Raw genomic sequence first — 288,358 nt, 5'->3', positions numbered from 1 at the left:
TCAAGGGAAGGGTGCCCTTCAGTAATCAAATTATTATAATAAATATTAGAATGCTTTCCTCTTCCAGTCAAAATCTTTGCATCAAGGATCTGTCAAAAAGGGGATGTCCCCTGTTTTTACATAGCAACTGATCCCATACATAGCATGTATTGTTCTTTAAATCCATAATTATTTATCATAATGTCCCTTAATGACAAGAATAGTACAATGATATACAATTAAGAGGGGTTGGCAACCATGCAGCTAGAAGTCAGAAGGGGGGTTCTGGTAATACAGGGAGATTGGCTCCCATTTTAGGAATAATTCTTAAATAGAGCCTTTGGCTCTCTAGCAATTCCTAGCAGTACATAAACAGCTGCAGGCTGGACATCCCCAATGTTGGACATTCCCATAAAAAAAATAGAAATATCCAAAAAGTGTAAAACAACATATGATCTTTGTGCTATTATCTACCTCTTTTTCTTAAAAAAATATATATTATATACCAGCATATACCAAAGTAAGCAGGGAGCATTCACAGGTAAATATTGTTATCTATGCAAAGAAAAAAGCCTCCTAAGAGAAAGAGGACCAGATAACCCATATAAAGGAATAAGGCACAATTGGGGAATGATATAAAAAACACAACTTTATATATTTATTCAGGGGGAAAACCAAACACACCAAATGCTTTAAATTTGGAGGAATGTACTATACTCCCAAACAATGTAGGTCTCTAAAAAATATATTGCATAAAGCAACTCATATGTAAAACCCTGCTTCATCTAAATAAACCAATAGGGAATCCTGAATAGAAAATTGCCATTTTAAGAATTAAGGGCCGCCTCCTGGGAATCATCATACGATTTACTGTGCACACAAATACAGGGCACACATACATGTTAGGTCACATCAGCCAATGAATGGACAGAGTCCTCTCTTTTACTTCGCACTTCTTCCTGTTACAGTTAGGGGCTGATTTACTAAGACACGAATTCGAATCCGAATTGGAAAAATTCCGATTGGAAAACAAACATTTTGCGACTTTTTCGTATTTTTTTGCGATTTTTTCGGCGCCTTTACGACTTTTCGGAAATTGTTGCGGCTTTTTCGTAACCAAAACGATTTGCACGAAAAAACGCGAGTTTTTCGTAGCCATTACGATTCGCTCGTATCTTGTCGCGACTTTTTCGTATTGAGCGCTCGTAAGCGGCGGGCGAAACTTTCAGACTTAGCATGATTTTGGAAACCCATAGGACTCAATGGCACCCTGCAGCTCCAACCTGGCCCAAGGAAAGTCTCCCATAGGGCTCAATGGCACTCTGCAGCTCCAACCCGGCCCAAGGAAAGTCTCCCATAGGGCTCAATGGCACTCTGCAGCTCCAACCTGGCCCAAGAAAAGTCACGAATCCGAACGCTACGAAAAAATCACAACATTTTGCGCAACTTTCGGAATGGCTACGAAAAAGGCGCGACTTTTCGCGCAAGTTTTAACGCTACGAAAAAATCGCCAGATTTTGCGCAACATTTGGAATGGCAACGAAAAAGTTTCGATAATTTTCCGAAAAATCGCCAAATACTGATCATTACAAAAAAAACGCAATCGGACGCATTCGGCCCATTCATGGGTAAGTAAATGTGCCCCTTAGAGTTGCATTCTTTCTTGTCAGGTGATCGCTGAGGGAGCAGACAGCCTATCACAAAATGGTGGCTCAAGGTAATAGATGGAAAAATGGCAATATTTACTTATATATATTCCAGTTTGGTAAGATTCTTTGATAGGCCAATATGATATAAACTATCTGTTTGTTAAGTATTCATTCTGGGGGTATAGTTTTCTGTTAATCACATCAACATACAATAAAAACAAGAAAAGACCACTACAATTTCATATATATTAGCTTATACTTATAGAAACATAAATCTCATCAGACTGAACTCCACCCACAATAAATAAAAAAATAATTGTTTGAGAGGCACTAGTCTAAATATGCCCCCAGATCAATCTGCGCAATAATTATTGTTAAGGATTTAGGGATTTATATTTCGATCAGTAGCGATATTGGTTGAATCTATTAAAAAAATACTTAGAAATTGCCTTCTATGGGATTCAGCATCCAAGACCAATGGTTCTTTGGGCTGTTCTGGGATAACTAATGTCCATGGAATATTACATTTCAAGTTGTTTGTGTTTGTTGTACATACAGCAGTAGGTAAAAAATATTTGGGGGATAATGGTTTCAAAATGGCCCTCATACATTGAACATATTTTTGGAATTAATGCTTCACCACATACTTCTGTGCTTCAAATATTCTGTGTCAGATGTGGAGCCAGTGGGAAAATTGAAATCAGGTTTTCTGCTCTTGAAAAAAAAAAAAATCTGGCACAAAGCATGTCCAAACTGAATTCAGTCAGAGTCAAGTTGTGTGTCATTCCAGAAGCTCTGAGCACAGAACAAGATGTAGATAAAGTCACCAGTTGGTAACTATGAGCACCATAAGAACAAACTTTCACAATATATTAGGCAATTACCTGCAAATTACAGGTATGGGATCCCTTATCCGGAAACCCGTTATCCAGAAAGCTCCGAATTATGGAAAGCCCGTCTCCCATAGACTCCATTTTAATCAAATAATTCAGAATTTTAAAACTGATTTCCTTATTCTCTGTAATAATTAAACAGTACCTTGTACTTGATTCCAATTAAGATATAAATAATCCTTATTGAATGCAAAACAATCCTATTGGGTTTAATTAATGTTTTATTGATTTTTTAGCAGAGTTAAGGTATGGAGATCCAAATTACGGAAAGACCCCTTATCCGGAATACCCTTGGTCCCGAGCATTCTGGATAACGGGTCCTATACCTGTACAAGGGCAGAGGCAAATGGGTAGATTAGTTGCCAGCAATAAATCTTCACTATCTCATTACATTCCACTCTCCTTCCTTTGCTATCCCTTGATAAACAGTCAATGTGGTCCTGAAACATTACGGTCTTGGTCTGCACCAATAACATAAATAAAGGCATTTTAACTTAACTAAGAAATGTATTTGGTGCACTGTCCAAATCCTTGAGGTTACTGTGGCACGAGGACTCAGTACGGTGGGACCTGCACCCTTATGCAAGTATGATTTAATGTGGTGCTGACTTCTAGACTGCAATATTGTGAGCCCTAGCTATTTGGTCACACAGAGCCCAAGATTGTATGGTTGCCCTGGATAAAAGTGAAAATGTATGTATAATATTTTGGCTACAAATACTTTCACTGTGATGATTTTTTATTATACTCTTAATTCCCTTTCTGCATTCTTCATCACTAACAGAATAGTTTAGTTGCAGATGGAGAATTCTTGTAATTACTGCCTGAAGTTGTAATTATTAATGAAAGAATTAGCAAAACTACACTCTATACCATGCCATGTGTTCAAGAGCTAAGGCTACATTTTAAAAAATGCAATATGTTTGTAAAGTATGATTGCATATAGAATAAAGTTCTTTATTTCTCTACTGAATTTATGAGGCCACTTGTCCTTCGAGCAAACGCCATTTTTAAAATTTGCCAGAAAAAATGTATCATATTCAGATACAAAGCTCGTATAAAAATAGAGTTAATTAGGAACATGCTTTTAAAATATAACATGCTTTAATTGGTCAGAGCTTGTAGATTACTGGCAAGGTATTTTCTTTTCTACACCATGTCAAAAGACTCGATTAAAGGGCATCAGGAGAGTGTATATATAAACTTAATACATTTTATAAAGGGTCTTAGGACCATTCACATTACATGGTAGATAGTGATGAGTGAATCTGTCCCGTTTGCTTCGCCATAAAATTTGCAAAACGGCGAAAAATGTTTTTTTGGTCGCCCACGTCTTTTTTTTCTTGTCGCCTGCACTTTTTTTGACACGGACGCGCCCAATTTAACATGAGACAAATTTTTTTGACTTGCGACTAATTTTTCCGCTGCAAATTTTCACGGAAGTTTCTCCAATGGCGAAATGCGGAAATTCGCTGCAAATCCATGCCTGGCAAAAAAATTCGCTCATCACTAATGAAAGATTAAAAAAAAAACAAATGTGACATTTCTCAACCTATTTCATTTTTTTTTCAATCAAACATTAACTATTATTGGTGAAAAATTTTCTTGCATTAAAACCCTTGGCAATTTTGTTTGTGCTTAATGCAAAGCCATCTTAAACAAAATTTGTCACAATTTTTTTGCCTTTGGTCCATCGAAAGTATATTTTTCAAACTTGCAACAATTTTGCCTATTGGTTATAAAAAAGACATTTGAATTTAAAATTAATCAGGGGTAAAACATCTTTGAAACATCTGCCCCTTAATGAGTTAAATGTTGTCATCATTGTAGCTGAGAATGCAGGTGCATCCTTCCAGCAAACCACAAATATGAAGAGTTGCTGAAAAACATCACACACAACCCAGGTTTCTTTAAAACATATTGATTTGGCGCATAAGTATCAGTGGCCCTTCTCAGTCTCCATTGAGATCACCAATACTTTTGCATGCTTGCAGTTCAAAGTGAATGAGGTTTAATTTTGAAAGTTTTATTCCATCCATGGAGCTACAAAAGCTTGTATTGCGCCATATGTCATTGCCAGAAAGGGTTTCCATCATCTTAAGTCTTTCTAGTAGGACCAACAGAACCTTTTTCCCATGGAACTTCTATCTTTTATTGCAAGTGGAACTGCTCAGATTGGTGGTATAACTGATACAGTATGTATATATAATATAGCAATTGACCACACGCTGACACATTCCTCTTATAGGTTCATAGGACCATGCTTGCTTTGCTACCCAACCTCAAGTGCAGGAAGGACCAAGAATTACATCCCAATTAATCTCCATGTAGTTGCCTTGATATTGAAATTGCACAGAATTGTCAAAACTAAAGGTGGCCATACACGTGGCGATCTGACAATGTTTCGTACGACCATCGGTCGCACGAAACATCGTAAGATCCGCCACACACCATTCAGGGCTGAATCGGCAGGTAAGGAGGTAGAAACAATAGGATTTCTACCTCCTTCTGCCGATTCAGCTCTGAAGGGAGAATTTTGGTCAGGCGCCTTCTATGGCGCCCGATCAAAATTTTCAAACTGGTCCGATCGGCGAGTCGTCCGATATCAGCAGCTTCCTGCGATATCGGTCGACTCGCCGACATGCCATACACGCACCGATTATCGTACGAAACCGATAATATCGATGCGTGTATGGCCACCTTAAGGGGTGAGGGCCAATAATGTATTACATTACAAAAATGTCTATTTTTTCTTTACATAGACATGCTACCTAATTGCCATTTAACTAATGGATTGTTTACAGTAACAGATGGTATTAGTATTCCAGCAGTGCCGCAAATGATGATGTAATTAAAGGGACAGTGTTCACCTAAAAACACCTTTGCTAAAAATAAGCACATCAAATAGGACTTGTTGAATTTACATTATGCCTATTGTTTTAATTTTAAATTATCCATATTTCCTATTTTTTTGCCATTTAAAAGCACACATTTAAAAGTCGGGTTATGTTCACTGAAATCGCCACCCCCTTCCTTTATAAAAGTCAAATTCAGCACTCTCTATCTGCCTTTAAACAAACAAACCTTTGAATTCTCTAAGCACTGGCCTTTCAGTGGCTTCTTAGTGGACTGGTAATTAGTTTTAGCAGCTCCTTTGAAGTTCTGTGGAATCAGGAAACTTCATATTCTCTTTTAGAGCCAAAAATAACAAAAACCATAAATATTTCTTGATTAAAACAATAGGCAAAAAATATGTTCAAAATAAACCCTATTCATTCAGCTCATGTTGAAAAGGGGTGTATATTGTCCTTTTAATATATTTTTATATTTAAACAATACTTGCCATATTCCTGGGTGGGCAGTATTCAAACACACAAATGCTTCCCTGCTGCCACGACTGGTTATGTCAAACCCTGCTGAACCCAGAAGAAAACTGAGTATTGGGACCAGCCAGGAGCTTCTGGTGCAAGTGCAGCAAAGGACTTTGCAATTGTCATTTAGCTCCACAGACATTGTATGACTGGAGGGAGGCAGTACTGTTTTGCTGAAATGAATTGATAATAGATAGAGACACAGACACTGAGACATGGCCCCATACCTGGGATCTTCACCAGGAGCCAGGGCAGTCATATTGAGTTTGTTTATGAAATTACCCAATTATTGTAGGATTGAAAAGCTTTATTCTGCACTGAACAAGTCCTGCGGCCCAGTGGTCACAAACCGAGGAAAAAACTGTTAAGGTGCCCATACACGTGAAGATTCGATCACTTGGCGAGGTCACCAAGCGAGTGGATCTTCACACGATATCCCCACCTACGGGTGGGCAATATCGGGGAACATGTAGTCTGAATTATAATGGCGGCAATGGGGCAGTCGGTTCGGGGACCGCATCAATAAGCCGATCCAACTGAATATTTTAACCTGCCTGATCGATATCTGGCCAATTTCAGGCCAGATATCGGTTGGGTATGGCCATCGGTTCTGCCCCTACATGGGCCGATATCGGCAGCTACAAACGGCCTGTGTATGGGGACCTTTAGAGACAATTCCCATTGACTTCTATTTTGCTCCTATACAAACTCATCAGCTTTTACTTGCCAAGTTTTTTCTGGTGACTTTCAGTTTTTTTTTTACTTTATGAATTTTTAAGAAATTTTCTTGAGTATATGTGCCTTTAATCAAAAAAATCATAAACTTGTCCCTAAACATTGCAGACAAGTGTTTTTTTTACTGTGTTCCCCTGAACTGAATCTTAAATGTTCAGGGAAATGCAGGCCTGTATTTTCTATTAGGCTGCACTCACTGTGGCACAGAGACTGCTTTTACTCCTGCATTACCTGGCAGTAAAATGCCTAAAAACGCTGCTACAAGGGAGGACAGGTAAGAATGCCTGTGTGTAAGTGGCCATAGAAATTCCAGACCTGCAGTCCCTCACGCATCATTCGCTGGGGGAATTTATAGATTACCTTGAGCCCTGGAGTCTATGGAAAATTGATGAACATATGGTGGACATATTTTTTCAACTAATCAGAAAGCATCAATATTCAAGGACAATTGCTGCCAATGTAACAAGGGCAATGTAACTGACCGATCACATAGAGGTTAACCAGAACATTAGTGCATGTGTGTGTTATGAGTTGTACCCAGTGTAATGCCATTTATTCTGATATTCTAGTCACCAAATAACTGCATAGAGCACTGACAATATTAGGGTTGATTCACTAAAGTGCAATAAGCTTTATCGCATGTTTTTTTGCAGTAAAATTGATGCAAAAAAACCATGCGATTCGCTAAAGTATTATCGCATGCGTCAAGTCGCATAGCATGTGCGTTAAATAGCGCGCAATAGAATGTGTTAATTTTACTGCATTGCGTTAATTCTCGCGCAGAAATAATACTAATTCACAAACACTTAGGGGCACATTTACTAATCCACGAATCCGAATGGGAAAAGTTCGAATTGGAAACGAACATTTTGTGACTTTTTCGTATTTTTTGCGACTTTTTTGTCGCCGTTACGACTTTTTCATAAATTGTTGCAACTTTTTCATAGCCGTTACAACTTGCTCGTATATTGTCGCAACTTTTTCGTATTGAGTGCTCGTAAACGGCGGGCAAACCTTTCAGACTTTGCATGATTTTGGAAGCCTCCCATAGGACTCAATGGCACTCTGCAGCTCCAACCTGGCCCAAGGAAAGTCTCCCATAGGGCTCAATGGCACTCTGCAGCTCCAACCCGGCCCAAGGAAAGTCTCCCATAGGGCTCAATGGCACCCTGCAGCTCCAACCTGGCCCAAGGAAAGTCTCCCATAGGGCTCAATGGCACTCTGCAGCTCCAACCTGGCCCAAGGAAAGTCTCCCATAGGGCTCAATGGCACTCTGCAGCTCCAACCTGGCCCAAGGAAAGTCTCCCATAGGGCTCAATGGCACTCTGCAGCTCCAATCTGGCCCAAGGAAAGTCTCCCATAGGGCTCAATGGCACTCTGCAGCTCCAACCTGGCCCAAGGAAAGTCTCCCATAGGACTCAATGGCACTCTGCAGCTCCAACCCGGCCCAAGGAAAGTCTCCCATAGGGCTCAATGGCACTCTGCAGCTCCAACCTGGCCCAAGGAAAGTCTCCCATAGGACTCAATGGCACTCTGCAGCTCCAACCCGGCCCAAGGAAAGTCTCCCATAGGGCTCAATGGCACTCTGCAGCTCCAATCTGGCCCAAGGAAAGTCACGATACTGAAGCTTGAATGAATCCGAAACTTTCGTACTCGCGCAAGTCGTAATGGCTGCGAAAAAGTCGCAACAATTTACGAGCAAGTCGTAATGGCTACGAAAAAGTCGCAACAATTTACGAAAAAATCGCAAAATACCGATCATTGCAAAAAAACCGCATTCGGACGCTTTTCGGACATTCGTGGATTAGTAAATTTGCCCCTAAGATTCTATGGCATTAGTCTGTGCGAAAATTAACACCTACTTGGGGCAGGTGGTAATTATAGAAAAGTACAGTTAATGAGCTTTTGGCAACACAATATGGACTTTGCAGTGGGATTTATTCAAGTCTGTGTTGGCCCTAGAGTGATGCAGCCTCCAGTTTGCAGGGAAATGGTAATTTTCAAAAAAAGTAGTTTTACGACCGTAATGGTGTATATGGCTAATATGGCGTGCGCGCAATAAGTAGCACGCTGCGTTAATTGGCGCGCATTGTGGCAAATACCGGAAGAAAATAGTCTTCGCAACTTAAATAATGCAAACAGCATCGCGTCTAAATTAATGCAAATATACTTTTAGTGAATCATGCGCTAAGACGCGAAAAATAAGACGCAATAAAATTTTTAATGCATACTTTAAATAGCGCTTATTTAATTGCACTTTAGTGAATCAACCCTATTGTGTTTGTGAGTTCAATAAACATCTGGGATAGTGTTGTGGGTCGCCATTCATCACCCCCACTAAACAAAGTACAGTGGCTTTTGGAGACCTAAAACATACACACCTCACCTGAACATGAATCACATTGTCTGCTTCCCTTGCACCTTACTTGCAAAACATGGCTCATTTAATTCAGGGATGTGAAGGCCATGAAGCCATTTGGCAACTATTTGGGAGTTCTAACCTTCAAAGCAAGTAAGTTGCAGGTAAAATTAGCCCCTGTGAAAAAGGTATAATAAAGCAGTAAAATTCTTAGTGAATCAAATGAAAGTGAGTGTAGAAATGGCCAGGCCAAGGATGACCTTGTTATTGCATTATATGGACAAACAATCACAGTTTTGTTTAAAATGATGGGCATTTGCTAGTAGCTTTGTGTGCAGAATGTCTTACTGTCCTATATATATATAATAGGTAAGTGAGGGCCTCTTGTTTTTGTCTGTATGACTTTTGTGGTCACAGGCTCATTGTACCCCCCGCCTAATGGTTTAAAAACTAGTGATGAACATTACTTTGCCTTTTTTGCAGGATCTTCAATGTCAGCCTGTGAGCTCCCAAATAAATATTGTTTTATTAGTGCTGGTAACAGTAAATTATATTTAAATGTATATAAAGCTTTTTAATTTTTGATGGCATTAGTCCTTTAATAGTAACAAAAATTCAGATTCCACAATTAATCTACTTTCTGCAGACCTGGGGTTTGAAATAGCCTCAATAGCAATGTGTGCTTTTTAGGTCAATTTAACTGTTATCTTACCACCTATTATCATTATCTTCTTTTAGCTCTTTAGGGCTCTGGTACACAGGGAGATTAGTCGTCCGCGACAAATCTCCCTTGTTGCGGGCGACTAATCTCCCCGATATGACATCCCACTGGTGAAAATGTAAATCGCCGGTGGGATGGCATATGTGGCGGCGCAATCTCTGAAGTTGCCATCCCACTGGCGATTTACATTTTCGCCAGTGGGATGTCATATCGAGGAGATTAGTTGCCCGCAAAAGGGGGATTTGTCGTGGATGACTAATCTCCCCGTGTACCAGAGCCCTTAAGCTCTTGGTGTCTGTGTAAAACCAAGTTTGAAGTGGGCAGGGTTAGACCACTCGAAGCCATAAAATGTTTAAATAAGGATGTCAAAGCCAGTTAGTAAATGCATCAGAATAACATGAACACACTTCTTAAATATGCCTTTATATAAAGAAATTCTTTCCTCCATCAGACTGCAAAACCCCTTGTGTTGGAGCTTTGCAATACATGACAACTCTAGAGAGGGCTTTAGTGTCTTTGTAGGACTGTAGAATACTAAAGGGCACAACAAAAGGTGGTGCCATAGTTTAGATATACACAAAGAGGTAAGGTCATATATCCAGGAGAGTCGCTATCTGAATTCCTTACACTCAGTTTTCTGTTAATTGCTTTTTGAAATGTGTTAAGGCTTAGAGGGTTATGTTCTGTGGTAAAGCAAGCAGTGAATGATATATGCAGACAGCTGCAACATGCCATAACCATATAATATTACTTGTTAATATTACTTATTACTGGATTTTACAGACAAAAGTTACCCTGGCAGATTAGCTGTACATATAAAACATTTGACTGTGTATTGGTAATTGTGTTCATTTTGCAAAATATTTTCAAACCACAATTTTTAAGAACTTTCCAATATATATCTATCAGACAAGTACCAACATAGTATATAGAGGGCACACTCCAAAAATATTCTACTGCCTGGGTTCCGGGTGAATTGGTGAAGTACAAAAAAGGTAGCGATACCACAGCACTCACTATTTTGAGTGCAATATTGGACAGATACAATACCTATTATTTTTATAGCCCTGAAATAAGGGGGAATGTTTGTGTTCTTACTGAAGCTTTGGGAATTCAAAATATTATTAAATATGTTTTATGTGAGTAGTGTAGTGCGCAGAAGAGATATTGGGTTTACATTTAAGTTAGGGTCTCTTTGCATTATACAAATTGCTGCAAGTTGCTATTGGTTACTGCCCAAATGCAAATTTGCTCAGTGTTAATAAATGAACCCTAGAAGAGTGACTGTGCTGGTTTATTACGTTTTTTTTCTGCTTGTCCTTTTAGTCCTTTTGTCTGTTCTGGTTTTGATCTTGGCCTGTCTAGTTATTCTACCTTTGACTTATATTTTGACCATAGCTGTTGCTATGTATACTGCTACCAGTCCTGGCTTTTGCTCTTTCTGTGACTTATGCCTCCTTCTTGTTGTTACCTTGCCTTTTGGTTATAAATAGTATTTGCCCATGCCTATTTGTCTCCCTACTGCAGAGTTACTCTGTGACTCTCATACTTCTTATGTCTGTTTATCCCCATCTCTGCCACAGGCATTTTTCTCTCTAAGGGTGAAGACACACTTAGGTACTAGCAGCTACTTGTCATGGCTACTAAAATAGACAATCATTTACCTACAATTGTCTCTACGTGTGTGTTAGCGGAGGCAAGTAGCTGCTACGATTTCCCGAAGTCGCCCGAAGTTGCTTCTCAATAGTATGCCACATTCTTGCCAGTGTGATGGCATTGCGGGGAGATTAGTTACCCATGGTAACGAAGATTTGTTATGGGGCGACTAATCTCCCCGTGTGCCACTGCCCTTAGTTCAGGCTTTCAATCTTATCTCACCTCTGTAAACTATTAAATAAATTAAATGCATACATAGTAATGTAAAAATCTTATCCCCCAATACAATGGGGATCAAAATGCTCCATTGGAAAATAAAAAGTTATGTTGTACTTGAGAAAGGGGGTGTTTTCTTCGAACAAAATAATATATAGTAAAGATCAGAGATGAAGGGAAATATATATCTCTGAGCAATTTAGTGCCGAGATGCAGTGCGTTCTGGAAGTGACATATTAGGACAGACAATGTGCAACTGAAGTGGAAGAAAGAAACGAAGAAGGTCAATGAGGTTCTGAGATACCTTTCAATCAGTATCTTGTAGGGGTGTCAGTATTTTTGTTCAGATTTAATATTACAGGACTTTTGCAAATACAAAATAGTAATACTGTAGACATGTAAAAACCTACTTGTGCTCTTGGTTCTATGACCTTTTGCTGTGTGTCTTGCCAAAGCCATAGTAACAGGAATAGATAATTCAAAGCAGCCTGTGAAAATTGGAACATGGAAAAGCTCTGCAGAGTATTGATTTACTGCATTACTTCAGCGAGCGAATACCTCAACTTGGCATTAACCACGCTCTAATTCCTAGTGCCCAGGGCTTTCCACACCTCCCTTGCAGGAACACAACGTTTCCTTAATGTGGTGCTGTAAAGCGGCTCTCCGTGCATTAGGCGTAAAGACAAGTCTGCAGTCTCCATTCACAAGACATTTTATATATGAATCATTTTTTTCAGCCTGTCCCTGCCATGGGGAAGGCAACCCGATTGGTAAGTGGGTCACAGTGTGAGTACCTTTGTCTCAACATGGGATGCAATTTTGCAGAGCTGTAAAAAAACAAAAAAAAAATAGATAGCCCAATAAGGTTGGGCCATAGTAAAGAAATTTTGACTTTTGTTTTCCAGTTCATGAGGAGTCATGTCATGATTTCAATTTAATTCCATTGGAAGAGAGACTGCGTCAGGCTGTTGATGTGGTCCTCCCTCTCCCTCTCTCTCCCTATGAGTGTATATTTACTGAAGTACAAATTGTCTCCCCATCTAACTCTTCCAAAATTTGCACCAGTAAATCAGGCAAATTTTTGGTGTGACATAACATATTTGTCATGGTGAATATAATGTGCCAAAATTTGGATGGTGTAAATAATTTGCGTAAATTCATCATAATTTCCCCATGCAATCGTAATAAGGACAATACACAGGCAAGTGAACACCATAAAGAAATAATGTATGGGGTAAATAATATAATGCTAAAAAATCTGCTGTATCTTTATAATGGTAGTTCAACAGCCTGAACCTACCTAAATTACATTTGGAGAAAAAAACATATTGCTGCTCTTGATAAATTGGCATATTTGACATCAATGTTTTGTAGTGGTATAATTTCACTTAGAAAAAAGATGCAAACCTTGGTCTATTGGAAGTTAATACAAAATTTAGATTGTAAGCTCTTTTTGGCCCTCATAAGCCTATAAGAAATTCCTGTTGAGAGCATTAATCAATGAACATGATTGACCCCTGTAAGATAATTACTTTTCCTCAGGGGTCCAACAGCCCTGTGTGCAATCAACCTTAGATTTGGTGTCAGAGGAAAGGACAAGTCACGTGCCAATATCTCGTTTAGACCTCAATTGCCCCTGTGCACCCCAAGGTAGTGCAAACTGACTGCTTCTGTGGGAGCTAATTTAATGTACCATTGCATGGACCATGAACAAATAACTGTGATGATGTTTAATAAAAGCTAGTATCTAGTAGTGATACATTTATTAGTTCAAGATTACAAAAGAAGTTCAGTTGCTTTAGTCTTATCAATACAGTATAGGATCTATTATCTGGAATCCTCTTAACCAGAAAGCTCAGAATTGCAGGAAAGCCATCTCCCATTAATTTAACCAAATAATGCAAATTTGAAAATTGATTTAATTTTTTTTCATTTTAGGATATAATTTAACCTTATTAGAAGCAAAGCAATTGTTTTTAGAGGCAGGCATAATCGTTTTTAGTAGACACCAGTGTGCCTGATATCAACCTCTTTCCCACTCCATCTGCCTATACACCTTTTCCTCTGCATGTAGGGTTGTTAACTGGTCCCTTAACTAACAGTTCTCCTATCAGTTCAGTGTAGGCCACCATAGGACACTGCTAAATATTTTTATTTGACTAATGCTGGACATTGCTATAGGACCTTTAAAAACTTGTAATTAGAAGAGTGCTCCGTACCTATAAGATAGCAGGAGCTTTGACGGTGCTAGGAACAGCAGGGGGAGTGGAAGGGGTTAATTAATACAGGCTAGGACAGGGGGAAGGAGGGTTTGTAAAATAAGAGGAGGGACCAGGATATGGAAGCTAACAGCAGAAGAAGAGGCAGTACCATTACCTCGTGGAAAGTCAAAGAGCATTGTCCCGCCCGCGGGCCCTTGAATATAGCAAGGTGGACCCGGTTGGGGAGGGGTTTGTTTATGCTGTCACAAGCCCCAGTTTTGGCACATGGGTGTCAAAAGGTGGATTGTAACCTCCTCGGACAAGGGTCCCAGTAGTGGATTCTGCCTGCTCTCACTTGCCCACCTGAAGCTGCTGCAAAAGGTGGCCGGCATGGCAGGCAGCCATGGTTGGTGGTTTGGAGTGGGCAAGCATTCCAATAAGCATAACATGGATTGTTATTGTTAAAATGTTGATCATTTTATAAATTATTTTGTGTTTATATATTTACATATTTTCTGTTAATAAAGCCGTGGCCTGTTATTTCCCATCTTGGACGTCATTGTTGTTACCGGGGGTGGGGGAAATAGAGCTTAGGTAAGGAGCCTGCGTAATTGATGCTGCACTGTGAAGGAGATCCACTGTTATTCCCCTCCCATTGCACAGGGTGCTAACCCTTAGGGACAACATTGTTTACAGGGAAGTATTTTTATTTGTTGCCCTGCTTAACCCTTTTACTGCCAGCCGTTTTGGTCAAAGCGGAACTTGTATTGCCAGACAGTTTTTGAACATTTTGCATTGTTTCACTTTAGGGGCCTTTCCTTGGGGGGACTTTTAGTTTACCCAGGAAAACAATATATCGTTTTTTTCAGAACAACCTAAGCTTTCAAAATGTGGTAGAATTTTTGTGTAATTGCAATTCTGTAACAAGATATAGGCTTCTAAATGTCTAAAAATGTAAAAAAAAATCAAATTTTCCATAATATAAACACACATACTAGAAACAAAAATTATTTTATGCACGAATATACAACTGATTTGGAAAGTCCTATGTCTCCTGAACGTGCCAATACCAAATATATATAGTTTTATGGAGATTTCTCACTTGTATAGGTCAAAAACTCCCAGCAGTACACTACCAAATTTCCAAAGCACTGCTCCAGAAAGCTGCATACTGGCCAAAAATTCCACTAACAGAAGGTTTATCCCAGAAAATTGTACATTTTTGGAAAGAACAGATAATGGGGAATACAGAATAGGCACAACTGTCTGTCTACTCCAAACTATCAAGTCACAATGCTTTCCTAAAGTTATTGGTTTTTATCAAAATTTGTGATTTTTTTTTAAAAATTGCTACAAAGCTTCCTGTCTATAGTATCTTATCTCCTACAGGTCATAAAGTAACCAAATAAAACACCCTAAATATGAACGCCAGGGGTCCACTGAACAGTTTGATGCCCAATATGTATAGGTTTACCTAAGTATGTGGCATGTAGGGGCCCCAATGTGAACAGACCCCATATGTACTGTCATTTCTGTCATTTCAGCTCCTGCAAAATCAACACATTTACATCATTATATGTGGGATAAAGCTAGTAAAAAGTACGCTCACCCCGGAAAGTCATATATTTTTGGAAAGTACACATTCCCCCGAATCTAAAATTTTGATGACATTTCCAAAAATCCCCTCAAAACTTCCACTTTGCAGCATCTTATCTCCCACATAGCATTAGGTACCAAGATAAAACACCCTGAATTTGAATGCCAGGGGTCCACTGAACAGTTTGATGCCCAATATGTATAGGTTTACCTAAGTATGTGGCATGTAGGGGCCCCAATGGGAACATACCCCCATATGATCTATCATTTCAGCTCCTGCAAAATCAACACATTTACATCCTTTATGTGGGATAATGCTACAAAAAAGTACATTCACCCCAGAAAGCCATATATTTTTGGAAAGTACACATCCCCCCGAATCTATAATGGGTAAACATTTCTTTTTGCTCCAAAGTACCAAGCTGTAAAGCTTTCCTAAGTTTGCAGATTTATATGACATTTAGAAAATCGCATAAAAATGTTGCAATTTTCCGCATTTATCTCTCACAATTTCTTGATAAAGATCAGATAAAGGCAAATCAACCCAAATAGGAACACCTAAGGTCTACTGAACAGTTTGATGCCCAATATGCATAGATATACCAAAGTCTGCGGTACGTACTGACCCCAAAACGAAAATAGCGCATATGGATTTCTCGCCTGCCAACTCAGCTTTTGCACACAGAGCCCCCTGACAGCGTATTATGTGCAGTAACCCCCCCCCCCAACTATACAGAGACCCCCAGAAAACCATATATTTTTGGAAAGTACACATTCTGATGAATTCAAAATAGGTAAAGTTATTTTTGTACACCAAAATTACACATGGCAAAGCTACGCTAAAAACAGATTAGGAACACTTATACAGGGATAAAATGCGATAAAACCACAAAAATTGTGCAAATCAGTGAAACAACAAAATAAGTCACATGACAGTGTAATTAGTGGTCAGAATATCTGATCCAATAGTCACGCTGTCAAAATAAACAGTTTTTAGGTAAAAGAAACTAAAAACAAAGTGGTAAAATGAAAAAAAAAAACAAAGTGTTTGTGTATACATGTGTGTACATGTGTAAAAGTTGTGTGACAGTGTGTAAGTGTGTATATGAGTGTAAATAAGTGTATAAAAGTGTGAAAAATGAAAAAAAAATGCTAAATTGTGTGCTGCAAGTGTGTGTAAATGTATGTAAGTGTGTATAAATGTATGTAAGTGTGTGTGTAAGTGTGTAGATGCAAAAAAACAAACAAACACCTTACCTGTCCTGAAGACCCGATTGCCTCCTCCTCCAGGCTGCAGTGGGCCGATGCTAGGGGGGGGAAGTAGGAAGCAGCAGACGCGATCGCATCGCGTCTGCTGCTTCCTGGAGGGTCCTGCGACACGACCCACATGACAGCCCCCCTGGCTCGTTGCCCAGGGGGGCTGTCATCTCTAGAAACTCTCAGCAGCGGCGGCACATGCCGCCACTGCAGAGAGCAGCCTTTAAATGCCAACGACGTATGGGACATGTCGTTGGCATTTAAGCCCTTTTACTGCCACGACGTATCCCATACGTCGTTGGCAGTAAAAAGGTTAAATATATCTTGTTTTTAAAAAGTGTAACCGGTTTTTAGTCTTTTTTTTCTGTAAATAAAAGCAATTTAGAGTTGTACATTATCCACCTGTATACCATAAAGCAACAGAACCACTTGCTAGGCTTTTTTCTATATTTTATTTATACAGATATGGGACCTGTTATCCAGAATATTTGATTTCTCAGGATAACATTTTTTATAATATGTATGCAAAAGTGATCCTCTGCACTCACCCATAATCAATATATATGAAACATTAATGGGGTTATGTAATAAAAGGCAAAAAGTTTGCCTAGGATCAGTAACCCATAGCAACCAATCAGCAGGTTCGATTTACTGGTCACCTGTTTAAAAGCAAGCAACTGCTACTGGGCAAACTTTGTGCCTTTTATTAAATATGGGGGTAAGACATTCTGTGCATTGAGTTAAAAAGAAATGCCCTCCCCTTTAAATAAAACAGGAATTGTTTATCCATATATTGCAGTATATTAAAGCTGGCCAACTATGTCAAAGTCTAGATTCTCTGAATAAGTACGTCAAAGTCTAGATTCTCTGAATAAGTATGTCAAAGTCTAGATTCTCTGAATAAGTATGTCAAAGTCTAGATTCTCTGAATAAGTAGAATGAAATATAATTGAGGACTCAAAGGAAAGGTGCTCAATGGCCTTACTGAGCAAAACCATGAATAAAACATTGCGGATTTGTGAGTGCTCTTATTTTATAAACCAGTATACGAGTATCTATGCTGGACCTCTTCCAGTAAAATGTACAAATGGTTAGAAAACTGTCCCTTTAATTTATTTATTTTTTTTAAGTTCTACATCTCCCTTTTTTGGCTGCTGAGTGCTCAGTAGGATCCCACAAACTGCCCTCTGGGTCGCCTGCTTGCATGGGAATGACTAATCAGATGTATCAGTGACTCCCGGAGAGCCAGTAAATGTCAGCTTTACCCTTTATACTAAATGTTCATTTTCCCAGTCTCTGCTAAAGCAGTTTGACATCTGCAGTAGATAAACATTGGGGCTTTTTATTATCTGCTCAGAACACTGGCAGCCTGTGCCCTGAAGAGTTAAATGAAAGTGCAGCCTAGAAAAGTACAGTAATGTAGCTGGTGGATCTCTTATTATGTGTGCTCCCCATTCATCTATTATTAAAGCTGCACTAATCAATTTAAAGTTTTATAACATGCAGGGTAAGGCTGTGCCACCCAGACTCAAGCTGTATGTCTCTTTAATCAGAAAGAAATAAGAGGAAAACGGCAGAGTAGTGAGAACCTTAAAGTGACAGTAGTGCTAAAAATTATACCCTCTAGTCTATTCATACAGTTAGGGGGCACCAAAAACACAAACACAGAGAGAGAAGCTTTGTAGAACAACAATCAGTAAAAACTGGCATAAAAACCGTCATATCTGTAAAATGAATGTAAAAACCCTACATTATTACTGACATTTTTTTTAAGCATGTTTATTTCTAACATGGGGCACATTCATTTCTCTGGACTCCAACAAGGCCAGGCTCAGACTGGGGTGTGTGAGTCCGACCACCGCTGTTACCCCAGGGGCCTCCACACCTCCCTGCAAGGGCCCCGAACACCCTCTCACCCACCTGCCCACTCACTCACCACCAGCCCCTTCCCCCCTGCATGCATACTTTATACTTCATCACAATCAGGGTTTATTCCCAGTGTCCTGCTGGCCCAGTCAAACCCTGATTCTGCCATATGCACATTTAGAAATTGGCAAATGTATTATCTATTATTTGTGTAGTGCCAGCACATTTATACAGTACAGAGATTGTACTTATTTTTATATCCATCCCTGATCTAATGTCTCTATCACAGTCACACAGTAGGACCAGTCTTATCAGGAGCCAATGAACCTGTCTATATGTTACTGGATTGTGGCAGACACAGAAGACCATATAAACTCCTTGCAGATAGTGCCCAAGTCAGAATTGCTGGTAGGTTTTACATAAGGAATTTAGATGCAAAGAAAGCGCAGCTACAGTTTCTTAAATACAAAATACTCTTCAAATATTTTAGTATATTCTGCCTCACAACTGTAGAAATAGACCCCATAGAGTCCTTAGGGCACATGTACGTCTGCAAGTGCAATCACCAGAGTGTAATTTGGACATGTTTTTTCCCCACAATGACATGTTTTTTCTCGGAATTCAAACGGGTGATGCTTTTGATGCAACTGCACTGCGCATAACATGTGTGATTCGCTAAAATGAATGCAACTCGGTTTGCCAAGTAATTTCACAGCCTAGCGTCATTTCCAGTTTTCGCTGTGCAAGTGACGTGTGTGCCCTGAACTGTGGTCAGGGCCAGATTTCAAAATTGTGTGCCCCTAGGCCCCCTGCAGTGTTGCATCCCCACCGCCCCCAGCCAACACTTTTTTCCCCGCTGTTCACACCACTCTCCAACCACTGCAACATGTCACTCATCCCGCCACCACTGCTGCCGCCACCCACTCCTACGCAATATTCTTCACTGGGGACTGGGTGGGTGGGAAATTTAAATGTCTGTCAAAATCTTCCACCCAGTCCCTAATGAAGCTGCAGCCAGCGGGCACCATGCCCCCCCAGATTTCTGCCACCCTAGGCCCGAGCCTTTGTGGCCTGCCACAAATCAAGCCCCTACTGTGGTGATTGACACAGGACAATTAGGGAGCCCTGGAGCTACTGCCTGGTGCAGAGGTGGTGGTAGGTCCAGGGTTCCTCGTGTCAATAAGCACAGCAGCACTTAGATCAGAACAGAAGGCAGGAAGGACTAAGCAGCGCCAAACTCAACTATAGGGAAGTGCACATTTTGACACAAGTACTTAATGGAATTGGTTTTATGTGCAACTGACTGCAGGAAAAAAACAGCTCATTTATGTCCGCAAGTGCAGTTGTGGTGCCTGCAATTTCCCTGCAGTCAGTTGCGAGTAACACTGTTTTTATTAAAGAAACTTGAAGCAAAAGTGTTCCCTGCACTTCCCTATATATGTGCTCACTGCTGGGCCTATTGCTGCAGGGGAACCACCACCTCCAGGCAAGGTGGTAGCTCCATCCTTTCCCCAGCGCCGAGAGTCAATAGTTCATTTCCACTAAACGAATATAATGCACGCATCACGCCGAACACTGGAAATGATACCAGACAACTGCAATGATGCCAGAATTCTGGGAATACTGCATTGTGGGGAAAAAACATGGTACAGGTATGGGATCCCTTATCCGGAAACCCGTTATCCAGAAAGCTCCGAATTACGGAAAGCCTGTCTCCCATAGACTCCATTTTAATCAAATAATTTAGAATTTTAAAACTGATTTCCTTTTTCTCTGTAATAATAAAACAGTACCTTGTAATTGAGCCCAACTAAGATATAAATAATCTTTATTGGAGGCAAAACAATCCTAATGGGTTTAGTTAATGTTTTATTGATTTTTTAGTAGACTTAAGGTATGGAGATCCAAATTATGGAAAGACCCCTTGTCTGGAATACCCTTGGTCCAGAGCATTCTGGATAAGGGGTCCTATACCTGTAATTGTGCTCCTTTTCTGATCCCTTAATTTTAGTTCTGACATAAAAGGAGATATGAGCAAAACACCTTTGAGTTTTTGTTTTCTAAAACTGCCCTGTCTTTTTATACAGAAAAAAAATCTCTAAACAGCGTGTGCAGCACAGAATATCCTTCTAACATATGACTTCAGTACAGGTTCCAGCAGCTCCGCTATGCCTCCTGCCTTCCTCTCTATGGAAATATAGTGGGGAGAGATCTCTGTCCAGATGGAATATCTTGCTCTCAGACAAAAGGGGGGTTATTGATTTGAGGTCACACAGCATGTGGAGGATTTAAGGAGGGGGTGGACAGCCGCTCTTTAGATGGCTGAAACCCTCCCTTTTGCTTGTCCTACAAGTCAGAGGTCATGGGAAAAGATCAGATACTGAGTAACACCTCATACCCTCTGTAGGTCCCCTATCAAATCTTTCTGCGATTTGACAGAGCCCCTGTGTCCTAAGTCAGTCTGAGACACAAATGCCTTCATTTTGTTGTTGTTTTTATTTATTCAAAAATAAATAAATGAATAGCAATGACTGTGCTTTTTGTCGCAGAGAAAATGCTGAAAACACATGTAACACAATGAGCACCACTATATATACAATATATATATATATATATATATATATACATATATATATAACTAGGTGAAAAGCCTGCTGCCATTAAAAGATCTGAATCTCTCTCTGTGCATCTCTGCCTAATGGCACAAAGGGAGCATGTTACCTGTGAATTTGAGGGCAGTGGCTCACAGAGCGCTTTGTTGCACTCCTGGCAGTCCCAAAAAAATAGCCCAAAAATACCTTTTCATTGTGAACTGCAGGTAAAAAAAAACCTAAATTGCTTAAAGGGGTTGTTCGCCGTTAAATTAACTTTAGTATGATGTAAATAATGGAATTCTGAGGCAATATGCAATTGGATTTCATTTTTTATTATTTGAGGTTTTTCAGCTATTCCGCTTAAGCAGCTCTCCAGTTTGGAATTTCAGCAGCTATCTGGTTGCTTGAGTCTTGTTTTCTTAGCAACCGGGGCAGTGGTTTGAATGAGATACTAAGATATGAATAGGCTAGGGCCTAAATAGAAAGATCAGGAATAAAACGTAACAATAATAACATTGTAAGCTGGAAAGAAGTAGAAGATGGAGGCAGAAAATTCATACACTATAAAAAATAAATAATAAAGACCAGTTGCTAGGAATAGGACATTCTATAACATATTAAAAGTTAACTTGAACAACCTGTTTAATCATAGAAATTGCCTTCTGTATGTTTGAGTGATTGCATTAAGTATTTAACCTTCATCAAATCTAGCTGTTCACAATGAAAAGGTATTTCCTTCGGATGAGAAAGTGCCCTATGTGCCATACTCTTACTTTTACATGTAAAACACCTGGAATGATGCACAGTGAGCTGTGACAGATGGACAGATGTTCCTCAGCATTTTTCCAAAACGCTTGAGTGGTAACAGACGGACAGAAGCATTTTTACCACTGCTGGGGTCTGCCGGTGGCCAGCGCTGATCAATAGGGATGTAGCGAACATCGCCAAAAATGTTCGCGAACCCGTTCGCGGACTTTCGCCAAAACTCGCGAATATTCGCGAACTTTGCGAACCCCATAGACTTCAATGGGAAGGCGAACTTTAAAACCTAGAAAAGCCATTTCTGGCCAGAAAACTGATTTTAAAGTTGTTTAAAGGGTGCCACGACCTGGACAGTGGCATGCAGGAGGGGGATCAATGGCAAAAATTTCTCAGAAAAATACTTTGTAAAAAAAACGCCAAAAAAAAAACCGCAAAAAAAACGCCAAAAAGTAACGCCAAAAAAAAACCGCAAGCTATTCCTATGTATACGCAAAGGCGAAAAACCGAAGCGAAAAAACGCGGCGGAAAAAAACGCGGCGCAAAAAAAAAAACGCGGCAAACCCAAAAGGGCGAACATCGCCAAAAGTTCGCGAATTTGCGGACTTGCGAACACCCGATGTTCGCGCGAATTAGTTCGCCGGCGAACAGTTCGCTACATCTCTACTGATCAAAATGCCCCAAGTGCAATTAGCCTAAGGCAGGGTGCAATCCCTGCAGGACTCCTGCACTCAGCAGTTATGTCTCAACAAACAATTCCTTTGCAATGTATTGTATGAAATAGAAATCAGATGTGTGAATAATATGTATGTGCATTTACAAATCTGACTGCAATTCATATTACAGGGCTAGTTCCCCATTCAAAGCATCATTTTTTATTTTGCCCACAATGCCTTGCATGTTTCTTCAGTTTAATTATTTGGCTTCTGCTACTTTGTTTCAAAATTAAGCCATGAAAAGAATGCAAACAGCTAGGCAGACACTGCTTTTAATTACAATTTGTATTTACACATACTTTGTATTTACGCATAACTTTTAAAATCTATTGAAAATGTGTAAGAATCATATTTCATTTTATTAGGCAACATTAATTTTAAGATCTTCAGGCCTTTTAGTCTGTTATAGATCAACTGTTACGATCTGTTCTATTAGTTGCTGTCAAAACATAATGAGAAATGTTAATTATTTTTGGCAATCTACTTGAAAACAATGTATTTTGTAATGGCAGAGAAGCACTTTAGTGGTTAGAGTACATAGGACATTTGCTCTGGGCCCACAGCATCACATGATCTGGGGGTAGGGATCATGTATAGAATAATAATTACATTGGCTCATATAGCTCATAATGTCTCACCATGTCACACAATTTCAAGTGAATTAAAATACAACAAGAAATACAACATAAAAAAGGCCAACTTGCAGCGCTTTGGCTTTCCACAGTATTCTGGCAGTTGCATGCAGTTTTCATACATTTAAAGATCCACTCATTTGGCAGCCTTACGGACCTAGAGGTTGGCGATATCAGGCTGATAGTCGAGCAGATATTTGAATGTATAGCCAGCTTTAGACAGGATTTTACAATAAGCTGCCGACTCTGGCTATTGGTCCGTGTATCTGGCTGCTGGTTAGACATCACTGATCTATGTAACTTTCAACTGTGTGTGGGGTTTTTATCCTTCCTGCCTTGCTGGAAGCCCTTTCCTACCAAACTCCAGCTCAGAATTTTTAAACTAATACAGTGACTGAGTGAGGGAATACAGGGTTATGTTTCAAGTTGTATTGCCATATACAAATAACAATGAAGCATCATTACCGTAATGAAATTATGGGAGATAGCGCTTAGTACAAGTTGATCCAGGGACTGGTCCGATTGCCATATTGAAGTAAGGAAGGATTTTTCCCCCTCTGCTGCAAATTAGAGAGGCTTCAGATGGGGTTTTTTGCCTTTATTAATAGGGAGTTACAGTATTCTAGGCGAGATATTATAAGAGAGTGAATAAGAATTTTGCCAGCATTTTGACGTGATTTGATAAGTGACTGGGTATGAGGAGTGAAGGACAGGGCAAAATCGAGGAAAACCCCAAGGCACCAGGCCTGGGAAGATGGGGTGATGGTAGAATTGTTAACCTTTATAGATACCTCGGGAACAATGTGGGTGTTGGATGGGGGAAAGAGAACCAATTCAGTCTTAGAGAGGTTTCATTTAAGGTAACGATGGGACATCCAAGTGGAGATAGCGGCCAGGCAGGAAGAGACACGAGTTAGAAGCTCTGGGTTGAGATCAGGAGAGGAAAGATAGATCTGAGTATCGTCAGCATAGAGGTGGTACTGAAAGCCAAATTAATTAATTTGCCAAGTGAGGAGTTATAGAGAAAAAATAGTAAGGGGCCCAGGACAGAGCCTTGAGGAACCCCAACAGAAAGAGGCAAGGGAGAAGATGATTCCCCATTGTAAGAGACACTGAAGCATTGATCTGAGAGATAAGATTAAAACCAGGATAAGGCAGTGTCACGAAGGCCAAGAGAGCAGGGAGACTGGAGGAGAAGAGGGTGATCCACAGTGTCAAAAGCAGCAGAGAGATCAAGTATTAGTAGCGAGTAGTGTTTTTTGGCTTTAGCCGAAAGGAAGTCATTTGTTAGTCAGGTTAGAGCAGTTTCGGTGGAGTGTTGTTGTCTAAAACCAGATTGTAGGGGATCCAGGAGGTTATTGTCAGAGAGGAATAGCATCAGTCGGTTGTAAACTAGGCGCTCGAGTAGTTTGGAGAAGAGTGGGAGCAGAGAGATAGGTCGGAGGTTACTAGGATGGGATCAAGGGAGGGTTTTTTCAGAATAGGGGTTGCAAGTTTCTCTGGATCAACTAGCAGTTAGGCGGGTTATATATAGGCATTATGGTTGAACATGATGGATATACGTCTTTTTCCAACCTAACTTACTATGTTACTATGTAACATTTAAAGGAGAACTAAACCTCCTCAGTAATATTGTTTAACAACAAGCTTTAGCGCACAGCATCCCTGAACCACCTCACTCTTCCCAACCAAAGTAACTGATAGCAAACTGCAAGGCTAAATAGCTGTCGTTGGCAGACAGAGCCCAGCAAAATACAGCAATAGTGTAGAGGGTATTTGACTGGGCTAGGAAGAAGCAGAGGCGTATTTATATTAAGGCACCCAAAGGCCAGTGCCCAGGGTGGCACATTTTGGGGGGAGGCCCTTAATGTAAATTTTAAAAAAATGCCCCCAGCCTCCGCCGCAGATTTCCCTAGGAAGTCTGATGACGGAGCTGGGGGGTGAGGGGGTTGCAGGCTTTGGCAGAAGTGACGTCATACATGTGGTGCGCGTGAGGTCACTTCCGCGGCATTGGTGCATGTGACATCACATGCACCACGTAGGGGCGTATTTAGTTTCAGTGCCTAGTGCAGCACTGGACCTAAATACGCCCCTGGGAAGGGGTTAAGGGGAAAGGAAATAGCTAGGGACAGCAGAGTGCCAGTAGTAAGGTGGGGGAAAGCACCAGATTGGTGCATACACACCTTGTGCCCCCCCTTTTGTATGCCAACAGTTATAAATAAGGGTGCAGGGTGAATTTTTCCCTTGCTGTAGAGTAAGCACATCAGAAAGCACTACCCACCTACCCTCCCTTACTGAGTGATTACTGGGGCCTAATGGTGGTGGTGTTTATTGTTGCAGCGGATTGGAATGCTTGAAGGTACTGTGGGAGGTGTGTTGGAACTGGGGGGAAAAAGGTATAGACTGTCCTGCTACCATGTGTCCACATTTACAGGTCGTTGCATAAGGGTGGCTGGCATGGCAGGTGGCAACAATAATGGGTCAAGCATTCCCTGATGTTTTATCTGTTCATTGTTTTAAAAAGAAAAATATGTTGGTAATTAACATGTTGATTAATAAAAGGAGCTTATTCCATACCAGTATTTCCAGTTTCTTTATTTTTAACTAGATTTGGGTGTTAGAAGATGGGAGAACTTGACTTGGCCAAAATGTTTGCACCAGTCAAACATTTTGGCCACTTCCCCTATGTTCCCAGATTGGATGGTGATGCACACTGGAAGCCAATCCGTGGTCCTAGTCATCACCATCCATCCTGGGAACAATGCCACCAAACATGTCTGCCAACACCGTAGCTCTGGCAGTTGGCAGTTACTACAGGGGGCAGCTAAGTTGGGAAGGAGGAAGTGTTCACTGGACTAAAAGTTAAAAATGACTAAGGAAGTTCCCTTTAAACAGTCAAAGTCATAGGGAAACTGTGCAGTCATTAGGAGACAGTCAAAGATCTAAGTGCCACAACTGCCTTTTGTAGCTGTTGTACAGTGCTGCTGAATATCTCTCTCTCCTTATTAATTATGGATAAAGTGAAAACTGTATAAGTAACAATATCTTTATCTGCAAAGCAAATTCAGGAAGCAGGGAGCTTCTGGGTGACTTTGTTGTCTGTTGACAGGCACGCTATCAGTGCTAAAAAGAGAGTGATAATCGTTGCTGTTATGATTTTGAAAGCCAAGTGGAACTTCTACAGCGAGAAAATTCCTCCAGTCATTCTTCAACACACACAGGGTAAAAAAATCTCTAATAGGAGGATCCCCTGAGGCACAGAGTTTTTAACTTGTCCAATCCAGCCAGCTTAAAGTCTGCCTCTGTAGCCAATGCTCAGGCACCAAGAGCCTCACGTGGTGCAATTCACCCCTCTCCCTCCTTCCTCTCTGCTGCCTTTTGAAAAGACAGAAAAAAAAATCCCCAGTTCATGTAAGGTCTGCAGCTCTGAGAGATGCACAATCTCAGTCTCTGGCAAGTCTGGGGCTTTAATGTCCCATTATGCATTTTAGAACTAGGAGGCTCTTCTGTCTTCTCTTTCCTGCAAGGCTTCAAGCCTACGCTACTTTCTGTAAGTACCACTTTTATATATCTTCAGCTTTGTCTATAGACTTATTCAGGGGGTTTTCTAGCCTTGCCTGCAGGTTTAGGGAATGTGAGAATGAAAAGGGAGTAGAGCTTTTTAACTCTTTCATTGCTATGGTTGTGTGACTAAAACCCCCGGCTGTTAAGTCTTTGGCTCAGTGCAGCTTTGCTTTCTTTCTCAGGTTACAGGCTGCATTGTGTTCGACCTGATATTTCCTTGAATTCTTCCTTTAAATAACACAGACAGTTTCAGCAGACTCATTTTCTATTTTGTTTATGAATAATTTAACTGTACAAAAATACTCAGTTTCTTTCCAGAGTGTTGTCTATTTTTATTTACAGATTTATAACCCTAATTAGAATGGGCTTTGCATTTATTACCTATATGCAGTATATCAAAAACCCTTACGAATTTTCAGATCAGATAGATCTAAATAGAAGGTTTGCCGTTCCGTTGCCTGAAACTTTACTTTAGACAAGTTCAAATCAGAAGCAAAACACACACCCAGATTTTATCGCTGTGGAATATTCTAGCAGTCTAAATAAATGGTGTGAATAATGTTACATCAGTCAGATGAATCATACATGCAGTTTTACAATAAACAATCCACAGTATTGTTTTCTTCAAGGGGGGGGGCAGCTGTTAAATTGGAGGCTTCCAAATATCGTATGTAATCTCCATATTCCTGCATTCGTCATAAAACAAAGAAAACTTGTGTTGTCTTCACACAAAGATGAACAGCCGGCAGTGTCAGTCAGTACCGCCAGGCATTGCATTCAGTGCAACATCACACCAAAAATACATTCTATATAAACATTAACAAACATGTATTTATTCCCATGCTTCCTAAAACCAACAACATTTGTCTTTTTTTTTTTTTTAAATGACACGTCTATTAGTGATATAAATAATATTTAGATGATTCCTCAGACGATAGTCACAGTAGCTGCCCATAACCCATAGAAGTGCAATAGATTTAACTTTAATCAGTACCTACAAGTTAATGGCTTTGTATTTGCTGTTTAAAAATGTCTGTCGGTTCTGTTTTTCTCTGACAAGAAGCAACAGTTTTGCTGACAGAGTGAATTTCTAGAAAGAGAATCTATACAGAAAGAATTAGGGAAACGTTTTGGAATAAGTGGTGGAAATTGGTGCTCTAGCTTTGGTATCATTAAACGAGTTAATGAACAGTTTAAGAGGAAGTCAAATGGACTAATAAATAAATCGTTGGAAGAAAGATCATTGAGAATCATGTGAATGAATAGCTGGAGGTAGAAGCAATGGGATGTTACAGTGGGAACTGGACCAATGGACTGACAAGATAGTAATGTTTGGATAGTAATGTTTGGACAGTAACAAACAAAGTAAACACATAAAGTGTTTTATGGCTGTTAAAGGGCATATTTCAAGACACGTTAAAACGCCTGTTGTCTGTTAAACAACCTGCAACTGATATTGAACTACAACTCCCAGAACTAACGTATTCTCCAGTCTTCAGTGAGGGATTATGAGAGTTAGTTCAGCAACATCGTTCTATTGCTTGATATGTTCTATTGCATTACAAGTGATTTTTAAAATTTATTAGTACTAATGATTATATTATTAGTAGTTATTAAGCACCACCATATACTGCAGTGCTGTAAGTAGCAGCAGCAGTAGCAATAGATACAGAATTGATAATAAGAATTCCATTTAGCAATTGGCATGAGAGTGAGAATGATAGGGATGATTGTCTAAAGACACAGCATGAGTAGCAGTAAAGCAAGTTAGTGGGAGAGGCTTTTTAAGGCAACAGGAGAGAATATAAATGAGTCTCTTGTAAGAAATGCTTAGTAAGATGAATGGATTGAGAGTGATTTTTCATGGAGCAAATGTGGGAGTACCAAGCTTGAGAGCACTCTAATAAACCGACTTTAAACATTTCATGACAATCAGTGACTGCTAATGAATCTAAAGGGACATATATCCTGCACTCTCCTTTGTCTGTTTCATATTACCCTTTGCCTCCCTCAGTCACCCATTATGTTAGAGACACCTGAATGCCGGCAGAGTAATCCCCAGAGGTTCAGACTGTCTGGAATTCAGCCATGGGCACAGACTTATTTCTTTCTTTACTGGGACAGAGTCAGCACAGGCTATACTACTGGCAGTGTATTATCCAGGGCTTTCTATTTCTTAGCTATTGAATATATAGAAAAATGTACCTAAACCAGTGGCCCTTCGTAATTTTTATTTCAATCTGATTTATTGTTTATTTCTTTATTGCTGTGTTCAACAAATATTTAAATAATATCAGTTTATAAAAGAAACATACATTTCATTTTATTTTTAATAAACCATTGAATTTTATTGCTTCTGTTTTGCGTTAGCTTTGAAATATTCTTTGTTGCAGCTCTCATTTCTAGGTATCTAAATTCTCAGCATACCCAGTATGGATGGTGCCTTCATTATAGTTATGCTATCAATCACTTGGCTTTGTTCGCCTGTCTCCATACCATGGTGGTGGTGATGGGGAAACACTTAAATTGACTCAGTCTGGAACTGGAGTTGAATATGAAATATTTATTTATACCAATTATTTAATTACTCCACAAACAAATGACACTCTAAAGCAGTGGGCAGAAAGCTGCTTTGCACACATATATACACCACCGTAGTAGTAGCAAGCAGCAAATAGGTGCAAGGTGCTTGTACAAATTAAGTTGAGTATGTTATGTATGTTTCAATAAACTGCAAAAAGTCAAAACAATACTCTGACTACCAGGGAATACTGTTTTTCCAATAAATAATGAACCAAATTATATAACTAGTTATAAAACCAATTAAATCATTCCCCTGGAATCAGTCAATGCATGAAAAAAATCCTATAGATAAGACCACATGTCATATTTTATTTAAATATCTTTAAGAAGTACTTTTTTTTAAAGATATTTCATTAAAATTTGATCTTATCTATAAAATGTGGTCTTACCTAGAAGATTTTTTTCATGCAATTTCTGCTAGTGGCCAGGGGAACAGTTTAATCGGTTTCATAAAGGTTATATAATTTGGTATGTTGTATATGGCATTTTAATGGTTGAAATTCTACACCCATTTTATAGCACATTGCACTACAAAATTAGCTCTAAAAAGTCCTTGTCTAAGGTATTTACAGCAATGTAGTGCCCTATCCATTGCATGCTGCCATACATCCTGTTTGTTTAGGTTATGTCTGCATTAAGGCCAGATATACTAATACTTGTTAAAAGGACAATCAATGTTGTTAGTTAATATTTAAAAGTGTAGTTCAAATGGCAAATATAGGATACAATATCAGTAATTAACCCAGGCCTCTATGAGCCAGAGGCCAGTATTTCAACATGTGATTCTTTATTTTAACTATGCTAGATAACCATGTTGGTCTGTGCCCCAAGCAATGGATTAATTTGCTCTGTGAGTCTGTGACTTCATGCATTGCAAGGATTTACAAATCAGCATATGCCCTATATAGGCCATAATGGGAACTCTGTTTGATATAAATACATATTCTGTATTTTCATAGGCTCCACAACATGTATGTATGTATGTATGACTTTATTTATAAAGCGCTACTTATGAACGCAGCGCTGTACAGTAGAATACATTAATATAAACAGGGGTATTAAAATAGATAAATACAAAGTATTACAATAAGCACAAATAAATACAAGTTACAGTTGCAATAAGAGTCAAAGACACAAGAGGATGGAGGTCCCTGCCCCGTAGAGCTATACAAATGTATACCTACAATAGTTATATGTAGATTTAATGTAAATTCACACATTTCTACTTATTATTCTATCTAGTGACCAACATAATCGGACAGATTCAAATGGATGAGAAAATTTTATTTTATAATTTATCACGTTAAAACTCATGGGTAATTCAATTTAAAGAGAAAAGACTTCCTTTAATTCAGGTCAGTTTTTTTCCCATAGACTTAAATAGAGTTTTCCTTCTCTCCTACAAGTCCTGTAACAGGGTGGCTGTACTTGTGATGCTGGCCCCCGACTGTTGGAGGAGATCCATTCAATAAAACTAAACTTGCAGCACAAGCCAGGATCTGCAAAGTGATGTTTTCACTCAAATAAATGACTTTGTGTTGGACACAGGTTGGGCATCCTCAATTCCTCTCAGATTAGGGCCCAGTTCACCCTGCAGTGCCAGATGCCTCTGTCAATGTTGACATAGGGCTAAAAGTTACAGAATGTTATAATATATATGAGAGAGCTAAATATTCAAGAAATAAATTCAAAAAGTGTAATTATTCAAAAAATATAAACCACTGTGTGATGGCAATTTAGCACCCACAAGTGCATTTACTTTTGTTTTCTCTATATGCTTTAGATCTTATATTAACCAGTTACTAGTTTTTTAGGTTTAGATTGAGGGTTTTTTTAACCAATCAAATGCTGGGAAATTCCCTACCACTCAGCTGAACTGAAAAAGCTTCTCCTTTGAGTGGTGAAAATTAAAAAGTCCTTTTGCTTTAGATTTATTTCTACAGTCCCATTATTGTTTATTTTATACATGCTCTCCATACTGACAAGTTCTATTTAATAGGACAGTGTTTTATCTTCATTATACGTTCATATAGAGCTCACATTTACAAGCATGCAATTATAAATTGTAAATGTATTGTTACACTTTTCAGATTCTTCCACGAACCTTTATGTTTAAAATAGACTACAACCTGTATAGTCTTTGCATCCTTACTTGTGAAATTACACATAGACCTACATTCATGGGGACTCATTGGTGTCAGGTAGCTGCAGTAACTTTTCTTAATGACACCACCATTAATATTTGTTTTGCTTTTTGAGCCAGGTACTAAGCTGACTTTATAGAACTGGCCAACACACATATCCATTTACCATGCAGAATACATTATAGATTGTGTTTGTTGACGTGCAGTTGCCCTTTACATTAATCTAATATCTATTATGTTTCTGGAAAGGTACACATTTATATTATAATACAATTCTTGCATCATAACTTTCAAAAGTTTTTTGTGAGGCAGGGAAGCAAGAGAATGGCATGGCTATGCAATCATAGTGCAGCCTGGGGCATATCCAAAGGTTCCCAGACTTTTAGAATGAGAGATGTTGAGAGAGATGTCACTTGCTGCTCACCCTCCCTTTCTGGAATAGTGCAGTGGGCATGCACCAATCTTCACTGTCACAGTGGGCAACTTTCCAGCGGCAATTAAATGAAAGGAACGTCTCATAAGCATGCCCCCACCTCTCCATGCTCACACACACACACACATGCACTTGTACTCACCTTATTCCTTACAGAAGACAGAGTAGTTTTAACATCATAAAGAGCTGCCCCAATACTTCACTTGTTTGCCCAGCTGCTAGCACTGTTCATTTGTGCTATGGGGCTGCAAATCCATTTCTTCACCAATTAAATTCAGCAATTAGGAATTCAGTGTTTCGTGGGAAAAGAAAATCCTATGGAAACATTTATAAGCAAAAGGCTTTCACTTGTGTACCTTTCTCCTTAGGTGCAAATAAAGCACATTAGTCTAAAATAAAAAAGGTGATGGCCAACTCCTAAAAAAAGATTTAATCTTGCACTGGAACTATAGTTTGTATGTTCTGTAAGGTTTTGGCAATAAAAATGCATAGAGGTTGATAATGCAAGCCTAGAGTCAGCATGGATGGAGCTGAGCATAAGCATGAATGCCTTGGGTGCATAGATGGCTGGGTACATGCAGGTTCTCATTGTATTACTGTAAGCTCCAGTTCATTCATTCATAACATTTGCTGCTGGTGTGTGTGCATGCATATGTTCTCTGCCTTTGCATGAAGCAAGCTGTACATTTGTTTTTGTGCTGTTATGTCTTTTAAACCTACTTGGATGGAGGCATATGGACCGAAATATGTGCTAAGGGTTAAAAGTCCATATGTATGCATGTGTGTATGTATAACATTATTTATATAGTGCAAGTAGGATATGCAGCATTGTACAATTTTGCAATGAAAACTATACACAGGAAGAACAAACAAGCATAAATAAATGGAAGTGTAATTTAGTAAGAGACACAAAAGCTTTAAATGTCTTAAGGGCAAATTATAAAAAAAATAAAAAGTAGAAAGATAATTTGAAAGTTTATGTGGAACAGAAGAAGCAGCTTAAAAGAAGCACCTACAGGCTGGGCATAATAACAGAGGAACTACAAGATGGGGCAGGCATAGCAGCATAAAATGGTGATATTACAGGCCCCTATGAAGAGACTGAGAATATAATAGAACACTTGTTTGTGTGCTGGTGTAGTCCGCCCATAAATGAATTCAGTAAAGTTTATTTCCAGTGGGCCATAAAAGATTCACTCTTTGTGCTGGCTCAGCAGTCCTGTTCCCTCTGTATGAGAGAAAAAAGTGAGTGTATGGCTGGCTTTAATCCTAAACATCCACACCTCCCCTTACAGACACACACTCACACATATAGAATTGTATGTATTTATATTTTTATTTATATAGTGCTACTTATGTACACAGCCCTGTGGAAAAGAAAAAAAAATCCTACTATTCTTTTATCAGCGGCATCTCCAATGTATGTAACTGTAGTCGAGGCGGAAGAGAGCATGAATCTTATGCACACATCATTCTATTTGCTTCCACAGCCTGTTATAAATCTGAAGCCCAGTCAGATTGTGAACAATTTATATCCTTTTACACTGGTATGCTGATTTTGTTTTTCCTTTCATTTGAAGGCTATATTGTAAACAACATATTCCAGGGACTACAGTTCCCAGCATTCTTCAGCTGGTGCAGGTGGTTAGTGGGCATGGTAGTCCTACCACAATGTAGTCAGGTTTTCCATTTCCGTGTGTATTCCAATGATAGATTTATTGTAATGATTTCATACAGTTTATGATGATTCAGTTATCATAACACATGGTAGAATATCTGCATTTATTGCACATGGAAATAACAGTGACATGCCACATAAAATAATAATTTTGGTATATTTGTGTTGCCTTTTCCTAAAGCATATACAGTACAGTTCTACGTTGCCAACTGATTCTGTTAAAATATATATTACAGGGGTGGGTAAATTATCTGTAAGCTGGGGTCATTCTGGTGGCTAAAGCTAGAACCTAAGCCTTTAGTTGGAAAACCTAGCTAATACTAGGTACAAAACTTACAATGCTGGAGCAATATAACCAGCTGGTTATAGCACTGTAAATAGCATGAACTAGGCAGAAATGTAGACCTGTGCATTCTGAACTGACTGAGGACTCTACCCATGCTCTGAACCCAGTAATCAGCTGAACACTGGTAGAACAACAAATAAGACCGAGCTGCCATTTTTATCCTTTAGGGAAGCAAAACATACACTAAAGGTCATACAGTTCTGATGAATTCTGACAAAATAAGTGAATGACTGACCAGTCTATATCTCGGTTATTTAAAGTAGGTCTAATATGTTCCCAGCCCAGCTATTGTTTGTCATCCAATCCTGTCATCCCTCACCCAACAGAAAGATGTAAGATTGTGCTGTAAGTTATCACTCAGTTACATCCAGAATGCCACAGGGCAGGAGTCACAACAGTCTGCCCCCCAACAGGTTTCATACACTGTCTTAAGTGTCTTAAGTATTATAAAGTACAGACCCACTAAAATTGTATACTCTGCCTACAGCTATAATCTTGTCATTTCCATGATTAGTGTAGTTAAAGGTATGGGAATATGTTCATATAGATTGTTGTATATTAGGGTGTTGTTAAACATTTTTTATTAGGGGCATGTCCACACTGATTGATATAATGTGCACTTTTCTTACAATGTAGTCATTTCTTTTCATTTTTGGATCAGTCCCACAATTTCTGCCAATGATAGTATTCTGTAACATACAGATGGAAAAGCTTATTTCAGTTGCATCTCATTTCTCAGAATATATTACTGACTGCAGAACATTAAATCAACACATGATTTTAAATTTAAATGGGGTTCATGCGGGGAGGGCTGAGAAGAATAAGAGAAGTCTTTGTATGTTTTGCTTGTCTTTCTGGTCAATCTTCCCTTTGTTTTTTGGTATTTATTTAATACTGGCAAGAGTGAGAGAAACCTTTGTATAAAATATACAAATGATTGAAATAATTCTAAAAAAATTTACATCACTTTAGACTATGAAATCATCTCCACTATGCTCTGTGACTTTCCAAACTCTGGTTTCTCTGTATGTTATAGTAAACAGTCCATATTCTACAACATTAGTGGTGCATTGTAGTAACTCCCATGAATGTTTGTTGAGTACAGGACTGCTGGAATTTTCCACCAGAGGACTGTAGGGAGGAAATAATTTCTTTTTATTATCAGTGTTTTAGTGTGAGGCTCTATCTTAAATTCTCTTTTGCATAAGAACTCAAAGGGCAGGGTGATGACGTTAGGAAGAAGTCTACAGGCTGCACAATCATGTTTTATATCTGAGAGCTTGTAGGAGTCCAGGCTGTGCACTTGTTAAATTCAAGAGAATCCAGCCACCAGCTCACACAGAGTAAAATAATCCCCACTTCCACTATCACAGGTCTAACTGCCTTAATCTGTAACCAGAGCATTACAATGTTTGAAATGACCAAATGACCAAAGTCATTTTCAACATTGGCTAATATATGCCTCTTTATTTCTGGCCTCTGGCCACTGGATCATACTTGCTCACTTCCCACCTATCATACTTTCTGGTAATGCTTTCAGAAGGTAGATTTTGCATCTATATGCCCCTATTAAAAAGAATGGGAGAAGAAGGAGTTCTTAAGAGGCAGCTGTTTTATTTGAATAGTGTACTCATGAGCTATGTAGCAGCACCTAAATATCAATCACATGGTTATGAGTTGCCGCAGCAGGGTTATTTCAGGTTAGAATGAGCTTTCCCCCATTTCCTGCTACTCTCAGGCTTCATATAACAGTCTCCCCATGGAATACCAGAACTCCTTGGTTAACTCTTTGAAGTTCTGCCTCCGCTCTCTATGTGATTTTGCATCAAAGTATTCTTATACCATGCAGAATGCATAGAAAACACATCCAGACGGCTACTAAACTGTGTTTGCAATTAAGTATTTTTAGAATGGGATCATCTCCCACAGACTATGCAACAGTTTATCATATATGGCAGCCTCTCTGAACTCTCTGAATTTGTAACCCTCTGTGTCCTTGTTTGCCTTTTCTAAACATTAGTTGTCCTTTAATCTGCTGATGATTTATAATAAAAAGCATGAGTTCAGGAATAAAATGTAATTAATGGAACTTGAAATTCATAAGTGTGTTTACAGTTTTGATTCCCAAAATGCAAAAAATATCCATATACTATATCTTTTCACCTGCATGACATTCTGCATATTGCATTGTGCTTGCATATCTTTAACTTTACCTCTAAATAGCATTTTTCACTGCTGCCACTTATTATAACCCAAGATTTTGGCAGGCCAAGATCCTTGAACACTCAAGACAGGGGTAGCAATTTGTGACCAATGCCCCAATCCCCAGGCAGTCCAACAACATCATTACATCCCTCTAGCAGAGCTGCAATCATGGGAAGGGTGAGGAGAAGCAAGGAACTGGTCTATTAAAGAGCCACCCAAATACAGCATGTTACTGTGCTAACCAGTATGATAATGTGTTCAGTTGATTGCCTTTGACATGCCTTGTGTTCCTTGCAAGCACCAATGCTCCTTCAGTGCTTGACACTTATCACACTCAAAAAAGTGGGATAGCAGAAATGTTATGAAGCCATGTGATAGTGTTATTAGAATTATAATTTGAACTGTATTTTAGAAATTGGACAATATAATAGTATTAAACATTATTATCTGAACTTGTGCCTCCTCTCCACTTTACAAAAATGGCTGTTTCTTAAATGAACAGTAACACCAACAAATTAGAGTGTTTTAAAGTAATCAAAATATAATGTACTGTTGCCTTGTACTGGTACATCTGGTGTGTTTGCTTCAAAAACACCACTATAGTTTATGTAAACAAGCTTCTGTGTAACAATGGAGGCAGCCATTCAGATCTGAGAAAGGAGAAAAGGCACAGGTTACACAGCATATAACAGATAAGTTCTGTCGTATACACATCTTATCTGTGATCTATTTTATATCCTGTGCTTGAATGGCTGCCCCCATGGCTACACAGCAGCCTATTTAAATTAACTATAGTAGAGTTTTTAAAGCAAACACACAGCTTTTACCAGAGCAGGGCAACACCACTTTATATTGACATTTCTTTAAAAAACTTTGATTTGTAGATGTTACTATTCCTTTAAGTGTCTTGGCTGTCTACCACTAGTTTCAGCCAAAATTTCAGGAAGTCCCTAAAATTAGCACAGGGCCTAAGTGACTGCTAAAGGCACGGGCAGATCATGTTGTGTTTCCTGACTGTAAATTGTACTGCCACAGCATCAGCATCTGCAAAGACCTGTACAGGACTGAGCTTACAGCCAGCAATATGCTAGGCTATGGCAGGGAGCCTCTGCAGCATTGCAGCCAAAGTGTATTGTAGGTATTTCTGTACTTTTTACCAAAGCACGTTTAGGTTTTTTTAATGTATTTCTTGTTTCACTCGCTAGTATTCTCTAACCAAGAATCACAATGTGTTGTTCTAGTAAGGATCTTTTTATGGTTGTGAATGAAGGGTTTGTCAGTATGCCAGGATGGCGTTATGCCTGAAGATGTCCATGTCTGAGTTCACTGCCAACAGATCTTCTTGGACTGAATGTGGATTGGCAAACTGCACCAATATGATCATTAAGTCTTCAGGGCTCAGTTATATCACAAGGCAGATAATCTATTACTTGCTCTCATTGTAAATTTTTGAAGTGATCAAATTAAATGCAATTGCTTTGTACAGACAGACCCAAGAATTATAGAGGAGTTTCCCTTGAAATAATTGGACAAATGTGGTCCTAACAGGCAACTTGTGTGTTAAATATTTCTCTAGTCTCATCAGGGCCCTTACTCTTTCAATTATTCACGTTTTGTCCATTTGTATTTTAATACTAATACCATGTTTCTGCTCCTCCTGCATCTCATGTGGTTGGCCAGTTATTGCCTCCTTTAACATTAAATCAGCCTACCTTTCACATTTTTTTTTAATTTTACTGTTCCAACCCAACTTTTCACCCATTTTGTACTTCTTGCTCCTTCTTTTGCTCTTTTATATTTTTCAGCTCCCATTTTTAATCCCATCTTTTTAAATTTCTCTTCTCATGTCTTCTTCCTTTTTGCACCTCCTTTTATTTCTTCTGTGCCATTCTGCTCACTTCTTGTTTCAACCTTTTACATCTGATCAACTTTTTCCCATCCTCCTTTGTAGTCTTGATTCTCCCATTTCTGCTCTGTCTTTTCCACTCCATATTGCTTCTATTATTCTCCCTTTATTTCTACCCTCTTTGTCCTTAATCAGGTCTCACTTACCTTTGCTCTCTTTACCTGGGTTCTCAGCCTCCCATCCCTGCAGGTGATTGCAGCCACATACCCTGCAAGTCATTCACTGTAAGAGGAGCATTGCTCACTTGCCTCCTCACACACAGCTGTTTGTCTCCTGATTCCCTTAGAATTGTATGCACTCAGTGCTTCCAGTCTTACAAAACTGCTGAAAGCTAATTGTGTTCTGATTGGCAGGAAACTCAACTTTTAACCCCTTACCACCATGCCACTTTTACATAAATCAGGGGTTGGGGTGATTCTGAGCAATGCACCCCCAACTTAATATGCCAACCTGATTGCTATATGTGTGGATAGCTTTATTTACAGAAAAGGGTCTTGCGCTCTTCCACGGTTTCTCAGAATGCAGGAAATTTTAGTCACATTTCTTGGTCAGCATTTATTTTAACTGTTACCATATTTGTATTTATTGGAAGGTTTACTGGAAGGCTCCAAAAACATTTTAAAAATAAATGCAGGTTTTGGCTGCAATCTTTGCATATTCATTTTTAACATTGGATAAACCAATCCTATTTATAAATGAATAGATACAGGTCTCTTGAAATCTGTACCAAGAAATTTGCACTATTTGGTGTGCATAGTAAAAAATTCCAAATACTGCACTAAAATGATATAATTTACCCTCACATTTAACAGGCATTATATTTTTATATATTTTATATTTCTTACAGAAGTGCAGCCATTGTACTTCCCATTTATTTGTATAAACACAAAAGTGCAGATAATGAGAGCTCCATGGCCAATAGATTTTACTAAATAATTATAGGTACATTAAATGAATAATATATCATAAATAGATACATTATATGTAAAATCTATTTATAATTATCAAAAAAAAAATTCTTTTACAAATGATATTACAGAATTTTAAATTTAGCTGCTCAAGCTAACATAGACACTGCATGTAGTCAAATGGGATCTTTTATGATTTTTTTTTGTGAATGCTTTGACTCAGTTAGGCAGTGTGAGGTCTGAGCACCAATGCATTGTGGGTAACATGCTGTTGAAAGAAGGGCTAGACAAGGAATAAGGTAACACCCTGCGGGGATTCTGCTGCACAAGAAAAGACTGTTTATTCTATGTTTTAATGCCCAGACCTGACCCATGACCTGTTTTTTCTTTGTGTAGCCAGGTGCAAGCATTAGCCAAGGTTCACACACTCTTAACTATTTGAAAGCCAAAGGAGACTGCAGTGCATTGTCTTGGCCCCTGACAGTTGACAGAGAATAAATGCATGTGTGTTAAATACAGTGTCCTTTCTTTACCCCTGGTTGGTTTTAATCTGTATTAATCGCTATAAATGATAATGCGTCACCCATATCCTGTGCTGTGGAATCAGTTTTCCTTTGTTTTACTAAATAATACAACTCACAGGAGCTTACATTTAGACAATAACTGATTTGCATTGCCTTATGCCCAGCCTATAGGTTTTCATAAGCAAATATACAAATATGGAATTCCAAGTGACCCCTTATTAAGAAATCAGATCCACCCAAACAAATAACATTCTAATCAATGAACACTAATGTTGGCCCCGGAGCAGCAGAGTTGGAGGAGGGGCTGCATGACCCCTCCCAGTATCACTAGCGGGGATAGGTTAGTATTACGGTGAAAGGGGGGGATAGAAAAGATGGGATGGAGAGGGCATATAGGAGTGGTAGAGAGGGTTGGCTAGCATAAAGGTCCCCACCCACCCTCCTTTAGTTGGGGGTTGGATTTATTGTTTTGGTTTGTAGTTTTCCTAGTTATCACATATGTGGCCTTGGAGGGTTGAGGGGTAAACTAGTTTTAGTTACCTAGCGAGGGAATTTGGTAGAGTGAATGTTTTAGCCCCAAAGGTGGTTGACCATTGGTGGACGGAATACTAAAGGTACACTGGGTGGGCACTGAAAATGGCTAATTGAGAAAGGGGACCGGATAGGTTCTGGATTGGCAGCGATTATCCTCTGAGCTATGGATTTGGCGGCTGGAGGATATCGCGGTTCAGGATGGTTGTGGAAGGGCAGACTGGCAAGGGGCTCGGGGTCAGTGTTCTGGGTACGGTAATGGTTGCACTTATTACATTCATGTATTGTTATGATTATACATGTTTTCAATTTATATTCAATGTTTTTGCATGGTTGCATTCCAACAATGATCATTCCAACAATGATTCTGTCATGCAGGTTTTATTTGGTGAGTGAGGTGAGCGAGTGTAGGTTGATGCATGGGACGTGTTTAGACATCTGCCAAACTAATATAATATAGGGGCTATGATAAACTGTATTAATGCAGATAAAACGATTATATACAGCAAGTGGCCTTCAGATTGTTGTTGAACTATAGTGCCCAGACACTGCCCAACATTTCAACTCCACTTACTTACATGGCTCCTTAGGCTCAGTGCTCCTCCTTCTCTGCTCCTGGGAAGTAGCAAGTGCTCAATTTTGGAAAAGGTTTTAATCGTATAATTGCTTTAGTCTATTGTTCTTTCCCTTTACTTTACTAACCACATTTTTGGGTTACGTGCACCACCACCCAACTTTTATTTTAACAGAATCAGACCAGCAGTTTCTGTGCCATGCCCAAACAGTTAGGCAGCACTGTCAGACCCAGCTAAGACGTCTGACCAAATTTAGACACTCATAGAAAATTTCAGCACGACCATTAACCCAAAACACCATCACAGTCAAACTCGAGTCAGTTGTTAATGCTATAAACACCAAAAACGAAACAGAATTGAGAATATAGTCTGATTTAGAAAATACAATTTAAATTGGTTTCCATAAACAGGGCTGCATTGAGAGAGTACAGAGCTCTCTACCCCTGCCTGACAACAACCCCTAGATACCCCTCATCCATTCCAAACCTCACTCATTTCCAAATAAGCACCATCAATTTCATGGAAGTCCAGGCTGTTATGTGTTGACGCACCTGTATTAGTAAATGCGCCCTATGCCTCTCAGCATATGTATAAAGGCCACACAAAAGCCTTTTAAACATCTACAAGAATGTCTTTAAGTACTTAAGGTTAAGACAAAATCGCAGTGCTTTTCTTTGGACCCAAATTAAACAAATAAGTCACTTGTGTGTTCCAACATCCTCATTTTCCTTCTACCAAACTAACCACCAGTATGCAAAACTAAATTGTTATAGTGAAATTGGAAACTGCAAAATCCCCCATAGTTGCAACTTGCAATAAAATTCCCTGGAACTGCATGTGCCAATGCTCGCTAAGAAATGGTTGCATGGAAAAGGGCATTTGGAAAGCTATACTCCCAAACAATGTAGGTCTCAATAAAATATATTATACATGTATGGGACCCTTTATCCGGAAAGTTACGAATTACAGAAAGGTCATCTTCCATAGACCCAATTTTAATAAAATAATTCAGATTTTTAAGAAAGATTAGCTTATTCTGTAATAATAAAACAGAACCTTGATCCCAACTAAGATAAAAAGTAATCCTTATTGGAGGTAAAACTAACCTATTGGGTTTATTTAATGTTTAAATTATTTTTTTGTAGACTTAAGGTATGGAGATCCAAATTATGAAAAGAGCCCTTATCCAGAAAACCCCAGGTCCTGAGAAATCTGGATAACAGGTCCCATACCTGTATTCATTCTAGGGGTATTGATTTTCTTTAAAAACAAGAGGGAAAAGAGATAGATCGGCTTAACTGACGCAAAGTAAACAAATGCAGTGAACAAATAAACAATATGAATATAGCAAATAAGAACCTATAACATGACGGAAAGTAACGGAATAGTATTAAAGTAAAGGTACTCCCTGCATAATTGAAATGATTGTGTAAAAACAGTGACATTAACAAAATGTTTTTAAGGAATGTGACATGCTATACATAAAATTGTCTTCTATACAGTATATGTAAATGGAATCAAAGTTTTTAACCCTCTTTGGGCGATTTTCAACCAAAAATAAATCATGAAAGAACATATACTGTATATTAATTACAAATGAAGACACATTGCTGCTTTGAATGGCAATTACATTTACCAGTAAGATTTAAAACACTGAAAATTGTAATTAATCTATGTTGGGAAGTTGGACTTACATTTACATTCATTAGGCAAATAATTGCTTTTGGATGGAGATCCCTTTTAAGGAGAGTTTAGTCAATAATCTTGATGTTGGCTACAGCTTTACAAACGATACAGATATAAAGATACTTTGCTCATTATCCAGAGTGGCAGTTTGTTGCACATCTAGCACAGCCCTTTATATTAGCAGCACTGACCCACATCTATCCATTATACCCAGTAATCAGTAAATCCCTGTGTCTAATACAAATAGATTGCTTGAAATATTAAAATCACTGTTTTTGTAACAAGAGGAGTTGTCTTTCACTTCATACAGTATATCTTCTTGGAAAAATACCCACATTGCCTTGGAGTCCTAAGCTTCCTTATCTCATTCACATTGCTAATTAATCCTACTAAGGAGCATGGCATAAGGGCATATTCTCATATGCACGGCCACATTCAGATGATTCTGCACTGGCTAAAAAGCGTCTACAGAGAATAGTCCCCATGTGCCATGGGCCTAAGGGCTCAAAATCCTGTAGTTATATAAACAATTAGTTTCAGGCAGCCTTTTGGACCACATAAATCTGAATTCTCAGTTATAAATATAGCTAGAATCAGCACCATAAAGCATGACAGGATTTCTCACTTGGAAAAGGATTCAACTGTTTTATTGCTTTATTGTACACAAGCACAATAAGCAACAATAACTAAACATTGCACAGTGTATTCAATCATGTAAACTAGCAAACTCTGTTAATTAATGTTAATTATTAGAATTATATATTTTCACTGCTGGCATTTAAAACCAAGGGTTCCATTTTATTTGGGTTTGCAATTTGTTACATGTCCTTGATTCTAATCAATTCCCATATTTGTTTTTTCAGGTCTCATCAGGAAACCCATGATTAGAAAACCTGGCGAGCATACTGAGCTGACGTGTGTTTTAGTTCCATAGCTCCGGAATGAAATTTGATTTATGCTCAAGAAATTTGCTGCAATATTCAGTTATCCTGGCATCCAGAAGCAGGTAGAAGTTACTGCCCACATGTCCTGCTCCATCATTTTGACAACAAATGCACTTTTGTGAAACAGTACAGTGATAATTAGTAGATGCCCATGATGTACATGCTTTTCTTTAGAAGTCAGTGCTGACAGGGTTTAAAAGTTCCCTTTCCATCCTTCTGCATCTGGCAAAAGTAAAGCCTTTTATTAATATGTTATTATAAATACTGGCTTTCCTCTATTTTATTATTTCATCCATGTTAATAACACTAGTTTCAAGCATTATTTTTACTGGCCAGGGTTTTAAAATTCCAGCCAGGTTGCAACCCTAGACTCTATATTATTTCCAGCCCCTTTATAGCCCCATGCACAAATCATAGTACAGGTATGGGACCTGATATCCAGAATGCTTGGGACCTTGTACTTGAGTCCAACTAAGATATAATTAATCCTTATCGGAGCTGAAAGAATCCTATTGGGCTTTATTAATGTTTGTTAATTTTTAGTAGGCTTAAAATATGGAGATTGAAATTACAGAAAGACCCCTTTTATACGAATCTCCATACTTTAAGCGTCCTAAAAAATAACAAACATTAATAAAGCCCAACAGGATTGTTTTGCCTCCAATAAGGATTAATTATCTTAGCTGGGCTCAAGTACAAGCTACTGTTTTGTTATTACAAAGAAAAATCATTTTTTAAAATGTTATTATTATTTTATTATAATGGAGTCTATGGGAAATGGGCTTCTTGTAATTCTGAACTTTCTGGATAGAAGGTTTCTGGATAACAGATCCCATACCTGTAGTTGCAACGATTGCTGCTAACATTCAGATTGCTGGAGGATGAGCAAAATCTTTTTTTTTTTTTTTTTTTTTTAAAGCTTAATGACATTTTTTAGGAATCTGGACATTTGGTTTAGCCCCTATAAACCATACAGCTCTAGTATTAACTGTGCATTGGTGCATTAATATAAACCATACAATTCCAGCCATCCAAAATAAACGGTTTGGCGTTAGCGTGAAACACGTAGCATTAGGCAGTCTGTGTACGAGTAGCGTTAGTCATAACATTAATGGCCGGTTTGCTAAATACTTCCCCCATTAGATGCGGAAATCTAACTAAGCGCAAATATATTTTTATAAAGCCCTAATAACTAACATTAGCATGAGTAAATCCTTGGCCAGCTGCAAGTGGGAATTGGGTCACCGAGTGTTTGAGCCTTGGTCCACGTGGCATCACAGATGTGGAAGCTACTGAAGTGGTTATGTTAATCCCCACCATTACAATGCTGTACATCCTGCTTTTCTCTTTTGTTCCCCCCTCCCCACTAACATTCTCTCCAATGATCTGAGGGAATTTTTTGTTTTCGATCTCTTTTAATTCTTTGCTTCTCCTATTTCACAGATTTTAAAATTTGAACAAATCTGTTTTTCTTCCCATTCCATGGTTGGATTCTCAGTCTCTGGTGGCTACGCCATTAATTCTCTGCTCTTTCTGCTAAAATACTCCTTATTCTTCCAAGCTGAGACATGCCGGCTTTATAGTGTGACCTCTCACTTCTAGCACTTTGAAATATTCAAGGTGACAGTTTGGAAGCATTTTTGCTCTCCCGCACCCTCTGTCACCTACCCACACAGTATTACGCTCCATGTTCACTCCATAAGCCACTTATTTAAAATCAGAAAATATTTGAGTAGCTTCGTTAGCGTTTAAAAATCCTACTCTTCTTTGATATATTGTAAAAAGTGTTTTTCTGATGTTCTTGCTAAACTGTACGAAAGCCTTCAATAATGAACTGATCTTATCACCCTGTCAGAAAGCCTGGTCTGTTCTACTCCCTTCTCTCTCCACCATCCCTGATCCTCTTCCCAATTAATCCTGGACATCCCTCTCTGTATATTATCTCCCTGCTTGCAGCGAAGAAGCTGGTTTTATCTCCGTCATGCAGCTCCAGATAATATATTCACTGGAAAAGTAAGATGTATAATTTTGAGGAGGGGGCAGGGTGTTCAGGATTAGGCATTAAAATGACAGTGGGCTATTTTTGTTGAGAACAGAGTATATGTATATATCTGTATGTGTATAAATAAGTAAATATAGTATATATATATTTGTGTGTGTGTGTGTGTGTATGTGTGTGTGTGCTCGTGTGTGTGTATATATGACGATCCTATATGGATCGAAACACGTAGACGTTTTTGTGTAAATAAATATTTCCTTTTTTTCCCAAATACCGTGAGTGCTTTCTAAAGGAGGATATATATATATATACACATGAAATAACATAAGACACCTCCAAACAAATATGCATTCATTAGAAACAAATATCCATTGCCTTGGTGCAAGTAAAGAATGTATATAAATATTTATTGGAGATCCATCATTTGGGTTACATGACATTGCCTTCCATAAATATAACACAACACAGAATTTATAGGAAAACTATACCCAGGCCATGAACAATGTAAGTCTCTTTAAAAATATATATAAAAAAAAAACAGCTCTTAAGGAAAATCCTTCTTGACCAAAATAAACCATTTTCACAACAACATGTTACCATTGGTCACATCAGTCAATGAATCAGTTCTGTCTTTCACTTCCACACTACTTCCTGTTACAGTAAGAGCTGCATTATTTCAGGTCATGTGATCTCTGTGGGAGCACACAGCCCATCACTAAATGTGGGTCAAGGGAAAATATTTACTGATATAGATATATATATAAAAATATACTTTTTTAGTATTATGTGCTATTGGGTACTCCTAAATAGAAAACTGTCATTTTAAAAATTATGGGCCACCTCCTGGGATCATAGGATTCACAGTGCACACAAACAAGCCAAGGCACACACACATGCTAGGTCATATCAGCCAATGAATGAACAGAGTTCTGCCTTTTGCTCCCACACTACTTCCTGTTACAGTAAGAGCTGCATTATTTCTGGTCATGAGATCTCTGAGGGAGCACACAGCCTATCATTAAATGGTGGAGCAAGAAAAAAGATGTAAAGGACAATATTTACTGATATATATACAGGTCCTTTTCAAAAAATTAGCATATTGTGATAAAGTTCATTATTTTCTGTAATGTACTGATAAACATTAGACTTTCATATATTTTAGATTCATTACACACAACTGAAGTAGTTCAAGCCTTTTCTTGTTTTAATATTGATGATTGTGGCATACAGCTCATGAAAACCCAAAATTCCTATCTCAAAAAATTAGCATATTTCATCCGCCCAATAAAAAAAAAGTGTTTTTAATACAAAAAAAGTCAACCTTCAAATAATTATGTTCAGTTATGCACTCAATACTTGGTCGGGAATCCTTTTGCAGAAATGACTGCTTCAATGTGGCGTGGCATGGAGGCAATCAGCCTGTGGCACTGCTCAGGTGTTATGGAGGCCCAGGATGCTTCAATAGCGGCCTTAAGCTCATCCAGAGTGTTGGGTCTTGTGTCTCTCAACTTTCTCTTCACAATATCCCACAGATTCTCTATGGGGTTCAGGTCAGGAGAGTTGGCAGGCCAATTGAGCACAGTAATACCATGGTCAGTAAACCATTTACCAGTGGTTTTGGCACTGTGAGCAGGTGCCAGGTCATGCTGAAAAATGAAATCTTCATCTCCATAAAGCTTTTTGCAGCAGATGGAAGCATGAAGTGCTCCAAAATCTCCTTATAGCTAGCTGCATTGACCCTGCCCTTGATAAAACACAGTGGACCAACACCAGCAGCTGACATGGCACCCCAGACCATCACTGACTGTGGGTACTTGACACTGGACTTCAGGCATTTTGGCATTTCCCTCTCCCCAGTCTTCCTCCAGACTCTGGCACCTTGATTTCCGAATGACATACTTTGGACCACTGAGCAACAGTCCAGTGCTGCTTCTCTGTAGCCCAGGTCAGGCGCTTCTGCCGCTGTTTCTGGTTCAAAAGTGGCTTGACCTGGGGAATGCAGCACCTGTAGCCCATTTCCTGCACATGCCTGTACACGGTGGCTCTGGATGTTTCTTCTCCAGACTCAGTCCACTGCTTCCGCAGGTCCCCCAAGGTCAGGAATCGGTCCTTCTCCACAATCTTCCTCAGGGCCCAGTCACCTCTTCTCGTTGTGCAGCATTTTCTGCCACACTTTTTCCTTCCCACAGACTTCCCACTGAGGTGCCTTGATACAGCACTCTGGGAACAGCCTATTTGTTCAGAAATTTCTTTCTGTGTCTTACCCTCTTGCTTGAGGGTGTCAATGATGGCCTTCTGGACAGCAGTCAGGTCGGCAGTCTTACCCATGATTGCGGTTTTGAGTAATGAACCAGGCTGGGAGTTTTTAAAAGCCTCAGGAATCTTTTGCAGGTTTTTAGAGTTAATTTGTTGATTCAGATGATTAGGTTAATAGCTCATTTAGAGAACCTTTTCATGATATGCTAATTTTTTGAGATAGGAATTTTGGGTTTTCATGAGCTGTATGCCACAATCATCAATATTAAAACAAGAAAAGGCTTGAACTACTTCAGCTGTGTGTAATGAATCTAAAATATATGAAAGTCTAATGTTTATCAGTACATTACAGAAAATAATGAACTTTATCACAATATGCTAATTTTTTGAAAAGGACCTGTATATATATCAGTAAATATTGTCCTTTACATCTTTTTTCTTGCTCCACCATTTAATGATAGGCTGTGTGCTCCCTCAGAGATCTCATGACCAGAAATAATGCAGCTCTTACTGTAACAGGAAGTAGTGTGGGAGCAAAAGGCAGAACTCTGTTCATTCATTGGCTGATATGACCTAGCATGTGTGTGTGCCTTGGCTTGTTTGTGTGCACTGTGAATCCTATGATCCCAGGAGGTGGCCCATAATTTTTAAAATGACAGTTTTCTATTTAGGAGTACCCAATAGCACATAATACTAAAAAAGTATATTTTTATGAAAATGGTGTATTTAGATGAATCAGGGTTTCACCTATAAGTTTATTAATGCCAAATATTTTTATAGAGACCTACATTGTTTGGGGGTATAGTTTTACTTTAAGTGGCTTACTAAAGGTAGCACAGTATTGATAGTCCTGCCAAGCAACACCCTGGGCCATTACTTGCATGTGGCCAAATTGTATTCCCCTCATTGTTCGTTTTGCAGGTTAGAAAATCCAAATGCAGGAACGTGTAAAGGAAATATGTTCCCTGCCTTTTTTTTGTCAGCTGATACCTTCCACCCCTATTTTGGTTTTTGAACATTTTTGGAACATTTTTTTTAGATGCCATTTAGATCTGACACTGGTTGCTTGGAATGGCCTCCTGTAGGTCCCCACACACAGACTGATGGTTGGCCAGTTTGGCCACAAGCCACTCAATTGGCAGACCATGTCACTTCGTGTGTGGCCAGATTTACATACAAACATTTGGATAACCAATTTGGCTTTAAAATGTATATATTTAGAACCTGTTAATTCTTTCTATTTTGTTTTAAAGCAGACAGCGGTCCTTTAATTATTTGAGAGTGTATTTCTGTGTGAATGTTTTAACATTTGGTAAGAAAATATGCTCTCACCAAGCCTCTCAAATTTAGCACAAAGAACCTATTTACAGAGTCTTAAAATATACACTCAGGCTTCTGACCTGGCAGGGGAGCTTCCCCTGTATCTAGATTTTGGCATTCATATATAAACCTAAAAAAAGTATTGCTGTTATAGAGCTGAGCACAACTATTTGCTGTTCTGTTCAGCCTTTCTACAGCCAGAAATCCGAAATGGTGTCTGCTTGCCTGGGATGGTGATTTTTATTGGCACTCATTTCTTGATCCCTGCCACTCATGGTGCATGACTCCTTTGTGTCATTCATTATGAATACATTATTACATCTGATAAATATCTCTTTAAAGGTCTTTCTAGCCTGTACAAATAATAGTTCTGTTGTACTCTGAAAAAACTAGCATCAGTTTTACCTTTATTTTATGATATATTCTATACGTCACAGAGATGGATGTGCTTCAGACAACTATGGCATTGGGCCATGTAATTCTGGATCAGTCTTTTAAATATAAAATCACAGAGCTGCTATGGATATCCCATGGCAGACATAGGGTCTAACTTGCCAAAAAGGAGCAATATACACATGCACTTTTAGGTGCAAAAAGACATATTTTTTTAAACCTTTGCACCTCACGTGTGTGTGTGTCCAGAATGTAGTATGGAGGATGTAAGGCAAAAGGGAGTCTTTTTCTTGAGCTGGTGGAAAAAGCAGAGTGCAGATGCCATTATGTAAGAGCTAGGTAGGACACGGTAGTGATGTGCGGGTCAAGAAAAACCTGCACCCGACCCCAACCCACCCGCTCCTAACCCAAACCCTACCTGTCCCAGCTTCTCCCCTGTATTTATAGACCGCCCCGCCCACAATGACATCACAAAAGGGACGCGTCAAGGCGTGCCTATAAATAGGTCTCGGGTGGGAATAACTATATGTGTCTCCAAAAATTATGTTCTAGGGACAGCAACCCAATGGACATTTAAAATGTGTCTGTATTGCTTCAAATACGGATTGACGCCAGTAACCCAAAGTCAGTCAGGCAATGGAATACCCTTTACTCTGAAATAAAAAAAAATCCCTTTCAATTATATCGCATTGATAGACAACATGTCAGTATTACACTGCAGTGCTGCTCGCTACATATGTTGTATAAGAAGAATGAACTCTATAGGGCTCACTTATAAAGTGCAAAATTGCAGACCCTTATTGGCACAAATAAATGGCACAACGTTTGCCAAGGAGAAGTAACCTATAGCATCCAATCAGCAGGTAGTTTACTGGTCACTTGTTTAAAAGCAAACATCGTAGCGATTGCTTTAGGTTATTGCTACTGGGCAAACTTTTGCCTTTTATTACATATAGGGGATTGTGTTTTTCAATAATCCTTTCATTTCAGTGGGAAAGGTGCCTAAAATCTGGCCTGACTTAACTGAGTTTCCCCTTAGTAGAGGAAAGTAGTTGTCAACCAACTGTAGTAAAGAAATAGCAAATTGCTTCTGGAACCATTATTTCAATAGGACTGAAACAACTTCAACAAAATTATTGAAGGAATACTATACCCCCAGAATAAATAGGTAACCAACAGATAGCATATCAATTAGCCTATTAAAAAATCTTACCAAATTGGAATATATATATCACTAAATATTGCCTTTTTACATTGTTTACCTAGAGCCACCATTTAGTGATGGGCTGTGTGCTCCCTCAGAGATCACCTGATAGGAAATAATGCAGCTCTAACTGTAACAGGAAGAAGTATGGGAGCAAAAGACAAAACTCTGTCCATTAATTGGGTGCACCATACATCATATGATCCCAGGGGTGGCCCTTTGTACTTAAAATGGCAATTTTCTATTTAGGATTCTCCAATGGCTACTTAAAAAGTAAGTTCTTATGAAAATACCTCATTTGGATAAAACAGGCTTCTACATATGAGCTGAGTTATAGTTTTCATTTAATGGGTTGCAAAATATCCATGACTTGTCTCATTTAGCCCAAGAGAAGAACTTCATCATCCCATAGAAGATAATAACATGTTTAACAGGACTGAACCAGTAATAAATGTTTAATGATGTTTTCCTCAAACTTGTTGTACTTGCAGTTCTTTAAGTACAGCAACAAGTTACAGCTGCATCCAAATTACACAGGAATGAAACATTTTTAAAAAAACTGGTCACTAATTCCAACTTGGATGATTTATAAATAGACCTCAATGGGATTTTCTAAATTATTTATTTTGATGCAGGAACCATTCTTACTTGGATTTACTAGGTATAACAGTAGAAGTAAGGACAGATGGCATGACTGGAAATCTTTTCTATTGGCTCTGTCATTACAAGTGAGACATGCCTCAAATATGTTGCTATGAAATTATATAGGAATATCTGAAAAACTCTAAATTACTCCTTCATCCTATTGCACTGCCCTAGCCCACAATGAGTAGCATGTTTTTACCTTATATAAACGATTCATACGGCTGAATGCCAAGAGCAGGCTGAAAAAGGCCCCTTTCTGTCTTCACACAGACAAAAATAGCTGGAAATTACACAGTGAACCACAATCTTCTGGTGCCAAGATTAACTCAGCAATCTAACTTCTGTTTCCCTTGCATTTTGCATAAGCTGTTTAGCACAGCAGGACAACAATGTTATTTGGTATTACAAATATTGTGTGCTTGTCAGTGTGTGAGTGTATGTGCTCCATAGGATAAGTTGGCACATAATCATTCAAATATGTATTTTACCAAAGGTTTGTGGCAGGATCATATTAGAAAAGTTATGTGTACCCCTTAACCAGTATGGGTTCTAAAGAAATGACTTAGAGATGCTCACATGGGCCCAAACCTACATCTGAACAACACATCCAACTTCATGGCCAATGATATAGTGACAAATATCAGTAGGTATCAGTATATTAGTAGAGGATTGCCTCCAGTTCCTTTAGCAGGTTCTACTTTGTGATAGGCTGACGTTCAAATACACTTTTCAGATAAACCTTATAATTACCAGTTAGAGACTGGTGCTCTGCCTCAAGCAGGTACATTGCCAGCTCCATAATATTTGCACCTAGGATCGAACAGCAGGAGACACATTCCCTTAGGGGAAAGGTTTCGAGCCTTGTTGCTTGAGATATGATTGTTTTTTCACATATTTGAAACCTAAATATCTCTATTTGTGCTTATGTAAACTTTGATTTTCAGTAGGTACAACAAGAGTAGTTGCTGTAACATGAGCACACTTTGTTTTGCTTCTTCCCTTTACTGATGTCACAATACAGCAGTGCAATGTTCTGGCCCCTCATACACTGAAGTTTACTTTACATGAATCAACTCCACAGATGCCCATCACTATGTAGGGTGGACCAGTGCAGCCTACACTTCCCTCCTCTTGTCCTCGTTTGGCCTCCCGGTAGACATCTGTCTGATAATCTAGCTAGGAATGCAGCTGTTTATATGGAGTCCACATGCGTTCCATTCACACGGTTCATGGCATTGCAACCGTTGATCTACATCTACTGAGCTGAAGAGCAGATGTTTCCTGTCTAACGTCACTGTGTAGAATCATAAACTCCCGTCCTGTATCAAGTGTGAGGATAAAGAATAAAACTGGCAGGCAGAGAGCCTAGAAATACATTCATTTGTAGCAAGAAAAAAACATAACATACAACTTAAAGGAGAACTAAATGAATATGGCTAAAAATGCTATATTCTATAAAATGAACTTACTGCACCAGCCTAAAGTTTCAGCATCTCAGTAGCAGCAATGATCCAGGACTTTAAATTTGTCATTGGGGGTCACCATCTTGGAAAGTGTCTGTGACACTACTGCTTACTGTGCTCTGGGCAGCTGTTGAGAAGCTAAGCTTAGTGGTAGCCGGAAATTATCAAGCAGAAAATGAGGTTGGCCTGTCATATAAGCTGATGCTTCAGCGCTGAGTATTACATTTTTATTCTAATTGCATTGTTTTTTGAGCTACCATGTAGAAAGTATCTGTGTTTATTAATCAGCCTTATGTTTTGAAATTTATATTCTATACATACACTATATTGTGCATTGGTCCCTTAGCTCAGTAACTGACAGCAGCACAGAGCATGTGCAGGGAATCAGCAGAAAAGAAGATGGGGAGCTACTGGGGCATCTTTGGGTGCACAGATCTTCCCTGCTAAAGGGCTGGGGTTGCCTTGGGCTGGTACAGAAGCCCAAAACATAATGTACAACATTTCTAGCATACTTCTTTAGTTACACTTTAGTTTTCCTTTAATAATACTATGGGGCTGATTTACTAACCCACGAATCCGACCCGAATTGGAAAAGTTCCGACTTGAAAACGAACATTTTGCGACTTTTTCGTAATTGTTGCGATTTTTTCGGCTTCCTTACGAATTTTTCGTTACCAATACGATTTTTGCGTAAAAACGCGAGTTTTTCGTAGCCATTACGAAAGTTGCGTAAAAAGTTGCGCTTTTTGCGTAGCGTTAAAACTTACGCGAAAAGTTGCGCCTTTTTCGTAGCGTTAAAACTTAAATGGTGCAAAGTTTCGCGGAAGTTTTAACGCTACGAAAAAAGCGCAACTTTTTGCGCAAGTTTTAACGCTACGAAAAATCGCCAGATTTTACGCAACTTTCGTAATGGCTACGAAAAACTCGCGTTTTTACGCTAAAATCGTATTGGTAACGAAAAATTCGTAAAGAAGCCGAAAAAATCGCAAAAAATACGAAAAAAACGCAAAATACCGATCATTACGAAAAAAACGCAATCGGACTCATTTCGACCCGTTCGTGGGTTAGTAAATGTGCCCCTATATGTAGGGATCATAAGGATTTCAATATAAATGTATAAATGAATCACAAAGTGGAGAATAACATTCACTTTTTGCTGAAATGCCATTAATATATATACTGTATATATACATCGGCCTGCACTCTCGTGTATGTTTGTATAACCGAAGAACACACTGGGAAACCTCAATCGTAAAATCAACTTTTCTTTGGCATTTTCAATTTTATCCCCTCCTTCAACTAACTTTATAACCAGCTCAGATGCCTTGAACAAAACACATTTCAGCTACTTACATATTATTAGCTTCTGAAGGGCAACCATCCCCTGGGTGTGTGTTGAAAAGTCTGTAAAGGATCAAGTTATTCTAATCTGCAGTGGAAATGGCAGAGACAAGGCAGAGAACCTTTTTTCCATCATGCTTTATACCAGTGGGTCTCATTGGAGCCTCACGTGCTTAATAAAATTAACAACCAGGCCAGTTTCACTAATGAACACCCAGATCTATTTCACTTTGGAAATAGCTACAATTCCTTACAGGTGCATGCAAACATAGCATTTTTATATATTTTTATAAAGCACTAACAAGAACAATTAGAATGAAACTGGCACTTCAATTAAGTTTTACAAAGAAATCTCAACAGCCATAAATGAGGAGCAAAGGGATCCCACTGCGGCCCCAACATCATTTCAAGCTATCCTCACAAATTGAGAAACCCTGCTCTAAAAGACACCACTTGTTGCAATGGCCACACTTTACTAATAAAGTTCATCAGATGCGCCAAGGTATAACATGGTGTTTTTGACAATGAAATATTCATATTTTCTTAACTTGTACATATTCCCAACTTCCCTTTACATGCTAACATAAAAATAATTACTTTTATTAAGTATTAAAATAAGACCTGTTAGATAAATAACTATGTTTCCATACGTAGTGTAAATCTACATTACTTACTGTATGTACAAGTCATTTGAATATTTTTTGTCTTTAAAAACATCTCCTGCTCACTATATGCAATAGTTTAAGTATCTTAAAGCATCTACCCCATCACCATTTGTCTATTTGAACCAGTACAGGGGTCTGGATAAGGCCCTTATTTGTATATGTATTTTTGCACTTTGAGGAAGAGTGGGGATCCAGCCAAACCATCAGTTTTTGTTATAAATTTCACCTCAAGCCCTGTGTAAAGCACTATCCTGTTGAGATGACTATTTGATCTACGAATTAGATTGCACCCAGGCATGTTTATCCAGCAAAATGTGAGTATCTGCATGGAATAAATTCTTATCTATATATAATTATTTTATTGTTTTGCCCTTCAACTGCTTCCATATATTTTATGTGCTCATTCATTTATGACTGCAGTTATCCCTGCTTCATATGCTTTAAATGAATGTAGGTCAGGGCAGAGAATTCCTGCAGAAACATCGCTTTTCTGCTCCAATTCTCTTACTTGGCCGCTGGACCCGCAACAAACAAAGTCACTTAAAATATGTCCTTTACATCAGCACTGCTGCCCAGGTCATTGGAGACAAGCCGTGGAGACATGAAAAGTCCCTAGGGGTGTGAGGGAGATGGAGGAAACGACGTCCCCACCCCCACCCCCTGACAACATGTATTAAAATAACAGTATCTATAAAGGCAAATCTTGTGTACATTTTCACTAATCGCTTTGGGCTAACAAAGCGTTATCTTTATTTATATCCTGATCTCCATGTAACTCTACCACTCCCCACTCAAAAGTATGAATAAAATGACAGTCATTAGCAGTCTTAAAATTCTCTGTTCTGTAGAATAGGTCTACATTTTGCCGAATTTGGGTGTGTATGAACATAAAGTAAATATGTTGGCAAAAGGCATTCAAAAAATGCAAATATTAGTGATTCTCCTCCCTTTATTCCTCTTTTTATTTTTACATCACTTAAGACTTACTGTGAGAGTAGAACCCGTGTATCCGCTTTAAAGCAGAGGAGCACATTTGCCATAAAGGAGAACAACATTAAGTAATTATGTTGTGTTTAGAATAGTGAATAACACGCCTCCCATAGTGTTACTCATACTTCAAGTATGATATATAGGGAAGAAGTTAGTTACAGCGGTCTCCTTCTCCCACATCTGTTCTGATGGACAATAACTATGTAGCATAGTGACATTCTTCATTTGTCCTATTGAGCCCTGTATAGTCCAGTCATTTTAATTAATCTATTAGGCAGAACATATTTTAGACATGTGCATGTTTCAAATGGATTGATATAACAACACAAATGGAGAATTCAGCCTTTTCTCCAATGATAGTCTTTATATCTAATATTTATCTAGTGCTTATTTTTTAGCCAATCCATGTTAATGGCCCACTATCTGTTTCTGAATTCTAATTTCTCACCCAGTTATCCTTCCCAATATATAGTAACCATACAGAACCTTCTTTTACAGAGCCTGTGCCAAAGTTGTATTAGAATTATATTATAATATATATATATATATATTGAATGATGTGATTCAGCTTCATGTAAGCAAAGACCATCCTGCACTACCTTTCCGATAACTTTGTTTGACATGGCTACTTTAGTGAACATTCAACGCTGTCGGTGAGTTTGGTATCTAAAGGCAAACCATCGATCGTTGACTGTACATTACGGCAATGCCAGTAACTTCTGTCTCCGCGTGGAAAGCCCACCCTTACATCTCTACTTCATCTTTTGAACCTTCTTACTAAAGCTTATGGCCCTTACTTATGTTATTGCTGCCATTTTACCCAGATGTTGTTTCTGCTTGGTCCTACTATATCAGATATGCCTACTCTTCTATTAAGAGGTTCAGATTTTCATGATTATATCATTAACTATAAGATTTAATATGAGTTCCATCATACTGTTTAAAATCGAGAATACTATTCTGTGATTTATGACCTGATAAACCCTAGCTCCTGTATATCCCATGTTAGCCCTTCCTGGACTCTGTCTTTGATTACCTTGCTTTTCATGACTAAGTGATCTTCACCTAAGAAAAGAAAATGAAAGGTCACAATCAACATTCATTGCTGTCGGTGGGTTGAGTTAAGAACACAAGCTCGCTGAACGATGAATGCAACTGTGTCCCCAATACATGCAAACAAGAAAATGCAACTGAAATAAAAGGGCATGGTGAATTTTCTGCTGTTGCTGTGGAAATGTTGGCACATTATAAATTATGTAGGACTAAATGAGAAAAATATTGTCAAGAATTAAAGAACTCGTAATTGGTTAAGGAATCCATCTTAACAGTTCCGCAGTCCAGGATTTGCTTTACAATTCCATCTCCATAAAAATAGTATTACCTACAGATAATGTGATTTTATATTTTTACAGAGAACAATAAAACTGAATAAAAAAGAATCTATGGTTGTCTGAATCCTTTGTCATTAGTTGCACAATATGTTCACTTAAACCATTACTATAGATCTTTTCAGAGAATGGGGTTTCACATACTTTTGGGTCAAACATGTGATCAGTGCCCCCTATTAGCCTATAATACGTTTATATATATGTGTTATAAAATATCTAGAACTATAAATGTCCTCTGCAAACCTCAACTTGCACACTGCCTTCCTTTTTTATTACATTACAGAAGGTCTCTGTGCTCCGTTTCAGAGCGCAGAGACCTGAGCGCACCCCCAAGAATACATTGCTGCCTGCAAAGCTGGCCTGTGTTGAGCTCTGCACCTCACAAGCCTTGTGCTCTTTGTATTCCTAAGTGCTTTTGCACTTCTGCTTGGGCCATAGTAAATAACCCCCTCTAAAGTTATTTTTAAATACATTTTTACTTGTAGAGCTGTTACAGCTAATTAAAATGTGGATTCCGCAATTTATAGGGCATGCATAATCTATGTCATATTAAAAGGCTGATGGCAGACAACCCCCCCTTTTCTAGTATGCCTTGGGCAGATGGCCCCTTTTGTCCAACTATACCATAAATGATTTGTTTGTAATGCTCATTAAAAGCTCTAACCGCTAATACAAGAACCAAGAATCTGATTCCTAATCTTATGGAGGGAATACATACTATTTTCTGTGCAGCTCTTGTATACACAACTCATTTTGCTGAAGCTCTCATTATCTATCCAGACAAATGGCATTAGTCACTGAGGGCACATAGGGTGCTCCTACATCTTTAAAGATAAAGGAAAATGCATTTAATCAACAGCTGAAGACCACTCTTGGGCTTCCTTACTCAGTAAGCCATGTATGTGAAGATATTTAAATGCAGCTTAATAACAACTGTTTCGACTGTTAGCAAGGCTAACAAAAATGCAAGGTCTTGTTCTGCACAAATAATAAACTCATAGGATAAATCTTGATATTACTACTGAAGCTGGAAAGGTATGCATTGTTTTCTTTCTCTAACATGTGTAAGGTTAATCTGGAATCTTGCCATTGTAATTGCTTCTGTAATATGCACATCATATACAGCACAGGTTCATTTATATTAAGAAGTGTGCATTTATCAAAGTGGAACTGATTTGTATGGCAGAAAATATATTCACACTAACTAATAATGACTGAAATTCTCCTTTAGCAGAAATATGAATTTGTCCTCAATCCCTTTATATGGAACTCAACGGGAAAATTAATTTATGCAAAGTATTAAGTGGAAGGAAATCTCAGAGACCTCATGGAAATGAGATGTTGGGATTTATTCTTGTATAGAATACGGGGTGGATTATATGATTTAGAACTGCAATCCCCTGTCCCAATTCTTGAAATATATTACCAGCATAATCGTAATAAAAAACAAACTGAGAAATAGATCTACAAACCAGTATCAATTTGTACAAGCATAACTGAGTGCCACGTTTAGAGGCTTGACACCTTTAAACCACTTTTGTTGCATTTCATTTTGCTAGAGTCAATATGACACTGTTTAATCAATCTTCAGTGTTCTCCCCCGATGCTCTCTGTTTCCTGGATGTTTGGCTTAGCATCACCATACGGTATAATCATGGAAGAATAGGACCCACAATCACATACATTCTTTAGACTCCTTGCCCTTTATTTCAAGCCACAGTTTGACTTATGTTGTGAATTCATAATTTTTTGGGGGGGTAATTAAGCCTCCCTTCCTTGTGACAAATAGACAAATAATGCTCTGCAGAGTGACATGCTTCTACAGTGACCCTTGTACATCTGAAGCTATAATTCATTTTTGAATATTCTGTCTTTAAGGGGTTCTTGAGGCAAAAAAAAGCGACGACATATTTTCAAGCAATATATTACGCAGCGCACAACATATTACGCAGCACGTTGCTTGAAAATATGTCGTCGCAAGATAAATAACGCCAAGAACATCGCTTCTTTATTATGACAAGTGTCCTTTTAGTGAATCGAGCGAAAAATAAGAAGTGATAAGATTTTTTACGCATGCTATAAATAGCACTCCTTATTTCGGACTTTAGTGAATCGGGCCCCATGTCCTCTTTATAACCCCTCTAACTATTAAATATGGCATATGCAACCCTTTTATGTCAGTTAAATAGATCCCACAAAGCAAGGAAAGTCATTCATTTACCAAGCGGTGCAAGCAGAAGGCAGAGTTCAGTAGAAGGCAGGCAGTCAACACACTGAGGGAATTGCACCTAACCCCTCTTCTTTTACCTATTACAACCTCTCACTGCTACCTGACTCTACCTATCTTTCCTAGAGTGAAAAAACTAAAGATCTAACATGGGGGATCTGCCCAGCCTGACTTTGAGGTCTTTTACCCCAGTCTCTTCTCTTCTTTAGAATCTTTGCACCAGCCACCTCTCTCCATGAACTGTGTCCAAATAGAACCTAACATGGCCACTAGTTACCTTTTATTCCACCAGGGGGACACCACCTGACATTCTTGTAAAATTAGGTATCTCCTATTGACTATGGGGCATGATCACACTTGGATGGAGAACATCTATTCCAGTTCTACCCCTACCTAGCACAGACCCAGACCTTTGTCTAGGGCTAATACATAATGACAGCGACTGAAATATAAGTCCCTACTCCCTGGCACAGCCTGGCTGGAGTCCATTAGATTAGTATCCTTTTAAGCATGCTATCTTGTAAGGCAAACAATATGCCGAAAATAAATCAATAAGGGATACAGCTAGGAATCAATGGAAATGCAACTAGTGAATACCACTCTACCTAAAACTATCTAGGTTTTAGCAAGTAGACAAACACATGGAGTATTGTAGTGACATATGAATTAGCCAAAAGTTAATAGGAAGCAGTATTATGGTCCTGAAAACAGCCAGAATTCAGAGTCAAACATAAAATTACAATAATGGGCCAAGGTAACAGTGAATGGCAATGAGTTCAACAGGGATACCAAAAATATGAGAGGAAAATTAGGAAATCAGCACTTAGAACCTGCTAAATCACAGCCAGGGCAGCTAATATCCAGGCTTAAGTAGTATTGTGATTGGAGGATTTTCTGCAACTGGCGTTAATATGACCATAGCTAGATACTGTAAGAAAAACTACAAAGGCTTGAAACACAGATTCTCTTGATGTCTGTTAGTAATAGACCTAGTCTAGAAAAAAACTGTGACACGTAGCCAGGGACAAATTGCAGGTCCACTGCCTTTTTTCCTATTGGTTGCAACCATGGAAACATCTACATATAGTAACTTAGGTTGGAAAAAAAGACACAAGTCTGCTGAGTTCAACCTTTTTGTCTAAATGAAACCTGCCTAACTGCTAGACTTGATCTAGAAAAAGATGAAAACCTCATCTGAAAACATCTACAATGCTCCTTATAGAGGTGAAAAATTCCACTCCAGGACTCAAATCAGACCAGTCCCTGGAGTCTCTGTTATGGAATCAACAATTAAAAAGAAAGGAAAGAGGAGAACGACACCCCCCCCCCCAGCTATAAAAGCCCCCATAACTGACCTGCCTCAACCCCCCTCAGTTGAAGCTGATTTCCTGATAGCCCCAACTGCGCATGCTTAAGCAGGGTCCGTTTCGTTGCTGCTCAGGGTTGGGGTTTGCGACAGGGGCAGTTTTTTAAGTTACATTGTATATGATAAGGAAGAGGTGAGGGGGTCGAGGCAGGCCAGTTAAGGGGGCTTTTATAGCTGGGAAGGAAGGGGGGGCATAGTTCTCCATTAAACTTAGTGAAACCAGGTCAGTTGATCTGGTGAATAAGGTAAGGAGTTTATTGTATGGGCCCCTTATGGTCAAATAATAATAATTTTCCTTTACCACCCTCTTCTGCAATTTAAAGTACATGGCCACCTTTTTTAAACAGGATGAATTACCCACAACCCCATGAATCTAAAAGTTTTTTATCCAAAACTACATCTAGGCCTGTGAAGGTTCTCATTAGTGATGAGCGAATCTGTTCCGTTTCGCTTCGCCGAAAAATTCGCGAATCTTTGAAAAGATCCTCGAAACGGCGAAAAATTCGCGAAACGCCGAAAATGTCGTGCGACAAAAAAAATTGTCGCCCGCGGCTATTATTTTGTCGCGCGGCTATTGTTTCGTCTCCCGCGGCTATTGTTTTGTCGCGCGGCTATTATTTCGTCGCGCGCGGCTCTTGTTTCGTCGCCCGCGGCTCTTGTTTCGTCGCGCGGCTCTTGTTTCGTCGCCCACGGCTATTGTTTTGTCGTGCGGCTATTATTTCGTCGCGCGTGGCTCTTGTTTCGTCGCCCGCGGCTCTTGTTTCGTCGCCCGCGGCTATTGTTTTGTCGTGCGGCTAATATTTCGTCGCCCGCGGCTATTATTTTGTCGCACGGCTATTGTTTCGTCGCGCGCGGCTATTGTTTCGTCGCGCGCGGCTCTTGTTTCGTCGCCCGCGGCTCTTGTTTCGTCGCGCGGCTCTTGTTTCGTCGCCCGCGGCTCTTGTTTCGTCGCGCGGCTCTTGTTTCGTCGCCCGCGGCTATTATTTTGTCGCGCGCTATTGTTTCGTCGCCCGCGGCTATTATTTTGTTGCGCGCTATTGTTTCGTCGCCCGCGGGTATTATTTTGTCGCCTGCGACTATTCTTTTTTGACGCCGGCGACAATTTTTGGACGTGCGGCGAATTTTTCCGCGGCAAAATTTTTCATCCGTTTCGCGAAACAATCCGCCAATGGCGAAACGCGGAAATTCGCCGCGAATCCATGCCTGGCGAAACTTTTCGCCCATCACTAGTTCTCATTCATCCAGGACATGGTATATCTGTAGTAATAAGTCAAATCAACTGGACTTCCTGTGTTTCACCAGGCATCCGATGGCTTTTCAAAAAAACACACAGATATACCTCTAGGCCCTTTTCAATCAACTGACATGGGATTAACAGTTGCACCATGTTGGTCATGCCTTTAATGTGATTATGAGAATAAATCTAACTAAATTAAAACAGATTCCTGATATATATAAATATATATGTGTCCTGAAAGCGGCTTGAGTCTAACATTGAATTAAACACCATTTTTTGCTTCATACAAGTCCTGTGAGTGCAGTTTGTTTGTGCTAACTATATATATTATATATATATATATATATATATATATATATATACTGTAAATATATACAAATAACAAATAATGCACAGTGAGCAGAAAAAGCAGCCTGATCCATAAACATGTATAACATGTATAACCTCTATAATGTTTATATCAATAAACAGCTGCTTTATATGCTGATGTTAGACGTCATTCACTTAATGTATGCAAAAAAACAATCTCTCCTCTCACATGCAGGTCTAATTAGTTATATAATTAGTCAGCTGGAGTTAATTAGATGCTGTGGCTGTCTAATAATTTTAGCTTCACTTGTGCAGTGTCTGAATAAATCCATTGTAATCTTTGGAAGTGTGTGGCTGCCATCTACAGGGAGGTTCTCTATGATCATCATCATTATGATTTATTTATATAGCAAGTTACTCTCCACTTATAACAAACAGGGGACTGTTACAATCATGTATAACAAACAAGGGTCTAACAATAATATAACAAACAAGGGTTACAAAATAAAGATGGGATTAGAGTGCACAGAAGCCTACAATCTATAGGTCCAGAGTCCCAAAAGATGGCACCCAAAGATTTTCTGATCCAAGCTGTTCATACAGCCGGCCTACTCTTATAACCCAGCTACCAAGGTGAGTTCAAGAGGAACTTTTCTAATACTAACTGGCCTATCTAAAAAATGTTGAATAATAAGGTTCTCACCTTGGCCAATAGTAATGGTCTTCAGGCCCTTGGCATCATCATTTATACCTTTCATCAGCCAGAGAGCACTGAGGTAACTACCCACTTCTTATTCTTACACTCTCCTTTCTGACTGACACTAAGGAACACCTGCTTTCCACTTCTCCAAAGGGGATTGCCTGACAACTAACTTTAACCTTCTATAGATAGGAATCTCAGTAATTCTCAAAATCTCAAAGATGGCCTCTCTGTTGGCTTGTTATTGGGTGTTGAAAGCTACTCCTCCAGCTGGGAGCAGTATTGGCTTTTCCTCCAGCATTCCGTTGTTGCTTTGCCTAACACCTAATGGGTTGACTGTTTTAAGACATATCAAAGTTTTTGGATTTAAGATTACACAGTGCAGTTATCATTTGGTTCTCTGAGAAATGCACAGCTTATGTGTGTGTGTATGTGTGTGTGTGTATGTGTGTGTGTGTGTGTGAATGAATGTCTTTCTTGGTTTGTCCCAAGGGTGAGGCAAAAGGTTGATTTTGCCTGTATATACACACATGTATAATACCTTAGGGCAGTGCTGTCCAACTTTTACGGTGCCGAGGGCCGGAATTTCTCTAGCATACATGGTGGAGGGCCGCTAATGGAAGCCAGTTTTGACCACTCCCCTTTTTGAAACCACACCCACTTCAAACCACACCTATTTTATCACAATGGTGGTAGCACAGCAAAATCCCAAATGCTTGGTCCTTACTGTGGGGATATCAACCTCATTCATATGTGAAAGAATTATGTCATATTAAGATATACCTTAAATTCCATATGCCTCCTCCTCCCCTGTGGATAGCACAGCAACCCCCAGCACATAATTACACACCTTAGGGGCCATTTAATGGCTATTTCCAACTGCTAACAAACTCCCACAACAAACCCCTGCCAGGTTCACCTCCCACAAGCAGGATAGGGCAAGCAGAGTATGGCACACACAGGCAGCACTCTGCCTTTCCTATGCTGTCTGTGTGTGCCATACTCTGCCTGTCCTACCCTGCCTGTGTGTGCCATACTCTGCCTGTCCTACCCTGCCTGTGTGTGCCATACTCGGCCTTCCCTATGCTGCCTCTGTGTGCCATACTCTGCCTGCCCTACCCTGACTGTGTGTGCCATACTCTGCCTGCCCTACCCTTCCTGTGTGTGCCATACCCTCCCTGACCTATGCTGGCTGTATGTGCCATACTCTGCCTACAGTACCTATGTCTGAGGTGTGAAGAAGTGAACAATGGGAGTGATTACAGTCTGAGCCTGAGGTGTGAACACTGCAGGGGGTGAACAATGCAGGTATTAAAAGGTGTAAAAAACACAGGGGATTACATTTTTAAACAATACAGAGGGATTACAGCCTGAATCTGAGGTGTTAACCATGCAGGGGGCCAGTTAATCTCAGTACTGATACCATTGAATGCTTACTCAAAGGTAATCCATCAAAGCAGCCAGACAGGTGGGGGGCCACACAGAGGGGGGTCGCGGGCCGCCAGTTGGACAGCACTGCCTTAGGGTGAAGACACAGGGAGCTACTTAGTAGCAGCTACTTGTCACAGCTACTATATACCATAAAATACCCTGCCATAGACAATAGTGAGAATTGCCTCTGCTAAAACACACGTAGAGACAATTATCAGTAACGTTGCTGAGATGTCCCAAAGTCGCCCCGAAGTTTCCTCTCAAGACAACTTCGCCCAACTTCAGGACATAGCAGTGACGTGTATGCCATCCCACTGGCAATTTACATCTACATCAAAGAGGTATTTGCTAAAATCATAGAGCATGTGGGTGGTTCCTGCTGCACTCACTTACACCACAGTATTTATCTAAACCCAACCCAATAATTCTAATTATCACCGTTACAGTTCAGTTACAGGTGTATTTATACATTTTCCTATCGCAAGTCATTTCAGAGAGTTACACCTTTAGCAAGTTATTTTAATGATTTCCTGCTCCACCCAGATGGTTGCTCCCTAGGCATTAACCTCTTTGGGCTTTATGATAAGTACAAACAAGATGTAAGGATCTTGTCTGCAGTCTGGCAAAGGTTAAGGTTTTCTGGTAGCTATATGGGTCAGTGTCTGGAATAGCCACAAATGCCAGCTGCGGTTATTAAGCATAACTTAGTTACTTAATAATTGAGACAAAATGTTGAACAGGGTCGGACTGAGCCACCGGGCCACCGGGAAAAATCCCGGTGGGCCCTGGCGTGACCGCTCCTGCCCTGACGTGTTAAATTTATGCGCTCGGGGGAGGACGTCGGGTGGTGGGCCCTGCGAGGGGGTTAGGGGGGCCCCTCTGGGGGGGCTATGAGCACAGGCACCTGCAGGGCCCCTGGGGCAGGAGCCCCGGTGGGCCCTTCACCCCCCAGTCCGACCCTGATGTTGAATAAAATGATTTCCATGTTCAGTAAAAAAAAAATTAGGAATAAGAGCCCAAATGCAATAAATTAATTTATAATATTAGAAGGCATTGGGGTCACATATAGCACAGAAAAATATTTGCATTAACATTTTGCTTATTTGTACCTGTGTTATAGTGAAAAGAAGCTGCAAATTTGTGATCCCTCCTACAGGTATGTCCAGCACCCTGGGGTTACAGTATGATCCAGCACGTAGGGGCTGAAATAACAACAGTAATTATTGATAGGTCAGTTTCAGTTGGTCCATAACAATACTGGGATTTATCATACTAAATAAATGCTTCTCTCTAAATCAATTGTTTCTGTTAAGAAAACATTTTAAAAAATGAATTGAATGCATATTGATCATTTCAAATATTTATTGATTTAAGCATGAAAAATTAAAAAACAACTTATCATTTTTTTGCCCTCCGCTTTCTGTGGAACTTGACATCCCAGGCCAACTGTTATTTTGGAGAGGATAATGATTCATAAGGAGTCAGACAATAATACATATCAATATTCATTATTAATATTCCCTGCAGTAGTCCACCAGCCATCTGAACCTTCATGGAATGTTTATTAGTTGAGCCAATTGACAGATCAATTTCTTTGGCCAGTTTATTTGATATTGATCAGGATTGATGTTTATCATTGTCAGAGCCTTTAGGATTTATAATCCCTTATGGTTGACTGGTTCAGACTCAGCAGCTTATCTAGCAAGTAGGCCCTTAGGAGGGTTTATTGAAAATCGGGCAAAGAACTATTGGTCAGTTTGTAAATCTGGTGAGCACTGAATGGACACTGTTATTAAGGCAAGTTTTGTATTACTACAAAATATTATGTATGCGCCAAAATGGGGGACTTAATGCCCATACCCAGGCACAGGATACACAATTACAGACAGTGGGGGGAAAGGAGGAATGAGGGGAGCGCAATGACATTTAGATAATGAAGAATGGAAAGTGAAAGTAACTACCTGCCCCATCTCTATACCTGAGGCATAGAGGCCGGGCAGGCAATATATGATTACCAGCTAAATACCTTAGCTCAGATGTTTTAATTAAAAAAAAATTGGGTCTCTTGTTTAATTTGCAAATGATTATTACACAGCTTTTGATGTAAGTGATAGGTCCCCTTTAAGTTAAAAAATATACAAAACATAAAAGTATAAATAGCAACTAAAAAGAACAAAAGTGGGTGTCCCATTATATATTGTAATTAAGTCATTTTATGTGTCTGCATCTGCATATTGTGCTGCTTTATATAAGTCAGACTGCTGATTGACCCTATTTAGTGCCAGAGACAGGGTCAGTAGCTCATCACTACTCCTTCCTCCTCCACAAGTTAAACATTGGGCTAGCTCGCAACTCCCTTTAAATAAAGCCCTTTGATCATTAGATTCATCTTTTTACTGGCCTAAATCCACCCTGAAATTTATTTCAAAGGTTTCGCCAGACGACCATCCAACCAGCGGAAACTCTGACGGATGACAGAATGGAATAATCCTGCAGGATGTGTGAGGTCGGGGAGAGAGAAAACCACTGCTGTACTTACACATCACTACTAATTTTTATTTTATTACATTTTTTTCGGTAACATATATTTTTTGGCCAAGTATATCCAAATCAACTGAACCGTTTTATTTCCCGAAAAGCAGTCTGCCAAAAAAGAGAAAGCTCTCTGGAGAAACATAATTCAGAAAGAGCAAATTGGAGATGACTTCTCTTAAGCTGCAAGACATGTTCCGAGCGAGACCTTAACAACGTGGCCCAGTTTCTAGGTTTCCGAAAGGAATTGCAATCCCAGACTTTTGTGATTAATCACTCCTCATCGCACTGCTGCCAATGATAATACAGCACTGGCTGCTTAATTAACCATTTTACTGACTATAAGAAATTATGTATATACGTTAAAATCAGTGTTCTACAGAGAGGATCATTTTAACTTTGAAAGAAACAGATTTCCGCTGGTAGAGACTCCACCTCAATGCACTTTAATTTGAGGCCATTTCTTGTTGTATGAAGGAGTACAGTAGCATTAGTTACTAAAGTTCATGCAAACTGACTCTACACATAATATTGTGTCATAGTAACCGCGGGAGAAGCAAAGGTCTTTTGGGGTTATTGTGAAACAGGAGTTTTCCTAATAAGAATGTAAAGCTGCAGTAAAAGGGATGTCAAGATAAACACCAGAAGCATAAAGAAGATCCGAAAGAAATGTAGAACTGGTTTTATGGTCTTTATACAGTTCTTTCTGTGCATATATAAATATATATTTATAAATAAATTATATATATAAATTCCAAAAGGTGATAATGTTGCAACAAAGCACTTCTCTGTACCCAGGCAATTAAAAACTCAATTTAAACAGCTTTATAGGAATTTATGGGTACTTAACAGATCTGTACAGCATGTCCCCAGTGAAAACTAGCAGCTTCTTTTGGGCATAGCTAGCAGCCTACCAATGAATACATGCAATGTAGGAATAGATGGAGAATAATGTAACATAGTAACATTAGTTTGAAAAAAGACACAAGTGTAACCTTTTATGTCTATATGAAACCTGCCTTACTGCTAGTTGATACAGATGAAGGCAAAACACCCTTCTGAAGCCTCTCTTACTTGGGAAGCTTGGGAAGAAATTTTTTCCTCACTTCAAAATAGCAATCACAGTAGTCCCTGGATCAACTTGTACTATAAATTCACAGTTCTTACTGTAAAAAACCCTTTCCAAATATTAAGATAGCGCGTCTTTTCTTCTAATTGGAATGAATGCCCCTGTGTCAGCTAGAAGAACCTACTAGTAAATAAAGCATTAGAGAGATTATTGTATGATCCCCTTATATATTTATACATAGTTATCATGTCACCCCTCGAGCAGCTCTTCTCCAAACAAACCCAACTAGGCCAGTCTTCTTTTATAACTGAGACCTTCCATACCTTTTACAGTTGTCCTTACTTGGACTTTCTGTAATTCAATAATGTGGCGTTTGGGCACTTGAGACCAAAACTGGCATATTTATGTTACTGATATTTCAACATTAAGGGGCAAATTTAGAAAAACTCTAACATTTAAAAAAAAAAAAATGTATTTTTAAAAATCCAAGTAAACTCATTTCCATGAGTGTCTAACATTTACTTAAAAGTCTGAACTGAAAAAATCTGTGTGGAAAAAAGTCTCAGAAGTGTTGTGCAACTTTTTTTTTGAAATTTTTTGAATTGTTGCACAGAAACCCCTACTTTTCTGAATTGTTGCCCAAAAAGCCAGTGTCAAAAATCCCAAACCCAAACGTTTCGAAACAAAAGAAGGATCCTCCAAGGAAGGGAAGGGACCACTGTCATTGACTTCTATATAATCTTGGCAGGTTTTAGCTGGTGAATTGTCGGATTCAGATTTTAGCCATTTTGATGCATAGTAAATCTTGAAAAATTCAAGACTTTTTTTTTCTGCAGCTTTTAGCGCTAAGAAATCCAAATCTGAAAAAAAATGGATTTAAATGGCCCCCTATATCTCATCAGCCTCGTAGCTGCCCAGTTGGTCAAGATCCTGCTGCAGGGATGTCACATCCTGGATAGAATTGACTGGTCTGCAGAGTTTTGTGTCATCTGCAAACACTGATACATTACTTATAATACCCTCCCCTAAGTCATTTATGAGCAAATTAAACAAAAGTGGACCCAGTACAGAACCCTGAGGGACCCCACAGAGGACCTTACTCCAAGTAGAGAATGTACCATTAACAACCACCCTCTGTACCCGATCCTGTAGCCAGTTTCCTATCCATGTACCCATCTTTATTAAGACCAACAAGCCTTAGTTTAGAAAGCAGTTATTTTGTGGGGAACGGTATCAAATGCTTTAGCAAAATCCAAATAGATCACATGTACTGCCTCTTTCTTACTAAACCCAAAGCAATCAAATTTGACATGACCTGTCCTTCATAAAGCCATGCTGATTACTGCTCATAATGCCATTCTTCAGTACATCATTTTGAATATGATCCCTTAACAAGCTTTCAAATAACTTGCCCACCCCATATGACATGACCTATCCTCCAATCCTTAGGTACCATACCAGGTGAAAGCAAGTCAGACAAAATCAGAAACAGGGGCCTGGCTAAATCTGCCCCTAGCTCTCTCAGTACCCGAGGGTGTATTCCACCTGGCCCAGGTGCCTTGTTCACATTTATTTTGAGTAGCCATTTATGTACCATATCCTGTGTCACTTACCATCAGTGTCCCTATCAGGTGGGTCTTGAAACTCTGACTATTGTGTATACACTGAAGAGAAGAGCTAATTAAACAAATTTGCATTTTCTGTATCCATAATAACCACATTATTACCATTATTTATAGGACCCACACTAACAACCCACATCTTTTTACTATTAATATACTTAAAAAACTTTTTGGGTTAGTCTTAGCCTCTCAAGCTCCTCGTTTTCTATCTTTGGCTTCCCTATTGCTGTTTCACAACATTTGTTAAAGTGTTTATATGCACTGAACACAGCTCCTGTCCCCCCTGACTTGGAGTTTTTAAATGCCTTCCTTTTTCCCATATTAACTGCTTTAGCTCTAAATTAGGCCACATAGGGTGGTAACCCATGATGATAAAATATATGGATATTATAGGTCACCGAGAAGTTTCATGACTATGTAAAGGTTATATTCATGATTCTTGTGTATTATAAATTAATTTACCACACTGTGCAGTGAATAAGAAAATGTTATTAAAGGAATACTGTCATGTTTTTTTTCAAAACACATCAGTTAATAGAGCTTCTCCAGCAGAATCCCGCATTGAAATCCATTTCTCAAAAATGCAATCAGATTTTTTAAATATTATTTTGAAATCTTACATGGGGCCTTCATTTCCCAGGATACCACAGCCATGTGACCTGTGCTCTGATAAACTTCAGTCACACTTTACTGTTGAGCTGCAAGTTGGAGTGATATCACCCCTCCCAGCAGCCGATCAGCAGAACATGGGAAGGGAGCAAGATATCAGCTCCCAGGAGGTATCAGAATAGCACTCAATAGTAAGAAATCCAAGTCCAGCTTGGGACTCCCCCAGTTACATGGGAGTAGGAGACAATAGGTTACCTGAAAGCAGTTCTAATGTGTAGCGCTGGCTCTTTCTGAAAAGCTCAGACTCAGGCACAATGCACTGAGATGGCACCTACACACCAATATTACAACTAAAAAATAATTACACTCATTGGTTTAAAAACAAAATTTTAAATAGTAGAGTGAATTATTTGCTATGTAAACAGTGTAATTTAAAATTAAAAGTACACCATAAAAATCATGACAGAATCCCTTTAAAGAAATACCTCCAAGGTATGCAAGGAAGTAGTGTCTTATTGCAAACATTCATAAATATCAAGTCATCAAAAAACATATCTGATATAATGCTGCCCACTCACAATGCTTCTGTCCCCAAGGGTGAAATAACTTGTCAGGCATCAGTATGCTAGTTCATATAGGGAAGCAGGTTTCTGTGGCAAATAACAGCTAATGTAAAGCCAGCCCAGGCTTAGCTGGGTAAAGAAGAATAATGTTGGCTTCAGGTACTAGAAATCTCAATACAAACAGCCCAGAAGAAGAATAAAGGGTGTCTACAGTTGTATTGTATTGTATTCCCACCAGAACTGGTCATTCCACTTAATATATGTCTCACCAGTTCCTAAGTATTTGGATAATCACTGATGATGGCCTAGCAAGATCAGGTAATGGGTCATTATTGTTATAGAGCTGCTGAGCCTCTGGGCTGGTAAAGTAAGTTAAATAATAAGAGATTTTATTTGTATTATATTTATTATATTATACCTCTGTATTTAGGAATTTGTTTTTGGGATGGAAAAGTCAGGACATTCCATATTCCTGTAAAGACAGCTTTCTTATGCAGGCTCTAACATTTTTTTCAGTCCTCTGCCGCCATCTTGTGGATGTTTAATGTTATATCTAAGAAAAATGGTAACTAAAAAAAAAAAACATGGAGAAAACACAAATTGGATATAAGTTTTATATCATGGAAAGAAATAATCTATAATTAAGTAATCAGATATAAATTCTGTACTGGGCATCTGTGATTCTTGAATTTAGTGATGGTATAGGATTGAATGTATGTTTACGAAAGGAATGAAGTACTATCTGGAGTGTACTTAGTAGGCCAGTTCTTTGATATTGACCCTGGGAGACAGCTTTTGTTCGGAGGTTCATGTCTTGAATTTGTTGGTCAGAATTTCAGAGAGTTGTGTAAGTGTTCGGGAGATTGTTCAATTAACTGATTATATTTCATGGGGACATAACCTGCTGTAAGCATTGGTGGTTGACATCTCCTTTCAAATGGTGAAGCCTCTGTAATAGTCTGATGTGACAACTGAGAATGAAAGAATTCTGATATGTGTTGAAATCAAAATAACTCTGAGGATGTACATGCTCTATTTCTTGCAATAGTTAAATAGACTCAAGTTCCAGCGATCAATGCTGGGACTTATAACCAAATTAAAATCACATATTATGTATGTACAGTATATAAGAATATATAATCACTTTCAAGATCATTAATACCTTGCTGTGGGCAGCAGCGCAACAAGGCGGGGCCAGGCCCCCCCAGCACCAAAATCTTTGGAGGAGCCAACTCCCCCACCCCACCCTTCTGTGTCCTCCACTCCCTGCCTGCAGTATGGAGATGGTTCTTTGGAGGCCCAAAGTAACACTTGCAGTGTTATTATGTTACTAACCCCCATATGTAATAAAAGGCACTAAGTTTGCAAAGGAACAGTAACGCATAGCAATGAATAACATGTTTGCTTTTTAAACATGTGGCCACTAATTAGTACCCATACCTCCCAACATTTTGAAAATGGAAAGAGGGACAAAATGAAATGCTGCACTATGTGATTTTTTGACCACACCCCTAAATGCCACTCCCATTTGACTAAATTTGGCAGGTTATTTAAAATTTGAACACATTTCTGGGGGTTTTGAGTTCTTGTTTTATGTGTTATTACAGTTTTGTTAAAAAAAAGCTGAAATTGTCCTTTAAGCTGTGAGTCTCAGTTCCCCCAAGAGACATGTTTAGCTTATTACTAAGTGTAGGTGGGGCTTTTTACCTTTTTGGGCTCTTCAAAAGCTACTTATTTAATTAAATTTGAGAAACAATGTTTCTTAGTGAAGATTTCTGGGCTCTCTGCCAAAAACTTTTTAATTAAGTTTGAGAAATATTTGTATCTAAGTGCAGGTGAAGCTTGTTTAACTTTTCAGGCTCTCTGCCAAAAGCTACTCTTTAATTAAATTTGTATCTTTTTTAGCTTCAGTGCAGGAGATCAAAGGGAAATGAGGGACTTTTCAGTAAGAATCTGGGACTGTGGGTTGAGCGGTCAAAAGAGGGACTGTCCCCTGAAAATTAGGACAGTTGGGAGGTATGATGCTACCTGATGATTGGTTGCTATGGGTTAGTGCTCCTGGGAGAAATTTGTGCCTTTTATTACATAACCCCATATGTGTTCAAGGTAATACATAGCATCTCTTAATAAGTGATTTAAGCCCTAAAACCTTATTTGGCTTATTTACCAATTTTTGAGATTTTGAATTTGAGTTTGTTTTTCCAAATCAAATAAACTTTCATATCAAATGCTCTCTTATTTATTAAAAAGGAAAGTTTACAAACTTGAGTGTAAAAATTCCAAAAAAACGAAACATTTCAATTTTGCCCATTGATTTCTATAACAACCGAAAGCTTTTAGATGGTGAATTTTTACATTCGAGTTTTCGGGTTTTTTACTCTTAATAAATACCAGACATTCCAGTTTTTGAAGCATAATTCAAATTTGCGTTTTTTTAGTGCAAAAAACTTGAATTGTCAAAAGAAAACTCGAATGTCGAATGTTAAACTCCCCCTGTGACTGTAGTGCATTACAAAGCCCCCCTTTTTTTAAGCCTTTTTAATTGTATTGAACCTAGATTTGTATTTGGCTTACTGTTGCAAGGGCAAATCCAGAAATGTTTTTTTAAACTGCCCCAGACCCTCGCAGACCCAGATTTGGGTTGTCCATGAGCAGCAGTACAGTATGGGGAGCAAAGTAAAGAACCCCTAACTCCTCCCATGGAGCACCCCAAACTCCCCGGACAGTAGGTGCTGACAGGAAGCCCGTGGCTCTGCACTCAATATACCAGCTGTCATAGGTTTTAACTCCCCTACAATATGGGCATTTTCTGGCCTGAATGATTCAAGCAGAGACAGTAGGTGCAGAAAGGGCAGCATAGTGTGTTACATCTTGCATATAAAATTTAATGATGTAAATGAAAAAAAAAACAATGGATATTGCAATGTTCTTCAATAAACTCTTTTTAGGTTGTGTACCATCCTGAGAGCCCCATTCCTTTGGGAACCCGCCGAGGTTCTGAGCAAAGTAGCAGCGGCTGTGCACAGGCTTGGTATCTCCTGCAGAACGCTCACACTCAGCACCCCATATCTGGGGCCTTTAATTTAACTACCGGTAATGTAATAATGTAGAAATGAAAACATGTAGATGGAGAGAGCACAGAGAAAACGTCTTTTACACAGCTGTTTAATTTTTCAAAGGTAAAAAGACAAATGGGTTACAAAAAGGTATAAATGAATATCGTATCAAAATCAGAAAACCTCACCCTTTCACACGCCAATGTCTGCTAAACTCCCAGCATGTACACTTGCTTTTCATTGTTAAAATAACCTCTATTTACAATTTAAGACTGAGTCTAATATACAGGCAATTATACTGGCTGTCATACATTCATTCTTTCTATATTTGTAATTGTACATGCACCCAAGGCCTGATCTACTCCGTGCCTTGACTGGCAGTCTCCATACACAGCAGTGGTAACAGCACCTCGTGGTTGTCCGAAACAGATGCTGCCAACATTGTACTAAAGTAAAAGGAAAACTATAACCCTCAACTATGTACAAAATATAATAACATAAAACAGCTTGTATGTAACACCCTGCTTTATCTAAATAAACCAATGGCACACAAACAGGTCACATCAGCCAATTAATGGACATAGCTCTGCCTTTTGCTCTCACACTTCTTCCTGCTACAGTCAGAGCTGCATTATACCCTATCAGGTGATCTTTGAGAGAACAGACCATCACAAAATGGTAGCTCAAGGGAAAAGATGTAAAAGGGCAATATTAACACACACATATATACAGTATATCCCAGTTTGATAGGATTCTTTAATAGGCCACTTAATATGATATAAACTATCTGTTGGTTAAGTATTCATTCTGGGGGTATAGTTTCCCTTTAATGAAGAATGCATCCACAAAGGCAGCTACTCTTTGTTTGTGTAATTACAGATATTCTCAAGCATACATATCAGAAGTATAGAAGCAGCCATGGTTCAAAAACAGACACACCTTCAGCATGTTTACCCCCTAAATATGAGCACACAATAAATTATGCCTTCACATTTTACTGTCTAAGGAGAAGTGCCCAAAGCAGCGGGCAGGGGCCGGTCCAAATGGCAGCTATAGATACGTTTGGAGGAATGGTTTCATTTTTTGTACGTTATGCAACTAAAGCAGAGTAACTGTGTTTTCATGTATGAGTAGCCTTTCCATGCACTAACGGGGACCCAGAAATATCAGACTGCAACGGGGAGCTTGACCCCTTATAGTCCCAAAACCTAAAGGGAAACAAAAGAAAACATAAACCCTAAAAATAAAAATATTTATCTTTTTAAATATAATGCTTTTCAAGCATGTAACCCATAACTTAAATTTATAAAGAAAACTTTTAAGGAACTTAAGTTGCTTATGTACAGGAATCCTATGGAACTATTCTGAATGAAGATTAACGTTGCCATTCCATATGCCAAAGGGTGCTAATACCGCAGCCAGTTATGTTTAAAGTGTGAAGTGAAGGCTCACAATTTATACAGAAAACACTCCACACAATATATAATTCAAATGTAATGAATACTACTCTTATACACAAAGCTGAGACGTTTGATTCTGTAAAACTGTTTTGTGGTGGCATTATATTATTGCCCTTTCACAGATGTATTTTCAAGTTGTAAAATAGTATATATTATGGGCCCATATTCTATACAGTTATATTTAGGCAGTGCTGTACACTGATTCCTAAGCATAGTGTAAATCCCTTTTAACTTTCCTTCACCCATGCAAAGAAACGCGTCCTGTGCCATGTTGGTTGATAGTGGGCATAAGGAAATTTTATGAAGCACAAAGATCCATTTGATTCCTAGCCAGACATGCACAAAGTAAGGGTATGCTAACAGAGCAAAACAAGTTAAAGGTAAGTTTGAGCCATACAAGCATATTCATTACTATTCTAAAACATTTTGGAGACTATTAGAGCATGGATGTATGATACAGAGAATGCATTCATCACATTAGAACAGAAAACCACTATACAACAACTGTGTGCGGTCTAAGCCATGTATTTGTACATTACTCGGAACTGCACATAATCCAGGTTAAGGGGTGTACATGAATTAGATATACTACTTTATGCACAGAGCACTGTACACCCATTCTTTAATTGTACTGTTGGTTTCCAAACTAAAACAGTCCTGGGTCTGTGAACTGTGTACATATACCCTGCCTCCTCATCCTTTCTCTTATTATTCATCTATTCTCAGAGTCACTTCTGTGAATGGAGCTTCTGCCGGGCCATTGGAGGTACTTTCATCCTCTTTCGGTTTAGTTTTGATTTCATCGTCCTGAGGGATATCATTCTGCTCTTTTTCTTTTACCACTGGAACTTTAACTTCTACTTCATTCTGAATCTCCACTGTGTCCTCCTGTCGGTTAGGTGTCTTAATCTGACCATTCTGGGCTGGCACGGTACTAGCAATTATGTCGTACAGGAACTGGTAATGTTCCTACAGGGAAAAATGTAAAATATTTGTGAGATCAGTGCACAAGAGATGTCATACTTGGATATTATGTTCACTATTAAGGGAATCAAAATTAATCTACATTTATGGGATCCAGGTCGTCTGGACGAGGACCTCATCAAGACACCAATGTGATGTGATCCTCACCCCGACAGAATTTTTAAACCTGTCTGATCAACATCTGGCCTATTTTTGCCCACATATTGATCAAGTAAGCCCATGTGAGGGTCCCATACACAAGTTAATAAGCTGCTTTTATTGGCCCATGTATGGCCACCTTTAGTTAGCAGCTCAGACAATGAATCTGCTGTCCCAGAATGTGGCTGCTGACTGGGAGTTACATTATAACATTAACAAACTTACCAAAGAGGACACCATTCCAGGACGCTGCTTGCGTATATTTTTTACAGTCTGAAAAACATCAATGACTCCCTCAATGTGGGCACTTTCCATAAGATTCCATAGGGCACAGAAAGTTCCTGTCTTTTTAGATCCATCACTGGTTAAAATGAAAATGGAAGAACATGATGAAGTATTTGTGCTACAGGTAACAACACTAAATGAGCTTTTATCAGGGGTGAGAAAAGCATTAAACAAAAATTGGCTTAATTAAAGTGACAAAGAGTAAAAAGTTCTCAGAATTAGCAGTGCTGTCCATTCATGATGAAAAGTGTAGAATTAAATAACAGAGCAGGGACCAGTTTAAGGAATAAACCAATGAGATTAGGCTATTGGTAGCCAAAAGCAAATGGTGAGTTAAAAACATTTAATTTACCTGCAGTGAACAACAAGTGAGGCAGATTTGTCGTGCTTGCTTGCCTCCTCCACTCTTTTGTCTGGGAATTCCTTTCTGATCTTTTCAATCATATTTAGTAACTCCTTTGGGTTCCCAGGAAGCTCTTCCTTCCACTGCTCATAATGGAACTGGCAAACAGTCCTTTTGTCTGTTTTCTGAAAAGTCCAGATTCAAAAAAGAAGCACCATGCAGGGTTATAAAAACTGTTCCATGGTTCCAACTCTCATGAACTAATATAACCAGAATTCATTGACTCAACCTGAGCTGTTTCATGCATAGTGCCTTGACCTCAATCCAACTCTCACTATCTATGGGATAAACTGAATGGGACATTGAAGTGAGTAGGGACTGATTAATGTCCAATTTCCTATGTGTGAATGAAAGCAAATCCCACCAACAATGTTCTAACATTTAGTGGAAGGCTTTGCCACAAATGTAGAGGTTATAGGCTATTTAGAGAGGACAAACCTTGATCCTTGGCTTTGAAATTAGATGTTTGACAGGCAGTTCACCATAGAGTATTAATTATATAAACTGTGGTTGCCGAACTGCCCAATGAAAGGGTGTTGGGGGTCTTGTTTTACCTTGGAGTATGTGATTTGAAATGTGCGCTCAGTGTAGCTGCCACAAGACTTCTCATTGGTCAGTTCCACTTCAAGATCTTCGTGTGTCTCTTTCTTTTGCTCCCAGTATGGAAAGCAAGCTGCCTCCTAAAAATACACAAACCAGGGGAGGTTCAGGTTTCACAATGAATTTCTATTATAGAGTTAATGAAGCAATTATTCTTTGTTTATATGCATATATAATAAATAGTTACTTATTAGGACAGGGGTTACTGTTACTGGCCAGTTTCTTATGGGTATAACTAAATAGATCTTTTGACGTTGAAACAAAAATCAATGCAATAAAGGGGCCAAAGCTAAATTAGCAAGTGAAACTGACAAAAAAATGATAATGCCTATGTTTAGTTTAATTTAAGAGGGTGAATAGAGAGGGTAGAGTGAAGAAACATTAACAAGATTTATGCAAAGAGCTATTTTCATCAACAAATGAGACATTAGAGATGAAGGAGCATTTAACTAGACTGCACTGGAGTGAATGAATATATTCTTACATCAACGTTGTAAACACATTTTGCATTCACCTTGTTTTCCTGGGAAGGTGCAGACAGTGTGACAATGGCTTTGACTTTTTTTTGGAAAATCATTTGCCAGAAGTCAGACACTGTGTTCTCCAGAGGTCCTTGAGTTGCAATGACGGACCTGGTTCCCCAAAATCCCTTTAAAAAGAACAATAAAGGAGATAACAGGTGATCAGCCTTTAACTTCCTTAATAATATTCTGAAAACTATGACATTAACTGCCACAATAAAAACTGCACACATATGTATATACTGCATAATGGGGGGGGGGGATAAATAGTTAGTGATGTCATCAGCGCTCACTTTTGTCACATGACAATAATGCATGGTACAATATGAGGTTATTTAAAGTCACCTTGGAGTTCCATGCTGTAAGAAAACACTCAGCTTGTGTCTTCTAACTGACTAGCAATATATTTACAATTTACAAAACCGAATGTAGTATTCCTTATACAAATCTACACAACCATACTCTTTTATCTGTAAATATTCACTAAATCTGATTAGAAACGCTTATTTTGCCCCAGTTTAGGACTCAGGGAGCCATGGGCCCACCAGAGAAATAGCTACTAGGGCCCGCCAACCATATAATCATTTTTTCATGCAACAGCTAACTAAAATGGCAGCTACTTTATATATTGTTTCTTCCAATCCCATATCTATTGCCCTGTTCTCTCCGCTTCTCTTTTTAATGTTCCCCACTTTTCTCACCACAAACCTTTTTTTATCTACCCTAGTATCCCCTAACCTAAACTGTGATCTTCCCTTACTTTTTTATATTTTCTCTTTTAAATTTTTGCTTTCCTTTTTCCTTTCTCTAGTGACAGCCTTCTAACCATTCCTGTTTTTTCCTTTTCAATGCAGAGTTGTCAGTTGTGTTGCTAAGATCTTTGGCTTGCACACTATAATGCAAAGACCAATCACTGAGTGGCACACTAAGAAAGCCATTCAGAGATTGGTCAAGCAGTGGAAGTTTCTACTTTAAAATGTCACTTTTAAGTCATTTTCACCAATCAATGTACACTTCAGCTGCATAATAGCATTATAGATTGTAAGCTCTATGGGGCAGGGACCTCCATCCTCTTGTGTCTTTGACTCTTAACTTATTGCAACTGTATCTTGTATTTATTTCTATTTATTGTTATACTTTGTATTTATCTATTATTATCTTAATAACCCCCTGTTTGTATTAATGTATTCTACTGTACAGCGCTGCGTACATAAATAGCGCTTTATAAATAAAGATATACATACATACATACATACATACATAATGAGCAAGATCTTAGCAGTGCAGGTGGCAATTGTGAATTTCTTTGCTCTTTTACAGTTTCCTTATATTTTGGCTCTACTATTAGTAAGTTAACAGAATGAAAAGGAACAGCCTTCAGTAAGTGTTTCTTATTTTGGAATCACACACATTTACGTACAGAGTCTCATACATCTGTGATTATTTGTCCAGAACAAATTGCAATTCATTATTTCTCTATCTGAGGTCATTGACTTGGCATGAAATAGGGCTTTGATGTAAAAGACATTATTGAACAGTTGGGTTTAGTAAATCATTCCCTTGTTTCAGAAAACCTGAGAAAATATCTTAACAAAGTCATATTTTCAAACTTAAAAGAAATCCTTGTCTTTTCTGTTAATGGCTCAGATTAAGCTTAGCTAGCAAACTGACATTCTTAAAACTATCTACTGAAACTTCATTCATATATGCATGGTCTTACATATCTAGCTATATCTATATATATATCTATATAAGTCTGTTGGCCTAGAACAGCATGTTGTAAAGTGTAAAAGATAAAGAGAAATATTCAGTTGGCTGAACACATACTATAATGTAAGAGGCGTTAATGTACTTAGTGGCATCCTCAGTGTCACCCTCATCAGAGGAATATTCAGAATCCTCCTCATTTTCTTCATTTGGCTGCTCCTCCTCCAGCTTTATTTGGACTCTGTTATAGTCATCTGCAAAATTAAAGAAAGCTATTTTTGGAAACATATATGGATACACAAGAAATGAATGATAAAACTGGCTAAGTTGCAATACTTAAGGTTAATAGTCCGTTCAGGTTGCAGTTGTAAACAAAGTTTTCATTACAGAGCCCCAACAATTGCATGAAATACTTATGCCTTGTCCATTACTTTAGATGTAAAAACTAAGAGGCAGGATTAGTTTATACTGAGCTTATTGCATCTGTCTGTAGGGCAGGGATGTCAGGATGCTGAAGTACCTAAAGCATATGCACATGCTGGTAATTGCGAAAATAAAACCCAACAGAATATTTGGCTGGTAAAGCACAATACCAACAAATACTTGTTTTTAAGCATTTTAATCTTGCACAATGCTCCATTATTGTGTGATGAAGAATTAGCTCAAGTATTATTCAGTTCCACTTACTGTATATAGAGAACTCACTTTTAAATTCTAGTGGTAGTTCCCTGAAACATTTTATAGGCACCATTAAATAAGGGTATCTGATTCTAATTACTGTTTTCATTCTTGGGGAGGTAGTAAATTCAAAATTCTGCTGTTTTGGGAAAAAATGAGAAAAGAGAACCAGAAACACAAGAACTTAACTAATATATACAAAAACTAAATAGAGTAGTTTTCAGAAGAACCCCCTAGTGATCAAAGGAGGGTAATGCATATACAAAATATGAACTCCTGTACAGGTATGGGACCCATTATCCAGAATGCTCGGGACCTAGGGTTTTCCGGATAAGGGATCTATCCATAATTTGGATCTCCTGCCTTAAGTCTACTAAAAAATCATTTAAACATTAAATTAACCCAATAGGATTGTTTTGCTTCCAATAAGGATTAATTATATCTTAGTTAGGATCAAGTACAAGGTACTGTTTTATTATTATTACAGCCAAATAGAGGATGCAGAAGGGCAGAGATATTGTATAATGCTAATACAGATCAAGTTTAAGAAGGGCAATGATCTTGTGGGAATGAGAGAGATTAAGAACTATCATATCTTAACATGCAAGTTCTACTAGTAAAATGTAAATACCTCAAAAAATTAGCATTGGTTAGCAAGTAAAAATGTATGACTTTGGTCATTTTGACTGTGACAAATGTATAACTTACATGGAATGACTTTGGGGTTGCGATTCAAATCCTTGTTGTTCTGGTCATTACCAGCTTTCTGTAGTCTCCAGTTCCTATAAGAAGGGAGTCTCTAGAAAATAAATGTATACGTCATACAGTATGATAATGCATGGACCGTTGTGTTTCCTGATTCTGTGTGTGTAAGTAGGGTTTGCACGCACAAGCAAATGTATATAAATTTGTACTAGAAACTTTTCTTCCCTAAAATAGTGCAGGTGGAAAAAGGACATTAACTGAGAATAATAGAGAGGAGGTTTCAGCAGCAGTATAGAATCATGGGCAAGTGCAGGTTTCTGAGGGGAATTAAATAGACCATAATATGATATGTAGATAGCTTCTACACCATAGGGTCTTTTTTGGTTTTACTTCTACTGAGAACTGTCAGTGATACTCAAGAGTTACTGATCCAAAAGACATCAACCATTTTGCTACTTTTCCAAGATATTTTGACCCTGTTGCAACTTACATGCATGCCTGTATTATTTGCAATAAAATTAAAAACACTACCTCTGCCCTTTCACCATCTTCTTGGGCCGGAAGCATCAATGTTCCCTCTAATCCCTTCTCAATCTTGTGAGTAAAATAATTATTTTGTGCGCACATTTTAAACTTGTGTGCGCATTTTTAAAAACTGTGTGCTCAGGTAAAAATAAATACAAAAATTCCCACAAAATGCCTTGTGGACACCACAAGTGCACAGCTTATAGGGACATTGTGACATTGTCATTTCATTCTTTTTTGTCTGCGCAAACCTTTGCCCATTCTAATTTGCATTGCTCTTCTACAACAGTCTTTACTGTTTCTGCCTTTCCAGGCTCTTGTACTACTGTATATATGACTGTCCCATCCCAATATTGCCCTGAGGGTCACCCTGTTCCCATGAAACAAGTGCAGCAATACTGTACTATGATTCGCAACATTCGCAACAATTTTTTCTCTATATGCATTAACAATTCAATAATTTGAATTATTGTTTAATGTTTGTTCTTCAGATTCTCCTTGGCACTTGATAAACCAGCTTTCTGAGCTATGTGGGGATTGGACAACTGGCAAAGTAGAATTTCCAATTCATTTCCAATTCCACAATCCCAGTGTAATATTTGAAGAGCAAGTGTTAGCATATATTAAGGTATGGTTTAACTTAAAAGCATTTGGTTTAAATATTAACAGAAAATCTGGCAGCCTTACCTGAAACTCACTCTCCAGCTGGGAAGGCTCTGATGGAGGGTCGCGGGATTTTAGGTTGTTCAGTGAGTGAGGTAGTTCAGGAATGCTGACTTCTGTCTCCCCAAACTGACTGTATTCTACCAGGCATTTGTGTATGAAGATGTATTGAGACTAAATGGGAGGAACATGTATTGGAATAGGATTATTATTAATAAACCATAAACGCTGTAGATTTTTCTGTTCTCACTTGAGATTAGAAGAAGGAAATTTCATTTTAAGGTGTGGAAAGGGTATTTTGTTTTACAGTGAGACCTGTGAAGTTCTCTTTCGGAAGCAGTACTGCCAGACACAAAGGCAATTTTAAGAAACTGTTGGGTGGCATTCAGGCAAGTGGGGACATGAAAGGTTACTGGTCTTAAAACTTATATACACGGTTGATTGAGGACTGTCCAGCTCCCAGTTAGGGGGCAGTAAAGAATTTTTTTTCTATTCTGAAACAAATTAGAAAAAGCTTCAAATGTGTTTCATTTGGCTTCCACTGTATCACCTAGAGTCTGTTTTGTAATCTTTGAGAAGATTTGATTTGAAAGATCTTTGTCTTTTTCAACCTCATCTACTATGTTGCTATCTTTGTATGATGTTTCAAGAATATGGAGTCAAAATAAATACAGAATACAAAATAATACATTAACAATTACTAAGCCTGTATGATAAATGAATATACTGTAACCCTATTGAGGGATAGCTGAAGCAGGACAATGGCGTGCAGACCTTTAGGGAATAAGGAGCTTCTTCCCGCAGGCCATACGAGCTCTCAATCATAACAACATCACATGGATCTAGGAACCATTGGGAGCTTCTGTCAAGGATTAAGTCTTTTTTTATTTTGCACACGTGGGACAATTGCACATTGCACTTTTCGCACACTGCGAAGTTGAACTGTAACTCTTGCACATTATCATGCCAACTATTTGGCCATGGTTCTACATTGCATTACATACATTTCAATTATTGCATTATTGTGTTCATTTATTTTATTCATTTTATTCTTTTTATTCTTAACTTCTTATATTCTATATTATTCCAATTTGAGGTCAATAATAGTAGTCATCTAAGCATTTCACTGCATATCATAATTGTATGACTGTGTATGTGACAAATAAAATTTGAATTTGAATTTGAATTTACTCAACTCATACATTGAACATTATTAGTGCAGAAAGAGAGAGGAATGGTCAGAAGAGGAGCTCGCGTACAACATGATGGATGTTCCCCTTCTAAATAATGCTACACTGCAGTCAATTCATATTACAGTACAATTTTCCTGTTTGTTCTTATCTCATGTGTCATTTAATATTGTATGTCATATTGTTGTTAGTATGTTGTGGAAAACATCATACGCTCTAGGATCTATGTACAAAAGATTTGTTAATATTTTTCAGCAAACAGCAACTGAGACAAATAGTCATCACGATATTACAATCTTTGTCATTATAATGGTAATAGAAACTTATTACCAGTTTTGCCCTAATGCAGTGTATTTGTACTATGCAACAAGGCTTAAACTAAACTCACCTCTACTTGAACCATCAGGCAACGCTGACGTCTCAGCTGCACAACATAGCCGTACACATCCACCCTACCCTCAGCTTCAAGGCCTTCAAGCATGGCATCAATGCTGACGTATGTTCCTGTACGTCCTACACCAGCACTGAAAAGTGAATAAATAGGGACATGTAATCAGTGCTTAGGTATGGTGCTGTACATCCTAAACAAGTACCGGAAGGGGAAACATTGAGATTAATTTGAGTGAGTATTAACATCCCTAATCTTAACCCTCCATATGAGTCAGAATCAGAATTAGTAAATTATATGCTGATAACAATAAAAATGTTTCTGTTTAAGGGACAAAACAACAGATACAGCAGCCATAGTTACTACTGCAGGCAAAAAAACAGCTGACTAATGGGCAGTTTCAATATATTTGTGTACAACAGGTTTTGCGCCCTAGGTTCCAAGTTCCTAGGTTCCCTAAAATAGTTTGCTGTGAGGCCCAGTATTGCCTCAGGAGTATTTGTCTTCAGGAGTCCAGCAACTAGGCATATGCAAACATAAGGCTTGCATTCAATCATTAACCCAAATGTGGATTTTGCACAAATCTTAGAGGCAGATTTACTAGAAATCTAACAACTGCAAAAGTCTACGGGAGAAAAGTTGCAAAAATCCTGAATTTTTCGACTTTTCACATGAAAACCACAACTTTTTCAATTTGTCGCACAAAAAAACAACATCAAAAATCCTTCATTGAAGCAAAAGAAGGACCATCTGCCATTGACTACATGACCTCGCCAAATTTTAGCTGGTGAATGGTTGTATTCGGATTTTTAGCCATTTGATAGTAAATTTCTAAATCTCGCAACTTTTTTGCCGTGACTTTTAGCGCTAAATATCTGAATTGGGAAAAAAATCAAACGGTTAGTAAATGGCCCCCTTATTGTTGGATGAAATTCGAGCAAACCCCCAAATCAGCCAAGAAAGGAAACTGAAGTAAGTGATACCTGCAATGAACAATGATTGGGCCACTAAAGAAATTGTTCAGTGCGTTAACCCTTCGACGTAGCTTGAGGAGCAGATTGGGGTCATCGGGAACCCCGTGATCTGGCCAGACGGTGAACTGGATGTGAGTCACATCTCTCTCAGATCTCTCCTTCTCCTGCAGAAAAGGAAAGATGGAATCAAGAGCAATTTATTAATCCAATTAAACAAAACAGACCTTGGATATCAGTCCATCAGATATAGTTGCAACTATAACATGAATTTTTCTAGCTGGATATATGTTTTATTATTTCCTAATATGCTAGCAGCCTAGCAGTCTGGTATGGTGACTTTGTATTGCAGCTTGGCCAATACATGCCGGAATACAGTTCCTATAGCTTTGTTGCCTTTCAATAAAATGTTTCAAAATAGACAGTGCCACTGGAATCTTAGGTGATGCTTGGTTGTACATAATTGTGTTTTGATTGCTTTATAATTTTTATATTTATTCAAACTGATATTGCTGCTGCCTAATTGCAAACTACTAAAAACAATTGTCACATTTGGATGATTTTACTCACGTTGTTGATGTGCAACTTCCGTGTAATGTAGTCAGGAAAGATTTTCTCCTCTGTGATTTTCAGAACAATCTCATTGTAAGTTGCAGATTCATCCTCCAGTGATGGCCAGTACTGAGCACATTTGTTCTGAAAATGAACAGATACAACATAGACTTTTATAGTGAATGCTTGTGTGGACAATAGCATGCATTTGGCAAATAAAGTGTGTGTTCACTAGTTCACACACAGAGAACACTGTGAGCACGTGTGCAGACTCTAATGCACATGTAAAGGTTTCTGCAATGTCCTCTGAATGCTCTCCTGTAATGTAAATCACTGGTAGGAAAACATATGTGTTGCTTCAACCAAAGTTTCCTCGCAAGGCAAATTCAGGTAACTTCAGAAAGCCGAAACAACTCATAAGTATTCAGAGGAGAACGCTAGAGGAGGTTAATCGTACGGCAACTAATCTCCTCCTGTGTCACTGGTCTAACGTTTCCCAGATTACCCCAGGAGCCACATCTAACATTTATGAAATGCTTAATAATAAGCAGCAAACTTTGCCTGAAAAATTAATAAGAAAAATCACTTTCCTATAATCACTTTCCTTGATGCGATTAGAACTTGGGGAAGGGTTTCTGTACCAGGTGGAACCTACTCAAAGCTGGTACTTATATCTACACAAAATACTGGATATTTTATACTGCTCCAACTAGTGTTAAATTAAAACTAAAAACATCAAAACCAACATGAATTTATTGGAATGTATAGTGGGATTGCTATGTACAGTATGTACTGTAACATTAGCAGAAATAGACAGTTTAACAAATGCCAAGCTTTGGCTTCCCTCCTGCATTGGGAAAAGTACTTTACTGCTCTGAGTTGCACTGCACATTTCATTTAGACAGGTTAAATGCAAGTTGTGTCTTTAAAACTCCCATCCAAATCCCCATTCCCCAATACAAATCACATGTGGGAGAAAAAATTAGACAAATTAATCATTTATCAACACTGGACAAGTTTGTGCTAGACAAATAATGCATTGCAACCAATCAATTAGTCACTTTTTTCAGCCAGTTACAGCTGAAAACAAAAATTTTGACTTGTTTGGCACAGGTTACTGTCCAGATGCAAATTTGCTCAGTGTTGAAAAATAAGTTCCAGTGCAATAAAACACTAACGCTGATGTCTACCATTTTTAACATTAATGCTTAACGTATGTGATTTTCATTTTGATTTTGCATTTACTCACCCGGTTCCCCTCTTCACAGCGTGTCACCATCACAATTATTGTTGACTTTTGCTCCCAAACCATTCTCCAGAAATCATATACTGTTTCATCCTTGGGACCTGTAAAACACTGCACTCTGAGTATCTGTCCAAACAGCCCAAGGGAAAGACATATTGTTGCCTAAACAACAACCAGGAAATACAATGTTATTTTGACTATCCTATGAGGTTAAGTCCCTCTCCATTTTTTGGTGGGGGAGTCGGGCCAAGTGGGGAATGTTTACCGTGGAGACAAAATGATTACAAAAGTATCACTATATATACATATAATGCCTCCATATGATTCAGCGGGATATTTTTTCCATCTCTGAGATGGAGAAGGCTTCAGACAGGGGGTATTCAGTGTCATCTGAATAAGCAAGAAGTAAGGCAGGAATGACACATATGAGATATTGTGTATTGAGATATCAGCCTCTTCTACTGTGCATGTTAAAAAGGGCTGTCAATCCATGCAGCCATGGTAGTAATGAAAGAGTTCTGTCGCAAACAGCATTTCCCATTGAGTCAATTATTTTAAATTCCTAATGTGGGAATTTAAAGGGGTAATTTCACCTATAAATTAACTGTTAGTATGTTATAGAATGCCATATTTCTACCAACTCTGCAACTGGTCTTTATTGATTTTTTTATAGTCTTCCTCTGCTACAATCAGCCTTCAAATGGGGGTCTCTCCAAAAAACAATTACTCTGCGAACTTACAATTTTATTATTATTGTCACTTTTTATTTATTCCAGTCTTTCATTTAAACCACTGCCTGCTTGTTAAGGTATACAAGACCCTAGCAACCACATAGCTACTGAGATCCAAAACTGGAGAGCTGCTGAACAAAAAGCTAAATAACTAAAAAACAACAAACAATAAAATTAAAGAAATGAACTAACTGCAAATTGTCTTAGTATATCAATGTCTATAAAAATTGGTATGGTAGGATGGAGCACGCCAGGACTACTGTGATAATAAAAATATTTATCCTTTATTTGTCGCTTCCATTAAAAACACATTACATGATTGAAGAACTGTAACTCCCCTGCTTGACGCGTTTCGTGGCTCACGGCCACTTCATGATGAAGTGGCCGTGAGCCACGAAACGCATCAAGCAGGGGAGTTACAGTTCTTCAATCATGTAATGTGTTTTTAATGGAAGCGACAAATAAAGGATAAATATTTTTATTATCACAGTAGTCCTGGCGTGCTCCATCCTACCATACCAATTTTTGTTGTCTCTTATTACGCCTGGATCGGGGGCGCTTTTTGGATGTGTCAGCACGGGACACTGTATACGCGGGACCTATCCTGGTGAGTGCTCCCTGTTTTTTGTATTTATATCAATGTCTATGTTATACTAAAAGTCTATATAAAGGTTAACTACCCCTTTAAGCTTTAATGTCAGCTAAAAGTGAAATGAGCACAAAATATGATTGATTACCTTGTGCAGCAATGTATTTCCTGGGTTCTTTAAATCCCTATGTGGGAAGAAAGATCAGTTAACAATGGCACAAGACTATTCAAATCCACATCAAACTAAAATATTGCAGCGATGATCATTATAGTTTCCATAACTGGATAAAAGAATGGATAGAATGAGTGACATGCTTTGCGACACATGTAGTTTCTGACTATAAAAGGTTTTAACTTTAGGAGTCTTCTGAGATGTTTTCAACACAATATATGACTTTCTATAAATGCTGCTCAGTGTTGCAAGTTAAAGCAACAGTAGTCTGTGTCTGAATTACTTCCAGTTCTGAAGTGCATCTACTGTATGTATTCAAGTGGAAATAGGGAACTATACTGTCCAGGAGACAGACATCATTTCTATCTATTTTGGCCCTGATATATTTTTTGGGGTTTCCACGATGAAGGGCAACAAAACATAATACATTTAAGGTGGCTAGCTGCTAGTGACCTGCAATAAGATCTGCACTGGAAAACAGCCACAAGTGTCAGCTTTTTGTTGGGAATGGGGCACTTTACAAAATGTGCTTGGTCTGCTTCTATCTAATAAGCAAACAGGCTTATTACATAGCATCTTCCTTTATGATTTAACTACTGGGCCCTGCAGCAATATAGGTCTCCTAAGCCTTGAGCAATTTTTATAAACATATATTTTGTAAATCAGTCTCATGGGCCCCTATACCTCTTCAACCCCATCTAGTCGCTGGTCTGCTCCCTCTATAGCATATATGTCAAACACAAGGCCCGCGGGCCAAATCCGGCCCGCCTGGTTGTTTTATGTGGCCCTTTGTGAGAGTGTCTGACCATCCAGCATTATCAATTTCCATTCTCCTCACATAGTAACTAAAAAAATTTGGCCCGTGACTTAGCTTGTGTTTTAGATTTCGGCCCCCTTATGTGATTGAGTTTGACACCCCTGCTCTATAGTTACATCATGGTAATATAAATATATATAAAGAAATGTTTTGCATGTGCCAGTGATCACTTGAGGATGGGAATACTAATGTCCCAGAGCATATGCTCTAATCCTGTGTTTCAAGAGCATCTAAATAAAAATTTGGGAACACCCCTTGCACATCTCAAATAAGGTAAATATAAGCAAAATGATTGTAAATTATTGTAAATACATAAAACACAGATTTAAAAAGGCTTTCAGGGTCTTACATTAACATAACTGGCATTGATGTAATCTGATCCCGGCTCTCCCTGTATCCCAGACAGAACCACCCGATTATCATCGTCTGAAAGATAAGATCAGCTTGTATTAGTTGTAATTTTTGATTTGGATTTGGCTAATAAGATTTGTAATATTTGCTACCATAATACTAACAACACCTTCTGCATATTCATATCAAAATGAGTATATTATAAAGCAAAATGGCCAAAACCTTTCCAAAAGTTTCTGTTTTCTTCCATAGGGACACTTCTTAAAGTAAAACAAACAATATACACCCAAATACCATTTCCTCCTAGTTGCTGGGATAATGAGCTCTGTAATCAGAGAACAGGTATGAGGGGGGCTTCACTTTTGACCTGTTGGGTTGATGATGTTGGGGAGGGGACAGTGGGGAGGTAGTTAAAGATCCATGGGGGGGTTGGTTCAAATTTAAAGGCCATTTTGAATTAAACATGCCAACTTTCTAGATATATAGACTTGTTAGCAGTCAAATATTTGTGATAATAACTATAGCCAATGGGGGGGTTTAAAAACTTCCAGTTGTCAACAAATATTTCACCAAAGGAAGGAGAGGCAGTTGAAAAAGCAGGGAATATTCTCCTCTACTCTTTTTCATGTAAACACAAAAAATAACTTCACCCAAGATGACACTTTTGTCCACATCACTACATTATGCATTGTTCTGAACACTATGGTTTTATGAGTATCTATTTCTATGACCTTGCAAATATGTAGAATGCCCTGTTAATGCTAAGTAATAAGTTCACTGAGTACTTACATGGCAAAATATCAATATATCGATTCTTAGATTGGTTGGAGGATTTTCTGGCTTCTTTAATGCTGAATTTGCTAAACACACGGGGGATGCTCTGAAAAAGAGCAATGGGGACATATATCATGTCAGGTATTATGTTGTGTTAATAAATAATTATTAAAATAAATGATATATGCACAAAGCTTACAGGCAAAAATAATGTTCATTTTACAATTTTCATAGTAAAAAAAATGATGGCTGATCATTTGATTATTCAAGGATGTACCCAGTGTTTGGCTGCTGAGCACACCCAGACAGCTTTGATGAAAGGTGTTGAGTGTGACACCTACAAAGAGTTGGTACAGTCTGAGTGTCTGAGTACAACTTCACACCAGGAGACCTGACCTATATTTGTGAACAATTCGGTGGCATCTAGCCAATATCAACGTTGATACAATACATTTATTGTTAATAAATTCATATCAGTTTTATGATAGGTAGGTTTGCACCCCCTCTTGTTTTCTACATTTTCCAGCGTTCATTAATGGTTCCAGCTGGCCAAAAGCATTATTTATTGTATAATTAGCAGGAGATGAAAACAAGAGGGGGGATCAGACTGATTTGTGGCAATAAATGCCAGTGCTGTAACAAGAAATTATGACACCCCAATGTTAAGACCCATTTTAAAAGCCTATGAAGCTGCACATTGCTAATGCAGGCACAACGTAATCATTTTACTATACATCCAACATTACCAGCTAGAAATGTGGACATTTCAGACCTTGCCTTCATCTACACTGGTCATGCCAAAACTCAGTTATAAAAGATGGTACATGTTGTATAGCAGTTGAAATTAAAATAATAATTTTTTTTTAATTCCTGAAAGTCAAAATTGGTATGAAATTAAACCAGAGACAGGTCATAAAAAGATCCATTAAAAACTGTTCCCCAATGAGAAATATACCTGAAATTCATCAAGAAACAAGCGTCCTTCATCTGCATTCTTTTTTTTATATGTTTCCAACAGCACTTCCACAGGGATGGGGTCAATATTGAGCAGCTGCTTCTCATCATCTATACAAGCAAATAAGAAAGGAAATGAACTCAAGGGATCAGTAAGAGGGAACTGATGGTCACTCCCATGTTTTGAGGGCACTGTGTATGAACTCTTTCAATAACTATTTGTCTATAATTGTTTTGATAACAATGCTATGCATCTAGTTTTTATTTTCATTATATTGTAATATAGGTCCACTTGAGCACTGTACTCTTTACCTGCAGTATTACTTTATTATGATTTATTTTAATTATTACTTTATTGTTGCTGTGAAGTGTGATCTACAGTATTTAGCAGAAATAGATCTAAAAGTAGAATAGAATAGAAACTGGTATAGGCTGTACAGGGTAATGGGCCATGTTTATGCTTCTCTGAGGCTGATTGTACCCATCCTGCCCATAGCTTTTTCATTAATTAACATATAAACATATAATGTGACATGTTCTGGCGCAGATGTGAATAATCATAAAATGTGAATAATCAGGGACATTTGTGGAAAATGCAGCTACAAGGTCTTCACTGCAAGTTTTAATCTGACTCAAAGTGCAGATTTCAGGTATTCTAAAGCATTTTCTGAACTTTTGCAGCCCTTAGTGCTCTAGCACTTGTGTTTGGGGTCATTGTAAATGACCCCTTATACACCTTCCCTAATTTCCATTACACATTCTACCCTCACTTTTGCTGCTTCGGTGTCTTGTTTTTATTTTCTTATATTACACTGACACCTTTCTTCTTCTAAAGTGTCTCCCCTTAGTTTGCTGCCTCTGCTAAATTATCTCCTTCTTATTCCTCAGTATCAAATTAACCTGGAAGGATATGTAAATTGCATTTCATTTCAAGGCTCATTCACGTGTTCCCCATGCTTGGACCATAAGGGGTGTATTAACATTGGAGACAAACATCATTGGCCCATAGCAACCAATCAGATCTTTTGTTTTTAAACTTATAGGCGACAGTTCAAATCTAATTGCTGATTGGATGCTATGGGCAACATCACCATGTTGTTTGTCTCCAATGTTCATTAATACACCCCTAAGTTTGTTGCTTAATAGGGGGCATACAGTTACCTTTCTGAGTGCCAGCTTTGGTTCAAGCTAATTAAAGAAAATCTGGGAAACCTGCTCAGTATAATTTCTTTGGCAGCAAGTCTTTCCTGACCATAACCCAATCTAAAACTGCTGGTCAGACAGACAAATAGAAAAATGAGGATTACCTTGGTTAACAAGTGGCAAGATCTCACACTGGCTGTTGGAATTAAAAAAAAAATAAACACATGACAAAAGATAAACAACCTAAAATGTGTAAATTACAACATTACTAATATATCTACACAAAAAGGGAAGGGGGAAAAAATAAAGAAAAGACACTTTAATGCTAATATTTCTACAGGGAGATAGCAGATTTATTCTAGGATGGTAATTACTATTATTTACATGTATTTATAAAGTGCCAATATATTACACAGAACTGTTCAATAAATGGGTGTATACAATGAACACAGAGAATACATACTTAAATACAACCGATACAAGTGGTAAAGATGGACCTGCTCAAAAGAGCTAATAACAGAGAGTGGAACAAATCTGTAGAACACCTGCTTGATATTTTGGATGATCTGTGGCTTCACCCACTTTGAATGAATCTTTTTAGTCAGCTGTAAAATACTCCAACAAACATACTTAAATGGTAAATGCTATGTATTTTCTTGTTGTAGTAACAAAGATGAATGGAAATGCAGTGATGTTAGGTGGAACTGATCACTATGCTTAATGTCTACAACAGGTTTCCATTCTAAGAGCACAAAAGGTTAGGTCATAGGCTGCAACATATGGATAACAAATTTATCCTTTATTTTACAACAGGGGTTTCCAAATTGCAGCACTCACTACAGCTACCAGGATCACAGTTCGGAGTTTTGGTTCAATAACTGCTGAAGGACAGTAAGTTAAACATGGCTATTTTAGAACCCAAGTAATAAATAAGTACTATTATAGCCAATAATATATAATGAAAAAAGTTAGGGTTGTGTATTACAAATACAACCTTCTATTCTATTGTCTTATGAATATGTGTCAAGCACAAAATAATACAGTATGTTGCGTTACAAAAAAATGCAATAAACTTAACTCAATAAAATGAAATTCTAAAGGGACAAACAGGCAGAATATAATGAAATTAGCTAAAGGGTTTAGGTGTGCTCAAAGCTGCATCTCAAACACGTGTCAAATGCACAAAAAAAGCCCCTGTGTAAGAGCCCTTACTCTATAGCAGTGCTGTCCAACTTCTGTGGTGCTGAGGGCCGGAATTTCTCTAGCATACATGGTGGAGGGCTGCTAATGGAAGCCAGTTTTGACCACTTCCCTTTTTAATCCACCCCCACTTCAAACCACACCCATTTTATCACAATGGTGGTAGTGCAGCAAAAACCCAAATGCTTGGTCCTCACTGCAGGATATCTACCGTCATTCATTTGTGAAAGAATTATATTATGTCATATTAAGACATACCCTTAAATCCATATGTGGATAGCACAGCAACCCCAACACATAATTACACACCTTAGGGACCATTTCATGGCTGCTAATAAACTCCCAGAACAAACCCCTGCCAGGTTCACCTCCCACAGGCAGCATAGGGCAGGCAGGGTATGGCACACACAGGCAGCACTCTGCCTGCCCTATGCTTCCTGTGTGTGCCATACTCTGCCTGCCCTATACTGCCAGTGTGTGCCATACTCTGTCCTACGCTGTCTGTGTGTGCCATACCCTTCCTGCCCTACCCTGTCTGTGTGTGCCATACCCTCACTGCCCTACCCTGTCTGTGTGTGCCATACCCTCCCTGCCCTACCCTGTCTGTGTGTGCCATACCCTCCCTGCCCTACCCTGTCTGTGTGTGACATACCCTCACTGCCCTACCCTGTCTGTGTGTGCCATACCCTCCCTGCCCTACCCTGTCTGTGTATGCCATACCCTCCCTGCCCTATCCTGTCTGTGTGTGCCATACCCTCACTGCCCTATGCTGCCTGTGTGTGCCATACTCTGCCTGCCCTACCTGTGTGTGCCATACTCTGCCTGCCCTACCTGTGTGTGCCATACTCTGCCTGCCCTACTTGTGTGTGCCATACTCTGCCTGCCCTACTTGTGTGTGCCATACTCTGCCTGCCCTACCTGTGTGTGCCATACACACAGGCAGCATAGCCCAGGCAGTACATACAATGTTTGAGGTGTGATCAGGTGATTACAGCCTGAGCCTGAGGTGTGAACACTGCAGTGGGTGAACAATGTAGGGATTAAAAGGTGTGAACAACCTAGGGGATTACATTTTTAAACAATACAGGGGTTTACATCCTGAATCTGAGGTGAGAACCATGCAGGGGGCCAGTTAATCTCAGTACTGATACCATTTAATGCTTACACAATGGTAAGCCATCAAAGCAGCCAGACAGGTGGGGGTCCACACAGAGGGGGGTCGCTGGCCGCCAGTTTGACAGCACTGCTCTATAGTAAAAACTATCGACCTATAGCAAATCAAAAAAATGAACTTGGCCCTTATAATTTCACAAGAATGAAATAGCCAAGAGTTCTCAATTTATGATGTTTGTTTATATTAAAACTAATCATGAGCAAATCTGTGTGTGAAACACACAATAAGTCAATAGGTTTTTTTTCACGCAAAATGCATTGATATGTAGGGATCCCCAGATTTGGGCCCCTGAGGTGGGTTCCCCTTTAGACAGGCACTAGAGGGTTATGGACACCTATGTAATTCTAACCAGCCACCACTAGGTGGGGTGCTGGGATATAAAAGGGGATGCAGCCATGTGCTGTTAGGTTTTAGTCCTGGAACCTCCCTCTGGTAAAGAGGTGTACAACAGGCTTGTGTTCTAGTGTAGGAGATACTCTAATAGATCGCTCTAGGAGTGACAGGCAGGCTAGAGAGAATGGGCAGAGATAGCCCCACCAGGAGTGAGAGGGGTTAAGATCCCCCAGTGATCATGGCTGGAGTTCAGGACCTGTAGTGTTTAGTAAGGGGAGCCAAGTCATCACCTGGGAGGTTCCTTATAAAGGGTGCCCTACCGGGGGTACTCCCGCCAGATGTTTGACTTGAGCTGTCTATGTGACATCCCCTAAATATTCTGCCTGCAACAATAAACAAGTTCATCTGGTTCATCATAATAACCGGTGTCGTGACTATTCATATACAGAGGATCCTCAACTGCCTGGTAAGCAGCTACCCCAAGGGAGGGGCAGGGTACCGGGAGTTGCAGGGAGTCATTGTCCAAGGAGGACATATATTGGAGTTTTCCTAGGGAGGGACAATATAGTTTCAACTATACCTACCCTGGGTGGAGGCACACCATTCAACAATAATATACCTGTCCCCCATTATAAGCGGGGGCTCAGGTCTCCTGTAGCGCTACACACAAGAGATTGCATGTTAACAGTATACAGTAGCCAAGAAAGGGTTACAGAAGTCAATAAGCTTTGTTTTAGTTTAAACTGTATTGAAGTCAATGGGCTTTTTTCCCGTAAAATGCATTGAAGTTAGTGGATGTATTTTTGTGGCTTTTTTTTCCCCACACAAAATGCATTGAAGTCAATGTGTGTTTTTCACTGAATTTTTGCAGCAAAATTTTTTGTGGGGAAATTTTTACCTGGATTTGTGAAAAAAATAGCTGATGCCACAGAATTTGAATGCAAATTCCCACCTTGCAAAAAAATTCCCATTCATAATTTACCTTGATGAACCTCTCTGTAGCTTGTAAATTTTAAAAAGAACCAGGAGCAAGGCTAATGTCGTAATAATAATGAAGAAGACCAGGAAACCAATGAGAGCCTTATCGTTATCTGCAAAGGACAAGGATAAAACTGGGTTATTTAAACAGCTGGTGTTAATTTTATTTATTTATTACAATGTATTTTTGGTTTTTAACTTTTTTTTTTTCGTTTAGCAGCTCTCAAGTTTGCAGTTTTAGTAGCAATCTGGTTGCTGTGATCCAGTTTACCCTATAAATCATGCAGAGGTTTCAGTGATGGGCTGGAATGTGAAAAGCAGAGGGCCTGAACAGAAAGGTACGTAATAAAAATAACAATTACAATAAAACCCTCACCTAAAGGTTGAAAAGATGAAGGAATGAAGAATAATAACTATTAAAAAGTTGCATTGAAATTGATTTTATTTTTCTCTGTAATAATGAAACAGTACCTTGTACTTCATCCTAATTAAGATATAATTAATCCTTATTTAATAAATTATTTAAAAAACAAACATTTAACGTTAAAAGAATAGTTAGAATATATTTGCAACATAAGTTTTATTTACTTCTCTTATTCTGAAATAGGTATGTGGTGCTCATTTAAATACACTTACATTTAGTTTTTATACTAACTTCTGTTGAAAGGCCAAATTCTTTTCCATTGAATGGAGTAAGCTGTCAACAAAACAAAAGTAACATTTGTAACAGTAAGCTTATAGCAATGCATCTATAGTTATCCAAGTAGCAGTTATGTATTTCTCAAAAAATGACTAAAATTAAAATCACTGGAAGGTGCCAAATGTTAGGCATCCATCAGTAACTCTAATCAGAGCCGCCATCAGAAACTTTGGGGCCCCATACAACTTATTTATATGGAGCCCCTCATTAACACAAGCAAGCAGTACCAAAACTTTGGCCACACCCCTTTTGTGTACAATATAAACATTTGATGTTACTCTATAATAAGCAGTTCTTATAAAAGTGGAGTTTGCCCTTTCTATAAACCCTATATTCCTTCCTGTCCCTGCTGCGCTGTCATTGCTTAATATGAAAGTTAAATTGTGTAAGCGTAGGGGCCCAATGATGTTGCTGTGGGGCCCAATAACCAGTCATTCCCACTGTGGAAAGTTCATGTAAAAGACGCTCATATAATTTGTAAATAGCTGCCAACATAAACAGCTGACATTAAATAAAGAGTCCATATAAATAGTTAAAATGAATAATTAATGTGCTAATAAGTCATTCAGTTTATCAGGGGGAGTGGGATTTACCTTAAGTTTTTTAATTCATTGGTCAGTGGAATTTGTCCCTGGGAAGTTTCTCTGCACTGTATTTTGCTTAACACACAAGTTTTGGAAATTTCTATACAGTTTTTGCAGAAGTTGCACAAATTTCATAAGGTTTACCATAACATTATATGTATGTATGTATGTATGCACATCTTTATTTATAAAACGCTACTTATGTACGCAGCGCTGTACTGTAGAATATATTAATACAAACAGAGGGTTATTAAGATAATAATAGATAAATACAAAGTATAACAGTAAATACAAATAAATACAAGATACAGTTGCAATAAGTTAAGAGTCAAAGACACAAGAGGATGGTGGTCCCTGCCCCGTAGAGCTTACAATCTATATGGGAGGGTAACTTACAGACACAAATAGGCAAATATAAGTGCTGTAGGTCACAGTGGGTGTCATTACAATATAAGTGCTAGTTCCCAGATCAAAAGGTAGTCTTTAAGTTTAGTTTTAAAAAGACTGAGGGAGGATTCTCTCCGGAGGAAATCAGGGAGGGCATTTCAAATGTAAGGGGCAGCAAGCCTGTCAGTTATAGATTCTAATGCTAATGGACTCCTGCTGCACAAATATGGCAGCCCCCTAATAGGGGAACATAGTGATCAAATAAGTAATGTAAAAACACTGGGCAAATATTTTTAAGGCAAAATTATAAGTGGCTTGCAAAGACAATTTTATGATGTAGAAAATGTATCATTTCTGGTGTCAGTATGTCTTTAAGGTGGAAAACCTCAATAGTAGTGGGGGTGCTCTGTGAGGAATGGAGGAGTCGGCCAGGAACGTATGGAGACACAAGAGGCTATTGTGATACTAAAATTTACAGTTAGTATTGATGTTGGTATATATGGTTTATATATGTGAGTGTATAGATAGGTCAGTATAGGTTTGTGTGTGTTGGGTTTACTTGGAATGGTTGAACTTGATTGAATCTGGTCTTTTTTCAACCCTATGTAACTATGTAGCAAGAGAGGAGATGTAGTGAGGAGCAGAGGAATGGAGGGCTTTGAAGGTTAAGAGAAGGAGTTTGTAAGATATTCTTTTTTAATGAGAAGCCACGATAAGGACGTTAGAAGTGGAAGGGCCTGAAGATTTTCTGGCAGCAATATTTAATATAGACTGTAGTGGGGAGAGATGGAAACTAGGGAGGCCTGTTAGTAGCAGGTTACAGTAGTCAAGTCAGGATAGCGTGCATGAGCAGCCTAGCTGTTGCAGTAGAAAGACAGGGACGGATTTTGGCAATATTGCATAAGAAAAAGTGACAGGTTTTGGCATGTGTGCAACTTTTGCGATGCAGCCAGGCCCCCTTTACAAAGAAAATTTCACCAGACCCGGTAAAACAGTACTCACATTCCCCCCCACATGGTACCCCTGATTCTAATTGCTTATCTTATACACTGGACCGGTGCTCCTGAGAAGACAGGAAAAGCCGAAGAAGATGGTTACAATGGAGCTCTACTGTAATACCCCAGGTTGCTGGTTTTTCTAGCAAACAGGAGCACTGGCCGGGGGTATCAGATAAGCAATTATATTCACTGGGGCACCTTTGACACCCCAAAATGATTTTAACTTTGGTTCCCCCCCACAGTGATTTTCATCTTTAAAAGTATATATTAAAGTACAGGTATGAGATCTGGTATGTCTTATCCAGAAAGCACAGAGGGCTGTAGAGAATTTGCTGTAGTGTTCAATATAAACCAACAATTCTTTATTTCTGACTGATTTGCATTTTCCCTTCTTGTTGATATTAATTAAGCTTGCCTAACTGCATGTTTATTGTAGTAGCCAGCCTCTTGCTTACTTTAAAAGTTTGTGTGGAAGCAATCAGTACTGTTGGGTTTTTTAAGGTACAGTCCATTTGAAGTAATCTTTAATGATTTTAAAGATTTGAATTAATGGACTATGGGGCACATTTACTAATCCACGAACGTCCGAAAAGCGTCCGAATGCGTTTTTTCGTAATGATCGTTATTTTGCGATTTTTTCGTAAATTGTCGCGACTTTTTCTTAGCCATTACGACTTGCTCGTAAATTGTAGCGACTTTTTCGTAGCCATTACGACTTGCTCGTAAATTGTCGTGACTTTTTCGTAGCCGTCGCGCCAAGTACAAAAGTTTCAGATTCATTAAAGCTTCAGTATCGTGACTTTCCTTGGGCCAGGTTGGAGCTGCAGAGTGCCATTGAGCCCTATGGGAGGCTTTCCTTGGGCCGGGTTGGAGCTGCAGAGTGCCATTGAGCCCTATGGGAGATTTTCCTTGGGCCGGGTTGGAGCTGCAGAGTGCCATTGAGTCCTATGAGAGGCTTTCCTTGGGCCAGGTTGGAGCTGCAGAGTGCCATTGAGTCCTATGGGAGACTTTCCTTGGGCCAGGTTGGAGCTGCAGAGTGCCATTGAGCCCTATGGGAGGCTTTCCTTAGGCCAGGTTGGAGCTGCAGAGTGCCATTGAGCCCTATGGGAGACTTTCCTTGGGCCAGGTTGAAGCTGCAGAGTGCCATTGAGCCCTATGGGAGACTTTCCTTGGGCCAGGTTGGAGCTGCAGAGTGCCATTGAGCCCTATGGGAGGCTTTCCTTGGGCCAGGTTGGAGCTGCAGAGTGCCATTGAGCCCTATGGGAGACTTTCCTTGGGCCGGGTTGGAGCTGCAGAGTGCCATTGAGCCCTATGGGAGACTTTCCTTGGGCCAGGTTGGAGCTGCAGAGTGCCATTGAGCCCTATGGGAGACTTTCCTTGGGCCAGGTTGGAGCTGCAGAGTGCCATTGAGTCCTATGGAGGCTTCCAAAATCATGCATAGTTGCAAAGGTTTGCCCACTGTTTACAAGCGCTCAATACGAAAAAGTCGCGACAATATACGAGCAAGTCATAATGGCTGCGAAAAAGTCGCGACAATTTACAAAAAAATCGCAAAATGTTCGTTTCCAATCCGATTTTTTCCCATTCGGGATTTGGATTCGTGGATTTGTAAATCAGCCCCTATGTGTAGCAAGGTTTATTGTTAGTTTCTCTAGTATAAGGATACATAACTGGGTAAAATCTTTATTATGCCTGGTTTAAAATGTGACAGGTTTAAAGGTTTTTTATGATTAATTGACTGATGCATTTGGAACATCATGATTTTTTAAGTTCTGAATCCCTATGCATTTTCATTCTTGGAAAACAATAACGTGTTTAAGTTTCACTTGAAACTGGGTGTAACAGAAAACAATGATGGTATTAACTTCTCCTTGAAACTGGGTATAACAGAAAACAATGATGGGATTAACTTCTCCTTGAAACTGGGTGTAACAGAAAACAATGATGGGATTAATTTCTCCTTGAAACTGGGTGTAACAGAAAACAATGATGGGATTAACTTCTCCTTGAAACTGGGTGTAACAGAAAACAATGATGGTATTAACTTCTCCTTGAAACTGGGTGTATCAGAAAACAATGATGGGATTAACTTCTTGAAACTGGGTGTAACAGAAAACAATGATGGGATTAACTTCTCCTTGAAACTGGGTGTAACAGAAAACAATGATGGGATTAACTTCTCCTTGAAACTGGGTGTAACAGAAAACAATGATGGGAATAAGTTCTCCTTGAAAATGTGTCAAGGACAGGCTGTCATTGACTATTCTATTCCTCTACTATTATAAGCATCCATAGGACTCAATAGTACTTGACAGATCAAACCTGTTTTTTTAGGTTAGAAAAAGTGGCCGGAGCCACCAACCATCAGATGTCACTAATTGACTTTCAGTGGAGAAATTTAAATTGCTGCCATTGAGACACTATTAAAACCAGGGTCCCCAAACTTTGCTCAGTGGTTTTTACTACATAACTGTGGTCCAAGGTTAGAAAAACTGGGTGGAGCCAACAACAGCCAATCAGATTTCATTCAGTGACTTCATGTTTTTCAAACCAACATGAAGGTTGTACTTAAACTTCCCTTTCTAGTTTGTTATGTGTTTTCACAAGTGTAGGGGATCAGAGAACTCTTTCCCCTGTTTTTCTATCTGTGATGTCATCCAGCCCAGTTACACTTCTGGGAATAGAGAAGGGCCCAGGGAGTGCCTTGCTTTGGAGCCAAAACCACAGGGTGGGCCAGCAGAGGTTATAGGGGAGCCTTGCTGCAGCAACCAGACAGAGCAAGATCCAGAGAGTAGCCATAGAGAGTTAAAGACTGAGTGTGCTTGGCTCTGCATTGAGCTCCAGCCATATAAAGGGAGAGATCTGCTTAGCTGCTGTTGGGTGCCTTTATCTCTGTGTGAGTTCTTGGTGAGTGATCCATCTGAGGGAGATGTGTCTACAAAGGCCCCATTGTGTGTCCCCTGTGTGAGGACAGGTGTTTCTCAAATGCCTGCAACGTGGGAGCAACTGCCTATCAAAATGGAGAGGTACTTGTGGGCAGGTAGCACTACCTGAGAAAACTAAAGATCTCTTGGGGAAGGGACTTTGCCAGAGACTGAACTGGGCAAGGGTATTTCCACCAGTAGGAAGTGTGGGACCGTGTCCTGGGAGAGACTGAGTCAAGAGTTGGCTAATTCACACAGGTTTCCCAAAGGAGGGTTTATACTGTTGCTTCCGGGGCTTGTATTTATTATCATACTTTGTACTGTTATTAACTGTTATTAATTTATTTATGTGCTGTGTACATAAGTAGTGTCAGGAAAACGCTACTCACAGACGCGCCTGACACCAGGACGGGGTACAAGGGGTTACACTCAGTCACCTTTCACACAGGTTAGACTAACATCAAGCACCCCCAAACACACCACCGCCCCAAATACAACTATTTCGCTGCCACCATCTATCATTAACAGGCGATAGAAACCTGATTACATAAATGTATCACACACAAACTTTCTTACTGCAGTTAGGGTTAGTTCTCACTAATTTAACAGCACACTAGCAGCCACAGGGTTAAAATTACAGTCAAACCCACCCCCCTGCTAGCAGCCCACTAGTTAATTAGCATCTACACAGAATCTCTACCCAATACACATACACACAACCCAACAGTTGATACACCTAGGCCTGAGCAGTCATACAAGGTACGTGGGAATTGATATAGAGCCAAAGGACTAAACTTATTAAATTTTATATTTAATATTACCAGGGTAAACAGTGCAGTTTTAAAAAGATGTTACAGAAGAGAAAAATACATGCAAAACAGTCAATAAAATAAACTGGGATAAAAACACAGAGAAATCCTAAGTACGTTACCGAATATCCTGTGCCCTCTGAGGCAAGAGGTTGAAAGTCCTGAGCCCATCCCCCAACATTAGTTGCATAAATTGAGGCCTCCAGAATGAGCTAAAGAATACCTGGGCATGCGTGCTTTTATTCCCCATTACCGTATGCATGAGGAGGGAGTGCCCAGAAACTGGTCACATGACCCCTTTGGGTGGTCCCCACCCACCCTCTTTAGAGAGCTGTACTTCTCATGCCAGTTTCTTTTCATATAATATTGGTACTTGCCAGTACTCAATATTATTATGAAAGTAGGGAATTGTTTTAACCCATATGGGGGCGATCAAAATGATACCAAACATGAGGGGGGTCTCATGTCCCAGTCCCCCAGAACCCATTTCTCCTAACTGGCGGGTATAGGCCGCCCCTGTTTGGTATCATTGGGAAGCCTGGGGCCTCCTCATAAATCCTATGTGATTTATGAGGATGTGGACCTTAAAGCAGCGGAGATATGGATCCATTTCTATAATCCATATTTTCTGTATGCTGTCCCCCCCTGCTGTTCCTAGGCCCACACTTTGCCTCTCTTTGATCAACAGATCCCCAGCTTCCTGCCCCAACAGGCTGGTCCCGCATTGTCTGATGAAGTTGACACCTTCCTGCAGTCCTGGGTGCATATTTAATTAAGGGTCTCTGCGGGAGCCAGAAACCAGGTGTTGATAGTGTGTATTGGGTTAATTAGGGGTGTCTGGTGGACACAACGCAAATGCTGCCATTTTACCTTGTTACAATGCCCGGGCAATATGGCCTGGCATGACAAGTAGTGCTTTATAAATAAAGATATACACGCATATAAACATACACCACTGCTGTGGAGCTCTCAGTAGGTGAGGGATAAAAATAGGCCAGATAGTGGAACTGCTGAGGCACCATTGAAGAGAAAGGAAGTGATAAGCACCCCAGCTTTATTCATTATTTTCAGGCATTATTGTCTATGGCCACCTTCACTTCTCTCGTTTTTTCTGCAAGCCGAGTGCAGGTACAAAGAGCAGAGCAGAGTGAAGGCCTGTATTAGCGTTTTTTTTGGCTGACCCCTGCTCCACGTACTCATAAGAAGTTCTCAGTGCAGATACATGGAGCTAAATATTGGAGGAGATCTGTTTTCAAATTATATTCATTATTCTAAATTAATTCACTATTAATACATTTACACTGTAACTATGATTCCTCCTCAATGGACTCACTCATTTTAATTGCAAGAAGTTTTGTGGAAGCACCTGGCAATGCTGGCATTAGTGTATCTTATCCTGAATCAGGGTGTGGATTGTCTCTTTGAGTGAGAGGTGGAACCAGACATCAGGAATGGACTGAATGATACTGTGTTTCCCGACTGAATACTGACCTGTGTGAAACATCTGTGTGCATAATACTGTGCATAACACTATTTGTAGAATATTTAACAATTTTTGTAAATAAAAGTGTCCATGTTCAAGACGTGGCAAAGAGTACACAAAATTGCATTTGCTTGCATGTGGTAAGGACCACACATTGTAAGACATTACTTTGTAATATGTTATTTTATATAAGTAAATATTAATTCTAGCCTCTTACCTTAAATGTATAATTAGTCAAATAATTCAGATCTTCAATTCGAAAGTGGCAATTCGGATGTTTCTGAATTTTTCCGAATGATGTTTTATATTCCCCAGAATAGTTAAGATGCATTTCTTTTTTTGGCCCATTCATTTTTTTAGGGTATTGGCAGTCAATCTCAATAGCATTATTTGACGTTAGTTTTACAGTGGGGCTTTGTTCAATTGACTCAGGTTCTGTAACAAATAGAAAAACAATAATAGAAGCTGACAAGAAATTTTTCGCATTGTCATTTAAACATATTCTTTGCACTATACAGAGCAGGATTCAATTTCTTAATATAGGTATGGGATCTTTCATCAGGAAACCTGATATTTAGAAAGCTCAGAACAGGATAGCCATCTCCCATATAGATCATTTTAAGCAAATAATTCAAATTTTTTAAAACAATTTCCCTTTTTTTCTGTGATAATAAAACAGTACCTTGTACTTGATCCCAACTAAGCTGCATAAATCCATATTAGTGGCAAATCATTCCTGTTGGGTTTAAAAGAGAAGGAAAGGTAGTCACTACCCAGTGATTGTAATTAGTGATGAGTGAATCTGTCCCGATAAATTTGTTAAACCGCTGAAAAAGTTACAAAACGAAGAAAAAATCACAAAATGTGGCTACTGCACAACTTTTTTGATGCATGTTATTTAAAGTGACCGCGACTTACTGTATTTGGCATGACTGCGATTTTATTTTGGCATGACCATGTCTTTTTTTTACGCTGAGACTGCGACTTTTTCTTCACTCGCCAAATCTATGTTATGCTGAACTTTTACGACAGTTTTGCAAAAAAAAATATCACCAATGAATATCGCAGCGAATCCATGCCTGGCGAAAAATTTCACTCATCACTAATTATAATTACTTACCTAATCCCTCGGGCCGAGCAGTCCTGTTAGCAGAAAGTTGCACTGACCTGGGGTTCAAGCAAGTGAGCGATTTTCTTCTTCCTTCTTGCTTCACACTGCTTGGGCATGCGCAGTAGAGTAAAAAGACGCATTTTAACAAAAGAACAGCTTTTTCACTCTATTGCACATGCATCAGCCCCAGGATTTTGAGGGAAGAAGAGGATCACTCGCTCGCATTTGTCCCAGGCTGGTGCAGTTTTCTGCACCACCAGCTGGGGGTATCACGTAAGTGATCACTGGGAAGAATCCCTTTTCTGGAAAGTCGTGGTTCCAAGCATTCCAGATAATAAGTCCCATACTTTCACAGTCTCATAGACCCTTTTATAAATTTGAGTTTAATTCCATTAGTCAGACCCCCAGATCAATCCAAGTAATCAGTTTACACTTCAAACCAAAAGTGCAAATTTTCACATGGTGGGTAATGTGTTTGTAGAAACAAATGTAGAAACCCTTCTCTTTGCCTTCTGTGCATATATGTTATTTTGCTATACTGTACATCCTTTAATGTCATGGCCTCTGGTTGTAAGACAGAATGTGCAGACTGACAAAGAACAGTAACTGGAGCACACGCAAAAACAAGGTCAGGCTTACAGACTTACACGTTATTAGACACAGGCTAGCAAAAAAGTCCAAATGCAAACCATGGGTTAAACAAGTTCTAGATGAATGTTCAGGAAGGGCTCAGGTCAGGCTGAATTGAAGGAATATTACAATCAGGCAAAGTACAGAATGTCAGCTCCTTCAATGCTGAAATCCTGGAAGTCCTGAAATTTCAAAACACTCATGGTGTGGTGATATCAGTCCCCTACAATAAGATCACAGCAGTCACACTGCCTTATGAGTGCTCTCCTCAGTCTTACTGGTTATGACATCAGGATAGCAGTACGTCTGCATGAGGATTGTTGTTTATTTTTGTTCATTGAGGCAGTGTGCACATCTGCAGATGTGAAGATGTTGATACCACTGCGTTAGTGAGGACACATGTGCGCATGTGCGGTCAAGGTGGGTGGGCGGTAAAAGGGGGAAGCCTCAGGGCGCCCTATTTAGAAATCCAGCCCTGTACCTACCACCTTCCCTATGGCAGGCCTTAAATACAGGGCTGCACTGCAACTACATTGCTGCATTTTACAAAACTTTTTTTGGGGGGAGTGGAGCTGCCGGTCTCTGTCCTCCGATAATGAGCCCTGAGACCTGCTATACACACAAGCACAGAGTGCAAAATGCAAAAAAATGGACAATTTCAGAATTTGTTTGCACTTTGTACATTGCACTTGGGCTCTCAAACAAGCCCTATAAAGGAAGCCCTGAAGCTATAAACGCAAGGGCTGCATGACAAGGGATTCGAATGACCAGCAGCCAGATTACACTGGTTTATGTTTAAAGATTGGAAAAATCAGATGCAGCTGTGATTGGGTGAGAAGCAATAAGTTAAGGAGGGGGGAAAGCTGGGCCGGGGGGTGGAGAAGGATAGGGATGTGATGTCACAAAAGAAGGAGTTCACTTCCTATCTTCTGAACAGGTAGAAGCATCCCACCCACCCTCCCCTCTTTTTTGCATATTTTGTAAAATGCCAGGATATTTTCTTCTTTATGCTCTCATATTATCTATTAATAACAGAATTTGAATGTTTTCCTATATGCACTGTTATATTGTGGTTTCGGTAACACTATACAGTATGAATGTGAGAGTCTGCATGGTATTATTTATGTTAAATGAAAGTCAAATCCTTGATCCAGGGAATTTTCCCAAGCCAGGTGGGGTCAGGAAGGAATTTTTTCCCTCTTGAGGCATAATTGGCACAGGCTTCAGGCTGGGTTTTTTGCCTTCCTCTGGATCAAAACAGTGGATATATGTTAATGTAGTTTAAGTTTTATTTGTCACAGCAGCGGTAGGACCTTGCCAGAGTACTGCACAGGAAATTTTAGAAGAGGGCTTCTCTCCTTTGACTGCACGGTGGGTTGATTGATACAGACGCTACTACTGCTTGTGCTAGGTGACAGCCTGCTTGGATTTCCTATCATCGAGGCACTGCAGATTCAGGACCGGCAGCAGGGCTGCTGAACTTCTCTCATGGTGGGAGATGCAGCTCCTGCTGGTAGCAGAGTTTGGGACCATCCTCTCTGTAGGTAGAGGCAGCCTAATACTCAGTGGTGGATATAATGATATAGTGCTGATCTTAAATCTTCAGTAAGGAAGGAAGGAACAGCAGAGCATAGTAGCGATCTCTTATGGAATTCTGGCTTTGAATATTGCCTTGGGGTGAGGCTGGCAAGGTCCTATTTATTTGATAAAATGTAAATAAATGCTGTGGCCTCTTTTTACCCATTTCCGGCTCCTGGTGTTTTATTAATGTATGTAACAATGGGGTTCAGAGGGATGGCTGAAGGCAAAGGGCAATTGAGAAGTCCCCTTGTCATTTATCTGTCTGCAAGATCCCCTGAACAAATTGTTGTTTTCTTCAGCAGTGTTTGCTGGATCTACCCAAGCCAAATTATTACTTCCTCTGAGAACTTGAAATTCAGGTTTGTCATCAGCAATTGTGGGGGCCCCATTCACCCAGGAGGGCTGCTACCTTTATGCGAGTTGAGAAAGTTGCAATGCCCCCACCTTGCCCCACTCCAAATGCTCAGAAAGGTAAGTGCTGGGTGTGAGGGGCCACCATGTCCCCAATGTGCCCAACAACCACCCAGACTGGAACATGTTGTGCTATTATTGTTATTTCAGTAGTACTCTATATGGGAAAATGTGGTTCTATAGGTATGGGATCACTTATCCAGAATGCTTTGGACCTGTTTTTTTGGATAAGAGTTTTTTTCATGTTCTGGATCACCATACCATAAGTCTACTAAAAATATTAACATTAAATAAATTCAGTGCAATTGTTCTGACACCAATTTATGCAGCTTAGTTACCATCAAGTGTAAGGTACCGTCTTATTACAGAGATAAGCAAAATAATTTTTACAAATTTTAATTGTTTGATTAAAATTTAGTCTTTAGGAGAATGCCTTCCCAAAATTCAGAGCTTTCTGGATTAAAGATTACATACACGTACAATAAAATTAATGAGTAGCCAGGATTTTCTGCAGCTTATTTTAATTGCACTTTACACCATTCATTGATATGTCTAAATACCCTTACATGAAATGCATAGTAGACTTACTTCCAACATCAGTACGACATTTTATTTCTATTTCTTTTCCATGTAAATATTTGTCTGTCTTGTTATTGACTGCCTTAACGAACAAAGTATATTCTTTGTATGAGTCCAGTTCTGTAAAATTATAACTCAGACGATCTGTATCTGTAATGAAGACTGTTTAGACAGAAAAAGGAGATTACTGTGTAATATATTAATATTATTCATCTATTATTCATCTACATTTTTGGATGGATGTGAACACGTCACAGCATTACTGACACAGTAATCAAACTGACAAGTTACAAAGTATTGAATAAAACAGTGATCTTATGATCAATACACCACAGAAATGCTTGCCTACTGCACTGGAGTGAACAGGCCACCTACCATGCTGGTCACCCTGCTACACTGCACTAAGCTGGGCAAGTAAAGGCATAAGAAGCCTCACTCTGAACCCCTGCCTCCCGGGACCATTACCCAGGTAGGTTGAACCAAACACAATTAGACAAGAGGTACCAGCCCCTTTCCACTTTGGCAAGCATTTCCAACTTCACCAACTTCCCAGCTGTAACTTATTGGAAAAAACACCGGAAGAAGCCAGAACTCCCAAACACCGTTGCATTCTCCCCTCCGACAAATCATTTTAGGGTGGGTGCGGCCAAACATGCACTGAACTCTTGCTGCAGTCCCCTGGCAATCTACAGGTATTCATCCCCCTTTCTTTCTCACTATAACCCTGGTATAAAATGTTCTGTCTTAATGCCTTCATAACCCTATTAAAGCTCACCTTCTTTAACTCTTCAGATCCAGGTACCTCCATTACAGAGTAACAATACTGAGCTGGAAGGTGATACCTTTACTGGTGTACTAAGTATATTAGCATTATACATTGTATATCATATCCATATGCCATTTGTGTTTTGTAGTTATGAATCTTTGCTGATCATATTCTATGATTAGGGCATGTGGAGCCCTGCTAATATCTTGAAAAATGTTTTCATTTATGTATACTCCTGCAAATGATCCCTGAACTTATTGCCTAATTCACCAGTCATTTTATCTTCCCCAGCACTCCAACACTGACTATTCCACACATCCCTGAGCACAATGAGCATAGGTATTTGCCTAATGTATGGTTAGGATTCTGGGAGGTGTAGTTCATGACAGCTAGACAGACACTTGACAAACATGTTTAAAGCATTGGATAGAGGAACTATTGTACGTGCTGACTGAATGCACTGCAAGCACAATACAAATAAAACAGAAAACAAAGTATTGACAGATATTTAAAAATTACCGTTTTCAGTGCTGTCATTTCTTACAATATAGCCAGGCAATGGACCATTAGGACTCTCTGGTTCTTCCCATGTAATAGTGATTGATGTACTAGTATTATGAAAACATTTAAGGTTCTTGACCTCCCCTGGTTCTGTTGTTGAATAAGCAGAAAGCAAATGGAATCAGATGGAATACAGAGAAAAAAGTGCTTTTGCCAGTACATGCATTAGTGCAACATAAAATGTCATAAATTTGTTCATAAATATTTCAGTCTCCTGTAGTGATATAGACATTCGGGCACTGTAGCCCATGATATTAGGAGCTTGGAATGGCAAATCTACAATTAAAAAATAACTATAATTATCCCTTTAAATATATTACCTTGTAGTAATGCAGTGCAAATCAGTAGCAATTATACAGCAACACAATTCATATCTATATTCAGAATGATAGAGGCAGTACATGTGGCCACATTACTAGAGCACTAGTCCTTTTCAATAGAGGGAAATATAATAAAAGCAGTAAAAACAAAAAATTCATTTCACATTGAATTATTCTTCATTTGACATTTATTACATTGATATTTTAATCTATGGTCGCTGACTGGGACCTTATATCAGGATTTTAAGATACAGTGCTATATTCTCCTTTTTGACAAAATATATTTTTGCCGGTATATTTCCTTATCTGTCCTTAGTCCTTCATGTATATTTGTTTCAGTAGTAATCCCTGACTGCTCTTCCACCTCAACACTGCCCCTATATACAGTATATACTGTATGCCTACTGGATGCAGGCAAAAAGTGGAATCAAGAAGCTTAGACATCATAGTGTTACACACACACATATAATAACAGACAAGCAATAAATAACATAAACACAAATGACACTTACTTCCAGCCTTTGTCTTTATGACTTTACTGTCATTATATATTTCCGTATTATTATTATAAATCAGTTTCACTGTGCAGCTGTAGTTTGTGTAAGGTTCCAAGCCTATCACTTTCCTTGAATCTCTCAAAAAATCTTTAGTATGATTATTTTGATCTGTGTAAAAGTAAACAATATGATTTATTAGCAATTACAAAAATTCTATTTATTGGCCATAAACTCTTTAGTCATGTTACTTATAACAGGTGATAAAAAAGAAGCACTTTCCAGCATCAGCTCCCTAAATCTATTCTCTCCCAGCAAAACCGATGATTACCGAAATCCTCTCTCTCTCTCTATGGGGCACATTTATTAAAGTACGATAGGTACGAAATACAAACAATTTTCTGTGACATTTTCGTACCTTTGCGTGACTTTTTCGTACTTTGCGACAAAATCGTATTGACGTGCCGAGTACAAAAGTTTCAGATTCATTTAAGCTTCAGTATCGTGACTTTCCTTGGGCCAGGTTGGAGCTGCAGAGTGCCATTGAGTCCTATGGGAGACTTTCCTTGGGCCAGGTTGGAGCTGCAGAGTGCCATTGAGTCCTATGGGAGACTTTCCTTGGGCCAGGTTGGAGCTGCAGGGTGCCATTGAGCCCTATGGGAGACTTTCCTTGGGCCGGGTTGGAGCTGCAGAGTGCCATTGAGCCCTATGGGAGACTTTCCTTGGGCCGGGTTGGAGCTGCAGAGTGCCATTGAGCCCTATGGGAGACTTTTCTTGGGCCAGGTTGGAGCTGCAGAGTGCCATTGAGCCCTATGGGAGACTTTCCTTGGGCCGGGTTGGAGCTGCAGAGTGCCATTGAGCCCTATGGGAGACTTTCCTTGGGCCGGGTTGGAGCTGCAGAGTGCCATTGAGCCCTATGGGAGACTTTCCTTGGGCCAGGTTGGAGCTGCAGAGTGCCATTGAGCCCTATGGGAGACTTTCCTTGGGCCGGGTTGGAGCTGCAGAGTGCCATTGAGCCCTATGGGAGACTTTCCTTGGGCCGGGTTGGAGCTGCAGAGTGCCATTGAGCCCTATGGGAGACTTTCCTTGGGCCGGGTTGGAGCTGCAGAGTGCCATTGAGCCCTATGGGAGACTTCCCTTGGGCCAGGTTGGAGCTGCAGAGTGCCATTGAGTCCTATGGGAGGCTTCCAAAATCATGCACAGAAGGACCAAAGTCGGAAAGGTTTTCCCGTCGTTTACGATCATTCGATACGAAAATTTTGTGACTTTCGGATCGCCAATACGATATTATTGTGACTAATCCGTTTTTTTCGTAAGCATTTTCGTGATATTTGCGATCATCAGAAATTATTGTATCTAATCCGAATGTTTCCCATATCTGAATTCGAACTCGTGCTTTCATGAATGTGCCCCTATGTATGCATGTAATTTTACAGTGTCTTAAAATGTAGCTGAAATATTGATTACCTTCCCTTTAAGTCGTATGAGCATTGCCTTTAGTATAACCTCAACTCTATCATCACTACAGCAATCAGCACCCAAGCCTGCAGAATAGGCAAATAAGGGTCCACTTACTCAATCAACAGACTAAAATCCCTATCTAAAATCAACAGAGCTTTCAGACACATTCATATCCATGTGCTTAGGGTTACCAATTCCAAGTTTATCACTCCACTGTACAACTCATTAATACAAATGTAAAAATGACTGTACAAACTTGATCTACATAGGAGGTCAGCAAGGAAAAAGTCTCTGCTGTGAAATAAAAAGAGCTGAAAAGAACATCTAAAGTATTGTAAAGTACAACATTGTGTAGAACAAGATCCCTAAATAACATGCTCTGGATGATTTAAATAAAAATGTATTTAACCATAAATAGTTATGAGGAGAGGCTGGCAAGTTGGGGATGTTTATACTGGAGAAGAAGCACTTAAGGGGAGAGATGATCATTCTATATATATTTATAAGGGCACCAGACAATAAACTGCTGAAGGTATCTACTGAAGGTAGTGGAATTCTTTCCCTAAAGTGATCGTACTGTCGTACTGGCCGATACATTATATAGCTTCAAGAAGGGGTTGGATAGCATTTTAGCAAGTGGGAAAATACAGGGTTATTAAAAATATATTTTAGTACAGATTCATCCAGGCACTGGTCTGATTGCAATGTTGGGAAAAGGAAGTAAATTTTACCCCCTCTGAGGCAAACTGGATGGGGTTTTTACCTTCCGCTGAAATCAACTAGCAGTTAGACAGGCAGGTTTTATTTAGACCAACCTAAATTACTGGGTTTGATATAGTGCAAAATGTGCCACTGCAAATTTGCCATGTCAAACACTGTCTGTGGCCAAAATGTAACCATTCATTAGGTCATAACACCCTAAAAATGTCAGTGCGCAAAGTGCCTAGGGCAATTGTTATCTGACTAGATTTGAGAGACCAGTATAGAGTGAATGTTATTTCCCTGGGTGGGATCTATACCCTGTAAAACCCCTGTATTCTAAACCTAATTGTATTTATGCTCTCCTGGGCTCATTTTATCACAGGCAGTTAAGGAACATCAGGGCAAAAATGAAATTAAAAGTTTAATAACTGCTGCAAGTTTTATTTCTGTAAGTCCCAGCATTGCTTTTGAACTATAGAGAATATAGGAACTTGTAGTTTATCAACAGCCTTGGTAGGAAACATCAATGATACATAATATTCAAGGACTGATGTGAGAACTGGGTATGAAGCGACCAAACAAAACAGGTATGGATGGATACCTTACCTGTACAAATATAACTTTCGTTTATGCGACAGGCATCCAGTAGTTCCGTTTTGTCCCATTCAAATTGAATACTGTTTTCAGTGACATCAAGATCTAAAGTAAAATTGCTGTCTGCAGGAAAGACAATGCTTCATTAGTGTGTATTTCTCATTAGTTTATTTAATCACAAAAGAAAATCCTAAACCTATTGCGCATAATGTGATTTCTTTTTCCGCTGCTTCTCCAGGTTTTGAAATGGCCACCATATTCCCATAGTGCTGTCTAATAGCTTTTACACACCCTGAACACAGATAAAGCATTACATGCTAGGTTTATCTGCATTCAGTGTTTCAGTGCCCACCCATAGGTACAGTGCCCAAAAAGACGAATGAGATCACTTAAAGGGGTGGTTCACCTTTAAGTTAACTTTGTGTATGTTATAGAGAGGTCAGTTCTTAGCAACTATTTAATTGGTCTTCATTTTTTTTTCTTTTATAATTTTTGAATTACAGTATTTGCTTTTCTCTTTTGACTCATTTCACCTTGCAAATGAGGGTCACTGACCCCAGCAGCCATAAACTACTGCTCTGTGAGGCTACAATTTTATTGTTACTTCCTATTCTTTACCTTTCTATTCAGGTCCTCTCCTATTCATAATTCAGTTTCTCCTACAAAGCACTACCTGGTTGCTAGGGTAATTTTGTTCCTAGCAACCAGCTCCTGAACAAAAAGTTAAATCATTTGAAAACCACAAATAATAAAAAATGAAGACCAATTGCAAATTGTCTCAAACTAGCACCCTCTACAACATAATAAAATTAGTTTAAAGGTGAATCCCTTTAAGTTCTGATGTGGAACACTAAAAAAAAAACACTGTATGGGATTGCTGGTTCAAACACACTTGTGTAAAGACCCTTACATGTATTCTTTAAATGTATTTGCAGATTCAAACAAAGACATACTGAATACATTTAAAAAGATGGTTAGTGAATGAATACCCAAAATGTGGGTATTGCTCTAGAAACACACATGGAATCTCAATTTATATAACAGATTCCTTCTGATAGCACTGTCAGTAAGTGCCCTTACACACTGCCATTTGTAAGTTCAATTCTTTGCAGTTTTTTGAGCATTCCTCTGCATGGAAACCCAGAAGTTAACTGACCTCAGTCTTCTCTATGGGGTCCATACCTACAGTGGTGCAGATAAATGCTGAACAAAAATAAAATAAAGAGAGACGGGGCACAAGTGGAAGATTCTGGTACCTCCCAACTAGTATGTCATGGATAAAAAAGTGCATAATTCAGTTTGTAATCAAAAGTGTATATTTATTCTATTTGCCTATGAGACAAATGCATACCATACACAAAGTTTCATGGATGTGTGTAACCCAATTCCTTCCTCAGGTGTTACATCTAAAACATTATTACTTAGGGGCACATTTATGATCCCCAAGCTTTCGGGCAATTATAAAGGAAACCCATGTGAGTTTACTAAAAAATTACAGAAACTGCCAAGCATATTCAGCATGAAACCCAGTGTGAGTTTGTACACGCACGTGTGGTTTCATTGTTTTTAAACAGAAAAAAGATCAAACCACTGGAAATCCTTTTGGTCTTTAAGAAATCTGTCCAATTGCCTCTTGTAGTGAGAAGGGGCACCTGCCCTTTCATACTTACTAAATTCTAAATTTAAAAATGAAAATTTTGCATAATTTTGCCCTTTCATACTTACTAAATTCTAAATTTAAAAATGAAAATTTTGCATAATTTACTCAAACTTAATTCCAAGCAACTTTCCAATAAAAATAATTACACACTGAAATATATTAAACATATTTGTAAATTGTATTTGCTACTGAAAGTGCTTTGTAATTCCCTGCACTGCTGGTTTTGCTTATATACCATTAAAATAATGAGGAATATTTATCTATAAGTGAAACTAGTACTTGCCACAATCCTTCAGAGTGAAATTTTGCCAACATGTGTTATTGAGTTGAGAATTTATGGACGCACCTGAACAAAATCTGCATTCAGGGCTGAATCAGCAGGTAGAGGTTTGCTACGTGTATGGCCACCTTTACTTCTGGGGAGCCCTAGAACTACTGCCACAAGAGGGGTGGTGTTATTCCAAAGTACCCTAGTGTCAATTGTCACACACGATTCATCAGAAAAGGCAGGGTGGATGCACTGGTGCTTAGCACAAGTGGAAGTGCAAGGAGCATGTAACCAATAAATACCTTTAAAGGGCACATGCAATCAATACATGCACAACTCTGCGTTTGTTTGTTTTTTTAGTTTTTCAGAGAAGTAGAAATAAACACTGCTTTCAATAGCAATTACATTTTAAAATGATTTTGAAAATACTGAAAAGTTTCCAGTGTATTCTTTCATTATGCAAAGAAACTTCTTTTGGGGGTAGACATCTTAAATTTCATAATATAGGAGTAATCTGTAGGAATTAGGGCACAGGAATAAATAAATAAAATTTTACATTTAACAAGAAGAAAATAAATATTTACATAATGGTATAGGCACTGAGAAAATGATGGGACTGATGCAGTTCCTCTCATTGAAGTTACATTCGACATTTAGGTTGGTACACTGCTTGGCATCTTGGAAAGTGTAAATGTAAGTGGAAATGTTTTCTTTGGTATTATTTTTGTTACAGTTGAGATTCAACTTGAGCTCCTCAGCTGACATATTCTCAAACATCACTGTTGCTGAATATTCACTAATGTTTACAGAGGTAGTAACAATTTTGGGTGCTATATGACCTGTTAGGAGAGAAAAATACAAAGGTAAGACATGACGACACAGGCGAGCCAACCATGCCCAGTACCTGTGAGTTGCTCCTTTAAGACATTAGGAAGACAAGTTAGGCTTCTCAGAATTAGCACCATAAAAGTCTGGTATTCCCTGTAGGGAGTGTGTGGGGCAAAATCTTTATTTACTTTAGTAAGCAATCTAAGATGTAGGGGCCGATTCACTAAAGGTTGATAAAAACGAGCGCTATTTTTAGCATGCGTTAAAAAATGTATCTTATATTTGCATTGCGGTAGCGCGCTATTTAACGCATGCGATATGACCTTTAGTGAATCAGCCCCGTAATGTAGTATGTAATATAGCAAATGTTGTTGGTTAAATGATAGAAAGGTACACAACTGTACAAACAGTTGTACAATTGTATTGTAAATAGCTGACTTGCAATTCCACGGGGGTTGCATGTTAATTGTTTATGGGTAATGTGGGATGAAGATCATGTGGGGTTGTAAAACATCAAAGTCAGTAACACCTTTGTTCTTATCTGGTTCCCATTAATTGCAGATAAAAGGAAATTAATTTCCCAGCTCCACACTCCCACCATACCCAACCCTCAATCAACTTTTTGTTAGGTTGAAAAGGTCGCAACCAAGTTTATTAACTATTAATGTTAAAAAAAAAGTACATTACATTTCACAACATAAAAGTTAAAATAGAGCTATAGTCTGCCTGCTCTGCCCACTTACACCCTCAACCTTCTCCTCCTGGTGGAGATGGAATCTGAAGCCTTGGATCATCTAAAACTAATTTTTGGACAATGCTGTGACTGCTCTAAGGCCAGATCTGTTCTTAACTACAACTCCCAGAATTTAGTGGGAGGTTGAGTGTTACAGTTTGCATCACCTAGAAGGACGCAGGTTGTAATTGCTGGATGAATTCTCAAATAATAATTTTCACACAGAGCAATATTCATGAAAATGGCATTAAAATTAATTTGGTATTAAATCTGAGTAAAATATTGATTTACACCACAAAATTTGGACCAGTTTAACTTCTCAATCTTTCTGAATCCAATGCTATATCTTTCTGAATCCAATGTTATTAATGAAAGCCATTAATAACACAAAGAAACTTACACCATCTTCAAATTGTAGCTCTAGTATTCAAAATATGTTTGCCATGCCATCTCACATGCAATTGTGCCAGGCCAGGGGCTAATACAACATTATTCCCCAAGGATATCGTCAGATACACAATACACTTTACCGTTATCCAACCAAAATTTTCTAACCTGTCCAATTGACTAAATGACCAATTGCCATGGTATGAAAATTATCATGAAACTATGTTTCGTATGATTATATCAGTGCATGTCTGGCCAGCTTTAGGGTGTAAAGAAGCAATAAAAATATTTACTTACTGCAATTAATGTCCAAATCTAAAAAAACACAGGAAAACAAGTCAATAATCATTCACACAAATTGCAAATAAAGTCTTTACACACAGAGGAAGGGGGTGTATTACAAATGATTCACAGCACAAAAGGAAAATAGAAGTTAAAGGGAAAGTGTATTCTAGTCACTTGTTAAAGTTATTATTACGACATATATAATTTATTGCTTTTAATGTATGCTCTAAACCTTTTTTTTCCATAAAATACCTTGGTTTAAAGTTAATACCCATCTCAAAGTGATCTCATTCTTCCTGCCATTTAGTTATGATATTGCACTAAGGTAACATTCGCATCATTTCAAATATCTGGGACACTTGTCATATATACCCATATAATGAATGACTTTGCATTTAATTTTTAAATATTTTTTTAGAAACACCTTCAGTTTTTCAGGTGTTTTCAGGTCTAGTGTTTACACTAGACAGTGAGCTGTAGAGTTTGGGACTCATACGTTCAAACACCATTTTGGTGTCCCCCTTTCTATTTTAATGCATTTTATCTTCATTCATTCTCCATGACCATATGTATGTCAATTAAACAAAAAAAATGGAAATGTTTTTCTACCTCATGCAAGTGTAAACCACTACATAAAAATTGTACATCTGTGCAATGCCTTCATTATATTTCATTATATGTGATAAATATGTGTCTTAAGGTGACCATACACGGGCCAATTGTAGCTGCCGGTATTGGTCCCTTAGACCAATTGGTCCCTTAGAATCGGCCCATGTGGGGACACAAGCGACAGGCCTGCCCAATCGATATCTGGCCTGAAATCGGGCAGATATCGATCAGGCAGGTTAAAAAATGTAGTCGGATCGGGGACCGCATCGGCTCATTGACCCGTCCTATACCCATCGTTCTAATTCGATTCGACCGAATTAGCTTGGATTCGCCCGATATCCCCCGCCCGTAGCTACATTGCCAAGCGGCCGGATCTGAAGGTGTATGGCCACCTTTACCCTTTAGAACAATGTCACATTGGGTGTTTTAATTCATACTTTTTATAGCAGTAATCGAAATGCTAAATACTTTACATGGGTAACTCCTTTTTTTTTGTTTTTAAGAAACTCACTGTACAAACATTACAATATAAGCAGACATATACAGTATCACTTGAATGCCATTGTGAAAAAGTGAGAATGAGGGAGAATGAGTGAGAATGTCCTGTTTGTTCTGCAGTGTATGTTTGCAGGCAAAGATAGCACTTATTGCAGTGGGTGCTTGTCTGAGGCTGTTCACCTATTGGGGTGGGACTGATGGAGAAGTTTGCAGTTGGTGAGATGGTTGTATGGAAGTCTGACGTGTTGCGGAAACCTAGAGTGAGGGAAAAGAAGTAAAATGGTATAATTATTATACAACATATATTCTTATTAATCTAGCAAATGCAACACATTTATACTATTCAAAAATATAGACTATATTCTATATAGACAATATTTACAAACATACAGACTATAAATCATAACATGAATGCATATCCCTTTAATACATTCTTACATCTGCAAAAACTCCTGCACTTCACAGTATTAATATAGAAATGTGCTACAGGTGTCATTATTGCTTCCCAAATTTCCATACAGTACAGGTGTAGTACCAGTTATTCAGAATGCCTATGATAAAGTGTCCTGGGGACATGAAGCACATCAGGCTAACAAAATAATTGTTAATAAAGTACTACTATTTTAACAAGAACAATTGCTCTAAGTTTTCTACTATTGTGGGTCCAGCAGAGTGCCAGCCTGATAATCAATATTGGTTTTGTTGTCTCCCCTTGCTGAAGGTCCAGGACATGTGCCCCCGGGCCCACCTGTTACAGAGGTAAGCTTGAACTCTACTCCATATTGTATGTCAGGAGCAAGTTTAAGTAATGGTAAAAGTACCTCCAGCCACAAGCATACCCTAAAAGCCTTCTGCTTGTGCTTCAAAGTTTGTAGATCAGATATTGAAAAGATGGAACGGAAATTTTTTATGACTTCTTATCAATCACCCTAAGAGCATTAAAAAAAGAGGCACAAACGTGCTGAGCTACCATATCTCACATGGAAAGGGACAGATATTATATGTACACTTTATTTCTATAAAGTGATACAGTAAACAGTGTTTTTCATCTATTACACTCTTATTGAAGCTCTTTGAAAAAAAGACTAATTTATAAACTATTTCACTATAAAATTAGATAGCATGGTGACAGTACATAAACTTGAGCAGCCAAACCTGAGGTGGTACTGCCTTCATAAGGAGTGGTGCGTGAAGTTGAATTAGCAGAGCTGGTGAGTGTAGGTGTGAGATCCGTTTTGTTGGCATGACTGGGTGCGTGCGTGAAAGTGGTAGATTCTTTTGAGACTCCTGTTACAGAATTTAAAGCATCAGATCACTAGTAGAAAAAAACTCAACCAAATATTAAAAGTGGAAACAAGTCAAACTTGTTTATAAAGCAAGTGCATCTAATTATAATGACTAATTCAGTTTTGACCTAAAATTCTGAAACACATACTTGAATAAATCACACTGCAAAGTCCATATTGTGTTGCCAAAAGCTCATGAACTGTACTTTTCTATAATTACCGCCTGCCTCAAGTAGGTGTTAATTTTCGCACAGACTAATGCAATATTTAGCGCGTCTTACTGTTTGTGAATCATGCGTTAGTATTATTTCTGCGTGAGAATTAACGCATGTGGTTGCACGCTATTTAAGGCACGCGATATGGGACTTAACACATGCGATAATACTTTAGCGAATTGCGGGGTTTTTTTCATGTCAATTTTTACGCAAAAAAGCATGCAATAAGCATTCTCGCACCTTAGTGAATCAACCCTATTATATTTACATTTTTATTTATTTCTATATAGTGATACAGTAAACAGTGTTTTTCATCTATTACACTCTTATTGAAGCTCTTTGAAAAAAAGACTAATTTATCAAATATTTCACTATAAAATTAGATAGCATGGTGACGGTACATAAACTTGAGCAACCAAACCTGAGGTGGTACTGCCTTCATAAGGAGTGGTGCGTGAATTAGCAGAGCTGGTGAGTGTAGGTGTGAGATCCATTTTGTTGGCAAGAGTGGGTGCGTGCGTGAAAGTGGTAGATTCTTGTGAGACACCTGTTGCAGAATTTAAAGCATCAGATCACTAGTAGAAAAAATCTCAACCAAATATTAAAAGTGGAAACAATTCAAACTTGTTTATAAAGCAAGTGCATCTAATTTTAATGACTAATTCAGTTTTGACCTAAAATTCTGAAACACATACTTGAATAAATCCCACTGCAAAGTCCATATTGTGTTGCCAAAAGCTAATGAACTGTACTTTTCTATAATTACCACCTGCCTCAAGTACCATATTTTTCGCCCTATAAGACGCTCCGGAATATAAGACGCACCCAATTCTAAAGGAGGAAAATCTAGAAAAAAAAAGATTCTGAAGCAAATACTGCAGTAAAATATTTTATATCAATTGTATAAAGTTAATTGTCTCTGGGATCGCACATAATGAGGCTTCCCCCAGGGCCCCCCCCAAGCATCCTTCAGCTTCCCCCAGGGCCCCCCCAAGTATCCTTCAGCTACCCCCAGGCCCCCCCCAAGTATCCTTCAGCTTCCCCCAGGGCCCCCCCAAGTATCCTTCAGCTTCCCCCAGGCCCCCCCCAAGTATCCTTCAGCTTCCCCCAGGGCCCCCCCAAGTATCCTTCAGCTTCCCCCAGGGCCCCCCAAGTATCCTTCAGCTTCCCCCAGGCCCCCCCCAAGTATCCTTCAGCTTCCCCCAGCCCCCCCCCAAGTATCCTTCAGCTTCGACCAGGGCCCCCCCAAGTATCCTTCAGCTTCCCCCAGCCCCCCCCCAAGTATCCTTCAGCTTCCCCCAGGCCCCCCCAAGTATCCTTCACCTTTCCCCTGGCCCCCCCCCAAGTATCCTTCAGCTTCCCCCAGGGCCCCCCCAAGTATCCTTCAGCTTCCCCCAGGCCCCCCCCCAAGTATCCTTCAGCTTTCCCCTGGCCCCCCCCAAGTATCCTTCAGCTTCCCCCAGGCCCCCCCCCAAGTATCCTTCAGCTTCCCCCAGGCCCCCCCCAAGTATCCTTCAGCTTCCCCCAGGGCCCCCCCAAGTATCCTTCAGCTTCCCCCTGGGCCCCCCCCAAGTATCCTTCAGTGTCCCCCAGGGCCTTCAAGCATCCTCCAGCTCCCCCACGGCACCCACAGCATACTTCAGCTTCCCCCCCGGGCCCCAAAGCACCTTCCATTTCCCCCCAGCGGCCTCCGGCTCCTGTGATGTCTTCCTCTCTGTGCCGCGGCTCCCAGCGGCTTCTGTGCTTTTATAAGGTTGCGCCCTGTGCGTGTGACGTCAGTACGCACGGGCGCAACCTTATAAAAGCTAGTATGCGGCAGAGAGCCGCGGCACATAGAGGAAGGAGCATTCGCCGTATAAGACGCACAAACTTTTCCCCCCAAGTTTTGGGGAAGAAAAAGTGCGTCTTATACGGCGAAAAATACGGTAGGTGTTAATTTTTGCACAGACTAATGCAATATTTAGCACGTCTAAGGGGCACATTTACTAATCCACGAACATCCGAAAAGCGTCCGAATGCGTTTTTTTCGTAATGATCGGTATTTTGCGACTTTTCCGAGCGCTCAATACGAAAAAGTCGCGACAATTCGCGAAAGTCGTAATAGCTATGAAAAAGTTGCGACAATTCACGAAAGTCATAATGCTATGAAAAAGTCGCGACAATTCACGAAAGTCATAATGGCTATGAAAAAGTCGCGACAATTCACGAAAGTCATAATGGCTACGAAAAAGTCGCAAAAAATACGAAAAAGTTGCAAAATGTTCGTTTTCCAATCCGAATTTTTCCCATTCGGATTCGTGGATTAGTAAATCAGCCCCTTAGTGTTTGTGAATCATGCGTTAGTATTATTTCTGCGCGTAAATTAACGCATGTGGTTGCACGCTATTTAAGGCACGCGATATGCGACTTAACGCATGTGATAATACTTTAGCGAATTGTGGGGTTTTTTTCACGTCAATTTTAACGCAAAAAAGCATGCGATAAGTGTTCTCGCACCTTAGTGAATCAACCCTATTATATGTACATTTTTATTTATTTCTATAAAGTGATACAGTAAACAGTGTTTTTCATCTATTACACTCTTATTGAAGCTCTTTGAAACAAAAAATAATTTATCAACTATTTCACTATAAAATTAGATAGCATGGTGACGGTACATAAACTTGAGCAGCCAAACCTGAGGTGGTACTGCCTTCATAAAGAGTGGTGCGTGAAGCTGAATTAGCAGAGCTTGTGAGTGTAGGTGTGAGATCCATTTTGTTGGCATGACTGGGTGCGTGCGTGAAAGTGGTAGATTCTTGTGAGACTCCTGTTACAGAATTTAAAGCATCAGATCACTAGTAGAAAAAAACTCAACCAAATATTAAAAGTGGAAACAAGTCAAACTTGTTTATAAAGCAAGTGCATCTAATTTTAATGACTAATTCAGTTTTGACCTAAAATTCGGAAATTTCATAGTATTGCAGCTCACATATTTATCTCACATGCAGGGCAGTGAAGAGGTACCATATCTCCTTTAATAATGGAGAATGCTACTACACATAAAATAATGTTAACATTTTGATTATACATCTATACCTGCTAAATCCCGAAATCTTACTTGTGCCTAAATATCGCCTATACCTTATTTTCTCTCTGCAAAGGACAAACAATTACATCTATACCAGTACTGCCAGCCACTATCCCATTCTTGTGTGCCTCCCCTTACATCACACATACAAGTTAAATGCATCTGTGTGTAAGCAGCAGGCTGCAATTATAGGCATACAGTATATACAGGCACGCTCAGCTCCACAAGGTTTCTTTAGGTTCTTCTCTAGTCTTTAGGGGTATATTTATCATGCTGTGTAAAAAGTAAAGTAAAACATCATCAATGCTTTGCTTTGATTTTCTAACTGTTGAAATCTAAATGCTGATTGGTTGCCCTGGCCAACATCACCGGTAATGGCCCACTCCACTTTTTACACAGCATGATAAATATACCCTATTGCTTGAGAATCTGAAATGTTGCTTGTTTCAAAGAGAGTGATTCCCACAATAATTTCCAGAGACTGAAACAGAAAGAGATCTGCAACATTTCCAGCTAAAATTCTACACTTATGTACGTAATTGTATTATCAGACCATGCTGACTTTGTCTTTTTCATCCTTAGTAAATGAGCACACAGTAGAACAATGGGTAAAGAAATGCAGGGTGTTGTTGGATGCCTAGCCAGACCTGTGTTTGAACTCAGAGTGGTTATGGTGGTTGGAGTGAGTGTAGTAGAGACAGCAGAGCTGGTGCTTGCAAGTGAGGGATCTTTTCTGGTAATGAATGGTGGTGTGGTGCGCTCATCGCTTGTATAAGTTTGGGAATCACCTGAAATAAGACGTACATAATCAATAAATGCAACTTATTTATCTTTTTATTAACAAAAATGTTTAAATAAGGTAAAGTGTCTCATATAGGTTCCTATGCAATTTTAAAGTGGACCCGTCACCCAGACATAAAAAGCTGTATAATAAAAGCCCTTTTCAAATTAAACATGAAACCCAAATTCATTTTTTTATTACCACATCCATACCCATTATAAAGGCAATTAAAAATCCCAGCTGTCATCATATATTGCCTGCCCCGCCTCTATGCCTTAGGCATAGGGGTGGGGCAGAGAGTTACTTTCACTTTCAATTTAGAACTTTTTAGATGTTACTGCACCCCTCCCATTCCCCCTCCCTCCTCACCATGTAATTTTGTAACCAGTGCATAGACATGGGCAATAGAAAACTTTGTAATTTGTAATTATTTCTTAAGGTGACAGGTCCCCTTTAAAATGTAGCTTATTGCATATAGCCAAGTATTCCAATTTTTTTATAATACGTCATAACTGATTGTATATTTTTCAGTTCAGCAATGCTTTACCCTTCTGGTATACCTTATACCTTCCGGTTAATGCTTTTCCTGGAGAGACAGTATTAAAGCTGTTTACTAACAGTGAGAGATTGCCCCTGTCCATGCATGCAGAGCTGATATACAGTAGGACTCCTCCTCACATATCTCTTAGGCCTAAGGAATTTCAACTGAAATCCTTCCAGTTGGAATTAACAAATTCCTGGTCTGATGTATAATAAATAACAAGGCACTAAACATGTGTGCTGGTTTTGTTAAAGGGGAAGGAAAGGCAAAGTCACTTGGGGGTGCCAAAATGTTAGCCACCCCCAAGTGACTTTAATCGCCTACCTTGTACCCCGGGCTGGTGCCCCTGTTAGGAGAAAATAGCACCAGCCCGGGGCACCTGTAGTGAGCACTTCCTCCTTCCTGATTCGTTAAGCTGTGACTATGCGGTGGGCACATGCGCAGTAGAGTGAAAAGCCGACTTCTCTGTTAAAGTTCGGCTTTTCACTCTACTGCGCATGCGCACGCTCGCGAACCAGGAAGGAGAAAGTGCTCCAGCTACCCCGGGCTGGTGCTGTTCTCTCCTAACAGGGGCACCAGCCCGGGGTAAAAGGTAGACGATTAAAGTCACTTGGGGGTGCCTAACATTTTGGCACCCCAAGTGACTTTGCCTTTCCATGTCCTTTAAATGTGCCCAATACCAGTATACTTTTTAGGTAAAATGTATATCTCAATGACATTCTCGGGAACTACTCTTAAACCAACTTGAACTTTTCCCCACTAGTTTCTAGTCAGTCATGAACATTGGATGGCAAACTAAAGGTTTGCTGGAGCAATGCACCTACAATGGTACAAACCACCTCTCCTCTTCTTTGGCTGTTCCATCATATTCCAGAAGGTTACCTACTGAATGTAAGGGGGATAGAGATGCACAGAAAACAACTTATGACAAGTGATTATATTACACTGAGTAATATGTATTGCGCTCTCTCTAAGACAACCTAATTGTGACATCTGCCTTATTTTCCTGCCCAATGTGCAGGAGTACATTATGCATGTATCAGACCATACCACAATAACTAAAGTACTGATAATCAGAGGAGCATGGAAAATAAGTTACTTGTGGTGTTGTCATTAGTGAGTGCTGTGGTGGTTGTAGAAGGCTGAGAGGTGAGAATGGGTGGAGTTGTAGGTGAGGTTGATTTGGTACCTGTAAAATGAGGATAATAACTGTTAAAATTGATTCTCCATGTTGAATAATTACAACAAAAATTCTATGCTACATATTGCACATACACATCCCACTCTCTAATTTAGAAAAAATCAGTGCCTTTGCAAGGTTTCACAAGTCTACAAATTAAATATCCTGGTACTCTAAATGAAGTGAGTTCTGTTAACCTTACTTTGAGTAGACTGAACAGATAAATGATTACACATTTCATGAATTTTGTTTCATCCAATCTATTTAATCCAATTTCTTAAGACAAAATAAAAACCTACATAAAAACTCTGACTTACTTCAAGGTTTTATTGTTTGTAAGAGTGTGAACAGTAACTCTAAAGGTGGCCATACACGCACCGATATTATCGTACGAAACCTCGTTTCGTACGATAATCGGTGCGTGTATGGTATGTCAGCGAGCCGACCGATGTCGCAGGAAGCTGCTGAAATCGGTCGGCTCGTCGATCGGCCAGGTTAGAAAATTTTGATCGGGCGCCATAGAAGGCGCCTGACCAAAATTCTCCCTTCAGAGCTGAATCGGCAGAAGGAGGTAGAAATCCTATTGTTTCTACCTCCTTACCTGCCGATTCAGCCCTGAATGGTGTGTGGCGGATCTGACGACGTTTCGTGCGACCGATGGTCGTACGAAACATCGTCGGATCGCCACGTGTATGGCCAGCTTAAGGGGCAGATTTAGGAAAATGTTAAAATTAGAGTTATATAGGCTTAGCTTAAATGAAAGTTTATACTAGTTGAAGATTAACCTTTCATGGGTGATTCATTAGTTCGGTTTTGTCGTAGTACTTGGGGTGGTCCTGGGAAGCAGTGGGGTGAAAAGTGGAATTAGCTGTAATAGTTATCCCAGGGCCACTTGCCTGGTAGGTTAGGCTAGGGATTAGTGATAGGGGGGGTTCAAAATGCTGTGTTTCACTATGGTAATATCCTAGACTTATACCAAAAAATGCTACTATTATTCTACTAATAAAACTTGCTGCGACCGGGATTATCCACAAAAATTAGCAAATTTTTTCGTCAGGCATGGATTTGCAGCGAATTTCTGCATTTCGCCATTGGCGAATAGTATCAAGAAACATTTGTAAAAATTTGCAGCAAAAAAATTCATAGCCGGTCAAAATTGGTCTGGTTGCGGCAAAAAAAAGACGCACGCAACAATAAAAAGATGTGGGCGACAAAAAAGTTGCACGACAAGCGTGTTTCGTGGATTTATTTTCCTGTCGTTACACAAATTTTTTTGGCAAAGCGAAATGCGATAGATTCATTCATCACTAATGGTGTCTGTCTGATTCTTTCAAAGGGCAATGCGCTAATTGGGGAGGTTGCTGCTGCAGGGGTGCAAGTAAGTAGGTAACATTCCCTTCTTTCCACAGCATGAACCCTGTATAATAAGTCTTTCTCTACTTGTCAGTGTTACTCATCTCTCAAGCATATTACACACTGAGGAGTTCATTATACAAAGAGTTTAACTAGAAGGTTAAGAACAAAGGAGGCAAGATGAAGTAAACAAACAAAACTAAACTTATTTTTAGTTGCACTATACCAGTCTGTGACAGAATTTAATACAAAGAGCTCTGCTAGGTCTACTCACCCTGAACTTTAGAGTGTTACACTGTATAGTTGCAACAGGTGCTCCCAAACATGCACATCTGAATGATGTACCTTCCCCCCAGGACCTTATGAATACAGGGCTAGTGAATAAAGGAAGTGCTGTATTCATGGGGTAAATGCAGTACCTTGTGCTCTATTTTGGAGTGCGGAGACCTGCAGCAATTCTTCAACATGCAGGGCACGGTGCAAAGGTCAAATAACAGGGCAAATTGAACCCATTTTTTGCACTTTGCACCATGACCTGGACATGGTACATGACCCATATTGTCTTGGCATGCCTATTGCATTTTATAAAGGCAAATTTAAGGTTTTTTTACATACAAATATTTGTTTTTTCTTTTTAATTAAAGATACAATAATTTATTATGAATCTAACACATAGGGGCAGAATTACTAAAACTCATTTTTTTTATTTTAAAATTTGAATAAACTCATTTCCACAAGTGTCTTACATTTACTAAAAAGTCTGAACTGGAAAAGTCCATGTGGGAAAAGTAGCAGAAAAGTCAGAATTCACATGAAAACGACGACTTAGCAATTTTTAGGAATGCGGACTTTTAGCCGCCTTGTCCTATAGTAAAACTCAAAAAATGTGCAACTTTTTTCTGCGACTTTTAGCGCTAAAAAATCTGAATGAGGAAAAAAAAACCTATATGTAAGTTAAAGGCCCCCTTAGTGTTTTTTACAATGGTGAATCTTTTCTTTTGACGCATAATAAGTCTTGGAAAAGTCACAACTTTTTTTTCTGCCACTTGTAGCGCTAAAAATCCAAATCAGAAACAAAAAATCCGATAGGGGCCCATTCATTAAACTACGATTTTTTGTGGTTAAAATCACAATATGCAAAAAATTTGGAGTAACCACGATAATTTCTGATGTTCGAAAATGTCACGAAAATTATTTTTTATGAAAAAAATTAGTATTGGTGGTTGCGTCCCGAAAGTCACAAATTTTTTGGATCCGAACGTTCGTAAACAGTGTGAAAATCTTTCTGGCTTTGAAACCTTCAATGTATGATCTTGGAAGCCTTCCATAGGACTCAATGGCACTCCAACCTGGCCAAAAGATAGTCACGATACCAAAGCTTGAATGAATTCTGAAATGGTCATAGTCTTTCCGAAAGATATGACTTTTTCGTGGAAGTTAACGAAAACCACGTAAAAGTCGTGGAATTTTAATGTAATTATCGTGGACATAATGAAAAGTTCTAGAAGCTCAAAAAAATTTAATCATGGTTTAATGAATGGGCCCCACAGTAAATGGCTTCCATTTAGCTAGTATATGTAGCAATTTGACAAGTCATGTTATTCTGCCTATCCAAAAATTCTGATGTCCCTAGTTTACACAGTATAATAAAACCATGACTTATGCATGCCTGTCGCACTTTGTTAGAGCTAAATGACTGGGCTATTCTAGTGCAAACTATGTGACTGGCCCACTTTAGTACAAATAACATTATTGGCCCACTTTAGAGCAAGCTACATTATTGGCCTACTCTGGCACAAGCTATATGACTGTTCCACTTTAGTACAAGCTACACGAGAAAGGTAGGATTCCTGTAGAAAAGGGAAACAATGTAAAACTGAAAGTATCGTTGCCTCTGTGAGTACAACAATACCAGTTCTGCAAGCTGTCTGTTAGCTGATGTGTCAATCAATCTTGCTGCATGAAGAAATGAATGATACTTATTTGGAGACCTACTGTATGTATATTCAGGGCCACTTTAAGGTACCAGTGAGTCTGATGGTGAGCCCCCAGTTCTGGTGGGCCCTGGGCAATTGCCCATTTTGCCCATTTATTAAAACAGCCATATGTGTATGCATTTGGATTTTCATTACATGTGCATTATTAATATAGAATTTGATACATGACTGATTTCTGTATTTATTATATACGTTTATGGCTTTGGTTCCAGGAACAAGACTAACATTCCTGAATGTTTTTTCTAATTGTTTCACTAAAAAAAAGATACAGAAGATATAAATAGACAATTAATCTGTTATAGTACTTGTTCTGCTGGCCTGACAAAGCATTGTGTTTCTAAAGAATAACTTTCTACCCAAAAATGTTAACCATAGACATAGTTACACAGGGGTATATTGATAATCACTATTAAACTATGGCATGTCTAGCTTTGTCCAAATATACCCATACCCAGTATAAATAACAACTAAGTGAAGCTAAAATGAATACAACATTAAAACACAATTTAGAGTAAGTACTGGGTCAGAGCTAATCATTATTCTACAATGCATTTAACAATTATAGGAGTAAGAACCATTATCAATTGGGAATATCCATTCTAAAGGTCTTCAAGATCACTAAATGCTGGAAGTTGTAGTTTAAATACAACTGGAAGGCTGAAAGTTGTCCATTCTTTTTCTACACCATTAGACTGATTTTTTGAATCGAACTGAAGCAGTGGTTCTTTACCAGGGGCAGCCACTTTTCATGTAGAGTGCACACTCAGCACTAATAATACCACGGAGGAGAAATAATAATTGAAAAAAATGTTAGGCAGAGAATAATGAACCACTATATGTTCATACATGTAATTATAAGTTCATCCCCAAAACATTTTCATTTTGACCTTGAAAATAATGTTTATTGATCTTACCATTGGTTTTTTCATTTTCTGAAAAGAAAGAAAAGAGAAAGAAAATAAAATTAGATATAGAATTTTATGACTTCTACTGTAATAATTAACTTTTTTATCATAATGGGGTTAGCTATGCAGAAATTCCTGTTAATTTGTTATTATTCTCAGACCCAGTCAAGATTTTGCCACTTACAGGAGGTCAGTTTCCCTTTTCTGAAGATTTGGTATTCAATCAAACTTTTTTACATATATGCCTCCTAATTGCTAGATTGCCCATTATGTGCAGTACAAGTCAGGACCAACCATCAAGCTGAGGCACTTTGCTAAACAATCAGATTTATTACAGTGTACACAATATTTCACTTTTGCGTTATAATGTAATGAATTGCAGTAAACACACATGAACTTGTAGGATCTTGCAAAGCAAACCAACAAAATGGGTGAATTTTGAATTATTTTGCTAGTTCACTAGAGGGCAGTGTCGCCTCAGTGATAATATAATATTAATCTAAAGACTTTTCATGCTATAAACTTTTACACAAAAATGACAAAATATGCAGGTAATATAAGGGAATCATAAAGAAATACATGTAATAGGATACAATTAGTAGATAAAACAAAACCTTTCAAAAATATAATATCACAGTGTGATAGTTTATTTATACTTGGTAGTTGCTTTGTGTCTTGGGTAGTCCTGTTTTTGTTCAAAGGGTGTAAGTTGCAGTGCAACAGCAGTTGGAGGGCTGCAGTTTGGTCATGACATATATAACATTAATATCTGACAGCTGTTAAAAGAGAACTAAAGCTTAACTAATGACGTAGGGCAGAAATGTTGTACATTATGTTTTGGGCTTTTGTATCAGTCCAATTTTAGCAGGGAAGATCTGTGCCCCCAGTAGCTCCCCATCTTCTTTTCTGCTAATTCCCTGCACATGCTCTGTGCTGCTGTCACTTACTGAGCTTAGGGACCAACTCACAATATACTGTATATATTAAGGGTGGGCCAAGTTGACCGGGCGCCCTAGGCAACCCTGTCGGCCACTTCGCACCTGCACCTCCCACATGTGCAGTTCTGTCAAGCAGGGGCGGGGGGAGTTATTGCCCCCACCGCGTAATGACAACTGGCGGGGGCAATGAGAAGGGAGTGCAGGCTAGGGGTAGGCAGGAGAGGTTCCTGCCTGGTGCCCCCAATCATTTCGCCCTGGGCAGTTGCCTCTTTTGCCTACCCCTAGTTCTGGCCATGGTATATATAGAATATAAATATCACAATATAAGGCTGGTTAGTAACTAAAGCAAACAAGGGAAGTGCTCACCACTAAATTTTATACCATTAGGCTGTAACCACAAAATGTATACAGACAGCAGCAAGAGGTCCTCTGCACTCACCCACTATTAATATATATAGGACATCCTGTGCATTAAGCTACCAAGCAATGCCCTCCCCTTTAAGAAAAACAGGGATTGTTTGTCCAAATATTGCAATATACTTCAATCTGGTCAACTACATCAAAGTCATACCCAGTCTGGCCATTCCTGCACTCTTGATGTCCGATATATATTGATAATGGGTGAGTGAATAGGACCTCTTGATGCCGGTTAGAAATTAATACAGATAATTACTACATGGCAGCTCAGAAACCAGTGCAGCTCATCAGAATTTAATAACCAGTCTTGTAGCATCAGTTTATATGACAGGCAAACTTCATTTTCTGCTTGATAATTTGTGAAAACCCCTAAGCTTAGCTTCTCAACAGCTGCTCAGAGAGCAATGAGCATGTATTACTGACACTTTTAACAAAATCCAAGATGGAGAGCTCCTGTAACAATTCTGAAGACCTGGATTGCTGCTATAGAGATGCAGAACCTTAAGGCAGGTGCAATAAGTTCAGAAAATAAAATATAGCATTTCTAGCCATAATCATTTTTACAGTTTTGTTCTCCTTTAAATTATTGTTTTTTGTCAACATGTTTCCCACAAGGGGCTCTTGTAGTCCTAGGAGCCCAGGACAAGTTTCTTTGCAGCCCTGCCCTAAAACCATCTCTGTCATCAAAGTTGAAGAATGAAATTTAAAAAAGAACTTGTGGTTGTATACCAAATAGTATACACTAAAGGTTATTCATGCAACAAATGCCCTGCATTGCTGCTGGTATGTGCGTGACCAGACATATTTACACTAATGATAGACTTAGAAGAACTGGTGCAGTGGAAGTGCCCATGATGTGCAAGGCGCTCTGTGAAGGGATCTGAATAAAAAACATGAACTCAGTACCTGTGCAAAATACCAAGTGGGGATGTGGCAATGTTTGGCAGCTGATGTGGGATTTTATATTACTGTATTTCCTTTTGAAAATGCAAATTGGGAATCCCACCTGCCACGTCTGAGATAAAACAGACTCACTTTCAATAAACGGCCATGCAGTGTCTTCGTACAAAAGTGTGTCGCAGGTGTCAGATCTGGCTCAGCCCCCTGTAAGCTATATATTTCAGCCTTTGCACCCACCGCAAAAGTTATCTCACCTCACTGCCACTACGATCCTGATATATACATGTTACGTGTATTGCATGCAGAGAAAACATGCTCCAGCCTTTGTGGCAGAGCCACTGATGGCACATTTAATACTGCTTACAAGTAATGCTGGAAGTTACATTAGTCCACTATCCTTATTTGAATCCAAGATACAGGGATAAATAAAAAAATAAATAAATAGCTCTGCAGGGGTAGTGCTATATATTAATTTTATATACTTTACATGGGGTATTTACCAGCAATATTGTAGGATAGCTTAATTTTTCTTGTCCTAGTTTCATATGAGCCAAGGAGGACCCAGTATTCTTTTCCTATTTCAAACTTTATCAAGCATCTTTCTTTTATGTTCTAAAGTCTAAATAATGAAATGGTACTGGCAAGCCAACCCAGTCCTATTCATCTCATTCTCACTTTATCTTTTAGTTTGGGGTGGGACACGGCCTGGCTGACTGGCTAGACATTAGCTGTCCAAAGCTTGACAGAATGATTTTGAGTGCTGCTTGTAGTGTGGGGGGTGTGTTGTTCATATGCAGAGCCATTGTACAACCACTTCCTCAAACACAAGGCTGTCACAAGATGTCAGTGCATGCAATCACCAAGATACAAAATGAACTCCCAAAATACAAGGCTCACATGTACATTTTTACTCATATACACATAAGTAGATTATAAAAGATATCCCAGCACCCTTTCTAAACAATGTACTACTTATATTTTTCTGTGAAACATTGTGATAAAGAGTACCGATGGTCCCAAACCATATATATATATACAGAGTTCCTTATACACATTTTACACATATTCTCATATTCACAATGCATTTTTCCTCATAAGAGATTACTGTTAAAATGTTGGAGACTGATGTACAGGGAGTAGCTAACACAAAATTAACTGTGAGCTGTGGCTTCTCTCTTTCCTGCAATGCATCATGTACAGGCATGGACCAAACTGACTGGGCGCCCTAGGCAGCATGGCTGGCCACCTCACCCCTGCACACACACCCCCATGCGCGAGGGCACACAAAGAAGCGCACATGCGTAGTGACCTATTGTAAGCTCTTTTGGGCAGGGCCCTCTTCACCTCTTGTATCGGTTACTGATTGCTTTATATGTTACTCTGTATGTCCAATGTATGTAACCCACTTATTGTACAGCGCTGCGGAATATGTTGGCGCTTTATAAATAAATGTTAATGTAATGTAATGTAAAAGGGGTGGGGGGGGGGAATGCAGCTCAAAGACTAGCAGCAGGGGAATAGGAGTGCGGACTAGGGGTAGGCAGTGTATGTATGTATGTATAACTTTATTTCTAAAGCACTACAAGGATACGCTCACAAAGTACACAGGAAGTACAATCATTATGAATAAATACAACAAATAAGTACAAATACACAGAGATGAAGTGCTATGTGGTAAGAGACGCAGTTGGAAGGAGGTCCCTGCCCCATTGAGCTTACTGTCTGGGTGGATAACATACAGGCACAGATTGGGTCTTTAAATTTATTCCAGTGCTTCAGAAGGTAGAATTTGTATTTATTCCTGAAGAGATTGTAGGGGCTCTGTCACACAGGGAGATTAGGTGCCCGTGACAAATCTCCCTGTTCGCGAGCGACTAATCTCCCCGGATTGCCATCCCACCGGCAAAAATGTAAATCGCCGGTGGGATGGCATATGCAGCGGTGCGATTTCGCTGAAATCGCGGAAGTTTCCTCTCAAGGCAACTTCCACGATTTCACTGAAATCGCGCCGCCGCGTATGCCATCCCACCAGCGATTTACATTTTCGCCGGTGGGATGACAATCCGGGGAGATTAGTCACCCGCAAACAGGGAGATTTGTCGCGGGCGACTAATCCCCCCACAAGTCTTTTTCGGCGATTTCGGGAAATCGCGCCGCCGCATGTGCCATCCCGCCGGCGACTTACATGTTCGCCGGTGGGATGGCGGGTCATGACAACTCGGGGAGATTAGTCGCCCGCGAACATGGAGTTTTGTCGCGGGCGACTAATTTCCCCGTGTGCCAGAGCCCTAAGAGTGTTCCTTTTTGGAGAGATTCAATGATAGAATTTCAGAGGTAAGGAGCAGCGAGATAAAATGATTAAGATAAGAGGCAGTGGGTGTGGATGGTAAATAAAGACTGAGATATAAAGATTCTGGGAGAAGCAGAGGCGATGGCTAGAAACGTACAGTGAGATAAGTGAGGAAATGTAGTAAGGTGCAGAAGGGTGAAGGACTTTGAATGTTAGCAGAAGCATTTTGTGTTTTATCATTTGGAACTGCTCTGCCTAAATCAGGACCATTGTGAATAAATTGTCCAAGTGTGACTGTCCAGCCTGTCTATCATTGTGCCTGTCTGTTTCCAGCCTGGTCTCTGCCTGTCTCTGTCTTGACTTTGGCCCATCTCATCACACTTTAGCTGTCTTACCATGAGGTCATCCTTGTACCTATCACTGTATTACCATGCTGGTGGGGGAGAATGTGGGCAAGTTTTTTCGAGTCCCCCTTTAATTTAGTTGTTTTGTGGTATCTAAAAATGATCAGCTGTTATAGCTGTTTTCATATTGCTAATGTAAGCGCATTTTAGCTTACATAAATAGACAAAGAAAAGTGGTGCTTACTCAATTCTGACAAGAGAAAACATGAATAGCTTCCCCCACGCACCTACAGTACTTAGAGGGAAATTATAAGTCCAGCTTAGAGCTCAAAATTCCAATTTAAGTTAAGGGAAGCCCCAAAGATGCTGTGTAACTTCATACCAACATAGTGATTGCTGAAAAGCTAGCATTCAATAGCCCATGACCTCCCATATTTATACTAGAAATTTGTAGCAACCCCAAGGCTTAGGAAAACAAAGAATGTTGCCCTATATTTACTAACCCATGACTGTCAAATACTCTATATTTTTCAGATATAGAAAATAGCAACAACCCTGAAATTTAAATTGACTTTTTTAATCGAACATTAGTGCAAGCTTTTACCACTTTTCCAGGATTACAGCTAGAGTAGATATGCAAAAGATTTACTGTATTCCTAGTTTTCTATCTGGCTTGTGCACCATATCGCCACATTCCATCAGGCCCGAACTGGCAATTTGTGGCTTCTGGCAAATGACAGAGGGGCTGCTGTAAGATCTTATAGATCAGGGGTCGGGAACCTTTTTGGCTGAGAGAGCCATAAACACCACATATTTTAAAATGTAATTCCTTGAGAGCCATATAATATGATTGGCCGCGAATGCTGTGGGGCAAGGTAGTGCGGGTCCCAAGGATGCCGGATGCGATGCGGAGGAGGGCGTGGCCTGCGCTCGGCGGATAGAAGACGTGTTCTAAGGCAGGCAGGTTATATATAGGCAATATGGTTGAACGTAATGGACGTACGTCTTTTTTCGACCTAACTTACTATGCTACTATGAGGGCGTGGCCTGTGCTCAGCGGATAGAAGACGTGTTCTAAGGCTTAGAATACGTCTTCTATCCACCGAGTGTAGGCCACGCCCCCGTTATATATTTCTTATTAAAGATTTGGCAGCGAGCCAGATGCAGCCATCAAAAGAGCCACATCTGGCTCCCGAGCCATAGGTTCCCTACCCCTGTTATAGATAGTTACAACTTGTTGGTCTGGAGGGGGTGTTTTTAGGCCTCTATGTACATTAAATGTCAGGATCTATTTTAAAGGAGAAGGAAAGGTACAAACTAAGTAAGCTTTATCAGAAAGGTCTATGTAAATACAGCCATAAGCACTCACAGAAAAGCTGCACTGAGTCCTCTATAAAAAGAAACACGGGATTTCTTGTCGCCTTTTTTGTACACATGTACTGTGGTATCTGACTTACTCTCTCCTCATTCTTGGGGCCAGAGTCTGCACAGTTCTTTCTTCTCTCCCCACTCCTGCTCTCCACTCCCATAAGAATTCATAAAACTCACTCCCCTCACCTGCGTAATCTGAGCTATAATGGCATGTGCTGCAGCAGGAAGCTATGAAGATCAAGCTAATATGGCAGCTGCAAACTTAAACAAACAGAGAAAGCTTCTAGGGTTGTTTACTCAGGTGTGGTAAAGCTTTCTGCATAATAAATATAATGTTCTAGGTGGCACTAATGTGGCAAATCTATTGGCAGTAAAATGCCAAAATGACTTTTCTTCTCCTTCAAAGCCCATTCCAAACCTACATCCCTTTCTGTAAATGGAAACTACTAGCATGCACATATGGTCACTCAGGGCTGCAGACAAATGGTAACAGCCACAGATGAGCCTTTGGAGAAATGTATCTAAAATAATTTGCCACTCACACACCATTAACTAACAACCTTGTAGGTTTACAAACACTAAAGTGGTTTCCAATGGAAGTGCCTTAAAGAGGTTGCTTGCCTTTGAGTTAACTTTTAGTATGATGATGAGAGTGCTATTCTGTGGAAATTTGCAATTGGTCCATTATTTATTATTTGTAGTTTTTTATTTACTTCCATTTTTGTTCAGCAGCTCTCCAATTTGAAGTTCCAGCAGCTGTCTGGTTGCTAGGGTCCAAATTACCATAGCAACCAGGGAGTGGTTTGAATGAGAGACTGGTATTTGAAAAGGAGAGGACCTTAATCCTTAATAGAAAAATAAATTAAAAAAGTAGCAATAACTAATAAATAATTAAACTGCTGGGGTCAGTGAACACATTTTGAAAGCTACAAAGAGTTGAAGAACAAGGCAAATCATTCAAAAACTATTTAAAATAAATAGGGATGCACCGAATCCTGGATTCGGTTCGCGATTCGGGCCAAATCCAGCTTTTTTTTGATGGATTCGGTTTCGGACAAATCCATGGTCCCGGCCGAGGGACCATTAGCATATTAGCATAGCTAATTAGCATTTGCTAATTAGCACTCTGAAACTTTTAACCCTTTATGATCGGGATTCGGAAGAATCTATCGGGGTGGGTTCGGGGGTTCGACAGAACCCAAAAAAGTGGGTTCGCTGCATCCCTAAAAATAAATAATGAAGACCAACTGAAAAGTTGCTTACAACTGGCCATTCTATAAAATAGTAGAAGTCAATTTAAATGCAAGCCACTTCTTTAAAGGTAAAAGTGTAATAGTAAAAAAGAATTAATTCTTTTTTACATTAAACCTTTTTTTATAACTGCATGTTCCTATCCCCCTCTTAATAAATTAAGATGAAAATCATAGACAGTACCTCTTTTGATGGTGTCTGAAAAGGTTTTCAAAAAAAGCTTTAAGAACAAATAGAGCAAGGACATGTACGAATGCCACAAATTAGTTAGGGTATAGAAAGAAAGTAGAATTCTGAGTAGCTTTTACACAATTGATTTAATTGGTTTATTAGGTTATTGTTGCTAGGCATAGAGACCACCCGTAGTCAAGCATTGCATTAATTATGTCAGGCAGCAATGTATATGCACAGTGTAAAGCATAGTATTTGCCAAGGCTGAACTTTGTTTCCACTTGGAAACACTTTAAAATCAACTGTCAGTGTCAAAAACAGCAAATTTAAAGCATCCTCATGGCATCAGTGATGAAATCTTAGCTCCATGCCAGCACTTGAGACGTTCTTTCTGAGCTTTTTCATGTTTGTTGCTGAGCATCTCTTACTGTACCTCCACTCTGATGTACAGAGATTAAACACTCTTTCGCTTCATTTGACGGTGTGCATGAATCTACTCTTTGGCAGAAATGTATGTTTCCCTTTCAAAGAAAAGAGCCCATTATGCATTATATTTTCTCATTTTATGCACATGTTATGCCGGCATTTTTAGGGGACACTATGATATGCATAGCTGTATATTTAATGTATATGTTTATTTGCACAGATGTATATTTAATGTATATGCTTAATTGCACAGTGCTACATCTTTACTGGTGGCATGGACCAGGAAAACCACAATGCAAGCAAATTATACTGTATATAAATAAATGCATGTATTTATAGATGTAATATTTGAAACTGAAAAGGTGTTATCCTTGAACTTGAACATGCAAAGCAAACTGACGGCAGATGGATATCTCCCTCAGGTTACCTGTTCACAGTTTGTGTCGCCCAATCTATACTGCAGGGCAGGGTAAGATATTCACTCACACTGTGGTTTGCATTTGGAATCTGCTCTACTCATTGACAGTCTAAATATATAAAAAGTACATTCACACATTTGTAACCACACCGTGCCACAAGCAGTAAGGGAAACAGGGTTTTTCACACTTCATGTATGCATTGGTCAATTTAAAAGTTGTATACAGTAGGTATGGGCAACAGTATATATATATATTTTTGGGGGGGAGCAATAAATGTAAATCTTAGGGGCACATTTACTAACCCACGAACGGGTCGAAATGAGTCCGATTGCGTTTTTTTCGTAATGATCGGTATTTTGCGATTTTTTTCGTATTTTTTGCGATTTTTTCGGCTTCCTTACGAATTTTTCGTTACCAATACGATTTTTGCGTAAAAACGCGAGTTTTTCGTAGCCATTACGAAAGTTGCGTAAAATCTGGCGATTTTTCGTAGCGTTAAAACTTGTGCAAAAAGTTGCGCTTTTTTCGTAGCGTTAAAACTTACGCGAAACTTTGCAACTTTTAAGTTTTAACGCTACGAAAAAGGCGCAACTTTTCGCGTAAGTTTTAACGCTACGAAAAAAGCGCAACTTTTTACGCAACTTTCGTAATGGCTACGAAAAACTCGCGTTTTTACGCAAAAAACGTATTGGTAACGAAAAATTCGTAAAGACTCCGAAAAAATCGCAACAAATACGAAAAAGTCGCAAAATGTTCGTTTTCAAGTCAGAACTTTTCCAATTCGGATCGGATTCGTGGGTTAGTAAATCAGCCCCTTAGTGTACCAAGCTTCTTTAATAAGATCAGACTTAAGTGAGTAAGCAGAAACAGATTACAATAAAAATAGTGGTTTAAATGGTCAGAAAAATAGAACATTTATATGAAAATAGAGCCGCTGTGGCTCAATGGGTAGCACTTTTGCTTTTCAGCACAGGGATCCTGAATCCTATTGCAGCCATAGGAATAGTGCAGGGAGTTTTTATGTTTTTCTTCCACACTCCACTGGCTCCTGATAAAGCTGGCCCTACTTTGTGTGACTGTGTCTGTAATAAGTACTTTACACTGTAAATGTCACTGGGACAGTATGGACTGTATGAAATAAATATGTACATGTTTAGATACTTATATTAACTTGCCTAAATTAACAGGAATTGTATAAACAATAATCTGACTGAGGCAGTTGACATATGAATGAATGGCTAGTGTGGGTGTTGTCTTTATATGGGGACAGAGTAGATAATTATGGTTCAGATGAGTTGAATTTACAATAAACAAGCAAAAAAGCCATTTCAGTAGCAGGCTACGGCATAGCTCATATTATGCAGAGTACTGACAGTAAGGGTAAAATATCTAAGGCTATTTTGTGTCATCTATAAAGGACACAGTTCCAGGTGTTGTACCCAAGGTACTGTGGTGCCCATATTCATGTCTGAAACTTAAACATTATTAATTATTATTATTATTATTATTATTATTATCATTAAGCTCTGCCACCTATTAATAATGGCTTTCTGATTTGCTTTTGCATAGATAGTAGATGGAGACACAAAGAACCCAGTGTTGTCTATGTAGATTTTGTAAATGAAAAAAAACAGTAATTGGGAGGTGCAATGTGTAAAACTGCCCTTGGCTCCCTTTTGCATTTTTCAGACCAAATACAAAACAAACTACAAAACATACAGTAGGCACAGGTTTGGTAATTTTCTCTGAATTTGTTTTCTATATTTCCTGCCTGCCTAGACCAGGATTTCCTTTCTAGATAGTGGTGAAGGATCCCAGGTCTGCCATTTAATCTGGCAAAAAGTTACTTTCCAGATCTGTTATGAAATGCCACAAAATAAGGTACAAGCCAGATTTGGCAGACAGTCAGCATTAATTATATTATGCATAATATTATAAAACTATGCACACAGCCTAGCCAAATCACTTTTACTTAGGAATTATGTTTCATATTTGGCAAATTAAATTAATCAGCCCTGTACAATGTACTATATCATTACAGCATTAATAAAATCTAGTACAGGTATGGAACCTGTTAGCCAGAATGCCTCGGACCTGGGGTTTTCTGGATAAGGGATCTTTCCATAATTTGGATCTCCATAACTTAAGTCTGCTAAAAATAATTTAAATATTGAATAAACCCAATAGGCTTGTATTGCCTCAAATAAGGATTCATTATATCTTAGTTGGGATCAAGTACAAGGTACTGTTTTATTGTTAGAGAGAAAAAGGAAATCATTTTTTATAATTATTTGCTTATAATGGAGTCTATGGGAGATGGCCTTTCCGTAATTCAGAACTTTCTGTATAACGGGTTTCCGGATAAGGGATCCCATGCCTGTGCCACTGTGTTGTATCTAAAACCCTATTATCTGGGTTACTATGTTCAATACATCTTGTATAAGCCAGCACATTTGTCCTGCCATTCTCAAGCATTGTACAGCAGCTTGTTGTTTTGGCTGTTCACTCAGTAACATACATCTGAAGTAGAAAAAGTACACAGGAATCAATAAAACACAATGTATGTGTAAAATGTAATACAGTGATTACTGTCTAATGTGTTAAACCCAGTGACCAACATTACATTTACAGTCAGTTGTGTTTAAAATGAAAGCCAGCATTATATTTCGGAGAAGTCACACCAAGTTCCCTCCTTCTTACAGCATGAACGTGAAGTATAGGGAGGGAAATTTGCTCTGTAATAAACGTGGGAACCAGCACTTCCTGCAAACACTTCCTGCATACGAAGAAATAGAGAAGTACAGTTTCCACACACCCTTCTTGTATTTTTAAAGCTTCTCCCCTTTGTGATTCATACAGAAACTCTTCGTGTGTATATGTAGTTTGAAGGTTTCTGCTAGTTTGGTATGCTGCTGCAAGAAATGGTCAATGCAAAGATGGAGGTTTCCATCTCAGAAATCTCCATCCAAGCAATATAAAAGAAAATGGCTGCCTACTGGTTACAGGAAGACACATAAACATGCTATGCCCACATAACACCACAGAGTTGAGTGGGGCACAGTTCTCTTTTAACTACAATAGAGAAAGCCCAAAGAACAATGACTAAGCTGAGCATGAAAGGTCTTGGTTTTGTTTAGAGTGGAGTTGAGGTTCTTATGGGGGAATATGTTCACTATATATAAATATATAAGGGGCAGTACAATGAACTCTCTGTTGCTTTCTGGAAGACATGCAAGCTTAACTAGATTAGAAGGAGTAGGTTTAGGGTACTGGCACACGAAAACAGATGTGGCGCTTCATTTTTCCAAAGTCGTCTGAAGTTTCCTCACAAGGCAACTTCAGGAGACTTTGGAAAAACTAAGCATTGTACATGTCTTCCCATTTGCCATCTGCGATTTACTTTATTGCCAGTGGGAAAGCATTTGCAGGAGAATAGTCATCCGCAATAGCGAAGATTTATTGTGGGCGATTAACCTCCTTGTGTGCCAGTACCCTAAATCCTAATTGGCAATATTGAAAATTGTAACTGATGCATAGGTCCTCGTATGGTACTTTATCCAATAAAACTGAGGGGGCTATTTACTAAAGCTCTGGGGGTTTGTTTCGATTTGGATTTTTTTAAAGCTAAAAGTCGCAGCAAAAAAAGTTGGGATTTTTTTCAAGATTTACTGTGTCCAAATAGCTAAAAATCCAAATCCGACAATTCGCCACTCGCCAGCTAAAACTTGCCAAGATCATGAAGTCAATGGCAGATGTCCCTTCCTTTCCCTTTTCTTTTGCATTCAAAACTTTTTGTGTGAGAATTTAAAAAAGTAGAGGTTTCAATAATTACAAAAAGTCCCATTTTCTCAACTATTCTGTGACTTTTTCCCACATGGACTTTTTCCGTTTGGTAAATGTCAGACATTCATGAAAATAAGTTTATTAAAAAAAATGAAAAATGTTAGACTTTTAGTAAATGTACCCCTAACTTTCTGGAGCTAGGATAGCCAGAAATATAGTCTCTAAACTTTTCTGAGCACCAAAAGTAATTATATTCTGGATAGTTTAGCAAGAAAAATATTGTGATTTTGGTAAAATAAAGTGCCTTCCCCAGAAATCAAGTGAAGTTGTAGAATAATCCTCTCTGTGATAGGGTTGTACCTGCAGATATAGAACTTTAACAACAGGTAGGCTATATATTTAAAATACAGGGTTACTGCTATTATCACTCTTAGTACAAAGTTGCCATTTGGAATTTACTGTATGATGTACGATGTTTGATCATCAGTGCATGTCGACCCCCTAGTGAATATTTTGATGATGGGTTGATCAACCAATCTGGAATACAAGCCAAAAGATAGCTACTTAAGGGCTGCAAATGACTTTGTGTCCACATATGTAACCATACAGGTTAAGCCTACTGTATATCAGTGAAAGTCAACCATTCTGCCAAAAGAGTACTATTCTACTAGCAAACTTAAAACGCTGAATAGACCTGTACATTTAGGTAATCCTCTACTGGGTATTTTTTTGTCCCCAGTAATTTTTCATATGGCAACTTTTATGACTTGATGTGACTCCTGATAAGCCAGTTAGCTCCTGCTAAGGGCCGTCAATTGTCAGCCATCCTACAATTAACAAAGAATGAAGGTTGCAATTAACAAAGAATGTAACAATAAAGCAATAAAGGTTTGTAAACTTTACTTTCCTCTCACTGTCAGCTTTTCACAAGAAAATTACTTCTAAAACTTCTCTTCTCTTTCAGTTCTTTCACAAAGATATGATTGTCTCCAACACCATAAAGACTAAAAGATGTGACCGTGTTCCATTGATGTGGCACCATCAGCATCAACTCATATTTCTGTGTTAAAAAGGGACTTCATTTTCAGGTTACAAACCCTAAGGCGTTTTACCTCTGAAATATGATTTTCAGTCAGTACGACAGTTCTGAAACAAGGTGGCCTATTCACTTTCACGCTCACATCACAGATTGGTAAGACAGTTAACTCATCTGTCGTCACAGGACTGTAATACTCCAATGCAGATCTAGATTTTTGGGAAAGCCAAGGAATCAAACAAAGGTTTTTTTATCCTAATGGCAATAAGCTTTTATTTTTCACTTTGTAGGAAACTTTGTTTTTCACATAATTCTGTGATATGTAAGTGTTACCATGAAAGGGCCACGAGGGCCAGAAGCAGAGTTAATAAAGATCAAGAAAATAAATTCCCTTCTTTTAACCAATGGAAAATATTAGCTATCAGTGAAAAAGTCCACATTTTACCATTTTATTGCAACATTTTTTAAAAGATGTGAAATCAACACATTGCTGGAATTTCATATAGACTTGGATTGTGAAATGTTTTTGCAGCTTGAAACACTTTTCATAGCATTTCTGTTCCACTGAATAGAACGGTTTCACCTGCTCAGACGTGGCAAATGTTTTTTGTTTTTTATCTGTGGAAAAGTTTTGATGAATGAATGTTGAAAAATAATTTGCCTTTGGAAAAAATTAATGAGAAATTTTCATGTGAGAAAAATTCAGCCTATATCAAATTTTAAGGAAAATAAAAAAAATCTAAACTTATAAATTATAAATCTGCCCCATCATATAGGGGCAGATTTACTAAAACTTCATAATTTCTTTTTTTTATTTAAAAAAAAACCATTATCACTTCAGGCAGAAAGGCTTCTCCTAGAATTAGTACATGTATGGGATCCATTATCGGGAAACCTGCTATCCAGAAAGCTCCTAATTATGGAAAGGCCATTTTCCATAGCCTCCATTATGAGCAACTAATTCACTTTTAAAAAATTATTTCCTTTTTCTCTGTAATAATAAAACATTACATTGTAATTGATCCCAACTAAGATATAATAAAAAATAATCCTTATAGGTGCAAAACAATCCTATTGGGTTCAATTAATGTTTAAATTCTTTTTTAAGAGACTTAAGATATTGTGATCCAAATTATTAAAAGATTAATTATCCAGAAAACCCCAGGTCCCGAGCATTCTATATAATAGGTCCAATACCTGTATATGAATTTTGATACTGGCAAAGAGTTTAATGATGTATAAGCTTTTTATTATACATTTTAACTACTAGTTTAAATAGGTCATTTGTCAGCCATCAAAAGCCACCTGTCTGACATTTTACAGCTAAAATTCCAAGTATCTTATAATCTTTCAATTCCTGGAGAAAGTGTCCAGTTTTGATGCTGATATTCCAGATCAGCATTTCTCTTTGCATTGCTAATTCTGGATGCTCTCGTAGCAGTGGCAAAATAGTCCTCAGAGTTGCAGGAAAGGTAAGAAGCCTACACAGGTAGCTATCCATATAGATGAACTTACTAATATGAGTAGATGAGACTAGGACACCAAAGGCGACAATGTTAAATTCATACCTCCCAACTGTCCTGATTTTGACAGCTCAGCCTGCAGTCCCGGATTCTTATTAAAAAGTCCCTGCACTGATTGCCAAAAAAGATACAAAGTTTCTAAAACTAAACTAAAATGTAACTAAGATAAACAGGTCTCTGGGTAACTGAGACTTGTATCTTAAAGGGCAATTTTACCTTCATTAGCAAATCTGTAATAACACATAAAACAAGACCCCAAAAACCCCCAAAATGTGTTCAAATTTACATAAGCGGTCATATTTTGTAACATGCAAAAATTTTGCTGCACTACGCATGCCATTTCTTTTTGTCCCTCTTTACATTTTTTTTTCTTTACATTTCTTAAATATCCTAGGAATGTCAACAGTATTTGGTTCCAAAAAAGTAAAAATTAAAGTCGTATTACTATTTTTTAAAGCTTGTTCTGCAATTAATTTTTTTGAACATGTGCTGCTATTGTTTCACAAAAAAAAAGGATCGCCACCTCAAAAAATACCTGTCATATATATTCCTACCCTATTAATTACATTTGCTTTCAGGATCATTTTTACCAGTCGGGTGGGAACTATAGTCAGAGTTTTTGGTGACAAATGGCCTTCCTGAGGAAAGTATATTGTATTGACCATTGTCTTAAATTGTGATGAGATTACGAGGGAATGCAATAAAAGGCACTATGTTTGCCCAGGTATAGTAACCCATAGCAACCAATCAGCAGGTAGAATTTACTGGTCACCTGTTGAAAATATCTTTTTGCTATGAGTTACTGTTCCTGGGCAAACGTAATGCCTGATATTACATATGGGGGTTAATGTGGTTTCTGTTTGATGCTTAAAGAAGTCAACCTTTTTTTCCCTATCTTTAAAATTACTCTAACAACCCCCAGAATAACATTCTTTAGTCCCTGCATTAAGTCTGATCTGGTTTCTGATTTATAAGTTGAAATCTCCCGAAGCAGGACCAAGTGTGCATCAGCAGCAATTTTTTTTCTGTGGCCATACATAACTGCCTGACCCACTGTGCATTCCCAGAAAAGCTTCTTATCTGTCAGGCATGTACAGAAGGCTCTCCTCTTTGACTACCCTGTAGTCGAAGAGATGAGGAGAGCTGAACAGGAAGAGGGGGCGGGGCTTCACACTGTACCAGGAAGAAAAGGAAAGGAGCTAGATATTTCAACTTATCAATCAGAATCCAGATCAGACTGAATGTATGAACTAAGGTATGTTATTCTGTTAGTTGGATAGAGTATTTTTAAAGATAGGGAAAAAAAGGTTTACTTCTTTAAGGCCTATGGCACACACAGGGTTTTGTCCATACCTGTCATAGATTCCTGCCCTATTAATTACAATGGCTTCAAGGATAATTTTGACCAGTCAAGTGTAAACTATATTCAGGGGTTCTGGTGACAAATTGCTTTCCTGAGGGTAAATATTGTACTGACCATCGTCTTTGTAATTAGTTGAGTTTGTTTTGTCTACTGGTAGAAAATAAATATAATATATATATACAGTATATATATATATAGTCTAGTTTGGTAAGATTCTTTAATAAGACACTTGATATGATATAAACTGTTGGTTAAGTATTCGTTCTGGGGGTACTGTTTCCTTTAACTGGCCCTCAATGTACTGTAACTGTCCCTGATGTGTGTAACAGGGACTTTAAATAAAGTGTCGCTATAAAGTGTTGCATAGTTATGTAGGTGCTACTGTATATAAATTAAGGATAATAAAAAACAGTACTATATATCAAATGTTATTACAAATGGAAAGCCTGATATTAGGCTGTGGGAAAAATGCCCATTGGGCCCAGTTAGTAAAGCAGTCCTGACAGCAATTCACAAGAAAAGCAGGACAGGAAGAAGTTCGACTGCCCCAGTGTGGATGCCACACCTGACATAAGAAGGCACCCCCATGCTTGAATAATAAATAAGCCACACCCTTTTATACTTCAGAAATTAGTTCTGAGTAAAGGAAGGGACACACTCCACTTTAGCTGTCAAAGGAGGAAGTGAGACTTTTCTAAACAGAAAAAACCATTTACTCCTTAAAAGGGAAGAAGAACTAAGAAAGTGTTGAGCTGTAGTCAGACTTTTCTGTTATAGGTTTAGGCTTATAATAGATCCAGCACGATGACACCCAAATGACATGATATAGTAGCCTTGAGCAGTGGTTTCATGTCAGTATTATATTCGTTTTGTTGCAGGTTGCTTTGAGATGTCATTGTGCATTTTGGAGGCTGATGAATCAGAACCTTAACCCTAAGACTGACAACAAAGTGAAGGAAGTAGATTATTTATGCCATATTAAGTTGCATCTTAGTTTACAAATCTATACTTAGTGCAAAGTCATTTTGCTGGTAAAATTATATTATGTTAACATTTTCTTTAAAGCAATGAATAAAAAGTATTTTTAATTTAGATGTTTAACTGAAATTGAAAGAATATTCAGTGTGTTTCACATCTGTTTGTCTTGCCTTCCATTAGGGTATAATCAAAGAAATACAGATGCAATTATGTCAGCCATTTTAAAGCGGTTGGCAACAAAATGGCTGTTACATACGCATGCATAGATGGAGATCAGGTTGCTAAAGTAGTGGCCACACCTTCACCTGTATGCTTTGCAAATCTGAAATGGCATTAATGTGCTGATATTTAAAGGGAAACTATGCCCCTGAACATTTCAGGCCTCTATAAAATATAACACTGCTTCATCTAAATAATAATTTAGTAATATTCTTTACTCTTATCACTTATGTTAAATTCATCCTTTTCATCCTTTATCACTGCCAATACACTTTATCAGAGAGCTATCCAGGAAATTTCAAGAGATATTCTGCCTTTCCATTTTGCCAGCTTGCAGTAGCCAAAGTGCCTTTATTTTTGTGCTACAATCTAGAATTTATAATTAGATAAAACAAATTTGTGGTAGTGGTGGACGAAATGTTTCGCCAGGCATGAATTTCCGCATTTCGCCATTGGCAGATTGTTTCGCAAAACGGATGAAAAAATTTGCCGCGCAAAAATTCGCCACACGTCCAAATATTGTGGCCCACATCAAAAGAAAAGTTGCGCATCAAAAAAGAATAGTAGGGGGAGTCAAAAGAAAAGTCGCGTGACAAAAGGATAGCCGCGGGCAACAAAAGAATAGCCGCAGGCAACAAATTATTTTTGACGCACAACATTTTCGCCGTTTCGCAAATCTTTTGAAAGATTCGCTCATCACTAATTTGTGGCTGTCTCCATCATTTCTAGAGAAAACACCTTTTTACTTTTACAATTAATTATGGTTTTGGTTGAGGCAATTATATTTGCATGTTCATGGGCCATACCAATAAGGGAAAATATAGATTACAGACATAGGAAAGATTATAATATTATCACATTAATTTTTTACTTAGAATACAAACTCAACCATAACAAGATTACCTAAGCTCTTCACGTTGGCCAATCATTAAAACTGTACTCCCTCCAGCCAGCTGCCAATGAACCCCACACTAAACACTAATGACTGCTACATTTTCTATTATTAAAAACAATCTTAAATGTATTCATAAACATTTGCACTAGTTGTTTTGCAGAATTCCCGCTATTTTTCCATATTATGTCTGTTTATGAAGCCATAAATTAAAACACCAAGATGGCAACAGCCTCACACAATGATGAACTTTTAACATTATGATAAAACTATAACTATTTAGTTCACTCTTTTTAAAGCTCCATTGTAAACAGCTGCAGTTATAGCCCTATGATTTGTGTCTTTCACTAATAAACCTATTTAGATTGTAAGTTGCACTGCCCACGATCTTTGAATATACAACAAGGTACCCAACAACAGCTTTGTGGGTCTTATTTTTTCTTTGCAACTAGTAATCACCTGACTTCCATGGTCACACGAATCCTAGTGATGGTACAGCTTTCATGGTTTCACACACATTAAATGTAGGCAAAATATAGTGGAAGACATGGTGTTTTGCAACAGAGACATTACTCTAACGGACTCTTAGGGCTCTGGCACACGGGGAGATTAGTCACCCGCGACAAATCTCCCTGTTCGCGGGTGACTAATCTCCCCGAATTGCCATCCCACCGGCGACAATGTAAGTCGCCGGTGGGTTGGTACACGCTGCGCAGGCGATTTCGGCGATTTGCCGAAATCGCAATGACTTACATTGTCGCCGGTGGGATGGCAACTGATGGCAACTCGGGGAGATTAGTCGCCCGCGAACAGGGAGATTTGTCGCGGGCGACTAATCTCCCTGTGTGCCAGAGCCCTTATTCATTCTCTCAATAAATGACCCCATAGGTTTTGATACTTTGCTTTAGTACTGTTTATTTTTAGTTGCAAATAAAAAAATAAAATAAAAACCTTTATACAAAACTCCTGACTATTAACATTTCCCACAAAAAAAAATATATGTTTGTGATTCATTAGAATTGTTTGTTTTTGCTATAAATGACACCTACAAATCAGCATTCATTTAGCAAGTGGAAGATGTTAAATTGCTGGATTGGGAATGAGTCAGTCATAGAAATAGTAAATGATTTAATTTGCAAAAAGGGGAACTGCTGGAAACCATGATAGCAAATGCCTGTCAAGGACAATCTAAAAAAGTAATAGAAACAGTTGAAGAGGATGTTAGACATGGTAAAGACAACAAAAGAGTGTCAAAATAAGCCACTAAATCAACACCCTGGTCACAAATTCTCAATAAAACCATGACTTCATCATGACTTTCCCATAGATGTTGCACTATAAAGCCAAAATGATGTGGATACCCCTTTGAGTTATCAGTTGGCTATTTACTCCACATGCTTCATTGCAAAAAGAGGTGCCACTACATCATAAAATGGCATTCATGACAATGACATTCTAACATGCTGTGTGCATTAGTAAAATATATAAATACAATTTAAATAAGCACAAACTTTTTTGCATGAATTGAAAAATACTAAACATGTTCCTAGGCTAAACAGCAAGGTAATTACCAACTTGATATTAATATGAATGGCTTTTGAATGAGATGTTGAACAGACAGGTGTCCACATACTTTTGGCCATTTCTGTATATATTGTAGGGCTGTCTTTTTGAAAACCGAGGTGATTGTGTACAGTGGGTTACTTTTGTAATAGAGCAGAAACAAAAGGGCTACTGGCATGGCCAATATGCTGAGGTTCTAAAGTCACAGGGAGAACCGAGGGAACAAAATATTAGATCTTTCCCAGTGCTCAAAATCTGTGTTGGGCTTTATAATATGGTAATTACAGGGGTAACAAAGCCAGGAGCTCCAAAACTTAGAAGATTCACATTCACATAAAGAAATCTCCTAGATTGTATCTAAGAGATGAGTTTTTTACTCAAAGGTGTGGTTCACCTTTGGGTTAACTTTTAGGGGCACATTTACTAATCCACGAACGGACCGAAAGCGTTCGAATGCGTCTTTTTCGTAATGATCGGTATTTTTGTGACTGTTTCGTCGGCGTTGCGATTTTCCGTATTTTGCGTGACTTTTTCGTCGCCGTTACGACTTTATCGTATATTTTCCGCAACTTTTTCGTCGCCATCGCAAAAAAATCGGATTGGTTTTTTCGCCGTTTACAATTGCTCAATACGAAAAAATGGAGACGGCGCCGAAAAAGTTGTGTAAAATACGATAAAGTCGTGACAGCGACGGAAAAATTGCTCAAAATACGAAAAAAACGCGACGGCGCCGAAAAAGTCGCAAAATTTTCGTTTCCAGTCTGATTTTTTCCCATTCGGATTCGTGGATTAGTAAATGTGCCCCTTAGTATGCTGTAGAAGTGCCTGTTCTTAGCAACTTTATGTTTTCTTGATTTTTTAATTATTTAACTTCCTCTTCTGCTGAGACTCTGGCATCCAAAAAACATTGCTCTGTGAGGCTTCTGTTATTGTTGTTTTTTATTCCTTATCTTTCTATGCAGGTCTCCTAATCGTATTCCAGTCTCTCATTCAAATCACTGCTTGGTTGCAAGCAGGGCCGGATTTGTTTGCCGGGCGCCCCGAGGCCGCCCCCTCTCTGACGCGCCCCCCCTGCGCATGCGCGAACGGCGAACCTCCCTGCGCATGCGCGAACTCGCGATTGCGCATGCGCGGGCCTTTTCAATCACATACAGAGCAGTGGGGGAGAGGTCCCCATTGCTCCGTATGCGCAAAAAACTTTAATATTTTGGTGTGGCGGGCGGCATGCCGCCCCCCAATTTTTGCCGCCCTAGGCCCGGGCCTTTGTGGCCTTTCCACAAATCCGGGCCTGGTTGCAAGGGTGAATTGGGCTGCAGAATTTCCAAACTGAAGAGCTGTTGTAAAAAAGAGCTTACTTTCAACACGTCAGTGAAGGAAACACAGGCGGACATAGCCAGTTGGGTTAGTGGTGACATGGATTGGGTCTGGGCTGACGGGGCCCACCGGGTTTCTTCCGACCCCTTCCTGACCCCACTACCCACTCTACTTGCTGCCTGCATCTCCTGCACCCTGCCCGCTGTTAGGTAAGAAGGCGGCTGGGGAGGGGGGATTTCTATCACTATTGAGGAAGCAGACCCCGTGGTCCAGCCCCCGCTTCTAGACTTGTAATGGCACAATACAGCCATTGTGTGCCCAAGAAACCACCTGAAAGGCACTCTTAATGCTGTAAAGAGCCAAGATTCTCCTCTGTTAACCATTAACATAATACAGGTATATAGGACTAGTGTGTAATATGCTTCTCTTCCTGAGATTTTTTTAGTAATTGTAGGAGGAGCAGATGCTAAACAAATTACTCTGCCCAAGTAAACCTGTGTAACAAGCATTTTGCAGTCATAAAATATAAAGAATAAACAGAATGAAAATTCAGAAAATAATAATTAAAAAATTACATTTCACACTGTTATAATGTTCATTAGACAGCTCATTACAATGCTAATTTTAATTTTTATTGTGCATTTTTCATACCAACTAAAGGGTGTACTTTTTTGTGCAAACCAACAGCTTTTCAGTAGTATTTATATTAATACACTGCACAGTGGCACAAACAACAAAACTAAATAACTTGATGGTTGTGTTGTTATTTTTTCACAGAATCTATATTTGTTAGTTATACACAACCAATCACACAGAGGGAAAAACTGTTTGCATTGTGTTAAAGCCTTTAATTACATTTTACAGAAGACCAATGCCCAGGCCAGGAGACACTTGGACAACCATATGGGTTTTACCTTGACGTGGTATGGTAGGCTTGTCATTATTATGATCATAATATTGTACCTAAGAACTATATACTTATACCTAAGAATTATACAAACTTACACAGATACTACATTACCAGGGAACCAGGGAATGTGGATGGATCCTCTTTTGTATATTTATTACATTCTGCCATTTAGCTTGGCAGAATAGGAGGAAAGGGGAAGTGATAATAGTTAAAACAAGACAATCATCTGTATTTAGTAGCACTAAGGGGCACATTTACTAACCCACGAACAGGCCGAATGCGTCCGATTGCGTTTTTTTCGTAATGATCGGTAATTTTGCGATTTTTTTTCGTATTTTTTGCGATTTTTTCGGCGTCTTTACGATTTTTGCGTAAAAACGCGTGTTTTTCGTAGCCATTACGAAAGTTGCGCAAAGTCGCGATTTTTTCGTAGCGTTAAAACTTGCGCGAAACGTTGCGCCTTTTAAGTTTTAACGCTACGAAAAAGGCGCGACTTTGCGCGCAAGTGTTAACGCTACGAAAAAATCGCGACTTTGCGAAACTTTCGTAATGGCTATGAAAAACTCGCGTTTTTACGCAAAAATCGTAAAGACGCCGAAAAAATCGCAAAAAATACGAAAAAGTCGCAAAATGTTTGTTTCCAATCGGAATTTTTCCAATTCGGATTCGAAATCGTGTCTTAGTAAATCAGCCCCTAAGAGTGACAACACATGGAGCTATTAGTAGATTAGCTGCTTGTCACGGCTACTAAAAGCCAGAAAATACCCTGCCATAGACAATACTGAGAATTGCCTCGGCTAAAACACACGTAGAGACAATTCTCAGTAAATGATCAGCATTGTCTATTTTAGTAGCCATGACAAGTAACTGCTACTAGTGACTCTGTGTGTCTGCACCCTAAGGCATGGTGCTCCAAATTACAGAAAGTATCCCCAGGTCCTAAACATTCTGGATATGAAATCCCTTATATCAGGGGTCCCCAACCTTTTTTTACCAGTGAGCCACATTTAATGTAAAATGACTTGGGGAGCAACACAAGCATAAAACATGTTCCTGGGGCAGCCAAATAAGGACTTTTATTAGCTATTTGGTAGCCCCTATATAGATTGGAAGCTACAGGAGATTCTATTTGGCTATACATATGGGTTTTATCCAACCAAAACCTGCCTCCAAGCCAAGAATTCAAAAATAAGCACAACATCCAATGGGTTGGGGAGCAACATGTTGCTCACGAGCCACTGGTTGGGGACCACTGCCTTATATGTACCCATTAAACAAAACTATATTTGCTCTAGTCTTTGCTGCTTGCCCTTTAAAGTGCTGTTAATGTGGCCCACTATGGCATATGAACTTGATAATTACTTTGCATGAATTTTTATCACTTGGAAAAACAAAGGCATTCCCATGTCTGACAGATGCCGGGATCAAAATGTGTTGGTAAGTCAAGCAAGAATTAAAATATTTGTAAGATATTTCCATTTATTGCAGGGGAGCAAACAGCATGGCAGCACTAGCACATATTAATTTAAAAACCTACACATAAGTAAAAGCCTATAGTGAATAACCTGTTCTGATATGTTTTACTGAACCCTTATGTAAAGTAAAGTGTGCATGTTTTCCTCTTAAACCTTTTTGCTCCTAGTTTCACTCTCGCAACATCTGTGGTTTTAATTCGAGTTACGGCTGAGTGGGGAAATTTCGAAAAGCTGGTGCAGGGATAGCTAGTAACTTAGAAGTGATGTCACTCACACTTCCACTTCCTGTGTGGTAATGATCCCTTCCCCTTAAATTAAACTACCCTCATATAACCCGGTTGAGCCACACACTTATTCTAAACTCAGAGATGTCTGATAATGAGCATTACTCTATAGTAGCACCTAGCAATGAATGATAAACACACTTTCTTTATAATAAAATGGTGCTATTGTATACTATTCAACTGAAATAGCTGTCTCTCCAGCTGCCACAGAACTAAAACTCCAGCATCCCCATTGCAAAACCACAACCGCTGACCAGTTGCTCATAGGGAATCCCCACAATAAGATGGGTCCAGCAGATTGTCTGCCCAAGATCCTATATATTTATACAGGTATTGGACCCCTTATCCGGAAACCCGTTATCCAGAAAGTTCTAAATTACAGAAAGGCCATCTCCTATAGACTCCATTTTAATCGAATAATTCACATTTTTAAAAATGATTTCCTTTTTCTCTCTAATAATAAAACAGTACCTTGTACTTGATCCCAACTAAGATATAATTAGTCCTTATTGGAGGCAAAACAATCCTATTGGGTTTAATTAATGTTTAAATAATTTTTTAGCAGACTTAAGGGAGAAGATCCAAATTACGGAAAGACTCCTTATCAAGAAAACCCTAGGTCCCGAGCATTCTGGATAATAGGTCCCATACCTGTATACCATTAGGTTTGAGCATCTCATCACAGTTTAAATAGGTAATGAGTATGTTGTAAATAACATCTTGAATCTTGTATTTCGTTACAGCAGTATTTTAATATGGCCTCATGTGATTGTTACAAATAAACAATTTATTCCAAAGCAAACAAAGGTCTTCTCATAGAAGTCAACTGAGGCTCAAGCCAGTGAAAAGCTACAAGAAACGTGGCCAAAGAAATGTGGTCAGATACCGCATGTATCTGTGGTAATATTGACAATAATTTTTAAATATGGGCCCCTGCCTTAGCCAATATATTACCAATTGCAAGTTTACTGTCACTCAGAAGTAAGTCTTTGGAAGTTGTTTAATGGAACACAGACCTTTTCAAGGATTTTGCCTCTGAGACAAAACATTGGGGAGTGGTTCTGAGTGTATGAAAATCACTATGGTTACAGCATATGTAGGTGGCGACTTCCTGTTCTGGTTTATTCTACCAGTTCACTAGTTTAATATATGGATGCAAATAGTACAGTATTTATATTAGCTTCTCATTAATGCCAATGCGTACCTTTCCTACAGATACTAGCATCTGAGCTTTAGCAATGTAACAATTAGAAGCTCCATTATAGTGCAACATATATCAGATAAACGCATGGCTGTAACATATATCTTTATTGTTAAAATGCACTGTCTATGGCTGGCTGGAAGTAGATCATTAAACAAATCATCTTTTTGTAGTTTCTGAATTATTAGCTTTCCTAATATGCATCTCTCCAGCTTGCAGGTTAAACAGCTGACTGTTGGAGGTCACTGACACCAGCTACCAAAAAACTGCTTCACTGCAAGGCTAGAGTCACTTTTTATTGCTTTCTATAAAGGCCCACTCCTATTCATCTTATGATCTGATGGCCAAACTACTGGTTGGGAAGTGCTCAGTGACACCTTTTTACATAGAGATGGGTTTGCACACAAACAACCAGCAACACAGTGGTATTGTTAAAAAAAAACTTTTCTTTTATATAGCAATTTTCCAAAAAGTTGCAAAGCCAAATTTAATCAATACATATTAAAATCATTTAGCATCATCATACAATACAATCACAAGGTAGCGAATACACTTGCCAAATAAGCGTTACCCCGACAAAGAAGCCTTTCTCAAGTGCTGAGTTACACCCCAGAAATTGAAATTACAATATAGGTAACTTCAGAACAGATAGTAGTCAAAATTTAAAAACTTGAAAAAATTAAACAAATTGCAAGCTGTCATAGAACACCATTGTCTATAACATGCTAATCTTTCATTTTAAGGTGAACTATGGTACTGCAGTTACTATGTGCTCTCCACTTGAAATATAGGTGTCATTTTCTTGCCTAGATTGGATCCCAGCTGTGCAGGTTTATAACATGATGTGGGTGGGTAAGTTACTACCTGACCAATGTCTTATCAGCCTGGTCAGTGAAAACAACCTTTGATGCTATTGTTAAAAAAAGGGGAGGAGGAATTTCAAAAATATATGTTTCCTTCACATAAACTGCAGTGATCGACCACCTATTGAATAGTATGCGAGGATCAACTGCTGTTTTTCTCTATTAATATCATCCAGTATGCAACAGAAACATGCAAAATTTCAGAGTCCCAAAATCAGGAGCATTATCCTTTTGTGGTATGTTCAAAGCCCTGAGGAAATAATGGAATATTCCTTACAATGTCGTGTAAAGGAAATTAGGGAAGCAGCAGCGAGGCAACATAAAGTTATGTTCTCTCACAAAGATATCTGTGGATACCAATTTGTTGTACAGTGCTGCGGAATATTCAGAAAATAATAAACACCCTTGTCCTGTGCCATTAGTTGGACAGCCCTAACTGTGCACATGATTTATACACATTAATGAAAATAATTTGAATGCTTTAGGAGCTGATGTACTTAAACATATATACTCATATAATCCAAAGAGCTAGTATTCCTGCTGCACAGTATCCTATTACTGCTCATATATGCCTTGCGTAAAGCTGCCAGTGTTGCTTTAGAATTGCATTTGGTTGAGCCAGGTTTGGTACTAGAAAAGTAGATATTCTCCAATTTAACTGTATTTCTGATAACTGTTAAATACCGGTACTCTACTTCTAAAGAAAGATAAATGGTATTACATCTGCATTTTAGGCACTCCTTTAACTGAACTCATGTATTGCGTTTGGGTTTTTTGTTTATAGGCGCAGGCAGTGTTCGCAGTAATTGCATCCACATAATCATCTACTTTACATATCTACTTCCCCTTACACGCACAACCCAATTTACATACAACCTAAGAAATAATGTTTATCAAGCCTGAATGATAAAACTTCAGTAGGTATTGCGTATACTTAATACAGAAATGAAAAGGGCAGTAGACAAAACTGCATTTTGCAGAGAGAAATTAAAAGATTAATTTTTGTCTCCAAAATAGCCAAATGCAATACAATTTGATAGCTATGAAAAACGCGTAAAAAACTGAAATCCAAGATAAATATTGTAGTTTATACATATTTTTTAAAAAAATGTAAGGTATTTAAGAGATGGAATATTTACTGCAAGCATCGGGGTCACGTTGAAAACTTCAAAACCCTATGGGTTTTGCCTTTTATGCCTACATTTGCCACCTGGCCAGTATTTAACAGACTCTGCCAGTAAAAAATCAATACTTCATACCAATGTTATTGGAGATATGAAGGTAGTATTTTGGATCTATAAAATATAGCAATCCTGTGCATTCCAGATAGATACCTGGCCAAAATGCAGAAGTTCCCTCCAGATCTAGTGCTGTCAATAACTATGGGCAATAAAACGAAAGGCACACAGAAAACTTTGAAAGAAAGGTGGATAGCCTGATGAGGTACATGGATAGAGGGAAAGATAGACAGTCAGGCAAGCAGAACACAAAATTGAAACTGGTGTCCAATTTCATATCACTGAATTTTAAAAGCTATTTTGGTCTGGAATTCAGTTCTCTGAGGCCAGATACACACTTATAGGGGAGCTGTTTTTGGGTTCTCTTTCCAAAGTCTAAATATGGTTTTCTGATTGGTCAAGATGCAATAAAGGGGTTTTTTTTAGCAAAGATAATGAGAAGAAATTCCAGTATAATTTAATAACAACATTCAATTAGCTGTCAAATATACAAAAAAATATGTGAATTCATGGAAATCCATGGATAATGAATGTCGTACTCAAACCATGTTGTGTACATCCATAAACTTCTTGGAAGATAAAACATATTTTACGCACTACGGCATGTCCAAAATATGTAATGTTGTCTCAAACTAAATCGCACATTTCTTATTATGACGAAACCTCTATGCCTTTTTCTACTGAATATTTGTCTTTAACAGAACAAAGTAAAAAATATAGAATCTCACTCTTACCTTGAGCCGAACAGTTTTGATACTGTAGTATAAACAAGACCATCAGCAAATTCAGATACAGGATCATTGTGACGCCGACACCCCCAATGTATTACTCCCTACAATAAATACAAAACAACTTAAATTGTATAAACCGTTAGCGTGTGAAGAGGAGAAAGAAATGTAAGAAATAAGGGAAATTAACATACAGTGTAACCTTCTTTATCAACCAACTTGCAGCTTCCTCTTAACATAAATGCAAACTGCAGACCATGCTAAGAGTGTTGCTCAGCTCGGTTCTACCTACTTCTTCAAATTTAAGCAGGAAGCTTTTTAAACCACATTGTCATTTCCTTAGTTGTGAAGTACACTCATATAACATCTTCCAAATGTATAGCTTCTTTAGTTTAGTACATTTATAAGAGAACAGCTTATTAGCAAATGTTATAGACATTTTGGCTTTAAATTAATATAACTGTATTTTTATGATATTTAGATCAATTAAGATTTTTTAAAAAAACAGTGTACATTTATTGTTACCAAAAGGAACACTGAGCCCGATCTGACAGATACTGCTTGTGAAACATTGAGGGTTAAAACTCAGAGTTAAGTCAATGTTTCAATCCAGTTACACGCTACAGGATTTTTTTGAATTATACTTCATGTTTATTTTTCCTGTTAGCAGGGTAATAATTATTTGTAGTATAGATAATACAAGCATTCAACCAAAAAGACTTTGTAAGACTTTATAAGTAAAGGGAGGCCCAGCCTCCAGTTCTTAACTGCTGCTGTTTAACAGCAGCATTTTCACATGCCCATTCTAGAATCTTTTAGCAGACAATTTGTATTAATGGAATAAACTTTATCTAGACAAATGACTTTAATGGCTAACCATGACCATGTTGTTCCATAGAATCCGCAGATCTGCCAATTCAGTTATGAATTAACAGTACCTGTGGGCTTGTTAAATGATTTTCAGCCATGTTTATTTGAGATTTTTTTGAGCCCCTGCCTTTACAAGATGTAAAAACTGTCCAAGTGCTTCACAATGATATCAGATTAAAAGAAATAACTGCGCATCATACATTTTATTGGGTTCTCCTAGAGTGGAGTGTATCCAGCATTACATGGAGCCAATATTATAAAGTTTGGTAGTAATGTTAAAAGAGAGGGATGTACACAAGTGTTACAAACTCAAACGTAAATTTAAAAAATTAAATCTGTTTCTGAATAAACTGTAATAAATACATTGAACTTATTTATTTAGCATTTTTCTTCCATGCTCTTTAGAACAATCAATGCAGCCATTATAGGCGCACTAAGTATACCAGGACACCATGAGATTTGGGGCAGGTGCACACAGAGCATATCCTCTGATTCCTCCGCCCTTGGCCTGTGTGGAGATTCAATGAACAGACATTTGCATTTCCATGCTGATAACTGCTCAATATAGCATCACACAGGACAACGGCATATCTGTCAATGGGGCTACACAAAGGTGCGGATGACAGTATCTGCTTTTCTCTTCCTCATACAAAACACAGGCAGAGGATAGAGGAGGATACGCTCTGTGTGCCCCTGCCCTAAAAGCCTTGTTCAGGGTAACAAGGAGTTGCCACAGGAAAGAAGATCTTGCATCTAACACTGACCATTTTAACTGCAGGCCAATTCCTTCTCCAGAACTAATACAGGTATGGTATCCCTTATCCGGAAACCCGTTATCCAGAAAGCTCCGAATTACGGAAAGCCCGTCTCCCATAGACTCCATTTTAATCAAATAATTCAGAATTTTAAAACTGATTTCAGTACCTTGTAATTGATCCCAACTAAGATATAAATAATCCTTATTGGAGGCAAAACCATCCTATTGGGTTTAATTAATGTTTTACTGATTTTTTAGTAGACTTAAGGTATGGAGATCCAAATTACAGAAAGACCCCTTATCCAGAATACCCTTGGTCCAAGCATTCTGGATAACGGGTCCTCTACCTGTATCCATACCATTTTTTGGTGTTTTTGATTTCCCAATTTCTACCCATTTTTTACTCCCTTTTGATTGGTGTGGTGCCAGTGGTTTAGAGCAATACAAACATAATTTTATCATTTAAATGGGAATATGCATGCTAGGGCCAGTAAGTCTGACACCTGTACTGAGGAGGTTATTTGAAGCCATGAGATAATATTCTAAACGCACATAACATTTTTTTTTGCAGAGGCCAACAATTTTTGCTCGCACTACAAATTTTCCAGCAGCAAATTTTGACGCCTATTTCACAAAAAGAATACGCTAATGGTGATACACGAAAATTTGCTGTAAATCCATGCCTGGCAAAAAATTTCACCCATCACTCTTCTCAACCCCTCCTATTTCCAATCTATACCACTGGTCTTGGTCAGCTAATCAAGCCATTTGGGTTTCAGTATCATCTTTATGCGGGTGATATACATCTACCTCTCTTCTCCAGACCTGTCCTTCCTTTTAGCGCATGTCACTGACTGTCTAACAGCAATTTCTGCCTTCTTGTCCTCTCCTTGCCTTAAAATTAATATGGACAAAACTGAACTGGATATCTTACCTCCTTCCAACTCTGTTTGCCTGCCTGACATCACTGCTAGACTGAAAAACAACAATATAAGTGTCTATAAGTCAGATTTGTCAGATTCTGCCCTCTCATTCATTGCCCAATCCTCACTAAATCATCCCACTTTCACTTAGAACATCACATACATTCGACCCTTCCTCACACAAGAGACTAAACAAAATTCTCATTCATGCCCATTTAGACTACTGTAACTCGCTGCTCTGTGGACTCTTCTTCTCCAATCCATCATGAATACTGCTTCCAGACTCATACACCTCTCCTCCCACTCCACAAGTGTCGTCCCTCTCTGCCATAGAGCCCTCAGCAACTTGATCACCCACCAAGCCCCCCTACTCTCTACTTACATACTTACTAACTATTCATTACACATACCATCACTTTGCGTACTCTACAGCCACACTGGTTACCCTAATTGTATGTCTCACTTTCTCTCCCTCTCATGAGCAGGGACCCCCCTACTGTCTCCTAACAATATCCAATTATAACTGTAAATTATTTTTGGAATAATGTTTGTCTCTGTATATTAACCTTTGGTTTTGTATATGTATCCCTTTACTCTGTAAAACACTACATGGAATGATGGCGCTATAGAAACAATAATAATAATAATAGTTTCAGGAGAATGCAGCTTACTGTAAGTTGATCCAGGAACAGATTCAGTGCTAAATACTTCTTAGCAAATGCAACACACATATGTATAAGAACAGGAAATGCTATAAATTCTATTTCCTGCAACCTATTAATGTAATACTAAAAATACAACTAACTAGTCAGTCAATGGCTTGTCAAATTCTAAACTGGCAATGGTGACTAAAAGACATTGGAACATAGAGTATTGTAAAATCATGTTCTCAACACATACTCTAACACAATACATGCAAATTTGTATTTTTTTGCTTACACATTACATTCATAACAGTCTGACCTCTAGGTTTGCCACCTGTTTAGTTTTCTTAGGGCTGTTCAGGTTTTAACTGTCATTTGGGGTTTTAGCATAATGAAACCTGAACAATAATCTGTACTGTAAAAATGAAAAACATTTAAATATTATATAAAGTTTACCAAGAGCAACTTATAGCAACTTATAGCATTAGTAAACATTTACTGGCAACATATTTAACATTAAAAATCTTATTGGTTGCAGACTAAGTGACTTTTATTACTAATAGGGGTAAGATACTCATTGTGATTTTTTTCCTATCAACATAGCTTACTTATCAAGTACAATTAATTTATTATTGCAGAAAGAAAAAGCAGATCAATCAGAAATTAGCATTGCTGTATTTCAGAGTTTTCTGGATAGCTGGTGTTTGTATAAAAGATCACATATCTTTAACTAAAGGATTGGACTTACTCATCAGGCATAATATAAATAGAGCTAAATTTGCCACCCTTTCCAGTTCTTCCAGGGCTGTCCAGTTTAAAACATTGGGAAAACTGGACATAAATCAAGCCATTTGTGTCAAAGTGACGCAATAACCCTGCCCTGCCCAACATCATCGTGCCCATCCCTCACCTCGTCATGCCCCCCCCAGCATCACTGCCCCACCCCCAATGTCATCAACCCAGCCTCTTTTGTTCTGGTTTAACCACTGTCTAAGTTGGCAACCCTACTGACCCCTGACACACAACTGGGGACAAGCTTCAGAGAATTATTAGAACATACAATCAATTTATTAAATGGTAAAGTAGAATTACACATGTTGTAAACTAAAGTTTGAGGTAATTACCATGTAAATTTCCAAATAAATTCCCATTTATTTGCTCCATGATTGCAGCTATCAGGCAACACAGGTGTCAGTTTAGGGCATTGTACCCTAGTGCTTACAAAAAGCAAGCCAACCTCTTTTTTAAGCAAAAAATATAGCTTTTCATCAGAATAATTTTTTTCTTTTAAATATATAAATTGTTTGTATATGTGAAATGTAGGATGATAAAATAATGTTAATGATAAAAAAAGCCCATCAATCATGTGTGCAATTTACTGACGAGGCCCTGAATGTATTAAAATTTAAACATACACCCAAAATTAGCAGTTACACATACAAAAAACATTTATTGGTTACAGATAAATAGAAAATAGAAGTTTATAAAATTCATAGCATATGAAATGGTACCATATTAAACAACAAGCGTATCCTAGTGCCACAGGCTTACTAACAGGCTGGTGGCTGACTGAATCAACTGCTTTTTCAATTCAACAAAAAAAAGGGATAAGTATTTTTTATTAACTTTATTCAGAATCACTGTGTTTTCTAACTGTTGGGTTTAAATTTTTTCAAAAGTATTTGCTCTTTTTGGTGCCAATTTACAAAGTTTGGTTAACTATAAGGCTTACAGCAGGTTTGCCAGAGTTACATTCCTTTGTAATTACCCTCAGTTTGAGGGGGTGGGGTTTGATTAGTTGACTTTAACAGACTGTTGAAATAGAACCACTGGCACTCCAGTGGAGCTTGCTCTGGTGGTAGGTGCTCTGTAAGTGATTGCTCTTGAAGTGGGGGCTCTATAAGTGGAGTTATAATCACAGGAGTTACAAACTAAGGGAGTTAAAACAAGGTAAAAAAAAAAAAAAAAAAATTTTTTTGTTTATTTAATAGCCTTTTTTCACCAATTTTTGTTTAACTGTTTCTGTAACTGGGAGAATGAGTGGCAGCAACATTGAAGGTATGACACAGTGCACAGCCTGCCGCATGTATGCAGTTGTGGAACAACAGTTCCAAAGTGCATACCTCTGTTGTGGATGTGAGCGAGTTGCCACTTTAGAGGCTCGCGTTAGAGCACTAGAGGAACAAGTTGCAACACTGCGTTCTATTGACAATCTTGAAAGAAGTCTCTTGCTAACTGAACAAGAACTAGCGGGGTCAGATAGTATGGGGGGAGGGGAGCAAGGAAAGGATGATAGGGCAGTAAGCTGGGTGACAGTTAGAAAATCGAGTGTGGGGAAAAGAAAAAGGGAGGCTGCTCCAGGGTTTGCGCATCCCAACAGATTTGCCAGATTGTGTGAAGAAGATGGGAGTGTGAACTCTGGACTGGCGGTTCTAGATGAGGCTGATCTCTCTAACAGCCGGGAGACCAGTTTCTCTAGTAGTGGTGGGGAGGAGAGCAGAGCTAGGCCTAAACAGATGGTGGTTATAGGGGATTCAATCATTAGGAAAGTGGACAGGGTAATCTGTCGAGCGGATCGCTTCAACCGGACAGTTTGCTGTCTTCCTGGTGCCAGGGTTCGGCATGTGGTTGATCGGGTCGACACATTATTGGGAGGGGCTGGGCATGACCCGGCTGTCTTGGTACATATCGGTACTAACGACAAAATGAACGGTAGGTGGGGGACCTTAAAGAGTGAGTTCAGGGATCTAGGCTCTAAAATTAAGCAAAGGTCCTCCAATGTAATTTTTTCGGAAATTTTGCCAGTGCCGCGTGCTAGTTTAGGGAGACAGCGGGAGCTTAGGGAGCTAAATGCGTGGCTAAAGTCTTGGTGTAGGAAGGAAGGGTTTGGGTTCCTAGAGCACTGGGCTGACTTTTCTTTGGGGTACAATCTATACAGCCCTGACGGATTGCACCTCAATGGAAGGGGGTCTACTGTGCTAGGGGAGAGAATGGTTAAGAGGCTGGAGGAGTGTTTAAACTAGACAAGGGGGGGGTTGGTAAGCTAGATTCTTATGGGAGAGCTAGTGTAGATGGGGCAGTGGGACCAGTAAAGGGTTGTGGGGGAGGAGTGAGGGGGGCATATAGTTTATCAGATAAGGAGCTTCCATTGTTACAAGGGAAACAGACTAATTTTCACCTTAGCTCTAACTGTCCTTTAGCTAATGTAAGCTGTAGAGGAAGAAGTAGTAATCTCCGCTGCATGCTGGCTAATGCGCGTAGCTTGTCGGGAAAAATAGGGGAGCTGCAGGCTATTGCATGTATTGAAAATTATGACTTAATTGGTATCACTGAGACCTGGTGGGATGAAAAATGCGACTGGGCAGTGAATTTAAATGGGTATACGCTTTTTAGGAGGGACAGAGGGATTAAAAAGGGTGGAGGGGTTTGTCTTTATGTAAAGTCAGATTTAAAGCCATGTAATAAAGACATTACCAATGAAAACGTTGAATCTCTTTGGGTAGAAATTTCAGTAGGGCTGAAGGTCACAAAGAAAATGATCATTGGTGTATGCTATAAACCACCCCGTATAGATGAGGGGGATGAGGCCCAGCTACTTTTGCAAATGGAGGAGGCTTCAAAATTGGGTCAAGTTGTTATTATGGGGGACTTTAATTATCCGGACATTGACTGGAGTAATGGGGTGGCTAAGTCAGAAAAAGCTAGTAGGTTTGTAAATATGCTAAATGACAACTTTTTATTTCAGGTGGTTCAAGAACCTACTCGGAATGAGTCTATTTTGGACCTGGTAATATCTAATAATACTGAACTTATCTCTAACATTTGTGTGGGTGAGCATTTGGGGAACAGTGATCACAACATGGTCTCCTTTGAGATAATGCTACAGAGACAGCTCTATAAGGGAGTAACTAAAACGCTCAATTTTAGACGTGCAGACTTTGCCAGTTTAAGGGCATCTCTGCAATGTGTCAACTGGGAAAGGCTTTTCATGGGGTTAGACACAGAAGGAAAATGGAACATCTTTAAAACATTGCTTTGCAGGTATACACAACAGTATATTCCCCTTGTAAGCAAGGAGAGGCATCGCAAAGCAAAACCCTTATGGCTGAATAAAAGAGTTAAGGTCGAGGTTGGTAATAAAAAACGTGCTTTTAAAGCATTCAAGTTAGCTGGGACAGCGGAAACTTTCATCAGGTACAAGGAAGCAAATAAAGCATGCAAAAAAGCTATCAGGCAAGCTAAAATAGAGATGGAAAGGGATATTGCAGCTAGGAGTAAAAAGAATCCAAAATTATTTTTTAATTATGTGAATAGTAAAAAAATGAAGCAAGAAGGGGTGGGAACTTTATTATCACGGGGAGGTACGTTGGTTGATGAGAACGGGGAAAAAGCTGAAATTTTGAACTCTTATTTTTCATCTGTCTATACATCTGAGGAGCCAGATAATGAAGGCTTCCCTTTTAATATACCCAGTGCTAGTAATTTAGCTACTGGCGCATGGGTCACTCAGGAGGAAATTCAAAAGAGACTTGAACATGTAAAGGTAAACAAAGGTCCAGGACCGGATGGGATTCATCCCAGGGTATTAAATGAGCTGAGCGCTGTGATTGCCAAGCCTCTTCACATAATTTTTCAGGATTCGTTGAGGTTTGGCATGGTGCCGAGAGACTGGCGGATTGCTAATGTGGTGCCGTTATTTAAAAAGGGATCTCGTTCTCAGCCTGAAAACTATAGGCCTGTTAGTCTGACATCAGTAGTAGGAAAGCTTCTGGAAGGGGTAATAAGGGATAGGATAGTTGAATACATTGCAGTTCACAATACTATTAGTTTGTGCCAGCATGGTTTTATGCGTAACAGATCTTGCCAGACTAATTTAGTTGCCTTTTATGAGGAGGTGAGCAGGAACCTTGATGCTGGAATGGCAGTTGATGTCATCTACTTAGATTTTGCTAAAGCGTTTGATACAGTACCGCACAGAAGGTTAATGATCAAATTGAGGAATATTGGCCTAGAACATAATATTTGTAATTGGATAGGAAACTGGCTGAAGGATAGAGTACAAAGAGTGGTGGTAAATGGAACATTTTCTAATTGGGCCAGTGTGGTTAGTGGAGTACCGCAGGGGTCAGTCCTTGGTCCTTTGCTTTTTAACTTGTTTATTAATGACCTGGAGGTGGGCATAGAGAGTACTGTTTCTATTTTTGCTGATGACACTAAATTGTGCAAAACTATAAGTTCCATGCAGGATGCTGCCGCTTTGCAGAGCGATTTGACAAAATTGGAAAACTGGGCAGCAAACTGGAAAATGAGGTTCAATGTTGACAAGTGCAAAGTTATGCACTTTGGTAGGAATAATATAAACGCAAACTATCTACTGAATGGTAGTGTGTTGGGGGCATCCTTAATGGAGAAGGATCTAGGGGTTTTTGTAGATCACAAGTTGTCTAATTCCAGGCAGTGTCATTCTGTGGCTACTACAGCAAATAAAGTGCTGTCTTGTATAAAAAAGGGCATTGACTCAAGGGATGAGAACATATTTTTGCCGCTTTATAGGTCCCTGGTAAGGCCTCACCTTGAGTATGCAGTGCAGTTTTGGGCTCCAGTCCTTAAGAAGGATATTAATGAGCTGGAGAGAGTGCAGAGACGTGCAACTAAACTGGTAAAGGGGATGGAAGATTTAAGCTATGAGGTTAGACTGTCGAGGTTGGGGTTGTTTTCTCTGGAAAAGAGGCGCTTGCGAGGGGACATGATTACTCTGTACAAGTACATTAGAGGGGATTATAGGCAGTTGGGGGATGTTCTTTTTTCCCATAAAAACAATCAGCGCACCAGAGGTCACCCCTATAGATTAGAGGAACAGAGCTTCCATTTGAAGCAGCGTAGGTGGTTTTTCACGGTGAGGGCAGTGAGGCTGTGGAATGCCCTTCCTAGTGATGTGGTAATGGCAGACTCTGTTAATGCCTTTAAGAGGGGCCTGGATGAGTTTTTGAACAAGCAGAATATCCAAGGCTATTGTGATACTAATATCTACAGTTAGTATTACTGGTTGTATATATATAGTTTATGTATGTGAGTGTATAGATTGGTTAGTATAGGTTGTGTGCTGGGTTTACTCGGATGGGTTGAACTTGATGGACAATGGTCTTTTTTCAACCCTATGTAACTATGTAACTATATGTAACTATGTAACATGGTCCCCATGCTCCTTTCAATGAATATGTTTCTCGCCATTGGGCACTTCATCTGATGAAATTCTAATTTTGGTTGTATATTTAAAGGTAGGATGACAAGGTTTTAAGAAAGATGTTGATATCCCTTTACAGCATTACAAGGGAAGCAAAAATTCATTAGTTTGCAAAAAAAACTCTGTGGGCTTCACCTACCAACTGGGAAACAAAAATGTCTTCTCTGCAGTATTCTGAAATGTAACAAATGTATCCAGTAAAGTTTTGGCCAGGGGATTTTCTAACTGCTATGCTTTAGTGTGATGTAAGCTCTATTGTGCAGGACCCTCTTTTTCTTCTGTATTGAGTATATGTACTGTATGTAATTTGTATGTTTCATACTTACTTTGTGTTTCAGAAATTATTCGACCTTTATAAATACCTGTTAATAATAATAATAATAATAATGGGCAAAAATGGGCACATTTCAACTTCTAAAAACATATTTTCATGCATTATTGCTCACATTACTTGCCTTCCAAAAGATTATCATGGTCTTCTGAGGCACAACTCGCTTTTGATGAACTGAAACAATGTTTTCCATCTGCACCGATTTTGGTCCATCCAGACCCATCTCAACCGCTTATTCTGGAAGTGGACTCTTCGGAGATTGCAATTGGATTGGTTCTTTGCCAGAGAAGGTGTTCGTTGAGTCAGCTTCATCCTATAGACTTCCTATAGATCTTCTTCCCAACACAACTATGTGAAGATGTCAGCGATAGAGAACTTTTAGCTATAAAATCTGCTTTTGAAGAATGAACACATCTTTTAGAGGGGCATTACATCCAATCCTTTTCTGTTCCGACCATAGAAACCTGGAATATTTAAAGACTGCAAAAAGGTTAAGATCTTGTCAGGCTTGGTGGGCTCAGTTCTCTCCTTGTTTTAATTTTGGATTTAAGAATAGTAAGGCTGATGCCTTATCTTGTCTTTATATGGATTCTTCTGAACAGAATGCATCTAAGAAACCCATTCTTAAGTCTTCCTTCTGCTGCTACTAGGGCTGAAATTTTTTATTAAAGTACAAGGAAACCCTTTGCCACAAACACTTTACCATGTTATTGGGAAGTCTTTGTTGTACCTTATCACTAACTTTATTTTTCAAATTATCTTATTTTCATTTGGTGATATCTCCAGTAGGAGAGTAGGAAAGGTCCATTGTGGGTGCCATTTTTACTAATCTTTCGGCCACTAACATGGCATGCCAAATACTCTGTGCATGCAAGAAATTTTCATACACCTCACCCCCATTGACCTAGTGTGTAATTGATTCTTGTGCAGAGCTGCGTACAATATGCCACAGGACAGGAGGCAGGGAAGAAGCTGGTACACACAGATACTGATTGGCAGTGAAGGAGAATAAGTACAAAGTGCTTGCCGATCATTGTATGTCTTGCTGCTTCCAGCCTGCATCACCATAGCAACCGTGTGACTCAGTTGCTATTGGTGCATACTGAATTCAGGGCAGGCACTGCTGGGATTACTGTTTGCGAATGCTATTGTTCAGTAAGAAGCGCTTTCAGTATCATGCTTACTGATTCTAACTAATACGCATGCTCATGGTCTTGGCTTCAGTGCAGGAGCTGCATTCTAGGATATTTTTTCATTAACTCTGCATTTTTTTCTAAAGGGTTTTCCAAGTTTTTCTAAACTGCTAAATGGATAGAAATAAAAGTGAATCACTAGCACTGCACATTGCAAAAGAGGTTTGACTCTCCAATGAGTTTAACTCTTTATTAGACTTTGCTTGTCCTTTAAAGATATTTTACATCTTCATGGACTTCCATGTTAAATTATTTCTGATGATGGTTCTCAATTCACTTCTAAGTTATGGAGGTCACTTAGTCAAACCCTTAATGTTATTGTATCTATGTCTGACCCCCAGGGATGCCAAGTATTTTCCCACTAGTTACATGGGTCCCCTTGGTGGTGGGACCAACCAACAAGTAAAATGTGGCTTTAAAGAAAACAGTACACCTTACATGCATGGACACACCTCAGATCTTCCCTTGCCATTCTCCAGTTATTTCAAACCGTACCCCTTATCCTTCCTGGTCACACTCCAATTATGCCAAACTCTGACCATGACCCTTTCAAACCCTATCAGCTAATCACAAGAGCTTTTCATGACCAGTTGATCAAGCTTTTTCATTTTGGAGCCCCTCTGCCATGGGTCCCTGACTACAGTACCGCCTGTACTCCTCTGATTGTGGCCCTGTTTCTCTGTAGAATTACAGAAATGGTGGAATGAATGCATCAGTTGTAATAGTTGCTCTGCAACAGGTTTGAGTAAAAGTAATCTGGCTTACTGAACTGCTAATGGGCAATGGGAAAAAGGAGAAATCAAAATGAATTAATTCTTAAAGAAAAATGGCAAAACTAGAAAATAAAATGCAATTGAACCAAACCATTATTTTGTGGAATTCTTTAAAAATTTTGAGTCTATGAAAGTGAACTCTCGTTATAACCAGTTGTGCATTTTCCTTTGTAGATGCTAAGCCTGTGAATCATTGCAGTATAAAAACTGATGCTCTGTATAATCTCACCATCTGATATCCTGTTGATTTCCATTTTAAAAGAGTTTTTATTTTCCTTTGATGTTCGCAAAGCCTAAGCAAATGCACCTAGCAACAGCAACTGTTTGCAAAGCCTGAATAATGTTATAGTATATTTACTGTATATAAAACCATCGGCTGAATTCATTGGCAGAATCCTAGATACAATACTAAACAAGGGTATGCATTTGGTCAAATAACAACCCTACAAATATGTCTCCTTGCATGCTAGTACAAATGGAATGCAACCTACCTTCAGTATGGGTATATTTGAGATATAGATCTTGCATATCCACTGCAAATTAAATTATGTGTGCATAGGGTATCCCTATCTAAAAGAAATTATCAGGGGACCAGCAGAAGTATATAAGGAAGCAGAATAGTTGGCCTTGCAAAAAATTCAAGACATTCAGGATTGTTATATAAAGTTTCAGAGCAACTGTGGGGGTGGCCTTCTTGGCAGTGTGATAGACGGGGATAGCAGCTCTTGGTTATGGATAGATAGGCCTTGGAAGAGAACTAATGCCCTTGAGAAGTAGAGGATGCCAGGATAGTTTTTTGCCTACCTGTAATCTGTGTTGTTCAATAAAGAGAACATTGGTTGTGATAGACTCTTCCAACCATAGTGATTGAACTTTTCAAACTGTCTACCACTAATAAATTATCCTCCATAAACAATGTAGTTGTAGAAAACAGCATATGGAGCAAGAAACTGAGATTGGTAGTTTCTCCTGCATCTTCCACCAGCAACAGTGAGTGCAAACTGAATTGCACCAGTGGATGACTGGCAGAAGTAACAGAACATATCTCAGAGCTGAGCTTCTAGGACCAGGAACATACCAGCAGAATCAATAGGTAGGGACAAAGTGAAAAGGCAGGCTGAGGCAGAGGAGGTTGCAGCTAGGCCAGTATTTTACCTGCCTGGCTAGTACAGATTATGCTTGATGCAAACTTTATTAATAGGGAAGACACATAAAAATATAGGAAGGCCGGTAAGTGGCAACCCTAATCAGGACAGGCAGCACAGGATCAGTCAAGCAGAACAGGTTGTGATCAGATTCAGAAACAGGTATTTGTATAATGCAAATAAAGAAGTCCAGAGAACAATCAAATGGTCAGCAAGAGGGGTCCTCAGAGTATCCGCTCAGTATCACACTAGGCATAAGAGTTCACTTTGCATAGAGGAGAGTGACTGGCAAACTTTTAACAGTGTTGATCATGAGTGTAAAACTTTGTTGACGTGTACACAAATTCATGCCATGTTGTATAGCAGCTGTGTAAAAATACACTTTTTATCAAAGCAGCATGAATAGTAAAAGCCTGCCAGTGAGCAGATTAGGGCTAAAGATTTCATAGAGCCATATAGAGAACTATAAAACATTGTACAGTTCCCTGATGCTACCATTAGGACTGCTACCTTTTTAGAAAATATATTAGCCTTTATATATTTTGATCTTTCTCATGAGGGCCATTTTCTGGCTATCCATGACACACACATGTAGAAGAGTAAAGGGTTTGCTAATCTTTATTTCAGAGAATCCCCATGGGTGTTAAGATAGCTAAGTGCAGGGCCTATTTCACAGGGGGCTGTTTTCTTTTCCTGGTGAGAGTGTGATCTGGCAGTTTCCTCTAGTGGCCAAACTGAATTGGTTTTCCCAAATCTTTAGTGCTTAGTGCTCCACCTGAGGGGCAGGTTAGGGTGCAGGGGGTCCAGAGGCTAAACTGGGCCTCATTTTCTGGAGTTTTTTAAATCAGGTTAATTGGATTTTGTGACTGAGGATACTCTGTTACTGTTATTACACCCCAGGGGTGTAAGGCAGGCATGGTTAGTGAGGAAGGGTAGCTCAGTGCCCCAATTTAGTAGTAGTAGTGGGGATTGTACTTCCCAGGCAGTACTTACCTAGTGCAGGGTCCACAAGGGAAAGGGTCCCAAAGTATTCTATTCCTTGAGTTTCCAGTATTTTACCTATGAGAGAGATTCTACCCATTTCTTGTGTGCTATCTTATTTGAGGTCCATTGGTGCAAGTATGTTATTTTGCACTGCAGTCTCTTCTGCTAATCTTACATGATGAGCCGTATAAAGATTTCAAAGGATACCTTGGTATCATTATCTTAACTCTTGCTATTTAATGAGTTCCTGTTCATTGTTTAAAAACCAAGTGATTTAATCAACCTGAGCAATACTATAGCCTTTCTGCACTAATTTTGTGAGGGACCCATGCTGAGTGCAAGAGTCACATGTAAAGCCTGCTCTGCGGGGAGTTGCCCCTTACCAGAGGGCAGGTAAACGTGAAAATACAGTGTACCCTTTTATATAGGTAACAGAATACGTCACTGCATATACCAATAAGTCTATGCACAGTACAAATATGAAAAAAAAAATTATTATAGAAATATTTGTCATTTGTAGTTTTGCGAAGGGCTCCTCTAGGACAAAAGTCCAGGACACAGTGCTCTATTGCTGCTGCATGACTGGTTGGTTTGGCAGAAATATTATATACCTGACCTCAAATGTTTTGTTTCTAAGCTCAAAATTGACTCTGTCATTAATCTTTCATGTTAATCCTTATCATAAACCTGCTACTTCTGCAACCTGCCACAAACATAGAGGGGGTAAGTAGCCTGGTGAAGTACAGGGCCCAGGCAAATCTCTGTGCGTTGCAATATTTTTTGCATTATATTTGCTCAGCAAGAAACTTATACTAATAAAAATGAAGCAGACGACCATTAGAAAAGACTGTTCTTGTGAAAGTTCACAATAAAAAGTTTGGTGTGAAAGAAAACCCACAGGGTGCTGCAGGAAGGAAATTTAAAAAGGCAAGAATTAGAGAATTGTTCAGTCAACCAGGAAGGAGGGGGTGGGTGATATACCTCTGCTATGCCACTAATGTTAGCCAGCCATAATACTCACAGATCATATCCTCCCCGAGCACACAGGTGTCTTCGTACTGTCAGCTGCAAGTTTGCCCATAGTGATCCCTAGCAAATCTATCAGCACCTGACCAAGTATATGGAAAGCACAGTATCATAATTCTGCCCATCAGGTACCAAAAGATAAAATACAACAAATCAAGTAACATGATGCCATGGCATTGGTGGGCTCAAAGCAACATTCCCATTTGACCCCACCCCAAAATGCATAGCAGTGACTCTTAATTCTAATTCTAAAATTCTAAAACTCATGTTTTGCACTTTTGAATTAATGAAGCATACACGCATTCTGAACCCCTGAACCCTCTTCCAGAACAAAAAGAATTTTACTCACATCAACTGTACAGAGACATATACAGGACAAATACATGCATTGCCGCCAATTGTGTAATATCTGCCAGAAAGCAGATTATGTAGTCCAAGGATTATATTATTTATCAGAAAGGATTTAACAGAAGAAATAGAACATGGAGTGCATAAAATCCCCATGTGGCAAACAGGAAAGGGGATGTACTACAGATTTTTTCTGTAATTGCTTGGCCTTGCAGTGGTGTAACTACTGAAAGGACCTGGATTCCCCCTGTCACCCACCTTCCTGCCCGCAAATATGTTGCTAGATCTATTTGCACATGGGTGCAGCTAGGTGGCAGGAGATTGTGATACCATGAAATGGTGGCAGCCCCTAAAAATGTTTGCATGGGGTCCCAGGAAAGTTACAACACTGACTCTAATTAGCAACCATACACACATACTATATATGTATAAGTTTATTTATAAAGTGACACAATGTTTAGAACAGGTATACTTCTGGAAATAAATATTTACAATGTAGAAACAACAGAAAGCCAAATTTAATAAAATATATAAGGAAGAGATGACTATACAAAAGGTGCCTTATTAGAGGTGATTAGTGTTTCACTAACGTGGAGGGCTTTGGAATTCCAGATAAAGGGTGCTATAAAAGAAAAGGCCTCAGGGATGACAGGGATGATTTTATGTATTTAAAGGAGACATATCCTATAAAAATTAAGAATGTACCAGAGAATTATACTCCTCTAGATATAGAAGGAATGTGCTTAAAAAAGTTGTATTTCAGACTGATTTATTGAGAAATTCCACCAAAACTCCACTAGTCCCGCCCATCTGTTCCACTTCCTGCTCTCTGAATTATCTGGATGTGTGGCCCTCAGTACACTGCACTGTAAGATAGGAACCAACCAGCAGCTAGGCTGACCTGATAGGGAACTGAAGCCTGTCTGTGCATGTGTGAGTGCAGGGCTGTGATTGGCTCTCCCCCTCCTACTGTGCGTCTGGCAGGGACCGTTAGGACACGCCCACTCTCCATTTCAAACACAGACAGAGAACTGATGGGATCTATAGGGAGCTCCAATAAAGGGGCCATTGTTACAGATAGGATTAATGTTTAGCCCAAAGGGAAACCAGCACCGTATATTATTCATAATTGCCTACAAAAGTAGGGTTTTTCCCATTTATCCTATATGTCCACTTTAATATTTATATTATTATGTCTGCAAGGTTATGAAGCATCTAAATTATTTGTAATACCCCTATCACAATTATAAGAAATAATTCAATGCACTGGTACTAAATACTCAAAGCTAATGCACCTGGAACTTTATATTTGCATATGTAAATAATGTGATTTAAGTTACAGCCAATAAATGGTTGTTAGGTAGGAAATCCCCAGGGGGTGGTTCTAGATCAGGTTTCCCTCCTTGGCTCTTGGAGGGGATATCCTTAGGGAAGTTATATAAAGCAAAGCAACACATCGTCATTGGCTGATAAGTGTATGATACCAGGAAGCCTGAGGTAGGCCAGCTGAGAGAAGTGCACTGCAGGAATAGTTAGGTTAGATAGCTGTAGATAGCTAGAGATTAGATTTGTTGGAGCTCACTGCAGGTGGTAAGAGTGAGTGGTAGGTTAGTACCACTCACAGTTGAGGCTCCAACGAGGAAAGAGGGTGTCTCAGTGGTACCTCACCTAGTTAGGGATGGGGTGAGATAGGGCCTAGTTTGCCTCGATTGCAAGGTTAACTACCATGATGAAAGACTGTAAGGAGATACATCATCCCTAAAGAGATGGATGGGGCAAGGAAGTAGGCATCAGGCTGTGGCCCAGTGGTCTGGGGATCAATACCTGTCCAAAAAAGCGAGAAGTGTTAAATCTTGATCCTGATCAATTTCCAGGTGCTGTAACAGAAATACAAGACATTTCTATGTCCAGAGAACTATTGTCATTTTTTTACTATGGTCAAAATAACAGCTGTTCAATTATGTATAGATCCAGTCATATAAAGTAATAGATTAATTAACCTAATAATAATAGACATTTGCAGAGCCAAACAGCATCCCAAAAGTATGCAGACTCTCTTATACCTTTTATTTGTTCTCATTCTCAGTTGAGCTCTTCCATTCAGCCCTTCGCTCAGATTTTTCTCTACTGTTGATCATACATGTATGTTTGTAGTATGTAAGAATAGTTACTGTATACAACAAAAAAAGAATATGGGTCTGAATGGCTATGTCTCTGTTGCCCATGTTCACCTTGTGTCTCCTGAGTAATTTATTCTCCTCCCTGCCTTTTCACACTGGATCCCATTTCTTTCTTCCAGCATTTTCTTTCTCCCTGAGCGAGTTTATAAGTTTAATCTGCTATCTGGTAGGTCCACTTAGCTTCAGCTTACAAACACACATACAAACTTTTTTTTTTTTAATATATATATAATTTTCCCTTTAGGAAGTGACTTTTATTTTTATTTTCCTCTTGAAATGTCTTCACCTGCTGAAGAAATAAAAAAAGAAGCTGTTGTAGAACAATGAGCATAAGAGTTTGGACCAATATCACATTCTACACAATGGCCCATGAGCATGTAGCTATGCCGCATAGTCTGCACCTCTGCAAGAGCTGGACCTGATACAATGTGGCTGCTTTAATGGTGTGATTTATCAATGTTTGAATTCAAATGTTTTCCCATAATTCAATTTTTGTTCCACAAACATTCCCAAATTTATATTATGGTTTCCAAAACTTGAATGTTTGATATTTAAGTGCAAAAAAATCTGAACTTCAAGTTTTTCAATTTGTTTTGAGAATTTGTAGACCCATTAAAAATAATGAGTAGAATATGAATTCAATGTGTTTGAGTTCTTCTTCAGAGTTTAATTCAATTGCATTTTTTATATTTGAAGTTTTTAAATAAGCAAACATTCAAGTAAAAGTTTGAATGTATTGGTCTTCTGAAGGAAGATGATGGTGATCCAGGGGAAATTGTAAATGCAGGACTAAACCTTACCTGCATAACACATGTGTCCATGGAAAACAGCAGCTTAACCTGCCTTCCATTCTTTAGCTGATTACCACCTTCTGTCCAACAAATGAGAAAGTCAAAGGAATAAGGGGCCGATTCACTAAAGGTCGATAACGCTTATCACATGCTTTTTTGCGTTAAAAAGCATGCAATAATTAAGTCCCGATTCATCAAAGTCATTTCGCATGCATTAAGACGCATATCGCATGCGCAAAAAAACGCACTATAGCAATGCATTATTTACCTCACATCGCGTTAATTCTTGCATAGAAATAATACTAACGCATGATTCACAAACACATATGAAGCATTAAACGCGCTAATATAATATTAGCACCTACTTGGGGCAGGCGGTACTTAAAGAAAATTGTGGTTTGTGAGCTTTTGGCAACACAACATGGACTTTGCAGTGGGATTTTTTCAAGTCTGTGTTGGCCCTAGAATGATGCATCCTCCAGTTTTCAGGGAAATGATGATTTCAGAACAGTACTTTTCCAAAAGTAATGGTTACGTGCGTAAAATCGTGCACTAATATAGCAAGCAGCGAAATATATCGCGCAGCGGGAAATAACGCACACGGCGTAAATTAACACAAGAAAACCACTCATCGCGAGTTAAATAACGCTAAGAACATTGCATCTTAATTATGACGCCTGTCCTTTTAGTGAATCGAGCGTTAAGTCACAAAAAATAGCGCTTGTTTTATCGCCCCTAAATGTGAAGAGACAGACAGTATAATAGAGTAGGAGCTGAATCTTTCCAATGACTGTTACAAGAGGACCCTTTCAAAGGAGAACTTTTCCAAAGTAAGGTTTATAGCAGGGAAACCTGCTGAAGACAGATGTATCAGCACTGACTGTAGTGGACCTGTATACAAAACAAGCGCACTTATTTACATAGAAACATAGAGGCAAGCAGGCAACATATATTACAATGTAGCTGTAGGCACTGACATATAATAGTCCACAAGGGCCAGAGGTGAATCTACAAAGAATCCAGATAGATGTCATTAAAGTAACATTGCACTTACAGAAATCCACCCCCATTGATAGAACATAATGATTGCAACATCATCACAGCACCGCTCGCATGTTCTCTGGGGTTTTAAGGGTTAGGTTCAGTTAATTATTACCTTGAGGCAGGCTGGGTAGCACTCTTAAGATAAAAGGTAGTTCATAACCAGGTCTGTTATGTTGTTTCAGAAGTGAGACCCAGAAGTGTACAAAATGGAAGCAGCTAGAGGGGTACAGCAATTACAATTATAAATACATTTTGTAGGGGATCAGAGAGCCTTTTCCCCTGTTTTTTTTTCTGTGACATCATTCAGCCCGATTACAATCTGGAGAGCAATCCGACTGGCTGGGAGCCACAGTGCACCTCTGGGAAAAGAGGAGGACCTAGAGAGAGACAGAGTCTGTAGCCAAAACCAGGGGGCAGTACAGCGGAGGTTATAAAGGGTCCCTGCTGCTGCAGCAACCAGCCAGATCCAAAGACAGTGAGAGTGCAGTGTGGGGAAAGTAAAGAACCTGCCAGTAACCAGGGAGGCTGCAGTGTGCTCAACTTGGGACAGCTTTGAACTCCAACCATAGAGGGAGGGAGTATTCTGTGCCCTATTCAGCTACCTGTGGATGTCTGTTGCCATCCTTGTGTGTTCCCTGTGTGACGACAGGTGTATTTTGTGAGCCTGCAAAGTGGGAGAAACTGTCTTATCCAAAGGGAGGGGTACTTTGGGGCAGGTAGCTCTAGGTGGGTGAAACAAGAGACTGAACTGAGCAATTGCTTTGTCCATCCAGAGTGGAGTGTGAGACTGTGGCACCTTGAGAGACTGTGCCCACATGGGTTCCCCAAGGCAGTTTTAAAGTTTATAGTGTGCACTGTCCATACTTCATTTATCTTTCTTAAAGTTAATCTTTGTTTCTGCAAACTTGTGTGTGATTTATTTTCCTGGTGGAATTTCCTTGAGGTGCGCTCCTCTAGGTGGAGGCACTGCACTATAAATGCCAGTTCCCCAATACCTTTCAAATAAGCAAAGAGGTTTTCAGGGTTTGTTGGATTGCAAGTAACTAACAGCCAGAGTTAAAGTGACTGAGATCCTGATCCATGGGAGTGTGCCAAGAAAGGGTTACAATTAGTTGCAGCGATCCTAATGGTATGCTTTGGCAAGTCATTTTTGAGAGATTAGTTGGCCACGGTAGTGTGTATTTAACAGCAGGGCAATAAATCTTTCCATGTGCCAGTGCCCAAAGTGTTGAAAGTGTTGCCTCAGCACTGTACTGGTTTTGAGCTTATATACTGCTAGCAGGTAATCAATGGTCAGACCTGAACTGGCAATCTGTGGATTTTGTCAAATGCCATATGGACTGCTGTAAGATGCCATAGACAATCACAGACAGACAGCCTGTTTTTAATCCCAGTCCAGACCTGTCAATGGCAGATATAAATTGTTGGTTGGCCTCAGCAGAGATGCTGCTACCTACTTTTTTCAGGCAAGAATTTTTATGGCACCTGATGGCATTAAAAATCAAAAGTCTGTAGTTCAGCACCTGAAAATAAGCAAAACATCTGTCATTTCCTCTTGTCAGCCTCACTTCCTGCACACCGCCTGTGAGCTTGTGCACCATTCTCTTTCTAGCAGAGAGCTTTCCGGGAATACCCAACTAACATACAAACTAGAAAAATGACAGCTAAACATTTTATTTATTCACACACGGACATCTGTATCCAGCAGAATATATATGAGCCTTTCACATAATGGGTTAAATGAGCTCAGGAACCCAAATTTGCAAAATCTCTACAAAAAAACCCAAAACCACACCAAATAATTGTTACCGTTTCAAAGGAAATTCAAAGCAAAGTACTATTTATTAGGCTTACCACAGACATTTATGCTGTATTAATTGTTTCAATTGATTCACTGGATTGATTATAAATGATTCACTGGAAGTCCATGTAATATTCAGAACATTTGGAAGGTGATGTGAGATGCAGGTAGGGCACAGAACCTGCTCTCAATAGAGAAAAGGCTACTATTGTTCTAAGTTTCTTACTGCAACTCAATCCAAATGTAATGTTTAGTTCTAGTGGTTTGAATAATCCCCACATGCTCACTTCAGATATACCAGAACTAAATGAAGTCAGTATAACAACTGATTTTATCATTTTTATTCTTGTTCATGCAATGCAAAATACAAAGGTAGAAATGTATGTCACAGCCATTTCATGTAGGCACATTGCAAAGACTAGCCAGCAAGCTAAATGGAATGAAATATTCTGTGACAAATTTGGATATATAACATGCACCGGAACATCTAGCTAATGTCTCCACCCACCTGTCACTCCACACATATCCCGCCCCATTTTATTGTAGCAATTGCCTGAATAACAGATTACACAAAGTCTGCCTATGTTGCAAGTGCGGGGGACACGTAGAAGAATGTTGTTGCATAGTTTCCTGTTGATATTTAAGTTAATACTACCTTTTCTCTCTCTGTTTTGCTCTATTTGAAAACTACTGTAGCTAGAGCAAAGGTTTGGCCCCAGTCTAATTACAGCCCAAACAAGTTGTACCGGCATCAACATTTACTTAATAAGTGTAGTCAGGGCTTATCAGAGAGCGTTGTGGGGAAGTTACTTCATTTCCTGGATTTCTTAATTGGACAGTGTTTGAATAAAAGAAGCTGATATTTTATTAGCAATTTCAAGGGAGGAAGGTATTTTTTGCTTAGTATGGTGTGAAAAGGTTCTTGAAAACTGTACTTAAATAGAATTAGTGAGGTATAATACATAGCAGGTCTATTATTTGCAATAATGCTTGGTCTAGGATCGGGCATATATTATAATGCTAATGTCACAACAAGAAGTCTGTGGAGACCTTGGGGTGGAGAGTGGGGGGCACAACAATCTTTTGAGCTGGACATCTCTGACATAGGTGACCACCTTGCTTTTGTGCAGTGGTTCTCAACCTTCCTAATGCCGCAACCCTTTAATACAGTTCCTCATGTTTTGGTGACCCCCAACCATAAAATAATTTCTAATTATTTCTGGAAATTTGTGTTTTCCGATGGTCTTAGGCGACCCCTGTGAAAGGGTCGTTCGACCCCCAAAGGGGTCCTGACCCACAGGTTGGGAATCGCTGCCTTAGTGAGAAGCCCTGCAAGTGAAGGAGGTGGCGCAAAGCCTGATTGCTGCGCTTTGGATTCAGGAACACTGGCACAGTAGCATATTTTTTAGCTTCTAGGAAAGACAGCACCAGTCCAAAGTATTAAATACAGTATGAAAATGTTTTGCCTTTTTTACAAAATAGCTGGCTGCTTTAACTGTTTCTGGTTACACTGCCTTCAGCTGAAGTGACAGGATACATGCAACAACAATGCAGTTGCCCATTTTTTGCACTTTGCACACAGCCTTGCAAAGATCAGCAGCTGCTATACAGCATTGCCCATGGCAAACTTATAAGGGGCAGGAGGTGGGAGGCAGATAGTTGTCTCCGCCTCAATTATTCAGACATACAATTTAGGGAGTGGCAGAGAACACAGAATACAATAGGGCCCTGTCCTTAAGCTCTGGCCTATGGCAAAACTGAAGCATAGGGCTGGCCTGTGCTCCCATGATGCTGTGTTTTGCACCTTGTGCTAAATTTTTTAAATTCCCCCGGACAGTGATATGTACATAAGCACTAGGCTGTGCACTCCCTAAGTGCCCCTAAGTGCTTTTGCACTTCTGCCCTAGGCATAGAAAGTACCCCTAAAATGTTGGTTTAAAAGTCTATGAAGTCAAACATAAATAGCAGCAGTGACATATATTACTACAATTTGCATAAAACTCTTGGTGTGACCACTTACCAAGCACACTACACTCAGTAGTTAGAAGCTAGCTTTACAGTAGTTAGTTGCTGAAGTTACAGTAGTTAGAGTATACTAGTCTTAGGTGGTTTATAGCAATGGGGAATTCTTTTGCATTGCTATGAAATATACAGTAGAACTTTATATGCCACTGTGTAATAAATCCACCCTATAAAAGAGGCATGGGTACATCAAATTCCAGGCTACAAAGACTGATTAACACATAGTTAAAGTTTCAACACTTTGATGATAAATGCATAAAACATGATCTCAGGAGATTCCATCTGGCATAAGTGTGAACAGGGTTCGGCCTGCAGTAGCTTCTGAAATTCCCCAAGCCTGTCCTCATGACCCACAAATAGTGCTTGCTTTTATCCTAAAGGCAGCTTAACTGGATAAATGAGCAGTACAGATGGACCTGTCAGTATTTTCTTTTTTGAGATCCATGTTGCAAAGAAACAAATGCAGCCTGCCTCTGAAATGATTAGTATTCTGGACTGCAGAATTTGGTGATCACAGATGTACAGTTTTACAGAGGAAATGTTTAAACTGCATTCCATCCAAAGGCATTGGCAATGGGTCACAGGAATGAGAACATAGAACCAAGCAGGATTGGTCCTCATTAATGGACATGCAGTGTTTCACTTTGCCAAAATAGGATACAATGTTTACAGGGTAACCCTTTTGAAATAAAAAATAACAAAAGTGGTATAAAGGTGATACCTTTATTGGCTAACTAAGATAACCATAGCGAGCTTTCAGAACATTTTAGTTCCTTCAGCTTGAAAAAGAAACTAAAATGTTCTGAAAGCTTACTATGATTATCTTAGTTAGCCAATAAAGGTATCACCTTTATACCACTTTTGTTATTTTTTATTTCAAAAGGGTTACCCTGTAAACATTTTGACTGGCTAACACAGTACATCACCTTTTCCTGCAGGTAGGATACAGAAAAAGACAGTATGGTGATATTCTAGTGTGTATGTTGCTGCAGCTGAAACTGCAAATTTTGCTGTAAACTATAACCTGGTCCTCATCTACTTGATGTAAAATCAAAAAATGGAATTCTTTCTAAACTAAACTAAACAACCACAAATTGATTTGTTTGCTTTTTACATTTTTATTGTACTTGTTTCTTACTGCTTATTTTTGTATTCCATCCTGATAAAGAAATCATTCAAATCTCACAAAGAATGCAAAATATAGACCAGTAGTTATTTAACTTAGAATAACAGAACTAGATAAATTATACTTAACGTTAATTATAAAGTGAATACAGCCTTAAGCAGTGCTGTTTGTATGGTAAGGCTTGAAATCTAGTCAGGCAAAATTGCTCCCTACACACTCATATATAGTTGTGTCTAAATTGCCAATATATTGTTCTGCTTAGGACTCCTATGTTTAATGTTTGCAGTGAGTGGCTGTTCAACATGGCAGAAACCTACCAACCCACCCCGTTCCGGCTTGCTCGTGCCTGCCCGCTGCAGATAGTTTGCAGTGGCCCACCGTGACCATGGGGTCTACTTCCTCTACATTTACACCACTGTTTACAGACCCTAATTTTAATGTTGGTTCTAATTCAAATGATGATACCAGTATGTTACCAGGGAAATACTAAGGGGTGCAATTTATTTGTGCTCTAACACTTGTGTCTGGGTATTTTTAAATGACCCCCAGATCTTTTTAATCCAAAATTGTGGTGCTCTTCAAAGGTGGCGGTATAACAAGGGAACACTGTATAAGGGATAATACTCTCCCTGCCTTATATTACATATATATAACAGAGATCACAGGGGGTGGCTGTAATAAGATGTATTTTGCCTCAGATTGAGTTGTAATAACCTTCATAATTTTAAGATGGGTATTTTATCTGAATGGTACATGAATTGTAGTTTTAAGCAAAGGTAAACAGAGTATGTGTAACAACAGCAGTGTTTGGATTTAGGCCAAAGGAGCAGTTAGAAACTGCAAACTAACAGATAAGTTTAGCAATGTGGCATGCAGGGCTTTGTACTTAATGCTGCTCCATTCTTTCATGATGTTGAAAGCACATACATAGTCCACATTTTCTTTCAGCTGTAGAAAATGCTTGTGAGGGATTAAAACACAGAATTAAGGGCAGAGAAAGCTACAACAAAAGGCATACTAAATATTAAAGCATTTATAAATGAGTCCCAGGAAGTAGCTAGCTCAGTAAAAAATCAAGACACACACCCAGTTTTACTTCACATTTGTCTTTTGTGGCCCTTTTTAGGTTTGTAGTTGCATTTGCACCATCTACTGGAAATGACACAAAATAAAAAATACCTTTTTTTAAGAGCAGCAGTTTCCTTATTCTTGATTAGGACAGACCGCCACAGCAAGACTGTACCAATGGGTCCGGCAAACACAGTTTGACAATTAAGTACCTTCTTATAGGGAATGGTAGAGGACCCTTATCTCAAGAGATGTTTTAAGTGCTTTCTTCTTCTGTAAGTAGTACCCATGTGTCAAGATCTACAGACAAAAACAAAAACACATACTTATGTGCCTCTGCTCATTGTGGGGTCACTGTGAGTATTCTACAATTTTGGTGACACAGTAGGATCTGTGATGGATTGAGATCAATTTCCTTGTGTACTGTTATTATTATGATTATTATCATGGACCTTGACTGACTGTGCAAAGTTTGGGAACCCTGACATAAATAATGTGAGAAAGGCAGCATTTTAAATTTAAACCAAAAAAATTCAATAAGGGAAGTCTATTGGCTGTTGGTGGCTCCACCCACTTTTCAAAACCTAAAAATGCAGTCCCCTAGTGACCCTGGTGTGAGACCCATGTGAGAATGACAGCAAGTTGAATTTCCCTATTGAAAATTAAAAGGTAAAATTTGATTGGCTGTTGGTGGCTCCACCCATTTTAAAAAAACTTGAATACGTAGTCACCCAGCGACTAACTGTGCAAAGTTTGGGAATCCTGGCATCAAGCCAATAAAATTTAACAGGTGGAATCTGATTGGCTATTGGTGGTTCCGCCCACTTTTCAAAACTTCAAACTGCAGTCCCCTAGTGACCAAATGTGAAAAGTTTGGGGACCCTGGTGTTAATACTGTGAGAATGGCAGCAGGTTCAATTTCCCCATTAAAAGTCAATAGGTAAAATCTGATTGGCTGTTGGTGGCTCTGCCCACTTTTTCTAACCTTGAACCGCAGTTACCTGGTGCCTAACTCTGCAAAGTTTGGGGATCCCGATGTTATTACTGTGAGAATGGCAGCAGGTTGAAATTCCGCCAAGTCAATAGGCAAAATCTGATTGGCTGTTCACAGCTCCGCCCACTTTTGGGCATTCAACAATCATCATATTTTCATTCAGGCTGACCCCCATAAGTATGTGATTCAAGTTTGGGGAGTGTAGCCTCAAAGCTGTAAGATTGGCAGCAGTTTCAATTTCCCCATTAAAGTCAATGGGTAAAATTTGATTGGCTGTTTTTGGCCCCTCCCACTTTGGGTCATCCAACAAAAGCTGTAAGAGTGGCAGTAGTTTGAAAATCTTCTCTGTCAAAGTCAATGGGAAAATTGGGGGGTTCTGAGCGGCGCCACAAAAAGACGGGGGAAGGATCACTTAGAAAAGCACAAGCAACCTGCTCCGCTATAGGGTGAAGAAGTGTGGGGAGTTTGGGTGTTGTACCCCTAAAACTGTAGGAGGAGTAGCGTTTAGAAAATGGGGGGCGCTAAGAATAAGAAGAAGCAGAAGAAGAAGAAAAAAAGTGGAAGAATAATCTGAAGTCGAAGAACAGTATGTTGGGTTTTTTATATATTTATAAAGATATAAACATATTCAGCAGCACTGTATGTACATTAGCAGAGTGTATACAGAATGCATAAGTTCTGACCAATATAGGACATATAGGGGTATATTGATCATGCTGTGTAAAAAGTAGAGTAAAACATTACCGGTGATGTTGCTCACAGCAGCCAATCAAATGCTTTGTTTTCATTTTCTAACTGTTGAAATCTAACTGCTGATTGGCTGCTATGAGCAACATCACCAGTAATGCTTCACTCCACTTTTTACACAGCATGATAAATATACCCCAAAGAGTGTTCTGCTCAATTGAAAATGAAAAAGGGGATCAGGGATCAGCAAAATATGTGACACTGAATAATACTGTGAGCAGTAGGCAGCAGCATATAGTGTAAGTAGGGAATGCTAGGCTACACAGGGCGGCCAACCCAACCCAAGGGCCACAGCCTGCCTGGGATCTGTAGCCCCCTGATCATTTTTGAAGTTTTCAAGTAGTAGGAGCAGGTACACGGTGGGATGGAGGGTGCCATTGAGGTGGGGAAAGTTGCCAATAAAGTGGCCTTGTGGTGGCAGCTCATGGGCACCGAAGACCTCAGTCAGACACCAAGGCTATATGAGGGTAACCATCTCTAAAGAAAGATGTTTAAGAGATAATTTAAAGGACAAAAGGGAAAGCTCTAGTGATGTTTTGAATGTATGTTTGTGAATAGATAATGAGTATTACCTTGCCAAACGAGCAGATCTTTCAATGTATGGCTTGCCACATTTACTTTGGAAGGGTATAATTGCATCCATGCATAATAACACAGAAGGCAAGGCAGTGGGAGACAAAAATGCTTGTTAAAAGGGGTACTCTACCGAAGCAATCGCACAGCAGCCCTATACAACCAGACTGCTAGGGCAGATAGCTGCCTTTAATTGTATTTATCTTTCCTCTAATATAGGAATTTTTCTTTATTTAGAAATTTAAAAAAATGAACATAAAGATAACAAACATCACATCAGATAACTAAAATAACATAATAGTTCAGATGAGGCCCATTCCCACCCCCTCCCACTACAAACCCATGCAAAATACACACACAATAAGGGATAGGGTACTTGAATACATTGCAGTTCACAATACTATTAGTTTGTGCCAGCATGGTTTTATGCGTAACAGATCTTGCCAGACCAATTTAGTCGCCTTTTATGAGAAGGTGAGCAGGAACCTTGATGCTGGAATGGCAGTTGATGTCATCTACTTGGACTTTGCTAAAGCGTTTGATACAGTACCTCACAGAAGGTTAATGATCAAATTAAGGAATATTGGCCTAGAACATAATATTTGTAATTGGATAGAGAACTGGCTGAAGGATAGAGTACAAAGAGTGGTGGTAAATGGAACATTTTCTAATTGGACCAGTGTGGTTAGTGGAGTACCGCAGGGGTCAGTCCTTGGGCCTTTGCTTTTTAACTTGTTTATTAATGACCTGGAGGTGGGCATAGAGAGTACTGTTTCTATTTTTGCTGATGACACAAAATTGTGCAAAACTATAAGTTCCATGCAGGATGCTGCCGCTTTGCAGAGCGATTTGACAAAATTAGATAACTGGGCAGCAAACTGGAAAATGAGGTTCAATGTTGATAAGTGCAAAGTTATGCACTTTGGTAGAAATAATATAAACGCGAACTATCTACTGAATGGTACTGTGTTGGGGGTATCCTTAATGGAGAAGGATCTAGGGGTTTTTTATTGATAACAAGTTGTCTAATTCCAGGCAGTGTCATTCTGTGGCTACTAAAGCAAATAAAGTGCTGTCTTGTATAAAAAAGGGCATTGACTCAAGGGATGAGAACATAATTTTGCCCCTTTATAGGTCCCTGGTAAGGCCTCACCTTGAGTATGCAGCGCAGTTTTGGGCTCCAGTCCTTAGAGGGATATTAATGAGCTGGAGAGAGTGCAGAGACGTGCAACTAAACTGGTTAAGGGGATGGAAGATTTAAACTATGAGGTGAGACTGTCGAGGTTGAGGTTGTTTTCTCTGGAAAAGAGGCGCTTGCGAGGGGACATGATTACTCTGTACAAGTACATTAGAGGGGATTATAGGCAGTTGGGGGATGTTCTTTTTTCCCATAAAAACAATCAACGCACCAGAGGTCACCCATTTAGATTAGAGGAACAGGGCTTCCATTTGAAGCAGCGTAGGTGGTTTTTCACGGTGAGGGCAGTGAGGTTGTGGAATGCCCTTCCTAGTGATGTGGTAATGGCAGATTCTGTTAATGCCTTTAAGAGGGGCCTGGATGAGTTCTTGAACAATCAGAATATCCAAGGCTATTGTGATACTAATATCTACAGTTAGTACTAGTGGTTGTATTTATAGTTTATGTATGTGAGTGTATAGATTGGTAGGTGTGGGTTAGGTGTTCTGGGTTTACTTGGATGGGTTGAACTTGATGGACACTGGTCTTTTTTCAACCCTATGTAACTATGTAACTATGTAAGTATGTAAGTCCATAAATGTCCGCTTGGTTTAGCACACAACCACTCCCCCTCCCTAACCCTGTCCCCCACCCGAAAAAGTTCCTAGGAGCCCCAGTAGCAATAGAGCTAAACCAAAAGAAGGCATCTGCCAAGTCATCTGGTGGGTGATGTTTGGAAATAAAATTCTCTATTTGAGCGATGTGCAAAAGAAACATACAGAGCAGTATCACGCTCTCATAGAAACAAAAGGGTAAATATGCAGATAAAGAGAAACAAATACAAAACTTAGGTGAACACTTGCTACACATTAGGAATAGAAACCCCTCCATAGTGATGGGTTGTAGAAAGAGCGCTGCCTCTCCAAGAACCGGACAAACCGCAGTTCAGTTAGGATGGAGTTAACTATATAACTAGCCCTCACATGCATAATAACACAGAAGGCAAGGCAGTGGGAGACAAAAATGCTTGTTACAAGGGTACTATACTAGAGCAATCGCACAGCAGTCCTATAAAACCAGACTGCTAGGGCAGATTGGGACTTAGCTGCCTTTAATTGTATTTATTTTTCCCCTAATATAGGGCCCAGGTTATTGTGTCCACTGAACTCCACCCTTCCTTAATGCAGACATTTGCCCATAGCAGTAGCAATATATAAAAACAAGTCAGTTATAATCCATTATACTGTATGTGTGCTAATGAAAAGTAAGAATAGAGTCCTTGTGTATCCTTCTGACCCACTACATGGTATTGCCATTACAGGACAATCCACTTTCCTCTTCTATACACAGAATATATCTGGCTTTTTCTGGCCAGTCCAGTTTCCCAAGAAAAAGAGCAATGTTATGACATCAAACAGAAGCATTGCAGGATAAGAGCAGCATCCCCAGCATCAACAGGCAGAGCACAGACAAGAGCAGTGAGAATGGCCAGCCAGTCCCAGGGCATCCAGCAGCTTCTCCAGGCAGAGAAACGGGCAAAGGATAAACTAGAGGAAGCCAAGAAACGTAAGACCGTCTTTACATAGTTTTTAACCAGAAGTTACAACTGCCATAATGGTTATTTATGGGCAGTTGAGGGTAGACAGAGAGCCTCTAAGTATCCAAAAACATTTTAGTTTGCATTTCATTTTTTTATTTTCAAATAAAAGTACCACATTTACTTTCATCTTCTTTTTTTACTTTAATTTTCTATACCCTCTATTCCTGTAACTGTATATATATATATATATCAGTGGTGCATATAGGCCCCACATCAAAATATTTTAGCCCCCCTTCAAAGGTTTTATAACTTGCACCCATATATACTTGGCAGTTGCCAGGTCTGCTGTATTTTTATTAAATAATGCAAAATTATTTCCATTTTCCGTCTAATAATAAAACAGTACCTTGCACTTGATCCTTAGTGGAGGAAAACCAATCCTTTTGGGTTTAATTAATGTTTAATTCATTTTTTAGCAGACTTAAGGTATGGAAATCCAAATAACAGATAGACCCCTTATCTAGAAAATCCCAGGTCCGGTGCATTCTGGATAACTCCCATACCTGTACAATGACAAGGGTTAAGCAGTGCAGCATTAATGTTACACTAAGGGGGCCATATGCAAGACCTCTCTAACAGTCAGATGCACAACCTAAAGCAATACGTGATTTGTGCATGACTGTATGGGGGGCAGACTAATTGGAATTCACTATTTACAGACAGATCCAGAGCAAAGTATGCATCTGGTTGGTATTTTAAACTTAATTCTTTGTACTAAGAATAACATTCATAGAGAAAATCTGGGGAAACATGATGTAATCAGGGAAAAGCACTCACTGAAATTTATTATAACTTATTAGGACCACAAAAAATGTGGGAAAACTTGAAATCAAGCCACATAAAATTGAGGTTTCACTGTAGTTAGTCCAGTAAGAAATGTTACATCAAATTTGAATTATTATATATTTATGACTTCAGTTAACACTATTACTCTGCCTTGTGTATTTGGCCATTTACACTCTTTTTTTCTGATATGTTTCTCATATCTTATGCGCTTCCACTTTCAAATCCACAGTGGCACAATTGTGTACACTTCTTAGCCCTTGTGTTAAAAAATTGTGATTGATTATTGTTTATTTTAATGTGATTGGCCACAACCCCAATAAAAGCCATGTACAGGGGTACGTCCATTAGCCTATGAATAAGTGCCCCAACAGGCACAAAATGCTTTAGACTTAACCCGTGTCCTAATAAATGAATTTTTAACTTTATGTGAACTCACTCTTACTCCTCTATGGGAACCAACGCATACATATTTTCCTTATTGATTCACTGGGGTGAATTGTGGGATTCCTGCTTTTGATTTACTTGCTTACTACATATAACTATTAAGCATTTTTTTAAATTTATAATTCTGAGCACTGATCAATGCTTATCTATATTTTCCCCCTTTTTTGCTTTTGCCAAAATATCTTTTGCAAGATATAATTGATCCTTATTGGAGGCAAAACAATCCTATTGGGTTTAATTACAGTTTAAATGATTTTCTAGTGGACTTAAGGTAAAGAGATCCAAATTATGGAAAGGCCCCTTATTGCAGTGTTATTTAGGGTGCTAGAGGTGCAGCCAATATGCTTCCTTATAAATCCGCAGTGCCCTGCACCACACAGTAATGTATAACCAGGCCAGGTGTATATGCACTGTACCCCACAGAGAAGTACCTAACCCAAACACATAATATGTTACCCTTGTTCAGCCCATACACATAATGATGTATTCAGTTAATGTTTGTTCTTCTTGGAGTGATTTAATATCAAACGTCTTTTCTCAGCTCCAAAATACCTGGAGCGCTACAATAGAAACCTTTTGCATTGCTCGTCCCATTGTCAGATAAAGGGCATCTGGAAACAATCTGCAAACAAAGCAAGCCAAAATCAAAGAGGAACAACAACGGCTCCAAATGCAGCAGTTACTTTGATCACAAATTTTATAGGGATTTTTCTGTAGGATCATAAACTTACTACTGCAAGCAATATGTTCAGAGCTTAAAGGAGCAGTAATGTCTGTCTGTATAAAATATAAGGTTTTCCAAGAGAGACTTTCATCACCCACCCCTAAGTATTATTTGTGCCATTGTCACTGGAGCAGAATGTTTTGCACCCAAGTGAAGCCACTGGAGAAGGGGTAGAATGTGCAACACACTCTGCTGTCTTAGCCTGTTAGCATGGCCTGTTTATTGGCTGCTTTATTTGATGCTGAGCTGCAATAGGCCCACAATTACTAAAACTTGAAAAATGAAATCCGTGTGTTTAATATCTCTAGGGAATGTGTCCTTTTAACACACACATGGAACCAGGCACGTATTGAATGAAGCTATACATGTGTAAAACTGCCTTGTTTTTGGCCCCCTCTGCATAAAAGAGACAGCAGGGTGGGTGTGAGGAGACATTTTCATGGGGTTCTTAATAAAATGCATAAACAATGCAAAGAGAGTGCGTGGTTTAAACACCTTCCACACAGTACTTTGTCTGCTCATCCAGCATCTTATTTTAGTCCTATAACAGCACCAATGGTCTTTAGCTCTGTAAATGGGAAAATAATCATTAGTAATCTTAGTGCATATATATCAGTTCCTGCCACACAATGCAAGGAGCTCAGCTGTAAGGAAGGTTAAATGGCAGCATATACACAGATAACCTTTACCTGACACTCCTGGTTGGATCTGGGTTTGTTTCTGTCTCACCTGACCTTCTTAGTTTTGGGAGGAGGTAAGTGTATTTACTGCAAACTAAACCAGTCCAGGCTGTTCTTCCTCATTCAGTGTTGTTGACTGGTGCAGCCAGAACATTTGTTTCAAATACAAACACAATACACCTATAAGCTGTTGTGTGTGTATTCCACAGACTATGTACATACCTATGTACATGTCCACTGTTGAAAATCAGGCCCAGGAGAGTTCTATATTAAATCATCCTAGTGTATTTCCATGTACAGTAACTGTCCCCAGCACCAATGTCTTCTCCACAATCTCCTCTCTCCCCAACCCCCACATCAAATTTTCTTCTTAATCATTTATTCTTGCTGTTGTTCTTCATCAACATTCCCTCCGATCTCTGTGTACAAAAACTAGCCATGTGTTAGAGTGAGTGCTAAATTATGTGTGAGCTCAACATGTTCCATTAACAAGCGTGCAATTCTGTTACACCGGACTCTTATGCCTTTCTTTTTGTGCTTTTGTTTCTGAATTCCAATTGCTCACAATCCTATTTGCATGTGTTTATTTACTTATTGTTTTTCTTATATTCACGTGGCCCAAGGTGTATTTATGGGAGTCTTGGGTACACATAAGTGCAGTTATTCAGTGGGGTTTTACAGTTCAGCAGTTGTAGCTAGGTAGAAAGACTGATGAAAAGACAGATACAATAGCACAAAAGGGACATAGTGGCAGTGAATAGATCAAATTTGATCAAGTTGTAACCACTATGTAAAGGAGGCACTAGAGCATGACATTGGTGCCCACTTGCATGTCCTTTACAAGGAGCCCAATTAGAGCACTTTTGGATATAGTTACTGCATGCTTGTTGCACCTCAGGCATAACTGTAACACAACAGGGTGCAAATCATTCCTTTATAGATTTGGTTGGGACACACACAAGATGAATAGCGTTTTTAAGGGGTGCAATTAATTGTTCCATCGTATATTCACTGTGTGTCACTTGCTGCTACAAGAACCTTTATGTAGAAACAGCAGCAGTTTTTGTCATGTAGGGGGAGCAAGGTGTCTACAAGATGTAAAAGCAGGCCTCACATTTTACTAAACACTGCTCTATACCACTGAGCCTGATATAAATCACTCCCACTGCCATTGTAGTAGTAATGCCCTTGTGGGATAAACTCTGCCCTTGTCACAAGAACAATAGCACGTGCAGGTGCCTGTAAAAAAATGCTTGCTGAGCAAGTTCCTGCTCCATTCATACTGCCATTAAACACCACACCAATATACCTTGTACAAACTGATTTTAAAGGAAAATAATTGAGAATAAAACATAAAACATATTTGAATGTAGTTGCTCCTCAGAAAAGAAATAGCCTTGTATTCCGATAGTAGCATGTAATAAGCTATGGTCACCATTAGAAATACATGTCTGTGGTATGTCCTAGCTGCACAATTGTATTGTACATGTCTGCTATCTGCATATACACCATTAACTGAGCTGTCCATTTAAGTTACTTTTGTAAATCTGTTATGGTACCAGTGTCCATCTGTACAGAAACACAGTAAATCTAGTGTAAGTAATACCTTTTATTGGCTATAATGTACTAAGTTAGCCATTAAAATATATCACTTACACTACATTTATCTGGTTTGATCATTGGCTAACATGGTACAACACTCGGCTACTAAAGAAGCACAGGCAGGATAGATGGGAGATCAATGCTTCCAGAATTGCTAAGAAAGCCTTAAAGGAAAACAATACCCATAAACAACGAAGGTCTTTGTAAAAATCTATTACATAAAACAGTTGTTTCATACAAATAAGCCATTTTCATAAAAATATACCTTAAAGTAGTATGTGCCATTGGGTAACCCTAAATAGCAAATAGCAAATTTGCATTTTAAGTACTAATGACACTAACAAGCCAAGGGCACAGATGCATGTTAGATCACATCAGCCACTGAATGGCCAATGAATGGCTCCCACAAATGGCCAAAAATTCTGTCTTTTACTCCCACACTACTTCCTGTTATATAGTAACATAGTAAGTCAGGATGAAAAAAGACAACCATCCATCAGGTTCAAACTTAATATCTATACATAACCTGCCTAACTGCTAGTTGATCCAGAGTAAGGCAATAAAAACCCTTCTGAAGCCTCTCTAATTCGCATCAGAATGGGAAAAAAAATCCTTCCTGACTCCAATATCGGACCAGTCCCTGGATCCCTGGTTACAGTTAGAGCTGCATTATTTCCTGTCAGGTGTTCTTTGAGGGAGCACACAGACCATCAGAAAATGGTGGCTCAAGGTAGAAGATGTAAAAGGACAATATTTACTGATATATATTACAGTTTAATGATTATTTAACAGGCCACTTAAAATTATATAAACTATCGGCTGGTTAAGACAGGGTCGCCCCTTTGCCCAGCATGAGAGCTGGCTACTGGCCATGAAAAGGCCCAATAGTTCAGACTGATTTGCCCATGCTACCTTAAGGATTCCTCGAATAGGCAACAGCCAGCTGGGAAGGAGCTAAGGAAAGGTTTAGGAGCCACTGCTGCAGTCTATTCATATTCAGCACCGAGAGAAAACAGGCTTCTCACACCTTATACCACATAAATATAACATGAAGCAGTTTCAGTGAAATAGTAAGTTCCATCTGTTACTTATTATACTTTAAGCACTGTGGGATCAGAATTCTCTTTGTTTTTTTATCTGCCTGATGACCTTCTGCCTTATGTTTGTAACTGTATTTTCTCCTGGCGTGTGCCCAGTCTCCTGGTTTTTATCTGATATTTAATGAATTCTAGTTACATTTGTTATGGTGTAGCCCTGCCGCCGGTCAACATGTTTAATTCGTACTGTGATTGGCAGATGCTGCAGGAAATAACCATTATCAGTAACAAGGGACTGCCAAATTCCCTGCGCAGTTCTACGGCTCGGCCGTTCTTTAGGCCGACAAATTAAAACTAACATTGCTCAGCTTTCGACAACACTTATACACAGTGAAACTCTTGCCTTGTCACTGACATGTTAGAAATAAAATACTTACAGCAAGATACTGTCCTTTCAGACCACTGAATATACTTTCACAATGTCAGCTAACAATGGTACAATAGCATACACCTTACATTCATTTTCCGTTAACTAGAGTGATATATGAGGGCACAGCTCACTGCGTGCAGCGAAAATGTCTTTGTACATCCACATTTCTGCAAATGAGCTGACCCTTCCATCCTGCTTAACTACATTTTTCGTAGAAAAACATGAACTGTAAGATATTTTCATGAACCCTTGAGCTGCTGCCTTATTAAGATCTATGAAGAAGTGAGGTACTTCTCTCAGCTGAAGCAAGCAATAACGTATTATGGGGCCGGATTCAAAACCTGCTATTTGCAGCTTTCACTTATAGCGGAGGTAGAGGGTCTAAAAGTTATTTCTGGAACGTAGGACTTGAAAGAGAGTACTCCTAAGGTTTGGAGAGTAGAATAGCTTTAGACAAAAAGGGGTAATTCATGTTTCCACAAGGAAAAGCTGCATTCCGCTCATTGCGAGGAGCAGAGCACAGGCATCACAAGGCCCTTACCACAGGCATTATTAGGCTCTTACCTCAGGCATAATAAGGCCCTTTCCACAGGCATAACAGGGCCCTTACCACCGTGGGGCAGGCAAAAAGGACAGGTCCTTGTTGCGACATGCTCCTCCTACCACTCCCAAACTGTCAGACTTTAGAAATACTCATTGCCTCCTTAATATTTTTCTATTCAATTTCTTGCCACTTACTTGATGAGCTGGAAATCAACTGATAAATATGTTTTGGTAACCTGTTATCAATGGCACCCTCATTAATCTAGAGCTGTGTTTAACTTATTATACACTACCAAGCAGGCATCATAGTGCACATTAGGATGAAAAAATTTAGGCTATAGAAAAAGAAAAATAACCATATAACTGATGCCTCACAGTCAGTTCCCACATCTGATTTTTTAGTTGTTCACTGAAAATAGGCAGAAAAGAAAATATTTGTAATTGAAATCAATAACAAATATGGAAGAAGTGATAAGTTGTTTAGAACTGAGTCATTTGTGTCACATGAAAAGATAAATCAAGGTAAGCTTTCCCTTTTAATAAATAAAAAAAAATACACCTCAAATAATTTGCCTTTTGTTTTCTGTTCTTAGGAAAAAACAAGCGCTTGAGGCAAGCGAAGGAGGAGGCAACAGCAGATATTGACCAGTACAGGCTAAAGAGAGAGGGAGACTTCCGGCGCATCCAGACATCTGTGAGTGCTACACTGTGCTATGATAGTATAAGCAGTGGGGTACTTCTAACAAATTATAACCCTGCAAGGAACCCCAGCTCACTATTGCCGCCTGTTCTGCAAAAAAAATACTGGCCGTTCCCTTATTAATGACATTGTGATTAAGTGTTATTTTTACCTCTCAGGCCAGTAAAATACCAGCTAGGTGGCAACTCTGCCTAAAGGGGAATCAAAGAACTTGTTCAACCTGTGAAATATAAGAACAGACACCGATTTTACTTGTAAGAAATAGGAATATTAGAAAAGGAATGCTCTTTATTAGATCTACAGATATAAAGGTATGGAATCCCTTATCCAGGTAACTGTTATCCAAAAAGCTCCAAAATACGGGATGGACATTTCGTTATAAGCAAATAATTCTTCATATTGAAGGTGATTTACTTTTTGCCTGTAATAATAAAACAGAAGCCTGTACTTCATACTAAGCTGCATGAATCTACATTAGTGGCAAAACAATCCTATTGGATTAATTTAATGTTTACATGATTGTTCGCATACTTAAGGTATGGAGATTTAAATTACAGGTAGATAACTTATCCAGAAAACCTTAGGTCCCAAGCATTCTAGATAACAGATCCAAAATCTGTTGTATAATATGGTTGACACCCTTCTGTCAAGACAGGGGAAGGGGTGGTTGATGGCAGGGGCAGAGCTGATGACATCGGAGATGGGATGATAACATTTAGAGGCAGGTTGTGATGTCAGGAACGAGGCTATATAACGCAGTTGCTGATTTGTTGAACGCCACTTTAATCAGTACAGCAACCTGTCTGGATTTCAGACTTTTGAAATCCAGGCAGGTATATATATATATATATTTTTTTTTTTTTTTTTGGGACCTGTAGATTACACTGCTGTATTTGTTGATCTTCAGTGTTTACTGAACATTAAGGAGGCAGCTTAGTACACTTTAGAAGTTTTTTTGGTAGTTCTTCTCCTGGATGTTTATTTATAATGAGTATGGAAAAGCAAATGAGAGATATTAAAATGCTGTTGTATTGTTCCCATTTCTCACCATTAATATCAGTGTTCTCATGTCAGATCAGAAATTCTCTGCCCACAACTTGTTTCTGAGGTTTTTTCCCCATAAGAAACAGGATATGACTCAGCTAAAGTCAACTTCATACTAAATTCAGCCATTCGCTGAAGATGGCTTTCTAAATCTGCCTTTTTAAAACTGTTCATGTAAATTGTCAACGCCATTAATAAACATAATACACATGTATAAGAATATTATCAACTTATGGCCCATTATTATCAATTATTTTCACTTAATAAAGATCTATAAAAATCAGAATTGCATGCACATTTTGAAGCTCCAATTTACAGCTATAAGTTGCCAATTGAACAAGGCACACACTATCCATATTTGTATTTAAATACAGTACATGGGAATGTATTATTTATTCTATAGAGTCAGAATAATGTGGACAATGTTAGTGCAATTCTATGCAAGAACTCTATGTTCTTGTGAGCACTTGCAGTCCAATCTAATATTGGAAAAATCTAAAGGGGTACTCAAAATGCCACATTTCCTATGGCCTGGTGCTTCCTATATGGAAATGACAGATGGAGTAGTAGGATAGCTAAAAGCATGTCTCCTAATGGTCCTTACTTAGGTCATACAGCAAGATATTGTGGTACATATAAAGGGTGGGCTTACCTAAAGATTCCCATGGTTTGGATCAGATTGGGGTGTCTGTGCATAACTGGGTATTGTCAATTAGGATGTGGTCCAAATTGTCCCATTATTTAATGTGTAAAGGTTGGAATGTATGACTAAATGTTCATGTACTAAGTATGGGACCATAAACTTTCCTTACCTTTTTGAAGAAATAAATGATATGACACTGTATTGTATTATCTTTCTGCAGGTCATGGGGTCCCAGGGTAATCTGGCAGTGAAGATAGAAGAACAGACTGTAGAGAAGATTCAGCTCTACAGTTCCAGTTTCCATAAATACAAGGAGGGAGTGTTACAGCAACTGCTGGATTTAGCATACAATATAAAACCAGAACTCCACACCAATTTCCAATACAAGCTGTAACTAAGCATATGTGCCTAATCAGAAGGTTGAGAATGTACGCTTTCATTGAACAATGGCGAGAACCAAGGATGGACATTTGTCTTATAAATTCCTTATTGTTAACCCCCAACACAAGGACCTGCAACATCATGTGGCATTGGAGGCATTCTATATCACCTTTCTGGTTTCACTTTGTAAACAAGAATGGTATAATTATTCAGATTTAAAGAGATATCCAAAAAATATTTGTCTAAATATCTTGTGTAAAAGGAAGGAGCTTAAAAAAGAAAATAAATATCCAAATCAATCACTATATATATATAAATATATATATATATACATACATAAATACTTTGCACGTGTGTGTTCTTTATTGCCCTGCTAACGACTACAGAATCATAAGATACCTTCATGTCCTGTTCATATTTAATAAAGCACCTATTTTCCATACAAATACTGAATATGTGGCATGCATATGTTATCCCATAAAAAGCAAGAGGCAAAACTATAAATAAGTCTTTATACTCTGAATAAATTATGGCACATATATTTTCAGCGTGTAATATATTCATACTATATAGCTTTACTTTGAAACAAAGCTCATTATACATAATAGTGTTTTGCAAACTGTAACTGGCTGATTGTGAGCTGTAGAAGAATCTAAGGGTAATGTAGTTATTTTTATCCACCCTTGGGAGTCACCTATAAATGTTTTTTTGTAAATAGGCAGTTTCGACCCCTCTGTCTGACATTTGATGCAGGGATGGTCTTGTTCAGAGGCAGGATTGACAGACTGTACATTAATACCATTGAAACTAGTGTTCCCATGACTTAGATTGACTGTCAGAGTGTCGAATGGGCATCATAAGAACATAACAAAGTGACAGGAACTACACCTCCCTGCCTACTGTTCTGATTCTCTCAGTTGAATCAGTGCATCACTGCTATTTTTCACTCCATGTAGATAGTGAGTTTTCAGAGTATGCAGCTGTTCTATTGTCCTGCCAGGTTGGCCCGTCCAAAGCTGCCAAACTCCTGCATATATGGTGTTCAAGATCACATAAAAGTCAATGGGCTTTATAACTTAAATTTGGTGATTCTTTTCATTGTTTATATTGAATGCTTGCTGGTGTGCTTTACTGTAGATAAGGCTGGGCAGAGGAGTCCAACCCAGTGTTGCGTGCAGGAGGAAGGCCTAGCTGAGACTCTGTAGCTTCCTGGCAGTTCTGGCATGTGGCTGTAGGAATTTTCTAATGAAATGGAAGTGTGTCCATTTAGGGAACTCTTTTTCTTTATCTCTAAAAAAATACAAATGCAAGTCTCCATTGTCTGAGACGCAGAGACACTGCACTGACCACACTATGAATAGTTCCTCCTTTTTCCCAAACAAACTTGCCCAAAATCTTACGAAAATGATTGTCCTTGAAACAGTTCCATTTAGAGGTGCAGAGAAATCCAAATCAGATATGGCTTTCATATGGCATTTCTGGGAAAGACTTAAACTGAAATCCTCCCAGGCAGTGAAAGGGTTACACAAGATAAGCGGGGATTTTTTTCCCTGGCTCCTATCATCCATGCTCATTTCCATATTCTCGTTAGATCCCTAACAAAGACTACACAAGTTGACACGGGCCTGATTTGCATATCCCCTCTCTGCTTGCTTTGATACTCTGTCACTAATTGCTCCATATGCCCATAAGATTTTTTTTTGTTCCACTTGAAATAGCAGAAAGCTTTTAACGTGTTTGTGTGTGTTTGTGTATGTGTGCATGTGGGGAGATTTAAAATCTGCTAATTAGCCGCTTGTGGTTAATTGGCATGTATATAGAAGGTATGTGTTGCCCAATTACATTACTCAATTGCAGATCTTTTGGCAGGGGGGCTGTCTGTAAGGAGGCCATGAAACTGCAAATAGCTATCAGTAATTGTAAAATAACTTCCAGCTCAGCAAATCAGACGCTATCTAATTAAAGGTTCCTGGGAGTTGGATACTGGCTGGCTACTGGCATCCCAAAAACCATCTTCTTCCAGTAATTAAATATAGATTTGTAAAATGTGCAGGAAATGAATAAGGCTATTTCTTTTGAGTAGTGTTAAATTTATAGTTTTGCACAGACCTTTATCATATCAAAAGCATTAATAGATTTCCTGGAGGGGGGGGGGGGGGTTTGGATCTCAGTGTATGTACCTAGAAAAGCTACAGTCTAGGAAATACTATTTCTACTAAAGAGGCACCCTGTGTTAGACTGTCCCATTTACAGTAATTAGTAGGGATGCACCAAATCCAGGATTTGGTTCTGAATTCGGTCAAGATTTGGCCTTTTTCAGCACGAATAGGATTCGGCTGAATCCATGTGCCTGGCGTGACTTTTTGGCAAATAAAAAATTCCTTAGCATTATTTGATTATGCAAATTCGGGTTTGGATTTGGTGGAGTATTCAGCCAAATCTTTCACAAAAGATTCTGGGTTCGGCCACATCCCAAAATAGTGGATTCAATGCATCCCTAGTGTTTCCGTTGTTCTCTGTTGGAATGTGAAATGTAAAGGGAGAGCCAGCTAAACAATTAAGCTGCAGCAACACATTTTGTGCAACAATACCCCTAAAATGCAGACACAAGCATTGACAGGATATGGTATTAGGGCAGGTATTTGCAGTTCCAAATTCCCAATAAGCCATTGTTACAAAAGGTTGCCTGGAGCAACATTAGCGAAGTGTGCACCTCTCCCGCTCCCTTCTTCCAAACCATGGAAGCGGAGACATAGCAGCAGGCTGCCAGTTCATCAGAAAAGCCAAGAATATCAATGGCTGGTCTCCTGGGTAATAAAACCACATGTCAGCCTTTTAAGAAGATACAGGGGGACAGGCACTGCAAAACCCAAACAAGCACAATGTAATAGAATTTCAAATAAAACAGCATTTCAGTTTAAACTTTTCTGAATTATGTACTCTGTAACTGTCCTGGAATCACCATCATCAACAAACAGCTTATCATTAACGAGGTAACAATAAATATCCCATAAAATGTATATTTAACGAGATGTTCAATAGATGTTAACAAAAGCAGAGTGGTTAACAATGTGTTGATGTTCTTCAGGTATGCAAATACACAGTCATACCTCCTGGGAAAACCATAGTAAGAAGAGCATGGACAGAGCGGATTGCCCACCAGCACTGTTCTTCCTACACCACTGCCACAATTAACAACAGATACTGCTTTGCACTAATACACACTACAAATAGGAAGTCTTGATTCAAAATGAAAAAACAGCCTTCATACCAAAGCCAAGAAGAAGGTACAGAAGCTCCTTCATAAGCCAGTTTTGAGGGCAGCTATGTAAAGTAGAGGTTCCCTGGATAAAAATGCTCAGTGGGTGCACAAAAATAGTCATCAGTGACTATGGCTGGGTACTGTGCGGCTGTAGGTACATCTGGAGCTTGATAAGAATTTATAGTAAGTGTTAACTGTAGCTGGGCAGCCCTTTAAAGAAGAAGGAAAGTCATTTTGGCATTGTTCTGCCAATAGATTTGCCACATTAGTGCCACCTAGAACAATATATTTATTCTGCAGAAAGCATTACCATACCTGAATAAACAGCCCTAGAAACTTTCTTAAGACAGCAGCTACCATTTTAAATAGCTTCCTGATCACAGATTCCTAAGGGAGGGGTGAGGGAGTTCTTAGCATTCCAATGGAAGGGGGGAGCAGGAAAGGGGAGAGAAGAGAGATCTATGCAGACTCTGCCCACGGGAATTAAGGATTTTACTGAGAGAGGATACCCAAGAACATTTTTACAAAAAAGGAGACAAGAAACCCTGTGTTTCTTTTGATAGAGGACTCTTATGGCTGTATTTACATAGACCTTTCTGATAAAGCTTACTTAGTTTTTACCTTTCTTCTCCTTTAACCGGCCACACCTGGTTATAATTGTGCAAGCTGTTGGCCCGTGCAGTGCAGAGCTTCCAAGTGACCCCATACACTGTCCTCACTGTTATTAATATCATTACCCTTTATATCTATAGTGCAAATATGTTACAGAGCACCTTACTTCAATTGCTCTTCACTTCACCGGGAGCCGTTTAAGCCGTTAAAGATGTTTTTGTAGTTAGCTTATGAAACCAATGCAGACATAATAAGAACATTCCATCAATCTCCTTGCAGATAATGACTAGGTTAGTGTCCAACCCAAGACCCACTGCTACAAGGCCACTTTCAGATCAAGCTTTCTTCCAGATTTGTTCTGGAAAAGTCTGCAACCATCAGGTTTTTGCATAGCATGATTAGCCATGCAAGTAGGAAGCATCTGTGATGGATTAAATGTTAATTATAACAAGGAGCTGTGGTTCCTGGGAGCATTACTCAAACAACTAGTAAATGGACAGAGGTGGGATGTCATTAAGTGGACTATGCTCACTGGTACTGTCCAGTCATACAACTATTTGAAGGAAGTAGAAACCCTAAAAACAAATTAATTTATAATTGCTCTTCTAAGCGTCTCTTCAATTTACATTAACAATTTTGTTCTAGTTTTCAAAACATTAGTAGTTTATAAATAATAAACTAATTTAAAGAGAAGAGGAAGGTCTTGTGATGTTGCTTAGAACTGACCAGAGAAACTCCAGATGACTCCTCTCTGCATACTAACAAGTTTCTAAGCAGAATAACATCACAAAATGTTTCTTTTCGTACCAGCAAGTGGTTATGTTTCAGATGCATTATATTAATAGTTTTAAAATGCTAATATCCTGAAAACTAGAAAAAAAATGCAAATTGCAGAAGTGATTAAAAGAAGGCAAGATCAATTATATATTAATTTGTTTATAGTTACATAGTTACATAGTTGCATAGTTACATAGGGTTGAAAAAAGACCCGTGTCCATCAACCACTAGTACTAACTGTAGATATTAGTATCACAATAGCCTTGGATATTCTGTTTAGCTAAATTAAATTATATAGTAAATTGTTTTAGCTATGAATTCAGCAACAGTATTATATAGAAGTGCAATTACTAAAATTTCTCTACAATTTTTCTCCCAAAACTACAAAGTAAAATTGTCATGCAGTGTTTTAACACAAGGTGGCACACAACCTACACCATTACTCATGAGTTTGGTTTCCGTCTTAATCTTTTCCCTCAAGTAGCAATGTAACAGTGAGGACGACTGGGCACACTGCAGAGCTCCATTGGGATACTAAGCTTGAAATCCCACCCTGCAATCCCACCTGAACCATTTTCTGTGCTAATGCCCTTCTCAACAACCAAATGCTTTACAAACACTTAGGTGTTTGTTATAGCAAACATGAGACATGTTAACTCGAATGTTGAGGTTTTCTGCTATGTCCAGCATAACCTTAGTGACATTTAAACATTAAAGTGGACCTGTCACCCAGACATAAAAAGCTGTATAATAAAAGTCCTTTTCAAATTAAACATGAAACCCAAAATAATTTTTTTACCACATCCATACCCATTATAAAAGCATTTTAAAATCCCAGCTGTGAGTCATATATTGCTTGCCCCGCCTCTATGCCTTAGGCATAGAGGTGGGGCAGACAGTTACTTTCACTTTCAATTCAGAACTTCTTAGATGTTGCTGCACCCCTAACATTCCCCCTCCCTCCTCACCATGTACCTATGTAACCAGTGCATAGGCATGAGCATCAGGTTCCCCCATACTGGCACAGAAACAAGATATTGGCAGGATGCAATGCCTGCTTTGATAACAGTGTCCACAAAATGGCCCCTGTCTGCTTGCTGCAATTGTGAATTCCAAGGCTGAAGAAAATAAGATTCAAATAATTTATATAGTGTAAGTAAAGTTTATTTTGCTTACCAAACACAATAGAAAACAATTTGAAATTATTTCTTAAGGTGACAGGTCCGCTTTAAAACTCCTACGATTCGCCACCATTGGCTTTATGCTAGGCCCATAAATTAGGGAATCTTTGTTTATATTAAACACTAAAGAATGGCATTACTGTATTTCAGAGCTTTTTTGATAATGGGTTAAACAGACATACTGTATTGCAGCAGAAGTTTTAGGGTGAAGACATAAGGGGTTACTTTAGAAGGGTTGAACTTGATGGACTCTGATCTTTTTTTAACCCTATGTAACTATGTAACAGCTAATTGTCATGGCTACTAAACACTTGAACATACCCTCCCATAGATAATACTGAGAATTACCTCTGCTAAGACACATGTAGAGACAATCATCAGTAAATTATCAGCATTGTCTATTTCTGTAGCCACGGCAAATAGCTCACCCCTTGAACCTTAGGGCAGCGGCACATGGGGAGATTAGTCGCCCGCAATAAATCTCCTTTCAATGCCATCACCCAACAAGAATGTAAATTGCCTGTAGGATGTCGCTTCGGTTTCCCAAAGTCGCCCAAACTTTCCTTGTGAGGCAAGTAGCTCTGTGTGTCTTCACCCTTAAGAACACTGGACAAAAAGTAGCCGCTTTTATCAATAAACACAATTTAGAAATCTCTACTTTTATGAGTGCTAGACTATGGTAAGGAGAAGTAAACTACAGTGGAATGTTGATTAGATTTTGCGGATCAGACAAAATCTTATCATGCAGCACACAACAGCATGAGATTTTGCGGGATCTGTTTCCCACAGCTGTAATGCAAGTTGGATTATGTGTTTGTTCCTGTATCTCCATCTGACAGTCAATGTAGTTTAATGAGAGAAAAAAAGACTTTCAGACGCTATAAGCTTTTATCTTGTTGGAAGAAGACGCAGCATGCAGCATTCCCTTCCTACTGGTGTGCCGCATTGTATGGCAAAGCATCCATGTAGTTTACACATCAGATTTAACTATCAGGCCCATTATATTTTCACCCATGCAACTACATCAGACTTTTAAGATGTGATATGACGATCCAACACCCTCTGGAAAAATCTCAAGTAGTTTAGCACATTTAACCAGTACATAGTTGATTTTAAGATCTAAATAAGCTTTAGTGCCAGCTAGGTAATGATAAGGTCACACATGGCAATCTATGTATTAATATATTATAAGAATATTTAGGAATGGGTGAACATTCTGTAACTTAATTCTAAATCCTATACAAATAAACTGGCTATGGGATTATATTTTAAGAATTTTTGTAAGGTTCAGCCAAAGATAAATATGCCCTTTCTAGTTTCCTTTGTCAGTTGTACCTGCGTGCCACAGTCACTGGGATTCCCATCAAATAATATAGGAACATATGGGATTTAGCAAAAAGTGCCAAATTTCCATTATTACCTGGAATTTTGTTGCTTTCTAGTGAAGAAAGTGTGGTGACAGTGACATTTCTGTACAATGTAATAACACAAGACTCTCCTCTGTGAAAAGCATTATAGTGCCTGGAACATCATCATAAACTCATATTATTAGCAAGTCTCCTTTGCACCAGCTACTCCACTTATGATGTCTATATTGATATATTGATTTTTATATGGATTCATTAATATAAAATGGAAATTAAAGAAAAAACTTGGACTATTGGATTGGCAAAAACACAGCAGTATCATTTTATAAGATACAAAAAAAAAACTTTTCTATTTTTTGTCATTATGTTAATCTGCTCCCCCTGCTGCAGGCCTACCGATTGCTTGGTCACACTAATTAGTATTCTGCCTGCATGGCCTGAATGAGTGACGGCACAGACTCAGCCTCGCAGTTTGCCAGCAAGAGGCTTGGGCTTATTAATTAATATCATTCAGATGATTTCAATAAAAAGAATTAGCTCTGACACTTAAAATGTATAATGCATATGTGTGTATACATATATATATATATACCTTGTTCAGGTTTTGTTAATATCTTTAGCTTAATAGAACCAGCATATACTGCAGCACTTTACAGAGACTGCCCATCAGTCACATTATTTACAGCCCCAGTGAATGGAGGCACAATGACACAGACAGCACATACATATGCTATGCAGCTAGTGTCCAGGTTGCTATTGATTCCAGGACCAACAACCCAACTTCTGCCCTCTACTTGTTAGACTTCTTTACTCAAAGAGACAGTTGTCCAGAAGGAAATTTAAAATTTTTTTATTCACTTGCATTATGGGAATATTTATCAAGAAGAGGGTTCTGTTTCCAACCTTTGACAGATACACCTCTAAAAATCCCATAAAAGTGAAGAGCTGTGGAACTGTACTTAAAGAAATGTAGCCAACTAACCCTTTTGTCCCAAAGTCTGAGCTAAACTTCCTCATAGTCATAGTCCGAACTTTCTGCTCTCATTTTTGGTCACCATGCTCTTCCATGAACTTCCTGCTCTCATTTTTGGTCACCATGCTCTTCCATGAACTTCCTGCTCTCATTTTTGGTCACCATGCTCTTCCATGAACTTCCTGCTCTCATTTTTGGTCACCATGCTCTTCCATGAACTTCCTGCTCTCATTTTTGGTCACCATGCTCTTCCATGAACTTCCTGCTCTCATTTTTGGTCACCATGCTCTTCCATGAACTTCCTGCTCTCATTTTTGGTCACCATGCTCTTCCATAAACTTCCTGCTCTCATTTTTGGGCACAGGCTAACTTTGGCAAAGAAAAACCATATTTATCCTGGGAAATTAAAAGTAAAAGTTTCATGCATGTTGTCTGCTACTTGCTGTTCTTTTATCTACCCCAATTTACAGGACAGAAAAGTATTTCAACCCCCAACAGCCACCATCAGGACACAGCAGAAGAGCAAAATGAAGCATTCACGACTGTACAGTTCTGGGGAATTGCTCAGCACCAGGAGAGAAAGATATCTTGAATTATACTAGAATACTGACAGGCAAAAATATACCAGGGTGATTTAGTATTAACCGTATTTTTGTAAATGTAGACTTGTAGAGATGATGTAGAGGTAAATATTTACTTACTGATCAAATACGTTAAATTATATGTGACCTGCTTGGCAAGATCTGCAAAGGATGACACCTGTGCAAGCACCCACAGTGGTGTGAGGGGCACTGCTCCGCCTTCTGTATCACAGGGTTGCTCATTACAAACAGGATCCCAAGCATCTTTATGCTATAGACAAGAAGCGCTATTGAACACATCCATGTCTGAACACAGCAAAAATAATGAGCAGTTAATGCTCTGTTCCTGCTGGCCATGGGGGTTTCTCTAACAGACACCTTCTAGCTTCAAGCTCCTCCTTTTGCCCAATTAACAGCAAAGTGTGTTAGTAATTAATGCTGGATAATAACAGGATTAAAGCCTGCTGCTTCATTATTAGGTACAGAGCATCTATACTTCTGTAAATGGATATACAGCGCAGACTAAATATTCCTGTGCAAATTCATTTAAGCCACAACCAGCACAATGCACTGTGTAATTAATGAGAGAAGCCATACACTGATCCTGAGCACTGTGCCTGCTATAATGATGCATCGTCTCTATACAATAAATGCAATGCTGAGTTCCAACACACATATGTGTAGTGACTTTTAGGGTGCCACTCAGACCAAATGCCTTGCATGCCCATTCATACAATTACGGAAACACAATTCTTTGAATAAGTACAATGTACATAACCAATGTTATTATGGTACCTGGCATTTTTCAACATCACTTACACAATATACTCAATTTATGTGTTGAGGCAGTAATATTTTTAAGATTTTGTGTAGGAAATTTAGTTTTAACACTATTAACCCTTTTTTATAAGATACCCTATAATATAGAAAACAACATTTGGAAACAACTCAAACACAGACAAAGCTATATCAAATTACTAATCAGCCTTATTTAGTAGATTTTATATTATATGTATACAGTATATTGTGAGTCGGTCCCTAAGCTCAGTAACTGCCAGCAGTACAGAGCATGTACAGTGAATCAGCAGAAAAGAACAGGGGGAGCTACCGGGGGGCTTCTTCCAAGGCTCATAACCTCACTGCCGGAGGGCTTGGGATGGTACAGAGGCCCAAAACATAAGAGTTTTATTCAATGGTTCAGTAACCCATGGCAACCAATTCCATTTTGCTCCAAAGGGGTGTTTTACCTTGGAATTTTCTTTTCAGAAATATGTAGCCATTCATACCCTAGGACAATTTACAGTTGATCATGATTTTTATGCTTTTTATTTATTAAGCTTTTAGTTCAGAAGCTCTCAAGTTTGAAATTTCAGCAGCTATCTGGTCTCTAGGGTCCAGTTTGCCCTAGCAATCACGTAGCGGTTTAAATGAGAGGCGGCAAGATGAACAGGAAAGGTCCTGAAAGAGTAAGATGTAACAATAACATTGTGGTTTCTTAGCGCAATCGTTTTTTGATGAAAAAGACAACTAATTAAAAACATACTATAATCTATCAAAAAAAATGAAGACCATTTGAAAAGTTGCTAAGAATAAGAATAACATACTAAAAATTACCTTAAAGCTGTCTGCACAAAGCTACTCACTGATTGGTTGCTATCGGTCACTACTGTAGTGCAGATTCTGTAGACCTGGCAATTCCCTGCCAAACCTAACCAAGTATCCATGGTGCGTCTGATTGGCTCTTGCTGCCCAGAGAAGACAGCTGACTGGATTAGCAATTTGATTTGCACAGTAATTCAGAGGCAGGGCTTCATAAGGGTTACTGTTACCCTTACAGTTACCCTAGACTATTTCTTTATAACAGTAGAAAATGATGGTGGATAGAGTGGATGGCATTACAAAACTAAGTCCCCAAAATAAAGATCAACAGTCTCAAGCCATAGTTACAACAACTCTATGAAAAATGCAGACACCCCCTCCCTCACACACTGTTAATTCTGTAACTTAGTACCTGATCTAGTGCATGCCCTGACCCCACTGGGCCTGCTTGCAGAACAGTAGTGGCAAAGACAGAGTAGCAAAAAAATAAAAGGATACAGCAGCCCTACACAAGTTTTTCTGCAAACAATTTCTTGAGGATCCTTTAAGAAAGTAAACATGGATATAAACCATATATGAAAGCATTCACTTCAGTATATGTTTCTACATACTGTATTTGTGCACTAAAAATAAATATGCTGTGTGTTATATTGATTTTGAGAATATATTTAGCACCTTGATAATGAAAAGGCTGCATTGCATAATGAAGGAATAATAAACACAGAGTCTGATATAATGATGTGAAGGGTGCTATGATACCGAACAAGCTCTGCTGCATAATGATGTACTGTATCTATATATGGACTATGAATGTGCTGCCTGCTATAATATTACTGTATGCACCTATAACAAGAAGGATACATTGTCTAATGATAATGAACATGCTGTCTAGTATAACAACGAAAAGTTCATTCTGATATGAATCAGTGCCCTGGGTTAGAAAGCTAAATATCTATACAATATTAACCAACATGCTGCCTAGCAGAATGATGGGGATTGCACTTGAATACTCAGCAGGGTGCTCCATTTAAATCCACTAATTTCAAATGCACTGGGGGGGGTTTCGGATAAGGGATCTTTCTGTAATTTGCATCTCCATGCCTTAAGCCTTTTAAAAAATCATTTAAACATGACTCAATAGTATTGTTTTGCTTTCAATAAGGATTATATATATATATATATATATATATATATATATATATATATATATATATATATATAAAACAACAGTATTACAGATCAATGTAATAAAAATAGAAACAAATGCCGCACTCACAGGACTTAGTAGAAGAGCAAAAAGTTAATTTATTATTACCAACGTCAAACTAACGTTTTGGCTGTCTCCACAGCCTTTCTCAAAGTGGCAACCCCTCTGCCACTTTGAGTTCCACCGCTCTGGCAGATTATATCTGGGCGGTCCATTAGCTTGTCATACATCCCTGCTACTGTTCTTGAGACATCCGACACCTATCGTGATTTGCAGTTCAGCATTACAGATAGTGATCTTTCACATGTATCCTTCTTTTCTCATGATCTCGCTTTCTCTTCTGTACATATTTGATTACACATATATTAATAATAACTTTGGATATATTATGTTCTGAACAGATTTTTAGTTTTTAACATTTAATTGTATTGCTTTACACGAGTGGGGGGAGATAACTGGCCATGTAGTGATGTCATCTGCTGTATTTGGCGCCAGTTTGGGTTCATTAGTGGGGTTGTGTGTGTTGTATTTGCACTTTGAGAAAGGTTGTGGAGACAGACGAAACGTTAGTTTGACGTTGGTAATAATAAATTAACTTTTTGCTCTTCTACTAAGTCCTGTGCGGCATTTGTTTCTATTTATATATATATATATATATATATATATATATATACACAGTTAAAGCAAGGATAGCACACCACTGAAAAGGGGTTGATGCCTGGGTGCTACTGCAGAAAAAAAATATAAAATACAAATGCAATAGAGGCCAGCACTCACAGGACTTTTAGAAACGACATTAAAGGCAAAATAAAGGTTGAACAAAAAAATATTTTACATGCTTTTTATTGATCCGACGTTTCAGTTCCAAACAGGAACTTTCCTCAGGGAAAGTAGTATAGTATATATATATATGTATATATTAGGATCATGTACAATGTACTGTTTATATTGCAGAGAAAAAGGACATCTTTAACATCTGTAATTATTTGATTCAAATGGAGTCTTTGGGGCATGGCCTTCCTGTAATTTGGATCTTTCTGGATAATGGGGGCAAGAGGACAGAGATCCCTGATTCATAAAGCTGACATTTTAAGTGGCCGGGTAACTTACAGACACCAGTAAGTGCTGCATTTTTCAGTGGTTAACACTGTAACAGTTTAATTTGGAAGAGTTAAGGAAAGATTCTCTACATAGAAATTCAGGCAGGTCTGGCCTGAGATTCAAAAGAGGCTCTGGAAATTTGTGAATGGACACACAGTCCTGCCCGGTTTATAGAATTCTAAAAAGTGGACATATTTTTTTACCTAGCAGCCTATGTTAAACCAGTTCAGAACTGGACTGGTGGCTTATCTCTCTTACATGAGAGCAGGAGGATTCCAGAGGCAGTTGTTTATGAAAGCAATATTGCGTAGGAAGTGTTGACACATTCATATGATTAGAGAAGAAAAGACAGAAGAGAGAAGAATGGAGAAGAAAAAGAAAGACTTCCCTGACAACATGCCCAGTTGACAGGATTACTAAGCTTGCCATTAGTAGTAACGGGATTTGTAAGTCCAGATTTATGTGGAAAGATAATCAGTTCAGTGTTTGTTAGGTTCAGTTTAAGATGGTGTTAATTCATCCAGGTGCATATTGCTAAAAGGCAATTAGAGGTCTGACTTTTATTTTCCGCAGTTAAATAGGTTGATAACTCCATCATAATAATAATGAATATTTCCTTTATGCAATTATTCATAGTGTAACAATTAGTATCATACAGATCTATAACCAAATGAGTGGATGAGATCTCCCAAAGACAGAGTGTACAGGGAGAAAAACAATGGACTAAGTACAGAACCTTGGGGCACCCCTACATCAATTCCAACTTGTGAGTTTCAGAATCAGAGGGTGGGATCTGTTAGAAAGGTAATAGGAACAGGATGCACCCTAACTGTGGAAAACAAGGGAAACTTGCCTTAGAATGGAATGATCAACAGTACCAATTGCTTATAAAAAAAAAGAGAATTAGAATCAAAAAGCATCTCAGAAATAATAGTAACCTCATTTTACTCAGAAAGAGAAGTACAATTGATCACAATCACACTGGTAACTGGGAGCTGGGTAATATTCCTGTAAGCAGGGCACTTATATGAAAATAGAGAAGCAAGTCAACATCTAGATGGCTGAGGAGAAACACAATGAAACTTTTGATTAGCACAGTCAAAGTCCTACTTAAACCCAATATAGTATGAGTAGCTCAGTTATAAAAACCTACCAGCGTGCCTGAATGAATGTAGTTCTACAACAGCAATATGGATAGGAAAGAATGATATTAAATTACAGGTATCCTTAACTAGCAGTTATTGCTGCCAGATATATTCACAAACAACTGAGCATGCTCTCCTACCCGTGGGGTTACACAATGCCCATACCCATAACATGATTTTTGCCCCAAACTACTGGAAGAAGAAATGATTATGTATGTGATACCAGCAATACTTTATTTTATAAGATGCAAGTCACACCTCATCAATAAACATGATGGCAGACAAATTTTAGTTGCGAACCTTGCAAGTCACATAACGGATGGAACGGATACACTGCACAGCTAAAAATGGTCACCGGGGTGCGGAGTTGAGATTTGACCTTTTTAGCATTAGCAACATCCCCATGAATGCATCCTTTAGTGTTCACACTAAGATATTCCCTTTGGTTTTACTGAGAATTGTTTTGCTCACACAAGTGTCATCATATGGCATAAAATAATACGATATTTATGCAGACAGTGAACATTGCAGAATTCCTCTTAGAACTGATAAGGAAAACATTGCACTTTATAATGATGCTGGTTAGCTCTAAAATGATAATGAGCACACTGGCTTGTATAATGTTATGGGAAGAGACTGCAATTTATTACAAGAAGGTGAGAAAAAAATGAATGCAGAGGAAAGGACACAGTGTGCAATTATACAGAGGATAGGGATACTAACATGCAATGCTATATAAATAGTTTGTTAATTGTGATTGTGGCAGTCATGAGATGTACCTATTGGTGTAAATAACATCAACCATTGCTCTTTTCTTTACAACACAATAAAACATTTTGTTGAGTTTATATACATATATACAGTATATATTTCCTACACTATGTAACTACTGAATGATGCTATGATATTTCAGTACAGAAATAATACATGTTTACTTATTAATAAGAAACTCACAAATGTGGGGAGATAAAGGTCCTTCTATAACCTTCTCTAATCCAGAAAGCTCTGAATTATGGGAGGGCCATCTCTCATAGAGTACATATGATTTACATTATTTGAATCTATCTTCATACCTAAATGTCTACTACAGAACATGTGAACATTAAATAAACCTAATAAGATTGTTTTTCCACCATTATGCAAGTCAATTTAGTTACTATCAAGTACAGGGCACTGTTTTATTATTACAGAGAAAAAAACAAATAATTTTTAAAACTTGGAATTATTTGCTAAAATGGAGATGGCCTTCCTGTAATTTAAATAACAGGTTTTCAGATGAGGGATCCCATACCTGTATTAAATGTTTCTTGTATAGTTATATTCCTCTGCTACCTTATGAAACCATAGGAATCATTTGCCAACTGAAATGCAGCATGCAAAAGTGCAAAAAAAGGCTGCATTATCAACTATGCTTTTTGTTCACTTTGCACTCTGCATTTCAGTGTGAGCAAAAAGGCCACAGGCCTTTGTATTAGGGCTCTGGCACACGGGGAGATTAGTCGCCCGCGGCAAAACTCCCTGTTCGCGGGCGACTAATCTCCCCGAGTTGCCTTCCCCCTGCCATCCCACCGGCGAACATGTAAGTCGCCGGCGGGATGGCAGACGCGGCGGCCCGATTTCGCGCAAATCGGCGAAAAAGCCTCGCGAGTCTTTTTCGGCGATTTCCTGAAATCGCCCCGCCGCGTCTGCCATCCTGCCGGTGACTTACATGTTCGCCGGTGGGATGGCAGGGGTAGGCAACTCGGGGAGATTAGTCGCCCGCGAACAGGGAGTTTTGCCGCGGGCGACTAATCTCCCCGTGTGCCAGAGCCCTTAGTGAAAGATGGCAGGAAGGCACATAGGCATAACCTCCTAGCTCCTTACCCTCCCTGTACCTCCAGGTCATCTACACATGCAAGGTAGGGAAGGGCTTGGGGCACAGCCCCCATCAGGGCCCTCTCCTGCACCTCCTGATGCTCATTTTTTGTCACTGAGTGTCAGAGTTTGCATTTGGCAGTCAGTTCAAAACACAGGGCTCAGGGGACCACAATTGCTCCTAGAATGAGAACTAAGGGGTGCACTGTTGGGTTAAGAATGACCCCTCTTATATCCCAACAAACGGTTTTTGGTTCTTATATTCAGCTTGGACAATCTTTTACCTATCCCATTTATTTTTAGAAAGTGTTCAGATTTTAAAATCGCTAAATCCTAAGACCTATGGCATTTAAAGCCTTTAAACGTTTTCATGCTGATGATTTTATGCCAGCAACAAATGTAACCCAGAAACATAAAACCCATGGTCTTTCACTCTATCCCTCTCCACTCACACCAATTGAAAACTTTCAACAGACTTTTATCCCAGGAAGTGTAAACCAAGAAACCCTTGGAATTCAACACTTGCAGTTGAGAAATGTGATAGTACCTGATGATAAATCTGACTTCTAAAAGCTGATATACAATGGACAACTGGAGATATTTACAAATGAAACAATATCTAAAATACATACCAACAATAAACTCACTATCCAAACCTTAACAGCATTTGAGACTTTCATACACAAACAGCTCTATTGCACCTTATTTCACATTTTTATTTTCTTCATTTATTTTAATAAATACACAAAAAACAAAAAGAAATGAGACAAAACGTTGCCATCAAAAAGCTGTCAAAGTCATGTAGAAGTCAAAGGGAGGTCCCAGGCAAATTGTAGAATCTTAATTGAATTTGTGGCTTTAGAAATTTTTTTTGGGGGGGGTTCACTTGTATTCACGTGCATTTTAATTCGTTTGTGCTTTTTCAATTCAAATCTTTTAATAAATGTCTAGACAGATTTTAGATAAAATGAGTTTATTTGTGGTTTTAAAAAAACTCTAAAACCACTAAAATGAGAATGTTGATAAATGTGCCTCCGCATGTTCCATTAGTAACAAATTTCAGGAAAATAGTATAGGACACCAGAACAGTTATATAAAATGTATTTGATGAGAAAAGAGGACTACATCCCACATATGGTTTACTTTACTGGTTACAAAAATACAATCTTTTGGGGATAATGTAAGATGAATATATAGAGGGTTTTTTATCGGTATGGCTGTTACTATTTTCTGCCAAGGATATCATTCTATGTGACTATGGCATCAATGTATATTTGTAAGAAACATTAAATACAAAAAACCCACAAGCTGTCACTCTGGTATTTGAATGTCAGCACTGCAGATTAGTCTAAAGGGTTAAATGCAGCACTGCTGTCAAAGCAACATGCCCTTTCACGTCTGCAGTGGTTTCCTATTCAAAACAATGGGAAATACTCTGCATGCGGGAGGTGCTGTCAAGCACGGTCTACACGGGAATGCAGAAGTTCATGTCACTAGGAAGGGGAAGGGAAGAGTGTTTTTTTCACAGTATTAAGTGCTGTAATGGTCTAAATGCCATAGGACAAAATGGCCTGACATTTCTCAGACTTTTAACTGCTATGGGTAATGGCTCTCATAATAATAATTAGTCTGAAAATGTAGGCAGAAGGGCTCATTTATGAAGCAAGGAGTAAAAAAATCTGAAAACCTCCAGTCTCAAAGCAAAGAAAGATCTTCCTGGTAAGGGACATCCGCCATTGTCTTCTAAATGACCTACAAGTTTTAGATGGCAAATTGTTGGATTCTGAATTGTCGCAGTATTAGTATAGTAAATATAAAAAAGAGACAACCTTTTTTGGCAACTTTTTAATGTTTAATATCCAAATCAGGAAAAAAAATCTGACAGTTACTAAGCCCAGCAGCCTGCTGTATAAAGCTGACTGTGGGCCATGGCCGGCGGACCAATTGGGATTCATTCAGTTCAGGTGTAAGATAATTACCTTGCTATTGGTCAATCAGCTACCTGTTGGATGAGGTGACTAAGCAGGGACTGGTTTGGAGCCAATTTGCCTCAGGGAGGTCCAGGACTTGCAGCTTTATCCTACCCACCCACCCTTGACTGTTTCAATTTTCACTAGTAGTTATTGTTATATTATATGCTATGTATGTTAATTGATTTTTATATTACAGATATGAAGTTATTGTCACAGCTTTATTTGGTGGTTTTTGTCCAGGTCTGTGTTTGGTGGATCCACAAGCTGGTGAGTTTAGTAAAAGGACCGCCGGTAGCCCACAGCTTCGGCGGAACTCCCGGCAGCTTATGACTGTGTTAAGTTATGTTTTTCGTGCCTGTTGCACTTCATTAGCAGCAGTTGGTATATTGTAAAATTGATATGTTAATTAATAATAAAGCTGGGGCCTTTTTTCTTCCCAATATGTGTCTGTGTTCATTTGTTATTATGGGAAGATTTGGCCACAATGGCTCCTTTTTGGTCCTTTGGCGGCCAAGTAAATGGCCCCCTTAGAATATCTTTAGGAGAACCACAGGTGTAGCTATCAGAATGACTCCTCCATATACATTTATTCCTGTCCTACTCAGATAACAAAGGTCAATGCACACATTTTGCCTTAAAGGGGAAGGAAAGGCTAAGTCACTTGGGGGTGCTAAAATGTTGGGGCTAGTGCCCCTGTTAGGAGAAAACAGCACCAGCCCGGGGTACCTGGAGCGATGCGCTTACTCCTTCCGCCTGCGTTTTGCTGCGACTCCGAGTCCGGCGCATGCGCAGTAGAGTAAAAAGGCCGACTTCTCTATTAAAGTTCCACTATTCACTCTACTGTGCATGCGCGCGCGGCGAAGAAGGAAGGAGGAGGCGCTGCAGGTACCCCGGGCTGGTGCTATTCTCTCCATACAGGGGTACCAGCCCGGGGTAAAAGGTAAGCGATTCAAGTCACTTGTGGGTGCCTAACATTTTGGCACCCCCAAGTGACTTAGCTTTTCCTTCTCCTTTAAATATTGTATCTGAGGTCTTTTTTAAACTGTTTCTATGTTTCAATGGCAATCGCTCCTTCAAACTGCAGCCATTATCTTGTTTATAGTATTGCTATATAGGCTGTGCAGACAGAACATTCACTTTATTGATACTACTAATCAGCACATGTTATAGATCATCAGTCAGAACAGATGTGATCCACTCAGTTATCCCCTAAATGTACGGGAATCCACTGTAATTTAACTTACAATAAAAGTTCTATAGTAACCAGTTTACTTTAATCTATGTGCAAGAGTATACAGTTTATTAAGTAGAGCTTCATTGGGTTTGATATTGTTAAGAAACAAACACATTTCTATAATAGACAAAGTGCAAAAATAACATGCAATTTGCCACATTCTTTTTACAAAAAATAAGTATTTGCAGTGACTGCAAACTGCAGCAAGCAAGCACAAAATGTTTACCTCTTTGTAATAGTAGTTATACTAGGGATAGTCTGGGCATCACATGGGCAGGTCATTGGCATATATATGGACACACAGGTACAAATAAATCAGGCCTGCAGTGCATAAAGGCATGCTTTGTCCGCAGAATATATAACTGGCGCCCTTATTCACATTAATAGGTGCAATTGGTGCGCTGACCCTAGGCTGAGTGCAACTGCTGTTCTTAGTATGGTGTTATCATGCAAGCAAGCTTGCAAGCATTTTGGCACCAAGTGGTTTCCACCCTCAGGTATAAATAAAGCCATGTCTGTTTAAGGTCAAGCCAGAAATAGATGGCAGACGAATACCAATAAATGGAGTTTTAAATATGTACTATATATATGTGAAATTACAGATTGGATTATTATAAAGAATACAACGATCTTGCAAACAAGAGGAAGATGTGACTCTGCCAAAGAACTCACAATCTAATTACATGTGTGATTTCTCTCTCCCTTCTGGCCTCACAGATACAGAATGATCTTGTCATTTAAGCACAAGGTGGACATCTTTCGAGACAAAGTTTGCTTTGAGATTGCTATGGACTTATTATTGCTGGGGGAAAAGAAATATCCATTCATTATTCATATCCATCGAGGAAAAGGACAGTGCAAGACTGGATAAATCCTTACATAGGTGACAGGAGGTGACAGAGGCTTCAGTTTTATGGCTTGTGTCCTGTCTCTTCATTGTGCTGTGGGCCAAGCTGGAAGAGAGGGATGCTCACTAATGACCAGTGTGATATACGTGCAACTGCTCATTCTGTGACATGAAGAGGCCTCTGCTGAACATCCAGTTCTCTGAAAAGGATCAGAAAAAAGGGACAGCTCCTGGTGTGTTGGATGGCAGCGGAGGAGGGGGTTGGAATGCTCAAAATTAGATTTTTACTTCTTACATAGGAATGCTACAATGATAAAAAGTTGGTATCCTAAAGTTCTGTTTGTTAACAGAGAAAAAGAATGAAACAAAAAGACAAGGGAACACTGTTTAACTTGTGTGTCTTGCCCCAAAATCCAATCATATTATGTATCTATGTTTAGAGAAGGAATTATTACTAAGAACATATTTTTTCTCCATCATGGCAAACAGCTTAATAGGTTGATTCTCTGGTTGTATTTAGTAACTTGCACAGATAGAAACTTACAGTATAAAGAACATTAAAGAGCTTTAGAAACCAGTAGGTATTTTCTGGAAGGTTCATTTGTCTCTAATCTAATCAGGTAGAATCCAACAACACTTCTGCTTCTGGCAGCACCAGTGCGCTACTCAAACTTCCATACCAATTGCACTGTAGTTTTTGAAGGGAAATAGAAGATGTTAAGAAGTTGAGAAAAGCTGAAGGAAACTTCCATGATAAAATGGCCATTGGAGTAATATTCCACCGCACTAGTGATGTGTGCATCAGGAAAAACTCAACCTACACCTGACCCTAACACAAACCTTAACCTGCACCCTACAAAATGTTGCCATTGTAGGACCCAACACCCAACCTGAACACAAAGGGTTGTAACTTTGGGGGCCCCCTGCAAAAAACATTTCTGACCCATCCCCTGCACAAAATCACTGGTGACTACTGAGGAGGTAGACCCCCCCTCCAGGCACCCTGTACCCTGAACCCCCCCCCCCCACACTGCTGGGAATAGGAATTTTAAGACCAAGGCTGCCTGAGCAGGAAAACATATGTTCACTTGTTTTGAAAAGCATTGGAAATAACATTAAAGTCAATCAGCACTAAGATAAAATAAATGCAAAGAAACATCCAGGAAAATGCATTTTTAAAAGTAAAAACCAAGATAAAATAATGTACACATATGAAAAATGTTTCTAATCTATACCCCAGCATCTGTATCTTATGCATTTTATGCACAAATGCTATGTTAAATATCTAGCTGAGGGCAGATGTAGAATATAAACTCTTTTCCAGTGATCCTATATGAAATAATATTCAAATACACAAGTGACAAAGCCAAAAGGTTTTGCATTACCCTTTCCTTTGCTGCTGAACCAGCTAGAGAGAGCTTTTTCTAACAGTATTTTATTGGCCAGTGTGACTAGCATGAGCACTGTTCACACTGTGTAATTCCTTTTTTAATTTTATTTTGGTGGTTTTATTACATTCCTAAACATTTCTGTTCTGCATGGTTCTTGATTGTTTGTGGCCATAAAAGCTTTATTGCAAAGACAATTGACCTGGGATTTTGATCACTAATCTAACTTTGTGATACATTTTGCATTTACTTTGTGATACATTTTGCTATTATTGCATTCTGCCTTGTACTTGCTTACTGGTTTGTTATTTACCATTCATATTTATGTTGTTTTATCTTAGTACCTTCCGGTAAGTGAGAGATAAGATGCTGCAAAGTGCAAACCTTGAGGCGATGTTAGAAATTTCACATAAACCACTAATTTAGCAAAGCTTTGTCATTTGGTGTTTTGTAGTAGAACAACATTTACCCATTATGTATGTATGAGTACTTTTTTAAATATATATTTTTCACAACTTTTCTTTTTGCGACGTATTAATTTTGCAGTAGCCATGAAAATCCCTGTGCACTACGTGCTACATTCCTTGGTTACCCTATGCACATTGGGCATCTAACATAGTTACATAGTTACATAGGGTTGAAAAAAGACCATTGTCCATCAAGTTCAACCCATCCGAGTAAACCCAGCACACAACCTATACTAACCAATCTATACACTCACATACATAAACTATATATATACAACCAGTAATACTAACTGTAGATATTAGTATCACAATAGCCTTGGATATTCTGCTTGTTCAAAAACTCATCCAGGCCCCTCTTAAAGGAACAGTAACACCAAAAAATGAAAGTGTATAAAAGTAACTAAAATATAATGTGCTGCTGCCCTGCACTGGTAAAAGTTTTGTGTTTACTTCAGAAAGACTACTATAATTTATATAAATAAGCTGCTATGTAGCCATGGGGGCAGCCATTCAAAGGAGAAAAGGCACAGGCACATAGCAGATAACAGATAAAACACTATTGTATTCTACAGAGCTTATCTGTTATCTGCTATGTAACCTGTGCCTTTTCTCCTTTTTTCCAGCTTGAATGGCTGCCCCCATGGCTACACAGCAGCTTATTATATCAATTATAGTAGTGTTACTGTAGCAAACACACCAGTTTTACCAGTGCAGGGCAACAGTGCATTATATTTTTATTACTTTAAAGCTCTTTTATTTTTTGGTGTTACTGTTCCTTTAAAGGCATTAACAGAGTCTACCATTACCACATCACTAGGAAGGGCATTCAGAACACCCATGAAGTTCATATTTAGGGTGTTGCATCTTTAGGAGATACAGGAAAATGCTGTAAAATGCAAGCTTTGAGGTGAAAAAAAATTACCAAAGCTTTTAAATTTGGATTTGAAAGACATATTTAGCAATTTTAGATTTGACAGAATGTATACTCTCCCATAATATATGGATTTCTGGGATGAACCGACTTTTTGTGGCTTTTCCCACCTCTAAAACATGGGCAATATATCAATAAATGTTCGCATATTTACGTGCTTCTCTTGTTGGGGGCCTATATACTGCATACTTTGGTAACCCTGTGTTTATCTAACTGTATAGAAGACTCCTGGCATTCATAATTAGGAAGTTTTATCTTAGTACTTATGAACATGTGGGAGATAAGAGGTACTAAAGTGCAAGCACTGCTAACTTCAGTAGGTCTTTGGTATTTTGGAGTAGAGGAACATATATATTCATTTTGATATTGTCAGAATGTTTACTATACACATGGTAGCCCAGAACACCAACAGATGTGGGTCAGGTATATGGGAGACCCTGTCATTGCCAGGGCTCTGGACAACAATATTTAGTAGTATGCAGTATTTCAGTAAGGCCCTAAAACATTACCCCTGTACAGGGTTAACTGCTCATTTGTGCTCCTCGCGCCAATGGGATTTCTAAACCTGTCTGACCAATATCTGGTCATCAGACAGGGTCCATACATGGGCCAATAAGCTGCCCTCGGTCCATCGGCAGCTTTTATTGTCCCGTGTATGCCCACCTATACAGAGAAAAAATGGGTTTATGATTGTGGTCCCCACATTCCAACATAGAAGCTTTCATGCACAGTGCAAAAACAGATATCAGTCAGCCAGTTATTTCCTTTCATTATTTCAGCTGTCCTAGTCCAGGACTGTCCAACTGGAGGCCCGAGGGCTGTATATGGCCCCCAAAGGATTTTTTTTTTGTTTGAAGGCTCCATAGACTTCACTGTATGACATTGTTGTTATACTGTAATCCAGCCCTCAAACATGTTATATGACAAATTATCAGCCTACTGCATGTAATAAATTGGGCAGCACAGCGCATAGACTGTTATCAGTGATTGGTTAAGGATAGTGGGACCTAAAACTTGCATCAATTAGGGGAAGCAACTTTAAACTTTAATACATACAATAATTACCTCTACTTTCTGTATATAGTCTGATTGTGTACAATTTTGATAAATGTATTCTGATAGTTACCCTGAATCTGGCACCTTTTTTTTGTTGTTTTTTTTGATGGTTCTTCCTCACCGTTTTTTTCTAATGCCAAACGATCCAGCCAAGCAGTTTGTCAGCAGCAGCGCATTGCCAATAGCTAAGCCATGCAGGAATCAATCTGTCAGCGACTTACAGCATGTGTGTGTGTGTTAGTCGCATATGAGAAAAAGGTTAGGTTGAAGAGCTCTCATATAAAATATTAACAATATAAACAACTGTAAGAAAAAATATTAGAAAGACAATTTGTGAAACAGATTTATGAGGCATCCACTATAATTTGGTGGATGTTTTGTAATACTGACAGTTCCCCTTTAATTAACATGCCGCAGTTCCAGGCACACAAATCCCACTAAATCTCTCCCACTCAAACCTTTCTTTTTTTTTTCGTCCAAATCATCTCCTTGCTTTCTCTCTGCTCTGCAGGGACCTCTGAAAGCAATATCGCCAGTTACCGTGTATTTTTATTAGCCTAGTGGAACAGTAAAGACTCAAATCTTGGTAAATATGCATTGCGTGAATGGATTATGCTGACATGGTGCTTCTCTGGCCTTCGTGAAATGAATAACTTTACAGCATGAATAAACCACAGTGCGAAGTCCAGTCGTCTCATTAAAGCTGCCCCAGTGGAGCAGAATACAGGCCGCTGTATATTGATTCTTTGTTTATAGAATATACGGCGGTTCCGCTGCTAGTGAAACTCTCCTGCTTCTTAAATCCTACAACATTAAACCACATAAATGTCTCTGTTAATAGGTGTAAGCTGAACTGTAAATGTTAATAAGTAGTAGAGGGTTCACAAAAAAAGGGTTTTAAGAGCAGAGTTTTTCTGAGTACATAAAACTCAACATGTTTCTATTTCTGCTTACAAAATAATAAAAAAAAATTAAATATAGACAATTAAAAATCATAAGAGCACTCAAAGCTCCTTATGATATACTGTATATATATATATATATATATATATATATTTATGGAAACAATAATTGTTATGCTCTTACAAATACATAAATATTGCAGTAGATTATACAGAGGGGAAAAAGACAGCCCTTTTCTTTTTAAAGTGTGTTTTAACCTTTTCCGTGCCAGGGTCCCTTTGATCTTGTTGCATTGCCTGTTGTATTGATGGTTGGTAAACCCCAAATCTTTGTCTTCTATTCCAGCGATGTCAATTCTACAACTCATGCCACTAGAAAGGGTTAAAAATGACACTGTGTGGGCACAGATTCACTTTCCGGCCTACAATAATTGCTTATTTCCCATAATGTGCATGAACAATCAGATCACTCATGGCATTTATGTGCCCACTAAAAGAAAGAAGAATAAATACTACAATTAGTGTTTCTTTATAAATGAAATTAGTAGGGATGAAATGCAAAAATATGTAGCATAGGGGTGGGGGGAACAGGTAAAAGAATCATGAAATTTGGTACAGATACACAATGGACACCAAACATAGTATGGGCAGGATCTGTATACAGAGACCATATTGCTGCCATTATATTATATTATTAACAGCATGCCAAAGACTAAACAAATCCATTAAAATTACCATTGCAAAAAGGCAAACCGTGCAGCCATGGGCGGAACTACCTTTGGTGCTTTAGGGGCAAGTGCACTTGGCTCTTGAACCCTTTGTAGGGCCTACTGATTTCAAAAAGTGGAAACAACATTGATTTTTCAGTCATTTAAATTATAAATTAAAATACAATTAGCTTGTATTTATAGAGCAGCAGCATATTATGTAGCCCTTTTTACTGTTCATCGTTCCCAGTAGCCCCTGCCCCAGTGGAGCTGGAAGTTTAAGTTAAAGTTTGACCTCCAGATGTTTCTCCAGAGACAGTTTTTTCCGAAGTCACGCAGGAAGTTTCCTCTTGCAGGCAACTTTGTGCGGTTTTGGAAAATGAAGCGATGCATATGCCTTTCTATTGGCAATTTTGATGCCAGTGGAAAGGCATTTCGGGGTGATTAGTCGCCCAGTGTAGAAGTAATTTATTGTGGGTGTCTAATCTCTCTGTGGGCATTAGCCTAAAGGGTGTCAGGAAAGATACAGTTCATTAATGCTGAAAAGGCTTCACTATGCCTTTTCCTAAACTGGGGCCCTCCACCATAGCCTTGCATGTAAAGCTCCACTTCATCCTGCCTGAGTGGAACAAAGACTAACGTTACAGAGATGGTGGCATATATGATTGATATACATATATATTATACATACATATTTATAATATATATTAATATTTAGCAGGGGCAGCAAAACATGCATGAAGCTACTATTATATTAAAATACCCCTAGCAGGGCTGCCATGTGTTGGTTTGCAGAACATTAGGTTGCCTTAGCAAGTCCAATGTAATATAGATGGGTGTTTACTTATTTTTGAGGGTTTGAAATGCCAAAACAATACAGAACATATCACCCCTGTAAGCAGATTTATTAAAGAGGTCTATGTCCCCTTTAAGAAAAAAAAAAGATACGATTTTGTCCACTGGGATACAAGTTTTTCAAATACCTTGACAGTCCTTTAAACATATTAGTCTGTAGCTCCCTTTCTACCTGACTTTGCAGTGTTTTCAACATAAAATATTGTTGAAGTTTACACAGATCCATAAGCCGGGAATAAAATATCCAATATATAAATACAGGTTTCACTGCGATGTTCCAAGCAAAGACATATTACTTTGCTGTAGCACAAATGCAATTTTTCATTACTGATCTGCAATGCATTAAAGTGCCCTCTGGAGCACCAGCATAATGTATGAGCCTTCCTGCAAGGTCTCTGCTCTGTGACAACTATTCCGTATTCTCTCTAACAAGCCATTTCCTTTCTCTCCTCCAGCATTTATTACAGATTGCCTTTGTTCACTAACATTTGCTTTAACCAGTATTCACATTTGGCGGACGCCTTTCTGGTGTCTGGATGAAGGTCCCTTTTAAACTTAAACAGATGTGAAATAAAAGGGGAACTAAACAACCTAAAATATATTCATGTAAAATTGCTCAGCTGGCCAGCTATCCAACATCAACATTATTGAGCAGAGAAGCATCTCCTGCTGCTTTTCTGTTCAGCTCTATCACTTATGTCGACGTGTTGACAACAAGCGATAGAAATGAGCAGAGAAAATGCTTTTCTGCACTGTTGTTTCCAATTCATTATCCTAGCACAAAAAGGGCTGCTAAGACTGAGACCTGTTAAAAAGTGTTTTATCAACTTTAACTACTGATAAAAGTTCAATGAAATTAATTCCAATAAGATTGCAAGCTCTATGGGCCATGGACGGTCCTTCTCCTGTGTCCCCTAACATCTTTATAATATCTTTTTTTACTGGTCTTTTACCTAGTTGTTACTACTGTATTATAATACATGCTAAAAACATAGTTGAAGTAGTAAAATGTTACTTCAATTCCATTTAATACAATGACACCACGTCAACATCTCTCTGACTGTAAAGTAAAGTTTTAAAAGTTCTAAAACTGGAAGGACCTGACTCAGTGCATCAAGGTAGTCTCCTTGTAGATTGTAAGCTCTTTTGGGAACCTCTTGTATCGGTTATTGATTGCTTTATATGTTACTCTGTATGTCTAATGTATGGAACCCACTTATTGTACAGCGCTGCAGAATATGTTGGCGCTTTATAAATAAATGTTAATAATAATAATAGTCAACATAGCTACTCTAGTTATGGGCTAAAATGATTTAATTTTACCACTTCACAGTAAATGTATCATGTGCCCCAATATGAATTTTGGACATAATACAAGACAAATACAAGCAGCGGGGCTGAGTAAGATCATTACAGAAGGCTTCATTATTGTACTCCATGTGCAGTGGGAGGATTTCTACTAAGAAATCTTTGCAGTTAATCTAGGGGGCAATGATAAGAACACTAAGCAGGCTGGTTTCATGGGGCTCTGGAGCTTCTGCAGCAATACCATGTTTTGATGCATTTTCACAGCATAAAGAAGAAACTTAGCATATTAACTAAAGGTGACAAAAAAGAAAAAAAAAACAAATTAGGGTTATGCCCCTAATATCGGTATTAAATCCCATATCCATCTTACAAGATATCTGTCTTTTACCAACTACTCATTCCAGGAACTATGGGAAGCCAGTGGCAAGAGTTTGAAATAAAAAGTAAATCTTCTTACCTTCGGACAGAAGAAACAAATGGATGGCAATAATAAAGATAAGTGGGCCATCTCGAGGGCCTGTTAATAAGTGTTTAATTCTATTTTGATGTATTTAAGTTGCTTTGTATTTATAAAATCTGTTTGTATTCCTTTACAAAGTTAGTGACCCCCACTTCTGAAGTTTATTCTGTTTCTAGGATTGTTTTCTTTTGTATTCATCAGAGTTCTTCTTTCATGTTGTGTCCCCTAGTTCAAGCCATGTTCTCATGCTAAATGCTTCCCTCCTGAATTACTCCCCTTCCGTCCAAATGATCCCTAAAGGGAAGCATATTCATTGTATCTAACCTGATCAGACATGTATATATCATAAATCAGTATCCACATTCCTTTTGTTTTAATGTGCCCCTAACCCCTGTAGATTGTAAGCTCTTGCGAGAAGGGCCCTCTGATCCTATTGTTACCCTGTATACCCTTGTTTGTCTGTATATCCCTGTTTGTTTAAATTTATTGTGAAGCGCTGTGTAACTTGCTGGCGCTATATAAATAAATGATGATGATAAACAATATGTAAATATTTTTTATTTAACCAAATAATACATTATTTGCCTTCCTAAAAGCTTTACTGAATCAAATATTCTGAAATGTATTTCTTCTTTTTTTCGGTTCCTTGTCTGTGTTCATGCCAGGCATTTTGAATTTTCCATAAATATTACACTACCCTACCCTTCATGGTTCTCCCCTAATTTTATTTCCAGTACTTCCTCCTGAACTAGGACTTATACATTGCACCACTCCAAAATATAGTCATCCCTTCTACACTTACATACAGTATATACATGTGTCCTCTGTAGTAATATTCATTTATTACAAATATCAACATACAACATCATCTTTTTTCAGCTTTTATATGTAGTGTAAAGAATAAAATTCTACCTGTATGTGATAAAATTTATAAGGGAAACAACATATACTCAAAATGATGAATGCAACCCACACATAGGAAACACTAATGCCAGAATTGTGTAATGTGTTAGTCTGTAACTTACAGCAAATCTCTCCACATGGAACTACTAGTAGCAGCTACTTGTCACTGCTACTAAAATAAACAATGCTGATCAGTTACTGATAATTGTCTCAACGTGTTTTAGCAGAAGCATTTCTCAATATAGTCTATGGCAGGGTATTTTCTGGAGATTTCCAGCCATGAAAAAGTAGCTGCTACTAGTAGCTTGGTGTACCTTCACCCTAAAGCTTTAAGGAAAACTATACCCCAGAATGAATATGTACTCAACAGAAAAGAATTTCGTCAAACTGGAATATATATATCAGTAAATATTGCCCTTTTACATCCTTTCCCTTGATCCACCATTTAGTGATGGGCTGTGTGCTCCCTCAGCGATCTCATGACCAGAAATAATGCAGATCTTACTGTAACGGGAAGTAGTGTGGGAGCAAAAGGCAGAACTGTGTCCATTAATTGGCTGATGGGGCCTAGCATGTATGTGTGCCTTGACTTGTTTGTGTGCACTGTGAATCCTATGATCCAGGAGGTGGCCCATCATTCTTAAAATGGCAGTTTTCTATGTAGGATTACCCAATGGCACATACTACTAAAAAAATATATTTTTATGAAAATGGTTTATTTAAATGAAGCAGGGTTTTACATATGAGCTTGTTTGTGCAATATATTTTTATTGAGACCTACATTGTTTGGGGGTATAGTTCCCTATAAGCAGGGTTTGGTAATGCAGAAAAGAGAATAAATGATCCACCTATTTTATTTCCTTGTTCCCCAGGCTATATCTGTCCAATGGTTTCCTTAATTTAGGTGTAAAGACCATATTTATATATATATATATATATATATATATATATATATATATATATATATATATATACATACATACATATAAACAAGTAATCACAGGTTCAGCTCAGATGATGTTCAGAGAATAACAACGATCCATGGTCTAACTTCAAAAGAGCAATATGAATAGTAATTGTTAATGTGAAAGCGAACATTTAAATTCTATCAAACAAGACTCCCTAAGGTTGACCTCGGGGGAAAGCATGCTATTCAAATCTGTCTGTTCTCTGAAGACTTTTTATAAACTGAAAATCTGTGTACACATTAAATAGCTCCACGGTTTTTCGTAAAGAAAAAAAAAAACACAATAAATATAAAAACAGCCTTTTTTTATTTTTAATCTGGTCTTTTATCCCTGGAGGGAAACAGGGCCAGAGGGAGAGGATATTGTGTCCAGCAGAACCTGGGAGAGGTTTTTGGATCAATAGCTGTATCAGCAGGATTCCGCTTAATGAAGGTTCCTTCAACAGTGTGGCTTTCTTGCTAATAACAGTAGGTATTACGGATGGCTGTGTGGTTCAAAACATCTGTAGGAAAGACAAAATAATTGCTTCGTTTTGCTTTAGAAAGGATTAGGAAGAATCAAACCCCTCAGCAAAGTGTTTTACTTTGAGGAAGTTTAAGGAAAGCTTTTTATTCCCCCTCCCCCTCGTGTTTGTATTGAATAAGATAAATCATTAATATCTCACTGCAGGGTAAAGAATCATGGTTTGTAATGCACAATGAGCAGCAGCTTAGAGGTCACTGATACAGTGCGAGGAAATCTGTATGTACAAGAGTCTTCATTGTGCCCAGTGACGTGTGTTTTGTAGGTCATACTTTAGATATATAGAAAGATAGGTGCCGACTCATGTCAGGCGTAGCGCGGATGATAATGGTTCGGCCTGTCTCTTGTCATTAACTAATACTAATCTGAATGCATTTATAAAATATCATTAGTCTAGAATATATACAGAAATACTTTTAAAATCATGCAAAAAGCATTTCAAAGCATTTGTCAGTATGGTACTTACAAGGATCTGTAATCACAAATAACTGGAATTATAAAAAGGTGGTAATTAACAGAAAGAGAAATGTTAGGGCAATTTTACACTACTGAGCACTACAAGGCAGGGCGGCAGTTCTAATCACTGTGCACCAAAGCTGCCCCCACAAAAACATGTGGTTAAACCACCTCTATTCACTTAAATATATAATTCCGCTGCCTGGCAAAGGGCCATTTGTCAAATGGGGTGGTGTTGGATGCTTTGGCACTACTTAAAAACTTGGTGATTAAAGTGTCTAAAATTACACAATTTTTATTTTCTTAAAAGGATGAGTGTATTTGTGTTCTGTCTCAGTTAAAAGGCCTCTTCCTTAACTCCCTTCTCAAATAGTACAGGCATAGGACCTATCATCCAGAATGCTTGGGACCTGGGCTTTTCCAGATAAGGTATGGCGATCCAAATGACAGAAATATCTGCTAAAAAAACATTTAAACATTAAATAAACAAAGTAGACCAATGCTATTTTTGCATGTCTTGTTGTTCAATAAAGATATTATTTGGGGAAAAAAAAAAATAAACAAAGTAGGATTGTTTTGCCTCCAATATGGGTTAGTGCAGCTTCGTTACCATCAAGTACAAGGTTACGATTTAAGAATTCAGAGAACAAGGAACTTAATTTTTAAAAATTCAATTATTTGATAAAAATTTAATCTATGGTAGATAGCCATCCCATAATTTAGAGCTATTTCCGGATAAGGGATAGCCATACCTGCAGTAAAATCTTGCTGCCCCCTCGTATGGTGGAGGGAAATTCAGAGCTGTGCAGAGCTCGTGCTGCCACCTTTGTCCCAGTCACTTATGTCTATGTGTAAAGAATATTCAAGTAGCATTTCTTATTTTAATGACAGTAAGTGAAATCAGAAAGATTAAACACATTTAAATATTGAGAAATTGATACTTTATTTTATAATAGAGCATTGTACAGTAAATCATTTCTCTTGTTCTGTAACACAACAGGGCAGAAATGGGTTTACAGAATGAAACACACTAGGGAAAAATGCATATTTATATGCTTCGGTCATTTCATTTGTTGTACAGTACAATATGATTAAAGCATTTAATGTAATGACACTTACATTTTAATAAATAGAAGGCAGCATCCTGTGTGAACATACTAGCTGAAGTTAGTCTATTTGTTTTACTTTTGGAGCAATCTACTTGACACTTGGTAGGTATATGCTGCAAATCTCTGAAGCAGGATGAAGAACTGAAAGGCATCTTTCTTAACAAAACAATGACGTTGGAAAATTATATATAAATCTAAAAAATATACAAACTGATTTCTGTACAATTCTGAATATCTTTATGGTGACAGGAACACGCACAGTATAAGCGAAGAATTCTTGCAAGAAACTTGCCAAACACATTGTAGAAACATCAAACCACTAAATATTGGTTTAAGCTGAGGGTTAAAACATTTTTCACTAAATTAACAAAGGATATTTCGCAAGCAGCTTAGAGGGGTTCTGTCATGATTTTTGGTATTTATGGTAATAAATGGCATTGTTTACAAAGCATATAATTCACTCTGCCAGTTAAAAACTTATTCTTGACCAATAAATGTTTTATTTTTAGCTGTAATATTGGTACGTAGGCGCCATCTCAGTGCTTTGTGCCTGAGTCTGAGCTTTCAGAAGGAGCCAGCGCTACACATTAGAACTGCTTTCAGATAACCTATTGTTTCTCCTACTCCCATGTAACTGGAGGAGTCCCAGGTGTTGTAGCACTCAGTACTGTTCTCATATTTACAACTAGGCATGAGAGATTGAGATGAGAGGCAATGTTACCTGTCCATTCTCCTGCTGATGGGCTGCTGGGAGAGGGGTGATATCACTCCAACTTGCAGCGCAGCAGTAAAGTGTGACTGAAGTTTATCACAGCACAGGTCACATGGCTGAGGGCACCTGGGAAACTAAGAATATGTCTAGTGGCACCTCATATTTCAAAATTAAATATAAAAGAAATCTGTTTGCACTTTTGAAAAACTAATTTCAATGCAGAATTCTTCTGGAGGAGCTCTATTAACTGATGTGTTTTGTATAAACATGTTTTCTTCTGACAGTATCCCTTTAAGAAAAACTTATTTGGATACGAAAAATATTTGCTAGCAGTTACTCATTATTTTACTCACAAAAAAAAAGCCAAAGCAAAAACAAAACCAGAATTTCAAGCAATACAATTTTGCCTTCAACTAAATTCTGAGGCATAAAGATTCTCAGAATATTTTAACTGCTTTACTGTCCGCTGAGTCCAAAATCCATCGGCGGCCAAAAAGCTGCTTCAGCGCATCACAAGTAAGAGTTGGAGACTCAGCAGAGAAAGCATGGGGATATACATAGCTGCAAAAGTCTAACTCTACTGAGACATGATTACCCTAGTATGCACAAAAAACTAACAGAAAACACTGGAACAGAAAGATTCTGAAGGGCGACTCTTTGGATTTAGCAATTTGTAAGGCACTCAAAATATGTGACAGATACAATGGAAATAATTAATTCAGAACAGAATAAACACAAGGTTTCTTACTTAACTTGGCAAAACTTTAAGTATGCAGTAAAATGACTCAAACGGTAGTAGCAGCTCCCATCTTAATACCATTGTGCTGTTCCGAGCACTTACATTAAAGTGATACTGACACCAAAAAATGTATTTTAAAAATATGAACCTACTTCCAAACCTACCTATAGGTCATGATGACTGTTTTTTCCTAAAAGTCCTGTGTCTCTACATAAATCCTACTGAAGATCCTGAACCCGACTATCTGGCAACCCGACTGTAGCTTCTCAATCTGTCAAAAGGACTACGTCATAAACTGGGAGGATTCAGCTTGCCGTTTGCTTCAAAGAGCTCCCCCTCCCTCGCATGGCGTTGTGAACTAGATAGCAGGCAGGCTTGATCTTTCCATTGCCTGCCTACTTCAAAGGGCTTTCCCCCCCCCTCTGCTCTTCCCACGAAGAATTAAATAGCAGGCCAGCTTAAGCTCTCCAGTGCCTGTCTGCTTCTAAGGGCTCTCCCTCCCCATTACACATAGACAACGGAGCTGAGCTTGTCACACACCGGCAGAAAGCAGAAGGGGCGTTGCAGGTTTGTGATTGGGCGTATTTATTCACTTGGGAGGCATTTAAATTAAAACCCAGAAGAGGGGAACAAACATGGCTGCTCCGTGGGTCTGTTATTCGTGCTACCATGATTATGAAGTGAAAAAACTTTGCAGATTTAGTTTATAAGGAATTTAAAGCTGATAAAAATTAAAACGAAAAAATTTTTAATTGGCTGTCAGTATCACTTTAACAATACTGATCTGATGGCTTTCTTTTTACAGTTCATATATAACTCAATGTATGCTGAAAATATATTTATTAAGGCATCTGTTTGTTGCAGTCACACCTAAAGTTTTTGGTCCTACACGTAACTTAAAAAGTAAAGAGGAAATGTCATTAAAAAAAAAAATCCACTAAACTCTAGTGGATAAATCTGCTTCACAAGTAGTTTGTATTAATTGTTCTCTTACAATTGTTCAGATATTTAAGGCTTTATTTGTGAGGTGCTCAACCAAACTTTGTTTTTAGTTGCAACCAACAGTCATGGTATAAGTCACTGAAAGGTTCTGCCCTCTAACTGGCTGATTCCAGCATGATCAGCAATTTGCAATGAACTACTGATAAATGTAAACTGAAATATTTTTAAACACACTAACATGCTTTAAATTAGGTTTAATATGCTGCAAAAGAGGTTAATGTAAAAGGTACTATTGCTCAACAGCAAGTATGTCAATCCTCTTAAGAACACAAATCTAATATATATCAGTTAAAAGGAGAAATTCACAGAATGTCACAAACAACCATAAGCTAAGATACTTGTAAACAGCGTGCTCATTAATTTTCAGTATGGAATCCTCCTTATCCAAAAAGGCTGCCCTTCAAGGGTGTTTCCTGCAAATGGTGCATTAAATATGTTTAGCGTATTGCTAACTGATCAAAACTCCTGCCTCCTCTGTGTCTTTCTTCACATCGGGTTTGACAGCAAAAATGGGGAGGAGGTTGCAACATGCACCCACATCCACCAAAATCACAGATTTGGAACAGGTTTGTGGGCCACCCGATATTCTGGGCATACAATATCCACACAGTTATAAGGCAGCCAAAGATGAATGGCTGATAACAAGGAGGGGAAAAAAATATGAATTCAAACTATTTTCTGGCAACTAGGGTCATTCAAAATTAATAGAACATTAGACAAAGGCACCACAGAAAGGTAAAACCATTAAAAGGATTTCCCCTTATAAGGCAAATGGGTATAAAACATCATTTTGTAAATAATATCATGAACATTTGTCAGGTTGTCTAAAAACCATAACAGGCTAGGCAAATAAACATTTTATGATTATCTTGTAATAAGACAAAGTATTAAAAAACAACAAATTGCACATTATTATTCTCTAAAGGTGCATCTTCGATCACTCACGTGTACATTAATACATTTTTATGAACTGTTAGAAAGTACAGTATGTCATGGAACAAATCAAGTGTAAATATTCTGTTGCAAGTATACCTTCTTTCTAGGTCTTGGTTTGCATGTATATTTATTTATATATATATATATATATATATATATATATATATATATATATATATATATATATATATATATATATATATATATATATATATATATATATCGTGCTACTGTGTAGGCAGGACTGTACATTTTATAAACACATATAGGTGCAACTTGTATTTTGGACTGTAATATCCCTTTCACTTGTTATTCACACTGATAATCATTGGTCGTCCAGTGCACCCTGCAGTGTGAATCCAATATAAAAAGTTTTCTAATAATGCTGATCCCCAAAGTAGTATTTCTGTTAGGCTTTTTGGGCAATACAGTACGTCAAATAACTATGCCGTGCTAAAGGGATCTGAAATGATTCCATAGTTCCTTCCCCACAGTATCCCCTCTTTCAATATTGAATTAAACATACTTGAAAGTATAAGAATAACTGGAAAACTACTGGCGCTGAATCTGATCTAGCTACTGGCTGTTAGAGCGTGCATCCGCTTTGCAACTTCATAAACGTAGGTGACATCTGGTCTCTTCTCTGGATCTGGGTTGATACAGGTATTCACCAGCATTCGCAGCTTTGTAAAATGATAGGGTGGGGGTGAAAGAAGAAAAACAAATATCATTAAGTTATATTTTTGTTGACTGTATAAAACATTTCAGTTTTTCATGTATCAAAATGCTATTTAATAGACAGAGCATAAATAACACTTTCATACCTACAGTAGTATAAACCTAGAAGCTAAAAAAAAACAAGAAAAATGTTTAACATTGTTCTAAAGTGGAAACACAATATGCTTTGCTCTTTTCTAGGTGGCACAATGTTTATTCAGCCTGAGTAAAGAAATCCCTGCATCTCAACTGCAGCAATGAAGCAGTTAAAGGAAAGAGTTGGGTAATTGTTCTTTTCTTTAAAGCGCAAACTTAACATGTTGCAAAATATAACAAAACCATAAATCTTTTTCTAACTGGGAAAATAATCCTCTGTGTGGGCCAGAGGTTTTTGATTTGTGCCTCTGGGCTGTGACACAGGATTCACACTTAGCCACAGCATCGTAGCCCTGCAGGCAGGACCGGCACAGCCGCTCCACTGAGTGGTACCCTCATTATAATCCTCATGCAGGTTGCCATGGCAACTGCCATCCTGGAGCATCCCTGTACCTTCCTAATAAGTTACCATGTGAAATGCAAATGCGGACAGTCTGAAAATTAGTCAAGGAGAATAGGCGATGAGGATGCAGATATGTGAAATATTCATGTGCAGAGTGGAAGTGAGGGGGAAAGAGTAAAGGGGGGGCTGGGAGATAGCATGAGTGTCAGAACAAAAGGCTGCCCCTGACACTCATACCATCATTGTACATTACTGCTTGGAGCCAGCTGCATACAGTGAGGCAGCAGAAGTATTTTTGTACATGTGCACTATTATTTTTTTTTTTAACACCCCACATACAAGTATTTAATTGTATATTAAAAAGCCAAACACAATAAAACCCCCCAAAAAAGTCACTTGTACTTAAAAGAACAATGAATAGCAAACTAGGATATCTCTTGAAACCTTTTTCAAATATGGCACAGAGACCTTAACAGCTCATGATTTTTAGTGTGCACTTTATGCTTTGCTGTTTGCCTAGCTGCATAACTTACTGTAGTTCAACAAACAATCCTTGTTGTATAATGTGACCCATACACTTTAATGTTCTCCTGTGATTAGGCAAGGTGTATGCCAAAAATGGTAAATAGGATTTCATAGTACCCAGTAAAAAAAATATATTTTTGTGTAAGTATATTATTGTGAAAATGTGAAGTGTAAGCTGCCAAGGAATGAAGCAGAGAAAGAAATCATAGAGGAGGACCAAGCCATAAGCAGAGAACAAGGCTGACAGCCCAGAGAACCTGATGATAGTTATGATATAGCAAAGGATGGAAAGAAAGGATGATGGCCAGCAGGTCATGCAAATGGAACAGGACTGGAGAAAGAGGATAGAGAAGCTGTCACACAGGAGTGTGGAAACCTGACCTGCTAAATGGGACTAGAGGGCTAGCAGACTTTGCAGCGGCTGCACACAATGCCATAAAGGCTAATGTCATACCTGGCATTTTATCCATTGGTGAAAAATACTCCAATACAGCCCCAGTGTGCCCTGTGTCTGCAGATAGCGGCAGCAATGGGATTGGCCTGTCACTGTGCACACCACTGCTGTCATTGTCTGCAGCCATGAGACAGAATGGGACTATACTGGCATTTTTCCCACTGGTGGAGAAAACAGTAGGTGTGACATTAGCAAAGCTTATGTCACACAAAGATATTAGTGATATTAGTAGATATTAGTCAACTGTAAGCTAGCTAGAGCACATTACATACTGTGCTACTTGCAACACTGGATTACAATAAAATATTCTCCTAGTCAGCTAATTTAGGGTAAAAGAACAATTAAAATGTAAGTTTATGCATAGTGCACAGGGCATTGATTCATAAGCAGGGTATGATTCTAACATACATCATTTAAATATGCCTATGTCAAGTATACTCTTAAAACTACTTACTGCCCCGTTCCCCAGATATCACTCACATTTTTATTTACAGAACCATACAGAGTCTGGTTTTTGAAGAGCACACTGAGACAAGCCTTGTAGAGTTGCAATGATCTCCATATTGCCAAGGCCAAAAAAATCTTTTTCTAGTCTCATCCTCCTGCATTTATCTTCTGCTACTGATTCTGTCAACCATTCTATTCAAATGCAAATTCTTCATTCCCTTGGTATCAACAAAAGAGCTGCATCCTGTTTCGCTTCTTTCCTTTCTGAGTCTTCCCTCTCTTCTCTTTTACTAACAAATCCTCTTCTCCAGTTTAACTAAGTCTGGGGGTCTCAAGGTTTTCAAATAAGCCCTTTTCTGCTCTTCCTGTACTGTCTTTGAAATACCTAATGAATTTATTTCGCTTTAAATACCACTTGTAAATTGATATACCCCTTTACTAAGAAATCCAGACCTCGAGTTGCCTCCTGGATAGATTAGCACTACCCCTGAAGGAACCTGAACTGAAATGTCTTTCACCCAAACATGATGCTCTCACGTCTATCTCCTTCAGTCTTTTTTAGACTTTGCTGTTAGAATCTTCGTGCTCTCACCTGAGAGAATCTACTAAACATTTATTATGGCTCCCTGTTAAGCTATGGATAACTTACAAAATCCTATTAACCTTCATAACCTTTTACTCCACTCCACCTTGCTATATCTCCTTTTACTTCTGGTTGTCTCCTCCATATCTCCTTAGATACACCACCCTTACCCCTTGCCATTTTGACTGAAAATCTTTTCTCTTGCTGCTCTTTACCCCTACTATGATAGACCTCCCATGAATTACTCTTTAATGAGTTCTACCATTGCCACTTAAAACTGAGCACTTATAAGTCAATGTCTGAACAGTTGAATGTAACAGCACTTATTACCCTCTTGTTTGTGCATATCAGTTCCAGCCCCCCCCCCCCCACCAATAAGAATGTAAGCTGAATAAAACATGGCTCAAAGTTTTTCACCACATACTAATATTGTACTGCAAAGTACTGTGTTGCACTTCAGTGTAGAAGGGCAGACAGGCAGGAGTGAAGAAACAGTAGCGGAGGGCAAGGGAGACAAGCAAGCAGAACAAAAGAAATGAGGGGAGGGATGGATATAATTAGTCATCTACCTTTAAGTGTGCATTTTTCCATATAGACTTCTCTCCCAAATAAAGAAAAATAACACTACAGGGGAAGCTTTGGATTAAGAACAAAAGGGCTACAAAGTTCTGCAACACACATTTTGCAAATATAAGGGGCATATTTACTATAGTGTGTAAGCCAGTGATCCCCAACCATTGGTTTGTGACTCACCAACCCCCTGAATGTTGCTCCCAGTTGCCTCAAAGTAGATGCTCATTTTTGAATTTCTGGCTTGGAGGCAAGAGTTGATTGCATAAAACCCAGTGTAAAGCCAAACAGACCCATCTGTAGGCTACCAGTCCACAAAGGGGCTATCAATTAGCCAATTATAGCTCTTATTTGCACCCCCAGGAACTTTTTTCATGCTTGTGTTGCTCCCAAACACTTTTTCCATTGGAATGTGGCTCTCGGGTATAAAAGGTTGGGGATCCCTGGTGTAGGCCAACATCACCAGTGATGTTGCCCAAAGCAACCAATCAGATCTTTGCTCTTGTTTTGTAACATGTAGGTGACCGTTCAAATCTAATTGCTGATTGATTGCTATTAGCAACATCAACGCTAATGTTGACTTACACACTATAATAAAACTGCCCCTTTGTCATAAGTTAGAACAGCGTTCACAGCATACAGTTTCTGCACATATCCCTACATTCACTATATAATTCAGTGATGCAAAACAGTCTTTTGATTAAATGAAAATAAATGAAAAAATCATCAATAGGTGTGCACATTCCCTTATAAAAATCAGCACAAAATATGAGGAAAATCTGGATAAATGAAGGAAAAAAGAGCATTCATACCCTAGAGCACAAAGAATGAAGGCTCACTGCCAAACTATTACTTGCTGCTTCGATTAACCTAATCTTGGACTTTCACTTTTACCTCTATTTATGTATAGCTGAATGTATTTATGTAAAGTATTATAAAACATTTATACTGTAAATATAATTCCCTAGACTTTGTAAGAACAAATATGGAATTTGTTGTAGCTGAAGTATACATATTATTGAGATGTAGATGTATGCAATACATTTGCAAGTATTAATAGCAGCCACAGATAACAGTAAATACAATGGAAAATACATGGAAAATAATGATACCTCCTCAGAGTAGTGGTCAGATGGTAAGGGAGGGTAGTCACACTGCTCGATCTTCTTACAGAGAGAGTAAAGATTCATTTTGTCTCCATAGAATGGGCTCTGCAATGCAGCCATCTGACAAAAACATTACGTACAAATCTTTGTTAGCATTAAGTGGATTTTGTAATCAAATGTTAAAAGCAGTGACCGTCACCCAGTGACTCTACAAATGTTGATGAACTACAACTCTCATTATAAACACAGAATTAAATAGTAAAACCGAACATGTTTCTAAGAAGTATTTTATTTTTATACTGCACTATAGCTATGGTGTCCTTATTTGTTGTAATGTGTGAGCCGGCCTGAAACCAGCAGTACCAACATGACGGGAGTGTTGGAGCCAGCCAAACACTGCTTTTCCCATGCCCCTCCCTGCCCATGACATTGACAACCACTTCCTTCTACTCTGCCTGAAGCATGTGGGTATATAAAGAATAACAGGCTCGTTGAGTTGGGTGCAGGTGAGAATTGGACAGGTTATGGTCAGGTGTGAGATGACAAAAAGTCAACTCCCACATTACTTCATAATATATTATTCATATTATAATTCCCTATATACATTTTATTACCTGTTACAACTTCCTTATATATCTCACAATTTAGATGCAATTTCACAATTTAATTCTGATTGGCTGTCCTCTTAAAAAGCTAGTATACACCCTATTCAACATTAATTCAAAGTATATTGCTTGCGCTAAATGCACTATTTCCTTGTTTTAATTAAGGCAGTATCTATGGTTGTTGTAATTTCTAGTATAAAACAGGTCAACATTTGAAAACGAAACAAAAGTGACATTCTACTTCCTGGTACCAATGAACAAAGTCACACAAACCAGAAGTCCACTGGGAAGCCTCTGTATAATGAGACGCTCTTTATTTAGAAGACAAGGCTCCCAGCCCGAACCCTACACGACCTAACAAATCCCCTCTATTTATAGACCAAAGACATCACAAATGGATGGGGTGGGCGCACGCCTATAAATAAGAGAGTGTAAGGTCGGGAGAGGCAAGCAGAGGAGTTCGACCCCAACCCGCCCACAACCGGAAAATGTAGAGTGGAGGTTGGCCCAAACCTGCCCGACCCCCCTGACTTTACCAATTTTATGGCATTTTTTGCATATTCAGTTTCACTGCTATGAGGTGAGACTGTCGAGGTTGGGGTTGTTTTCTCTGGAAAAGAGGCGCTTGCGAGGGGACATGATTACTCTGTACAAGTACATTAGAGGGGATTATAGGCAGTTGGGGGATGTTCTTTTTTCCCATAAAAACAATCAACGCACCAGAGGTCACCCCTTTAGATTAGAGGAAAGGAGCTTCCATTTGAAGCAGCGTAGGTGGTTTTTCATGGTGAGGGCAGTGAGGTTATGGAATGCCCTTCCTAGTGATGTGGTAATGGCAGATTCTGTTAATGCCTTTAAGAGGGGCCTGGATGAGTTCTTGATCAATCAGAATATCCAAGGCTATTGTGATACTAATATCTACAGTTAGTACTAGTGGTTGTATTTATAGTTTATGTATGTGAGTGTATAGATTGGTAGGTGTGGGTTGGGTGTGCTGGGTTTACTTGGATGGGTTGAACTTGATGGACACTGGTCTTTTTTCAACCCTATGTAACTATGTAACTGCTATTAATGGCTTGTTTGAGCCCATAAAAGATTCACTGCAAAGCAAGGTTACTCAAACTGGGATTCTGTCCACAGATCCGCTGTGTTTATTTATATTTGTCAGCATGAACGCTTTCCAAAAATATTTAGTTTTTTGGGGTCAGGTTACTCTATAGGGCTCTTATGACATAATCGTTGCTTATTATGCAACAGCCAGAGAGTCAGGATTGAATCAGTCGTTTCAGAGTCTATGAATGCCATATCCTAAGCATGTTGGGCATCGAACAGTTCAGCAGACCGCCAACATTCATTTTTATGTTTTATGAAGGAATGTAAGAACAAGACATGTACCAAATCTATGAGTCGGTTAGGGATTCAGCCATGATTTGGCCTTTTTATTTGCAGGATTCGGATCCGGCCGAATCCATGTGCTTGGCCGAGCTGAATCCAAATACTTAAAATCACGTGACTTTTTGTTACATAAACATGAAAGTTGACAATTTTCTACACGGTTCTCTTCAGCCTCTGTGTGGCCTAATTTGCATATGGATTGTTTAATTTTTGTAGGTATTTAAAGCTCTATGTCATGTTACAGTAGTAGAATCACACAAAAGTCAATTTCAGGAAGCTTAGATTGTTCTGAAAAAAACCCCAATATATAATTATATAGTAAACTTCCCCAGGAAATGCAGCAAAACAGAGGAAACCCAACATGTAAAAAAAAAATTAAAAAAAAATGTATGTATGTATATATATATATATATATATATATATATATATATATATATATATACACACATTAAACAAAAATACGTATTTATAGATATATATGACCATAATAATGTTATTTTACACAATCAGGGACTAAAAAAATATATTCTTTACATTCGTGCTTGAAATCTTATGCATAAATTATGTAGATATGCGAATATAAATTTAGTGATAAAATTGTATTTTTAAAAAGAACAGATATGAGCTGGAAACGCCCATCAGTACATTAAAACTATAGATTCTGAAATGCATTCAATATTAGCTACTCAGTGTAAATGAAATCATAAAATCGCCACAACGTTCAGGGCTGAAACGGCAGATAAGGAGGTAGAAACAATAGGATTTCTACCTCCTTCTCCCGATTCAGCCCTGACGGCAGATTTTGCTCAAGCGCCTTCTATGGCGCCGATCAAAATCTTTTAACCTGGCCGATCGGCGAGTCGACCGATATCAGCAGCTTCCTGCGATATCGGTCGACTTGCTGACTTGCCATACACGCACCGAATATCGTACGAAACAAGGTTTCGTACAATATTATCGGTGCGTGTATGGCCAGCTTAAAGGAAAAGTAACACTAAAAATTTTTAACTAAAAAAATCTATTCTACCCTCCCCCAATAATTGCCCTATCCTGAAAACTATTTGTTATTTATAATGCTTTAGAAGAAAATACCTGTAAAAAAAACTTGGCTTCCGGGCATTTCAACAAAGGCGATATGGCGACGCAGGGAAAGTTTCAGGGGAAACGTTCACTATGCGGCGATCAACTGATTGAGTCTAGCTTTCCTTCTGTATAGGAAGGAGTCAGGCTAGACTGGATCAATCGATCACCGCATAGTTAAACTTCACCCGATACTTTCTCCCGCATGGCCATATCAGCTTTGTTGAAATGACCGGAAGCCAAGTTTAACAGGTATTTTCTTCTAAAGCATTATAAATAACAAATAGTTTTCAGGATAGGGCAATTATTGGGGGAGGGCATAATAGATTTTTTAGTTAAAAATTTTTAGCGTTACTTTTCCTTTAAGTGTAAAAGTCTTCTGAGATTGTTGCACATTTGCTTCCGGGTAGTATGTAGCAATAAAACTGATTTAAACGCTCATCTTTTATATAAGTATTAATTAATGGGAAAGGCACACCATAGTGTACAAACTGTGGGAAGTCCCTCTAAATGTATTTATCAACATTAGTGCCATGTATAACAATAAGTTGGTGGGGGGGGGGGGGGGGGAGTCTTCCGCAATTTACATTCTACTGTTTGCAGTTGTATCTATTTTGTATAGCCTAAACCTAAATGAGAACCTTTCTTAGAATAATCACTAAATGGATTCCCAGAACAAGCCAGTCATGTCCTGCATACATCAGTTTAGAATATTTATTTTTTTGCAGTCGACTACAGTATATGTGGCAAGGTATCAAGTATTTACTATTTAGATGATAATGAGACTGGTATTGTTGTTTTTTTTTTCTCTAAATGTCATTGTTATAAAACCAATTACATCAACACCATGTTGTTGCGTTTTTTCCCTTAAGGGTAATGGCACACAGTGATACCTCATTGAATTTAGCACCTGCAGGATAATCTTTTGTAGATTTAATGCCAAATATATACATTTTTATAAACAAAAACCCACATAACAAGTCACATTTACAGCACCATTCTTCCCACATGCCCTTTTCAGAGTGATCAAAATTCCAGTTAGAGCTCTGTACATCTCTAAAGGTTAGGGATCATCTGAGTAAATCGAAACCACATTCATAGGGTTCCAAAAATACGTGGTTTCTAGAAACCACAACCTTTAAATGCATATTTTCATAGCTTACGCTTTCGCCCCTGCCAATATAAAATAGTTAACCCTAGAAGATCATGTATTTTTAAGTATGCATCCTGGGAATTTAAAATAGGTAAAGGTCTTTCTACTCCATATTAACAAACCGCAAATATTTGTAAGGGCAACATATACATTTATCATAAATATGAATAGCACAGGTATTTGGAGTACTAGTTATGCATATGATTGCCCATCTTTGTGGCATGTAGTGTATGGCTGACACTTTAGCCCCTGTTAAAGCCAGGTACAGGTATTGATCCCTTATCCGTAAACCCATTATCCAGAAAGCTCCGAATTACGGAAAGCCCGTCTCCCATAGACTCCATTTTAATCAAATAATACAGAATTTTAAAACTTTTTCTCTGTAGTAATAAAACAGTGCCTTGTAATTGATCCCAACTAAGGTATAATTAATCCTTATTGGATGAAAAATTTTGCTATTTGGTTTAATTGATGTTTTATTGATTTTTTAGTAGACTTAAAGTGGACCTGTCACCCAGACATGAAAATCTGTATAATAAAAGTCCTGTTCAAATTAAACATGAAACCCAAATTCATTTTTATATTAACACATCCAAACCCATTATAAAGGCATTTAAAAATCACAGCTGTCAATCATATATTGCTTGCCCCGCCTCTATGCCTTAGGCATAGAGGCGAGGCAGACAGTAACTTTAGCTTTCCATTCAGCACTTCCTGCACATCTCACTTCTCCCCTCCCTCCTCCTTATCTAATTGTGTAGCCAGTGCATGGGCATGGGCATCAGGCCCCCCATTCTATCACATAAACAAGATTTTGGCATGATACAAAGCTTGCCTTAATAACAGTGTCCACAAAATGGTGCCTGCCTGCTTGCTTTGATTGAGTAATTCCAAGACGGAAGGAAACAAGATTTATATTATTTATACTGAGTAAGTAAAGTTTATTTTGCTCAACTAACAATATAGAAAATAATTTGGACTTATTTCTTAGGGTGACAGGTCCGCTTTAAGGTATGGAGATCCAAATTACGGAAAGACCCCTTATATGGAACACCCTTGGTCCTGAGCATTCTGCATAACGGGTCCTATACCTGTACTGCTTACAGCATGAAAACCACTCATTCTAAAATATCAATCCTAAAATATAAACTGCCCCTGCAAGCAAACTATCATCTATGCCTCAAACACTAATGTGACCCAACAATCTCATTTGTAATTGGGAAGCAGATATCCTAAAGGATTCAAAATTGGAAACTATGCCTTCCTAGATTTAAAGAAACTTAGCCCTAAAATTGAATATGGCTAGAATTGCCATATTTTATAAACTAAACTAACTGCACCAACAAAGGTTCTGTTTTGTTATGTGACATTTTAATATACAGTATATTGTGGGTCAGTGACAGCAGCACAGAGCATGTGCAGGGAATTAGCAGAAAAGAATATGGGATGCTACTGGGGGCACAGATCTGCCCTGCTAAAGGGCCAAAACATAATGTGCAGCATTTCTGCCCTACTTCTTTGCTAAGCTTTAGTTCTCTTTTAATATTTTGCCCCTTTAAAGAAACTATAATCTATGCTTAAAACATCCAAAGTATCCCTACAACCTAATATGCCTTTGGACAGCAAAGATCCCAGTAATTTCACAGGTAGCTATACCTCCAAATTGTTATCTCCCACATGCATTTTGCATTGGGGACAAATAGGTATCAGAGCTCACCACTGACTCTAGCTGCCAGAGTTGTAACACCCCACAAACATTAATGTGTGTGACTGCGCAAAGCACACTGATCTGCTCTACTGAATGTGTTGATTAGTTAAAACACTCTCTTTAGGAAAGTTTTCCTGATAATCAGGGCTTAGGCCAAACCCCATTAAGTAGAGGTGAATAAAATTAAGCATACAGCCATGCAACCTCCATAGACAAACACATACAGCAGTATAAGTCATACTGAAAAGCTTACTGACTGTCAATGTGGCAATTATAGGATGACACTTAAAAAAAAAAAAAAAAATCCACCTTTCTAGACCAGCCCTGATCAACTGTTTGATCTGTTATTGTGAAGTGAAATAAAATAATGCATCTCCCACCATACCCCCAGCGCCACCAGGTGTCAAGGTTTAATATGTTTTCTCTAATAAAGATCACATTAATACATATGCCTTTAGGAGGCATCTAATATTCATCTTCTCCAGTAAAAGTATTTTAAGGCCCTATGCCTTTTTTGTTTGTATCTCGATAAAGGAAGGAGTCAAAAAGGATGATGTCACAAAATGTCTGTTCTATAGATTTATCTTGAAACTTTCAAAATGCACAACTGCAGTCTATGGAATCTGCTAGTGTTGCAATTCACTATGTACCACTGCCTGACTATGCTTTGCAAGGCGTTTCTGTTGGTGAACAGGTTAATGTCACACGTTGTAGGTGGGAAGAGAAAAAAAAATAACACTCAGAACGTCCCCTGGAGGAGCCAACCGCGACTAGTATATTTTCATGCATCTCCTGCTTTGACAGATGAAAAATGTCAACTGTCCTGTTTTTATTTTGAAGCTTTATGCACTATTCATCTGCTTCATTAGTGTATCTTCCCGAGTTCTCTGACAGCTGCTCTCTCTCTCTCTTTTTCCTCCCTCCCTCCGACTCCCCCCCTCCCTTTATTTCTCCTCTCGGCAGCTGAATTTTTCAGGCTAATTTGATCTTGCACACTGAGCCGATCTTGGGGAATGATTGACTTGCTCTCCTGACCTCGCGGCCTGATTAGTATTCTGGGGGTGTTTTGAAAGGACTGGATCCCACTGTCTATCTTTAAGGCTTGTACTACTCCTTTCCCTCTCTCTCCTTTGCTTCCTCTTCCCATGCTGTGCTGAAAAGCCACCAACTACAACCTTGTCAAGAATGCAGGCGCTGTGCCTAACAATAAGACAAAGGGATAATAGCTTGTAATACCTATTTTTACAAGAAAGGTCTATGTAGTAAAATCAAATCCTCTTCATCTTAATTGAATTAAACTTGTTTCCATATCAATTAAAATACTAATTTTGATACTCTAATTTTACTAGATAGCCCTCTTTGCAATTTTCACTCAATCTTGTAATTAATTTCAAACTGTCATTAATTAAGGAGAGGAACATTTTATTTTTCTAAAGAATATCTGTAATTTTCTGGAGCTCAAAGTGCACTTTAGATTATGACCCTCCATGTGTACAAGGTACTATGTATTATTAAACAGAGTATAAAAAGGCATAATACCAAACAGATGAAACCAGAGCAGGACAATCATACACTAAAGGAAGGCACATGCAATTAAGTAAGATTAAAGTACAGCGGTCTAAAAAGCGAAGTTGAACTTCAGTACAACAGTCAATTATAAATGCCACAATGACTTAAGTGTCTCTAGGTCATACTAGAGTGTGTGTATGCATGTGTCTGTCTTGACTACAGCTGAGGGTGTCAGTGAATTCCAATAATTTGAAATTTGATAGGGTATTTATAATATATATATATATATATATATATATATATATATATATATATATATATATATATAGATAGATATAGAGAGAGAGAGAGAGAGAGAGAGAGAGAGAGAGAGAGATAAGAGATAGATAAAATATATATCTATAATACACAAGCACCATTTATAAGTTAAATAACTTATATCCTAACTTATAACTAATAGCTTATATCCTTATGTAAGTTATATCCTTATAAATGGTGCTTAGTTATGTCATCTCAGTCACGACTCACTGGAACTTCTGTATTAAAATAAATAATGCACCACCTGTTGTAAAATATGAGGATATTAGAAGCCATGGAACTCTTAAGTGATTTATAATACCTTTATAATACAAAAAAAATCATTAATATCCTGTAAATTATATGCTTAACAGTGCTAATTTAGGTCATCGGCTATAACCAGTGCTTAGTGATTAATTTGTCACATGACTCACTAGAACTTGTGTATTATGATAAATGATGCACTCCTTGTTGTGTAATATCTAAGGGGGTACTTTATAAATAATATAAAATGTGTTCTGTTACATGACTTACTGAAAAATGTGTATTATAATAAACATTACTATTGCCATTATATTTATCTTTATCTGATATTCCAAGGCTCCATTACTTTATGGTTTTGGGGAAGAATATTTTACGCTCCACTAATCACCTCAGTTGCTTTATATGGTTATCTATAGAATGCAATGCATAAAAGCTCTTAAAGGAGAAGGAAAGTCATTTTGGCATTTTACTGCCAATAGATTTGCCACATTAATGCCACCTAGAACAATATATTTATTCTGCAGAAACCATTACATATCTGAGTATTCAGCTTTAGAAGCTTTCGCCATTTGCTAAAGATGCCAGCTGCCATTTTAAGTGGCTTCCTGCCTGCAGCTCTAGTCGTTATAGCTGAGATCACACATTCCTAAGGGAGGGCGGAGGGAGTTCTTAGCATTCTAGTGGGAGGGGGAGCAGGAGAGGGGAGAGAACTGCGCAGACTTAAGGATGTTTCTGAAAAAAGGAAGTCAGACACTGGAACATCATGTTTACAAAAAGAGAGACAAGAAATCCTGTGTTTCTTTTGATAGAGGACTCAGCATTTCTGTGAGTGCTTATGGCTGTATTTACATAGACCTTTCTGATAAAGCTTACTTAGTTTTTACCTTTCCTTCTCCTTTAATAGTAAGTTAACCCTGTAAAACCATTTCAAAGCATTTATGAAGAATTCAAAATGGGTCAATATGGCTTTCAACCTCAAAACTGCACATGTTTGCATTACCGCATCTTAGGGCTCATTTTCATCTGCAGAGTGCTAAGTGCAATTTGGAGTGTAGTCAGTGCCCCTGTTTTTCTTCCCAGAATGCAAGAATTGCATCTATTTTGGAAAAGGTAACACAATTGTGTAAGCATTATGGCACAAAGCAGACTCAATGACACAGAAGTCCGTCTGGTGTCACTTTCGGTGTTTGTCATGCAAGTTTGTCATGTCTACGGCCATGTTGATGCAGGACACAAGAGGGACCCTGGAGCTACTACTTGGTCAGGAGGTTGCAGTAGCTCAAGTGTTCCCATGCATCAACTGGTGCAGCACAAGTGTGCCACAAGCACAACTTAAGAAAATCGCATTTTGACACAAATAAGTGGTGGATGCGCAACTCACTGCGGTGAAAAGCACTTGTTTTGTGTACAAAGATAAACCATCATAAATGTGAATCTCCGCAGGTTTTCTAAATGAATGTTTAATACATAATATGAATAGAATTACCCAACTATGGGGCTAGATTTAATTCAGTGAGAAAGTGTGAAACCTCACGGACAAGATTCAATTCAAGGAGAAAAACATTTCTCCTAATTCAATGACAGTTTTTCCCCATAGACTTCAAAAGTTTTCACATGATAAACCATTATATGTGATGGAACAGAAATGGTCAAGGCATTCTGATTAAAAATGAGTAGTCTGACATTTATGGGAGGAACTTCATTTAAAGCTTGCAGACATTGCACTGTGTTATTGATGTTGAGTACCCCAACCTCTTCTTCCTCCCCTGTCCTGGTGGTCACATCTGTCCCATTTAATAAAGTAGCCCATCTCCATCAATGGAAAGATTATTCTTAAAGGGATTCTGTCATGATTTTTATGGTGTACTTTTTATTTCTAAATGGCATTGTTTACATAGCAAATAATTCACGCTTCAGTTTAAAACTTTATTCTTAAATCAACAAATGTATTTTTTTAGTTGCAATGCTGGTGTGTAGGCAGCCATCTCAGTACATTGTGCCTGATCTTAAGCTTTCAGATGGAGCCAGCACTGCCCGTTACAACTTCTTTCATATACATTATTGTTTCTTCTACTCCCATGTAACTGGAGGAGTCCAAAGCTGGACATGGATTTTTTTACTACTGAGTGCTATTCTAAAATCTGCCACTTTTAGCAATACAGGTGCCAGGGAGCTGCTATCTTGCTACCTTCCCATTGTTTTGGTGATCGGATGCTGGAGGAAAAGGGAGGGGGTGATATCCCTCCAACTTTTAGAGCTGCAGTAAGGTGTGACCAAAGTTTATCAGAGCACAGGTCACATGACTATGGCACCCTGGAAAATGAAGAATACGGCTAGCCCCATGTGAAATTTAATGTGGATTTCTATGCAGGATTCTGTTGGAGAAGCTCTATTAACTGAAAAACTTTTTTTCTATGACAAGATCCCTTTAACTGAAGAAAATCTATCAGGATAATGGTCAGGGATTATGGATACTAACAAGCTGCATCTGCATAAAATGAGACAAGAGATACTATTGCTTTTAGTGTGCTTTACATAGAACAAATTACATTTTCTCTATTCCAGATATAAACTAAAATACTGTAGACAGTGAGCAGTATGATGGTTCACAGTTGGATGGCACTTATAATTCTTATATTCCCTTATGTGACTGAACGGTGCTATCTCATGTAGTCTGGAATTTTACCCTGGCATATGCATGAATAAATGCTGCTATTACCTCATAAAGAAGACATCCTAAAGACCAAATATCAGATTTGAAGTTGTATCCATTTTCATGTATCCTCTCAGGTGACATGTAATAAGGGGTTCCCACTGGAAGAGAAATGTATAATTAGACTCTTTCCCCAGTGAACTCCATAAGCCACCATCAAAAACCTACTGAATGCATAAGCCTCCAAAATCCAAGAGATAAAATTCATTTACTGAAAATGCAAAAACAATTACTTACATAAAGTAAAGAGTTTCATGTTGTTCACATATACACACTGCAAAATACACAAATGTGCATGCTATCCTAACTACGTCACAATTAATTTTATTACCATGACCCTTCAAAATACATTGTAATGGAGTAGTTAACGTTTAAATTTGTCTGAATTTCTTATTTCCTGTGTTTTTTTAATTATATAACTTTATGAGTAGCACCTATCCATTTTGGAATTTCAGAAGGTGTAAACTTGGCAGTGGTTTGAGTAAAAGACTGGAAGATAAACTGAAGAGGACCTGAACATGCAAATAAACAATAGGAAAATAATAAAACAAACAAAAAAATGGAACACTTACAGTAAAAATGGCTGCTGTGGGCAATGCTGCCCATTTGAATGCAGTAAAGAGGCATTTTAAAAAATAAAACCAGTTGATACATCGCTAAGAACAGTAAATGATATATGTTAGCTTTAAGTACTTTCGATTTTGTTTATTAAAATAAGCACTGTCCATAGTCCATAAAAACCGTATGCCAAATGCCTGGCAATCTATTGCACACCATTCTCTTTGTCCTAATTAACTTATTTGCTACAAACAATATTTAAAAAATTCTATTCTCATTTTCAGGAAAACAAACTTTTGGTCTACCAAAAATCTGTCTTTTTGTTAATATTTTTGTGCTTAAGCAGCAAGTCCTATGAATTTGTTTTTTCTCTTTAAAATTTAACGATAGTCACATAAAATAAATAATCAGTGGTTATGGTGGCAGTGGGATCTTTTAACATCAGTTGAAGGGTTAGAGGTTGTCATAACAGGAAACTCATGAAAGCTGCGTGAAATTAATAGTGTGTGCTCCCAATGCAGGTTAATAAGGTTTTCCGGAGGGGGCCGAGGCTTTCACAGCTGACACATGGCATCAGACAGGGCAGTAAAACACCCTTAGTCCCTGTGCCTCTCAGGACGGCTTACCTAAAGAATGTGCAGCTGTGGTTTTAGAACTGAAGAAGCGGCCCAGGCCTAAATCTCCCAGCTTCACCACCCCTGTGGCTGTTATAAATACATTGGCTGGTTTAATATCTGCAGAAAAACAGAAAATGTTACAATACCAGAAAATAAAGGTAAGGAGCAATAAAAGGAAAGAACTGGTTTGTTGTAGAGCAAGTTTCATATATCGAAACATCTATCTGACATTCTTAGAACTAGAATTTTACTCACTTAAAAGTAACAAAGCAACTTTGCCTTGAATAGCAAAAGTATTGCTTTTAAAAAGCAAAATATTCCTGAGCCTTCTTTACTGACAGAAGGAAATTTAATAGACTACTCAAATCAGTTTGGAGGTGCATTAAAAACAATTGCAAAAACTAACTGGAGCACTGCAGCACCTCAGCATTGGCATGATCCGAATTCATGAGGCAATGCTAAACTAATTTACTTACATGGGGTAATGTCTAACATGCAATGCTTCTTATCTGTTTTAATATACAAAATATACTGCACCAAGCATTGGAGTTTTGTTTCAGCACTCAAAATTTTGAATTTCAAGCTGCATCTGCAGGGTGGAACCTATGATGATTCAGAACCCAAGGCTGCATTTGAGAATTTGGAATTCCACATGTTTGCTTTTGCCAAAATTATCCAATAGGCTTCTCAGTGCAGAATATTAAAATATTATTGTTTAAAACAGCGGTTTTCAACCTGGGGGGTCAAACAACCCTTTCACAGGGGTCGCCTAAGACCATCGGAAAACACCATTTTATGGTTGGGGGTCAACAGCACATGAGGATCTGTATCAAGGGGTCGCGGCATTAGGAAGGTTGAGAACCACTGGTTTAAAAAGTTAAGATAAAAAAAAAAAAGTTATGATTAAAGGGGCAGTATAGACCCATGTTCAACACAAGGTGCTGAATATATGACTTGCTGATTGTTTAAATCACAAAAAAAAAATATATATATATATATATATATATTTTTTTTTTTGTTGTTAGCATTTTTTTTTTTTTTTTTTTAAAGGTGATGTACAAAGGTATGGGACCTGTTATTCAGAATACTTGGGACTTGGAGTTTTCCAGATAAGGGATCTTTCTGTAATTTCGATCACAATCACCAATAAGGATTAATAATATCTCAGTTAATTTACAAGGTACTGTTTTATTACTACAGAGAAAAAGGAAATAATATTTAAAAATTTGATTTATTTAATATGAAGCCTATGGAGATAAACTTCCCATAATTCAATGCTTTCTGGATCACTGATCCCACACTGTAGTTATCCTATTCTAGAATCCCTAAAACAAGCAAGTTTCCAATACATAAGCATTATTGTTTTCTTACTGTTACAGATCCAGATTCACCTGCTCCAACAGGCAGCCATGCCTAAGCTGTTTAAGCCAGACACTGGCAGAGCAGAAAATACACATCCAGTGGAAAGCATACTTGTTTCTGCTACAAACAAATTACTTCAGAATCAAAATGGGCTTAAAGAATAAGTAAACCTTTTTTTTCTATTATTAAAATTACTCTAAACAGCTTCCCAGATTGCCTACCTTTGTCCCTCTGTTCTTTCTGACCTGCTTGCCGAGTTACAAGCTACTGGAGTCCTCCCCTTCCTTGTTCAGCGTGAAGCTCCGCCCCCACTTCCTGTTCAGGTCTCTCACTACTCCGACAACTTGTCTAAGGGGTATATTTATCATGCTGTGTAAAAAGTGGCGTAAAACATCACCGGTGGTGTTGCTCATAGCAGCCAATCAGATGCTTTGCTTTGATTTTCTAACTGTTGAAATCTAATTTCTGATTGGTTGCCCTGGGCAACATCACCAGTAATGCTTTACTCCACTTTTTACACAGCATGATAAATATACCCCTAAGTGTAGAGCCCTTTTGCGCATGCCAGGAGGCAGCAGGAGCCAGCCTGTGTATGAGCAGGCTTTTTTTTCCCAGGAGGGTGGGGGCTTCCGCTCCTTCTGAAGAACTTTCAAATATGGCACATGTGACTGCAAAACACCAGGGGGAAGTGCTGGACATGGTGGATTAAGGTAGTCTTATATTAAAAATAAAGGTAGTGTAAAGTGTAGAGAATAGTAGTCTAAGGCTAAATATATGATTTGTTTTTTTTAACATTTACATCTCCTTTAAGACTGTCTGTTGGAAAGTGGATTGTTTATCTTTGAAACAGAAATAAAAATATAATGCATACAAAATATACTTCATTTTTTAATTCTTTGGCGATTGTTACAGAATCCCTGAACTTAATGAAATGACTTTACATCTTTAGGTTCTTGAGCTAAATAGAGCAAACAGGAAAATTGAAGCAACTCCATGTATGGCTCTTGCAAGGAGATAATTAAACCACCAGTGCAAAGATAATCCCACTATAAAACAAACTTCTGCTAATCTGTAAATCTAAACAGTCACAACAAAGGTTAAATGCTGGGTGTATCACTGGTTAAGGTAACTGAGATAATTAAAGGTATAGTTGTGTGTTAAAGTAAAATATTGCATTGTTACAACTGTATTAAAAAAAACATGGTTAAGGAATACACATATTTTTTTTTTAAAGAATAGGCAGAATGTATTTTCAGTATAACTTCTATTTATAAAGCTCATGTTGAAGAACATGTATATAGGTGTATACTGCCCCTTTAAGGTGAAGAAAGTTTTTACCTCTGTGCATGACACGGCGAGAATGCATGTGTTCCAAGGCACTACAGAGCTGCACAAAGTATTTCCATACTGTTTTTTCTGGGATCAGTCTCTTTTGTTTCTTAAAATGCTGAAAGAGAAAGCAAAACTAAAACACTCTACCAGGTAGCTGCCTCGCTAATGTACATTATTAAAGGACATGGAAAGGCAAAGTCACTTGGGGTGCCAAAATGTTAGGCACCCCCAAGTGACTTTAATAGCCTACCTTATACCCTGGGCTGGTGCCCCTGTTGGGAGAGAACAGCACCAGCCCGGGGTAGCTGCAGAGCTTCCTTCTTCCTGGTTCGCGAGCGCGCGCATGCGCAGCAGAGTGAAAGAGCCGAACTTTAACAGAGAAGTCGGCTTTTCACTGCGCATGCGCCTATCGCATAGTCGCAGCTAAACGAAGCCGGAAGGAGGAAGCGCATCGCTCCAGGTACCCTGGGCTGGTGCTGTTTTCTCCTAACAGGGGCACCAGCCCAGGGTATAAGGTAGGCGATGATTAAAGTCACTTGGGGGTGCCTAACATTTTGAGACTATACTCGAAAATATTCTTAAAGAACCATGAATAGTTGGTATTTATTAAAGAAAAAACCTTTGAAAAGTCGCCAGAAAAAACTTGGCAACTAAAAGCTGGTGAGGTTCAATAGAGCTCAATAAGAATTGTCTCTAACATCTTTATTTATTTTCCCTGTTATTAAAACATTTACGTTTTTAACCTCAATGAAAATGAGTGTCTGGACGAACTAAAATTGATCCTTTAAAATCATGAGACAATAAAAGGTGGCAAATTCCTTTTTTATGCATTTATTTTTTTCCCCAGATTTCTCAAATTAGGGTTCATATTTGGATCACTATTCTTTTGCAGAAGATTCTGAATTTGACCAAATAGTAATGAATAGAGACAGGCAGTCCCCTTAGAGGTTTTTCTGTTATTGACAGGTTTTACTTAAAACCTTTATTTTATAGAAAATATCAGCTTTTGTATCAACTTTCTCCACCATCGTTTTACCTATAAAGAAAACCCCTGCAGAACATGAATGGTTTTTTCAACCAATAATTGGTTAGTTTAATACCCTTGGTTTGTTTTCTCTTCTTTGCTTGGCCTTCTACCAACTCAACAATTAAAGTCTTCAAACGCTGACTTTAATTAAAACTAAATAACTGAACATAGTAGGCTGTAGTAATAATTGAAAGCAGAGATCTTAGAGTGTGTAAATACATATTGCACAATGGTAGGCCTTTAAGCTTTTGTTTCTATGTTCTTCAGGGCTATTTATTACACTAAGAAATACTGTTAAAGAAAGAACTGCTTGTGCTGCCTAGTTCCCTATGCCCTACAACCCTACAAACAAACAAGTAAGTAATGTGCAGCTACTGCTAATAGTGGTATAAAGATATGAGATCTAGTTGACAAAACTCCACCAAATATGTAATTTGAAGAAAACCAAATAGATTTAGTAACTGGAAACTGGTCAACACTAATTCAATTTTCATTGCATTCAAATTAAACATATTACAAATGATAACATTAACTTTCTGCAGCACTACTAATGAGGATGGCACAAATTGTACAAAAACATAACTAAAAAAGGCCTTGCAGTGATTTGTACATTTAAATACATTTTTGTGTAAATGTAAAAGTTATAAGATAATCTTGGTTACTCTGCTTAAATGACATAGCAACACTTTGTATCTGTGATTATCTGTGATAAAGCAAATGTCAATTTCCTTTGGCAGAATATCAGTTCTTCTCCTCTTATCTTTTCCACTCTTACGTCAAAATATGCCTGCAGCATAGTAAGATTTCTACTGCCAGAACCTGAACTTTGCTTGAGAAAGTATAAAACCATTTTGCTCTAGAGATTTGAACCATACAGACTATCAATAAACAGTACCTTTATCATTCTGGAAAGATCCCCGGCATCTGCCAATTCCAATACTATATTCAGTTCATTATCCTCAATGAAAGATGCATAGTATTTGATAACATTCGGGTGGTTCAATTGCTAAGAAAAAATGTCAAGGAAATTTCAATTGTTTTTCAATTATTTGTATTAAAAAACTACATCATAGAACACAAACAAGTACATTCTAATAGCAGGAACATAAACATTTTTGTTATTCACAATGTAATGAAAATCTAATGGAAACAGGTTTTCTGTCTGCAGTCATCAGTGTTAGTATTTCTATAAAAATAACCAGGTTATAACCATCTCAAAGTGTCTTATACCAAAATAACCTTGTATTATTACTAAAGACTACTTTTACTTCAAACTAAAGTATTACAAAAGACAAGGCATAATCGAATGCAGGACAGCATATAATCCTACTGCCAAAAGTAGAGAGCAGTAACTTTAATATGGTTTTATCTTAAGATGTAAACATCTTTCCTTCATTATTTAAGGATGTGAAGTTCACAAGAGATATGAAAAATACGTGGTTCAAAAGATTTCAAGTGGCACACAAAAAAGGGGTTCTGCTAGACGAAAGAAAAAGAAATCATCAAAGCAGGAGATTCAACACAAAAACTACACTGTACAAATAAATCTTAGGGTGCATCAAAAGTGTTTACCTTAAGGAGGTCAATCTCTTTGATACAATCAGCTCGAGCCTTGGCATCCATCAGATCAAAAATCTAAACAGGATAAAATAAATATGCACAGAGGGTTATTTTGATTCATAGTATTAATGAGATGGAATAGATGTAATTTATGGACAGAGCTAAGTTAAAAAAAAAAAAAAGTTTAAAGCACTTTCAGCCAATTCACGGGCAATAGAGCACCTAAGTTTTACAACGTGAGATGTTTGTTACTGAAATGCTTTAAAATGGGTTTACAAGGACTTTTTTTTTTTATTTTTATTTTTTTTTTTAAACAAAAGTTTAACTTAAACTTTACAGATTTACAGATACAAGTTTGTTAGGCAACAAAGCCATGTGAGCTGCCCTTAAGGTCAAAAACAATGTTGCCCTCACATTTCTTCTGCTCAATAACAAAGTCTCCTCTTGCTGGCAAAATAGTAAAAAAGAGAATATGCTATAGGAAGGTATATAGACATGGGCTATTTTAATGTCATATTGCTGCCAAGGGGGTACATAACGCCAAACTTAAAATGTAAATCCAGAAGTGCTTCTTCAAGACTGAAGTCGCAAACTATGGCACATAATATGCAATGCTGAAAGTAAACTCTGTCACATTTGTACATATATTTTGGGCTGAGGTATCAAAGACAACTAGGTCACTCACCTCACTTATAACTAAAGGTAGTTAAGCCCCATAATATTATCACTAATGCAAGCAAAATGCCCAAACCTATAGGTGGGACAGGGAAATAATAACTGCACTTTTTGCCAATATGCTTTCCTCTGCACCGACATTGGTGTGCACTGACAGGCACAGCATAGGGTTGGGTTTTGGTGCAAATCCATACTTTACCCATTTCCACAATGAAACACACTGATGTTGAGATAGAAGAAGGTGGATCAGCGTTTTCTCCCAAGGCATAGTTATGCTAACAAAGTTCATGTGACATGGCCGTTAGGTGTTAAATCCTTTGATGCCCAGTCTAACCCTGGCAGATAACAGATCAATGAGGAAGCCCAAAAATTTAAGGGGAATCTGTCTTGGGAAAATATGTTTTTCCCCCAAAAACCCATCAATTAATAGCGCTCTTCCAGGAAAATACTGTACTAAAAACAAATTTTTGAAATTGCAAGTTGGAGTGATGGCACCCCTGCATCCCTATTCCCTATAGGAGATGTCCATACCATAATTCAGAGCTTTCTGGATAATGGGCTTCTAGATAACAGATCCATACCTGTACCTGAAAAAACCTATAAATTGCTCCCTATGTGAATCTATGCAGGTAAATCTAACACAATTGTGCAAAAATGCAGAAATGAGTATTGTATAATGCAGTTATGCAGTGATTTACCTAAGGGAACAATACAAGGGTATATTCAGGTACTCTGTAGGTACAGGGAGCAATATATCCCATGGGAGACAAATCACCCCATTTGCCATTTCTCTAAGGGCTACAACACATGTGGGATGTGGGGGTTTGACTGCTGCTGTCAGGGAAAATCAGTGGTTGTTAAAACAGCCCTGTCTGCCTGTCACAGCTTCTAATAACAAGGAATGCTCTGTGGCTGGAAGACAAAGTAATTCAAAGTACTTTACATTTAATATTATCATGATTGGCAACATTGCATTTTAGCTGCCCTGACTGCTGATGGACAAAATGTCCAGTGTGTAACACTAGCCCAAGGCTACCTGCTGCCTTCAGCCCTGTCTGTAGAATACACTTAAGGCTAAGGGCACTTCACAAGGGGTAGAAAAGTAGAAATCCACCCAGTGTGCACTGACAAGCAAATGTTGTGCCTCTGTAAATGCATTTTAAAGATGGACTGAAGGCAGCGGATGCCATCCGCATTTTCATCACAGTGCCTTACCTTTACAAGTCAGTCACAAAGTCCATTTAATGGCTACTTATAATAAACATGCATGTACTAACAACAATGCTGTCTGCCTTCTAGGTTGAGCAAGTACTAGTAAGAGAGGATCAAAAAGGGTGCTATTATTTATGTCATACAACTGAACCTCCATGCTAGTAAGGCAAGGCCTAGAGCTACAATTAAGCACATGGGCAGACTGCATCTGTATGTGACCTCATTTTAAAATTAGAATGTCTGACCCCACAACCTTTCATTTGCATTCTCCCTTTCCCATATATAACTCTCCACACAGATTTACTATCTACCTACTCCACATCCCCCCTGCCTAGACCAGTAAAAGCCTTCACTTTCCTATTGACTTATCTAGTCCACAGCAGAAATTTACACATGTGCTTATAATATAGCACATAATATATAAATTTGCTCATCTATTTATATGATTGATAAGGTGTTATGTATATTACAGAATTCATGGACATAAAATTTTAACCTAAAATCTGCTTAGTTACAGTGACACTAAAATGCCTCAATAAATTCAAAATAACGTTGTAGTCTTTATCAAGTATTAGCATTTTGCAATAATATTTCCTATGCTGCTGGCAGCTACCAGTCACAAGAAATGTCAAAATCCTACTATCATGCAGATGATATGCAGATAAACGAAAGACATGGGAGCATGAGCCTATTTCTTTTTACATAAACAATTGAAGAGATATTGCCAGAGTGCATTTTTACATTTTAAACTTTCTTATGCAACACAGCTCATATAAGAAAGGATCCGCTCATTTGACAAGGTCACCACTAATTTCCAATGCCAACAGTTTAATTTTCTCTTGCAAGGTCCCAATACACTATTACACTTAAGAGATACACAATATTACCAAAAAAAACTGAACAACTGCGCATCCAAAACCTCATTCCACATGAAGGTTATTAATATGAAGTTGGTCCTTCGCCACCAAACTTTACAGCTGACATTCCATATGCAGACAGGAAGCAATCTTCTAGCGTTGACCAAACACAGAATTGTCATTGCCACATGAATGACAAATGATTCATTATTTAATATAATACATTTTCACTGTTTTACAGTCCATGTAAAGTAGGTTTGGTACCAAATACATAGGAAACATGCTTTACAGAAAAATCTAAAATTTCAGTCCCCACTTACTTGGACTTTTTTCAGGGCAACAGGTACACCATCCAGTAGGCATGTTGCTCTGTAAACTTCACTAAACTGGCCTCTTCCAATCATCTTCCCGATTTGGAAATTTGCAAGTATGTTATAACCCATGTCTGGTCGTAATGCTTTCTAAAATACAGTAAATATGAGAAATGCATTATATAGAACATGCTCTGTAACAAAATGGAAGTGAGAAATATACAGAAATTATTCTAAGCTAATTAGTGTCAGTAAGTTTACTGTTTCTAAACAAGGTCACTGCAACTGTATTCAAAATTGATGTCAAAATACGCAAAGCACAAAATGTGTTTGTGAACCAATTAGCCAAACCAATGGAATTATATTATTTTGTGGGAAAACCATCTACCCCCACCTAAGATGGCACACAACAAGTTCATTTTAATGTAGGTTATTCGCAATCAAGCACAAAGTTTGTATCAGAAATAGAACATTTCTAAGATTACTACAGTGGCAAGATTCACTTATTAACTGTTTAAGATATACACAAATAAAAGAATTGTAATAGTTCAGTAACCATCTTCCCTTCTGATTACAATTCAAGTGTTCAAAATTGAAGACAAAATTATTTTTTACATAATATTTACTATTATATAGATATTGCAATAATTTAGTTATCATTTAATAAAAGTCTACATCATTTACTAACTAAAAATCAATCCAAACATATGCATAAAAACCTTGGGGAAAATGATTAGAAAATACTTGCCACGCTTACAATTTAAGAATGCATAAGGACTTGACAAATATTAGCATGAGTCTTTAAGACACAGTGACAGCCGCATGCTGAGCCCATACTCTAGCTAATGTGTTTTGGCATGCGAGTTTGTAATCGCACATTTACATATGCAATGACCTATATTTGCATGTCAGCTCACACACTGTCTAGCATGGTTAGGGTCGGGCACCTCCCTGCGAGAAGGGGGCAGAGTGGCAATCCACAGCTAAAGGGCCAGGGGTTTGCTCTGAGAGACTGGATAAAGCTGCCTCTACTTATTAGGCTGATGAGCCCTAAGCATTAGACACTTCATTAGAGGTAATCTGTTTAACAGTGGGCATTGTATGCAAACTTCACAGCCCTTTTTCTAGCATCTGAGTCTTTTCCCCCACCCTCTATTCCTTGCAGTGGGTAGGAGGGTCACTAAATGACAAGCTGTCACATCTGTGGCATCACAACCTTTAGAGACCAGAATGGTGTACAGTGAATTTTCTTTTTAAATCAGTTAATTAGGTTTTATGGATTAACAGCCAATCTGTGGTTTACTAGAAATGTTGTTTTGTAAAAATTGCAAGGTTGTACAGCATACAGAAAAATATCCCAAATTTGCCAATAAACTCTAATGTATAATGCACAACCTCTAGAACACTGCAAACAAACCACACCCTATATTAAAGCTGACTCAACAAATAATTAGTCTAAAATGGTATATATGAGCCCCAAACTGCAAAACTATTAATGCAATAAAATTTAGTATTTTACTGAAGCTTGTGCTTCTAACCATCACTGTTTCCAAATAACTAAACAAACAAAAGGAATTCTGGGAATGAATTCCAAACTCTTAAAAAAATCCCATTTAAATGGGTTTATCCTATAGGCTACAGCTCACCCACTGGGTTTGAAGCTGAAACCAGGATAATAGCTGATCAGATTCCCAACTACAGACTGGTTTCGCCTTTTTTGAGGCTCATCAGTGTAGTGCAGGGTTTTCTGATCAGCTTAGGTAGAGTCACCATGTGGTTCTACAAACAAATAAATAAGGTTGAGGAGACTGCCTCACACAGACAAAAGCAAACAAAATGAATTCTGGGAATGAATTCCAAACTCTTAAAAAAAAACCCTGCCTTTATAGTAGGTCAGAAATGTTTTTTTGTTTTTAAATAATCTTTAAAGTAAAAAACAACATATAAATCAGCCCAAAAGAAATCACAAAGACAGAAACAAGTACAGCTTGAAAACAATTTATACAAAATATACATATAAGGAGAAAACCCTCGTTCAATCATTCTCCAGTTTTGACTTCACCTAGATGATATCACTTGAGATGGCTGTTTTCGATGATAAACAAATAGTACTTTTAAACTACTGTTTCACAAACTTGGTTGTAAGAAAAAATCTACATGTGTATAGCCACCTTTAGACGCATTAAGGCTATAGTTACTGTTTATATACTTCTACGGGGAAGGTATTATGATGCAGAAGAATTGTTACAGAGCCTTTCTAAATATTAAGATGTAGTTGTGTATCAAATATTTCATCCCAGTATTTCTTAATGATTTCACAGTCCTGGAAGATATGGTATAGGGAAGCTGCACATTAATTCCATCCCTAGCATTGTTAATATGTGCCAGGGAACAGTTTGTTTAACTTAGTAGGAGTTTTTTTCATTTGGTGAGAATTGTGTCATTATATTCCAGGATTCAGACTACTAGGGAGCCCGAGCTGGATTTGAGAATGATGTATCTGTCTCCGTTGTGATTATCTCCATTTATTATCTCCATTTCTCCCATTACAAAAGTGCACAAAATGATGTTGGTTTTTATAATGTTGGGGTGAAAGCATTTTGTATATTTAAGAGATATTTTATTTAAGGGGCTAGGAACAGATGCAAAGTTTCCCAAATTTCATAAAAAAAGCAAAAAGACATGTTGAATAAATGGTGTGGCAAAGCTCAAGATTTGGTAAATTTCTGTTTAGTTTAAAAATGTTTATATGGCTATGTTTTGAAATTTTGCAGTAAGTTAGGTAATTAAATTATTGGTTGTAATGTAATAAAGAGTACATCATCTTGTAAGCACAATATTTATGATATGATGATTGTTACACAGGGAGCCAATCAAATATTTGGGCCCATGCCTGTTTCTAAGACAATGGACATAAATCTCCATTTTAATTGAAAGCCTTTTTGGCATCTATTGATACAAGGGACATATGCACATTCTGTATGTATAATATTAAGTAATCGGTTAATGTTATCTCTTGCCTCCGTGTGGGGGTAAATCCAGCTTCATCCGAGTGATCCGAAGTCCTGGGAGCCCTATTTTTATACAGTTGGCTAGCATTTTTTCTAGCAGTTTAATATCAGTGAAATTAATATTAATAATTTCACTAATATTAGTGAAATTGGTGAACAGCTACCCTGTGAGAAAGGATCAGTGCAGTTCTTTAGAATGAGTTTACCGTGTGATACTAAGGATTGTGGTGACCAGGCGTGACCTCACTTAGGCCGCTAGGTGTGATACTTATATAATAATATAATTCCAGAAGAGTAATATCTTTGGAAACTGCACAGAAGCTAGGTATTGCCTATATAGAGAATGAAAGAAGTTATGTGATGTAAGGGGTGAAGAGGCATGTTCTGGAGACTGTGAAGCTCATTTATAAACATGGGCAAATTTGCCCAAGGGCAATGACCCATGGCAACCAATCAAATGTTGGCTTTCATTGTTCAACCTGCAGTTAGTTGATAACAAACAACCACTGTTACTGCCCAAAGTTTATAAAAGAGCTGCATATTTGATATAAGCTTTAATAGAAGTTACATACAGACAAATTTCTTAGTAGCGCTGTCATTTGTGTGCTTGCAGACGTACATGTGCCGTTTGGTTTTCAGCAGATACCCTAAAATCTTAACTCTTCATATGCAATGATAAAATATGCTTAATTCGCTAAGCAAGAAAGCTTTTGCAGTTAGAAGCATTTCTGCAGTGGAGTGAACAATCAGAAATTGCCACAATTCTAACAACTCTGCCAGCACTACAGCAATTTCTTGGATCTGTGGTGCTTATCACAGCACTTTAATGTCTGGAGCTGATTTCAGTTACCAAGTATCTTTGTAATTTGAAATGTATATTGGGAAACTGTTTGGAATTAAAGTTTCTTTAATTATGCAAAACCATCCCCTTTAAAAATGTGTTTATATCAGATGTTACAGATGCACTTTTGTTTTGAACTCTGTAACGAGTCAAGTAGAAAAGTAAACTGCTTAAAAGCCACTCTTTACAGTTAAAGGAGAACTATACCCCAGGGTGCAAAAAAACACTCCAAACTATCCTTGCCAAGACCCCCCTCTCCTTTCCCTTATCGCATAGTTTTTAAGTTTAAACTCTGTCCCTATCTCTAACCGCTATCTAAAAATGCAGAGTAGCGCAGAAGCGTACCTGGCCATCATTGTCTTGCCGACTGAAGTCTTTTCGGGTCTCACCACCAACACGGACCCTGCTTGTGCATGCGCAGTTAAAGCAGATTTCCTGGTACCTCTAACTGTGCATGCGCAAGCAGGTTCGTATCGGCAGGGAAACCTGAAGAGTCTTCAGTTGGTAAGAAGATGTTGGCCACCTACGCTGCTGCTGTAGTTATTTTGTAAGAACTTCATAAACTGTAGTCATCTTAAAATTTTTAGTATGGTGTAGGCCCTCGACCCCCCCTCTGTGTGGCCCCCCACCTGTCTGGCTGCTTTGATGGCTTAACTTTGTGTTAGCTTTAAATGGTATCAGTACTGAGATTAACTGGCCCCCTGCATGGTTCTCACCTCAGATTCAGGCTGTAATCCCTCTGTATTGTTTAAAAATGTAATCCCCTGTGTTGTTCACACCTTTTAATCTCTGCATAGGGTAGGCAGAGAATGGCACATAGGCAGCATAGGGCAGGGAGGGTATGGCACCCACAGGCAGCATAGGGCAGGCAGAGTGCTGCGCCATACTCTGCCTGCCCTATGCTGCCTGTGGGAGGTGAACCTGGCAGGGGTTTGTTCTGGGAGTTTATTAGCAGTTGGAAATAGCCATTAAATGGTCCCTAAGGTGTGTAATTATATGCTGGGGGTTGCTGTGCTATCCACAGGGGAGGAGGCATATGGATTTAAGGGTGTGTCTTAATATGACATAATATAATTCTTTAACATATGAATGATGGTTGAGATCCCTGCAGCAACCATGTGGGTGTGGTTTGAAGTGGGTGTGGTTTAAAATGGGGGAGTGGCCAAAACTGGCTTCCATTTGCGGCCCTCCCCCATGTATGCTAGAGAAATTCTGGCCCTCGGCACCGCAGAAGTTGGACAGCACTGTTCTAAGACAATCGGATCTTGACCTTTTTTCCTGTGGTTTTTAAATGATTAAGCTTTTTTGTTCAGTAGCTCTTCAGTTTGGAATTTCAGCAGGAATCGGATTGCTAGGGTTCAAATTACCCTAGCATCCAGGCAGTAGTTTGAATTAGAAACTATTACATGAATAGGAGATGGGCTGAATAGAAATACAACAATAAAATTGTAGCCTCACAGAGCAATAGTTTCTTTGGCCACCTCCCTCTTCACTAAAAAATAGAAAGAGAGAGAAAGGCAAATAATTAAAAAACTATAAAAATAAAAAAAATTAAAAGTTGCTGAGAATTGACCATTTTATAACATATTAAAAGTTAAAGGGATTCTGTCATGATTTTTATGGAGTACTTTTTATTTCTAAATTATACTGTTTACATAGCATATAATTCACTCTAACATTTCAAAATTTTAATCTTGAACCAACAAATGTATTTTTTTTAGTTGCATTGTCCCCAAATCCGAGCTTTCAGAAGGAGCCAGTGCTACACATTAGAACTGCTTTCAGATAACCTATTGTTTCTGCTACTCCCATGTAACTGGAGGAGTCCCAAGCCGGACTTGGGCTCTATTCAGTGGGTTTGTGGTTTTGGTCTTAAAAGCTATTATAACATGGGTGTGGTTTAAAAAAGGGGAGTGGCTTCCATTATCAACCCTCCACCATGCAGCACAGAAAAATTCTGTCCCTCGCTACCACAGAATTTGGACAGAGCTGCTTTAGATCATAAGCACTACAGGATAGGCACTTCCTTCTCTTTAACAGCATATATTCTTTAATGTAAATATTTTGTGTTTTGTATTTATTTGTATTGACCACTATTTTTATGCTGTACAGCTAGTAGAGCAATATAAAGATATTCATTCATACAAGCTATTCATGGCTTTTGTATATTGCATAAATTTCTATTCCATGGCCTTTATCCCATGCAGATTAATCAAACTATAAAAAGCTTCCTCCGACTACAAATCAGGTTCAGGCACATGTAGCCGATATGCGAATATCGGCTACATGTGCCTGTACCCGAGCGTGTTCAATGGGTTCGGGTGCAGGCACAGGTAGGAGGATTTTACAGTATTAATGCGTAATTCTTGGCAGTCGTATTCTCTGTGTGGCATAAGCCTTAAACTCTCCCCCCAGACTTGCATTAAAATCACCTATAAGCACTAGTGCCAGCTGTTAGGTGATATTACATTTGTACTTTTCAGTTTGCATTTGTCTGCATTTCTGTGTAATGTGCTTGGTGTTTCTATTATGGGGGTTACTGCTGTTTAAATAATGATAAGACAGGTCTGGGAACGTATAACAGATGTTTATGCATAATCTACTCAGTGGACTATTAGAACTCCATTTACTTTTGGCAAGCTTTTATTGTCGGAGGAAGCTTTTTATAGTTTGGTTAATCTGCATGGAAGAAAGGCCATGGAACAAAGATTTATTTAACCTAAGACTTACTAGCAATGGGTTTTTGGGCTGATTAATAATGTGTACCAAAAACATTTATTATAGTGCAGCTCAGTTGGAGTTAGCACACAACATAGTCATTAAGTACTAAACTCACTCCAGACATAATGTGAACAGGGTGCCAATGCCCTGGGACAATTGCTAAAGGAGAAAGCAATCCACACTTAGTATGTACAGTGAACTCACCCAGTGTAGTTTATGACCCAGGTGCCAATGCCCAGAGTCCCTCATTGACTCTGTGGTCCTCAATATCACTTATCCAAAAAAAAGAAATAAACTGGGCAGTCACCAAAATCCTTTAGTGGTCCAGAAATAAAAGCCCTGCAGCTAGGCTTGTACACAGTTTTAAAATCATTTATTGCATTTATTAAAAGCTGCCTGAAGCATTTTGTCCCACTACGAGCTTGATCCCACTAAAACATCCTGTATACCATTTCCCTAAATGATTTTGTGGTGAGATCATATATATATTATTTAAGTCTTTAACTGTAAAAGTAAGGCAAACAATTTATTTCTTGAGCAGAAAACATAGCTCAGTCAAATGGGGAGCTTCAACTGTTGCCTTGTTTTCTCTATTCACCCTACCTGTCTGCCTTGTTATCTACCTATGCTGCAAGATTATTTCAGTTTGAAGCATCAATCCTGCCTCAGTCTCAGCTTTGCTGCTTCCTTGGTTTGCAAACACTACTCCAAACAGTACAACCAATGGCCCTTGTGACTGCTGAGGCCAACTTGGATTCCAGTTTCTTCCACTTTATCTCTTTGATTCTCAATTGTTGTTCCCTGAGGACCAGAGGGGACTGGTGGTTGGGACTTTCTCCTTAGATTTTGCCCTAGGGGATAATAGGAAGATTTTCTTACCGGAAAATCATTTTTCTGTAGGTCCGTACAGTCAGTGCAGGATGATCGGGTCAAGCTGCTCCTCTCTGGAGGCAGGACAAACAAAAAACTCCTTCTTCTCCTCCCTTTTCTGTGTCTCCACCTCTCTTGCAAGTTTTCATGTCAAAGCCTGCCGGTGGAAATAAGAGTTGTACCCTAAGTAACCTAACTATTGGATGAGCAGCAAACAATAACTGGAACACCTGCCACATGGGTGGGATGCTGCACTGACAGTACAGTCCAACAAGAAAAGGTTATTCCGGTAAGAGAATCTTCCTTTCTCCGTACAGCCCTACTTGCCAGTGCAGGGCGACTAAAATAGTGAGAGTAACTACTGAACAAAGGGAAAACTAAAGAACAATAACAACTGTGAACCATGTCTCAATAAACAAAAAAACTATGAAGCAGGGTCTAGCTAAGTGCTACTGCTGCCTACAGAACCTTCCTGCCAAATGCTGCATCTGCAGAAGCTACCACATCTAGCCTATAGAATCTGGCAAATGTATGTACTGAGCTCCAAGTGGATGCCTTGCAAATCATGTCCATGTGTATCTGGTTATGCAGTGCCAATGAAGTGCTTATTTTTCTGGTAGAATGTGCTTGTATGTTTGTAGGTGCCTCCTTGCCGGATGAGTTATAAGCCAGTGAAACTGCCTGTACTAACCACCTGAGCTCCAGTGTCCTGGACAAATAAAACTTGAGTGCTCTTACTGTGTCCAATCGGTGCAATGCCATTTCCTTTGGGCATGAAGGTTTGGGGCACAATGATGGAATTACAATGTCCTGGTTAACATTAACATGAAATGCAGAGGTGACCTTTGGTAAATGTGAAGGCACTGTGCATAGGACAGCTTTGTCCTGGTGAATTACTGTCCAAGAAGGTTTACAGGAACTTCCAGGTCACAAACTTAATGTGCAGTGAAGTGCAGTAAGACCCAATTAAGGTCCCATGGGGCTAGTGGCTTCTTATGTGGTAGATGAATCCAGAGTGAAGCGTGAAAATATAGACTTATTTCTGGAAGCATAGATCACTGTTTGTGAAACAGTACCAAGCAAGCAGATAACTGCACCTTGTGGGCTGAAGTACTCAAGCCCATATCTGCTCCTTTCTGCTGAAAATCTAAGATGTGAATCTACTGGCAACTGTTTTTTTCCAGGTGAAAAATATTTTCTCTCTCTCTCTCTAGTTAGCCTTTGAAGTGGAAGGTTTGCAAGCTGCAAACAGAATGGGAAAATTCCTTATTGCGCAAGAGCCATGTCGCTAAGTCCATCTTGTGGACACTGTCTGCCCATGCTGGACCCTGGGAGAGCATATTTGGAACCTAGTGTAGAAACCAAGGCCTGTCTACCATTAGTTGTATTAGAGTTGCAAACCAATCTTGTCTTCACCAGTATGGTGCTATGAGGATTGTTGTTATACTCTTGGCTGCATTTTCTGCAAAAGCCTGGGAATCAATGGAATTGGGGGAAAGGCGTAAACGATGCTGACCCATCCAGGGACTGACCAGTGCATCTACTTCCATTGCTTGTGGGTCCCTTATTTTGGTCATGAACAAGGAAGTGTACATCTGGTCACCATGGCATCTATGTAAGGCATTCCCCATTTTCTCATAATCTACTGAAATACTACTGTATTCAATTTCCATTTCCCTGGATCCAAGGTGTTTCTGCTTAGATAATCTGCTTTCCAGACTCCTAGATGAAGACTGCCGAAAGGTGAACCTGGCACCTTTCTGCCCAATCCATCATTTTGGAGATTTCTTTGGGGGCGGTTGTGCTTCTTGTGCCTCCTTGGTCTTTTAAAGTACGCCACTGTTGTCAGACTGGATTCGTATGTGCTTTTTAGGGAGGAGGTCCTGAAAGTGGACCAGCGAACTGATCACTGCTCACAACTCTAAGATGTTTATGTGGAGTCTGGTTTCTTGGGGGGGACCATGTCCCTTGACAAATTCTCTGCAGGAAGTCCCATTGTAGTCGTCTGATGTGACGTTTGGCAAATGGGACCACTTCAATGCTAGATGTCATGTGTAACTGTAGACAGAGGACACCATGTGTCATTTGAAGTGGGTGCTGCCTGAATTGTGCGGCCTGCTTTGCAGTGTCAGGGCTTTGGGCAAAGGGAGAAATACTTCTGAGAGGTTGGAGTCCAGGATCATGCCCAAAAAGTCTGAGTTAGAGTGAATACTCTTTTTTTCCAGTTAATCAACCAACTGTGGGATTTTAAACTTTGTGTGCATGCTGTCACAAATTGTTGTGCCGGCACCTCTAAACTGGCTGTAATGAAGATATCATCTAGATATGCTGTTGCCAGGATGCCCTGCAATCTCAGCGATTTCGCTGAGGACAGGTATCTCGTAGGACAGGTATCGGTAAAGGGCCAAACTTGTTGGTGGGAGGTTGTTTGAGAAAGTGAATTTTGTAGCCCTGGTCGATAATGCTTAACATTCAGGGATCGGTTACTGAGAGTTGCCAAGCTTGTAAAAAGTTGGTCAATCAGCCTCCTACATGGACTGTGTAGAGTGGAGGGGAAGGCAACAGGAATCCTGACTTTTGGTTTGTGCTGATTTTCTTGTGGACTTCTCTTGGGATTGCCAAGATGATCTAAATCTTCTATTGGCCTGAGTTTGTGGTTGGGACCTTGTCCTGTTTGATCTGCCACTGAAGGACCAAGATGTGTGGTGATACTTTCTTTTGTGAAACTCCCTTTTTGGCACCTTTTCTACCTGAGGGCTCCGCAAGCTGCCATGGAGGCCACAGAGGCTCTGGCTGCGATGTCTAAGGGTGAAGACACACAGAGCTACTTTTTCACGACTACTAAACGCCAGAAAATACCCTGCCATAGACAATACTGAGAATTGCCTATGCTAAAACACACGTAGAGACAATTATCAGTAAATGATCGGCATTGTCTATTTTAGTAGCCAAGACAAGTAGCTGCTACTAGTAGCTCCATGTGTTTTCACCCTAAAGGAGAAGACACACAAAGATACTTAGTAGCAGCTACTAAAGGCTAGAAAATACCCTGCCATAGACAATACTGCAAATTTCCTCTGATTAAACACAAGTAGAGACAATTATCAGTAAATAATCAGCATTGTTTGTTTTAGTAGTCATGACATGTTGCTGCTATTAGTAGGTCCGTCTGTCTTCACCCTAAGGGCTCTGGTACACGGGGAGATTAGTCGCCCGCGGCAAAACTCCCTGCTCGCGGGCGACTAATCTCCCCGAGTTGCCTTCCCCCTGCCATCCCACCGGCGAACATGTAAGTCGCCGGCGGGATGGCAGACGCGGCGGCGCGATTTCGCGCAAATCGCTGAAAAAGACTCGCGAGGCTTTTTCACCGATTTCCCGAAATCGCCCCGCCACGTCTGCCATCCCGCCGGCGACTTACATGTTCGCCGGTGGGATGGCAGGGGGAAGGCAACTCGGGGAGATTAGTCGCCCGCGAGCAGGGAGTTTTGCCGCGGGCGACTAATCTCCCCGTGTACCAGAGCCCTAAGGCTGCTTCCACCAAAAATAAATGGGCTGTCTGTGCCTTGTCCAATTCCATTTGAAGATTGTCCGCTGACGCGGGTGGGGAACATACCACCTCCTGGCACCAGTACATTGCTCTTTTGGCTACCACGGCTGCTGCAGCACTCTGGAAGTCCTTTTTGAGTGCCGAGTCCATTTTCCTCTCCGTGGGGGCTTTTAGTGACCCTGCATCCTCTGCAGGGAAAGTGGTTTTCCAGCGTTTAATTTTTGGAATTCTGTCCAATTTTGTTTGAGGTCATCAGATACAGGATAAGTATTACAAAACTTTGGTGGTATATGAACTCTTTTGTTTAGTTGTGTCCACTCTGTCATTTACTTTGCAGAAGGATTCGGATTATCTACAGTATGTCCTCGATAAGAGACATTAGGTTTTCATCTGCTAATGCCATTATGCAGATACGGTGTGTACTGGCAAAAGGCAGTCTCCATTTGTGTAATAGGTACAATAATGGCTGCTCAAATGGACTGTGTCTGAGGGGTGGAAGTCGTGATGCGCAACTTCCGTGAGTTGCGTGCCTGACGTGTGCACTGTGAGTATCAATATGCTCAACTTTCATCCATCGCTGGAGTACCAAGATGCCGACCAAATTAGGCCTTACAGCACTGATCTTACACAAAGTGTCCACTGGTCGTGCTGCGCACCTTGCTCAGCCAGAGCTGGAAGCACATCTGTGATTGGTAATGATAAGGGCTCAGCCGAGAGTCACTCAGGGCACCACACCTAAGAGTACTTCATGGAGGGAGCACACTGTAAGAGGGCTCATTCCTTAGTGACAAAGGGGCTCAACCGAGGCAGTAGTCAGGCAAAGCACACTGGTGGATACCTCCAATGGAGGGGGCATGCTGTAGAAGGGCTCAATCTGTGAATGATGAGAAACTGCCATAGGCCTACTTACCCGATAGCTGCGCAGAGTCTGGACACCACCTAGTGTGGGAGCACGCAGACTGTGAGGAATCTGCGCTCTACCTATCACGGGAGCACACAGAGTAGATTTGATAGCAGTGGTAGGAGAAGATATACACTACCTCCAAGGCAGGACAAACGGAAAAAAAAACTGGCGAGAGAGGTGGAGACACAGGAAGAGAAGGAGAAATTAGAGTTCTTTAGTTTGTCCAGCCTCCAGAGAGGAACAGATTGACCCAGTCCTACACCGATAGGTAGGGCCGTATGGAGAAACACAATATACAATAATATTCAGTAATTAAACACCTCTATAGATGTTAGAGAAAGACATACAGCATGATACCATTAGAAATTAATCTTTAATAATCCTCATACTACCCCCCTAAAAAAATAAGATTATAAAGATAACACAGCTGGCACCATACCTGTGCATGGAATTGAGGGACAGGAGGTCCTTGCATGGCCTGACACTGCTCCTCCATTGCGTTGTTTACACAAACTGTGCACAGCTCTGAAAGAGAGTTGGAATAACACAAATGCATCCATACTGTCATTATTACATTACATTTATCTGTATTGCACATACCAATATTTATGCATAACAAACTGCTGAACTATAACTTGTCAAATATAATTCCCTCTAAATATGAACAGAAGGCTGCTACAGGATTAGAGCAAACAGAATAACAATGTGAAAAAAGAAAAAAAAAAAGTTGTTAAAAAAAAAGGTGTTCATTTGAGGTTTTCTTTTCAGAACAGTTTAACTAGATCAGTGATTCTCGACCTTCCTAATGCCGTGACACTTTAAAACAGTTCCTCATGTTGTGGCGACCCCCAACTATAAAATTATTTTCGTTGCTACTTCATAACTTACCTCCAATACTGCTGCTTTCAACACAGTAGCTGCTGTTAAAGGAAAAGTAACACTAAAAATTTTTAACTAAAAAATCTATTCTACCCTCCCCCAATAATTGCCCTATCCTGAAAACCATTTGTTATTTTGAATGCTTTAGTAGAAAATACGTGTAAAAAAACTTAGCTTCCCGTCATTTGAACAAAGAAATTATCATGAGATGCATCAACTATGCGGCGATTGATTGATCAAGCCTAGCTTGACTTCTGTAAGGAGTCAGGCTGGGCTCGATCAATCGATCGCCGCATAGTTGATGCATCTCATGATAATTTCCCCAGCATCGCCGTATCGCCATTGTTCAAATGACAGGAAGCCGAGTTTAACAGGTATTTTCTTCTAAAGCATTCAAAATAACAAATGGTTTTCAGGATAGGGCAATTATTGGGGGAGGGTAGAATAGATTTTTTAGTTAAAAAATGTTAGTGTTACTTTTCCTTTAAGCGAGTAGCTGTTTTTTTACACAGTAGCTGCTCTCTACACATGTGACTGGTCCGCATAAGTACATTATGGCACCAACCCCTCTATATGTACGGGGTGTATATGATTGGGTTGGCACAATGATATGATCACACCGGGTACTCGTTTGTGGGCGTACCCACCTGGAAATGGATAGAGGAGTGGCGTCTCTGTTCCTAAGACCATCGAAAATATGTGTTTTCCAATGGTCTTAGGCGACCCTTGTGAAAGGGGTCCCAAACCACAGGTTGAGAACTGATGAACTAGAAATAGTGTCTGCTAATCTAGCACTTTAATATGCAAGTTTCTGAAGCAATATGGAGTTAAAGGGAAACTATGCCCCCCAGAATGAATATGTTATGTATATGTTAAGTGACCTATTAAAGAATCTTGCCAAACTGGAACATATATATATATATCAGTAAATATTGGCATTTTACATCCTTTCCCTTGATCCACCATTTAGTGATGGGCTGTGTGCTCCTTCAGAGATCACATGACCAGAAATAATGCAATAATGTTTGTGTGCACTGTGAATCCTATGATCCCAGGAGACGGCCCTTAATTCTTAAAGTGGCAATTTCCTATTTAGGAGTACCCAATGGCACATACTACTAAAGAAGTATATTTTTATGCAAATGGTTTATTTAAATGAAGCAGGGTTTTACATATGAGCTTGTTTATGCAATATATGTTTATAGAGATCTACATTGTTTGGGGGTATAGTTTCCCTTTAACTATAAACAAGGATTTCCAAAGCTAAATTGCCAGTTCCTGTAACCAACTGTCTGCATGGATTACACAAACTATTTAACATGTCAGAGGGAACAGTCTTAAAACTTCTCACAATATAAGCCAAACTGAATCAGAAGTGTTTGAAAGGTGCCCAATGAAGGAATTGGCAGATATACTGTAAAAAGTCCAATGGTTGTATATTGGCCAATGAAGGAGACCATTTTACACCCTATGCACTCTTTACTTGTGACATTTCCATTTTTCAACCATATATTGTTAGCTATTCTCTATTTATCCACCTCCTGTATTGAAGGAATGAAGAAGAATTCCAAACTGAAATTTGTTGCAAAAAAAAAAAATACAAAAAACCTTAAAGCAAGAAACACTGAGTAAAGTACAAAGTCCTTTCCAGATACAACTACTATAGAAGCACAGATACAGTTGGCATGTAACATCCAAGTATTTATTAATTCATGTCTGCAACAAAGGCTGAAGTATTATGCCTGTTTTGTGTGTTCAATGTACACTGAAATTTGCCCTTCTACACATATATAACGCAGAAAGTGTGAACTGAATGAACAATGTTTCTAGAATGCGGTTGCTTTCATAATATTTGCCCTAGATTGTGAATGCCTCTCAGTTCAGTGTGGCTGTGCAGATAAAGAGCTAAGTTTCACTTCGTTTTTGTACTTCTACTGGTTATGCAAGGTAGTATTATAACAGGTGTGGTGGAAAAGGGGGGGCATATGCCCAAGGTAAATATACATTCAAATAATTTCTACTCCGCTACTAATTTATCCATGGGAAGTTAAAAACCCATCTGAACAAGGTCTACTTTACAAAATCAATAACTCTTAAACATAAAATATTTATTACTGCCCAATACACTACCATTAAAACAAATTATATATATATACAAAAGCAAGAGTGGAGCACACCCTACAAAGGCTCAAATGCCTTGGGTCCTGGCAAAATGAGGAAATATAAGGACAGAGAGCCGCACGCAAAAGGACTTAGTGATTAGTGAAAAAATTTATTTGAAAAAAATCCAACGTTTCGAGTACTGACTGTACTCTTCTTCAGGGACAAACCAAAAAACCTACACACCCATGTCTATAACACACTTAGGGGCATATATATTATTGATCAAACCAGTGGCTCGAGGAGGTTTCTCAGTAGTTCGATCTATTTTAGAATTTGGTAAAAATTTCCAGAACGTCGAGTGTTTTTATTGACTTGACACATTTATCAATATCTGTGTCAGTCAAATTGTGTTTGACTGTTTTGGACTGTTTTTGAACAACATGCTGCAATATGGAGTAGTATCTCTGCTCAGCACCTGTTAGATACAAACTGCGCGCAGGCAGAATGGATTCGGACATTTATTTTGCTACAGACATACTTGCTCTTAAATGTGTAGTGAATATTATTTTTGACTGTATATATATATGTCAGTCAAAAGATGTAAGATTGAATTTCAAAAGCATACTTACAAGACTGCTTCTTAGGCGTAGACTTCTATTTAAGCTATGGTTAAATATAATGCAGACTGTTTTTGGTTTCATTTAGCATGTATCAGCCTTAATCACCGCAAAGGTCATTCCACTGCTAAAGGGGAAAAGATGCAGCCATTAATATAGATTTTGGAAATAAGAAAACAATAATTCTAAATAATTTCTAATCCTTTTATACCTTAGAGAAATAACTTTACTTGAAAGATGGATGCAATGCTCTGTGAGGCTATAATTTTATAGTTATTGTTACATTTTATTACTTCTATACAGACCCTCTTCTATTCCAGTCTATTATTGCAGAACTCTGGTTGCTAAGGTTATGTGGACCCTAGCAACCAGATACCTAATTCCAAACTGAAGAGTTGCTGAACAAAAACTAAAATAAAATAATAAAAAACAATTGCAAATTGTTTTAGAATATCATTCTCTACATCATATGTTAACTTAAAGGTGAACAACACCTTTAATGGAAAACTATACCCTCAGAATGAATACATAACCAACATAGTTTATATTATGTTAAGTGACCGATTAAAGAATCTCGCCAAATTGGAATATATATATCAGTAAATATTGCCTTTCTACATCCTTTCCCTTGATCCACCATTTAGTGAGGGGCTGTGTGCTCCCTCCGAGAACGCATTACCAGAAATAATGCAGCTCTAACTGTAACAGGAAGAAGTGTGGAAGCAAAAGGCAGAACTCTGTCCGTTAATTGGCTGATGGGGCCTAGCATGTATGGGTGCCTTGGCTTGTTTATGTGCACTGCAAATCCTATGATCCCAGGAGGTGGCCCTTAATTCTTAAAATGGCAATTTCCTATTTAGGAGTACCCAATAGCCCAAAAAAAAGTAAAAAAGTATATTTTTATAAAAATGGTTTATTTTGGGGTATAGTTCTCCTTTAAGGTTATTAAAAATGGCAGACAAGAATGTATCATCAGCCACTGAGCATAAGAAATTGTTTAAAAGTACTTAGATACAATGGTTTTATCCACTGAAGTAGAATTAAAGAGAGTTTCTGTTCCCATGTGGATTATATTTTATCCGGCCTGCTAGTGGCCTGTTTGCCTAACCAGAGATTACTTTGTGTAGTGGGTTAAAAAAGTTTAATCCCAGTGAGTTCAAAAATTACTTTCCCTGTGTGCCAGAGCCCTAAAGGGGATAGTGGGTTGTAAAGTTTCTAAAGAAGCAGAGCAAATTTAAAAGTAGCCATTATAACATAAATAAAGAGTAAGTAGACCTTTTTTTTAAATCTCTAATATGACTCTTTACAGCCCCCAGAATAACATACCTTTCTCTCTGCACTCAGTCTCATGCAGATTCTGTACCACAAGCAGCTGGACTGCAGCCCACTCTGCTACTTCCTAGTCTAGTGTGAAGCTCCACCCCATTTTCTTTGCAGAGTTCTCCTTCTCTCTCTGATTGTGAAGATGGTCGAAGAGGTGTCAGAGAGAAAAGAAAAGTTCAGCAAATGGGGGGGGGGGGGGGGGGGTAGGGTGTGGAGCTTCACACTAGACTCTCAGTGGTTTTATGAAATTCTGATGATTTTCATCCTAATGTTTTTATTGTTACTGATTATTGCATTTTCCTTACAGGGACAACTGGAATATTACAAATAGGACTTGGATGGACATTATGTTTTTCTTTGCTGCAGCATTTACTTTGAGCACTATATAATGGTCACAAAAGTATTTCTATGTAATATGCTTCACTCTAACAGATGGTGTCGTTAGTCAATCAATATGCTAACTGTACATTGTCTTAATTAGAAGGCAGGAATTCCCCAATATGTACCTGTCTCCTGTCACATATTTGTGAGGGCACTTGAGAAAGGGGGAGAATCCCCCGAAAGGTCACGTGGCGATTTCAATAAAATGTAATATTCACAATCACACTGATGGATATGAGTGCCATTGATTTTGTATCACGTATATTATGTAATTCCGGGGGCTGTATAGAGTCTTTTTTAATGGCTTTTATGATAAAAGGTTAATTTCCTTGATAACTAGCAAAAAGCAACTCTTTCTTTGAACAGGAAAGAAGGGTAAAGTAGGCAGGAAGATAATGAAAAGGAGAAGGATGAGATGACAATGATATAGGAAAAGAGGAGTGCAAACACATTGAGGGCGGAGAGAGAGAGAAGGGAAAGACTGGCGCGTAGGCCAAGAGGCCACCTATACAGTGGAAGAGAGTGATGGCAAGGAGGGTGCTAAAACAAGGAAAGGTACAGATAATGATAATTTTTCATGAAGGGGTTGGTTTTGCCCCATTTCTCTTAAAGGACAAGGAAAGGCTAAGTCACTTGGGGGTGCCAAAAAGTTAGGCACCCCCAAGTGACTTAAATCGCTTACCTTGTACCCCGGGCTGGTGCCCCTGTTAGAAGAAAATAGCACCAGCCCGGGGTACCTGCGAGTGAGCGATTCCTCCTTCCGGCTTTGTTTTGCAAGGACTACACGACAGGCGCATGCGCAGTAGAGTGAAAAGCCGACTTCTCTGTTAAAGTTCCACTATTCACTCTGCTGCGTATGCGCTCTACAGGAGACAGAAGGAGGAAGCGCTACAGGTACCCCGGGCTGGTGCTGTTCTCTCCTAACAGGGGCACCAGCCCAGGGTATAAGGTAGGTGATTAAAGTCACTTGGGGGTGCCTAACATTTTGGCACCCTCAAGTGACTTTTCCTTTCCTTCTCCTTTAAGGTGACCATTCACTGATCTGAGCTGCACAGTATCCAAGTGATAAATGCCTACTGTCTGTAGGAAAGCTTACAAATTTTGCTTGAATAGCTGTGAGAAAATACCGAAAAAATTTTTTATTTCAAATACTGAAAGTCACAATTTGCAGGGCTTTTTGTACCATGTAAAATAATTGAAGCAACTTAGACCACATTTACAATGCCCCACGCAGTTTCCCCACTGAGTGGGCATTGTGCAAACAGCCACAGGCCTGTGTGCTCTGTTTCAGAGTGCAGAGAACAGCAGACTGTGCTTTGAATCAAGCACTGCTCATCGCCAAATACCAGATTTCTTTTTTTGAAGGAGGCAAAAGTGCTTTATGAATGATCACTAAGGGACATGCTCTTGCGCCCCTGGGTTCATGAATGACTCCTCATATGTCCCCCCAGGGATCATGAATAACCCTGAAATGAAGCAGAGGCCTGCGACTATTTGCCTGATGATTTACATGGTGGGCAAAGTGCAAAAAGGTAACAATTGGGGCTTTATTTTATTTTTTAGCACACTCCAATCAATGGGGCAATGCAAATGAGGCCTAATATGTTTTAAAAATGCACAGCAAGAATTATATTTTTCTATATTTGGCCAACAAATACAAATTGAAGAAATACCAGGGTACATTATCACTGGCAGCTACCCTACTGTTATACAACAGAATTGGAACAGTGCAGGTTTAAGGGACTTTAGGCCAGTTTGTATTTTTTTACATCCATATATATATATTTATTTTAATATAAATACCCTGCACATAAATCCCAGAGCAGCTTACACACCCACACAATGATTTGTATTAGCTTGTAAATGTATATGTGTTACAGTTCAGCTGATCAAAATAAAAGTGGTAAACAAAAGGAAAGTAACATATTATTATTATTATTATTAACTTTATGTTAAATTAAGAGCTGACAGAAGCCTCTCTCTCTACTTTGTAATCAAATGGCTGAAGTGACCCAACGCATCGCTCAAACAGTTTTAACCTGTCACGTCCCGCACTATAATACGCCGACCCCAGCACCACTGGCCCCCGGCAATTATGGGCCCTACTTGCCCGAACGGAAATATCCCACTGCTTGTCCGTGTATATATATATATCCGCACTATCATTTCCCCTCTGTTAGGGTCCACGGTAACATCAACAGGAATCAGCATAAACAACACTTTTAAAGCAACAACTAGAAGAATTGTGTGTCAAGACTAACAGCATGTCTATGTTGCAGTCTGTCACTGTTGCCATGGACACCTCTCTCTGCCATTCCATGTTAGCGCTGATAACTACGCTGGCAGGCGAATATATGTGCGCATTCCATGAAAACGTGGCTCTTTTATCACAGCACGCAGCCACTATCTGTACTGCCCAACAGTCCCGCTTTTCGTGGCATAATCCCGCTTTTCTTAACTTTGCCCAAGTCCCATGTCACTACTTACACGTCCCGCAACGCTGTTAATCACAAGCTCCTTGGCTCCTGTTTTACAGGAAATCCCGAAGCCACAAGTGTCATCACGCGAGACTGTGACGTCACCACTACCCGTAACGCAGTGACGCGGCACGTTTGCCGGAGAGACGGAAAGGGGATGCGCACTTAAATGTCACGCTGCTAGTTTCTATGAAGTTGTAGTAGTACCGCTCAGAGTGTTTTATTCACACCGCAGCTACTTATTTTGTCAGGGAACAAAAAAAGATTATGTGTATGTGGCTCCTGCCATTATATTTTGGTCTGTATTTTGAGCCCCGACTTGTGCCAGGGAGCAAAAAAGAAACTGCCTGCCACCATCAGAGCTTCTTGTTCTACACCCTCTTCCAAATTATTATGCAAATTCTATTTGTGTCACAAATATGAGATTTTTTGGTTTTCAATTAAACACATGGATGGCATTGTGTTTGGGTCACTGAAATCAATTTTAGACACCTGTGCTAATTAGTTTACTAGGTGTGCCCATTAAAAGGTTACATTTCTTAAAAGGGAAGGAAAGGCTAAGTCACTTGGGGGTGCCTAACATTTTAGCACCCCCAAGTGACTTAGCTTTTCCTTCTCCTTTAAGAAGGACGTTCCACATTATTAAGCAGACCACAGTTAGCAACCAATATGGGGAAGACAAAGGATCTCTCTGCTGCCGAAAAGAGGCATATAGTAAAATGCCTTGGACGAGGGATGAAAACATCAGATATTTCACGAAAACTTAAGCGTGATCATCGCACTATTAAGAGATTTGTGGCTGATTCAGAGCACAGACGTGTTCGTGCAGATAAAGGCACATTAAGGAAGATTTCTGCCAGATCCATGCATCAGATCAAGAGAGCAGCTGCTAAAATGCAATTGCATAGCAGCAAACAGATATTTGAAGCTGCTGGTGCCTCTGGAGTCCCACGGACATCAAGGTGTAGAGTCCTCCAGAGTCTTGCAACTGTGCATAAACCTTCTATTTGGCCACCACTAACCAATGCCCACAAGCTGGAACGGCTGCATTGGGCAGAGAAATACATGAAGACTGTTCACTAATAAGTGCCGTGCAACCCTGGATGGTCCAGATGGATGGAGTAGTGGATGGTTGATGGAAGGCCACTGTCTTCCAACAAGGCTGCAACGTCAGCAAGAAGGTGGTGGAGTCATATTTTGGGCCTAAATCATGGGAAGAGAGCTGGTCGGCCCTTTTAGGGTCCCCGAAGGGGAAGGTGTTAAGATGACCTCTGCAAAGTATGTGGAGTTTTTGACTGACCACTTTCTTCCCTGTTGTAGAAGGAATAACTATGCTTTCCGTAATAAAATCATCTTTGTGCCTGGCAATGCACCATGTCATGCTGCAAAGAATACCTCTGCATCAATGGCTGCTATGGGGATAAAAGGAGAGAAAGTCATGGTGTGGACCCCATCCTCCCCTGACCTCAATCCTATTGAGAACGTTTGGAGCATCCTCAAGAAAAAGATCTATGAGGGTGGGAGGCAGTTTACATCAAAACAGCAGCTCTGGGAGGCTATTCTGGCCTTTTCCAAACAAATTCAAGCAGAAACTGTTCAAAAACTCACAAGTTCAATGGATGCAAGACTTGTGAAGCTGCTATCAAATAAGGGGTCCTATGTTAAAATGTAACGTGACCTGTTAAAATGGTGTTAAAAGTTTGATTGAAATAGCTTTTGATTTTAGTATATATGCACAAACACAATAAATGACAATTTTCAGTTCTTACAACCTATAAAGTGTTTTGAAACTTACTGTGTGTAATAATTTTGAACAGTGCATTGTAAGTTTTTGTGGGGGCTGGGTGGCCAGGTAATGTTGTTCACCTTTACAATAACTTTTAGTATGGCATAAATATAATTTGCAATTGGTTTTCATTTTTCATTATTTGTGGTTTTTTTAATTTATTTATCCTTTTGTTCAGCAGTTCTCCAGTTTGAAAATTTAGCACCTATTTGGTTGCTAGGATCAAAATTACCCTAGCAGCCAAGCAGTAGTTTGAATGGAAGAGGGCATGAAGAGAAAGATAACAATAACACATAACAATAAAACATAACAATAACGTAGCCTAACTAAGCAATAGTTTTTTTGCTATTGGGGTCCGTGACCCCCCCATTTGAAAGATGGAAAGTGTAAGAAAAAGAATGCAAATAATTGCAAATTCCAAAATTATACAGAATTGAAAATGAAAACTTACTGAAACATTGCTGTGAATTTGCCATTTTACAGTATACTAAAAGTTAACTTAAAGGTAAACAACCCCTGTAAGTAGTCTTGGGTAGAATGGCTTCTTTGGGCAGAGGGGGAGAGTTGGCCCTGTGTTTAGTTGTCACTGGGTGTGCATTAATGTGCTTTTTAAACTCTGGCCTTGGTGTAACATATCTTCCACAGGAGAATGATAGCAACAAGATTTCTGTAAAGAAAAATATTTAGTGAAATTGTTGACCAAGGGCTTAACAGCAACAAATTTATAGGCATCACTTCCTCTATCAATTGCTAGAATTGCATACTTCCTGATTGTCCCGCATTTGCTAGGACATTGGCTGATCTTTGGACCCAGCATAGCCAGTAAACAGCTCCTGGCTTGTCGCAGTCATGAGATGAAGCATAGCTGCTTGGAGAGAAGGGGGAGTGTGAATTGCAGTAGAATGCTTGAGAGGCCACTGCTGTCTGTCAGGAAATGTTTGGAGAACACAGCTGTGTGTATGCTGTGCCACTGATATAAAAAGGGGTATGTTTTTGTTAACTAGGCATGTTACTTTCAAGGTGTGGCTAAAAGCTCTTGCTAAACTTTTTACTGCCACACTATGCACGGAAGTTAATTATGCCCCTCTTTCAGTTTTTTACTTTTTGGAGGTATGTTCTAAAGCTTTGAGCTTTTATAAAAGAGGCATTAACTCTGTAGGTGAAGGTCTTACCATAATTCAGAACTTCCAAGATAACAAGTTTCTGCATAAGAGATCCCATACCTGTATTATATAGAGGGAAAACTATAAAAGTAATATGATTTTTTTGAACCAATAGCAGTGTTAGTACTGTGTCAGATCCCATTAAGTCACTGCTTTAACCCAGTAGAAAATTTTCATTAGCTCAAATAGCTTATAGTAAGAGGAAGAGTAAACTGTAAATTAAATATGAAGCTACTTTCTGTCACAAAGCTGCCAAAAGCTAAAATTAAGTCAGTGCAAATGAGTTGATGCCTAGTCTGGAATGAGACTTATTGGGGCAGATTTATCAAAATGTGAGTTTAGAATTTAATACATAAAAACTCACCATGTTCGATTTTTAGAAGCGTAAACAATCTCATAAGAATGAATAGAGCGTGGGTGAGTTTTTATGTATTAAGCTCTAAACTCATTTTGATAAATCTGCCCCATAAAATAACTAATAATAAACCTTTAATATAATGTTGACATTGATATCCTATGGCAACATACAGTCTTCTTACTATACTTTGTTGAATTATTACTTTCCTATACTGAAAGTATAGTGTTTCTAGTTTCAGTGACCCCAAGTTAAGAGAAGCAGAGTCTACATTTTTATTATCATTTATTACTAAGGCTAATTGCATACCAGGTGCCACAGTGTTCCCAGGCTGAACTACAGTGTGTAAAAATTCTTCCTTGTGTTCCATAGACCCAATATTTACATACAGGCAAACGTTGCACCTTTTATAATGTAACCCTTTTTATCTTACAAAGTGATTTACTCACTGCATAAAGTATCTGTTTGTACACCTGCACTGCAAACCAAATCCTGCCTCATTGGATCTCATTGTATAGCCTAAGGACCAAATGATCAGATCAGCCTGATTTGGCAATGCCTTCCTGTTCAGTATGTGATGAAGTTCCCATAAGATATGTAAAAAAGAGGTACCCTTATCAGATGATTTGCTCTTCCCATGCATGTCTAGCTTTGGATGTGCTCTTGAGCGTGGCTACAGAAGTTATATAAGGTCACACTGTCAATGAGTGAAAGTTATCATTTGATTCACCATTTGATAAATGTGCATCTAAAAATCCTATAGCAATGAGGATTGTACGCATAGGATTGGGGGAGAATACTCTCTTTTCTTCAATAGAAATTCAATTGTGGGTTCCTGTATGAACTAGGATCTAATTCTGACCTCCCAGACAGATACAGAGAATGTTTAGTCTGCATGTAGATGTCAAAAGTGCAGATTGTAGACGTGTAGGAGACTGGTGCGTATCAACTTTCAGCATCCAACCACTTGGATAAAGCAAATAAGGATTATACACATCAGAATAGCTATAAATACATTTAGATTCTAAGCTCCTTGCCAAGTCACATATTTAAAGGGCTCATTCAGTAACGTCATTATCTAGACTGGAATGGTTAACATAAATTATATAAACAAACTATTCTTGGGACTTGCTTATTTCCATCCTGTTATAATGCATTCTCTTTAAAGATGCATGTTTACCCAGTAAATTGCAGAGTAACAGCACCCATTTTTTTAATTTAGACATTTTTGCAAAGCATTTTAATGCAAATTATTGTTCTGACATAATAATTGCAGTGTTCTGTGAGATCCAAATTACGGAAAGACCCCTTATCCGGAATACCCTTGGTCCCGAGCATTCTGGATAACGGGTCCCATACCTGTAAGTCATTTACCCTTGTAGAAAATATAGCCACAGTTATATTGAAAATAGACATAAGGACCACTGGTAAGAAAATGTCTTGCTTCACTATTACAGTAACACTTTAATATTTATATACCCTGATTTTAAGTTTTCTTGAATTATTTTGTGGTCCCTTTAATTTGTAATGCATATAAATGGGTAGGATGAACATATTGCACTTACCCATAACCCGAAATAACTCAGCACATGTTCAAAACTGGTATTTTGTTTGGTCTTTGTATGTGTGCTCAGTTATGTAGGTATGCCCCATAATGTTTGCATTTTGTCTGCTGTGGATTTGACTTCATAAATATGAATATATGTGCATGAATCTTTGATTAGGTATGAGGCTGTATACTTCCTGTATATAGATTCCTATGTGTATATGTCTGTAGTTGTTCACATATGTCCCTATATGGGTTGTGTATGTAGGGACAAGATGTAACTTGAGCCCTGGAAGTAATATCTACCTATATCTAGGTCTTCCATAATTTATTAAACCAGGACAACAAAGCATATTTCACTAGACCCAAGTTGCAAGTAGAGTGTATAAGTAAGTACAACACGTAACAACAACGTTAACAGCAATTTATGCACACAATTTGGCACTTTAGTTTGTAAAAGATTCCTTTCAGTCTGTCTTGGGGTAAGTCATGCATTTGTCTATATTTATCTGTACAAATATGTATCTAAATGTATGTTCATTTTAATATCTATTTTGTGTTTGTTTGAATGCATAGGTGATTTTGTAGGTTTATATCTGCGTGTGTTAAGTACCATTTTAATGGCAAGAATATAGTATCTGTACATCGTAAGATATATTTCCCTTTATTAATAAATATTTGAAATGAGTACTCATGAGTTCGTGAATCATGCCTCACATTGGTCAGATCACCAACCCAGGATTATCTAATATGTGATGCCTATGTTTTGCCATGTCAGTTTACATTTATCCTGATAGAAATGTAAATTTAAATATTTTGGCACCCATACTGAAGTAAATTAAGCACGGACAACAAAACGTCCCATCTGCCAGTAGTTGCAAACCACTAATGGGTTAATGGGGACTCTTTTTGGGGACAGTACAGGTATTTGCTTTTGCAATATACACCTTAAAAATACAATCAAATATTTGTGTCAAAGTTACCCTCCCATTTAGATTGTAAGCTCCTTGGGGCAGAGACCACCATTCTCTTCACTCTTGTCACTTAGCTCTGTGGAATCTTTAAATCATATGTACTTTATATTTATTTGTATTTATTATTGTACTCTGTATTTATTTATCGTATTGTATCTATGTAATGACCCCCTGTTTGTTTATTAATTTATTGTTCTGCTGTACAACACGGCGTACATAAGTAGTACTATATAAATAAAAATTTAGATAGAGTTCTCAGCACTTTGCACTGTAGGATGGCAGCCAGTCAGAAGCCAGGCAGACCTGACAGGTAACTCTTGCTTATATTTCCTTGTGTAAAGGCAGAGTTGTGACTTGCTACCCAGATTCTACTGTGCTTCTTAGGGCTCTGGCAAACGGGGGAGATTAGTCGCCCGCGATTTAACTCCCTGTTCGCGGGCGACTAATCTCCCCGAGTTGCCTACCCCTGCCATCCCACCGGCGAACATGTAAGTCGCCGGCGGGATGGCAGACGCGGCGGCGCGATTTCGCGCAAATCGCCCCGCCGCGTCTGCCATCCCGCCGGCGACTTACATGTTCGCCGGTGGGATGGCAGGGGTAGGCAACTCGGGGAGATTAGTCGCCCGCGAACAGGGAGTTAAATCGCGGGCGACTAAACTCCCCCGTGTGCCAGAGCCCTTAGGGAGGGATATTGGAATCCTAGACATACAGTGAGTTCCAATAAAGTTGTGATTATAAAGGAAAGATTGAAATTACTGGGGGGGGGGGGGTCTAAAATGTGTTACCCACCCCCCCAGTAATTTATGATTATATTTACTTACCTGAGAAAGTGGAAACAAAACTGCAATAATATCCAGTCTCAAAATACTCCATCTAAAACCTGTCAAGATATAGAAGTCAATGGCAGATGTCCTTTCCCTTCCCTGGAAGATCTTTCTTTGTTTTGATTTTTTTTGGAGGTTTTAGATTTTTGACACTGGTTTTTTAAATGGTGTGCGATAAGTCAAAAAAGTCATGGTTTTCGTAACTTTTTCCAATACTTTTTCACTCAAATTCTTTTTAAGTTCAGTATTTTTTTTTTTTATAAATGTCTGACATTCGTGCAAATGAGTTTATTTGAAGTTGTAAAAAAATAAAAGGGAAAATAAAATGAGTTTTTAGTAAATCTGCCTTTAAAAATGCTTTATGTCCTGTTTAAGTGTCTTCAGAGTACAAAAGTTCCATGATACAAGTCAGCAAGGGGATAGGTCCACTTCTGATTACTGATTTTTTTCCACAAACCAGTGTTTCAGTAGATGAAGCTAGCTTAAACATTTAGCCTCTTTCATGGTTTTTTATATTATTACTGTATTCTATTGTAAAACCATTTTTTACTTTGTAATTTTGTTCCTCTTTCCCCCCCACAGACATCTCTAATATAAGGACACTGTAGAGCTTGTTGCCAATCATTTCCTTATATGTTCTAGTGATGCACCAAATTCACTTTTTGGGATTTACCTGAATCCCAAATCGTTCGCAAAGGATTTGGCTTAATCCCAAACTAAATTGGAACCATAATTTGTATAGCAAATGACAAATATTGCAAAGCAATATTTATGTGATTTCCTTGATTGCGTGAAGTAAAGTCACATGTTTTTAAAGGTTTGGATTGAGTTCAACCAGGCACTAGAATTAATCTGAATCCTGATGAAAAAGGCTTGGATTTGGCCGAATCTAAAATAGGATTCAGTGCATCCCTAATGTGTTCCTAAAAGTTATGGATTCCGGTATACACTTACCACTGAAATACATATATGTATACTGTAGTGTGAAAATCCTGATCTGAACAAAACAATTTGCTTTTCATTTTCCATCATCTTAGCCTGTTGAAAAGAAATACTGACAAAAAGATTATGAGAAAAATAGCGGGCAGATGTATGATACAAAAAGATAAATCTCTGCGTGAGAGGGAAATTTCAAAGATTTGATTCTGGCTGTGACAGTGTTTCAATGTCTTTCCTGCACGGCTCTTCTCGCACTGCTGATCACATCATAGAGGTTACATGCCCGTTCCATATTATGAGCATTTCAGTGCTTCACTCCCTCTTACTCCTGCCAGATGCTCAGCAGAGCAAATCAGGTATCAGGTCCCAAGCACGTCCTGTGTGTTTATTGCTGTGAATGTGTTCTGATGATGAGCCCTGAGAGCAGCTTGCACATCAGTACTGACACGAGCAACTGCTAGATGGAGTTTCTAGTCCTTGTCTTTAACCCATGCTACATGCATCATACATCGGCCACTGCTACACCACCCAAAGGGATTCAAGAGGAGGGTTTAGAAAAAAAAAAAATCAGTAAATATGGCAGGATGCTCGGTAGACCAGTGATTGAAACTACACAAAGTGTACATCAAAGTGCATAGCAGAAAAAGCCATCTTTTTTTTTTAATTGTGTATACAGCATAATCATATAACTACAGTATAAATACAAACTAATCCTTTCATTGTATGAGGTATTAGGTTTTGTTTACTAAAAGAGGCAAAAAAAAGTGCAAAAAATAACGCAGCTTGGGTATAGATGTATTTTTACCCACCCTGAATTGTGTTTTTCCAGTGTAAATATTGGTAGGACCAATGTGTATATAGGGTTCTGTATGTTAAAAGTGTGTGTTAAAGTGAAAATGTTTATTTGCCAACTGACATTTCCATAATTTGATATCTTTCCTTGAAAGCTGGCATTATTATATACATCAATAAGTCATTAAAAGGTATCGCGTTACCAAAAAATAATGTATTTTCTTCAATAAAACAGCTATGAACGGATGGGTGCTGCTCTATTCACAATGTTAAGCACCAAGATTTCTTTTATTAATTAAATTATAGCTCACCAAATCAACACTTTGGTCTGGTAATTTATCAAAATTTGTATTTGTGCAATTTTCGTATTTTTTTGTAATTTGACTTTTAAAAAAATGCAAATGTTACATTATTTATTTAAAACAATCCAATTTAAAAAAAACTTCAAAGAAGAAAACTTGTATACCTCAAATTCATGTTTTACTTTTTTTTTAAAAGTTAACAAGCTCAAAAAGTTTGAAAAAAAAAGTTGATAAGTAACCCACACCTTACACTCAGCTCAAAGCATTAGCCAATAGAATATCAATATCTAGTTCACCCATTTAGATGTCTGGCCCTGCCACAACTGCCCTGAGCCTCCCTTCTTGAAGTTCACCACAAACTGAGGTGCATTTAGGATCAAAGACTCCGTATCACATAGTGTAAAACTTCACAACTTACAACCTGTGTTTGGTGGTATTTTTATGAAAGTTGTATGTAGAATGCAGTCTTACATCTCCTGATACAGCGTCTATCCAGTGTGCACCTCTGATTTTGTGGTTATGACTACAACCTTAGGCACATTAATGGCTATTAGGGGCACACTCATACTAGGTGGAAAAAAAAATAAATTAGGCATAACTGCTTAGTGCATTAAGTGTTCACACATTTTTTTTGCACTATACAATTGTAACTGTTGTAGGTCATGTATACTGTATGATGCAGCGTTGGTCCAAAATGTACCTTGATGAATGCATAATGAAACTCCCTTATAAACCAGCTTTAAAGGTCAGTTTAAGTAATATGTCTGCACTCTACAGGCTATGTAATGATGCTTGTTTGTGTTCGAAGAAGATTGGTAGTTGTTACCTGCAGCATTTTCAACATTTTTTTCTAATCTGATTGTCACACAGTTGTCTGCCATATCTTTTATGTACCGTATATACTCGAGTATAAGCCGATCCGAATATAAGCCGAGGTACCTAATTTTACCTAAGAAAACTGGAAAAACTTATTGACTCGAGTATAAGCCTAGAGTGGGAAATGCAGCCGCTACTGCTAAGTTTCAATAATCAAAATAAATTCCAATAAAATGACATTAATTGAGACATCAATTTGGTATATATTATTAAATATTTATTTCAAAGAAAAACAGTAAACTAGCTCTGTAAGTGCAGAAGAGGGTCAACAAAAACAATATGGTAAAAATATCATATCAAATGGAGCTCCGATGAGGTTGGCAAGCTTTATACATTTAACTGGTGACTACACACTACAGTGGTTTTCTATGTTTTTGATTTTATTCACTTTGGTGCTTCTTGTACAAATAAGCTCCATATTGTGGTTTTATTAATGCCCCAATACATATTGATTATTGAAACGGCTAGGCAAGCTGCACCATGTCTTTCAGAGCCTGCTTCAGCACATTGGCATCCCCTATCCTGCCCCCTACCAATACCCTAATGCAACAGGGTCTGGGGTGTAAATGATACTTCATTCCCCCCCCAGACTTCTATCATGCCTGCTACATGCCTCTTCAATTAAAGTGTATGGTGCAGTTCATACCCAAGCCATGGTGAGCATACTTGTCTCCACTCCAGCTGCTGATGTCTCTGGGAGCGCGGCAGGGCAGAAGCGCACAGGAAGGGGAGCGCGTGACGTCACATCCGCCTGACGCGCAGAAGAGCGAAGCCTGGCGGCGGGTCTGGCAGCAGGTTTGGCGGCGGGTCTGGCAGGGGGTCTGGCGGCGGGTCTGGCAGCAGGTCTGGCGGCGGGTCTGGCGGCGGGTCTGGCAGCGGGTCTGGCGGCGGGTCTGGCAGCAGGTCTGGCGGTGGCAGCTCTGGGGGCTCTGGCGGGTCTGGCACTGGCGGGTCTGGCACTGGCAGGGGATCTCTACTTTGGCTCGAGTATAAGCTGAGTTTGAATTTTTCAGCCCTTTTTTGGGGCTGAAAAACTCGGCTTATACTCGAGTATATACGGTATATATAAATACACAGGGAGTAAGTGCCATGTGTATGAGACACGGTAGGAATCCATTTATTTTTAGATCAACGTTTTTCTAATGAAGCAATTTGTATTTTTAAGCTCTGTTAAAGGTACTTTCATTATTACAGATAACTCGGTCTCCACAAGAAGTTATTAAAGAGCATATTTTTATTGAGGGGTAACAATAGTTACCATTTGTTAAACATACTGAGCCTTTCATATTTACTATGCTCTACCATTAACTTTCATTTCATTAATTAAAACTCTGTGCTTATTAATGTTCTGATCAAGGATTCATTAGAGGCATTAAAATTAAGTATTGTCATTGAGCTTTAACACCCATTTGAATACAATCATGTTCTGCTACTCAATACATTTGAACACATTCTGACAGATTGGCACATTATTGCTTTGATAAATATGTAAATTCCATAGCACTGTTAGATCTGTTATGCAGAATCTGGGACCTGGGGTTTTCTAGATAAAGGGTCTTTATGTAATTTGGATCTCCATACTTTAAGTTTAATAAAATTATTTAAACATTAAAGGAGAAGGAAAGGCTAATAAAGAGTTAATATCAAGCTGCAGGCATACCTTCGGTTGTCTCACTAGTGCCCTTAAGTCTCCCCATATTTCTCCCGTTCAGATGATCAGAAGCCAAACAGGAAGAAAAAACACTGAGCTCTGTTAAGAAAGTTCCCATAATGCCTCGCTCCTGCACAGACACCCAGACCAAGTAAACATGCTCAGTTTGTAAGACTATGGGGCCGATTCATTAAAACGCGAGTTCGAATCCCGAATGGTAAAAATTCTTATTGGATACGATAATTTCTGATGATCGCAAATATCACGAATATGCTTATGAATAAACCGTATTACTCACGATAATATCGTATTGGCGATCCGAAAGTCACGAAATTTTCGTATCCGAATGATCGTAAAATGCAGGAAAACCTTTCCAACTTTGATCCTTCTGTGCATGAT

The 288,358-nt window shown here is 38.7% G+C and overlaps 4 protein-coding genes, 1 long non-coding RNA gene and 2 other non-coding genes across 14 annotated transcripts; 4 read left to right on the top strand and 3 right to left on the bottom strand.

The window, feature by feature from the left end:
• The first annotated feature begins 56,126 nt into the window (after positions 1-56,126).
• On the top strand, positions 56,127-56,216 carry mir181a-1 (microRNA mir-181a-1). Its single transcript, NR_049609.1, has one exon. It is a non-coding gene; the product is annotated as a microRNA mir-181a-1 (primary transcript).
• A 369-nt stretch (positions 56,217-56,585) lies between these two features.
• On the top strand, positions 56,586-56,668 carry mir181b-1 (microRNA mir-181b-1). Its single transcript, NR_049593.1, has one exon. It is a non-coding gene; the product is annotated as a microRNA mir-181b-1 (primary transcript).
• Positions 56,669-73,694: 17,026 nt separating this feature from the next.
• ptprc (protein tyrosine phosphatase, receptor type C) lies at positions 73,695-114,029 on the bottom strand. Its single transcript, XM_031901338.1, has 25 exons — positions 114,020-114,029; positions 112,952-113,062; positions 110,201-110,353; positions 109,327-109,458; positions 108,051-108,203; positions 103,947-104,164; positions 96,481-96,541; positions 95,849-95,957; positions 92,324-92,355; positions 91,018-91,127; positions 90,078-90,168; positions 89,287-89,363; positions 88,097-88,133; positions 86,632-86,729; positions 85,401-85,526; positions 84,843-84,997; positions 83,860-83,995; positions 82,306-82,455; positions 81,097-81,187; positions 79,831-79,964; positions 77,997-78,131; positions 77,437-77,562; positions 76,832-77,007; positions 76,420-76,555; positions 73,695-76,041 (listed from the first exon to the last, which is right to left on the bottom strand). The coding sequence occupies exons 1-25, from the start codon at positions 114,027-114,029 to the stop codon at positions 75,781-75,783; spliced, it is 3,018 nt and encodes a 1,005-aa protein (XP_031757198.1). The 3' UTR covers positions 73,695-75,780.
• A 692-nt stretch (positions 114,030-114,721) lies between these two features.
• Positions 114,722-157,716, bottom strand: LOC116410440 (cell wall integrity and stress response component 4-like). The gene is made up of 9 exons (XM_031901035.1): positions 157,627-157,716; positions 157,439-157,536; positions 129,545-129,562; positions 125,200-125,289; positions 120,130-120,255; positions 119,363-119,494; positions 118,388-118,462; positions 117,113-117,130; positions 114,722-115,706 (listed from the first exon to the last, which is right to left on the bottom strand). The coding sequence occupies exons 2-9, from the start codon at positions 157,503-157,505 to the stop codon at positions 115,426-115,428; spliced, it is 807 nt and encodes a 268-aa protein (XP_031756895.1). The 5' UTR covers positions 157,506-157,536; positions 157,627-157,716; the 3' UTR covers positions 114,722-115,425.
• On the top strand, positions 126,612-142,934 carry LOC116410441. The gene is made up of 2 exons (XR_004222411.1): positions 126,612-126,658; positions 142,810-142,934. It is a non-coding gene; the product is annotated as an uncharacterized LOC116410441 (long non-coding RNA).
• Positions 157,717-187,668: 29,952 nt separating the features above from the next.
• On the top strand, positions 187,669-197,253 carry atp6v1g3 (ATPase, H+ transporting, lysosomal 13kDa, V1 subunit G3). The gene is given in 3 exon segments (NM_001103047.1): positions 187,669-187,759; positions 194,633-194,733; positions 196,647-197,253. Coding segments are annotated over 3 exon segments (357 nt in total). The 5' UTR covers positions 187,669-187,677; the 3' UTR covers positions 196,821-197,253.
• Positions 197,254-226,752: 29,499 nt separating this feature from the next.
• On the bottom strand, positions 226,753-276,870 carry nek7 (NIMA-related kinase 7). 8 transcript variants are annotated; one of them, XM_012961345.3, is made up of 12 exons: positions 276,762-276,870; positions 272,583-272,697; positions 269,411-269,496; positions 257,087-257,227; positions 254,035-254,097; positions 253,358-253,468; positions 251,442-251,550; positions 248,751-248,858; positions 247,573-247,667; positions 236,849-236,962; positions 232,468-232,624; positions 226,753-226,967 (listed from the first exon to the last, which is right to left on the bottom strand). In XM_012961345.3, the coding sequence occupies exons 3-11, from the start codon at positions 269,465-269,467 to the stop codon at positions 232,514-232,516; spliced, it is 909 nt and encodes a 302-aa protein (XP_012816799.1). In that variant the 5' UTR covers positions 269,468-269,496; positions 272,583-272,697; positions 276,762-276,870; the 3' UTR covers positions 226,753-226,967; positions 232,468-232,513.
• Between the last annotated feature and the right edge of the window lie 11,488 nt (positions 276,871-288,358).

This window comes from Xenopus tropicalis, chromosome 4 (genome assembly GCF_000004195.4).
Source record: "Xenopus tropicalis strain Nigerian chromosome 4, UCB_Xtro_10.0, whole genome shotgun sequence".
In the NCBI taxonomy this organism is placed as follows: domain Eukaryota; kingdom Metazoa; phylum Chordata; class Amphibia; order Anura; family Pipidae; genus Xenopus; species Xenopus tropicalis.
Note: the sequence above shows the minus strand (reverse complement) of the source record. Positions and strands in the feature narration are given on the sequence as shown.

Excerpts from the sequence above, each read along its gene's own strand:
- ptprc (XM_031901338.1), bottom strand. Across the intron at positions 91,128-92,323 it reads CTTGCCACTTGTTAACCAAG|ATGATGAGAAGCAGCTGCTC; the intron begins GTAATCCTCATT and ends TTGCTTGTATAG. Across the intron at positions 77,008-77,436 it reads TTCAAATCACATACTCCAAG|AAAACAGACAAAAGGACTGT; the intron begins GTAAAACAAGAC and ends TGGACTTTTCAG.
- LOC116410440 (XM_031901035.1), bottom strand. The coding sequence starts at position 157,505 with ATGATCCTGTATCTGAATTTGCTGATGGTCTTGTTTATACTACAGTAT. Across the intron at positions 120,256-125,199 it reads CACTAATGACAACACCACAA|GTGTCTCACAAGAATCTACC; the intron begins GTAACTTATTTT and ends ATTCTGCAACAG. Across the intron at positions 119,495-120,129 it reads TGAAGGCAGTACCACCTCAG|GAGTCTCAAAAGAATCTACC; the intron begins GTTTGGTTGCTC and ends ATTCTGTAACAG.
- nek7 (XM_012961345.3), bottom strand. The coding sequence starts at position 269,467 with ATGGAGGAGCAGTGTCAGGCCATGCAAGGACCTCCTGTCCCTCAATTC. Across the intron at positions 257,228-269,410 it reads TCCCTCAATTCCATGCACAG|AAAGCATTACGACCAGACAT; the intron begins GTATGGTGCCAG and ends ACTGTATTTTAG. Across the intron at positions 254,098-257,086 it reads TTGCCCTGAAAAAAGTCCAA|ATTTTTGATCTGATGGATGC; the intron begins GTAAGTGGGGAC and ends TATCCTGTTTAG.